This window comes from Colossoma macropomum, unplaced genomic scaffold (assembly GCF_904425465.1).
Source record: "Colossoma macropomum unplaced genomic scaffold, Colossoma_macropomum, whole genome shotgun sequence".
In the NCBI taxonomy this organism is placed as follows: Eukaryota; Metazoa; Chordata; class Actinopteri; order Characiformes; family Serrasalmidae; genus Colossoma; species Colossoma macropomum.
Genome location: NW_023494793.1, coordinates 26,221,391 through 26,509,748, shown reverse-complemented (window position 1 = coordinate 26,509,748; position 288,358 = coordinate 26,221,391). Strand labels below are relative to the sequence as shown.

Here is a 288,358-nt window from a genome sequence, read left to right as displayed (position 1 = left end):
TGTGAACATCATTGCCATTAGAAGATTTTCTATTCATGCATAATGTATATAGTAATACTGAAATACTCTTATTGCCCTTATATTGTTACATTGTGGTCCAAAACATTTTTTTTTCCCTTTCTCAGCCTTTGCTTGCATTGGTTTATCAATGTAAACCTTCCTTTTCCGACTGTCAAATTGAATAAAAATCAAAATTACAACATTTGAGCTTCTGAATGTTTGGATTTTATCACACTAACATGACAGACCAGGGCTGTCCAAAATGCAGAAATCGACCCTGACCGCACTCCCTCATCCAATAAGACAAAAAATACATTTTAATACTATACACTGCAGTCAGAGTCAAAGACCACCCTTCATTTATTTAATTTCCAGTCAACAAGGCAACTAAGTAAAAGCTATTCATTTTTCAAGAGATACTTCTGAGTAGATAGAAAATAATTCACTTGTATGACGAAGGAAACCATCAAAGGAAAATAAGTGAGTTTTCAAAACTGGAGTTCTAAAAATGATAAAAAACAGAAAATGAGACTCCTAACAGCCATGCAAGACCTGGTAGACCACCAAAATGTCATAAGATAAACAGTACTTTCATCTTTGATGAGAAGAAAAAGCTCCACTCTCACTTCAGATCTGAGAAAATCCACAGGTGTTTCTGTCCATCCTTCTACTGTGAGAAGACAACTGAACACTGAGTCTGAAAGGATGTGTATCTGTTAAAAGTCCCTTACTGAGAAAAGAACATAGACAAACAAGAAGAACACTTAAATCAAAGAAGCTGCTGGTGTTCTCAGAACAACGGACTGACCACCCCAGAGTCCAGACCTCAGCATCCCCGAATCAGATTGGGATTCATTTGATCGTGAGAATCAGAAAATGCGACCAACTTCTAAGACTGATCTTTGGAGGTGTGGAAAAATATCCCTGCAGGTTTCTTCGAAAAACTGAAAGCAAGAGTCCTGAAAAGAATGGAAGCTGTAATAAAGACAAAGAGTGGACACACTTCTAAAAAACACATTATTTGTTGAGAAAAATGAAATATAGCGTGGTCTCTACCTTTATTTGTAAACTGTTTTGTGTTTTTAGCCCTCAGTCCACCACAAACAGTGCACTTTGGCCATCAAGACTTGGTTACCCCTGCGACAGACCGGGTACATACAGGGCAGTAAGGTGGTCATACCTCCATTTGAACAGCAGATGGCGCAGTGCGACCTTATTCACATTGAACCCAATAAATAGTTCTCACTGTCTGACTGATGCCATGCACTGCACGCGTTAGCTTTTCCTTCTCTAACACATGACTGACCTCATAAAGGGTTTTAAAATTGCCTGAATAGAGGAACCAGGTGTTTTGAAGCGGGGAGACAGCGATAAAACGAATAAAAACTGGATATATTTTACCCAGGCCTAGTACGAGGACTGGAAAGCACGGATTGAAACCTTGCACATCAGGACACAGCTCTAAGCAATAATGTAAACAATTAAAAAAAAATACTCACCGCACTGAAATTTGTTCCACAGTTGTTGTAAAGGACATTAACCAGAGAGTCCAGACTTGCTGAAACCACCTGTGTGTGCTCTATAGCCCAACAGAGGCTGAGGGCTTGGTTCACTCTCACCTGGAGTGACGCAGAGAGAAGAAAAAGAGGGAGAGATTGTAGCAGGAGAGACGGAGCAGCACTTCTGAGGAGCTAACTACAAAACAACTCGCCGAAAGTGCATGAAAGGCAAGTTTTTCCGTCTGAACGTACTTCTGAATATACAACTGCTCGTGTGACTGCGGTTTAGAGGTAAAGTACTTTGTAAATTTACAAAAACAAACCTAAAACAGACGGACTCGTACAAGTATTCAGTTACAAACCGTGTAAAAGCTGTGGAGACATGTTTTGTTCCGGTTGGCAGTCTCAGACAGGCTGCCTGAGGAAAGCTAGGAGCTTAAGTATTACCTTTATGCTAAAAAGAAAGTTTTTCTGTTTTTCTGTCATGGTTTTTCAGCAATACAGCCATTTTCTTGCTGTATTCAATGCTTCTCATATAGCACGACAAGCTCCAAATACAAATGCTAACCGGACATATGTAGGACCCGGTTGCAGCTGGTTATCAGATCTGTACTGAATGGCCCTGACTAATCGATTCATTGATAAATTGCTGTAGGATGTAACGCAATGAGTGGATAGAAAACTGAAAACGTTTCTTCTTGGCCGTCCAGCTTGAAGGAAATACCTTCCCACATATTTTAGGAAGTGATTTTCTAGAACAGCAGCTGCTTTAGTGTGCTTGGTGGACATTAGGATTCTTCTTATGATTGAAACTGAACCATGAATAATGCACATTTCCTCAGAGACAGAGTCCAGTACACGTCTTCAAGGGTTCATTAGTAAAGGCAGTGCCTCTGTTTAGAACCATGTCATGCTTGAATGGTTCTTTGCATGGTGGAATGGTTCTTCAGATGGATGGAGAATGTATGATATATGCTTCTATTTAGAACCTTTTTCAAAATGGCACCGAAAAAGGTTCTTCTGTTGTTACAAGTGTGACATTGTCACAATAGAAGAACCCTTTCTGCTGCTCTGTAGAGCCACTAAATAGTTCTAAATAGAACCATTGCCTTGACTAAAGAATCGTTGAAGAACCAGTAGGTAGAGTAAATTGCTATAGGGGAAGGTGGATGTTTACTTGAAGAGAACCCCTAGATGTAGAAAAACCATTTATCAAAAAAATAAAAAAGTGGTCATAATAATGAAAATTAAATCATTTCAAAATAAAATTAAATAAATTAAAAAATATATATACTACGTTGAGGCATTCTGTGTCAGCAGTTTCATTTTTATTATAGTATAATTTCATTATCCCCCATTTTCTCTAACAGTGCACTGTTATCCAGTCTGTTAGCTCTATGTGATGATCAGCATTCACGGTCCTGATGATTGCTTAATTATGAGTCAATCACACATGAGTATTTTCTAATGGCGACTTGTCCGAAGAGCTTTTTCGTAATGTTTTGGATGCTATTAACAGTTTCTTTGTGACTGGAGTTTATGCTGTCTTCAGTAGAGAGTGGACTTAAAAGGATTTTGAACAATGAAAATATTAATAATAGACTTGGTTTATCCCTAATTTGTTGGAAATAGTTAAGGAAGTAGAAATTGATCAGTATATACATGCACTGACAGGAGTGAGGAGCACTAAAGCAAAGAATACTGTGGATTACTGTAAAGCCGTAAATATCATAAAGCCTTAAGTTTTTTTTGTTACATTTATCTTATATATGGCATTGACAGCTTTATTGTACAAATGATTGACAATTATATTTAGCATTAAAAAGTTCTTACTAGTTGGCTGGGCAGCTCAGCAGATGGCTAACTGGCTAACAGGCTCCTCCAGTAATATTCAGAGAAAAGCTTTAAGTTTAGGTTTCTAAATACAAATGAAAGAATGTGTAGTGTGAATGCTTGCCACAAGTTTTGAATGGCCATATTTACACAGCTTAAAAAAAAAGGAACCAAAATGTGAGTATAGTTTACCTCTGGCTTGGTGCTAACACATTGTTGCAAAGCTGGAAGTTATTATTATGCTAAAGGTGGTTAACAAAGTTAACAAAGGCTGGTTGACAAAGGCTACTTACTTTCATGACTCTATGAACATTTATATAGCTCATTATATAGCTCAAAGTAAGCAGAATTTTAAAAAAGAATGAACACACTCTGAGTCCTTTATGTTTTGGCATGTATATAAAATATATTTCAGTAGTGAGAAGTTGATTGAATCGTACGTGTGGTGTACGTTTGGTGGGCCCCTCAATACAAAAATCAGATAAAGTCAAATCAAATTGCGCTAGTGAACTAGCCCATTTCCATTAATTATGGTTTAATAGTGTAAGGTAAAAGATTTAAGAAGATACTCTTAATCACTTTTAAAGTTGCACATTATAACAAATACAGCAAAGACATTATTTCTTTCTACTATATCTATCTAATTAAAGCACATTCACTTCTAAGACTACCCTGATCTCAAGGGGTCAGTTTTTCCCGGGTACAGTGTTCACTAATGAAGTCTGGACATTTTATTCACACGGCTCTCAGCAATGATGTTCATTGCTCTCCTTTAAAGAGGAGGATCACATTTTTTTGCATGTTTACTTTCACTTTAGTCTGTGGGTGTGTGTAATAATATCACTGGAGCTTTGTACCCTGTGATTCAGGCTTCTAATCATTACATTTGTCCAAAATGCAATGTGTCTTCATTTCCACAGAGAAACTCTGCATAAATCTATACAGTAATGTGCAAAAGTCAGAGACTACACTTCATTTCTTTAACTTCCAAGTTATTCATTTTCCAGTGTCAGGAGAAAAAAGCAGGAAATAACACACACACACACACACACACACACACACACACACATACACATATTTAGTTATTAGACTTGCATTCAGGGATATTTTTGCACACCTACAAAGTTCAGTCTTAGAAGTTGGATGCTTTGTCTGCTTCTCACAATCCAGGTAATCCCAATAACAAATTTAGACATGTCCATGAGAGTCCATAAAACATCTCGAATGTCCAGTTTTTCAGTGTTCTAGTGCAAATAGTACGGTTTATTGACAGCTACACATTCTTTCAGACTCATAGTATTGAGTTGTCTTCTCACAGTAGAAGGATGGACAGAAACACCTGTGGATTTTCTCAGATCTGAAGCAAAAGTGGAGCTTGATTTTCTCCAGTTATAGAAATTCTTGATTTTTCATTTATTTCTCTTTGATTTTTCCCGTCTTTGTGCTCTTATATCTCCTCAGAAATATATCCTGAGAAATGAATAACTTGTATTTTATGGCCAGTTTGACTGGAAACCAAATAAATAAAAGGTGATCTGACCTTTGCGCAGTATTGTAACTAGATAGAAACTTTTTTAAGCCATGAAAGAATTGCAGAAAGACAGCTGTGCAAATCACATACATCTATTAGGCAAAATTGTAAAATGTGCAGAATTTATAAGAGGCAACAAAAGAGAAGTTTGGAGAAAGAATGTTTGCGAAATCTGTGAACCCTTTCTTTAACCTTTTAACTTACTCATGAATTTTGAAAATGAATTTGCCATGTCACGGAGGGTTCAGCAAAACGCAAGCCTCAGTTTTGCTGTCAAAGCAGGGACCAGCAGCCATATAGAATTGTTATTATGAAACTAGAGCTGCTGAATTTCATTTGACTTCTATATTGTAATGCTAACCGCTCCAGATGACACCCCACCCATCTCTGTTTCAACACACAGATTGCAACAATGGTCCACTGACAGCCGCAAACAGATGTTCCCTGTGTGACAGAAAGCCCCTCAGTACTTCCTTTCCAGAGCAAAACTTCAACAGGCCCACCATGTCTCACAGGCAATCCCAGGGATCCATGGGGGACCAGTCTCCCCTCCTATTGGAGAACATGTTTTCTTCTCAACTTCGTGTGGACCAGCAATCTAGACGATCTTCTTCAAACACAGACCTTTCCCAGCCCGAGGAGGCCAAACGGACCCCCGTTGTGCTCAGCACTCAGAGCGAAGCGGCTTGGAAGAGGGGCACCCAGCAACTCATCCCCAAGAACCTGGCAGTGAGCAGCCGCCCCAAGAACCGTCACCACACCACAGTAGTCACCATGCCGGTCGTTCTGGAGGCCCAGAAGAACACCCAGCGCTTTTCCCACAACCCAGACATCTCCTGGGAGGACTACGACAGTGATGGAGGTGATGGCTTCTCCATGCGCAGGAACCGGAGGAACAAATCGTACAGAGCTGCGGTCACCAGCCTCGTCAGTGACGTCTCCTGCAAACAGGACCTACTGCAGCCAGTCGCTGAGGAAAGGGCACCCAGCCCAAAGCCAGCTTCCAGCCCAGGACGCAAGGTGAGCTCCGACAGTGACATATTTCCTCTTGAGCCTAAATGTAGTCAGTGAGCCAAGACGTGTTTGGTGTCCAAAGTTTGCTCATTTGACTGTATGCTGGAGACTAATGTAGATAACAAGTAATGGAAATTTATGACCATCAATTATGACTGTAGACCTAAACCAATACACATTTTCTTTAAGTAGTTATCTCCAATAGAAGTAATCTCAGACTTACGTGTTGTCTGACATTGCCTTACATATTGTTATCTTTACAAGTGGACAAAAGAAGGGCAGAATTCAGACTTCAAGGTGGCAGTTACTACTTTAAGTTATGTGATTTGCATTTGTCTATTTCTACACATAATAGGATTCATACTTTGTCAGAAACCACATAAGCAAGTTTATCTGAGATGAACTGAGTTTGATCAGAGTGTTATAATTTAGAAATGCAGTTTTTACAAGGCTAATTGGTGTACCTAAGCCTCCATTACTTACTATGTTTTTTTATTACACTAGCCCTGACAGCTCCAGAACAAAACTATAGAGGCCAAACATGCCTTGACTGATCGATCACATTTAGGCTCAAGGGAAAATGGTATTAATTAAATTTTTTCTCCAAACTATCTCTTTAAAGATCTCTGGTAATGCTATTGAACTTGCAGTGTATCTGTGCGAAGGTAATGAGCTGTTCTGGACAGCTGATCCTTTGGATTTAAATGCCAAAGGATTGCCTTTAATGGTCGTAGTTAGGAGTGTCCAGAAAGAGGGATAATGCAGAATTAGTTCACGAACATTGCATGTGCTTTATAAAGTGATGTACACCTGCATAAAGAAAGATGATGCTTCTGTTGGGTCATTAAAGTAGTTGAATACTGAGGAGACTCAGAGGTCTGTGTACGTTGTAATGTGAAAGGGGACTGAAATATGCTCATGAATCGCCTCTTGTTAGACCCATTGTCAGTGAGGAGTGTTGAGATGTAGGATGATAAGATTATAGCATCTGATATTTCTAAAGTATGCACAGCTAATGATTTATTTTTGGGTACACATTAAACGACACTTGTTATACTATTATACAGTTATTATATAGTTATTACTTTTAAAAAAAACTGATTTAACTCTAGGAAGTCTAGAGTTATTTACTTAATTAATTGCATAGTTATGTAGTGAATGATGTTTACATGTACATTCTGTACCAAGTTGTTTAATTCTGCACTTCTGAATTTTGCGGTTTGTTGAAATGTCAAAGGGCACAATATGATGATATTGTTATGATGTATTGCATCACAATATGCTTTTTTGAGCATATTGCGAACATCATCAGGTCTTAAAGAACATTAAACAACTGCATGTTTCATAACAAAGACAGCATATTCAGTCCTGTTTAAGTGTGATTCCTATTGTGTATCGGGAAAATGTCTTGAAGTACCTTGATTATTGTTGTTGTCAAGACCGCTAGGTCCGAGTCCGAGTCAAGACTGAGACCAGATTAAGATGAAAAAAAAAATGTTTGTAGTTAATTGTGCATTTCTTGTTCTTGCTTATACATAATATATACTAATACATTATATCATGTTATATTTTGTAAAATGTAACTCTAAATATAAAGCCTAAAACTGTTACATAATAATGAAAATAGCTAAAAATACAGCAGTAGATAGCCAAAGATTAACTACAATTAATGATGTTCTATCAACAAATTTGTGAACAATGTAATATAAACAGTAAGCTACAGCTCTCAGTAACATTATTATTGTTTGGATGCTAGTAACATTTTTTGATAAGGAGTTCCACCTTAAATGGTGCCTGACTGCCTCAGTGGCCTGAGGCACGAGAATGTAACTGCTGCACCATTTAAGGTGAAAACTTTGAACAAGAAGCTGGCAAATAAGAAGCTGACTTCTGCTTTGTGTGATCAAAATTTCTTACCTACAGTTTTACGTAGAGCTCTATCTCTAAATATGCGCTATGGTAGGACATTTCGACAAGGCAGCACAATTCATCACAATACCTGAAATAAATGATTACTTATCGTGTCATACAAGCACAACAGGTGACAGAATAAATAAAGTTGTCTTTGTTATTACTCGTTTTAGAGTTTAAAACTTTCAGTTTTGTTTGTTTTCCAGCTCCAGCTGCTTCTGTCTGTATCCAAGCAAAGTGTCTGCATGCAGCGTGAAGAGCGGCGCAGAGCAGAGAGTTTAGTACACAGAAAAAGCGTTCTTTTTTGTGGTTTTATTGAAATTCAGTAATAATGTAGCATCTAGTTACCTCAGAGACATCAAACTTGGCTGGCTAAAAGTTTAAAACAAGTACACAAAACAGTAATTTTTCATTGGATTTGTCATCAGATTTCATCAGATTGTCTGTGATAACTGACAATTATTATACTATTATTATTAGATTGGCCCCTGCGATGGACTGGCGACCTGTCCAGGGTGTATCCTGCCTTCCGCCCAATGACAGCTGGGATAGGCTCCAGCACCCCATCGCAACCCAGAAGGATAAGCGGTTTAGATGATGGATGGATGGATGGATATTCGATTGGCTGTGATATTGGGTGGATTGATATAGTTGCATATGGTTGCATTTGTAGGAAATCTAATCCTAGCTTAATTGACTGACTGAGTGTATGCTTTGTTGTACCTCTGTATAGGAACTGGTATCATCCAGTGTTTGATACCACTTTACTAATATATTTAAACTACCAATGCCAGTAGACTGACAGTGGGTGTGGCTCTAATCAAAAATGAGCATGAGTTGGTGGAAGTGAGTGTGTTTACTGTCCTCAATGGATTGTCGAGTAATCAAAAACTGCTGAGGTTAATAACCTGCGTACAAAATGTGTATAGCCAATCAGCAGTGTAGACTTTAGAACAAGCACACTAATTGGCTTATTAAGCTGATGAGACCGACTCCTTAGTTATTGATGTTTGATATAGAATTTATTTTTTGCTACTTAGTATTGAGGTACTGGTAATTCAGGTTGGTACTACAAGAAATACTGAATTTCAATACTAATCCCTGTCTGTATAAACTGGTTAAGAATGCTAAAAATTGCAATTGCATTATGACTTATGGTCTGACATAATTTGATATTAGTATGTGACTTGCAAAGAGGGGAAACTTGTTATTCACAGAAGAGCCTATGAAAACATGTGAGATTGATCAGCGTGCCCACAGCGCGTTGTGGAAAGTTTCTGCGGCGTAGCGTTCCGTCACTTCATTAGAGATGAGCACGATTAGAAGAAGGAATGCTTGACTTTGATGCACCAGCTGAACTCTTGAATGAAATGCTGTATTTAATACACAGTACATTGTTATTGTGCATTCAAAGTTTAAATGTATTTTGATGACTGCTGTAACAAACACATCGTAATTTCCAGTGAATTCTAACACCATGTTAGCCCCTCACATTCCACAGGGGTAAGATCAGATTTCACCCCATATATATCTCTCTCTCTCTCTCTCTCTCTCTCTCTCTCTCTCTCTCGCACTCTCTCTCTCTCTCTCGCACTCTCTCTCCTTCAGAGAACCTTGGGGAGGAAGAGGAACCAGAAACACGGAGGATCCTTTAAAGATGGTATGGGGTCTAACCATATGCAAGAAATGATTTACACCCAAATCCCACATTTTAAACATGCTGTTGTTCACCAGTTGTTGAGTAAGCATGTTTCAGAGCTTACTTCTAACTTGAAATGACCAGCAAGCATACATCCAAATCAATAACATCATGTGCATCATGAACAACAACAAATGAATAAACTAGCAGTTTCATCCTTCCCACGCCTTCATCGCAACAATCATTTGATCTGAAGAGCTCATCAGCTGTTCATAACTGGGGATGAGAAGGTGGGAAAATGGTCGGTTGCAATGTTTTGGAGCTATTACCAGCACTAGCTTCGAGCTTACCATCGTTGCAACTCTGCCAACATTAAATGATGACAGTAAAAAGTGCATATACAGAGAAAAAACACATTAATATGACTATCATTTGGGTCGCATGGATGTGTATCTGATTTAGGACAGTGTACGAAAGTACAACCTGATTTGAAAAGAACCAATTTTTTGTGTTCACACAGCTCAGATCCATGTTGCAACAAGGCAAAAAGATTGGATTTGTGCCACTTCAACCTGATAATGTGAACGTAGTCTAATCACTCCACCCCCACCTTATTGGAATCAACTTAAAAAGGATTTTTCAGCGTTCTGTTTCGGTGTTGCATCTAGGGATGCCTGATGATATCAGGTCCATATCAGTGTCGACAGATATTTGCTCAAAAAAATGGCTTCATCACACAGATATTTAGATTTGAATGATATTTCAGTCCAGTATTTGGTGATGTGTCTATTGTAATCTGGGAAAGCAGAAAGTTTAGGTGATGCTGGGTTACTGTGTTGAAATATCAGCACATTTTATAAACATTTATATATTGACATTGGAAGATATATACATACAAAAAATAAGATAAAACGATCAGATAATAAGATAATAAGATAATCTTCAGTACCTGCGTGCTGCATGTGAACAGTGTATTCAGGAAAATACGCTTACGCGGAGACTCACTAGCTGCATGGTCCACACTTGCATTTGCAGAAATATCTACAGCTTTAACTGTAATGCACACAATATAAACAGAACAGGTTTTTCTTTACTGAAGTTTTACAGAAGTAAATACATTAACAGAGAAATAAACAAATGCAGTTAGTGGATTGACTGAATCTTGGTCAGCTAAGAGCACTGCAACTGATTAGCTGACTAAGAGTGGACAAGCCGATTGTGCAGTTATGAGTAGTGATGAAAGCACACGCCATTATCACAGTGATGTTTTCACAGATCCGAGGTTCTACCAGGAGATTAAAGAGCGAGGCCTGCAGTCCAACGCTCTAGGCACAGATGATGATGACTTCACCCAAATGCCAGAGGAGGACCAAGGAATCGTGGTGAAGAACTACAAAGCGGCATACATGACCTGGAGCCAGCTCCCTCGGGTGAGAGAGTCGAGAGGCCGACAGTGAAGTGTTTAGTTAGAAGCGGAACATTTAAGCAGTTGCTGAAAATGAGCAGGAGTGCTAGAGGATGGAGCAGTTTTAATTGAATAGGTTAGACTCTAAATCTTCTATCATCAACCCATGGGTCCACGTGCAGATTAAAGTAAGGTTAAAAGTGCAGCGCTAAGTTACAGTGACCACAATGTCTGCATCTAACTATCAGTAACATTATTTGTCTTATACAATTATGTATAATTTTGCCCTCAGGTGCAGGAGAGGGGCATTCTGGAGACAATCACTCCTGAAGAGCGTAAGAGGCAAGAGGTGAGTCTTACTTTTGAGTATGTATTAACATAAAACACCGGTTGGACACTGGAAGGTCATTCAGCGCCGAAACCAATATGATACCGATGATATTATCATGATACCGATGATATAACAACAATATGATATTGTTGTTCATCCTTATTTATTGTCTGCATTCTGCACCTGTGTTGAACCGTGACATGATTAAATTGTGGTGTGAGTGATTTACACCTCTACTTAGCTTTACCAGTTCCAGTAATGCTGATCTTCTTTTCAGTTTCATGTTAATGGGACTGTGAGACTGGCAGAGAGTTCAGACTGCACCCTGTCTGCCTTTGTGACTATGAAGTGTCTGGTTCTTGTGTCTGAGTGCTGTGTAAATATCAAGGTCTACCTTGTACACACAACACGGCCACACCCTGTTATCCTATTCTTGGCTTTTCCCTTTTCTCTAATCAGGATTACGTATGGGGTCAGAGGTCAGTGTTGCCTTAAATTTCGTAGGCAGGTGGTTCACGTAGTTGTAGGGCTGGATGTTAATATACCTTAATTCTTTTATTATTCTCTTACTTCACTTTGGCTGACAGCCTAACTACCCATTATCTGCTGTAAGTGCCAGGGTGTAAAACCATTAACTCGCGCTCCACATTATGTAATGTTGGTAACAAAATTAAACATGGCTGTTTTTTAAAGGGCCCATGTCATGTGAAAGTAAAAGAGTTTAATTTAGTATGTAAACATTGTTTAAGTTTCAAAACGTGCCAGTCCGTACAGTCTATACCAGGGGTCGGCAACATGTTGCTCCGTAGCCATGCGGCTCTTTTACTGCCCTGTTGTGGCTCCACAGCAGAATTAGATTTTTAGGAAAAAATTAAATAATCCTGCTTGGCAGTAAAATAAAGCTCTGCTGATCGTTCTAACACAGTTTTAACAATAAACTGTTTTAAATGCTGGAGTTACTATATAACTGCTAATTCACCCTTTAACCCTGAAGATTGGTGCACAGACTGCTGGCCACTGTATCAACAACAACAGTCTTGCCTCTCTAGTAGCTAACAATAAGGCAATGAGAGAGATTTAAGACGAACATTGATCATTTAGAGATAATAGGACCATCACTAAAAAGTTATGAACCTGAATTCAGCTTCTTGTTCAACAGATTCTCATTCGAATTCTCCCGTTCCACCTTAAATTGTGCAGCCGTTACATTCTGCCGCCTGAGGCACCATTTAAGGTGGAACAGAAAAATTCGAACAATAAGCTGGCAAATGAGAAACTGACTTTAGCCTCATAAAAAATCAAACGTTGAGAGGCATTTTACAAAAGACTGTTCTACTTTTGCAGAAAAGTTTCCTGCTCGAGATGTGAGAAAAGCAACTGTAGCTGAGCTAAAGCTAAAAGCAGAGCAAAGTCTGCATCTCTATGTGCATATACTGAGATATATTTACAGTCAAGATGGTAAAATGGACATGAAATGTTGTGACTCCCAAGGTGGTTAGATTTTTGTTGAAAGGATAAAATGGCTCTTCTTAACATCTGGTATATACAGTCTGTATATAGAAACTTAGCTGCAAAAACAGCCCATTTTAAATTCATTGTTTTTGTGATGTCATGAAGACCAACACATTTACATATTCATATATATTTATACTTGTATTAGTTTAGCCATATGTTTAGCGGAATATCCTGTCTTCTGTTTGGGTCTTCAGGCTTCTTAATGGCTCAGTTATGATTCCTCTAATAGTATAAATCTACCTTACAGCCTCTTTTTTACCTTCTGCTTTTTCCAAGCATAACTCTTTGTTCATTGAATTAGTTCTTCTCGTGATACGTCCAAAATAAGAGAACACATTTTGAAGTCATTTTCATCTTGAAAACCAGCACATTCACATATATCTACCTGCAGCTTACAGCAGTTTGGCTCCCCCCATTCACAATGAAGTTATAAGGAGCGTTTCAACCTGGACTACTTTTTGAATGAGGTTCAATACAGGACAGCCAATCAGAGCAGAAGTCATTTACATGTACAGTTGTTTGAACACCCCTGGTCAAATTATATGTTTTGTTGATTTTTTAGTATTTCAGTGTAAAGTTTCTGTTTGTTTTTTTTTTTGCTGGGTTTAATATATTGGGGGGAAAAAATAAAAGCCCAAAATCAAAATATGAAATTTTGCACAGGCCACATTTTATGTACAGTATGTTAAATTCAGCACATGAACAGCGTGTGCAGACGTGTGTTCTCTGTAGAGAATGTGTACGTTTCCTCTTTAAAAATCAACAGTGTCATATGACTATTGACGTCCAGACTTTTGCATATGACTGTATCAGCCTTATTGGCGCAGTAACAAAAACAGCCTGTTCTATTCTGAGAGATAAAGATAAAGATAAGGAAAAGGGCTTTTTAAAGCTATTGTGTTGGTACTGATATCATCGTTATACTGAGATTATCATCAGCACTCGCATCTCAAATCTCAGAGTAATTTTAAATAAAAACCTCATTACTCATGTGTGTCACCTGAGTTGTTGTCTGTGCCTACCTGTTTTATATTGTTATTACTCAGATTCTTTCCTCATGGTGGTAAATCTGTTGCATCATCAGAGATTATGATGTTAAGCAGTTTCGATGTAGCCTGACTGCCTGCTTCCTGTGTTTTATCATGTGTTTGATTGTGTAGGGCATTATATTGCTGGTGATGTTTTAGAAGTTACTAAGTCGGGCAGAACTCTAGGCTGAAATGTAATGCCTGAATTCAAATGAATCAGCCTGCTTAATTGACTGTGGACAAAATAATAGAAGAATCCAGAAGAAAGAAAGACTTTTTAAAGGAAAGCTCAGTATTACTGTACAATGAGTTGCAAGTTAATTAGTAGCAAAATTGGCCTCTTTTGACCTTGCATGAATTTGCTTGGGTATGAATTATATAAGGTGCTGAATGTGTTGAGCAGAATTGTTGTTGTTGTTGTTGTTGTTGTTGTTATTATTATTATTATTATTATTATTATTATTATACTTGTCCTCTGTTTGGGACTATAGCCTGCTTAAGGACTTGGTTATAATTCCTCTGATTGTTTCCATCCTTGTTGCTGGTCTTCCTCTAAACCTCTTTTACTTTACCTTTATCATTAGCATTACAGATAAAAAAAAACTTAAAGACATGTAGGTTCACTGGTCATTTTGTATAGTAAATAAAATGGGCATATTTTCATGCTGTGGACATGTGTGACCCCTGGTTCCTATCATCACCACTGTAAAGAAGTCAGTGGAGTAGGTCAGTTAAACATTTCACAATCAAATCACTGTGAATGACTTTGTTTACATCCCAACCACTTTCAAGATACATAAACATATTGTAGATGATGTTCTGCTCACAAATTGGTGGGTATATCTACTGAACTGGCAACTCATTGTATGCAGTGTAAAATTATGCTCATAGCTGTATAGATGTTTTACTCTGATATCTTCTTTCTGTGTGTTTATGCAGGCCATCTTTGAGATTATGACATCTGAGTACTCCTATCAGCACAGCTTGAGCATCCTGGTGCGGCATTTTAAAGCCAGCGAGGCCTTGAGGAAGACCTTGACCACGACTGAGCACCATCACCTGTTCTCCAACATCTCCGTCATCCAGCAAGTCAGCAAACGGTACATCACTGAAACACAACACACTGCCAGTTTCTAAATTTCACAAACATGTTAAAGTAGGCCTAGGTACTGCGGTCTGTTTTATTAGAGGGGGAATATTATAGTGCTTATAACCTCTACATTCCAAGAATGGATGCAGACCAAAGAAAATGTTTTATGTGCCTTACATTTCCTTTTCATAGCCATTCTCTTCCATACTGCTCAATTGACCAGCATTCTGTATTGATGTTCTTAATGATCTCATGTCAAAACCTCACACTACTCTTCAGTAGAGTAGCATCTTCGGAAACCTGCAGTGACTAGCCTGTAGTATTTCAGCCCACACTGTATGAGTAATTATCAAATAATACAACGGTAATTATTAATCACAAGTGATTCCAAATGTGTGAACTTGATTTGAGGTATAGTAACAAAGTTTAATTACTCAAGTATTTTCCACCTCTGTACATAGAAAAGAGCATTTAGATCTCTTAGCAAACACCACATTTGCCAAACCAGCTTCAGGCAGACAGCCACCCTTCGGCACAAGCAGTATCTCTCAATAGTAGAATAACTAATTGTTTACTTCTCCCATCAGTCAGTGCATGCTGTTAAAACAGGACCTCTTTAGTGCTCTCTAATGCCTGTGATACACTGTAAAGCAGCATAAAAGAGCAAAGATGCTAGCAGTCATCATCAGCCAGTGAGGAAAAGCAAACTGTGTCTATTGTAAGAAAACTTCACACCTCTGAACAGTAGCTTTATAGGAGAAGGAAACAACATTCTTAACTTTAATGTATGTGAATGTGTATTATTCATCATTAAAATGTTCGTACAGTGTAGAAAGCAGCTGATAAAAATGGAGTTACAAGGTTTTCTTCCTATCACAACAACCAAACATTAATACGTCAAAATCCTACAGTTGGAACTGCCTTCTTCAGAAGTTTTCCAAGTGTGTCATGCCTGTGTTCTAACATGTTTTATTCCGACACTCGCGGTGTTCTCCGCAGCAGAGGATATGTCGAGACCTGCCAGCCAAACTGGTTTATCAGCCCAGCTATGGTAGGAGTCATGTTTCTCTAAAGCAGGGTCACTCTCCACTTTGAAATGGACTTTACTCAGAATGACTGAATCTGACCTAGACTTGGGTCAGATACCTGGAAGTTGTGTTATACTGCCAAAAGATACGGCACAGTTCCAAGCTGAGCCAAGTTATGCATAACTGGTTTGTCAAGTATGCCATTTGCAGCTGGGCAGGGTGTTTGAGATTAGGCTGTGTGTAGGGACACGGGAGGGACTCTCGGCTGTTTTTCACAGCGTGGGAGTTGCCAAAGAGGCAGGGTAAACTTAAAGAAAGCCTTAATAGGGTGGCCACTGTGCATACAGCACTTTGTTAAATGCAGTGCCTACAGAATCGTTACAAAAGCAGCATTCTTTAAACTTTTAACACCTTAGAAGGTCTAGAGGTATTGAAGTTTTGCTGTTCAGTACATATTATTACTGCGTAATTACACAATTACATAGGTAGTTAAATAATAAAATACGAACAGTAAATGTGCATTAGATTTATATTATGTATTTCCAGCTTCAAGTCAGCACTTCCAACTTGACAAACATATATAAATGATTATTTCTTTCCAAACAGCAAAACTTCAGTAACTTCATATGCAAATCATAGCAAAGTATCTCACATAGTATTTTCAGTCACTTTCAGTTTCTACTTTTCAATACCATTAAACGTAAAGTCTGCATCCCTAAAAAGGTGAAAAGAGACATTTATGACAAGGTTTAAATGCAATTAGGGATATAGAAATGTTAAATGATGTGCCTCAGCATGTGTTTTAAAGCTTTTCCACTCAGAACTCATCTCTCTTTCTGGCTTTCTCTTCAGGTTTTTTGAGGATCTTGAGAGGCGTCACCAATTAAACCCTGTCATTCAGGACATCAGCGACATTGTACAGGATCACGCTACCAACCACTTTGAGCCATATATTGTCTATTGCTCTAATGAAACCTTCCAGCAGAGGACGCTGCAGAAACTACTGTAAGCACTCAGAGACAATCAGGCTTGAATATGTAATAATAAATCACCAGTTTTGTGAAATATAGCTGAATATAGCTGAATACTGACAGCCAGTCCATATGAAATGATACTACAGATGGCATATATCAAAAAACATGTATAAAGCACAGCCTAAAGAAACTAAATGATTAGTTGTCATATAATGGTGGGGGCAGCCATGTGGACACAGGTAATGGCAGTGAAGGAATGGTAAAATGGCAGATTGAAGGGTCAGCTTTTGGCCCAGGTGCTGTTTGTGTGGCTGCAGTACTATACAAACGTACATCCTATTTGCAAACTGAAAACTCTAGTATTGCTACATATTGCAAATATATTGCAAAACACCTGGTAATATGTTATAGGGGATTTCACTGATTTTTCAAAATTTTGCATAATTTATTAATTGAGATTTAAGTCATTCAGAGGGTTTTTATGTGAAATGTTGCATCGTAGAAAAAAGTACCAGCCTAGATTTTTTTTTACAGTGGTGGTGATAGAAACCAGGAGTTGTGATGTTTCCAGTGCAAATATAGCCATTTTATTAACTTTCCAAAACATCCAGTGAACCTACGAGACTTTTTATTTGTTCACAAAGGTAAAACTCCAATAGATCTAAAAAAAAAAAAGTTTTCTTTGGGTACATACATTTCCAAAAACCTTTCTCAAAATTTTTGTAGAACAACATCTCAGGCATGAGGCAGTGTGTTCATAACTATTTCATGTCACACCTTTTTTAAGTATTTTAAGTTTTTCAGGTTTTAGGGAACACCAAGTGGTTATTAAATGATAAAAAATATAATAATTTATTGATAAGTTATCTGCCTGAGATTTAATCTCTACTGTTTTTTTTTTTTATAAATACAAGGCATTGTAGATGTTTTACTATAACTTTATTCTCAGTGTTTTGCAGCTTTTCCAGTCATTATGGAATCATGTACAGCTCTGTTCATTATGCTAGATGCATCGGCGTCCTTTTAAACTCACAGCATTCCTTCAACAAATTAGTTGAAACTTCAAAGTTGTATCATAATATAATCATTCTGTATATTTGTCTTCATTTGGTTTTATATTAATGAAAACAAACTTCTGAATGGCAGTGTAGCTTTGAGAGGCATTCAACTCTTTAGACATCTGGCTCCTATCACCACCACCGTGAACAATTCTGACTTTCAGTTTTCACTAGAACGAAGCACTTCACAACAGACTACCCTGAATGAACACACCTTAACAGTTTAATTAACTTAATGTTTAAGAAACAGTGAAACTCCCCTTTATAATCCACCAGTGAATTAATAATGTGGTATGGTTAAAGATTGGCCAGCATTATTTTGAACAAAACTATTTGCTTTTGGTGGATTTCATACCTAAATTCATCAAAACACAGATATGTAATTGGTCGACATACTCACTGCGCACAGCACACAGTAAAGTACAATTTGACTGGTCATTTGTGTATTGCAGCCTTTTGCGCTATTAGTATTGCAAAGCTGATATCACAATAACAATAAAGGATATATTTTGCAGCTTTAATGCCCTGTGATGTGTGTGTGTGTGTGTTGCAGAGTGAGCAACACAGCCTTTAAGGAGGTGCTGAAGCAGATTGAGTGCAGTCCTGAATGTGGCGGATTACCCATGATCTCTTTCCTCATTCTGCCCATGCAGAGGGTCACCCGCCTGCCTCTGCTGATGGATGTAAGGAACCTCCTGCCCCCAATGCTTTTAGTTGGATTTCCCTGTGCATAAAATAAAAAAGTAGTATTCTGTTATTCAGTTATGCATCTTAAGCTGCCCCCTCTCTGTACATTCATGCAGACCATCTGTCAGAAGACCACCAAACAGACGCCTGAATACTATGCAGCTCGCTGGGCGCTGAAGGCCATCAGCAAGGTACACTGCATTCAGATCCCCTATAGCACAAACTCAGGCCTATTCTGACAGTTTCTACAGGCTCTGTAGTCAGTCATGGTAGAAACTTTCATGTTAAACAATAAATTGCATATTAAGAGGAATATAAGTCATACCTCAGTCTGGTTTTATTGTTACTCTGATTTAAACAAAAAAATAAATACAGAAAAATAATTGCTGACCTGAATTGCACCCTGAATGAGACAGTAAAGGCAACCTAGTGCATGTTTTATATAGTGATAGAAAACATGGTAGCACCTTCCACATGTTGAGGCGTTTTACTGCCCAGCGTGAATATGCACACAGCCCAACTACTTTGATGGCAAATTTGAATAATTAAATGTATTATATTTCATATTAATAACTCAGTAACCACTATGAATTATTCAGTAACTCATGTCACTATGAATTGCACAGTATTTACAGTATTTACTATGAAGCTCATCTGTAAGTAATGTAGTGTGAGAGTTAGAAACGAAAGTCTTCCATTCAAACTGTAAGGAACTTTCCTTAGTTTAATAGGTTAAACTCTGCCACTAAAGGCATTTAAACAACAGCTGAGTGGTATGATGATGATGTCATGTTAACATAAGTGCTTTCTGCTTGTGTTGACTGCTTCATCTGTTGTTAGTGATACTGCACGCCTGTAAAAGCTCAAGGCTGTTTTACAAGGTCTTATTTGTTTTGTTTATTTGTTGGTCAGCTGGTGAAAAGCTGTAATGATGGAGCCCGAAGGATGGAGCGCACTGAGCAGATGTACACCATCCAGAAACAGATGGAGTTTGGGAAGATCAAGGTCTCTACTGCAGCACTGCAATCATCTCTGAGCCATACACAATGCCCTGCCCTTTAATGCCAATTACAGTCACCAAAACAGATTGTACATTACTAATCCTATACTGACATGCTTTGTAAATGTATGTACATAAACATAAAACCATCCAAGAGTGAAGAAATGAGCAACATCTTAATTGGAATTGCAGTGGAATATTTTTTAACATTAATCGTTGGCAAAAAAAAAAAATAACTTACACATATTTTAACTCTAGCCCAGCTGTAACTGGTCAGTTCAGATAGACCATTCAGTTTGGCTTTCTGACGTTTGCTACTTCAGATCTGTACAGGAGCAATGAGGCTAAGGTAGATAACAAATAGCTTATACCCAACCAGTTAGCACTGTGGAAACTGCACGCCAACTCTTCATGTTCTATGTTAACTATGTCAGTTTATAAAGTAATTGCAAATAGACTTGCTTATGTGGTTTCCGACAGCTCATTGGACACTGCTGACTATAAAAATGGACAGACGTATGTCATCAACTAAAACATGTAATAGCAGCTATCATGAAGCGTTTTTCCATTTGTATAGATAACACTGTCATTCAGTGCCACAAACCACATAAGCAACAATATATGAGATTAACTCATAGCTCAGTACAGTTTGAGGTAAGCTATGACTTTCTGCCTGCTAAACTGCTGGCTAGAAGCTCCATTACTTGTTAGCTACATTAGCTTTGTAGCTCCAGCGTAAAAGGCTACTGAGTGGTGCAACCTTCTAATCGCTGGCCCTGTTTGATGGCCTCGCTCTCTCTGTGAGGGCATCCCCCCCCCAGGCTGACACAACAGACATGGCAGTTAGTGTTCTCATCCAAGCATGCAGTGATGTTGTTCAGACATGGGTGGAGTAGCGTAAACCCACACTCAGAGTATTAATAATTGGGTAAAATAATGACTAAAGTGAAAGTAAAAGTGCCTTCCTAAAAACAACTTGAGTAGAAATACCAAAAACTACTTAAGTTCTGAGTAACTTAAGCAACTTAAGTTCTTAATAAATCCAGCATCTATCAGCATAGGAGCTGAAGTTTGTTAGGCTTGATTCTTCTCTTTTTGGGATTCTTTTTGTCTCAAATAAAATGGTAATGTTCCGAAATTAGAGGCATGACCAATTTCAAAGCAGTACAGATGTTATGAGTCACCAACAAAACATATTTCAGTCAAACACAAAAAAGAAATTAATAACTAAATATGAACAGCTAGAATGTAACAGAGTAAAAAGCTGATTTCTTTACTTACTAATATACTTGAGTAGAAGTCATAGCAATATATTGAAAATACTCAAGAGAACAAATCCATCAGTATCTTTGTGGTGTGGTGAAGCTTCATGTATCTCAGAGGAAGCATGTGCCAGCCTTTACCTTGGTGGTCAGCTCAGTAGCATTGTGTGATCAGGGGTGACCTAACTAAGGGCTGGACATTGACTGAATTGGGAGAAGATAGACTTGCTTATGTAGGCTTGCAGATTGGGTGGGAAAAAACTATGTTGATTATAGGCTTTAAGCTCTGGAACAGAGCACTTTTAAGTCTGTTATACTCCCTCAGAGACTTACCTCCTCTTCCACTCTGTTTTTGTGTGTAGCCGTTCCCATTGGTCTCATCCTCTCGCTGGCTGCGGAAGAGAGGTGAGCTGGCCATGTGCCTGGAGGAGCTGGGCATCTTCTGGAAGGCTTTCAGCCACAAGAGCTATTACCTGTTTGTCTTCAACGACGTGCTTATCGTCACTAGGAAAAAAAGGCAGGTCCACCATCCTTTTTAATGGTTTATATGTAAAACTGATAAAACTGTACATTGTAGTATGCAGTAAAACAGAATGCAGACGTGATGACATCAAGAACTCAAAGTACTCAGCAAGTACTTAAAGTCTTTCAGAGTGGTTTGATGTGAAACAATCTTCAAAAGTCTAATGAAGATTTATAAACCGGGGTATTCTGTTCCGGTCCTGGAGGGCCCAGCGCAGTTTGGGTGATTTCTTATCTCATACACAACCGTTTCAACTCATCTTTTAACTACCAAGCTTAGTAGTAGTGTGTTAGAGCAGGAGAATTACCGAACTGTGCTGGACACTGGACTGGCCCTCCAGGACCACAATTAGGACCTCCCGAAACCTTCCCACTAATAAATGAAAAACAATTTTGAGCCTTTTCCAAATGTTTTGTTTTAGTTTAGATCTTGGGCAGGAGGTCAGTGGGCAGGAGGTCTTTTAGAGTGTACAGGCAGAGTGCCTCAGGACCAGCTCTCAGTAGGGGGGGGTTTAGATGGCTGCTGTAGCGTAACATGCCTGACATTCCTGCATGACTCCTAACATTAGATTCCTTTACCTCTGCAATTGAGTCACATCCCTGACTCGAGCCACTGCTCACATCTCAGCAAAGATAGGAAGCTCAAGAAGTGTGGCTGGACTGCAGTTTAGTCTCATATCTGTCATATCTGAGTGGGATGCCATTCTCATAACTGGAGCTTTGCCTGTAAGTCACTGTTTTTGTAATGCTTTCCAGGCCGCTTCTTAAAGCAATAGTGCACAAAAGATTCTTTTTTTTCTAGATCCCATGTGTCACACACAAGTCAGGCCCATGGCACAGTCCTGTTCGGCCCATGAAATTATTTTAATTTTCAATTGTTATTAGCCTGTTTCACCCTGAGATGAACTACAGTCCCCAGCATGCACTGCAATATAGTGTGTGTTCCGACACCCTCCCCTTACAACAAAAAGAAAAGATGCCTGGTGTCTAGTTCAAGCAGATAGACAGTTTTAAAAAATAACAATTTAGTTTTATTTAGAATTATTTTTGAATAAGTATTCAGTGCCTATTTTGCTGTTGCACTTTCGGCATATTTTGAATAAACAATGGCCTGTTTGTGTCATGACAAAATATTAAGTAAAAATGTAGTAAAAACTCTGAGATTTTTTAATACGGCTCTTTTAGTGGTTGAGTTTGACAACCCTGTTCTAGATAATGCATATTCATATTAGCTGGTAAAGTGAAAAAAGCTGCAGCACGAGGGTTGAATTTTATGTCACATCCTTCTGTGAGCTTACTGGTGGGTTGCAAAGCAGCTAGAAGTCGCTAGAAGGCCAGACCCCCCTTTAAGTGAGTTAAGACTCAGGAACAGGGAGGAAATGGGGTGGTGTTGGGGACTGCGAGAACTTCGCCACAGGAGACGAAAAGTGATATGAATTTATAGAGCGTTAGATTGGAAGGAGGAGAGGTTTCAGGCATGTTTCTCCTCCCAAACTTCAATTATTTTATTACTCCATTTTACAAGTTCAGACCATACTATGCCGGACCCCCAAAAAGAACTCAAGGATGGACTCAGAAACTGTTTGGGTCTAGAACTGAGTAAGGTGTATGGACAGTATGTTAGAGGGACCTTGACATAATCAGAAAGATTACTGGACTAGAAATGTCTGTCATGTAAGAGCTGATTCTGATGTGGTGACACACTGTAGCTGCTTAGGAAAATAACCTAGTATGAGTGTATGCCAGAGTAATATGGGGGAGCTGGTTGGTCAGATGGTCTAGCATTTAGGTATCTTGGTTAGGGGTAGTGTGCTACACTTCACATGGTTTAGTGGAGGAGTTTAGCCTAGGCAGAAAAGAGGTCTGTTTAAGTTGGCCCATGTATGGCACTCGGAGTGTGTAAGTGTTGTTACTGAGGTTGAAGGATGGAAAGATTGAGCAGGTGAATGTGATTCAGTGGTCTTGGTGATGACACGGTTGCGAGCTGCTTAACAGACATCTGGATCTGAACCCCTGACGAGAAAGCAGAAGGCAACAGTGGCAAGGAAAAACTCCCAGTGATGCGAGGAAGAATCCTTGAGAGGAACCCATCCTTACCAGGTTGACACCAGATTGTGAAAATTGTGATAAACGTGGCGGGTAAAGGGTTAGACAAGACTAAAGCAGAACACAACCTCCTGGATGGAATGAATATGGAGCAGGAATGACCGTTAGAAGGTGGGGGAAAACTGGGTATGGGAGTTGATGGGCGTAATGATAGGCAGAAGCAGCTGGATGATGTTTTGGTCACTGCAGGAGGTAGTCTGCAATGGATCATCCTGTTAGCAACAGAATGGTTGTTCAGTTATGACAGTGGATGAGAATCACTTCGAATTCAAGCCCCCAAAAGGCCAGTGATGGTGAAAGGACATGGTTCCCAGGTACTGAGGGTTGGACGGGATGAGAGAGCAAAGTCAATGACATGAGGGAAGCCAAAATCAGCAGTCACAGAAGAGCGGAGGAATTGACCAGGAGAGCAGCAGGTCTCCAGGGGCACAGGCAGCATCTTCAAAAATGCACCAATGTTAGTTCGGTCCGAGGGAAAGTGGGAGGGGGGGGGAAGGTATGGTGACCCAGGGGATAAGGATTGGGACTGGAGAAAAAAGGGGAAAGGCAGACTAGCTTTGCAGGGCTATGCAGGGAATAGCTGAGAAGCGATGGTATCCAGAAGTATGGGGAAGTGTCAGACGTGAGGAGAATGAGATTTGGAGCCAGAGGTGTTGGAATATGTAGTTGCTGCGACAGATGAAACGAGACTGCTGAGGTAAAATACGAAGGGTGTGGCCAAACGCGTTGAAGCCTAGTGCATAGGGGCATTGTGAGAATTTTGTCTCAGACATGTTCCTCTTCCCAAACTTGTTACTCCATGACTCCAATAAATGCACTCACTGTTTCATATGGCCGATTTCTTCCGCCTAAAAAGTAGTTCTAGCAGCTGTTGTTGTTGTTGTTGTTGTTAGTGAAATGATAAAATATGGTGAAAAAAATGTGCTGTTATCGGTAGATTGATTTTCAACCAATTAGATTGTGTGGTCAGAACTGCTGAGTTATTTCTTCAATCACCTTGTACAGTTTCCTCAGCATTTACTGTGCTTATACCAAATAAATGCAACACAGTGGATTCTTTTTTATAGATACAAAACATTATATCATGAACTAAAAGGTAATATTACAGTACTTTGTTTTTCTGAGGATTTATGAGTTGGCAGGGGCAAAAAGAACCAGTAGTGCCACATTTAAAAACATAAAAACTATTTTTATTCAGCATACTGTGTTCTGAATCCACTTAACCAGGACTAATGTCTCTTTGTAATGAAACACGCAGTTTGTGTTCTTAAAGTACTTACACTATTCAGAACATTCAGAAAAGCATTTTGTGGCTTATCACAATAAAAATAAAAATCAGTACAGTGCCCATCCCTATAACCTAGTTTTGTCCCAGTGTGTTTGTGTATTTGTAATTTGAATCTGTGTTTAATTATACAGTGAGGAGAGCTACGTGGTATGTGATTACGCCACTCTGGAGAATGTGGAGGTAGAGGAAGAGCAGGTCGACTCTAAGCTCTACCTGCGGCTGGCCATGAAGCCCAACAGTGAGGGGCGCTGTGAACAGATGGCATTAGTGGCTGAAAACAAGTAAGTGGCCATAATAGTGTTGTGTCTAGCTCCATCTGCTGGCACAGATGTGAACAATTATCACCCATCAAACAGCATTTGGCAGCTTGCAAGACGTCAGTGACTCTGGAGAACAATTAACAATTATTAAAGTACTTGTATTTTTGTATTTTTGTATATTTGTATTTTTTAAGAAGAGATGTAAATGTGAATGACTGTGTTTGCAGGCTGGACAGAGCTCGCTGGGTCAGGGCTCTGCGCAGGCACAAGGAAGCGGAGAGTATCTTTAACAAAGATGGTAAGTCTGAGATTAGATACAGAAAATATAGAGGTACATCAGTAAGACAATAGTAAATAATGGTAATTATTATAACGCTTGATTCAAAATTCCATTAAGGCTTCATTGATCAGTTTTATAGTTTTCTTTTTTCTTAATTGTTTCAAAAGGAAAAAACTGTATCTCAGATTCTCTCTAGAATTTTCCTTTTATTCCTGCATTAAAATTAAGCCAACTTTAGCAGCTCAGTTATATTATTGACAGCAAATGTTTTTCATGCTTATTTGTGCTCATCTATTTCAGATCTGCCTCAATACGAGGCCACCAAAGCCTATATGCCCAAAGAGCCAGACGAGCTGAGTCTCCAGCAGGCTGAAGTGGTCATCGTCCTGCAGGAAGTGGATGGTGAGAAGGCATTGTCATACCTAAAGACATTATCTGACCACTCAAGTGGGTTGGGTCTTGCAAAGATGACAAGAGCAATAATGTGATGCTGAAGGAACATTTAACCACTAACATCACTGCTACGGTTGATGGTGAATTGAAACTGGTGGGAAGCAGCTGGCATGATGTAATGTGCATAGCTTTAATTCATTATCGGCAACTGAAACCCTTTTTATTTAGGTGACGTGTTCCTCCACCTAACAACAGCGTCCTGTCTGGTAAACACATCTGCATCATGGTTTCTTGTTACTAATCATATAGTTACATTGTGAGTATTATAGTCTTGAGACCAGGGGAAGTGCAGAATGGAATAAGTCCATTTTTAAGTGCAAGCCAGTAACCTGCACCTATAAACTTCATGATGCAGCACAACAGAGCAGAGTCATCAGATGTTACATATCGTTACATAAGTTACTATTTTAAAGGTTTTTAAAATAGTAACTTCACAAGAGACAGCAGAAAGTTGTCAAGTTAATGTGAAAGGATTTTATTCAAAGTACTTTTGGTGAATTCATTACGTTTTCCACACAATGTAAAGGACAGCTGCTGTGTTCAAATAATGAATAGAAAATTGGAAATCAAAAATATGAAAATGCATATACTTTTTTTTTTGGACAGCGACAGTATGGTTCAGTGAACTGACCAAGTTTACCTGTGTGATTATTTAAAAAGGTCCTATTAAGGTAAAATGGAATTGTAAAAATTCAACAAGGCTTATTTTGATTTGTATGAGCCCATAAATTTCAATGAAATGTTAAAATAGTGCCTTAGTTTTATGTGGACGCATACAGGGACATATTGCAAAACAGGAAAAACACTTAGTGATGGTGGGTGCAAATTATAATCAAAGCAATAGCTCATTCAGAAATACTAATTTTAGTAATTATAATGAAATGCTGCCTGAAATATTCCATTTCTGGCTTTATTTGGTCATGTGATCTTTTAATTTGAGTTTACCCTGCAGTGTTCTGTAGGTATTACCAACAGCCTAAGGACTGAGTAGCAGTAGTCCACTCACTCCACCATTTGTTCAAAAGGCTAAAAACCTGAAGCTTTTCCCTGCTTATAATATACATCTAAATATGTCCACAACACTCTGTGTACTGCATCAGCAACCATACTGGCAGACATCTGACTTCCAGTACTGTGAGAAGCTTTGTCTGCAGCTTTAACTGAACTCCACTGTTTTCCAGGTTGGTGTTACGGGGAACGGATGAGGGATGGTGAAAGAGGCTGGTTTCCAGCCAGCTGTGCCACACAGATCACCAACCGTACTGCTCTGGAGTCCAACATTCAGCGCATGGAGCGACTTCGCAAAGAGACCAATGTTTGATAAGACTTTGAAACTACATGTTACTTTCCCACCAAAGGACTGCATGTGTCAGCTACTTCAGAAAGGGTGGAGATTTTATAGTGGGTTTGTGACTTTATAGCATGAATGAATTACCCAGTTCTCTGCACAACTAAATGAATTCCAAATAGAGACCAAACACCAAAGAGAAACTCATGGAGAAACTTCGTCTTTGTCTTTTATTTTGAGCTTGCCTTTTGTTAAAATTCATGTTTGGATACATAAAAAGTTATTTAAAAATGTCAAACTGACCAGATATCAAATTACTTCTTTTAAAAACCATTTGGTGTAAAAACTTAAGACCGATTTAGAAAAACATCTGCTGTTTCCCCAAAACTTTTAGCTGTCACATAAAAAGAATGGAAAAAAAAAAACAGGTCTGCATAGATTCTGCAGGCAATCGGTGGTAATCTGGTCAAACGCATGTTGCAAGCTTAGACGATCGTCAGGTCAAATCTGGTTCTTATTGCTCAGATCTTGGATGTTTCTTCTTCTTCTTGTTGACAAAAACTAGAATACAAAGCAAAACAAAGCGTTAACATTCAGCTTCAACTAAAGTCAACAATGCCAAGTCTGCAAAGCTACTGTAGGGCACTGTCTTTGCAACTAGTGCTCAATTTGAAACTACCAGGCAGAGAAAATGTTGCCCAGTGATGGCAATGCCAACAGCACAATAGAGTGTGCTTGGGCCAGGCATTTAGTTTGCTTTATCAGATCCGCGGCATTAGCTCATGCCGTCACTGAACAGGCTGATCCAGCCTTGTGTCAATGGAAAGTGCAAACTGAAGCACTGCTCCAGGGCAATCAGAGTTTAACTGAGCTGGGCAATATACCAAGATGCCATCCCTTGTGGCATTTGCCCTTCCCTTTCCAGTGAAAGCAGTTAAACCAGAGCATTATACATGGACATGATGTTAAACATCTGACAATTACATTCAGGCAGTTGGGATGGTTTTAACAAGCAGTGATGGCATATACATTCTCAAATGCCTTAAATATTTGAATTAAAAGTCTAGAGCATGCCTTTATGAAGCCAGAGTACTGGGTCTGGCTGCTGCTACAATTTTCTTGTTAGTCTCCACATTACCTGATTGTTATTGTGCATTATATAAAACACAATTCATGTTCATGTTGCTGTCAATATATTGAATGTATAATCAATGCAGAACAGCTGCCAGAATATTATTAGAATGATTTTAGAAAATGAGATCCAGAATAAGCTGTGGACTGTCATTTGAGTAGTACAAACACCTCAGACTTCTGAAAAAACATTTCAATGCAAGTCTTTTTGTCTCACTAACAATTATGGGTTAGTCAAGGGGGTGGCCTTGTTTCTCTTGGCACTTCCTAAATGGGACTGCATTTTCTGAGGAAAGTCATTTTAATACATAAAGCCAACGGGACCCCTCACATTCTTAGATCTGCAACACATTCAACAAGGCCCCAGCAGTAAGCACCACCTTACCAACAGTCGCATGATCTAAAAATATCTGCGCCAAGGGCTGAAATCAGTGTAGTCATAGCATAGCAATTTGTCAACGGTTAGGGTGTTCACCAATTCATTTTAAGAATCCTGCGATTTGGTTCTACTAGAACCTTCTTCTATGCATTTTGGGTTGCCCACCGTTCCACTATACATTTTCCAGTTTGAGTTCAGAAAGCGACTGATAACTGGTGGGATCACCGAACCTGGTCTATAAAAGCAGAAGAAAACTGTGAAACCAACCCGGCAGGATGGTGCAAGATGGTGAAGCCGGCAGCGGATGTTTTACTCGGCCCCGCCTTGTTCGGCTTCGGGAGCGGCTGATTTGTCAGCGGATGCTTCGGCTGCCTTGCTGTCCTTGCCGTCCTGAGGCTTGGTGGTCTGGGCCCGTCTGCGGCGGTAGTTGAAGTTGCGGCGATAGCGGCGCTGGCGGGGCTCCTGATTTTGGCCGCCCTCACCCTGGTTCTCCTTGTCCTCTTCCCCTTCCCGCGCCGGCCGGGGACGGGGTGGACCCCTGCCGCAGACACACGAACCACCATGTCACTTACCCATCACATGAATTTAAGAAGACAGCTACTTCATGTTCTATGGTACCACTAGATATGGGGACGTTTTAAAAAAAGTCATTTAAAAATCATGAAAACTGTATACACTTAATTGACTTGGTGTGGCAGTTAGTCACTTCCAATTCCTAGACATCATCTAGGTCAGGGCTACCATACTTCCTATGTGTTACTGATGGCATCTTTTCAAGCTGTTGATCACACATAGCTGAACAATACTAAAGGACCCATTTTGTACAGAGGACCTAACAGGCAGCCACATTCGGCATCAGCAGAATGAAAGGAAGTAAGCCATCCATCCAGTTGTGCTTATGGGTTCTCAGGCATGTATGGCAGTGACAGCCCACATACCATTAATGATCAGCGTCAGTGATCAGTTTTATCAGAGGCCAAACCATGACTGCCAAGTTTAGGTCAGCCAAATGTCATCATCTCAGGGCTGCAGCCTCATTGCAGCAAACACAACATGCAAACCTTGGTCTGAACCTTGGTCGGAAGCCTCTGTAGTAGTTCTGCCTCACTGGTTTGTTGCCCTGGTCTGGTCCACCCTGGTTCTCATCACCTTCCCCACTCTAAAAAAAAAACACATGACGAAAAGAAAATTACACATACAAATCACAGCAGATCTTCCTTTTCCCACTGCTGGCAGTTACCAACAATAACAGTGCAATCAATTAAATATATTTTCCACAATATTCGTTTTGTAAGTCCAGAAGTAATGGCATTTGCCAAGGAACTTATGACTACAGGTACAATTAGTCACAAATAATATCCTTCAGACTTAACGGTTCTAGTGCTGGTACTGGAGAACTCCTTTTTCATTTTTAAGCATAATCTCTGCTCCAAGAGACACTTTAATTCAAAGTGCTTGTTAATTAGTTAAAAAAAGTATGTTAGAGTAAGGGAAACACCAAAATGCTCTAGGGCCACGATTGGGAATCAATGTTCTAAAACGGCATCTAAAACAAACTTTTAATAGCTTTTATCCATCCTCATCTCAGTTGCTCTGCTGCCAGCATACCTCGGTCATTTCTCCCCTGGGGGGTGCGTTGGTATAGGGGGGCCTGCGCCCATAGCGCCTTCTGACGTAGTATGGGGGATAGCGTCGCCTGCCGGGGAAGGAGGGCTTTCGCTGCTGCTGGTCGCCCTCAGGTGCACTCTCTCCGCCCTCCCTCTTCTCACGCACCTCTCCCTCCCCGTCGCTCTGGTAGTTCTCCTGGTAGTCACGAGGGGGCCCTCTCCTGCGTGGGTACCGCCTGTACCGGTTTCTGTCGGCCGCATATTTGCTCCCTTGAACGGGGACACCACCAGGCCCGGTAACGTTGGCTGCCTCAGCACCCTGGAGAAAAGTTTTAATATTGATGTAATATTGCTGTGATAGTCATTGGCTATGTTCATATTACAGAGAAGATCCAAATCCATTATTTTGCATGTTAGACATTCAATGTGCTCAACATAGCTGCTTTCATTTAAATAGGAATTAACATCTACAATTTATCACTCTCCAAAATTAATGTCAACCAGTGTTGGCTGTGGTTAATTTGACAAAATGTGAAAATGTGCATCCAGGTTCTTTTGGGTCACGTGTTCAATCATAGATGAGCCACAAACAAATATGAAAAAGCAAAACAGCAATACCAGATGCTAATAAATTGAAATGAGCAATAAGGCTTGCAATGCAAACCTAACCACGGTGAAGGTTAATGTTAAGTTGCCCAATTATACTGAGCCATATTGGTAAAGTTGGGAGATCAAGTAATTATGTTTGCTCTCCATAAAATGTGTTTTGAATGGTTTAGCAGCACACACTTTGAGCAGATATCATAGCCTAATTAATGTATAGGTGCTCCCAAAACTGTGTAACAGACACCGCAGCTTCTATAACTGGGACAACTGAGAAATACAATTTAGTTTATTGAATACATAAATGCTCTACTAAATTAACTCCCTTAAGTTTGAGATGGAACTTTAACATAGTCAAAAGCAAGAAACGAACCCCACCTTTTCCCCTTCAACCACATCAAACTCCACAGTCTCTCCATCCCCAACACTGCGAAGGTATTTCCTTGGGTTATTCTTCTTTATGGCAGTCTGGGGACAAGCAAAAACCAAGTATGAGGCATTATACCAAACCATCTACTTTGTTCTTTATAGTGATATATGCAAAGCCAGAAAAGATGTGGCAACTATTTACCTGGTGTACAAAGACATCTTCTTTTGTATCATTCCTTTAAATAAATAAATAAATAAATAAACAAACAAAAAATTAATAGAGGAAGACAGACACTGATTATATTAGCAATAGAGACACAAGACACAGTTAATTGAGATAAACATGAACCAACTGGCTTTAGACAGTGATTAAGACTCAAGTAAACAGTAGTGTGCTCCTGCCAGAGTAGTCAGCATTCTGGCTATAAGCATTTCAAAGCTCTAATAGGATTGAGGATGTTCCCTGACACACACATAATAGCTGGTGTCTGAGGGTTGCAAGCCGTTTACCTGTTGATGAAACCATAGCCATTCCTTACGTTGAACCATTTCACTGTCCCCAGGACCTTTGTTGCTAAAAAGGGAGTAAAAATTGAAAAATTAGCAAACACCTTTGGAATGTTTATATAAACGGTGAACAGGAGAGAGTCTGTGCCTCATGTGAAAACGCAAACGGCACAGCTATGAAGAAAAGGAACCCAGAACCATTGCCAAAATCTAAGAAGACATTTAGAGGGAATCTATTTATAACCTCCAACTGTCGTGCTGTTTATAGACTCTGATGTAAAACCACTGCTCTGCATGGCCAGCTGCTCATATCAAGAGACTTTCTTCAGAAAATAACTTGCTTGGCCATTTCTGAAGAACAGATCCTACATGGGTCTGCTATGAGCGTGTAGTCAAAATTAAACTGTGAGCGCAGTCTTGAAACCAATACTCTACATTTTATTTGAGGTCCACTTGTGTGGTTATATGGTCCCAAAAAGAGTCCATTTTCAACACCTCTTTAAATCTTAAGATTAAAAGACACTTATTTATTGTGCTTTAAAGAAACAATCTATTCAGTCTCTGTTCTGAATTGTGCCTCATTCACAAGGCAATTCAGAGAGAAACACTACTTATAACTTCAACGTAAATGAAGGAAGATTAATGTTATTTTAATACAGTGAGGAAAATGTGTTATGATATAGATCCTTTAAACCAGTCGCTCTAGGTCCAGGTTAATACTCCTCATAAACTGCTCTAGCTACCATCACCGAGCTGGGTCGCATTGACTCATTAGATCAAGGAAACGAGACAGAGTGAAATAAGGAAGACATTCTTCAAGTTACACGTGGTGTAACACGTTCCTGTTCCGAGGCGGATCTGACTTTACCTCACAAAACACACGAACTGAGTAAAGTCTCTTGTATCGAGTAAGAATTTAAGTAAGGTGACAAAACAACTCCAACATCTCAGGTGTTAAAAAAAATCGAAGTTTGCGAGCTAAGATACTAAATAGCGTTAGCTGGCTTGCTAACTAGCTAGCAACACTGCTGCTGCGCTTTAGGATGCTACGTTCAGCATAGTAGCCAGTTAGCCACTAGCCTCAACCATGTGGTTGGACAAGCGCCAGTTAGAAAAAAAAACACATTTTCTTTCTGTGTTAGACCCACAGCTAGACGAGTTACAAACGACTGTCGTGTTTTCACGTTCATCGTTTTATCGCGGAGCGACGCGCCTCAATTTAGCTCGCCGGGCTGAGCCCGAACCGTGTGCGCTCGACGCTTAGACAAAAGAAATCCCCATCATCTGAGCAGCGCGGCGGACATTTTGGGAACGGTAAACTGGGAAAGCTAAGTTAACGTAGCTTCACCTTATCGAGCTGGAGTCCTGGCTGACTAAAATTCGGTAAACGGTCGCAGTTTTAAAAGACATGAGTGATTTGGACGGTCGTCTCACGTTAGCTATGTTTTTGTTTCGCTGGGAATGAGTTAACTTGGCTAGCTCGGCCAGGTTCAGACGAAGGCCAGCAGGCAAACAAAGAGTACAGTTAGCTTATGAGGCTGAAATCGGCTTCCTATTAGCCAAACTCTAGTTTGAGTTTTCCTGTTCCACCTTAAATGGTGCCTGAGCCACCAGAATGTAACTGCTTCACTATTTAAGGTGGAATGGGAAAATTCGAACAAGGAGCCAAATTCAGTTTCGTGAATAGCGTAGTACGTTTGGCCAATCATTTCGCCAACGGCTACTAATACGGCATTAATGATCAAACAATTAATATTTTAATAGCACATTATTCCTTTTTATCCGACAGTGAGTAGCTCGGGGTCCCTGGCTGCTCGTTAGGTAGCTAATTAGCTAGCCTGGTGATCTCCGTAACGCGGAGGTAGAAGGGGGTCACGATCAAGGCCAAACGCACCTAGCTGGCTAATAGCGACGAAAACGCTGGACAGCAATTTACACCAACTCCTCATCGCTGGACTCAAGTCGAATGCGACATTTTAGCCATTCTACAAATAAGCCACATAACTAGTCGTATAAACTAGTGTAATTCTGGAGACAGAAGTCGGTCCAAACCAAGCCACCGTTCTCGGAAGCTGGCTAGTGTAGCTAACCTAGCTTGCCGAGTAGCCGGCCGGTGTGGTCACACTCACAGGCCTCGTGTTAGCAGAGTTAGCTAGTAAGCTATCCGCTCGACCAAGCGGCGATTTTTGAACCAGCGCGGCGCGCGGACAGAATGTAGAACGTTATTCGGTTAAAAACCCCGAACCGCCAACAAAATGAACCGTCACATTTTTACGTTTGACCAGCTGAAGTTAACTGCCGTTAATGAGGCCAGCATTACTTCTAAAAGTTCACCATTTGACGAGTGTTGTGGTCATCAGCAGAGACACATTGCGACAGAGACGTTGCTGGCTAGCTGGTAAAATGAGAAAAAATGTTTTACATAGCCACGTTAGCCGTTTCGACTGAGCGACTATACTAGACAGAAAATCGGTAACGATTTGTTAACGTGTTTCTTCAATTAACGTTAACAAGAATAGTCATTATGACTGCTGAGAAACCAACACCAGTCTCAGCAATACACGAGCTTTCCAGCCCTGATCTACAAGCACAGCAGCTAACGAGCGATTGTAGGCAAGTTACGACTAACGCTAGCTGCCTTACCGATGACCTTCTTATCCCCCGCGGTAGCTGCAGCTGCCGGGTTGGACGGGCTCTCCGCGTCGGCGGCAGGCTGCGGCGGCTGCTGTGTTTCGGCCTCGCTGCTCATGGTGGTTCCTTGTTGGTAAAGCCGGCGGTGGCTCTCTAGTGTATTTTCCCGGTGCTAGATGGTAACTTGGGCCGGCGGTGGTGGGGGCTACTGCCTTCGGGCTCTCAGCTTTCCTTTCTCCGCTCCCGTTGCCGATCGAACTGGACGGAATCAGAAACGACACTGGAGGATATCTTTGAGCGGCCCTCCCACTCTCTCTTCTGATTGGTTGGCATACTCTTTTTTTGGAGGACGTAGATCTGTTCTCTCAAGCTTATTGGGTCCTTTCGTTGTCAGTTATGTCGTATCTTTACGCATCGCACCTGTGATTGGTTCGTTCCGAAAGCGGCGAAAGCATCGGTATGATGGAGACAGCTGAACCAGTCCCCCACATACAGTTCTAATGTAGCACCTGGCTATTTAAGAGACATATGTATTTGCAATAAAACAGCTAATTTGCTATGAAATTGGATTAAATCGAAATAAATTGAAGAAAAAACTACATGAAGAAACATTTTAGATGTAAACAAGTACATATACACCGATATGGGAATCGGAAGCTGATGCCTGATATCCGATATTTTTCATGTACATGTCTGCTATTGCAGATGCCGATACATAAACATTAAAAAAATACAGAATGCGTGACTACATCTACTTGAATTAGCATTTTAGACAAACTAAAAAAAAAGTTATAAATGCTAAAAATGAATAAAATGCAGATATTTTAGCACAGTAGCCCACCATCACCTAAACATCCTGTTTTTCCAGAGTACAAAAATATGTTGTATTTGTACATTAAACAGTCAAATATTGGTCTACTCTATTATTTGTTTGTTTTTTAGTAATTATTTGCTGATACAACTATGATTCTGATATCAATATGCAATTCTAAAACAAAGTCATTCAGAGTGGTTTGGTATAAAATGCCCTTAAACTTAGAGTCAGAACTGTTCACAGTGGTGGTGATGGGAACCAGACGTCTGAAGAGTTCAATGCCTCTAAAAGCTGCCTCACAGAAGGTTATTACATGAATTAATGTGTTACCTGAAGCCTGAGACTCTGTTTAACAAGTTTTGTGATGAGGTTCTGGCCTAAAACATTTTAAATACATCCATGGTGGAAAGGTATATGAAGGGCTTTATACGGCAAAAAAGCACCCAAAGAAAACATTTTTCACCACCATGATAAAAAAGAAGACTTGTTAAGTTTCTCTACAGTGAACCGTTTCAAATCAAACCACTCTGACTGTTTACATCTCAACAACTAAATTATGCAGAAACTCGGAGAAATTTGTGTGAGTTATTAAAGGCTACGTGAGATGGCCCTGTTAACAGCACATTAAACCATAAAAGCAGTAGACCAGAGGCTGTATATATATATATAAAAACCTTTAGTAATGTTCTGTTTAGGGGAAACCCCCTCTGATAAATTCTTAACTAGCTGCTGTGGACACTGTCAAATGCACCTGACACATTAGCTTAGTATGAAATGATATGAAACCTTAATTTTATGCACTGAATTTACAGCCAAACCATTGACCTTCTCTCCTTTCGCACAAGCCAATTTGAAACCATAGTGCAGCTACTCCATTTCCAAGGCAACCGGGCACTGAAATGTGGCATTGTATGAACCATCAGCCCAGATATTATGTCTATTTTTAACCCTGTAACTGATACACCAAACAAACTCACAATTTCAAATTCACATAGAAGCAAAGCCTGTTTTAAAGCCACATCCTCTCCAGACTGGCTCTGCCCACTGCATTTTAAAAGGAAGCACTCTGCGGCCAGCAATGAGACAGACCCTTGGCCGACTGTGAGACAGTCCCACACCGCCCCCTCCCCTTTTGTCATGTAAATGGTGCGCTGGCACTGTTGCGGAGAAGCTGGACGATGTGTGAAGAGCTTGTTGTTAATGGCCAGGCCCTGTTGTCGCACACACAAAGACGGGCTTTAACATTGACCCCAGAAACCTCCCACCGAGCCCAAAACTCTTCCTGCACTTCAGCTGAAAGGGCTCTTTTGTTTGGAGGGGACAGGGTCCAAGGCATGAAGGGTGAGGAGAAGGCGGGGGGTGGGCCTTAGAGTAGGTTAGTATGTGGGATAGGGTAAGAAGTAGAGACAATAGAAATTTCAACAGTGAGGAACTGGCATTAAATAACACTCCTAGCAAAAATAAAAGGGTCAGTTTGGTTTCGGCTCGAGTGGGTGCTTTTTGAAGTTTGGATGCACTCAGAACTGTGACAACAGGACCATTTTGATTGGTGCATTTTCATTTTTCAATATCAGGTCAAAGGAGATATGCTGCAGTAAGATGTCACTGGCATTAATAATCATGGAAGTCTTTATGAGAAAAGGAACGCAACCATTCCTTCCAAAAACTTTGGCTGGTGTTTATTCAAGGATACTTGGCAGAGAAAGTAGTCAAACAACATTGTGAATGGATAATTGTGAAGTGATCCAAAGGATAGGAGAATCAAAGTATTCTTATGCCTCTAGAGAAACAGGAGGTGCTTGTCTCCACTGTATTTATTATATGTCTACTTTATGAATTTAGAGAAGGATATAGATACCATAGTTACACATTGTTAGTCAGTTAGAAACTGAACTAGATTTTAGCTGTTTAAAGTCAGATAGAGGACAACTGTTGGTATATTAGAAAGTAAATCAGATGATCTCATTTCTTTATTCCAAAAGAAATATATCAAAAGTCTGCACACATGCAGATACACAGTAATTACAATAAGGTAAAAAAATAAAAAAAATTTACATCTCTCCACACTGGGCAATGACTATGGGTAGTTTTGGTTTGTTGTTGGGTCCGGTAGGCACATTCTGCAACAGAAGTAAAGAGAAAAAATTACTAATGATTTACATTTTTTTTTATTTACATTAAAAAAAAGCCAAAGTATCTGTTGATTTGACTTCATTTCAAGACCAAAGGCTTCATTTGCATTGAAAACCGTGACCAGAGCTCACCAACAGATAACTAAAATAAGCAATGCTTTAAAATGATTCTCTGACAGTGAAGGCATACAGTGCAGTCCATGAGTAACTGGACAGTGACTACTTGTTTTGGCTCTGTAGAACATGACTGCATTTGAAACCATAACAACACAGGAGACCACAGTGATGAATAAACAAATACTTTCAGTCATGAAGAGAAACCGACAGGGAGGTTAAAACACTATCCAGGATGTATGGCATACCATACAGAGAATAATAGGCTAGCATAATCTCAGAGGGTTGACCACAAGATGCAAACCATAGGCAGGCCTCAAAAGCTGAAAAGTCAGTTTTCTGTTTGTTAAAAGGTGCTTTAAAAAAGAAAACAAAATTTAAAAAAAAGTTCTTCAGATTGCGAATTGGAAACTTCCTCATCATGAGCCTGTGGAATTGAGATGCATCCATCTGCAGACCCAGAGAGCCAGACATAGTTCAAGACTATGGGAACGAACCTAAATAAGTGCACAGTTTGTATTCATTTGCTGAGTTTAACATTCTGGAAAACAAAATATAAACATATAACCTTTGCACTGGTCAGATTTAGGTTTTTACAGTATGTTAAATTCAGCAAATAAACAGTAATTGCTTATTAAAATGTACAGAAGTGTCTTCTCTGTAGGGGCACCCAAACTTCTGCATATGGCTGTATCTACTTAATTCTACCTTAATTTTTGAATCTATTCCTTTATATTTATGGGTTGTTATGTTGTCATGATTTACAAGCCAAGTTAATAATAGTTAATGTTTAAGTTAGCTACCTTGGCCTAGCTAGTTAGGCAATAACTTTAGCAGATGGCCTGTTGTTGGAACTGGCCCATTCATCTTTACTGATCTTCAACATGAGTTCTGAAGTGTACAGAAGCATTTAAACTGCTCAAATCTAACCAAATTTCTAAAAACGGAATGGACTGTACTTTCAGCAGTAATATGACCCAAAACGTACCGTTAAAGCAACTATGGAGGTTTTCTAGGCCAAGGAGTGGGAGGTTTGTGACTGACCAAATCAATCACCCTACTAGAACTCTATTTGGCATGTATCTCAATTACTGAAGAATAAAATCAAAAGCCCCAAAAGCAAACTGAAAATAGCTACATTAAAGGCCTGGCCATCAACTGCAAAGGATTCACAAACAAACAAAAACAAAAACTATATATATATATATATAAAAATAAAAAAAAACATAGGGTTAATTTGTCCCATTACATTTTTGTCCTTTAATGTGAGGGACTATAAACAATCGTTATTTCATTTCAAATCCAGTGTGAAGGACTACAGAGCCAAAACAACAAAAGCTGAATGACTGTCCAGTGATTTACAGACTGCACTGAATGTAGGTCACTGAATGACATCATAGGATGTAGATGGCATATGTTTATAACCAAGCTCACCAAGTCAGCTGACAAACCAAACACAACACAACCTGAGCTCTTGATAAGAATACATTCAAGGTTGCTTTCTTTTTCAGGAGACCTCAAAGACACTTAAAGCTAGAATGGTCCAATTAGTGGAGTTTCTACAAGCCCACAGGACTTCGGCTTTGTAGGGAAGAATAGCAGTCTGAATGGCTGGACTACAGTGAACAAAAATGGGATTATTCAGATGTTCTGGTTGTCAAAGTGGACTCACTCACAGTGAAATCAGAAGCTTACCTCAATTTTTCTCATGACTAGCAAACCGTCCACCACTTTACCTAAAACGAAGATTAAAAAAAAATAAATAAATAATACAAACTTAGATTTAAATCACACAAATAATGTGGGAACCTAGAGACTAATATTACTAATAATAATAGTACTTATGTAACACTTTGCCTTCTAGTTAGAAAATTTCAACATGTTTTACACAGGAATTTAAGTAAAACATTCAGGAGATACAATATCACGGCCTAAAAGTCACGATCACTTGTTTTGTCACACCTGGAGTACTGCCCAGTGGTATGGTCAAGTGCTGCTAAGAAATATTTGCCAGATTAGCTCTTCATTGTTCTTTCCGTGTTAATGTGGGTGAAATGCATAAACGATTATCATGGCTAACTGTGGAGGCTAAACTGAAGTTTAGTCTTCTGCTAATCATGCATAAAGTTATTAGGAATAATACACCTAAAGTTACACATGAATACGCGAAGTTTTTTTTGCGAAAAATGAGTATTGTCAGGTTTTTGTCATGAGTGTGACACAAGTGAGTTCTGGTCAGCTGGTGGTGCCAAGTCCACAATCAAATTGTATGAAGAGAACTGTTCTTTATAGGACGTGTTTATCTTGGAATATGCTCCCTATTGACATCAAAGTAGATTTTCCTTTAAAAAGCTATTAAAACAATATTTGATGAACCTCATACAGATGTTATTGTGCTACTGTTGATGTTTGGTTTAATTGTAGGTTATTACTGGTTACTGATTATCTTGTTGAGTATCAGATTTATTCTTGAGTTTTGTTTGTTTTTGTCTTGTTTATGATACAGAATGTTTGTAAAGATGTTTATTTTATTTTTCATTGTAATTGCTTTTGTGTGGAACCCAGGAAGACTAGCAACCACTTTGTGGAAGCTAATGGGGATCCAAATAAAGAAAACAGAAGAATAAAGAATAAATGAAATAACAGCGCAATCACAAACAAGCCCCAAATACTCTAGGCATATGCTCGCCTGCACATGTACGTTTTTTTAAATCTGGAATTTAAAAACATTAATCAAGCTTGCACTCTTAAAGTTTCTTTGGAATGTCATGTTAACGCTCCAAAGATTAGGAGCTACATATGAAGATCTTCTACCAGCTGAGCTGTAGGTGATCCTAGCAGTCTGCAGTAAGCCTGCCTCAGCTTAGCGAAGTGGTCTGCACCATAATGCTTCAACAAATCAAGAAGACAAACCAGAATCAAACCTTGAGTGGCTTTAAAAGTCATATGCATGACCTTGTAGTCAATGCAGATCTCATGCAGTGTAAACGGACTTGACCGGAGTTAGACGTTCAGACTTATTTTTCCTGGTAAGCTGCTATTTTGATCTAACTGAAGCCTATTTAGAAACAGCAGGGCAACCAGCAGTCAAATCTAATATAAAAGCATGGACTAATTTCTTAGCATCGTATAGGGTTAGAAGTTTTAGATATTTAGATATAAAATGCAGATGTCTTAGCGATATTACTGACACGCCTTTTAAAATGATAAGCTAACATCCTGTGTTACATCAAGGTATTCTTAGTTGCACTGAAAAAACAGTTAGCTAAACGATAAAATCTGCAGCCTTACTTCAAGCAGACCTGGGACCCAACAGTAACCCCTAAAAATGATCTGAGTTTAACAGGAGGAAGTTCCTGAGCAGGCTTTTTATGTCTTTAACACAATCTTCTGTTATGTGTGACTGTGTCACTGAATCTGATGTGGCCTTGCAGATATTAAACTGTTTAGATGACATGTGTATGTGTAAAACACGCTCTTCTTTCCCACCATGCAGTGGAGTTCCACAGGCCACCACCTATGGCTCACTTTATTTCACTCACCAAATACTACGTGTTTCCCATCTAACCAGTCACACTTTGTGCAAGTGATGAAAAACTGGCAGCCATTTGTTCCTGGACCACTATTTGCCTGTGAAGAGACAAAGTTCACATAATGGTAAAAGTCCTGTTTTTGCACTGACCAGAGGTAAGCCAGTAATATATTTCCAAATTGTGGGGAAAAAAATTTAAATCACTAAATATCAGTTAAATGTCCCTCAAATACTCCAGCACAAGCATCATTACAATGCAACAGAAAATTTTTGTTGTATGTATGAAAGTACAGTGAATGTTATGGAAGCACATTCCTACCAGGAAGAGAACAAAATATTTTTTCTCCTTTCGTTCTGGGCACCAGTATGTTAAAATTTCAATTTGGTATCTCAAAATATTGACTTGCTATGTTGGAATAGTGACTGACTTACTCAACATTTTGACTCAGTATCTCAAAATTTTGACTTACTAAAATAACAAAATAATGACATTAAATTTCGATACAGTAAGCAATTAATTTGGAGTAATATAAAAATAATATTATTATTATTTGGAGACAATAAGTCAAAATGTTGAGAAATATATCATTATTTTGACAAAATGAGTCATACTGAGATACTAAATCAAAATTCAAAGAAATGTCATTTCAATATAGTATGCCATTATTTTGAGATTCTATGTCAAAACATTTAGAACAAAATCATTATTTTTAAATACTAAGTCATGATTTCAAGCAGTGAGTCATTTAGATATTAAGTCCACATTTCAGACAATTAGTCATAATTTAAGATCAATTTTTTTTCAATAAAGAAGATAATACCGTTATTTTGAGGTAATAAGTCAAACGTTTGACATACTGTTGCCAGAAACAGAGAAGGAAAAAAAGGAATGTAGTAGCGCCACAACATACATAATTTCTACAAAGTTTCAGTATTTGCCTTAACTCTCACCACCCACCCAGATCTTGTCATATGCAAATCAGCTCACTTTTTGTCACATTTTTGCCAAATCACCCAGCTCTAGTAAAACCCTGCATAACAGTTAATGGTGCAGTCAGTGACTAAAAGGAATTATACACGCCCATTAAAGCCCAGCACAATCAAACCAACGTCCTTTCATTCACACATGTATGCAGTCTATGTGTCACTAACAATTAGAACACTTCACATTTGGATAGTGAGAGAACTGTTTACCATAGACAGCAGGCCAGGAGCAGAATGCTTCAGTTTGAAGTTTTCATCTGCGAATGGACCCCTGTAGATACTGCAAATCCCTGTACCGTCTCCCTGTAGGAAATCATGGATTCAGCAAAGCAAGCTAACACACTCACACATATAAAACTACAGTTTGTTATTTATTCAGTTATGTATTTTAATTTGTTCTACTGTTTCTACTGTTTCTTTAAACAAATAACTGCTTTATGCTCAGAAAAACAGCTTTGAATATTTTCCCAGACTGCCAAAGACTTTTGCACAGTACTGTTACCGACGTATTTTCTTTAAACTATTTGAACAAGCCAGGTGTCCTTTTATTACGTTAAAATGTAATAAGAAATGGGCCAATTCCAGTTTTACTGCTATTCGTATATTAAATGTTGCCAATCTGGTTACTCTATGCAAATGTTAAATTTGTTAAAATTTCATGATGAACAATGATTAACATACCAGTAAAAACCAAAAATCACCTGGAGAAAAAAATCTTGTTACATTAACTTCTATTGCAAGTTAAGAATATATTTTTACTTCTGTTAAGTTTCTATTTGAAATCTGTACACATAGACACACAGTACTGTACAAGTCTTAGGCGCCTTAGCACACTATTTAAAACCAGTTATATTGGCGGCAAGAATTTCCTTTTTTTCCAAAAACCAAAAAAGCGTTATCTCATCAGCTTTAGCTTAGTTTAGTTTAAAGAATAAAGTTTAGTTCCAGATTTCTTAGGTTTTGTTATGACAGCGACCACTTACTGGTTACTAAAGCTGTACGTGATGATTCTGGCCACTAGAGGGGCTCAGTGATTTTCACAAGAATCTGAACAGTCACTGTAAAATCCATCCCACAGAGATACTCAGTTATGAGAAATGTCAACGTTATCTATATCCTTAAGATTGAAGACTCCAGATCTCTTACCATGCATTAACTTTCATGTAATCTAGGGACAGTTACTATTACTTACCTTACATAATGCATCTTACCTTACGTATGCTGTACTGCACTTTGTCTTTTAACTTTTTGTAAACTGTTAGTAAATTGGCTCAGTGTTTACTTGTGTGAGAGTGAGGATGTGCGCTATTTGTACTGGTATTTTGTAGTAATGCCAGACTGTACACTGTATGAAAGAAGGGCACCTACTGGGTAAAATGTAAAGGTACCCTCAATAAGTACAGCATTGTCTAATTAGGCACTTAATGAGCTCTTGAAGATACACTACATTTATCTTCGTAGTGAAAAGTGGCATATTTGTAGCTTTTTAACTTTAAGTAAACAAGAATAAGAAGCCTGGAGTGAAGACAGATGCATAGAATTAATACAGTTTAAAATCATAACTGCAAAAAAAGTTATAAAAATATAACTTTTTTCTGTGAGCAAATTAGAAACTGTATTTTGTTCTCTTTTACTAGTCGTCTTCAGTTCCAGTCCTGGAGGGCTGGTGTCCATCACAGCTCAAAATCACTTGGTTAAACTGTTATTTGCCTAATTAAGTGAACGTGTTTGAGCAGGGAAATCACTAAACCACCAGACACCAGCGCTCCAGGAATTACAGAGCCTTATACTGTATCCACTGCATAACTAATCTTCATAGATTTACTGATCACATGACCCAGAGGTGGGTGGTAACTACTTACAATTACTTTAGTACTTGTACTTTAAAGGTGAATGAAATGGTACATTGTAGAGAAACATACTGACTACCTTACTGATTTCTTCATGATGTTCAAGGTCATGATGTCCTTAGTCATTTCACTTACTACCTAAAATGACTAGTGAACCTACACGTCTTCTAAGTTTTTATATGTAAAGTTGATGATTATAAAATAGTAGTAAATCCGAAAAAATAAGTTTTCTTTGGGGACTATTTTGCCTTAGCCCTGCAAGTATCCCTCCACCATTAACATATTTTAAGCCAAAGCTTTATCACAAAAGTATCAGAAATATGGCAATGTGGTATTAATCATAACCATTTAATATACTTACTTTATATGAAGGAGCTTTCAGAGGTATGAAACACTTCAGACGTCTGGTTCCTATCAACACCACTGTGAACAATTCTGACTCTCTAAAGTTTGACTAGAAATGGAGCACTTCACATCAACCACTCTGAATCACTGTTTACATCTTAACCATTTAATTATGTATAAATAAATAAATAAATAAAATAATTCCGAAATCCCCTTTAGGTAGTTTTTGTTCACCTAAAATTTAAAGTGTTGGCCCATAACTCAGCTTTAATGGAAATTCAACTCAAACCAGTGCAGCAAAGGGAAAAACATGCAGCACACTGGCTAGCTCAGGCTCTACTGTTTTTTCTGCTAGCCAGCTGGGCTACTGAAGCTTGTTACCTTAGAACACTGTGCCTAACTACAACCAAAAGCAGGAACGTTACTTGAAATTAAACAAGAATATGTATTTGTTCTTCTGTGTCTATAAAAAATAAATATTTATTTAGTTTTGTGGTCTTTACAGAAAAACTTCTTGAGGTAATGCTGACTGTTTCTCAGCCCTTCAGTGCACAAAAAATGCGCTTGAAGTTCTGATGTAAGTAGTTGTTAGTATTTCACTTCTTTTTATTTTGCAGAATAGTAAACGGCACTTTTGTAATTTTGTATTTTGCTATTTGTTTAAAGAGAGGTTAGATTTCTGTTTACACATCCCAAAAAATGTCTGCACCTGCATTCAATCCAACCAGAGACACATTATTTTAACAGCTTTTGATCGCTTCTCATATTGTCATTGTGTTATTGGACAGCTTTATCGAACATCGCATTTTATGTCAATATCGTGCAGCCCTACTGACTATACTGAATTATTCTTTAAAGGACCCATATCATAGAAAAAAAATCTTACCTTTTTTTTTTAAATAAAAGATGTAGAATTTATAGTTTCAAAATGTACCATTCACTCCACAGTCTGTACAGTCCATACATATAAACCAAGCTGCAAAAACAGCCTGTTTTGAATTTACTGCCTATTCTCTGTCTCAGATGCTCCACCCACATAGAAACGATGTGTGTGATATTCTCTGCAGACAAAGCTGGGCACAATTATCAAGATTTTGTGTTTAGCATTCTGGTTGGCTATCCGTCTATATGCACTTCCGTGCATTGCTTATCATTCAGACAGGAAACAGTTTTGTTTTTCTTGCTAAATTCTAGTCAGCAATAACAGACAATTGTCTGTGTGTGTAGGGCAAGGCTGAAAACCAAAGTAGAATGACCCTGAATTTCAATCACTCAGATGGCACTGCATTAAAAACTGACATGCTTCTGTAATGAATATAATCATATGGGCTCAGGAATACTTGGGAAAACCCTGGTCAGTAAGCACAGTTCGTTGCTACATCTGCAAATGCCAATTTAAGACTCTACGCTTTTATGCAAAGCGGAAGCCATTTATTAACAACATCCAGAAACACCTCCGACTTCTCTGGGCTAAAGCTCATCTGAGATGGACTGGTGCACAGTGGGAAAGCATGCTGTGGTCTGACGAGTCAGCCTTTCAAATTGTTCTCCAGGGTGAGGAAAAGAGGAAAAAGACCATCCTGACTGTCACCAGCACAAAATTCAAAAGCCATCATCTGTCACGTTACAAGGGTGTAATAGTGGGTAACTTCTACATCTGAGAAGGTATTATAAATGCTGAGGGGTACATATGCATTTTGGAACAACTTATGCTGCCATCTAGATGACGTCTTTTTCAGGGACGTTGCTGCTTGTTTCAGCAAGACACTGCCAGAACACCTTCTGCAAGTGTTAAAACAGTGTGGCTATATGGTAAGAAAGAGCGTGTGCTAGACTGGCCAGCCTGCAGTCCAGATCTGTCCCTCACTGAAAGTGTGTGTTCGATTAAAAACATGACAATGACGATGGAGACCCTGGACTGCTGCGCAGCTTAAGTGTTATATCAAACAAGAATGGGGAACAATTCTACTTTCACAACTACAACAACTTGTGTCCTTAGCTTAGTTCCCAAAGGATTACTGAGCGCCGTTAAAAGGAAAGGTGATGTAACTCTGTGGTATACATGCTTCTGTCGGAACTTTTTAGAACATGTGTGCAGGCACCAAAAGAATAAGCATGCATACACACAAAACAATACAATTATTTAGTTGAAACATTAAAGATACTGTGTTTATAGTGATTTCAATTTAATAAATGTCAACTGTAGATCATTGCTTTCTGTTTTTTATACACACACACACACACACACACACACACATACATATATATATGTATATATACATACATATACATACACACACACACATGGGCACAACTGAAAGGTCAATATTTAGGAACTGTAAATGTGGTCAGTGGCTTCAGTTCCATGTCATGTTTCATATAGACTACCGCACCTACAGTTCAAATACACCAGAGCCTAAGCAAATTCCCAGCTTAAACACACCCTGTGTACTCTTCGGACACAAACTCAAACACTCATGTGATCCACATGCACCGAATACAAAACATGACCTGCTTTCTTCAGATAAACAGCTCAAACTTACATTAACAAAGTCACCTCCTTGAATCATGAAGTCCTTTATCACCCTAAAAGAGAAAAAAATGATTTGGAGGGTGAGAATTACATGTAAAAACACATAAATCAAGATTGTAAAAACAAACAAAACAAACAAAAACAAAAAAAACACAGTACATGTACAGGTGGTGGTGTGATTTGAAGTGCATTTATGTATATGGTATACTTGTGAGGGAAAAAACTGAAGCTTCAATCTTTTAGTATAATTATACAACAAAACAGTGTAACAGTGTAACATTACATTGGAGCAACATTACAATAGCACATCATACAGCTTGCTGGATATCAAAACACAAAACCAGGTCAGCTTAATACTGTGACAGTCATTTATGAACCCTTTCTTTATGTTTGGTTGTGCTGTTAGTCTTTAGATTAAACACAGTACCAGAATTAATACTGCAAATATTAGGTGAAACAACTGCACAAAATAACAAAAAAAAAAATTCTGACAATTAGGTCACTGTTCACATAGAAACTCTGCATGGACACTCGTGATTAAATAAAGGAGTGCCTCTTTAAATAACCAAGTTAAAGATGTTAATAACCAAGTTAAAGATTCCCTTTTACCAAACCTGTTTCATGTCGGTGCTTTCCAGCAGGCCACACTGTGTTCTGCTACTGTATTGCTGAAATTTATCTTGTACTTCAATCAACACAATAGCCAGCTTGTTTGAGGCAGTACTGCATCAGTGAAGGGGTCTATGCACTGTTTGCTGCCTTTGACTGTTTTATTTTGCTGCATTAAGAGTGGCAACCAGAAAGTATAACCAGAAAAAGGCCTAATTGTGTGCACTCTCTCCTTTTAAGGCCTTGTCCTGCCAGATGAGAATTTATAGAGAATATAAATAAGACCGTCCTTTCATTTATTCAATTTTGTAAATTTCATGATGAATGGACCAAAGAAACGGCCCAAAATGACTTGGGGGGAAAAAGTCTGGCTCCACTGACTTACATTAAAAGTAAAGTAGGTTTTTTTCCTTCTCCTGTAAAGTTTCCATTTTGGAGATACAAGGTTTTCTTCCGACCACAGCGATAAATATGAAAAAAGGTGTAAAGCACTCCTAACAATGTATATCATTAAATTTTTTTTTAACAAAACTCTTCATGTAGTTCACAAGAAACTACCCAAACACTAAGCATAATGTCAAATCAATATCAATACCAGTATTTCATTTGTCCACTCTACTGCCACTCTGGTAAAAACAGGAAATGCAACCAACTTCTAAGACTGAACTTTGGAGGTGTGGAAAAATATCCCAGCAGATTTCTTTGAAAAACTGAAAACAAGTCAATAAAGGCAAAGAGTAGGCACAATAAATACAAAAAAAAATGTTTGATTGAGGCTTCTGTTTAACCTGACGTGAATCCTTGCAGAATAAAACCTTGGGTGACTTCAGCTAAAAAACGAGATGAAAAGGCTTCATGCTTCTGCTTTTTCAGCAAAGAGTGAATCAAATATAACCATCATGAACAATGACCATTTTCACGATGATGACATTTTAGCTGACGATTTACTGTCACATAAATAATTGCAATTAACAATTTAATTGTCTTTTTTGGTGCATTGTGCACAACTATTAAAACACAAGCCTAAAGTGGCCAAACGAACTGATTTGCCATATTGTTTCCTGCTGTTTATTCAAACGTCTACAGTTGCATAGAATCCTGTGCAGAGTGAATCAAAAAAACAACATTCATTCATTAGAATTAGCTATATGGCTGACAAATAAAGAGTCATTACTCATGCTGCCCTCTAAACATGTTAGGGTACCAAGTTTGAAGATCTTTTGTGCGTTGATGAGTCCCAAGGTTACTCAATGAATGCATTTACTGTGGTTTTTCTGCTAAGCTTAAATAATTGCGATCATCATAAATAAATGCAATCATCTCAAATAAATGTGTTTAGGCATTTGTGTAATAATTGTGACAGGCCTTCGACAAAGATGCTTTTGTTTATGCTGACTTGGCAATGTTGTGGATGCGACGAGAACCTGAAGTCAGTCTTGTTTCACCAAACACATACCTAAACGATCCACAAAGTAGACTATTCTGTAATGTCTGTGTATGTGTACACACACACACACACACACACACACACACACACACACACACAATTCTGTGAACAAGAAGTGAATGAAATGATAACACACGATATTTATTCAAATGTATTCATTTTTTTGCAAAGTTATTTGCCTTGATATCTATTTTAAAATGATGAATTCTGAATATTATTTTATTAGAAATGTAATTTAAATGCTATACAATCATTATAGAATTTATAGCTCTGTTCAGCGTTCATTTTGTCATTTTTATCTACAGCTTCTAAGTGTCCTATTAACTATTTGAAAGCTGTGAAGTAACACTAAACATGCATACTAATGTACTACAAGTTATTATATAGACTTAAGAACAGCGACTCCAAAATTAAAACACTGTTATATACACTCACTGAGCACTTTATTAGGTACGCCTATCTTGTATCTAAACTCACTGTCCATTTTATCAGCTCCACTTACCATATAGGTGCACTTTGTAGTTCTATAATTACAGACTGTAGTCCATCTGTTTCTCTGCATACTTTGTTGGCCCACCTTAACCCTGCTCATCTATGGTCAGGACCCCCACAGGACCACCACAGAGCAGGGTTTTATTGGGTGGTGGATCATTCTCAGCACTGCAGTAACACTGACATGGTGGTGGTGTGTTGGTGTGTGTTGTGCTGGTGCGAGTGGATCAGACACAGCAGTGCTGCTTGAGTTTTTAAAACGCTGTGTCCACTCACTGTCCACTCTATTAGAGTCATCTATATTATTGGTACAGCTTGCAGATGTAAAGACAGAGACAGTAGTTCATCTGTTGCTGCCCAGTTTGTGTTGGTCATCCTTTAGTCCTTCATCAGTGGTCACAGGACGCTGTTGGCTGGATATTTTTGGTTGGTGGACTACTCTCAGTTCAGCAGTGACACTGAGGTGTTTAAAAACCTCTGTCTGATCCACTCGTACCAGCACAACACATGCTAACACACCACCACCACGACAGTGTCACTGCAGTGCTAAGAATGATCCGCCGCCCAAATAATACCTGCTCTGCGGTGGTCCTTTGGGGGTCCTGACCATTGAGAAACAGGGTGAAAGGGGGCTAACAAAGCATGCAGTGTAATTGTAGAACGCCAAAGTGCACCTATATGATAAGTGGAGCTGATAAAATGGACAATGAGTGTAGATACAAGGTAGGTGTACCTAACTTCCGTATTTCAATCTTACCTGTGAAATGTGCAACCCTTGTATCCAATCGGAACACCGTCTTTCCTGTGGAAACAATTTGGATGGGGAAGGAAACCAACAGAGAAGGACAAGCGAGGTGAAACTCAAGAGCATCAGGGTTCACCATTTTTACTGCTATAACATGAAATTATTTTCTTTTGTTTTAAGAATTCCAATAACCAGATATGGACTATTAACTGGATATGTACACATTGCTGCAGTGAGACATTCATATTTGACCTTTGCTGTGTACACTGCTTGATCTTTGCATGTCATATTTACATAGATATAATTTGAAAAGTAAACAGTGGTAGTGTTCGTGTTCATTTCATATTTATTTAAATATGAATGTGATATTTAAATTGTGAGTTCTTTTGGTTCTTTAAAGAATTACAAGTGTCTTATAATATCTGAGGTGAGATGATTTCAACATGTGTAAACGTGATCCAACCAAAACCTGTCATTTTGTATACAGTTCCTAAAGTCCTAAAGTCAGGTGTGAAATAAATAAGTAAAACACAACAGAGGTGTCAAGTTGGCCCCGTGAGACGGAGTTTAGAATCCTCAGACCAGGTTACCTGAACTCCCCAGTGCAGAACTGCCTGTAAGACAATACAAGGGTGTGTCACTGAAAGGAGCACAAAACAGACACAGCAAACATGCTTTACATATTACCAGCCTCGAGCGTCTGCAGTGATGCCAGTGGATTTGCACTTCACGAAAGTTCTAATGTTATTTCAAAAACAACATGCAAATCTGGGTACAGACACTGAGCAACAATACAGCTCAAACACAGATCAACAATCTTTACACTACAGACGGTCATTAGTCATATGAATCTTCCAGCTAATATTCAAACCAAACCATCATCAGCTTCACTATACAGCTGTGAAGTTTGGACGCTCCTAGTAAAATGGCATGTTTTGCTGATTTTCTAAGTAAAATTGAGTTAACACATCCTCAGAGAACACACTTCTGCATATTTTAATGCACAATTACTGTTTATATGCTGACATAACATATTATAATATAAAATATAAAATATGGTAAAAATTCTGGCACCTTTACATGAGTTTATATTTTATATTTTGTGTTTTATTTTTCTCAATATGTAAAACTCTGAAATGTGAAAAAGGACTTCAGAATGCAGTGATTAGATGGACCAGACTGGGTCAACTAGGGTTGGAGCTGAAATCTGCAGGCACTAACCACTGCTGTAGAGGATGTGTTAACTTATTTTCAACATGTAATCTGACCAGGGACGTTCAAACTTTCTCTTACGACTATATAAGTGTGCAAGTGAAGCAACATTAACAGACTGAAGACCCCGTCTTACCTAAAGTTCTCTGCAGTCTTAGGAACAACATCAGCAAACAGCTCAATCTTCATTCTTCCAACCTCCTGAGCAGACAAACAACATTCATAATTTAAGCCATAAATGAGAAATTTGACTTACACTTAGTTGAGCAATAATAAACATACATACAATACACATATATACAATAAACAGTATACATATACTTTCAAAGATTCCTGCATATATAGTCACTGTTGGAACAAAACATTAGGTATCAATTTAGGGCAATGTTTATAGGGCTCCATTACATTTGTATAAGCCTTTTACAACAACTTGACTACACCTAAACAAACATTAATGATGACTTATTTCAACAAGTATCAGTTGTCCTAAGATTTTTGGTGGTGAGATTGTCCAAGGCAGCCTTTATGACAACTGATACATGTTGGAATAAGCCTTTAGAAATGTTAAGGTAGGTATATGTCAGCTGTCATAAAAGGCTTGTGTGTCATATAGCCTTACAAATGATACTCCTCAGTTTTGTCATAATTTGAAAACACCAGCATTTTACTGGGTCAAAATGTAATGATAAATGGACCAACAGAAATTATCCAAAATAACTTCCAAATGACAAAATCTTGTTACACTAACTTAAATTTAAAGTTACAAATGTTTATTCCTTCTACTGTGAAGTTATATGTTCTGAAGACTCACTTTCTCTGTGATTCTGTAGTTTTTGCCACAGTTTTGACATGTATACAAACAAACAAACACTGAGGCAAAAACTGCTGATTCACAGAAAAAGTGACTTTAATGCATATGAGATTTAGTTTTTGTATTTTTCTGGTCTAAATGGCACTTCTGTGCCTCTTTGTCCTCCATATGAGCACTGTTTTTTTTCATAGCAACCCTAAAGGCTCATCTACCTTTCACAGGTGCCAGTATGGTACATAAGGAAGCACATATTATCTTGTCCTGAACTGGTTATGATATCATCTGATGAGCCAAAGGGCCTGAGACACTGTTTGTATTTCTCAGCGGGATAACAAGGAAACAGTAAGTTTGGAGGGAACAGAAACTTCCAGCAGTCTCAAATAATTCTTTTTATAGTTTTTTGCCATATTATTTTATTTTTATTCATTTTTTCCCCTTTTCCTTTTATTAGGCACCACAAGGCTGGAAAAGTAAGTGGTACTAATAAAAAACAGCTGGAGGAGCAATTTGCAACTAACTCACATGACTGAGTATAAAAAGAGCATTTTAGAGAGGCAGAGTCTCTCAGAAGCAGAGGTTCACCAATCTGCAAAAAAACTGCATCTTAAAAATTGTGAAACAATTCCAGAAAAATGATCCTCAACGTACAATTGCAAAGACTTTGGATATTCCACCATCTACAGTACATAACATCATCAAAAGATTCAGAGAATCTGGAGAAATCCCTGTACGCAAGAGACAAAGCTGACAGTCAATATTGGATGCTCGTGATCTTCAGGCCCTCAGGCAGAACTGCACTGAAAACAGGCATGATTCTGTACTGAAAATCACTGCATGGGCTCAGGAACACTTCCAGAAATCACTGTCTGCAAACACAGTTCACTGTGCAATCCACAAATACATAGTTAAAGCTGTATCATGCAAAGAAGAAACCATATATAAACAGGATCCAGAAACGCTGCCAACTTCTCTGGGCCAAAGCTCATTTAAGACAGACTGAGGCAAAGTGGAAAAGTGTCCTGTGGTCCAATGATTTAAAATCTGAAATTCTTTTTAGAAATAATAAACACCTCCCAGCTTGTTATTAATACACAGTTCAAAAGCCAGCATCTATGATGGTATGGGGGAGCATTAGTGCACATAGCATAGGTGTCTTGCACGTCTGTGAAGGCACCATTAATGCTAAACAAAATAAACATATGCTGCCACCCAGACAACGTTGTTTTCAGGGAAGGCCTTGCATATTTCAGCAAGACAATGCTAAACTACACTAGCATCCACCACAACAGCATGGCTTCGCAGAAGAAGAGTCCGGGTGCTGAACTGGCCTGCCTGCAGTCCAAACCTTTCACCAATAGAAAACATTTGGCGCATCATGAAACAAAAAATCCAGCAAAGAAGACCCAGAACTGTTGAGCAGCTAAAATCCTACATCAAACAAGAATGGGTCAGCATTCCTCTCCCAAAACTCCAGCACTTCCCCGATGTTTACTGACTGTTGTTAAAAGAAGAGGGGAGGCTACAAAATGGTAGACACGGCCCTGTCCCAACTTTAAGATGCGTTGCTGCCATCAAGTTTTAAATGAGTAAAGGTTTTTCATACCATGTCTCACTTTCAACATCTGGTATGTGTTCTATGTTCTATTGTGAATAAAATATGGGTCTATGAGTTTTTATTTACATTTATTTACATTTTACACAGCATCCAAACTTTTTGGAATTGGGGTTGTATTATTATGTTTCTTGTCATTCATTTTAAGCATCATAAGGACAGTCTTTTATTGGAAGCCTTCTTCAAATAAATATGACAAAGGCATTGTGCATGTTTTGAGCTCAGAAATTGTTTAAAAAATGTTGAAGTCTAGATTTTTTGACCCTGTCAAGACTTCTTTCTCTCTAATCAAGTACGTTCAACACAAGAACGCACTTTCAGTGAGAACTGAAACCTTTGTCAATTGTGCTGCCACTGTAGGTAACTGTATGTTGACTTCAGCCTACACATCTGCCCACAGGGTCGAGCTGAGGAGAAAAAAGGCGTACAAGTCCCGAGTTGTCACCGGCCTGCGTGGGCCAAGGAGGGGGTGACCCGGCCCAGCCCCTCTAAAAGGCCTTGATTGTCTGGAAGCATCAATGGAGTCACCCATCTCACTTGTAAGAGCATGCTACAGCTTGACTGTACACACTGTAAAGAGACAACACCGAGCAAGTTTTGGATTTTAAAAAGAGATGATGATCTGCTGAAGAACTGACTGGGCCATCTTTAACAAGATTAAACTACACATGGACTTGAGCAGGTAAGCCATATGATGTGTCACCTTTCTCTACTGAAGGGGAATTTTTAAATACGTCTCCATAATTCAAATGTTGAGATGTAAGCAAAGTCTTCCACAGTGGTTTGATGTGAAATGTTTTTTGTAGAGAAACTTATTGACTTGGATTTTCTTTACAGTGGTGGTGAAAGGAGCCAGAAGTCATGTCTGCAACACAAACAGACATTTTACTACTTTCCAAAACTACTTCAAAACACATCTTCTGAGTTTTTATTTGTAATACTGATGGTGGTAAAATAAGGCTAAATCTGGAAAAAAAATTCTTTAGGGACTATTTTGCCTCACAACACTTCACATGTGCCTCTCCAAAGTAAACATATTCTACAAAATATATTCTTATACCAAGAGCTTATATCAAAACGATCATAAAACAATATTTCAGGCTTCAGGCAGTGTATTCATAGCCAATTTGTGTATGTGCTGTCTGGGAGGGAGCTTTTGGAGCCATTAAATTTGTCCAAAGTCTGGTTCCTATCACCACCACTGTGAACAATTCTGACCTGATAAGTTTTTCTACAACAGGGCATTTCACATGAAACCACTACGATTCTACAGCTTTATAGTTTAATTATGCTGAAATTTTGGAAATTGATGGAATTTCTTTTTAACACCGATACTAGGTAACAGAATGAACATGCACGCTGGTTAACTAAAATAGAACATGAGACAGATAACAAAAGTCGATAAGTCTGTCAGCTCCTCAAGTCTGGTTGATCTACAGCTCCTGATAGAGTCGCCTCTAATATAAACAAACGAATGATCCATGACAACCAAAATGAAAAACAATAAGATTCAACGGCAGCTTAACAGGAATTTAAATTTATACGTCTGTGCTCCCTTTTTCATGGATGCGATGTCTTATATCATGTACACATGTCATGTTCAGCACACGTAACACAGAACTGAAAGGTAAAAACTGGTAGGACAAGGAAAATTCTCTTTCATTTATGCAAAACACTGGCGTTCAGAAATAATATACAGCAACCTGAGCTGTCACTCACAGACAAGTTTAACTGGCAATGTTGCTCATTTAGAGAAATTCTATAGTAAAAAATCAAGCAATCTTCACAAGAGAACACACAGCTTTTTCTTGAATAAACACAAATGTGCAATTCCCCACAGCAATAGAGTCAAATGAATATTGTATTACCAAAAAGAAAAAGAACAAACAGAGACACACAAAAGCTGTTCTGATAACATAGAATATACAGGGTGTCCCAAAAAAACTGACATCATTTGAGATGTGAATATCTGAGGAACTACCTAGGCAAACGAAATTAAGTAGGCTTCATGTTGAACAAGATTTATTTATCAAAATTCGAACAAGAAATTCAGAGGGATGTAGATTTTATAACTGATTTCACAAAGCTTCACAAATGTTCAATATGTGCATTCGCATACTGAATCATTCGCAAGCGTTTCCTTACGACACGCCAAAGCGTCGTACGAGGAATCTGGGTTTCAAGAGATGCTCTTCTTACATACTTTCTGGGGCTTCGCACAAGTGTTTCTCGATCCTGATTGAAGATATCTTCCGATACTGGTGGTCCTCCAGATCCCTCTGCCCTGCACAGACAGCCTTCCTCTTTGAATTTTTTGTGCCATGTCCAAATCTGCTTTCCAGTTGGTGCATTTTTATTGAATTTTCTCGAAAATGCACGCTGCACACTCTTGTTTGACTGTGTTCGAGCATATTCTAACACACAAAATGGCTTTTCATTTCTAGTGAACGCCATTCTTTAACCTGAAAAAAAACATTAAAAATTAAACATTTTATTAAAATTTGAGATCATTTGAGGGAGAATTGGCTATTAGACTATGAAAAGACGTCAATGTTTTTGGGACACCCTGTATCATGGGATACTCACTAATATCATGGATTTTTTTTAACCTTTTGTCATATAACCATAAATATGTGCTAATCATGCAGTTTAAATGTACAAAGATTTACTTTTATTGTCATTTTTTTTATCTAATAGAATTTCTTGGGGAGTTCCCCAGAGTTCAATTTTAGGGCCTTCTTCTTCTTTTTCTCTTTCCTTGTGGTGAAGGCATCAGGAAGCCTGACATCAATTTTCATAGCTATGTGGATGACATCCAAATCCACATTTCCATTCCTTCTGAAAATCAAGACTCTGTTGACAGGCTTGCCAGCTGTGTCAGATATTTCTTAGTGAATGTCACAAAATGTTCTATAACTAAATAAAGAAATATAAAATGATACTAAAATTCATAGAAAGAAACTAGGCTCTTTAGTGAGCTTTAATTAAATTTCTAACTCTTGTTTTTTTTGCATTCATCATTTTAATTTGAGCTGTCATTTCATATGATTTAATACTCATTAATTTATTTATATTTTACACTTATGTTGCTGTTGCCAAACCATATCTATAATAGAAGAAAAACAATTGAAATTGACCCTTTTGTGTTAAACTTTATCACCTGCCTTGATAACTTTCGTGCAGCTTATATACTGACATTTAAAGCATGTCAGAAACTTCTTTTTGACTTCTTTATATTTTTTTCTTCTTTAAAACAGGTGAGACTTCAGTGTGGCATAAAGAAAAAACAAGCAGCTTTGCTATGAGCCATCATAGAGATATTTACTTACACTGAGGTTTTGAAGATAACTACATATATAGACAAATGCAGACCAGTTTTCCTTAAAGCAAGTCAAGCATAAAAGCTGAACTTAAGGTAAATTAACTGGTAAACTGTATACACTCTGGCCATAGTAATGGCACCACTACAGCAACAGCCCAGGTATCTACGGAATCATCTTAAATCGTGTTAGATCTGTTAAGAGCAGCGAAAGGCAGAAGTTGTTGTCATTGGTAAAGACTGCTGTACCTCTTGGGGCCATGAAAATTATACAATTAAAAATAATATAAAATTATACCTTCTAAATCGCAATGACAAGTTGTCGATTTGCACATCGATCTGTACTGTTAATTCACCTACTGCGCTCTCTTACAACAAAAAACAGAGCCTCATGAACACACATTTACAGTCAAATGCAAAAGTGTGAACACCCCCAGTCAAACTGGTTTTCTATGAGCGTTAACATCAGAGCCATTCAGAGTTGTCTGAGGTGAAACGTTTCACTGTAGAGAAACTTCCTGATTCGGATTTCTTTACAGTGGTGGTGATAGGAGCCAGAGTTCACAAGGTCTGCAGCACAAATATAGCCATTTTATTTACTATCCAAAACCACCAGTGAACCTACACACGTCTGCTGAGTTTTACATGCCAAAAATCATAAATCTGGACAAAAAGGTATTCTTTGGGGGATTCTTTGCCTCAAAACTTCCTGCATGTACTCGTCCACCATGAATGTACCATACATCGTAATTAATGTCTCAGGCATCAAGCAGCATCTAATAACTTTCTGTGAGGAAGCTTTAAGAGGCAATAAAGATTTCAGACGTCTGCTTCCTATCACCAACACTGTGAACAATTCTGACTTAAAGTTTCTCTAAAACGGAGCATTTCTCATCATACCACTCTAAATGACTTTGTTTACATCTTAATGACTTAATAATGCAGCAAATAAAAAAAAAAATGTAAAAAAGCATAAAAGTGTGCTGAAGTGTGGTCTCTGTAGAGGACATCATAACTTATTTTAACGTGGAAAATCAACAAAACATGTAATTTGACCAGGTAGTCCAAACCTCTGCATACTCTATATGCATTTTGGGGTATTTTTTGTTTATATCCTTAATGAAGTCTTTTTAAAGCTTGTGAATTTCCTAGTTTATTGGCTTATTACCTTTATGCAGCGTACATTTAAAAAGTGTGTAAGTTTTAAGGCAAAGTGGTTCCCAAAGAAAATCAGATTTTCAGATTTATGACTATTATACCTTCATTGACACAACATATGTAAAAACTCATTTTGGATTGTAAATAAAGTGTCTATATATGTGCTGTAAAAATTCTGAAGTATTTTGGAATCTTGAAAGGTTTCACACAGCTTGTAAACCTTCCATTAGGCCCATTTGTGTTGTTTGACCTTTTTTACTCAATTCATTGTAAAAAAAACAATTGGTAGATTATTCAATTATTAATATAACTGATAGCAACAGCCCTGGTACTTATTCACCTAGAACAAGTAGTGGCACCAGGTACCAGATTTGCTTAGTGGAAGACCAAAAAAAAGTGAATAGAGTCCAGTCGAGGAGGTACCATGCAGAGGAAGAGCAGCTAAACAGGTAAATGACTAAAGCAGCATAGCTGGTTTTTCAGCTCAGGGTTGACTTCCTGGTGAGGCTCATTGTAGCCATGCCTGTCATTCTTCTTGCCCCACCTTTTGTTGTTATTATTGTCATGTTGAAGGTATGTATCTCATGCTGTCTATCACTGCTAGGACACTGGTCATCTGTCAACAAGCCTTATGTTCTCATGACCTTTAAGTTACATGCCTGAGTGCCTAATCAGGAGATTAGGTCTGAGGTTAAGTAACCAATTCTGGTTCTAGAGGGCTGGTGTCCAACATACTGTGATTTTCCTGCTCAAACACACCCGATTCCACTAGAAGCAGAGTGGGGCACCCCTGGCCTATTTTTAAATTTTCACACAATGCAAAGGACAGCTGCTGAGCTCAATTAATGTTGGAAAATAATATTTAATAAATGGAGATAATTGTTTTTGGGAGAGAGACAGCATGCTAATGTTAATGCAACAATATCCTACTAAATACAGTTATTAATTTATGAACTGAGGTTAAAATAGTTTGATCAAGAGCCTAATTTAAGCAATGTTCACCTTACCGCAAATGCAATCAATCAGCCAAGATATGTTTGGTGTCTGAAGCTTCCTTAGTTTTGTACTGGAGTCATAAAGCTAATGTAGCTAACAAATAATGGAAATTTAAAGCCTGCAATGAGCAGTGTGTGAACCGTATGCCTAAAAAGTCACACACTTAACAAACTGTGCCAAGCTGTTAAGTAATCTCAAATAGTCCTGCTTATCTGGTTTTTGACATTAAACTGTTATCTATAAAAAATGGACAAATTTTTTTTTTCCTTTTTATAGATAACGCATGTGTTTGACCTGTGTTAGGGTCTGACTGACACATTAGTTGGCTGAAAATACTGGCTTATATTCATGACCGTTTGTACTGACCGACTGTATTACTGTTTTTACAGGCATTGACACAAATATCGCAGATAATGCACAGATGATTTAACAGACAAACAAAAACCTGTGAAATGTATCCAAACCCAGTCTTTAGCTTTGCTTAGCTTTGATTTAAAAATATATTATATAGTTTTAATATTGAAAATAAATAAGACCTTAAATATATATTGCACAGGCCATATTTTGTTTTATTATTTTTTTTCCAATATGTTAAACTCTGCAAATGATTCTGCAAAACATTCTGCACCAGTAATTGTGCATTAAAATGTGCAGCAGTCTGTTCTCTAATCATATCTTTTAAGTAATGAGTAAATTATGTTGTGTGTTTTAGATATTTTATCTATGTTTTTATTAGACTATATACTGACACGTGGACCAAAAGAAATTCCTCATCCATTTTGTACATCGTCAGAAGCCACATAAGCAGTCTAGAATCTATTTTAGATCCTTCAATAAGTTTAGATTTCTTACTGTGGTTTGAGTCAAGTGTGACATGATTTCAGCATGCAGTTTGCACAATGGTAACAGGGTTTCTAGAAGCTTTTAGTGCTTGTTAGCCACATTAGCTTTGCAGAGTCAGAAGAAAATTAAAGAAGCAAACTTCAGACAGCAAACAACCCTGTCTTGGCTGCTCGACTATTGCTAATTCTGTAGAAATCTAGAAATATTACATTATAAAACTATATTTCTAATGAGCCTCTGTTTGGTGATGACTACAACTCTATAATACTGAACTAATCTTGAAGTATAAGTGATTTATTAAACATAGATATAAGTGATTTATTAAACACACACACACACACACACACACACACACACACACACACGAATATAATGCAATTATTAGTGATTTTCACATAAGGTTCTCCAAATACATACTAATATAGTTTATAATGAATCGGGATTAATGAACAATGAATAAAATGTAAAATCAACATAGGCCTTAAAAACCCCCAATACGTGTTCTTAAAATAAAGTTTAATATCTTGCTCTAACAGACAGGTATTCATAGTTTTTGGATAGTAAATAAAAAGGCTATTATTATTATATTACACTTCTTTCAACAAACGAAGGTCAAACATATCCGTCATCTTTTATATGGCTTGTCAAACACCTAATGTCAACTTTACCAAACCCTAACCCTGTGAACAGTTAAGTAAGCTGATCAACACTGAAATCAAATATAATAAAGCACTGTTATAAACGTGCCTGTTTTGGTTCTGCCTCTTTTCATACCTAAACATCTACGGTTATAGTGTTGTTTTGCTATGCATTCAATCTCGGTAATATTTCAGGATGTAATAATACACGCTGTATTGAGCTGAATTGCACTGCAGCAAATTGTATTGCACTGTATCACACTGTATCAGGATTAGTATGTCAGCTTGTGGCTAGTGTGTTGGTTAGGGGCTAAGATTAGCTTGTGATGAGAGCATTAGATTGTGACAATGCAAAGTACAGCTTTTGTTTCAAATATTGTATTCATATAACTTTGTATGCTCTAATAAACTGAAGATGGAAAGCAATGGAAACACTGAAGTGACACTATACAAGTTGTGTAACTGCATGGTATGTGCAACATTTTGTAACTCCTTTTCCGTGCAGATTAGTCTGATAATCGCACACTCAGTCAAAACTTTGATGAAGGACTTCAAAGGATGTAAGTGAATGATCTGCTATTGTCATCCGATCTTCACAAGCTTAATGCTGATTTCACATTTAAGACCAAAACACTGTGCCTTTTAATTTATATTAGCATGTTTTTTTCCTCCTGAAATAGGAACACTACCTTTTCCAATTTGAATAAATTTGACATTTTCAACTTATTTTTCTACTAATGTATGTAATAATGTATTTTAAAAATTAGTAGCATTGTCATTTGCATTCAATTTGCATTCTGTACCAACAGCTCTGCACTTCCAACTCTGTTCCTCATTTGTTTTGACAAAAACCTGGCAAAAATGTAAAGTGAGTCTTTTTTTGTTAAAACCAAGCAAATCATATTAAAATATTTCCTCTGTTACTTTTGAACACAAATGCATGAATTGAAAGCTTAGAAACTTCAATTTCAAATGAAGTTCTCTGCACTACGAGCAAAAATAATAAAATAAACTAAAAAACATAAGAAGAGCGGTTTCAAGGCACATACTCTAGTGGATATCGGTTTAATGAAAGAAGGGGGATTAGTGAACTGACATGAATGTAAACCTCAACGTTCAGCGAGATCTCACCTGTTTTTAGTGCTCAGAGCAGAGAGGAGGGCACAATAATAAGGGGTGTGGTGAGAGGCAGCTTTGTTTCAGATTACAGGTGGGTGGGTAGAGCAGTTACCGGAAGAGCTAGTTTATAAAGGGTTGAACTAGCTGCTCCGGCACTCACAACTCCTCTCACTGTCGGCTCGAACTGATGAGACGCCCTTAATACACGGCCAATATTGATGGGGTACCAAGCTCAATATCTGGACCACAACAACAGGAAAAAAAACCGAAACAGCAGAGGTAGTATCAACTATGTTTAACGTATATATGTTTGTTTTCTGGATCAGGCTTGTTTATGTCATAAGCTTGCTATTTATGTAAGAAGAATATCTGCATTTGAAACCATGCGACTAAACAAATGGCATTTTTTACTGTGTTACATTTTAAGTTTTGATCAAAAAGGATATGTAAAAAGGCTATTATTTTCATGTGCTTTACTTTTATTAAATAGCCTTCATTTACCAGGCCATTGTCTTCACTTAAAGATACATGAGGCATCAGCTTGCACAGGCTCAGTTCGTAACTATGGGTGGGTTGGTATTTTTTTAAGCAAAGTGGAAATCCACTGTCTAGTCACGGTACCAGACACTGGAAAAAACCTTACTGCTTGATTTCAATGGCTCCCCTCATTTGTCTGTGAGTAGAAATTCCTAGCAAACCATTTGCATTTATCAAATGCACACAAATTTTAATTATTTGAATCCTTTCTCTGTTTTTAACTGTGTCATGTGGGATTATGAATCCTTAGATCATTCAACTGGAGTGATTCTTTTCATTCAGGAGATCTGAAATCATTAATAGTCTGTCCACTGACGGCCATCTTTCCAGTCTGAAGTCTTGTAATTAAAAGTGTAAGACGTAATTCACACTAAGTACCCACTAGGGCTGAAAGATAAATCACTTTTATATTGAAACAGCAATCTGAAAAAGAACAATTTTCAAAATGCAAGAGCTGCCATTTAAGTTATATATCAACACAGTTTAAGTAGGATAATTTAACCTAACCACATGAAGTTCGTCTACTGCTTGCAGATGAATTAGACCAGTCAAAAGCAGACAGACCCGCATGTGCCGAACATTTGACAACACACAGTACAGAGCAGAATGTCCAGTGTTTAAGCCTCAAGCTAGAAATAATGGGCATTCTGGTGTTCTTGGCCAAAATAACAGGGCTGGACCTCAATTTATAAAGATAAATAATATCATCAATTTAAACTGCACACATTACCGGTCAGAAAAAGCACAATTAGACCATAGCACCAGCTATCTAAAGTACACATAACCAGTTCCTTATGTAAGAGCTGAGTAGCAGCTTTAATGTTATCTATAATTTGCTCTCCACGTTTTACATATTTGTTTTAGACTTCTCCTGTTTTTTAAGGTCTCACAACTCATATCCATACATCCTATATGATTTGGAGACTGCTTACTTGTCTGGCAGCAAGGGACAAGTAAGGAATACCTTGTATATCTGGTTATGCCAAAATATGAAAAAAAAACCCCACAAAAATGGAGAGAAGGTTTTGTTCCGACAGTGAAACTGTTAGATTATCAGCTTTCTTAGATTTTCGAGTACACTAACGTTTGCTGCTTTCTAGCCTTGACATCAGTCATTCAGATTGGTCTTGATATGAAATGCTCCATTCCAGAGGAAATGTTCACAGTGGTGGTGATAGGAACCAGACGTCTGAAGCATTTAATGCCTCTGAAAGCTCCTTCACAAAATGCTAATACATGAAATGGTTTTGAATATGCTGCCTGATGCCTGAGACACTGTTTAAAATAGTTCTGAGATAAGATTTTGACCCTTACTTTTGGCAGGGTGCTGTAAAGCAAAACAGTCCCCTAAGAACACTATGTACCAATATTGTACCATTATCAACATTACATATAAACTCAAAAAGCATGTGTACGTGCACTTGTCATTTTGGATAGCACATAGAAGTTCTATCAACCTATTAGGTATCTGACCATTTTTCTGTTTGTGTTTTTATATGCTAGAGTGGATTAGCACAGTGAACGAAACCTGCAACACCATGTTGATTCACCACGCTCCAGGGAGCATGATGGCAGTCCTGCAGGAGATGGAGGACAATGGCAACTGTCCCCATGATGAGGCTCTGCAGTATCTGTTCTTCCTTCTCTCCAAAATGGCTTTGAACACGCTAGTGTTGTCCTTCTGGTTGCGGAGCATTACCCAGACCTTTCTCGGCATCCTCAGCATCTCCATGTATCTGGTTGACCTGTCGATGATCTGCACCATTTCCTGGATCTGCTGGTTCAGGGAGAACCTTGAAGCCCACAAGTTCCTGTGCTTCAGTCTGTCGCACAGCTCCACCGTGTACTCTATGCTGCCTTTGCCAGTTCTTCTGGCAGGAGCACTGGACTACGCTGCCCATCGACGCCTGGTGGTCAACTGGGACTCTCCAGGTAGGACAGCTGGCCGCTGCGTAGTAGTGCTATTAATGTGGGCCTTGGCTTGCTGCTATTCCTACATGAACACCGACGCGGAACTGCTGACAATTCAGTACAAGGAAGAAATGCAGGCTCTTGTGTGCCCAGTGCAAGATTCTACAGTGGTCAGCTACTTCAATTTGAACTTGTTCATTGTGGCAGGTGCCATACTTTTGCTGTACTGCAGAGGGGTACCTCGCTGGGCTCGCCTGGCCAACAAACTGAGCAGGAAAAAATCTTGGCTACTTGCTCCTAGGAGTGATCTAGCCTTTTCCAACACGCCACAGAAGCTCAAAGAGGGGACTGCTGAGGACCCACGTATGGATCATGATCAGCAGGATCTTCCTCCTCTTTTCGTGAGCCTGACTCTATGTTTCATTTTGAACTGGACACCCTACTTGTTGATGAGTGTAGCCTGTGACCTCCTGGGATTCGCAGTGCCGGCTTACGCTACAGTTAACCTCCTATGGACGGCCTGTGCCAACAGTTTAATGGCCGGTGTGGCCTTCTGGTACAGCAGTGATGATCTTGGACCTTTCTGCAAATTGCCAGATGACATCTGCGCATGGAGCTTTTACTGGCACTTGAGTAAAGAAAACTATCAGTGGCCTACCAGTAAGATACGCAACAATAGACTAAGCACATTGTCAGAAAGACTGCTGCACCACCTGTAGAGATTTAGTGAAAAGAACTAGTGGAAGTACTATCTAAAGTTTTTATATCACCACCAAGACAGGTCCTTTGCACTCGGCAGAGGCCAAAGCGAACTGAGCTAAAGTTGTACGCACTTATCGTGCGATCATTCTGCACACTCAAGGACACTGGTCAAAGTTCAGCTCTTCTGTACAGCACAGTGTAAATATGATTTTGAAACAAACAATAAATGTGGGAATGCATGGTGATTATTATTTGATCTGATTGTCACATCATTTTCCATTTTTGGACAACTGAACAAAAAATGCTAAGCAAACAAAGGGATCCATGAGATAACAGGCACCACCAGGCTTCTGTAGTACAGCTCATTAGGCAGAAGGTCAGTTTAAATTAAAAAAATCTGAGATAATGTGTTCAAACAAAACATTGCTGGGTTGGCCAGAGCACCAATTTCTGCCTTTTGCAGCGTCATGTGGAGTAGGCGTCTCAAAGTACATGTAAATTCTTTACAGGTTATTCTTAATTCTGGCTCGCAAAAATCTTTTGTTTTTCTGCATCCAAATATTTACATTAGATTTGCTTCACCCACCAGACACTCTATATCAAAACATTTGAACCTAATGATTATGTTAAATGCAAAAAATGAAGTATGCAAGAGGAATCATTCAAACAAAACGCTGGCATGGCTGTGATTTAGATATAACTAACTTAGCTGTTATCCTAATTTAGGCTAAAATTAGGTTTCATTTTAGGACTGTATTGACTGAGGAGTGACAGTTATGCTTTAAGATTTTAACAATAACTCTTATTAAAAACAAAGACTTCCGTTCTCCATGGTACAGGCTTTTAAAGGCTGTAGGTTTGTTAAATGCTACTTTAAAAGTGGATGCAGCAGCACACTTTATTCAGCTGTCCCACACAAGCTAAAAGCCAGCATTAAACAGATGCAGCACATGAGGGAAAAACAGATATCAACATCTGTCCTAACAGAAATGTAGAAAAGCACCAACTGAATGAAACTAATGTAACTTGGCTTGCAGATGGTTTTGATGGACTATTCTGATGTTAGTGTGTCTCAGTAGCTGAATTTACCCTACAGATTAACCAAATGATATACTGTTTAGACTCTGTCTGTCCGTCAACCAATTCAGCAAACAATCATTTCAGTGGCTCTAAACTGGACAAAAGAACTGGCTCTGAACAGGCACCAAAAGAGATGACATTGAGATTCAAATCTATAAAATGATTTTAATAGTTCACTTGGTCATTTAACAGATGAAGTGAAGAACCCTTCATTCAGCATTTCCAGCCAAATTCAAAGCTAATTATTATTTAGGTGCATGATTGTATGCATGATGTGTACGTATGATGTGCTTCCCCAATTCACAATTACATGAATTAACAGATTATGCTGTGCAATATGACGAGGTCAGGGTGGACGTCATTCTGAAGGGGCAATATCTGCCACACTGACTGAAACCTGTCACTAATTCATTTTTACTGGGAATAATTACATCACAATATGCTTTTCTAAGTATTTCGTGGATATGGTCAGAACACTGAAAAGCTGCATGCTGTTCAATGTTCTGACCATATCTAGCACAATTAGGACTGTCCAGATAAAGTGCCGTGCAGTACCTGAAACCATAAATAAATCATCGTACTCACATTGTTGATAGTGCTTTTTAAACGTGGCACTACTGGTTCTTTTTTGCCTTATCAAACCTTAGAAAAACTGAATAATGTGTATAGTAAAACGTCGAGTGTACCGTTTTTTTTTCCCCATAACGTCCAACCGCAATTTACTCCTGTAATGTAGCAGTCCATTTTGTACATAAGGGTCAAGATTAGCGGGCAGAGAATTTGTTTTAGTATGATAAAGATACTGATTCACACTTACATACTGATTTATTACATTTTTAATAATTATTTTAGGGCCACTTTGGGCCTGCTCTTCTGTTTTAAGTGGCAAAAATGTTGGTGGTTGTTGACCTGGTTATTTCTGTCACTGACTGGGCGAGGGCTGTAGTACGTGTGCCTGTGTTTTGAAACATCATGCATGCATGCTTTTCACCACAACGACTACAGACAATTCTCAGCATTCCCCTTAATAACCAGAAACGTCCTCAGGAAAAGGTTCCAGCCTGAATTTCCTGTCCAACAAGTCTAGATGGGCCATTAACATCCCAGTTTTTCTGCCCTGTAGATCCTCTTTGCACATCTCTATGGTGAACGTCACTGAGGAACTCTCTAGGCACAGGAGATTCGAAACAGAAATAAGAAACTTACGCAGAATTCAATATACAAGTTACCCCATTTGAGAGCAGCGAATACTAGCCTTGATCAACAATAAGAAACCAAGAGCCTTCAGAATGCTACATATCATATAACTGGACCTACACTTAAATTACAGACTTACATTACAGGCAGTGTACCTAGAAGAGTTTTTATTACTTCCAGCAACAGAAGTGGTAAACAGTCCAAGACCCATTACAAAGTCTTAAAAGAATAGTTCAATTAGAAAGAAAAAAATTAATTTAAACAACTTTCCCCTTGACCCAAACCAAGACTCAGCCAAGACATGTTTGATATCTGAAGTTTACTGTGTTATTTTTGCATTAGAGCTATGTGGCTAATATCATTTAAGCCTACAGCGCTGGGCAAAAGTCAGAGACCACCCTTTTGTTTATTTAGGAAAATGACCATTATGTACAATTTATTCATTTATCAGCATCAGGATGTAAAATTAATTTAATGTCACTATTTTCAATACTGTGTCCATCCTTTGCCTTCACTACAGCTGCCATTCTTTTCAGGGCTCTTGCTTTCAGTTTTTCAAAGAAACCTGCAGGGATAATTTTCACACCTCCAAAGTTCAGTCTTAGAAGTTGGTTGCATTTTCCGCTTCTTATAATCGAAGTAATCCCCATTATAAATTCAGACTCATCAGTCCATAAAACCTTTTTCCACATCTCAGATGTCCAGTTTCAGGGCTCTAATGCAAATGCTCTTATTCTTCTATTTCCCATATTTTCTCAGTGAGGGCTTCTTGACAGCTGCACATCCTTTTAAACCCATAGCATTGTCTTGCCACAGTGGAAGGATGGACAAAAACACCTGTGGGCTTTAAGATCTGAAGCAAAAGTGGAGCCTGATTTTCTCCTCTCTCTGACTAAATGAATGAACAGATGGATGTTTTGTTAGCTCAGCTATGTTTGCTTCAGATTAGAGAATGGATGTAAAGTACATTGGCAATTCATTAGGCATTGACTGGACATACTTTATAAATGTATATTTTGTGCCCACAATAGCAAGACTGACCTACTTACAAAGAAAACATGGACTTTGGTCTCCTGGAGCTTTATCTGATGCTTATCTGGTGGTTTTGTGGGCTTTCAGGTCTTGCATGGTTGTTAAGAGGCTCATTTTCTCTACATTTTTCAATAATGTTTTATAAACTCAACTTTTGGAAACTCACTTTTTTCTTTTAAAAATTCCCTTACTTACGCAAGATTCTATCTGATCTCCTCAGAAATAGCTCAGGAAGCTGAGCTGAGTTTAGGTAGTTGTTTGAGTGAACGTTAGTGTTTCTTTGAAGGGGAACATAATGTCATTGAGATCTTTGGGAGCAGCTTTTGTTAGGACGACATAAACTCCCTGCATTTAAGATTGGAAGGATGGAAGAGTTAAAGAGGCAGTAGAGAGCACAAAAGTCAACAGGAAATCAACACTGATTTCATATATGAATTATATACTCAGTTTTGGAGGGTTTCGTGATCGACTAAGTTTGAGGACGCGGGAAATTGTGTAAATTTGATTTTTTACTAAACCACTCCTTTAACTAGGCCTGTCATGATTGCATGTGCTTACCAGGGCAAGTCACATCCCATCATTAACCTTTTGTTCACAGCCTACAGATCGAGGCACGCTGACCTTTGTCAGCATGTCTGGTTCTAAGGTGAGCAGAGGCGGAGGGAGGAGACGGTCTGTGGGTGAGCCTGACAAACAGGGAACTCCAGCCACTGCTGATAACATAATTAACTAAAGTCTACTTTCTCCACATAAACTGAACTGCATGTCTGCTGAGTATTAACTTGATCTGATCAAACGTGTAACATCTATAATGTGTCTGAATAGTGAAAACGTTTGAAACATTAGCATCTCAAATTGAACAAATATACGCATCTTCACATCCCTTAAATATGAGGTGTTTAAAAGCACAACACAGACACACAGATATCCCTCGAGGCGTGGGAAGTGGAGAGAGTGCATCGAGATTTACCAGCACAGTCACCATCAAAACATTTCACAAAGGAAAACAAACTCATTTCATATCAGTCACCAAGTAAATAGGCTGTGCTCAATGACTAAAGCAAAATCTTCCAGTTTAAATAAAGGCCTAGTCACCCTACGCAGCTGCGTTTTAATTTCTGTCAAATTAATGAATGACTTAATAAATTAATGAATAAATAAATGCTATTACATACATTTCTGCCTACAAGTATTTTCCAAAGACTTGTTTTAATGTCAAAAAACAAGTGTTTCATACTTTCCATTTCCTCTGTTAGTTTTCATTCATGTCAAAGAGCTGGAACCACTTCTCAATTAACAGATAAATATCAGTAACGGTATTCTGTTCCCTTCCATTGTTCCCCTCTCGACATTCTTCTAACCCTTTAGTTGTAGCTGCGCTGAAGAACTGGGTGCAATTTCGTAGACGATTCCACTTTAGAACAGCCTCGACCCTCAGTCCCATAGGTAGAAACCACCTGTTCACACCCTCCATCCTGGATCATAACTTTAGCACCTGGAATGGACTGGGAACACGTACTTTTAGGGACCTATATAACGGTGATACCTTCCCTAGCTTTGCTTCACTGTGTTCAAGATTTAAACTTCCATGCACTAACATGTTTCGATATTTTCAGGTTCGTCACTGTGCCCAGACCCTCTTTGTTCCATTCCCTGGGCGACCTCCTGATTTGGCTTGGGAAAAGTTTTTTACTCTGCCCGTTAATTCAAGAGGGATAATCTCGCTTATCTATAACAGCATCTTGTCTCTTATTGATCAGCCCTTGACAAACAGGTCTGGGTGGGAATTGGAGCTCAGTGGGGAGTTGGACAAGGACTGGTGGTCCAAAACATTTAAAAGGATAAATTATTCATCTTCCTGCCCTCGTCTGAATTTGATATAGTTCAAACTGGTCGATAGAGCAGTTGTTCCACATGTTCTGGGCCTGCACAAAGCTTAAGAGGTTCTGGTCTGCTGTTTTTACTTCACTAACGGATGCCTTCGAATGCAACATAATCCCCTGCCTATTGCTTACATTATTTGGGGTCCCAGCAGAATCTCTCTTTTCCAAGCCCCAAGTAGCTGATGCAGTTGTCTTTGCCCTCCTCTTAGCTAAGAGAGGGATCCTTCTAGCGTGGAAATCCACCACCCAACCCTCACACGCTCTATGGCTAACTGATGTCATGTTTTTCTTGGACTCGGAAAAGATTAAATTTAGCCTGAGAGGTACTGCAAACATATTTGACTGGATCTGGCAACCTTCCATCTCCTATTTTAAACGCCTACCTAACTTAAATACAGATTAGAGGACGTCCTTACCCTTTTTTCATCTTTGTCCATCTTTGTTTATCTTTTATTTATTTATTTTACTACTTCATTTTATTCTATTTTATTAATTTATCTTTTAAGTGGGGGGAGGCAGGCAGAGACTGTGGGTGGGGGGTATTCAGGGTTGGGTGGGAAGGGTGAGTAAGGTGGAAAGAGTGAGTAGGGTGGGTTAGAGGGTTGGGGGGGGATTTAGGGATTCAGAAGGTGGAGGGGGGCTAGACGGTTTATAAAATATTGTGGAATTGACACTTATAACTAACTGTTTTTTTTCAAGCTGTGGAATAAACAGGAAAAAAAACAAACAGTTTGATTTGCTTTTCTTTTTTTTTTTGGCTGTGAAAAAGGGCCTTGGGTTTTGTCGCCACCCTCTGGTGCAAACTGAAACTATCCTATACTAAATGTTACTGTAAAATCCCCACGGTTTAAAATAATAAAAACATAGATATGTTTCTTTTGGTCTCTATTTACTGACTGATAATGTACACGACCACCTCTTGACTGACAGCTTAAAATGTTACAGTCCAGGTTGGTTTCAAGCACATAAAAAATTTGTTGTATGAACTTAATTCAACTATGCCATAAAGTCATGTGAAAAAATGAGGACACCCTATGAAAGCCTGTTGGTTTTTTTAACATACACTATATTGCCAAAAGTATTCACTCGTTTGCCCTCACATGCATATGATCTTGAGTGACATCCCGTTCTTAATCCATAGGGTTTAATATGATGTCGACCCTTTGCAGCTATAACAGCTTCAACTCTTCTGGGAAGGCTTTCCACAAGGTGTAGGAGTGTGTTTACAGAAATTTTTGACCATTTTTCCAGAACTGCATTTGTGAAGTCAGACACTGATGTTGGACGAGAAGGCCTGGCTCGCAGTCTCTGCTCTAATTCGTCCCAAAGGTGTTCTATCGGGTTGAGGTCAGGACTCTGTGCAGGCCAGTCAAGTTCTTCCACACCAAACTCACTCATCCATGTCTTTATGGACCTTGCTTTGTGCACTGGTGCGCAGTCATGTTGAAACAGGAAGGGGCATCCCCAAACTGTTCCCACAAAGTTGGGAGCATGAAATTGTCCAAAATCTCTTGGTCTGCTGAAGCATTAAGAGTTCCTTTTACTGGAACTAAGGGGCCGAGCCCAACTCCTGAAAAACAACCCCACACCATAATCCCCCCTCCACCAAACTTTACACTTGGCACAATGCAGTCAGACAAGTACCGTTCTCCTGGCAACCGCCAAACCCAGACTCGTCCATCGGATTGCCAGACGGAGAAGCGTGATTCGTCGCTCCAGAGAACACATCTCCACTGCTCTAGAGTCCAGTGGCGGCGCTTTACACCACTCCACTCGACGCGTTGCATTGCACTTGGTGATGTAAGGCTTGGATGCAGCTGCTCAGCCATGGAAACCCATTCCGTGAAGCTCTCTACGCTGTTCTTGAGCTAATCTGAAGGCTACATGAAGTTTGGAAGTCTGTAGTGATTGGCTCTGCAGACTATGCGCCTCAGCATCCGCTGACCCTGCTCTGTCATTTTACGTGGCCTACCACTTTGTGGCTGAGCTGCTGTCGTTCCCAATAGCTTCCACTTTGCTATAATACCACTGACAGTTGACTGTGGAATATTTAGTAGCGAGGAAATTTCACGACTGGACTTGTTGCACAGGTGGCATCCTATCACGGTACCACGCTGGAATTCACTGAGCTCCTGAGAGCGACCCATTCTTTCACAAATGTTTGTAGAAGCAGTCTGCATGCCTAGGTGCTGGGTTTTAAACACCTGTGGCCATGGAAGTGATTGGAACACCTAAATTCTATGATTTGGATGGGTGAGTGAATACCTTTTTACTTGCTAATGTTGATGTGAAAGTGCATGCCTCTACAATCAGTAGACAAGTTTAACTTTCATGGGAGGTGTGCAGGGAGGTAACCTTTGCTCTCTAAGAGAAACATGAAGGCCAGACTGAAGTTTGTCAGAGAGAATGTAGACAAAGACCAAGACTTCTGGAATAATGTTCTTTGGACAGATGAGTCTAAAATTGAAATTATCTGGACACCATAACAGAAGGCAAGTTTGGCGTAAACCAAATACAGCATTCCAGGAAAAGAACCTCATACCACCTGTGAAAGGTGGAAGTGTCATGGTTTGGGGATGCTTTGTTGCAGCAGGACCTGGCCAGCTCATCATCATAGAATCCACCATGAATTCTACCGTGCATCAGAGGGTGCATGAGGAACATGTGAGACCATCTAAAAAAAAAAAAATTAAAGCTAAAGCGCAACTGGGCCCTGCAACATGACAATGACCCAAAACATACCAGTAAATCCACCATAGCCTGGCTGAAAACTAACAAATGGAGAGTCCTGGAACGGCCGAGTCAAAGCCCAGATCTTAATCCCATTGAGATGCTGTGGGGTGACTTGAAACGGGCTGTACATGCAAGAAACCCCTCAAACATCTCACAGCTGAACGAATTAGGCCTTTATTAGTGGGGCAAACTTTCCTCAGACCGATGTCAGAGACGGGTAGATGGCTACAAGAAGCGTCTCACTGAAGTTATTGGGCCAAAGGGGGTAACCCTAGCTATTAGGGGGTAACCCTAGCTATCAGGGGGTAGGGTGTCCTAACTTTTTCCTCAGTTAGAATACGCATTTTTGTTAATATTTTTTCGTTTAATGAGTAAAACAAGGTTAATTTTTGTTGTTTACATGCAATTAAATCATTTTCTTTTCCAGAGATAAATAAAAAGATTAGACATCGATATGTGAAGATTTCATAATAAAAAATTGAATATTTAATGGGGTGTCCTAATTTTTTTCACATAACTGTACACTTCCATTCAATCAAACAGAGTCAGTATTCGAGGACATTGTTACCTCAATATAAAATTCAGTTGTTGATGAAACAAAACTGAAACATATCAGTGTAATTTGTTTCAGTTTCCCTGTAATGGATTTTTTGGACCAAGATAAACAGTTTTCATTCACTGAAATGTACTTTCATTAGGTTTTGTCCATTTTATTTAAAGTGGTTACTTAACAACAGTTAACAGTTACACAAACATAATTAATGCACTTAAAATAAACATATTCCATAGTTCAACAACACTACTGTTTCATTTTTTTTAATGTAAGGAGGCTCATCACACTAACATAACTTTACTGGTCCTAAGAAAAAAGATACAGAACACAAACTAAGTATGTGTTTGTTTATTCAAATATATGGACATATGAACTAATCTCAGAAATGAAGGAAGAAACTACACCAAGGTAAAGCCGCATAAGAACACTTAATTTTGTTTTACAGCCAGCTTAGCAGATAGCTAACAGGCTAACAGACTTAACAGATTCAGGCCTTCATTTACTAAAGGATTCAATGAAATATTGTAAAACAAAAGGTAAAAATATTATATGCACGTCTTAAAAGTTTCAAATGTTAGTCTACAGCTGCCAGAAGAAGTGTGGAAAAGTGAACAAGCACCATCGTTAGCCTGACGCTAACATAACAATGAACTCCATGTAGGCTCTTTCAAAAAGCAGCATCATGCTAGCAGGGTCAAACAAAAGCTATTCACAAAGAGACGTTTTCAGAACCAAACTAAGCATTTCAAACAGTACTTTACTCTATAACGTAGAGTGATGTGGGACGGAGAGTCACACAGTGCATGAAAATACAATATAAGCTTCACTGTAATTTGCTGTTGTGTTTTAACACCAAATAAAGTGTCTGTTCAAAAATGCTGAGTTCAGTATAAAAATATTTCAAATCTTCAGAGATCATTGATGAACTGATACAGAAGTGCCCAGATAATCACAGATTTGCTACAAGGTTAGGATTTTCAGTAAAAAGGCAGAACACTTTGGTTTTTAGTCCAGTTCTCAAAGAATTTTGTCAGCTTATATCTAAACATATGAATAACCACTACTACCAATCCTATCGACAGGTCCAGCAAATGTCATCCTATCTTATCAGAAGTGGGTGATGTACACACCAACACTCAAACAGGCTTTCTTCTTAATTTAGAAATTCGAGAGATTGTGATTTAGAGGGTTTCTTTTGTAAGATGGCACCAATGGCAGGCACTGGAAGAAAATCCCTCATGATCATAACACTTATTTATTTGGGAAAGGTTTGTGCTGCCAGGGTATATTTATATTCTGTTGTTGCTCAGGGCCAGCGCTATAAGAAGTGTAATATAGTTGTTATTGTGTTATCGATATATTATTATAATACACTTATATTACAGTTCATTAAGGCCTCAGTGCCAAAATGAGCACAGCCAGAATGTTTGTGTGTGTGTGCGTCCACTCACTCTAACCCTTAGCCCTTTCCCTCTGTTTTGCGCATTCACGCCTAGAAGTAGGGTGTCCAGATAGAAGGGTAGAGTGGTGAATAGCTAAATTCAGATCACCAAAGAATTAGGGGTGGGCTATAATAAATAATTGGCCCCCTCTTTGAAGGCATAGGATGCCCTAAATTGAACTAAAACCCAGCAGTGAGGAGCTGAACTTTACCATCCTCTGCTATCACTGCAGACCGGCAGCGTCGTCTACAGAGCAGCGCTGGTAGCCTGTTAATGAAGTAATGTTCTTTTTTTAGTTTAGGGTCCCATTTCGCACAAGAAGATTTTAGCCACTAGCCCTTGCAAATCAGTTCCAAGAGACAAGGTGACACTCCAAAACAAGGGGTAGGGGTAAAAATAAGAAACGGGATTAGGGCCTAACTGAACCTGTTTTGATTTCGCTGTTTTTGGGATGTCGCAAAAAACTGTTCATTTACATACATACACTAATTCAGCCTACTGTAGCTTAGCTCCACCCATTCACACTGAAGTTACAGGGAGTGTTTCATCCCAGACTACTTTTTGCATGGGACACAATACAGGACAGCCAGTTAGAACAGAGGTAATTTACATATTATCAGCCTTAAAGGCACAATAACAAATAATAGTCATGTTAAAATATATTATCACTGTTTTTGGTGTGGATGTGTGTATATGTATATATATATATATATATATATATATATATATATATATATATATATATATTTCGTGTCCACGAAATAAATGTCTCTCATTTTATTACATATCTTTAATCTCCAACACGTGCTTAAGTATTCCAAATGACTCTATTAGATTCAGTTAAGATTAAAACTGGTGAACCTGCTTGAACTTCGACTGATTTACTGAAAACAACCCGTTCAAAGAACCAACTGTTCACGAGCGACTGATTCACCCCAGGGACGCCAAAGCTACACAGACGGACAGCTGACATAACGTAACTCCCTTGAACGGTAATGACACGAAATTAAATATCGGCAACAGACAACATTACACACTTACACACTTCTGTCTGGGTTGCCAAAAGCTGCTACGCACTTTGTGTAAGCTAAGTTGGACAGCAAAACAATCGACCGGAGGACTTTATAGGGCGCTTGAGAGCCTGAGAGTACAGCTAAGCTAAGCTAGCAACGGAAACATACTACCTAGTTAGCCAACACTGACACCAGCAGTTTGGAGGAAAAGCACACTTAACAGAAATATGTGGGCTCTGTAAACACTCACTATTTATCATTTTAAACCCACCACCATCAGTATCATGACCACGTTTTTCAGCCTCACATCATTCACCACCAACTTCTCCACCAGCGTTAGCGACCTGCTCGCAGACTCTGTCTGTAAAAGTGAGAATACTAGTTGCTTACCTGTCCTCCAATGGTCACATCAAAGAACACGATTGGATTATTGGGATTTGAAGGTTGGACGTTCATTGTAGAAAGTTATGGTCGGATAAAAGCAACAAAATATAAAAGTAATTCTGAAAGCCCAGAAATACAACAAGCAGAAGGAGCCACTGATTCAAAAAGGTCCTCTACGGCAAGCGTGAGAGGACATTACTACCGGTACTCACGAGGGACATTCTACTATAAGACGGAAACCCTTCAAGAATTACTGTAGTAATCACCAAAACTTACGCCTTACAGTTTCAGCTTATCCGAAATACAGTGTAGTATAATCCACTACTACACTGTGATATTAGTTGTTTTGTAAAGTTTGAAGCTCTGTGTTAAGAAACTGCATTTCCAAATTTTGGAAACAAAGAATTATGGGAAGTGTATGCCTTAAAGACTGCAATATAGAAAAAAAAAAAATCACTTTTTTTTTAAATAAAAAAGTTTGATGTGGTATAGAAACACTATTAAATGTTCAAAACGTTCCACACATTCCCAATTCACAGACTATATAAGGATACCAAGATGCAAAAGCAGACTGATTTATGTCATAAAAACAGTGTACAGTCACTACAGCCTACAGTAGTTTATTTACCCAGAAGTTATAAGGTGCTTCATCCTCGACTGCTTTTTGCATGAAGCAATACAGAACAGCCAATTAGAAGAGAGGTCATTTACATATCAGCTCTAAAGCCACAATAACAAAACAGTGTGTTGAATTTTCAAGGATAAAGAAAGGTTGGAAAACAGTCATGTACATAAAACCATATAAATCACATAAGTGGACCTCAGAGGGAAAGATACCAAAAAATACAAAACAATGTAAAATACAAAACAATGTTGGATATGAGCCAAATTTAACATTGAAAGTCTATATTTTTAAATCATGATGAATTAGCATATACCACAACATATAATTAGAATAAGTCTGTATTTTTAATCTGTTTGAAACACACAGAAACTAGCACCACAGAGTTTCAACTGTTTGGGCTGGTTTCATGGCCATGGATTAGGCTTTAGTCTTGTACTTAATTGCAAGGCCAAAGGTGTTTCACCATGAAAAACCCTACTTCGTCTATACTTGGGCTTAATCTTGGGCTGGGAAATTAGCCCTTAATGTGATGTTTGATCTCCTGCGACTCAAATGTTTCTCCTTTGATGCTTTATTCATTCATCCACATTTCTGGCTTTTTTGTCTTTCAGAACGCTACTAATCACTCATCCAGACTACGGACACATTTTTACTCCTCGTCTAAGACTTCACAGCAGGTATGAGAAAATGTAAAGGAAAGTGACAACAGCATTTAAAATTTCAATTTAATGAAGGGCCTTCCAAAATTTATATACAGCATTGTGTAGCATTTTGTAAGTGTGCTATATATATTTCGATAAAATGACCCACATAGAAAAACAACAAAGGAAAACACATATAGACAGGGGAAGAAACAAGTGTCCAGCAGGGATCCTTATCTCTTGGGCCAATCATGGCGAAATCCTCTGAAAATATAGATTTAAAAAATCATGCATTAAAAACAGGAATTACAGATAACCATGCAGTTGAATGTGAGAGACAGTATTTTTTGGACATAAAAGGAACTTGACAAGAAATAAGTGGTGTAGATTATTACCTCTCAGATCTTGCTGGTAAGTAGGACATGCTCTTACCCCCAACATTTTGCTTGTGTCCTTTTGGGTTTTTCTGAGAAATAAAAAAATTAAATAATTGTACATCAGTGCTTTTTCCTACAGCATCAATAAGAACATATTAAGTAGGGGTGGACGATATGGCAAAAATATAACATCACCATACGCATGTTGATATTGAATTTCGATCATTTTCAGTGGAACAGAAAAAAGAGCTAACAGTGCCACATCAAAATCTAAGAACACTGGCCCTTATTCATCAAAGCTGCATAAAAATGAGTGCAGATTTAATGATCCTGAGCGACATACAAACTACTCCACATCTGATTCACAAAACATGCTGTGTTTTGGTTGAAAAACAAACAAGAGCCTATGCACCAGCACCTTATTTACTTAGCATTTGACGCACCCCACTTTCCCCTCTTATACATATAATTTACATAAAGCACACATTAATTACTGCAGGTATGTCAAAAGTGAACCAATGAAACTCAAGTACTCAGCAGGCTCATGTATAAGGGTTGTCTTAATAAGAGTTTGGGGTCAAGAAAAACATGCGCTGCCCATCCTACTGGCCCAAATAGCTTTACAGTGTTCAAATATCAACAACTGAAGAGAATAAAATGTGAAATAAAACAAAACATCATAGCTTTTTCTCCAGATGAAGTGCTGTTGTTGTATGGTGAGAAAATTATCATAAAACATTGGCTGCTTGAATGATAACATCACAGTATATGAGCTTCTACTGTACTAGATAAGTGCTGTGTTTTGTTTTAGGGAGGTTTATTTACTATTTACTGCATGAGTAGTATAAAGCAAAAGTCTTAAAATGGAATGTATAATCACAGCATTTGTTTATATCTGTGTGCACGTACAAAAAAGTACATATGCTTTGATAAAAGGACAGCTGTGAGCAAATGTATTAGTATTATCATGATTTTCTTTTTTTTTCCAACTGTTATTGCTGACATTGTTATTCATGCTCTCTTTGTAATGAAACCTGCAGGTGGTACTGATGATGTTCATGATATACTCAGAAAAGCATATAGTGGCTTAATTAATCACAAAACACAAATATGTCTGTGGGCCTGTAGCCTCAAGCTTAAAATGTATAGCATTAATTGTTACCTTGCGTTTGAAATCATGAGTTTGTCTGTTTGGGTCAAACTGAGAGGAGTCCTTGGATTTACCCCCTGAAGAATAAAGTAAACATCAGAAAAACAGACCTTTCTTGCACACACATACAAAACACATGTAAAATATCACATTGAATTAATGTTCTATAAATTTATTCAACCTTGCAAAAGTACCTAAAACGTATCTCTGGGTAGACGATGGATTCATCAATTCTTTAAAAATACACAACAAAAAAATGTAATCATACCAGCAAAAACTTTTAATTTTGACTTGCTATAGTCAAAGGGTGTAAAGGCAGCAGACTGTTCCTGTTGAGCATCTTCAGGCTCTTGTTGCTTCTGCTTCTGCTTCTTCTTTGAAGGTGCAGGAGTCTGAACTGCAGGGGGTGTCTCTTTCTCAGTTTTCATGACTTTCTCATCCGGTTTTTGAGTTTCTTCCCCAGCTTCACTGGCAGCCCTCTCTCTCTTCTGCCCTCCTTGCTTTGATTCCTGGTGATGGAAGGTGTGAATACGATGAAATCGGTAGAGTGATGTGAAGTACAGAAGATCGATCCAAGCTCCACTGTGAGAAAGACATGTATACATACACCTCTGATTTAAACCGCTTACCATAAGTTGCTGCCTAACAGTACTGACATTCTGCAGGGACTCCTGATAGCTCTGTTTGGCCTTTTTAAGCTCCTCTGAAAGAAAGGGAGACAAACCATACATTACGTCTCCAGAGAAAATACACACTTATTTTTCCAGAATTGGCAATAAACTGTATGCAATCTGTAGCAAAGGTCTGCAGAGGACAGTTTTTTTAAGTCCCACTCCCGCGAGATTTCATCCCGCTCTCGCCAGCTCACGCAGAAATTAGAATCATTAGTCCCACTCCCGCCGCAAATGATACGTTTTGGCCCACTCCTACCTATGCAGTTCCATCAAGGTGAACTGACAGCCAATATATGATTTATTAGTCTATTCACAAATACATTATTCTCTGCTGACATAACACAGCAGTCATGGTCATCAGGCTCACTGTGAAGTAACTTCAGCAGACGCGAAGCACGAATTAAACCACACAATGGTTATTTTTAGTGTTTTGCTGGGCTCGGTAGCTGTGGCCATCAGACTGAAGGCTCCGCCATCTCTGTAAGCTACAAGAATTTGCATGTTGTTCACGTGATTGGCTGCTTTGCAACTCTTTAAAATGACCTCATTCATTTTCATTTTTTTATTGTTATGATGTTATATTGTTTATGATTTAGTGACCGTTTTACTTTATTTAAGTTGTTCTTTAATTTGCAGTATTTCTTTTCATGTGTGCTTTGTCCTGTTCCTGCCTGCAGCAGGGCTGGTTTCCAGCTCCCACACACACAACACTGAAGATTAGTCCCACGCCACAAGATATTGTTGTGGGTCCCGCTGATCCAGCAGGAATCCCACAGGAGTTGAGACCTCTAATCTGTAGGTACCTTTAGCTTTCTTTGCTTGTTTTTTAGCTTCTTGTTTAGCTTGAGCCTCTTTCTGCTGCTTCTCAATGCTCTGTAGCTTCCAACGATTACTAATCTGTTGAAAGAGCAGGAGAGAAAAGTCATGAAATTGAACAGAAATTAAATGAATTTTAAGTCTTCTGAATTACCCAGAGGCACTCATCTTGGCTATCAGTAAAAGCTTGTAACAGCAACTCAGTAGCACGCAGCCAATTACTAACAATAAACAAGAATGTTACAGTACACTTAAATTGAAAACCTCTAATTAATCAAATCATTTGGATGTCTAGAGGGGTCCAGAGTCATTCCCACAGTTCCTTATGGGTTAGTTTACCAGTAAACAGTAAATCAATTACAGAAACATTACTCAGTTCAAACTTTACAGTACATTTTGTTGTAGTTATTTTAAACATTTGTGTTTAAATTTTTTGGGAATAACAGCAGTATTTTTCAGTCCGGTCATGATGTTCTGAATTAATTTTACAGAATCCCACTGCCTTTTGCCAATTAACAATCTATGATGACAAAAAAAGAACAGCCTAACTTGTACACAGAGCAGCATTAAGCTTGAATGGTGGTAGGAAGCTGATATTTACCTCATAAATCTTTGATGAAGGGTCATATTTTGCATTTTTGGAGATGTGAATATCCTTTGAGGGTAAATACTGAAAACAGGAAATTATGTACTAGTAAAAACGTTCATGAATAACTAAAATCAATAAGAAACAACTAGTTGCCAATTATGGAAGATTGCAATTATACGCGTCATACCATTCGGAAAGGGTTCTCAAAAGACTCCAAGATGCTGCATGCCTTCTGTTGGGCCACAGTGAGGTGACCAGAGTTGTCCACCTTCTCTTCCTCCTTCAACATAAACAGCAAAATGACTCTGGGGATATTATGGTTATCACTTAACACATAACTACTAACTACTACTACTGCAACTTCATAGCAAATCTTGTCAGGGGCACTGAACAGTTTGGATAGTTTGTATCAAACTAACTAGCTGGATGTGCTGGTGAAGGTTTGCTTAACTCCCGTGAAAGTGTCTCTGTGGTAAGAATCACAAACTCCCATATCAATTCTGGATGGAGGGCTCTTTTCATTTTAGCATATGGCACATTCAAGAATATCTTACCGCAAATAGGCTGATTTTTGCAGAAGCTACAAGGCCACCAGTGACATCTTCCTCTGGGAAAAGGTCTCCGTCTTTAGTTGGAGTTTCTATTTGAACATCAGAGAAAGGAAATAAAATACAAATAGAAGCTCAGTAGTGTAAAAATGATCATCTTTTTAGGCTCCATTAATCTATAGCATGCTTCTCTATATCCCTACAACTGATGTTACAAAATATACACCTTAGAGCATTTCACGAACATTGAAGAACTCAAGTTCCAAATGTGAAAGAAATAAAATGATTGAGATTGACTTTTGAAAACTGCTTAGCCAAGCCTTAAGCTGTTAATGTTGTATTATACACTGATACAGTAACTGCTTATCTCATGAAAAGAAATGGCACAGGGTACAAAGCTTTTGTGAGCCTGTACTTTAATATGCTACATCTGCTCCCAGGGGGATAAAGAGTGAAGTGGGTGTGTAATATAAGGAAGTAACAAAAATAAAATGATGCAAATTTCAGTGACTTCAACTAAACTCAACTAAAACAGTGTTAATTTGATGAAATATGAGCCATGGTTTATCATCCATCACCAAAACCGTTGAACTATGAGGGTGGAAATAATAAATATTATTTGATAAAAAGAAAGATGAGAAAGCTGATAAACACATTTAGAATGAAAACTAATGCATATTAGCAAATTAAGTAATCATTTAGCCTCCAAAAAAGTTTCATTAACTGCAGACAAGAGCAGCTCTGTTGTGAAAAAATGACCACTGAAGACACTGGGATGGGTTTGTTTATGGCAACAGATGAGCTACAGTCTCTGTCTAACCAATAAGTAGAACATACAAAGTTCGGGTTCCTGAAAAAGTGGCCAGTGAGTGCATTTAGTTCTTTAAGCAATTCTTATAACTAGATCAATTAAACATCTGACCTACCGTGGGAAGAAAGTTCCATAAGGTCACTCTCGGACACATGAGAGGTATCATGGGGCCCAAACAATGTAGATTCAGACTGCAGAAGAGTTAATAGTGATACATTATGAAGTATATAAATCTAGCAAATACCCTTATTTTACCATGGTCCTCTTGGTAACACACACACTCAATTATTGGCACATTTCATAAAAATGAAATAAAATCAATACATTAAACAAATTTTTGCACTGTGTTTTGGAAAATAAAAGTTTTCTTTAGTAATATATTTGTTTTATTTTGAAAACCATTACTGATATTTGATGAAGCCTCCCCGGAGGCTAACAGCACTGAGCCGCTTTCTGTAATGCTTAACAACTTCCTGAAGTTCCTTGATGTTTTTGGTTCTTTGCTTGGGGACTAACCTGTTGAATACACACCCCAAGTTTTCAATGGTTCCTGGTTTTGTGTTCCTGCAACCATTTCTGTGTAGCTTTTGATGTTTGTTTGGGGTTATTTTCTTGCTGAAAGGTCCATCCATGACTGAGTTTCAGAGGCAGACAGATTTTTGGGCTAAATTAATTTAGTGGAATTCATTGTGATACAGATTTTTTTTTTTAACAAGAGCCTCTGGAGCACTAGCAGTAATACAGCCCCAAAGCATCAGTGACACACCATCATATTTGACAGTGGGTGCCAGGTGCTTTTTAATATATGCAGTTCCTTTTTTCGCAAAGATGATGATGTGCATGACCAAAAAGTTTCATTTTTGTCACATCTGAGTCCACTTGTAGTTTAAATGACATTTTGCAAAGTTCAGGCACTGCATTTTGTGGTTCTGGTCATTTAGGTGGCATCAGAGTGGATTTTGAAACTGATTCAACTAAACTGTGTAGCGGTGAAGCCGTGACCTTTGGGTTCCTCTTTGCCTCTCTTAACATCCTCTTCACTGTACGAGGGAACAATGTGCTCAAGCTTCCTCTCCCGAAAAACTTTCAACTGTTTCTTGCTTTTTTAAATGTTATTATCCCCCTCAATTGTGATTATAATGGTATTTTCAACTGACTACTAATGTTTTATAACCATTTCCTAATCTGTGCAGGTCCACAACCTTCTGTCTCATCTGAGTTTACAGCTCTTAGGTTTTACTCATGTTGATTAATGACAATAAGAGTTTACATGTGTTTAACCTCATATTTATACCCCAGGGAAACAGGAAATGGTCATAGACAACTCCCCCACTACTTCCACCCCCAAAGATGCAAAGTTGTTTAGTTATATTTAAAATATGCCTTAAGGGAGCTAATATGTTTTTGAAATTAGGAATTATTTGTTAGATAAATTATGAGTAAATTCTCCAAACATTTGAAAAACATGTGCACCATTATGTATTGTTCATTTTATAGGATTGGTTTTGCCCAGTTTCTTAATTATAGAGTTGACTGTACATGATATAACAACTGCATTAACTTCAACATACCTTTCTTTTTGGGGTCAAAGACTTCTTCTTTTCAGCTGCTACCTCGGCCTGAGAAGAAATAAAAATCAACTTTATTATTAGCATTATTTGAGACATTTCCGTTATGAATGGACATGTATAAAACATCGCCTGTTGCAACTCCATAACATAAGAATCTACCACTTAAAAAGGAAGAAGAAAAACATTTAATTTTGATGTTATGGTCCAACTACAACTCAATATGAAACGTACTGGACATAGAATACAGTCAAAAATCATAAGTGAACTACAAAGCCAGATCATACCTCACTGTTTGGCTTACCTTGAGCAGTGGGATTTCCCTCGCTTGCTTGATGAGCTGATGGAGCTCATTGATCTGCTGCCGCACTAGTGGGGGTGTGGGGTTACAGCATGCAATGATACCTTGCGGTTCCCTAAAAAAGAAAAAAAGGTAAAGAAAAAGAAAACAAAAAAAGAAACTGTAACCAGTGGTGCTAATGTTAATAATGAATCCCAGTATTTTTAAAACCATGAAGAAAAAAAATAAAAAACTTTAGAAGTTTTTATGTACATTGTAGCTGTGCAACTCTCACAGTATTGTAATGTAGTGTTCACTAATGCTGCAAATAGTCAACGAAGTTTGTACTGAAAACAGACTGTGTGGAAACCTACTTTGGCAACTCCTCAGCGATCTTTCATCATCATGTGGTTGGGTAAAATGTACCTAGAAAAGGATAAAGAAAAAATTTCACAGATTTAAGAAAAAAAAAATTATATATCAGTTATTTTTGTTGCTTTGTTTGTAAAAAGGTTTGTATTACCCAGTGCTCTCATCCTCCTCTCTGGCCAATTTATCTCTCCAGCTGTAAAGGAGGCGGAACGCAACCAGCTGCTGGCTGTTGAAGGTTTTCTTCTGTTTTCTGTAAAGCTCCATATATGATTCCTCAGTGAAGATGGGCTTCACATATTTCTGAAGTGAAGCAAAGTGGTGTCACATCTGATTAAAAATAAGCAACATGCTGGGTCTGTGTAAAATAAATTTTGTCCAAAATCTCCTTCAGTTTTTTTTCTGACATGTAGTAAGTTGGAACAGACAGAGTAGTGCCACGTTTAAAAAATACTATCAACAACTATGAATACAAATGATCTGTATTCAATGTTTCACATCCTCCACTGCACTAAATCCAACTGAACAGGGCTAATTATGCTGTCTTTGTTATTAAACATGCAGTTGGGAAGTGTGGGAGGTACTGATCATATCCACAATATGCACAAAGCACAGTATGCTCAGAAGCCATTATTTCATGATAGCAACTTAGTAACTCAAAACAGTGACTTGTTTCTCAAAATATTAAGTCAAAATTTTGACATGTTGCTGCCAGAAACTGAGAAAGACAAGAAGGATATCTTAGGCAATTATTTTTTCTCCTGTACCCTGGCAGCATTTGGCTTCCATAATCACATCAAACACTTATTTGAAAAATGCAAGAAAATTTTCTACATTTTCATGATATGGACCCTTTGGGTCTTCTTAAGTGTAAGCTTGCCCACAAAAGCTTTATTTTCATTTCTGGTTTGTTCTCACAGTAGAAACATGCCCTTGTCCCTGTCCATTTGTGCAGTTATCATTATTTCTATTGTTTATAAAATGAGTGACCTCACATTTGTCCATTATCATATTTTTTCCAACCACACATTGAAAGGTGTAACTGTACCTTGAGACAGAGATCTTTGCTTTTGGACCAGACAACTTGTATCAAGTTAGACTGTCCGTTAGCTGCGTCAAACAGGTCTGCTCTTAGTCGATCGTACACATACAGCAGGTAATGAGTATCAGCTTGGGCATATTTCAGCATCTCTTCTGGCAAGGGTCTGAGAGGGATCACATGAAGAGTTAGTATAATGTAATCATATTTTGGAAAACTCTACATACTTCACCCTACAATGCAAAAAAGGAAAAATGTTAGGTTGTTTATGGATTACCGTATTCTCCAATCAGCAAGCTGGTAGCGTTTATTTGAGTCCACATTGCAGTAAAGTTTTAGGAGATGGTCCAGAGAGTTTCTACCAAGGTTCAAAGAGCGAGCAGCATGGTGGGTGTCAAACATGTTGACCACATAGACACCAAAGTCTTTCTGAAGCCATTCAACATCAGAGTCAGCACCATGGAAAACCTACACGAAATAAAAACAAGCATTCTGAACAAGAACATATGCACCGCATATGAAAAAGGGCTGTTATTTTCTAAAACCACATGATTGCGTAAAACAACTGTGATTATATTGTTATGTGAACCGGAATGTGAACCTGATTTCTTATGGGAATACTGAAACACTATCCGTAATATCTGAAGATCTTTGTATATGTAAATACAAATATCATTCTAGACACAGTGCTGTGTGAAAGTCAGAGAGCAACTAAGAAAATAAAAATCACCTTCACAATGGTGGGATCAGTGAAGCTCTCATTCAGAATATACATCTCACTGCGAAGCTCCAGGGTGTCAATGATGAAATCCTCTTCCCTGGTGGAGATCTGCATCAAGCAGGTGATTCCCAGGAAGCTTCTGTAGGAATGGTGCTGTGAAATGAAAAAGACATTGGTTGGTGAAAGTTAATGTGATAATATAGAGGTTATATTACTCCCATCCACACAACATGTAAAAGTGCTATGTAACTACACAGCCAGCACTCATTCGTACCTCAAGGTCCACCGCAAATTCTGTGGTCTTGACCAGCTTTTCATTCAAGGCAACCAGATCCTCTAACGTCTCGATAAACGTGCAACTTGTTTCTGCCAAAGGTTTATACAGCTACAAGACAAACAGGGTAATATGACAATTCACTCATACATGAAATCATTAATCAATTATGAAAGCAGACTAAAACAAAGTACACATCATTTTCTGAAGGAGGACCATAAGGTTACCTGGGGTTCAGGTCTACTTCTCAGGGTCTCCAGCATGACCAGGTGGTCTAACTCATACTGGTAAGGATGAGAGAACCTGAAAGATACCAGGACATGAGTCAATGCATGTTCTTTGTCCCCTCGTTATCAAAGACAGAATGTTCTCTAGATTGCTTTTGGTCAAACAATAGAAAAGAGTTGTAAAGTAAGCCTTACATATCATCCATATGCTCTTGTGTTCTTAGTTGGTGGATAAAGTCAGCCAGCGCTGGAGGGACGTCCAAATCCTCTGGTCTCTCCTTCTGCAGCTTCTTGTTTGTGAAATCTACACAAAACACATTAAGTTATATATCTGTTGCTTTTCCAATTACAAATGAATCTCTCACTGTTTTTGGTTTCATCACATTAATTCATGAATTATACAGTACTGCACAAAAGAAAACCTTTATTTAGTTTCCAGTCAAAAAAGCCCTTAAAAGTTATGCATTTTCCAACTTCAGGAAATCTTTGCAACTAAATAATATGATTTTTCAGCACTTAGTTTGTCCACCTTTTTCTTGAATTGCAGCTTCCATTATTTTCAAGAGACTTGCGTTTAGCTTTGCAGGGATATTTTTCCACACCTCGAAAGTTCAGTCTTGGAAGTTGGTTGAAATTTCTTCTCACAAAACTAACAAAATCAGTGATGCTGAAATCTGGGCTCTGGGGTGGCCAGTCCATTGTCCAGAGAAGAGCAATTTGATTTGCAGATGCTGTACTGTTTTTTTGTTTTTTTTTACCTAGTCACAGCTTCTTCACAGCTACACATCCTTTCAGACTCATAGTGTTGAGTTGTCTTCTCACAGTGGAAGGATGGACAGAAACACCTGTGGATTCTTTTTTAGATCTGAAGAAAGTGGAGTTTGATTTTCTCTCCTGTCTTTAAAAGATGAAAGATTTAAGTACTGTTTATCTGACAGTGACAGTTTCACTGGGCTACCAGGTCTGGCATAATCTTTTATTTGGAGACTCGAGTTTTGGAAAGCCCTGTTTTATCACTTATTTTCATTTGACTTTCCCCTTCACTATTCAAGTAGATTATCTTATACCTAATCTCTTTAGAATTATGTCCAGAAAAATGAATAACTTGTACTTAATAGCTGTTTTGACTGGAAGGGTGGTCTCTGACTTTTTCAAAGTATTGTATTTTTATATACACCATAACAAAACTCTAAAAACATGCAGTTCTTTGAACTTATGAGAAGAAGTAGACATTTTTACATTTTTAGCAGCCCCTATCCTATAAATACACTTCCACAGAGAAACTACCTCAGCACAATTACTCTGAGATGCTTTATGTTTATTAGCCACCCAGCGGACATCAAAAGGCTTTCTCAGTCAACTCACATGAAGGCAGTGGTTTTATAGCATTGGGCTTGACAAAGATTTTGGCGACAAAGGGTATGTTGCTGTTGTCCACTTTTTCCTTAAACTTAAGCTGAGGCCGCTGAATGTTCTTGGCGTGAAGGAGACGGAAGGTTTCGGCGCTGCGATCACTGCCCTGTAAAGAAGGAACAAAAGAACAGTGTCAAAACACATTGGCACAACACAAACCTTACTGAGAGAGCTCTACAAACCTGCTAACATGACTAAAAAGGAAAAAAGCAAGCTGGGAGCAACCATCATGACTCACCTTTGCTAATAAAGAATAAACAATAATGACCAATAAATAACAGTGAGATAATAATTCAATGCTGCGTTTTTGGCAGAGGCATTATTCAACCCTTAACAAAGTAAAGGCAGAAAATTACAACATAAACTATTAAACAAACATGACATACAAACCACACAAAAAACACTGACCTTGCGATTCCAGCTAGACACAACAATTTTGGGAGGTTGATAGCCAGCAGGCATAACAGGCTGAGACCGAGTCACCCCAGATGCCTCGTCCAGCATAATGCCCTGATCAAAAATTTAACAGAAATTGATTAGAAGACATTCGCAACGCTGTTTTTGGCTGTGTGCTTGATAACTTAGCTAGAGGCCAAAGAAATGTGAGGACAGAGTACAGTGCAGTGCAGTTGTATGCCAGCCAAGAAGAATGTAAGTGTGCTCTTCCTGGTTAAAACAATATACAAAAACTTGATAAAATTATATAAAACTTTAAATGAATAAAATGTAAACATTACATAAGTAACGTAGTATCACCTAAACATTCTGCTCTTTCAGAGTACAATAAATATGTTGATACTGATATAATCCTTATCATATTGTGAATCCCTATTTCTCAGTTGGCACAAACCACGAACCACTCCCACCACAACAAACTGATAAAGTGAAAAATAGGGATGGCTGATATATTATTGGCCAATAAATGGGTAAATGTTATTGTAATTGTTATGCTGCTGTCTGCCCGATAGGTGAATTATAGCCAATATTCATACTTTTTATTAGCTTAATTAGCGTAGTGTAAAAGTTTTTCTTGCAGTTTCAGCAGAGGACAAAAAATTTTCAACAAATGCATGAGGTACAGCCAAGACAGTCAATAACACTGTAATTACTTATTTACAAACGTATTACTGCCATGATCTATATGGTCTAAAGAATGTGAGTCAGCATTAACACCTGTCATACGATTACCACATTAAGACCTGAACAGATTACAGTATGAATTAGTTTTTTAAAAACAAAACATAAAATCAGTGATTATTAATATCCATACTGTTGATGGTGCAGAAGTCCCACATCAGCCTATCCCCAGTTTGCATTTAATTACAGAAATACTTCAGCCGTTTATTTCATACCACTTTCTCCAGGATGACATCGTTGGACTCAATGACCAGGTCAAAGCGCTCCTCCAGTCCGGTCAGTTTACTCCTGTCCCTCATGAGTGATCTGCAGCCATGGTGCTGCATCAGCTGACTCATACTGAACACAAAGAACAACACATAATGCATTTCTGTACAGTTAACCTGCTAAGTATCATCACAGAGCACCAAATCCAGGCAAGTCAGGCAGTGAAGATCAAACTAAAGATGTAAATAAAGCCAATCACAGTGGAAAGTCTGACCTGTTCAGCAGGGAACCAGACATCTGAACAGTTTAATATCTCTAAAAGCCACCTCACTGGAAGTTATTACAGGAAACAGTTATGCTTGATGCCTAAGACATTGTTTTATGCTAAAACTTTGGCCTAAAACTAATGCTAAGTGGTGGAGTACATGTAAGGCACTGTTAAGGTAAACAGTATCCAAAAGAAAACTCTTTACCACTACTTTACCAATATTACATACAAAAATGAAAGTTCACTGGTGGTTTTCGTAGTAAACACAAATAGTAAATACAGTAAATAAATAATTATATTTGTGGCCAAAGCATTTACAATGGGGTGACCAGCTTAGACTAAGTATTTTTAGTGGGGTGGCATATTATACAGAAAAAATGAAATGAAACAGCATTTAATAACGTTCTTCTGTGCTAATATTAGGCCTACATTACTATTTTTTTTAATTACCTGGTTAACCACATTTTTAAAACTAGCTGAAACTAATTTTGCTCCTGCTTTTGACCAGGTTGTGTGAACAATATTGTTCATTTTGTTCCTTCTGTCATTTTTACTGCTGAATACTGTGTCGCTGGTTAAAATTGTGATCCACAGCACAACACATAACAAAACAAAAATACTCCAGTATATTGAAGTAGAAATTTACTCAGGTGCCTTTCACTATGTTTCCCTAATGTAATCAGGCTACTATAACTTATGGGTAACTGCCCTAATGGCACATTTGATGGCAGACACAATAGACAGAAGAACGCTTCTCTGGTGACTGCTTTACTGATGATAGCGGTCTCACTTTGCATAACTGGGGTGGCCAGAAGGGTGGCCTTATATCATGCTAGGGTGGCCACCCCTGCCCACCCCACAAACCTAACTGACCAGATCATATGGCTAGAAAGTCCAAATCACTTTGAGTACATCTCAATGACAAAATTATGAGGAAAATGTAGGAAAATATCTAAATTTACCCTTTAACAGAACCTGCCTGGCACTGACAGTAACACTGAATAAGCAGACCTTGTGTGTAGTGCACTGTGTGCACAGAATCAGGGCAGGTGAGCGGGTCTGAAACCCACACTCCTCTCACCAGTGTAAAAGTCTCTCTCCTTGTACAGCACAGAAATCCTGGAAGCCAGGGAAACTCCGGTAGAAGTCGTACTCGTCTCCTGTCTGAGGGAGAAACCCGGAGGCTTTCGTAGCAGCAACGACGGAGCCCAGTCCATGCTGTGTGGAGTAAATGAGGAGCGTTAGCTGAGGGGAGCTTCTGTCTGAACACATCCGCAGCTCCACGTTGCTGCGTGTTTATTTTAGACAACACAGCAACGTGCAGGACACACACAGGAAAAGAAAACCCCGTCAGGGCCAACTGACCTTAACAAACGCGTCCACGTCTTTAAAACCTGGGCAAAACTCTTCTGTGTCACTCTCCATGTCTTTATTTGAGGAATTATTACTCGCTTTAGCGCTGCCATCCGCACTCGAGGAGGCAGCCATGATCAGCAAATATCGCGAGAACAGCGGCCTCGCTGGAGGTTTTAATCTTCTTCTCTCGGTTTTAACGCCGTTGCTGGAGACGCTCTGTCACCATCTGCCGGACTAAAGTGTTCAAATCAGTTCGGTTCGTTTTTATTCCTCTGGTTACAGACAGTGTGCGAAATACCGTCCAGAATTCGGGGTGTCCCATGTTAGCTGGCTGCTAACTCACTCGCCACAGCGGCGCTAATGCCAGCTTCAGCTAAGTGTTTGATTTAACAGCTGTTCTGGAAGTGCTGGTTTCGGGTCTGGTAATGCAGTCTTCCACACGTTAATTGAAATCTTAGTTACACATCTCCATTTTGTCTTCGCTTTGAGAAATGAGTAACAATTCACTCTTTCCACCAAACTCTTGGGAATTTGGGCGAGTTTTCAGGTTTACAAATATGGCATGTTGTTAAGTTTATCAGAGGTATCCCCTCTCCCCAGAGAAGTTGTAGCGAAGAGAAGTACCGCTCTGTAACGTCCTCCGGGTTTCTCAAACGCTAGAGGGCGCTCCCGAGCGAGTCCAAAATGAATGGGTTAGGATGGAGCATTTGAGCAAAATCAAAGTCTAGAGATGCTTAAACATTTTTAATATAAAGGAATACATTTATTTCATAAACACAAAACAGCATAAAACATTTTAACACTGCTGATATATTTTTAAGTCCTTTTGAACTCGAGTTATGCAAGTTTAACACGGTGCCTCACGTACGTTCATTACGTCAGTGAGTTCGAACAGCCAATGAGCTGCTCCGCTCGCCAACCAATCAGCACTCACTAGCAGTAATGTTAGCATCCTGCAGCCCAAAACCCGTTTGCTGTAGAAAAAGGAAACATACAGGTAAGTTTTATTTGCTTTAGTGAAATACATCCTTCTAATTTCTACAATTTTATTTTTATTTAAAATTTAAAATTTTTATTTTAACATGTTTTCAGCCATTTAGCTCATTTCACCCTAATTCACTGAGGACTCACTTGCGGGCGCCCTCTGGCGTTTTGCAGTCATGTTTTTGATATGACGAGGGAAATAGGAAGAGGCCAGTCACAGCTGCTGAGCTATGATGGACCAACCGGGAGAGCCGGTCATCTATAGCGCCCCCCTGTGGCAGAGCAGTGCTGCATCTCATGTTAGTTAAGAATACCAAAGACAGAAGCTCGCTGATTGTGGGAGAAGCAGATAAACAATGACATTTACCTGCATTTGCATTTGAACATCTATTTTAACCTAACAAAAAGCATAAAAGTTTATTTTTAGAGACCCCCAGAAATTTGATTTTTGACATATTCAGGGGGTCCAAGAGCTTAATTAGGGGACCCCTCCCAGGACCCTGTGTATTTCACATCTTGGTTGGAGGGACACTCCGACCAAAATGAAAAATGTAACCATTGTTATATCTGTTGTAGACATAACTTACCTACAATAGTGGCACTACAGTATTCCTGAGAGTGAGATTTTCTGGTTTCAAGACGGGAAAACCCTCTCCTGATTACGCATCTTGAAGGTCGGCGGAACTTTTTTCCACTAATGCTTTATTTATACACAGGAAATTCCAAATGTACATAGTGACAATGTTTTTAGGGGTTAAAACAAGAGAGACACATTCTATATTTTTCACACCCGATGTAAATGTCAACACTCAAAAATAAAAAAAAAAAAATCAATAAATAAGGAGTAAAGGTTATTGTAAGTTGGTCTATTTTTATTGAAAGTAAGAGATCTATAGAAGAAACCCAAACGCTGTTCACTCATTTTGTTCATTAGGCAGTTTTTTTATTGTTGTTAATTGAACAGGACTATCATTATTTTAATTTTCTGTTCACCATGCTAGTCTTCCAATGTTCCATTTGTAATATATTTCTTAAGTGTTTTACATGATAATTGACTACAAAAATGTAAAAAATGAATGAATTATTAATCATTTTTCTGGTGCTTGTTACAGCACACATTTCTACAAACAGCTAGGTACAGAGCTCTAATGAGTGAGGAAATAAGGCCTCTGGTTGATGCCATATAGAGGAGTTAACCTGTTCATTTCTATATTTGAAAGATTACTTGTAAGATTTTAATCTGCATAAATTAAATTGATCAAAAACTATGGCTAAAAAGTATTTATATTATGTAATTTATTTGGTCACAGTGGACTAGTGATTTCTGTATGTAAGGAAATTACTTAATAAAAACACACAGTGTGGAGAATCTGCCTGCGACACGTACAAAATTTCTTCACATAAGACCAAGGGTTGTCCACAAGTGGGCAGTGAAGCACCCTCTGGTGGTCCCCTTGGCCTATACTGAGGGGAGGAGGTCCGTAGTGGGCTGTTGATGGTGCTTAAAACTAAATGGAAAAATGTTTCAAATGGTAAACAATGTTAATACAAGCATCGTAATGACAGCGCACAAACCAACTTGATCAGTTTTTTGCCCCTTGTCTCTAGAAACAAAATGCACTCGACTTTCACTCGTCCACTTGCGAGCGACTGGGGTAAATTGCATTGCAGAAACATTCAGTTTTATTTGCCACCATTTATTTTTAGTATAAAACAAGCTTACGTTAGCCTTATCTGTTGATATGTTATATGTGATGAAAATTTCTATATGTTTTAGCAAAAAAGTTTTGTTTTCATGTGGGCCTTCATGCATTATAGTGATATATAGGTGGGCCTTGAGGTGGAAAAGCCTAAGAAGCCCTGCAATAAACCAATCAGAACAAGTCTTCTTTATCCTACCACATTGTTCGACATGAGTAGGATAAGATACAAATGGTACACGTACAAGTGACATTATAAGAGGCTCAGCAGAGGAAATATGTGTGACACAAGACAGTGATCAGTGTCAAAAATCTTGTCAGACTGCTGACTGTGTCATATACAGGATTTTACATATGAGAACTTGGTAGGTAAGATTCATACTGAAATGAGTGTGAAGTGGGATTACCAGAAGGAAATTAGAAGTTTATTCGAGGCCTTGGAAGTCATAATAACAAATTGTGGCAAGATACAAGGTCATCCCTTTGCTATTCATTTCAGTGTCTGAACCCCTCTTATTTCATTTTATTCCTCCATTTACTCACACAATGTTCCATTGTACAACTCTGGACTGCTTCATCCTTGAGTGCTTGGAGCTAGAACTCACTTCTTTTTTATTTTTTTGTTGGAATTTTTATCCTGTTTTTTATTTATTTTGTTTTAGCAGGCAAGGTACATCAAGATCCACTTCTCAAAGACAAAAACAGGATGGTGGTTGTGGTCGTGGGTCAGCTCGTGGTCAAGTTTCCTGCAGTCTCTCCAGTCCTAAGGTCTGTTTCTTATGGTGCACAACATTTGAATATGATTCTAAGTCAGGACCATCGGTTTTCATTTGGCTCAGTTTTTACTGAAGATTACGAAAATGTCTGAGATTAAAGAGGCATTCCGGTCTAAATCTAGCACTCTTATTTGTTGGGTTCAGTGGTATTCTGTAGCTCTGCCTTGCACCCCTCAGCCTCATCACTTTAACAGAATTCACAATTTTGTGTCCTTTGAGTGTGTTCGCTCATCAACGCTCTCTCACTACAATACCCAGCATGCTTTGTGCAAATACATCATATTTGACAACCCTCCCACAGTGATAAAGAAATCCTGACTGCTAGCACAGCAACTGATGTAGAAGCTCATAAATATTTGGCTTCCTAGCAGAAGCGTTAGCTTTCTGCTTTATTTCTGCACTAGCAAGCAAAATCAAACAGCCCATCCTGAAGTATCCACCCCAAAGCACTTGTAGTTTTTTTTTAATTTCCTCCCACATTTCACATACATCATACAAAGGGTTTTTTTCTAGTTTGTAAACCAGAAAATATCATTCCAGAGACAGCAGTCTATGAGTAAGAGTGCTTGAAACACAGACACAAGAAGACTTTTCTAAAATTTATTGGCAAAGATGAACACCACTTTCAATCAAGTATTTTGCGCCACTTTGTGCATAATTCTATGTTTCATTATTACATTAATAAAAGTCAGACATACTTTAAAATGTCTTCATGCAACAGTTCTCTTTTCTTAAGCCTATTTAGCAGACTCATCTCAGACATGGCATCAGTAGAACATAGACAATCAGCAAAGAACACATAGCAAAGCAGAGCTCGAGAAGCTCTACCAAAATGGACACCTGAGGAGAGAAAGAAGAAAACATCATCAGAAATAATGCATACAAAGTGCAGTAATAAAACATTCAGTTATAATTATTCAGTATTACTATTTGAGAGGGACACTTCCCATCAGATCCCAAACACTTGCAAATTGTTGTTAAAAGAAGAGGTGATGAAACAGAGTGGTAAACATGCCTCTGTCCCAACCTTTTTTGGAACGTGTTGCTGGCATCAAATTCAAAATGGGCATATATTTTTCAAAAAACAATTAAATTTCCCAGTTTCAACATATCGCTGTTGTCAGAACAAAACCTCGTATCTCCATTTTTGACATTTTTCAGTTTTTGACATAATTTGAAAATACCCATTACCCTTTACATTGTATGTAAATTTTATGATGAATGGACCAAAAGAAACGGCCCAAAATGACTTGGAAAAAAAAGTCTGGTTCCATTAACTTACATTAAAAGTAAAGCAGGTTTTTTTCCTTCTCCTGTAAAGTCACCGTTTTGGAGATATGACATTTTCTTCCAACAACAGCGATATGCTGTCTTTATACTATTTTCAATGAAATATAGGGTTTAAATGATTTGCACATCATTGCATTCTGTTTCTATTTACATTTTGCACAGCGTCCTAACTTTTTTGGAAACCGGGCTGTATACATACATATAACTTATTCTCTGTAAATTACTATTTTCAACTAAAATGTATTTTTGATAAAGGAGGAATATGTACCATCCAATATAGCATTGGCACAGGTTCTCGTGTGATGTGGCTTGCTTGATCAGCAGCTCCACTTGGGTTGGGACATCCAGGGTCTCATCATGCGAGAAGTCCCGTCCTAAAAGGAGAAAGCAAAAAATATGGTGTTTGTGTACTATAATACTGGTGGTACTCTGGGTTTAAATATATGGTGTAGCTGGAGACCTGTGTGTCATCCTGACTTCCTTCTAGCTATTGTAGAAGGCACAGTGAACCAGAGGCCAAGAGAGGCAAGTCCCAATTCAAGTCCAAAGTCAGTACAGGCAACTCTCAAATCATGCTCCAAGTCAGTACATGCAAGTCTCAAATCACGTCCCAAGTTAGTACAGGCAAGTTTCAAGCTGAATCCTGAGTCAGTACAGGCAAGTCTCAAATTATGTCAGTACAGGCAACTTTCAAGCTGAAACCTGATTCAGTACAGGCAACTCTCAAATCATGTCCCAAGTTAGTACAGGCAATTTTCAAGCTGAATCAAATTATGTCCTGAGTCAGTGCAGGCAAGTCTCAAATCACATCGTGAGTCAGTACAGGCAAGTCTGAAGTTGAGTTCGGAGTCAGTACAGACAAGTCTCAAGCTGAATCCAGAATCAGTACAGACAAGTCTCAAGCCGAATCCCGAGTCAGTACAGGCAAGTCCTAGATCACGTCGTCAGTCAGTACAGGCAGGTCTCAAATCACGTCGTGAGTCATTACGGGCAAGTCTGAAATCACATCCCAAGTACAAGCAGGTCTGTAGCTGAGTCCCGAGTCAGTACAGACAAGTCTCATGCTAAATTCTGAGTCAGTACGGGCAAGTTTCAAGTGAATACAAACAAGTTTTGAGTCAAATTCTTTACTTTGCTTGTTTCCAGCTTATGGAGGCAAATTTAAATTGTCAGTTGTCCTCCAAAGTAAAATAAGCAAAGCATAACCATAGCTATTGGTGAAGGTGCTGTTCTATATAAAAATATACCAAATATACTTTTGATAAAGTTCTGCCATGCCCACGCCTCCATTTACATGGAGTCAGGTCAAGTCTTAAGTCATCACATTCGTGGCTCAAGTCTTCACCTCTCCTGTAAACATCCCAGCATTCTATTCTTTAAACATCTCTACACATTTCCAGCTGTTCTGCAAAGACATTTGGATATTCAGCCCAGATTTGTGTGGAATCTGCCTCGTCTCATGCTCTTTACATGTGAAGAATAATCACTTGCAAATGCTAGATCTAAAGCCATGATGACAGATCATGATATGATCAAAGCACTTGTTACAGCAAAGAAAATAAATACATTTCTTCAAGATGGAGAGAGATGAGCTCCATTTAGACAAACCTCTGCAACCTCTGTCTCCCAGAGAATAATAACTGACTGGAATTGGATATCATGTTCTTTAACATGATATGGAAATACTACTACATGAAAACCTTCGACTGTAATGTATATAACACACTGTGATGTGTTTGTAGGCTAAAGGACGACTCACCAGTCAGTTTGTCTCGCACCCTGTTGATAATCTGGATAGCTTTCTTGTTCAAGGCTTCAGGCTGCACAAGGCCGTCACCGACTAGTTGAGAAATATGAAAATTAAGGTAAAAGAAAAGATTAATTCACAAAGTGCTATTCAAAGAAAACTCTTGTAATGTGCAGGAGGGCATCAGAGACTTACTGAACGAGTGAATAGATTCAGGCACAGTGGTTCCTGGCTTTTTGTGGGTGGTTTCTCCCAGGTCAATGCCCTCCATAGTTTCTGACAATGACAAGATCATAAAACAACGTTACAGTGAGCAGGTCATTCACTCTTTTGACTGTTTTACTCCCTTTTTAAAATTTGTCTCTTGCCAGGTTTTCTGTCTGATTAGCTAGTCTGGCTGACAGTAAAAACTGATTCTGATTAAAGAAAAACTTGATTTTGGCAAAAATGGACTCACCAACAGACTGTCCTGCAGTGTAGGAGTCAGTTCTGGTTCTGGAGCGCTTGGTTCCCTTAGTGTTGGCTAAAAGAAATGTGAACATTGTCAACTAATTTAAAAACAATTTAAGATTTGTTCAAAGAAAAAAAACGCAATTCTCTCTTAACTAACATTGTAAAACTACAAGCCTAAATCATCACACTCTTGCCTCAAAGCGCATTCTGTTGTTACTTCAAATAAGACTAGCTTATGTGTTTTTTGACACTATCCTTTATCTATCTTTGTCCATTTTCATGGATAACATTACAGATTACTAAAGAAGCAAATGTCAGACACCGACTAAAAGACTATCTCTGCAATAAGAAGAAATTTGTGTAAATTCCATTTTTGGTGAAATCATTTCTTAAAATGCAGCAGGGAGTAATTCACTCACTGTCCATAAGCCTCCAGTTGAGTAAGGGGTCGTAGACGAAGGCCTCCAACACGGCCATAACGCTGTCTCTGTGCTCTCGCAGCACCTCCATCACCGTGTGGCACGTAATCCGATAATTTCCATCCAAACCTGTCACCTGAGCACAGTAGGAAGGAAGGAGAGAAGAAAAATAGGAAGGAATGAAGAAGGAAGGAAAATCAATCAATCTGTCAGGTCACTCAGCACATACAGAGTTCATACACAGTTAACCAGTGCTATTCCTATATATCTTACCTCCATGGCATTCGTCAGCATCCGAGTCAACCTGAAGGGGATTTTCTCTGGGAATTTTTCCCTGGTCATGGCAACCTGAAACACAAAGAGAAATGTAATTTGTGGGTACAGTTACAGCCCTCTCACAACATTTTTGTTTAAACGGACCATGTTTACCTCAAAGCAATCTCCAAAGTCAATGTGGAGGATCTTTCCGCTTAGCCTGTCCAGCATCAGATTAGAAGGATGTCTGTTGGCAACAAGGGATAAAATATGGAATATATCAGAAGTCATTTAAAATGTGATTCTAACTATTTCAGCAAACACAAATAGGATGGTTATCATTGTTGTAAGGATGAGTATCTGCACCTGTCTCCAAGTCCCAGGATATAGCCAACCATGGACATCACAGCGAGAGAGCGCGTGTAGTTGGTTCTTCTGTCAAACCACACCTGCACAGAAAGAATGCTTTACAGTTTAGAGATCCTTATAGGTACAAAGAAATTATGGGTGCTCTGTCAAAAAAAACAACAACAACAACAAACAAACAAAAAAACATACTTAATAAAAAGTGGAAGTATGGAACCAAAAATGTACTTGAGTGAAAGTAAAAAAAAAAAAGTTTAACATGTAACATTTAAACATATTTGAGTATATAAAGAGGTAAAAAGTACAAATGTTTAAACCGATAAACTGTAAATTTTATTTATTTTGTTTTGTGGGGACTAATGGGTGGTATTAGTCCCAGCACAAAGACATACTAGCATAGTTGTGGGTAATTTCACTTTACTCTGATTTGACAACGAATTCAAATGCACAGGAACTCAACTGACTGGCAAGAGTATAAAAGATAATCTGGCTTTTGTAACAAAATACTCTGAAGGTCAAAATTAACATTTAAGTATGTAAGTAGTAAAAAGTATTGTGTGTTTGGGCTAATAACCATGTTCACGGTACAGCAAAGTTCATATTCACTTTTATTCCACCCACCCCTATAATGAAGTACAATTACCCAAGTACTTCCACTCCTAAATATCCTTCGCATGAGTTGTTAATGAGAAAAATGAGAGATGACTAAATTTCCTTTGGACTAAAATGATTGTGGGCTGAAGCTTAAAGGGCCCCTATCATGGTTTTAAAACCAAACCGTTTGATAAACACTTAAAGTTTCAAAAATGACCATTTACTCCATACAGCCCACATATGGAAACTAAACTGCAAAACTGCCTTGTGAAGTGAAGAAAAAAGTTCTTCTGAAGTAAAAGAAATGGGTAGTACATCTGAGCACAGTGGAATCAAGCATGCAATGTGTGGGTGTTAATGGTAAGAGAGAAGTAAACACCTCTGAGCTGGGACTCTTGAGCCACAGTAACTTGGCCAGGTCATCTCCTGCTGTGTTGTTCACCGCATGCTCAAAGACCTCCACTTTCTCCATAAGAGTCAGGTGGTCATAGTCTGGAGCCATCTGAAACAAAATACGTACAGTTCTGGCAAAGACCAACCTCAACAAACGTTCCGTTTAACTCCACTGAACACGAGAGTATCCTAAACATGCTGAGATTTGAATTACCCTGAGCATTATGCGGTGCTCAATGTTAAGCAGGATCTTCTTCTTCTCACGGTAGTCTCGGATCAGAGCGTGCAGGGTGTCGCAGTGAGGAACCCAGCCAATCAGACCAGAGTTAGTGGACAAGGGGATCACAGCATACCTCTGAATACTAGGGGAGCCAAAACAAAGATATATATGCAGAGTTTACTTCACAGGATGTGGCCTGATCACCAAACCAATCACTGGAAATTGCTAAATAAAAAATACACAGTGTTTTTTTAGCAGTTATGCTTGTGTTTCTCAGTGTTAACCTTCTATAATTGAGTCATTAAGACAGTTAACAAGCAACTGATACCCAGGGGCCATAAATCTTAAAACGGAATTCCACCCACATTTCAAAATTTCGGCATAATTAAATCAGTGAGATGTAAACAATGACATTGAGTCATTAAATGTGAAATGGCGCATGGATTTTTTTTTTTTACTGTGGCAGTGAAAAGAACCAGGTGTTGTAACATCTTCAATTCAAATATAGCCATTTTATTTGCCATCAGTGAACCTTCACGTGTCGTCTAGGTTTTTTTTATGTAATGTTGATAATGGTAATGTAGTGCTAAATTTTAGAAAATTACATTTCAAAAACAAATATTTAAACAAACATTACAAAAGCTTCTCACAAGAGTACTGTAAACAATGTCTGAGGCAACAGGCAGCATACTCATAATCATGCTCATGTAAGAAAGAGTTAACTTTTAAAGGCATTAAATGCTTTGGACGTCTGGCTCCTATCACCACCACTGTGAACAATTCTATATGTTTCTAGAATGGTGCATTTCACATTAAGCCACTGAATGTTTCTGGATGTTTACATCTGTATGATTACATTGTGCAGAAATATTAAAAATTACGTGAAATTCCTCTGTAAAGGACATAAAGTAACTCTGTATTAATCTCTCATTAAAACTGTGTTTCATTGATACCAACCAAACACATACAAATTTGCATAAAAGAGTATAAAGTACATCTTAGACTTGCCTCAGATTCTTGCGGAGAGAAGCTGGGTCATTAGCCAGCAACGTGTTGACAAGACCAAAGAGCTGCATGACCCTCTCATCTTGACGTAGATCTTCATGACCCTTAAGCAGGAACATGAACTCGTGCCCGTTGCTGCCTGTAGGGGGCAGCAGAGAAATAATTGAAATACAAAATATAGCTGCTAGTAGCAATTCAGGGGTCCAAGCACGATATGCCCAACTTAGGATTTTATCTGTGGTATGTGCACAGTATGACGAACCTTTATCTGTTGTTTTTATGGTCTACTTAAAGGTCACTTTATATTGTGCTGTATTTGAGTGAGGTAAATTCTGCAGTAAAATGACCATCTATGGTTTGTGTATAGGACGTCTTGTTTGTTCAGATTAATTACTGGTAATAATTATTTTATAATGTTATCAATTTGACTCAGGAGTCAGTAAGAATGGGTGCAGTGTATGAACTTGAATAATTAATTGAACTGTATCTGTTGTTTTAATGGTCTACTTATAGGTAATGGTCACTTTATGTTGAGTTGCATTTGACTGACAGATGTGCAAAGAATTAAACTGATCTGGTAACTTTGGCTGCCAATTACTTTGAAATGCTGCTGTGAAGTGAATTTAGTTTGTGCATAGTCTGACAGACTCTGAACCAAAATCTGTTGGTTTTTGGTCTATTTATTTGTAACTGGTTTGAACACCCTCAAAAAACATAAAATAAAGCATAAAAAATGCCCTAACCTTTGCACAGCCCACATTTTAGGTTTTATTTTCTCCCAATATGTTGAATTCAGTAAATAAACAGCAACTGTGCATTAAAATGTGGAGAAGTATGTTCTGGTGTGTGTTATTTTCACTTAGTATAGTATCAGGCATGCAGCACAGCCATTCCTGGCACACTAAAGCTAGATGGCTTTCCCATATAGCTCTGGATCGCATTACATATTAAAATTAATTTGAGCAGTGAATGGAGTTCACTAGAGGATATATAAAAGTCAATACCCTCAAAGAATGCTACCTCACAGGGTACAGTAAGATAGCAATACCACCTAAATTAAACCCACTTACTGCAAGTTGAACAAACTCATAAAAGAAACAAAAAATGGTCTCAGCTGCTCAAAGTGTCACGAGGGAGGAGGAATGACGGTTTTAAAGGACTTCTGCTGGTTTCAAGCCGATTTTCACATTAAGAGAACTGTTAAAGTTACTGCTCTCTGTGGACGGAGAAGGACAATGGGGCTGTTCAGAGCGGCCATTAAACGCTAAAGCAGCAGAGCATGCATCATGGAAAAGAGGGAGACGGAGAGAAAGAGATAGATGGACGGAGCTGTTGGTGCTTGATGGGAATCGCAGGCTGATAAATGCATGGGCAGGCGAGATGAAAATCTAGCACAGACAGCTGGATCAGCAGGAGGGCCTGAGAGAATGATTCTGTGCAGGCATGGGCTTCACGACAATTACAGTGGGCCATTGTAGCTGTAGCTGTGCACTGTGGGTAACTGAAGGATTGAACAATCTATCGTTTGTTAACTGTCGAATACTACAGTACGTCCAGTATACAGTACTGATACTGCAGATGATTGCAATATGCAAATAAGCCACCTAACCAATCACAATAATTTTTACCATGTGCTGTGAGCAACCGAACCAATCACAGTTCCAGATAACTGTTTATGTGGGAGTTTGGATTAATGAAGGCATTCTTGTAATCTGACAAATGTAGGGGTTGTGGTTGGAGGGGGGTGTTGTGGGTCCCCAAGGACTGGATGTAAAACATGCACATATTATCATTAAATTGCCATGGATCAAGATGGAGAACATCAGAGAAGTTCTAATTCTCACTGCAGAATGTTTCAGTTTTCATTATAAATGTGATAAAGCAACACCTCTACCCTGTAATGTTAGTTGCTGACCACTGTAAAGATGTGCCTTTTGTATCAAATCATCATACAGATTTTAGGCTGTAGCAGTGTGAGCACATTTAAACTGAGTGAAGAAAAATTTGTAGTGATGACAGAAACAGCTGGAGTTCAAATAAACAAACAGTACTCACTGCAGCCCTCCAAACGTGTTATGGCACTGAGTCAAAACTTAGAACCTTTGTTGTTTTCATAACACCTGTAATGTAAATGTGTTTTCTACTTTCTTTTATTTACATGCATTTAGGCCTGTCACAACTGTTACATAATTGCCTGATCGCATTGACTGATTGCACTGACTGGACTGCAATTATTGAAGCTGTCAGTCAGTCAGTTTGAAGCAAATGCATGTAAATAAAAGAAAGCAGAAATCTACAGTGGCCAACAAGTGCACAGTAAAATGAAAAATACATTGCAAACTCATAAACATGAGTTTAGAAAACACTTTCATCAGCATGACTACACCTAAATACATTTCACAAACATGCTGCAAATACAGAAAACAGATGCAACTTCAGAAACGCAAAGCCATTCACAACACAAAGGCACTGAGCCTCAACACAACAGAAATGTTTCTGGAAGACTCTTAAAGGGGATGGAAAATCATGAAGTTTTTCCTTTTTCTTGTCATATAAACATGAACTTGTGCCAACTGTGCGTTTTTTATTATACTAGGATTTAATGTAGAAATATCCAGCAGGTTTTATGAACTTATATTTACCAGTGAATGTTTATGCTGCATAGAATTTAAAAGTTTGAATGGCTCAATCCCCTCTGAGTTTCCTTCCGGAAACATTTCCGATGTGTTGTAACTGGCATTGTAGCGTGTCTAAAGTTGCACTGTCTTCTATATTTGCAGTGCGTTTGTGAAATGCAGCGCTGGTGTGGTGATTCTGATGAAAGTGTTTTTTTAAGTTTGCATAGCACCAACTCTTAACTCATGCTGCAAAACATTTAGAGGGCAGCAGTGAGTAGTGTTTGTTAATTTGAGCTCAAGCTGTGTCTGTCTGTTGGTAGCTAATCAGCCAATGTGGCCACTTCAAGCGTGCACTTTCATAGTCGCATACAATGAAAAAAAAAAGCCAATTAAACTGTTAATTGCAGTTATTTACATAGCAATTAATCATCACCTAAAAAAAATCAGGATTGTGAAAACGGGGTTTCCTCACATTTTTGCAAAAGCACTTGATGTAATATATAAACACTGTTACAGTTTCAAAACGTATCGTTTATAAACATCATAAGTGGACCTCAAGGAAAAATATCAGTGACAAGAAAATGTAATGTAATGTAACCAAAATCATTCTCAAATAATGTGCAATAGCCTATTATTTCCTGCAGTTATATTTCTGCACATTTTATAAGGTGTTATAGTGACTTTGAATTATTTTTAAAATAGTGGCAATGTATGAGTATTTACGCTTACATTTACGGCATTTGACAGATGCTCTTATCCAGAGCAACTTACATTTTGATCGTTTTACACAGACGAAGGTAGTGTTAGGAGTCTTGCCCAAGGACTTTTATTGGTATAGTATAGGGTGCTTGCCTAGGCAGGGGATTAAACCCCAGTCTACAGCATAGAAGGCAGAGGTATTACCCACTACACTATACCAACCACTTTTATTTAGTAATGTAAGGGCTACTTGTGTATCTAATTTTTGCATCTGCAGTGGACAGTTCCTTTGGGCCACCTCAGGCCTTGTGGTCCCCCAAGGCCCTGGCCAGTCAGTAATCCATCCCTGGCTACAGGCATAGCCCAGATAAGTAGAGAGAATAATGAAAAGATGAAAGCTGTAGGATTCAGTTTTTCATTGGGGCTGGGTGGATGTGGATAAACATTCATCTAGATATCATGACACCTTCTATCTATCTATCTATATATATATATATATATATATATAGCAATACTCTTTCATTCGTTCTAAATAAGTTTATAAGGAAAGTAAAGATAAAAATAATTAAGGCCTGTTTTTTGCACTTTTGGGTGAAGTATCCCTTGGTCTTACCCATGATGGTGAGCTTGCGTGGCCTCTGTTTGGAGGTGATGACCTGCAGGGAGGGGGCGATGGACTGGATGCGTATGATTGGCTGGTTGGGATCGTAAGTGCCAGGCACAGCCAGCTCCAGGTCACGACACATAAGCAGCTTGGGAGAGACATATTGCAGCTCCAGAGAGGTCAGCTGAGGACACACAAAGATACAAACTCAGCCAAGTCAACACGGGTTATTTCTCTCTATCTGTCCGTCTGTCTGTCTCGCTCTCTTTCCTTTTGACCCGTCAGTCTCCCTGTCAGTGTCAGGAAGCTGCTTTTCTTGGCTAGATCAGGTAACACAACACAGCAGGTAAGGTGCTGAAAATCACAACACCTGAAATAACATCACAGCACAATAACTAGATCCGTTTCTAAGATATGCCTGTTTCTCCTCACTCGAGACTGGAATGGGGAAAAATTTCGCCCTGCCACACAGTTTCACTGGGAGAATAAAAATAGCCTTTGGCAGGCGCAGCACATTAAACAAAGAAGGTAAACTAAAAAGTAATGAAATCTCTCCAAAAATATAAAATGAAAGATAATACAGTCGATCAAAATCCAACAAAAAAAGTCTGTCTAGTTCTGAATGAACAGGAAATGGAATATAATGTCTGGATTGGCTGAAATGTATGTCTTCAGACACAGTATTATTTTTTATTACTTACGTTTCCAAGCATTTTTACGAAACATTAATTAACATTTCGGCAAGTCTGATGATGTATGCTACGGAGACATAAATATCTTGTAATATTTTATCAATGTCAAAAAAAAATTCAACATTAGAGAAAACTATTTGTCGATACCTGAAATGTTACACTTGAAACATTTTTTTGGGGGGAAAAAACAATATTCCCTTATATGCCTTTTACAACACAAATAAAGACAAACAAACACAAATAGCATGGTGAAAAGGTAGAGCTGAACTGAAGAGCAGACAAGCATTTTTAAAAGAAATGCTTCCACTTTTCAGCTCTTACAGAAACAGACGTGCAAAAAGTCTACAGTCTTTCTAAGAACAAAGTGTTCAAATAGCTCTGTATGGCTGGGAAAGACACCCCCTATTGTTACCCAGTGGTATAAGGAAATATTTAGGATACTTCCTCTTGAACAACTAGCAGCAGTATTCAGGGGCAATGACCTCTTATTTGTAAAAATCTGGAGAACATAGAGCATCTGCCTCCTGAACTCATGTTATATAAAATGCACATACTTTTTAACTGGAAATCCCTCGTAAGTCCAGAGGGTATGCAGTATAGCTGAGAAGCTTATGAAGTGTTATATACACCGATCAGGCATAACATTATGACCCCCTCCTTGTTTCTGTGCTCATTGTACATTTTATCAGCTCCACTTACTATACAGGTGAACTTTCTCAGCACTGCAGCACTACTAACACACCACCCCCACCACATCAGTGTTACTGCAGTGCTGAGAATAATCCACCACCCAAATAGTACCTGCTCTGTGAGGGTCCATGGGGGTCCTGACCACTGAAGAACAGGGTAAAAGGGGGCTAACAAAGTATGCAGAGAAACAGATGGACTACAGTCTGTAATTGTAGAACTACAAAGTGCACCTATATAGTAAGTGGATCTGATAAAATGGACAATGAGCGTAGAAACAAGGAGGTGGTAATAATGTTATGCCTGATCAGTGTAAGTTGTTAGCACTGTCCAATTTTAGTAAATTGTGAAGAATGTGGAGTCTTTTTTCTCTTTCTTTTATTAATTTCTTTTTTTCTTTCGGAGGATGGCATGTTTGGGGGTTAAGAGAGAGGAATATGTATTTACCTGTGTTTTCATGGTAACATAATCACTACTCATGAATACATCATATGATTTCTAAAAACCAGTAACCATTTTTGTGAAAAAAAATGATGCAACAATTGCAACAGTAAAAAAATCCCACAGCTAAAAGCTTCCAATTTTTAATTATTTTGTGCAGAAAGTCAATGAAACTTAACTAACAACCATTTTATTATTTTTTAATGCTAAATTATACTACTGAGTACATTACTGTTACAAAACAACTAAGACACAGGGCTAAGAAAAGGCACTGAGGATACAGTGTTGGCGTACCTGTGGCAGCTGTTTGGCGATTCTGCGGAAAACGTGGTAATAAAGGTCCCAGGCCTGTGTCAGGTCCTTCACATTACCAGAGCGCATGTACTTCCTACACCAGTCCTGTGCCTCCATCAGATCACGACCGTACGCCTGTTAAAAACACAATCTTAGTTACAGTACAGTAATGCTGCTTCACTTCTTGTTGTTTCTAATAATCTAGAACCACAAATAACCATAGTAAATACACAAGCCATCACTATTTATTTTACTGCATGTACTGCAGAATATGCTCATCAACTGATATTACAAAAGCAAAGTTGCAAAAGCTGTAGACTGTTTTGACCAATGTTCTATATATCTGTTATATCATGTTATTATTCGGATTACCATGGATAACAATCCAATGAGTTTTCCCTGTACTTAGGAAAAGAACTAAAAATCCTGTCTAACGTGTTTTTTTCTAAATCCTGTCTTAATATCTTTTTTTTCCATGTTATGTAGTATTCCATAGCACAGCGGTGTATCCCTCAGTCTCATCAGTTTGACAGAATTCATGATTTTATATCATTATCAAGTTTTCATTAATATTTCATTTCATCAATATTCTCTCACTAGTATACCCACGTTGCATTCTGCAGAAATACATCATACAATCAGTGGGAATCTGTGTTTCTGTGTCCTTTCTGCATTCACCAGCTATCGAAACAAAAATCCCAAACATTTCAAACAGCCTATCCCAAAAAATCCATCCCAAAGCATTTGCAGTTTTTCCAAAGTTCCTCCCACCTCAAAGATACACCATCAGAAGGGGAGTTTTCCCGAGTCTTCAAGCTCTAAAGATTACTGCAGTATCACTATAGGATGTCAATAAGCATGTTTAAACACTACTGATTAGAATACAACGCACACATTAATACTTATTTTTTATACGGGGGTCACGAGGCATGCTGTAAATTGTATACAGTTAGATTTCATGTGATAAAACGTGTGATAATGGTAACGGTTTCTATAGTTCTCTTTAACACAGTCCATGATATTCCTTAAAGTGATAACCATGAACGTAAAAAATCTCCACTGTGCCAGTTTGTTTAGGAAAAAAATGGTTTGGTCAGCCTATTTTGGACAGTTGATTGGCCAAGCTGTTTGAAATGTCGAGGTTTCTTGAATACAATAATGATGGACAAAGACTGGTAGATCTATCAGAACAGTGGCAGCGTGCTGACATTAATTAATGCAAGGATACCCCTGCTAATACCTCAGATATGCTAACTAATTTGTGAAGACATCACTCAAATGTGTCAATTACCAGTGTGAGGAAAATGCGGGAAGCTAAAGTTAGCCATCTTCTTATTCACATTTTCTGTTCCACCTTATAGGGAGCAGCAGTTACATATTACTGTTGTTCCATTTAAAGTGGAATGGAAAATGTTAATAAGAAGCTGGCAAACAGGAGGCCAACGTCAGCTTCAAGGAGAGCTATAGTATAAAGATATATAGATATAGATTATGTAGATAATGCCCTTTTATTTACAGTCTTTTTTATTTATCACTTCTATGAAAATGACTTGTGCCACTTAACCCATCAATAAGCACTGCTGCCTTTTAAAGAGAACAGTAGAACTTACAAACCTGCATTCAGTGAGAGGGATCCATACCTGATTGAAGGAGGTCTCTTTCAGGGTCTGAGGTCCTCTCTCCATCATTGCATGAAGGGGCTCCAGCACAGCGAACATTCCTTTAACATTCCTTTCACCAAAATACAGACGTGAGGCCTCCTCCAAGCCCTCGTGCCACATCTCATGCCACAAGATGGCTACCCTGATCAGCTCCTCGCTCACCTGCAGAGCCAGAAACCCAAAGAAGGTGCAGATATTATACAACAAATCTCCACAATGGAACGCTATTTAGCCTGAGGGAGTGTGTCGAAACTATCGATAACTATAACTAATGATAACTGGTTATGGGAGAAGGAAAAACATTCTTAACTTGTAATGGAAGTCACTGTAACAAGTAATTTCAAGTAATTTTTTAAATTATGCAAAAAAGTAAAGACAAAAACAAAAAACAAAAATGGAGATACAAGGTTTTTTCACAACAGTGATGACATGTTTTTAGCCCTAGCTGGTTTCTGCTGTTACTACTCCATTTCAGCCAATAGGGAGCTATGTCTTCATAATGTGACTTAGAGTGGACTACAGTCTTGCTAACTGGCTCCAGCACTGGTTGTCTTTAGGGTTCGAATTAAAGAATTTATTCTTGTCCTCGCATTAGAATAAATAAATAAATAAATAAATAAATAAATAAAACTAAACCTGGGGAGTCCCAAGTTACTTCCTTGAATAAAACTGCAATTTTTTGACAAAATGAATGCCCTCAGCACAAGGTGTCCATCTTTTCAGTCTAAGTTTTCATTGTGTTCAACATTAGACCAAACAATCTAGTGCACCAAGCCCCGTCACTATGGTTTAATTCATTATATTGATACAGAAATAAAGTACCTAATTATACTTGAAAAGAAAGCTACAGTGACATATCTCACATAAATGTATTGTGAAAATAGCATCAGTACCCAATCAGACTTTTCAACATTCAACAACCTCTCAAGAATACAAACAATTCAAATCCCAGTTGTCTTGGGCTTGCTTTAGGCTAAATGAGGTTACAATTCCATTTCATTCATTTATGTTGCCATTTCTCCAAATAAAGTCCAGGTCTCCACTAAACATTTCAAACTTCTGGAACAGCAACAAACTCTTAATGGGTATTGGGGCCTGTACAAGGCTGTTACAAGAAACCATGAGAACCAATGAATGAATGTAAGTTAAATATGGTTTACATAAAGATAAAAGCTGCCAGTGGATGATCATACCATGATGGCTTGCTGGACCAGTGTGTTGCAGTGCTCACACATGTTCTTCAGGATCTTATTGGCAGCGTTGTGGCGAGCTGTGGTGGTGGACTTGGACGCCACAGTAAGCGGATAGATCAAAGCCTGTCAAAGCAGCCCAAAAATCCATGATTTATTCCATAGATCCATATTAGAAAAGTACTTTACAGTGCAAAGTCACCAGCTATCCAGCTATCCAACTGAATTTGCTGCTGCAGATAAAATATACAGCAAAATAGTTCTACTTTGTGGGAATTTGAAACAGACTGGTGTTCTGTGTGTGATACTTATTTTCCCAATGCTTTTTTCAAAGCATTTGAATTCAGTTTCAGTTCAATAGAGGTACATTTCTCATTCTTTCTGTATTCTGATATCCCTTAATCGTTTTTTTAAATATATCTGTGAGTGCTGAAACTGAATTTTAATATGAAATAAACACTGGAGAACTTTTCTCTAGACCAGTAGATACTTCCATGAATCTATTCTGGGAATAAACAGGACTAATTTTCAGTTACCTGTGGGTGGAAGCGGCCAATGTCTGTGAGTAACTGATGGATAAGGCGTCCCACCAATGCGCGAGGCGTATCAATTCGAGCTATTAGCTGTGGAATCACCTGATAGAAAGGGACAGTAACGTCAGCAATGACAGTGTTGGTGAGAGAGAGAAAGAGTAACTAAAGGGAGGGGAGTATTACCTGTAACCAGGTGTCTATCTGGATGGTTTTGATTCCCTCTACAAGAGCTTCATTCACTTCAGGCCAGTGCCCATAATCAAACCACAAGGTCAAAACTCTGAAAGCAGGGAGGAGGATGGTGAGGTGAACAAGGAGAGAAAAAAAAGGAGAAATTCAATGTCAAACATTCACCTTCATCAGCAACATACAGTAGACTAAAGCAATAAGCTACAAGGAGCACCACATTACAGGATTATTCCATGCCAAATCACCAATGGCTTGTCTGGTCACTTCATGGATTTCATAAAAAATTCAAGCAAAAACTCCAGTTTAACCAGTGCAGCCAGGCAACATTTCAAAGCTGTGCACCGATTATTTTTTTTTAGTTTTAGTGAATTTTGAAAACTGGTCTTGTTAGGCATCTTAAATATTGTGTTTACCTGCTTACAAAATGACTGAACTAAGCTGAAAAATGAAGAGGGTTTAAATACAACACTAAGAATAATATTTAACTGTAAATTTCAAATGTATAAAACTAAAAAATCATAACTAAAAAAGCAGAGCTTTGAAATTTTGCATGGCTGTATGAGTTGAACCGAAGTTTTTGCTTGGATTTGTTTTTTCGAAATCGACGACATGACTGGACAAGCTTTAGGCAAGTTGGTGTGAAAAGACCCCAAAGTGATTTTTATTTTAGTTTAATAATTGTATGCACAAAGTAGGTGCATCCAAAAAACTGGGAATCATTCTTTTGAAATAGTGTCATGACAGAAATTAAGTCATCAGGTTTTAGCTTGGATTTTTTTTTTTTAAACCAAAATTGATGACGTGACCCTAAAGTGATAATACCAGGGTTGGAATGGTTTCTTGAAAAATCAAATGTACACAAATTGAAATAATTAGTGCTATAACGCTAATATAATATACGATTTTGGGTGACACCCAAATTAGTTCACTAGCTAGATTAGCCTTATAGCTCCAGTGCAATACTAAAGAAATAAATGTCAAGCCACTAAACAGGTGTATTCGATTTTTGGTAAACCATTCCTTTAAGAGATGTTAGGCACAACACCAAGTGAAGTAAAACCTCTTCAAGTAGTAGTAAAATCATTGCAGTGGCATTTCTTTTAGAAATCAGTGATGAACTTCAAACGTTCAGTAAAGAAAATAATTTGTGGTTGTGGCTGCGGAGCATAACAATCAAAGATAATTCCATGAACTGCACAGGTTTTCAGTAACACTGTATGTTAATACAGTATTTAAATGACCTGTTTAATCAATGAATTTACTTATATAAATATCTGAAATTTACACCCATTTTAAACTACACATAGAAAATCTTTTGTATGAATACAACATATAATTAATGATCACTAAAGAATGCAATAATGAATTACACTGCCCGCAGAGTTTCAGGAGACGCTGGCACAAGGGGGCACCCTCTGCTCAAAATATGCAATAGAAAGGGCCACAGAGAATCACTGCAGTCCAGCGTGACAGTTTTCTGGTTATGTCTCCGTATGTGCACTCACCTCAGTGTGTCCTGCAAGTTGTTTCCTCGTGACAGCGAAATGGATCGGAAGAAGCCCTGGACCGCAGGAACCGTGTAGAGCAGCAGAGTTTTGGACAAATCCTGTACAACAGACCCACACAAGTGCAATCAACTTCTTAAAGTAAATTTGACTATGAAGTGAAACTATTCTAAGTGAAAATAAGTCAACATGTCCTCTACAGAGAAAGCACTTAAATATGGCACGGCACTATTCCTGTTTTATTGCTAATTTTACCATATTGTTAAAAAAATTTAAACGTTAATTCTAAAATGTGCCATGGCTTTGGCACTGGCCGCATTTTATGTTTTATTTTATTCCAACCTGTTAAATTTAGTAAATAAACGCCACTTATGCATTAAAATGTGCAGAAGTGTGCTCTCTGTAGACAATGTGTTGTTTTCACTTAGAAAATCAATAAACATGTCATTTGACCAGGAGCGCCCAAACATTTGCATACAACGGTACTTATGCTTCCACGATGAGACTTAGCACTATGTCTTATAAGTACACACAGCTGCCAGTTTATTAGGTACACCCACAATAACTGACTGTAGCTCATCTGTTGCTGCACAATTTGTCCACAACCAACTTACCCCATCCATTAATAGAAAAAGACCTCCATAGGACCACCCAGACTAGATTATATTTGGGTGGTGGCCCAGTCTCAACAATGAGATGTTGAAACTAGTCCTCCATTCAATGGCGTGGCAATCTGTAAGACGCTGGTGCAGCAGCATTGCTGGGGTTTCTATTCTCCACACTGTCACTGCAGAGGTTGAGAATAGTCCTGCCATGTGGTCAGACACTGACCACTAATGAAGGTCTACAGCAGGCATGTCAAACTGGGGGCCTTCCAGGCCAAAGTGTTGCAGAGATTAGTGTTTACCCTTATCTAACGCTCTGAATTGTGTGTACAAAGTGTTTAGTAATTGTAAACCTATATGGTACGTGTACTTGATGAAATAGCTAATAATTGTATGTACAAAGTAGGTGCATCTAATAAACTGGTAACTCATTAATATGGACTGGTAGATCATGAACATAAATATGAACCTTTGCCTTCTTAACCTGAACTGGATGAACATTGTGTTATTTATTTATTTATTTTTTTTGGTTCTTAAGCAAAGAAACACTGCATGTAGCTATTAAGCTACACAGTGTTCTTTTGAAATAGTATCATGGCAGAAATGAAGGCAAAAGCATCAGCAGCTGTTCAGCTTTAACCCCTTAAAATTCCAGGCTTATTACATACTAAGACTTATTATTCAGTAACTACAGGGACCTCAAAGAAACTGGCTGAGCTATTCTTAGGTTACAGAAGTGTATAATAAAACTTGGGGCCGCCAGTGGGCCCTTGCTATTGAAAGGGGTTAAGAGATTTTTATATACAATCTATTCAATTGACGTAGCATGATGAGGCTCTGGCAAGATTTGCACAAAAATCTTGTGTTACTACTTAATTCTATACTCCTCTGTCTACAAAGTATGCAAATCAGTACACAGGCCTGCAGTGAAAGGAACTGTGCTTCCAAAAAACATAAACACTAACAATAAATGGACAGTTAGAATGAGCTCATTACCACAACGACAAGCTCCCAGTCACATTAGCATTTTTAGGTGACGTACTTCGAAACCACTTCAACTCTAAGGGCCAGTATGAGAGCCTGCACTTCAGTTATTAACTCTGCATAACATATTAGTATTATAGTAGTTACTGTATAATTCATAGTTATAGATTTTCCTTTCGAAAACCAACACCGAAACCTTGAGAATTTGCAAATACCAATACCAATCCAATGTTTCTGTTTTTAATTTAAAAAACTACAAAGCAACTAAAAAGCAAAAATATCACATAGTGCAAATGTGTGCAAGTGAGACTATTTAAAATAACTGTTCTTATGTAAAAGGCCTACATTCTTAACTTTTCCCCCCTTCAAACATTTGTGTGTTTTTATGGGCAATTTTCCAACCTCTCTTCATCCCTTATATTTAAACAAGGTGTTCTATCATTTTGATCTTGAGACTGATGCATGTAAATGAGCTCTGTTCTGATTGGCTGTCCTGTATTGTACCTGTATTGTACCATAAAGCACTGAAATACTCCTTAAAAAAGTGAATGAGCAGGACTAAACTACTGTAGACTAACAGACTACTGTAGACTAGTATGTAAATATGTGCTGTTTTTATTTATTTATTTTTTATATGACAAAAAACAATACTTTGATGGACTATATATTTGGAAACTAATACAGACAGACAGTCTACATTAGCGTCCATATATGGACTATGGAGTGCAGTATATATTTTGAAAACCTAACAATGAGTACACACTACATTATATTCTTATTACCAAAAGCTATAGTTCTTCATTATATAGGCCATTTAATGTTAGTCTCTGCGTGGTTACTGTTATTACATGACCTGCTTTACCCTGCTTTATTTTACAATCTGCTTATAGGAAATTATGCCTAGATTTTCACATTTTTTCCCTTCAATATCCATTCCAGCATTTTCTGCTGGTAGCATCCTAATACCAATACTAGGTATTGGATCTGTGCCATCTGTAGTAGTTACAGTAGTTGCATCTTACTGGAAATGACACAGATCTTAAAACGTTAAAGGGGAATTCCAACAACTTTTCAACGTTTCTACACAAACCAATCATCAAAATTTAAACAAAACCATTCAGAGAGGTTTGAAGTGGTTCACTGTAGAGAAACATAGTAACTCTGATTTCTTTATAGTGGTGGTGATAGGAACCAGGGGTCACAATGTCTACAACACAATTATAGTAGTTTTATTTACTATTCAAAGCTACGAGTGAATCTACACCTATACGTCTCTTGAGTTTTATATGTAAGGCTGACGATGGTAAAATAATTGTAATCCTGAAAAAATAAGTTTTCATTGGGGGCTAATTTGCCTCACAACACCCTGCATGTACCTCTCCACCATGAATGGATTCATTAAAATGTAAAACAATGTCTCAGGCATCAGGCAGCATATTCTTTATTGTTTATGTAGTAACATAGTGTGAGGAAGTTTTCAGAGGTGGAAGTTTGTTTCCTATCACCACTACTGTGAATAATTCTGACTCCGTACGTTTCTTGTGAATTGAGCATTTCACATCAAACCACTCTGACTGACTTTGTCTACATCCTGACCATTCAACTAATCAGAAATTTTGAAAAAAGGATGGAATTCTATAAGATCTATATTTGAATAATAAGCCTAGGTATCGAGGGATTCACTCAAAAAGCATATCTCCCATATGTAACTGTGTCACTCCGTGAGTCTCACCTCGTTGACCTTCTTCTGGCCAGGTGAGGGCACCGGGCTGTGGTCAGCGCTGTCCGCTTCGCTGTCACTGTTGCTGGCTTCACTGTTGGCGCTGGCCCCGCTAGCACCGCTGGCATGCCGGAGCTTCTTCTTCTCGTCACGGCCCTGGTTCTGATGCTTGTAGTGGAGCACTGCCTCAAAGTTCATGACTGCCCAGGCGTGCCAGGCCTGTATGGGTCACATTTGGTTATGTTACTAGATAATTCGCTACCAAAAAAGGGTATCTTAAGAAATACTCTTTTTAAATTTAACCCTTAGAAATCACAGTTATTGTAAGAGCAAAAACTTGTTATAATTTTATATTAATTTTTCAGCTTTTTCAGATTTACAAGGAGAAGCACTAATTACTCTCAGATTACCAACACTTTGTGCTGGTGGGGATGGCCAGTTTAGAAGGTTATGTACCAGGAACTTCCATGCACCATGTAAAGCTTGGTAGGTAGGCACCAGCAATTTAAAACCGACTCTAAATTTCATTGGCAGCCAGTGGATTGCATATGCAATGAGTATGGGTGTAACGACCCTCCAAATCTGCAGTTCAGGTCAGACCTTAATTTTTTAGCCCCTTTTTAGTTCTTCCAGAACTGCGACACAACACCGTGGATGTTTGTATTGCAGTTTCGGTCTTGGTTTCAGAATCGTTACAACCTCAGCACCGAGGCAAGGCACAAATAAAGCGACATTGCACTTATCTAGTACATGAGCCACTGTTTTTATTAGTAAATCGGCTTTACACTTGTTGCCGCCAACATATTATTCACAATAAATCATCCTGACAGACAAAATATAGCTGTAGCGGGCTGCACAGTTCATGGATGTAGTAACAATAGCAACAAAAAAACAAAACTGTGTACGCTTTTATAGCATTCCAGCTGTCAGGTGTCATGAACAGAAGAGCTAAGCAGTGAAAAAGAAAACTTGTGTGAATAAACAGGAAAAACTTCCATTTCCCCATACCAAAGTTTACCCTTATCAGTCTGTCACATGTAAACAGCGAGGTGAAGGATGAATTCTGTAATGTGATCATTTTTGAGTGTTGAGAATTGTTCACGATTAATAACTAACATTGACAGATGATTGACTTACGTAGTCTAACTATTCATGTCTAGATCTTGTATACTTCAGCTAGACAATGACTGCAGTTAACTGCAGAACATTAGCAGGGCTTACAATTTCAAGCTAACACTGATGAACCTCATTAAACATAAATACACAGCTATTACTCACTTTTGTGATGACAACAATGTCTGATGGTGTAGTTAATAATACAAAAGACAAAATGTTGTTGACCATTCCACAGGCCAAATAACGTTTCTTGCATGATTTTAGTGATTTGTATGCTTTTAGCTCCTGCAATGTGTAGGCTGAGGCAGTATTTACAAGGCAGTTACAGATGTCTGGATATGCTATCATGGGCAATAATGCATAATTGGGACTCGAAGTTAATTATTTGTTCTTCTACAGATCAACATCTCCGACTGACTTTTTCTCAATATCTTGATTTGGAAGCCATTGTTGGAACTGACAACTCATAGACTTTATGCTGAGACAATGTCAACAGTATGGCCGCAAGACGCTTTCTCCAGGTTTTGCAGATACTATCTATAGGTTCAGGACACTCTACACAATTCTTTGAGTACAATCTTGTGTAGTGGGTAGACAAACCATCTTTTATTTTTGGCCATTTTTTCTTGGTTATCATTTGACATTAAAAAAGAGGCATAAATTCAGAGTTTAAAAAGAACAAGTTTAGGGACTGCCAACACTGTTATCCACAATAATTGAAAAAGTGAGGAAAAACGAGCCCCCCCAGCTCTTTCTCTTGCACAGACAGAACAATGTGTTTGGGAACACCAGTTGGCCAGCTGAAAAAAGAGGCAGATACATGCTGCCAAGCAGGGCCTAAACAAGACTGAACGTTCAGTTCAGTTTAATGTGGAGAACGCCCTCCAGTTTAAGGATGTAAGCAGTAGTGATATGGTATGTGGTTTCACAATAGGCAGAAACCAGGGAAACACTGATCACCTTTGTGAGAGGCTCAAGGAATACCAACACGTTCATAACACGTTCCCCTTAAACCAAATACAGTCGATCAGCAATGACATGTTTGCTGTCAGAGGTCTACAGACTAATGTAGCTACCAAGTAACGTAAGCTAATATACTGTTAAATGTAAAAATATATCCAGTTTTCACACTAAGCGTGCACTGCAATGCAATGAATTATTAATGACACAATTTTTAATACACCATTAACATATTTTCCTAGTTTGGCCCTCCAACCATCCATAGTGCTAGCAGCTCGCATGCTGTATGAGCGACTTTGTTGTCCTCTTGTACAAATACAGCTTTTGGATGGCAAGATCCATTTATGACTCTCCTGATAAATCATTTATATCATTCATAGCCACTGCCATGCCATGAATTTGTTTATCACCGAAGTACGCTTAGTCTGAAGTATCATTTAAGCTGAGTTTACACTACATGACTTTTACACCCTGATTTCAGTCTGGGTTCTCAGTCTGGCTGAGTCTGTGCTGGTTGGCGCTAGTGTGCAGATTTTTGCTTTAGTCGGAGTTGACAGTTCGACGAGAGAACTGAGTAGTGTGTGAAGGGCGCAGACTCAGATTTTTTGCCTCCTGATCGCGTTTCGGACCAGTCTGAGTATGTCAAACATGTTTGATTTTTAAGACCTGATTTAAAGCGTAATCTAGTAGTGTGAACTAGTCAATGACTCAATCTGAATGGACTCCTGCAACAGCCAATGAAAACCGAGAGCGAGACAGAAGAAAATACAGCAAGTAAACAAAGAAAAATGGTGAAAAGTCTCTAGTGGGGAGCGAAGCTTTTTAGTGAGCTGAGTTTGAGGCACAAGCACAGTTGAGTTTCTTTTTTACATTCAAAAATCTAAAAACATACCACATTGATCACATTTTTAAATCCATGACCTTCACTTAAACATGTATACCTGCTGCTTCTTTACTGTGACAGTGCAAACAGCAGATAAAACAGCACCACGTTCGTTTATTTGTGTCTCCTAGTGACGGGGGAACACGTGAGTTCGTGCGAGTTCAGCGAGTTCCTTTCAGTTCAGCAACAACTTAAAAGTTGAGTAGTGTGTGAGCCAAAGTCGTTTAATGTGTGATCACCAATATTTCAGTTGCCCAAAATTATCTGCAGAAAGCAGTCTGATAGTGTGAGATGCCCAGTCTTTTTATAATCTGTAAAGACCTTAAACGTCATGTAGTGTACCCAAGGCTTACGACCTTGGATAATGACCATATGACCATAGGCCTATGAATAAATCAAAGAGCAGCCATAATGAAGTGGAAAGCTCCAGTTCCCCCGCAGTATGAGAGTGAGGGGGCTACAATTGTGGAGGAGCTAAATGCATACAGCCACTGTTAAGCCACGAACTCACTGCCACTCACAACCAGGTCACAACACTTTTCACACTACAGGATACTGACTCTCTGATAAGTTCAGATGTTTAGCGTCTCAGAGGCAACGGTGAGTCTCTTGGATGGCATCTTTGCATGACTCACACATAGTGATTGAGTGACTGAGTGATCGAGATTTGTGAGCCCCGAGGAAATGCAGATTTGTCTCTGATCTGGGGATCAGGTGTGAACGTGGCATTACACTCTCCAGATGTCAGTGATGAAAACTGGAAACTGCATTCATCCAGTTCTTATATTCACACTGCCTGCGTTCATGTGATTTTATGTCCAGGTTCATGCAGAATTATTGAATGTAATAAATACATTCTGATGAAGCTTGTTTTGCCCACTCATGTAGCTTAAACAAAGTGCACTGCCTTTTAAATAGAACAAATCTTTGAAGACAAATGCGGTCAATCGTGACTAACAGCACAAACTAATCCAATTAATTGCTTTCATCATTTGACAGCACTGAAAAATATACTAAAGTACAGACAAAATAAAAGGCTAGAACAGTCATGTCACACTGTGAGAGAAACCACATAAGCAAGTATGCTTGAGATTGCTTAACTCAAGGTTTCAGGAGAGTGTCTGAATGAAATTAAAGAAACAAAATTCAGATTTCTTCATTAAACTTTTCCTTCAAGCGTGCAGGCTCACCTTGTACCAGTTGCGGTCGTGCTCGGTGGAGTGACTGTAGTATTGAAGCACTTTAGGAATGGTGCTTTCGTTGATGCCCTGAAGACTCAGCTGCCATTCACCCAACTTCAAGAAACACCTGCACAGAGAGAAGTAAAGAGTGATGAGGGAACAGAGAGAATGGGAGAGCAATGAGACAATATGAGTTTCCAAGTTTCCAAGTTTTGCTCCATTTGTGAAAAACCACAAAATAAGGAATATTTACATTAAGACCTCCGCTCCAGCTACTTAAAGCAAGCCAGCGGTTAACCACAGTCCTGCAAGAGCCACAAAAGAATCTATGTCTTCCATTCTATATTGGTCTTTCTTGCTTGAATGGTCACATTGCACTCACAGGTCTCTAATGTCGACCACAAGCTTGTCATCCATCCCACATATGCTGGGCATAGGGGTGGGTGATGTAAGGTTATTATTGTGATTAAAAATATAATGCAATATGTTTTTCTGAATTTAACATATGTATGGTCAAAAACGACAAGGATTTAGAGCAATTATAGAAAGCCTGTAAACAAAAACTAGTGTACAGTAAGTGCACATTCTATACAAGGAGCACTGTGTAATATCATGATGCATTAATATAGAATTCAGCCTATGTGTGTGCTCTTCAGTGTGCATATTTCAAGTATTATATAATAGTGTTCAATGGGGCTCAGCCAATCAGCTTTCAGAACTAGAACTATCCCTTGTATAACTGATATTCACATGGGCCATGTCCTCGATGATATTCACATGGGCCATGTCCTCAATTAGTTGTTGCTAATCAACAACTAACGACGGTTATCAGGCAAATTATACATCCCTAATGTCAACCCATTGTGTCATTATCTTATTTTTTTCATAATTATTAGATTTAGAATATTGTTATATATTGTGCATTGCAGCATTATACTGTCAATATAATATTATCTTTTTAAAATCTACCAGTGAGAATTTTCACCACGCATCTTTTTTTACTAGGCAACTTTAGCAAACACCCTCATATTTGTGAATTAATTTACTCAGCGTTGTCCAAATACTTTATATATCTTGACGAAGGCTTAGAAAAAGACCACCAAAACTGTCAATCAATTTTGACTTCACTTACAGTCAATAACTGTGTGGGAATGATGCAAAGTCAGGAAAAAAAAATTGGACAGACGGAAAGAAAATGTTTTAAAATAAGTTTTAAAAAGCTTTCGTTTGTCATACTTGGATGTCATTCCAGGAGTGATGGAATAGAAACGCCTGAAAGCTTCTTAGATGCTCTTTTTAATCACATGTACAATGAAGTACTGTCACCATGCCAAACCCATTCATATTCGCCTTGCCCTTTGCCATTAAATCTTGTGGCTGCTGGCAGAGACCGCAGTCAGGCTAGTTGTGTTTATATTAGCGCAGGCTGGAAGTATGAGGAATGACCCGCCTGCTGTCCCGTTAGACTGAGTAGCTCTCGTTGTGAAAGCCAGAGCCAGCCGCGCGACCACATCTACCAAAACTGTGATGTACTGCGCCAGACCATGATGAACACATAATGGTGTAAAAGGTTATGTAATTCATGAGAGTCACTTACGAGACTGATTCTCATACACAGCTACTGCAATTCAAAGAAATCGTTCAGCAAAAAACTCACAATTTCCACTACTTCCCCCTTACCCCAAATATAATCAATCAAGACAAGTTTCATGTTGGAACTATGATGCTAATGTAGCTAACAAGTAATGGAAACTAATGAACTGTTCAGGATTACTAATGGTTTTAGCTCTGCAATGTACTTTCATCCATTTTTATACAGTACTGAGCCAAAATCAGATCAGCCTTCATTTACATAACTTCCAGTCAAAACAGCCCTTGAGTTATTCTTTTTTTAGTGTAAGGAAAAAAAGCATTTAGTGTGTTGGGTGAACTGGAATATTGGAAGGATGGACAGAAACACCTGTGGACTTTTTCATACCTGAAACAAGACTGGAGCTTGATTTTCTCCTTAGAGATACTGTACTGTTTATCTGATGGTGACAGTTTTGGTGGTCTACCAGGACTAGCACGATTGTTAGAGGAGTATTTTCTCTGTCTTTTAATCATTTTTGAACTCCACTTTTAAAGGTGGATTATTTTATATCTAATCTCCTCAAATGTAACTCCTGAAAATAAATCATTTGTATTTATGGCCATTTTTGACTGGATATTAAATAAATGAAATGCCCTACAGCACTGTAGTCTAAAGTAGGCCTGGTCGATAGGGCAAGGTAATCGAAGGCAATAATTACTGTGTTAAGAAAGAGAACTGACAGAACTAGAGAGGACTAATCAAATTTAAAACAATGGATTATTAAGGCATTAATAAGCCGCTTAGACTATGGCACAGTAAAATTCCCACTGTCTGTGCTGGGTCTTTTCCCAAGCATGGCACACCATACCACCAAATTTCTATGCATTTCCAATAATAGTGATTTTTCAGCAAGAAATGCTTGTGCTAATTATTTTTAGAAGTTGTCAAGGCCTATATGCGATCATATATCTATGTTAGCCTTGTACCTCCAATGCAAAAGTATAGAAGCAAACTACACACAACCAACACATCTGGGCTGATCAACTATATTTGGAGTAACAGGAAGAAAAATATACCCTGTACAAATTCCCTACACTATTCTTTTAGCTCGCAACTAGCTCGTCCGGCTAAGGCACTGGGTATGATATTTGGTGCAATGTTGGGCTACATGCCCTCCAAGTCCTTAGGTACCCAAGAGAGCAACTAAACATGACTGCATTTGGTGGAACGGTTGCAAAGGTGCCTCCCTCTCTTGTACTTGATAGAAGTGCATGCATCAGGTAAAGAAGGTTAGGTCAAGTAGACCAGTGCCTCTCAACAGTGGCTCCTGGAGTAGCCAGAGACTTTTCCCTGCTCTGAATGCACCCACTTCAACTCAGCAACTGCTTGTTAATCAGCTGATTTGTTGGATCAATTGTGTTAGAGCAGATACAACACCAGAATATGCAGGGTAAGGGTACTCATAGTCTCCTAGTCTATCGTGCACTAACTTTTTCCAAAAGTGTTTGGAAAGTTTTTGTCTATATCGATACAGTCTCTGTTGTTATGCTTGCCTCCAGTTCTGTCTGCTCCTAAATGCCTATGCAATACAGATACAAGAAGACGGCAGAAAATTCCTGAGCGGACCATAGTGTGGAAACCAGGTGTGCACCATTCCCGGACACCCTTCATTGATGACCTACTTTTGGGTGAAAGTATAGCAGAACTTCTGAGGAGGAGAAGGTGCAGAACCTTATCGGTCAGATGTTTTCCCTCAGTCAAATTCCACAAATGCTGCAAAAGGCTCCAAGCTACAGTTATGACATGAACGAGCAACTCCTGGCCACATCCTTGCAGCTCCTGCCATGATCTCATCCATATAGTACGAGGAAAGTGGTGTTGCGTTGTTCTGACAAATGTGCCGTCACCTGAGAAAGTGAGGGTGCAACACTTCATCAAGAAGCAGGCAGCTCACAGGTCCATGAGTAAGAAAACAGCACAATCTTTATTCACCTTCTCGGACAAAACAGCCTGACTCAATCAAGAGCTCTGCACTGAGACAGAGTTTTGAGTATGTAGTACTTATGTGTAAAATCAATTGTATGCAGGTTTCACCTTACCTCAAATTTAATCAGTGAAAACATGCTTGATGTTCAAAATTTGTTTCTTCAGTTTTGCACAGAGCTATAAGGATAATGTACGGCACTGTGCAAATCACAGACCACCTTTCTTTTATTTGATTTCCTGTCAATCCATTCATTTTCAGGGTATATTTCTGAAGCTAAAGTTAAAAAAAATAATAATTAAAAGACACAGAGACAATGAAACTCCTGACAAGGTTGTGCAGCTATCAAAAAGCCATTACTGAGGAAAAAATATGCAAATCGAACAAAGAAACTGCTGGTGTTCAGAGATCAACGGACTGGCCAGAGTCCAGACCTCAAACCCTGGAATATAGCCCTGTCAATTTCTTTGAAAAACTGAAATCAAGTCTCCTGAAAAGACTGGAAAAGACTGGAAACTAACAATTCCAACTTTGGACACTAAACTTGCCGGGTTGATCTACATTTGCCAAAAGGCAAAACGGTGTAAATATGACTTGGCCATGGAAACTGCTACGAGACTCACTCCGTGTCTCCATCAACATATGCCTTCTTCAATCTTTATGATCTCATGGAGCATTCAAGCAACTTCCTTTCGGCTTTGATGTTAATGTCTCTTTCAGTTCTGAACAGTGTTTTGGGGAGGGAACGACTGTCCACGCCAAACATCTTGTCCTCACAAGTGGAAAACAGTCAAGTGCATCAGAACGCACTCTGGAGCAGAGATAAGGGATTGATGCCTTAAGGCCCGCAAGCATGGGGGAGCATGAAAGGAGGCAGGTCATGCTGGAGCAAGCAGGAGCAGCCTTCATTTAAAGAGTGCCAATGTCTTCAAAGAGGGCACAGGGTGGGTGAGAGGGCAGTGACTTGGCATGCCCAGGACAAGCCACGTTGTGCTAAAGGCACACGTCACAGCATCGGAACATAGCCGGGCCTGACAAGGTGAGCCAAAAATGACATAGCAGCATAAAGAAAAAAAAAAGTAAACATACAACTGAGACTACTCTTCTACAGTATTGTTTTCCATTGTTTATAATACCGTCCAAACGATGCTCTATAGAGAACACACCTGCAAATTTCAATGCCCAGCTACTGTTCATTTGCTGAATGCGGCCTGGGCAAAAGTTATGGCACATTTAAGATGTTAGCGTTTCCCAAGATGCCACATTCATATTAAATTCACATTAAACACAGCAAAAAACTAAAAATCATGCAGAATAATTGCCTATTCATGTTAACTTATTTTATCCTATTACCTTTATTTTTATTTTATTATCTTATTTTCACTTAGAAAATCAACAAAACAATCTGAAAGGGTTTTTTTTTATGTACAAATGCATTCTGCTAACACAGACACACTTACAAAAGACAACTGAAGCTACGTACATGTTTACCTAAAATGCTGTGCTTGATGTTTTCATGGGTTGTGTCTGTCATTTTAGGCTTGTCGGTTAACAATTCATTACCGACTAATAGAGGCTGGTTAATGGTCAAATAATCAGCCAAAATTCACATCCCTATTCACAATATTCTGTTTACTCCTCAGTCCATGACGTCCATACACATAAACTAAGCTGCAAAAACAACCCATTTTAAATACATTATTTCTGTGATGTCACGAAAACTAGCGAGTTTATACATCCGCCCATTCACAGCCTATAGCTTATAAGGTTAACAGTGTGAATGGGCAGACAGTTATAAGGAGTGTTTCAGTGTTTGCTTATTGTAAGAGGAACAATACGGGGCATCCAATCAAAACAGAGGTCATTAACATATCTAAGTCTTAAAAGCACAGCAACAAAAACAGTCTGTTTAACTGTATGGGATAAAGAGAGGTTAAAACACGGTTGTGTAAAAAATTATTTTTTGTTTTGGTTTGTTTGGACATTGAGAAAAAATGTAGGATATGAGCCCTTTAATGTGCTATAGGTTCTATGGTCTTTATTTTGTGTCATATAGCATGTGTAAGGCGCTACAGAAATAAAAATGGTGATAAATTTGATAAATGATGATGTATACAGTTGTGGGCTGTGCTGACCTGGCCATGAGCTTGTGCAGCTCCTGCTTGTGCTGCTGGTCCTCAGCTGCGATGGCGTGCTGCGCCTGCTGCTGCATGCCCTGCACAAAGTGCTGCATGTGCTGGAATGCATCGATCTGCACGCGAGAGACAGAGAGAAAGACATTAAGACAGAGAGAGAAACGTAAACATGCAAATTAAAGGCCAAAAGGTTACATTCTGTAACAGGTAACAAGTGGAAATGGCTTCATAGATGCCATAACTCAAATCTCATGCAGAATGTCTATCTAATGTAATGTAATCTTAATTTCCAGTAACAGACTGTATACTATTTTAACAAGATAATGTAAAAGGGATGTGTTGTAGATTCCTGGAGTGACCTGCAGCAAGCACCGCAATTAGCTCATGAAAAAAAGAGAATCAGAAACCACTTTTTTTGCTCAGTTCCTGGCTTCCATAATGAATATACCCATGGCTATTCATGCATGCTAAAGTGCTGTTGGAACATTTACTAAAGACTTCAAAGTCTCTCCAAGATCCAAATGTCTGGTTTCCCGTGAAAAAGGCCTAATGGCTCAGGGAACTGTGTGCTATGAATCCAACCGCAATACAATACACACCCCGCACATTCCACACACTGAATTCCCATCTCGTGAATGGCACACAGTAGGAATACAAAGCAGTTTACAGCTCCAGAGGTGCTGTATATGCCAGTGGCTTTGAGAAGTTGATGGCGATTATCTCTCAGGTAGTTTTTATAAGTTTGGCTTTAGGATCAGCCCATGATCCCCACCACCACAAGCACTCTTAAAACAACATGTGTACGCCCACCACACAGCCCAACACTTACGTAATCTCGAACAGACGCAACACTTTGCTAACGAGCCCTGCGACACAGGAGGCAATAGCTTTTCCAAGTGCAGAGGAAGAGAGGGAAGGACAAGGGAAGGAGGGTGAGGGAGCCAGTCAAAAGTTTGGACACAGTTAACTGAATACATGTTCTCCATAATCTTTAAGATATTTTGACTGAAAGGCTTAAACTTAGAAACATACTTAAAATTTGTTTCTAGCATAAAAAGTAAAGTACATGTCGAAGAATACATTTATATATGATGAAGTTGCTTGAGAAAAGTTTCAATGCAAAATACTTCTATGAATCTAAAATTTAAGGTCTTTTTTGGTCACAGTAAAATTCCACATGTGCAATTTTTTAGCTTAGATTGCTTCACTGTTATTCTGAAATGTAAAAAATAGCATCAGCTTTACATAATAACATTACATAATAAACAATGAGATCAATTTGATATTCAAAATATATTGTATCCTATATGCTTCAATAAAATCATCAAAAAAAATATTTTAAGAAACCAAAATGAATGAGGTACAGTCAGCTCCATAATTATTGGTATCCCTTGGTAAAGATGTGAAAAAAACAACAGCAACAAAAAATAACTATCAAAGGTGCAATAGTTATGCAGCTGACTGCAATGTTGTTACCACAGGCTACTATGTGTTTTGATGCTAGGTGCAAACTAAAGTAGTTTTAAAGTTATATTTCCATGAAACATGTTTTTAGCTTTTCTAATCCTAACAGAATAATTTAAGCTGCACTACTTAAGATTTGGGGATTTGGAGACCTCTCTGATAGAAATGTGTAATTGCACGCAATATGCACAAGAACATGGGCTGTAACATAGGCTAGTCTTCAGATCCCTTCCCTGACTGGATGAATCTGATGAGTGTGTTGAAAGAGTATTCTAAAAGAACTCAGTCAAAACATGGTGCATGGTGAAGGACATGTCTTCCGAGGATGTAAGTGAATGATCCTTTATTGTCAGCACTTCATCAGCATAACGTAGATTTTGCATGTAACACTTAAAAATCGAGGCGGATCTTCTTTTTTTTGGCTGTGTGTTTCACATTAATACGTAAAGATGCATGACATGCTCTGAAAAATGCCCGACACCTGTGAAAAATCGTACATACTGCAGCTTTAAATATTTGACGATACAAGTAGTCCAAATAAAAATGTGCAAAAACCCTTCATGGGGAGGGGTGCCCAAACTTTTGACTGGTCCTGTAAGCCCCTCCGTCTGGTGTTACATAATAATCAGTGGAACACAAAAGGCCTGTGTGCTGAGGGATTACAAAAGATGAGCAGAGAAAAAAAAAAAGATGAATAGCGAGGAAAGAGGCAATGAAAAGAAAAATAAAAAGAGGAGAAAGGAAAGGGGTGGGGTCCAAATGGCACCTCTCCATCTTCTTCCTCAGATGCAATCCCTCCATCTGTCTTACGTAACGCTTGTTTTGATATCACCCTGAGCAACAACTCTCTCACAGCTGGCTGGAGAGGAAGAGATTCTTCACATTCATTAAAGGCTCATTCAGTTCATCAGTTTCTCTCTGTTGCTCTGCGCTCAACCAAACTTTCAAAAGCTTCCTTACCGCTGCTTTAAACACATCACATTCATTATGTAAGGAAAGGAAAGTATGCGCAAAAATGCCACTCAAAACTCCACGGACCAAAACCGAGTTACTTCATCGTTTCAAAGGTGCCAAACGGTGACCTCTCTGCCGAAAGACAGATGGCCATTGAGTAAGCAGTGGGTAAGCCCTTGTATTCTCAAGTAACACAGCAAACACGTTCGGATGTTCGCTTCTTAGCTGCAGTTCATTTAGAGAGGAAAATGAACCCTTAGAGACCTCTTTTTTCGAAAAGTACACACCAAGGCAACACAAATCCCCCAAACAAAAACAAAGCAAAACAAAAGCACAGTCAGTTTGTGGCATGTCTTGCATTCTCAGCTTGTTTGCAGAAAGCACTTCTTATGTAGTCTCAGTCAGGCTCCGCTGAGACATACCTTGCGGGCGCTCTTCCACATGTACTTCATGTAGGCATAAGTCACGTGTGGGTGGGCTGTGGGCAGAGGATGGTCCAGTTGTTTGGATGGGTCCACACCGAGCAGCAGAACCAGAGTCTTATGAGCCAGAGCCTAAACATGGAAGAAAGAGGTAATCAGTCATATACACTACCATACAAACATTCAAAGTCATCTTTCAGAAGTCAGCAATCAATGTTTTTAATAATAAAGAACGAGTTTTGCTGCAGATACATGTTTAAAATGAATATGATGCTAGTATTGTGCAACTTCAAAAACGCTGCAAGCAGCCATTTAAATAAATACATTAATGAATGAATAAATAAATAAATGAAACGGCAATGAGAATGCAGTTATAATAAAATGAATAGTGTGGTAGCATGTTGGTGTGTGTTGCGCTGGTACGAGTGGATCAGATACACTAGTGCTGCTGGATTTTTAAAAACTGTGTTCTCTCACTGTCCACTCTATTAGACACCCCCACCTTGTTGGTCAACCTTGTAGATGTAAAGTCAGAGACAGCAGCTCATCTGTTCATGCAATTTGTATAAGTCGTCCTCTAGTCCTTCATCAGTGGTCACAGGACGCTGCCCACAGGAAGCTGTTGGTTGGATATTTTTGCTTGGTGGACTATTCTCAGTCCAGCAGTGACACTGAGGTGTTCAAAAACCTGTATCAGCACAACACACACTAACATGCCACCACCATGTTAGTGTCACTGCAGTACTGAGAAGAACCACCACCACAATAATTCCTGCTCTGTGGTGGTCCTGTGGGGGTTCTTACCTCTGAAGAACAGGACGAAAGGGGGAAAACAATGTATGCAGAGAAACATTTGGACTACAGTCTGTAATTGTAGAACTACAAAGTGTACCTATATGCTAAGTGGAGCTGATAAAATGGACAGTGAGTGTAGATACAAGGTAGGTGTACCTAATAAAGTGCTCAGTGAGTGTATTAAGTAAGGTTAGAATCTAGACCAATTGTCAATTGTATGGTAACTATATTACATCAGGAAAAATGCGAGCTATATGGTAAAACCCTGAAACAAATTCAGATAATTATGATATCGTTTATGCCGATAATTCTGCAGACAATAAACTTTTGTCTAAATTTACAAATTTACATAAATTTACATTCTGGACAGCTTGAGTTTGACCACACACAGAATTCTTCACTGCTACTATGGCTTTACCACAGCTAAAATCTGAAATCTATCCTTTTGTTTACTATTGAACATTCCTGTTAATGAGGGAGTCACTGTGACACTGCAGTGATACTGATATCAGTCTCTATACGTGCTCTGAGTGATCTTCAGCAGACTGAAACAATGACCCCAGTCTTTCAGAAACCATCAACTCCATTAACACATGGGGCTCCTGGTCTGTAGAGATCACTGCGCCTGAAACCAAGTCATCTACAAATAAACAATCCAACAAGCGGCTACCGCTCAGCAGGTAACATGACCACTGACCCCACCATAGGACAAACGTCCTTAGAAACACTGCCTCTCTTTCATCCCCTCATCCATCGCAATCTTTCAGTGGCTTTTCTCCTCTGATGAATGTTGCTCTGTGATCAGCCCCGCAGGCCTGAGCTGTGAGGTCATGTCTTGGCCTGGTCATGTGCTTCTGAAGGGTCGCAACTTAAAACGATGGCCTAAGTTTGAACTCACTGTAGATTTTGTCTAATCAGTAAGAATAATATTTATGCTCACCGGAGACGGAGTACGGACATAAACACAGACACATGTCTGAAGTAGCTAGGTCTTTGTAAATGACCCATTTACTGCAGTTCCTGGTAATAGAAAAGTATTTCAGTAGGGTTTGTATGTTAAAGCCATGATCAGGAGCCACTGGAGCTGGCAGGGAAGACTGAAGGAACGTAACAAAAATGGTTTGCAACAAAAAAGCTACATGTTGAACGAACGCTACGTCGTCGGTGTTGCAAGAAAACCTCTTATCTCAAAAAAGTCTTAGCATCTGTTAAAGTTGTAAACTGTTATAACAATTCTTAATAAGTACACAGTGTCACTGATGCAAAGCACCACTCTTATGAAGCTACTTGAGTGCTGATAGCACCCCCTTGTGGAGAATTTTCAGCCTGCTAAATGTGACTATGTGGGTGAAAGTGAGTTACAAGCCAGGTCCATGAGGTTCTTCTCAGTTAAAAATTATTACCTTTGCACTTGCATGTAACAAATCAATTAACTTAAAGGTCCTGTACTTTGGCAACTGGGCATTCTCAAAAAAAGACACTCAAATGTGACATAAAACATATCTGAAGTCGCGCACCATTCCATTGATGATGTCATGCCCATATTGGGAACTATCAGTCAACAGAATTTTCAAAAATCGTCACTATTGCACCCTGTGGTAAATAAAAACAAAATGAGAATGTCACTGTATTCTTTGAATTACAAAGTTGTTAAGCAGCTGAAATATGAACACCACTGCATCCATGTTACCACTCACTGAAATGAGGCTGCATGAAAGTAAGTCTACAATCAAACTTTAACACTATAAAAACACCAGGTACTATAATGTACTCTACTACCGCCAAAGCAACTTAAATAACTTGCTGATTTGTGTGGGTTATTTTGGTAAGGTTCCCAGTCTTGGTGACAGCTCAGCGTGCAGCAGTGTTAGCTTGCATGCAGCAAAATGATATTTTAAATCTTTAAAGATCTCACAGTTTAAAAGATCCAGTGAAATTCAGACGATGTACACAGGACAAAACATATTAGGTTTGGAACCTTTCTGTTTAGCACAGGGTGCAATAATAGCAGTTTTCAAAAATCCCATTCATTTTTGTCATCAAGACACCCAGCTAAGACACAGAGTTTGCAAATTCAGCAGTCTATGGTGTCATCAAGATATAATCGACCATGAACAGAAAGGATGCTGAGTAATATGCTAAACTGGGCTTATTTTTTGTTAATGGCACTTTTGTAGAACTGTAGCAGAACAAAGGTCAGGGGAACTTTGTAGAAATTGGACAGATACTTTGTCCTGTACAAAATCCTTACAAAACACATCATAGAACTTTCTCTAAAATTTCTCTAAACTAATCCATGGATCATCATAATGGATCTACAAAAGAGCACCATCATATGACTCTTCATAAAAATAGACATGGCTGTTTTCTCACCAGTCGTCCGCTCTTTCCACACAGGCTGGCGTACTTCAGCCACGTCCTCATGTCCTCGTGGGGGTTAATGACCAAGGAACGCACCATCAGGATCCGCTGCCAGTCCTCCACTATTCGCTGACAGCCCTACAAACAACACACAATTTTTCTTTCTTCACATGCTGCTTGTATTGGCTGTATTACAATATACTAACCATAATACAGGTATTCCACTGATTAGGTGTGATGGTAGAATAACGATGGAATGCAAAGTTGTCAGGAAATAGTTGAGGCAGTGTTGATCCAACTTGTTGGATCAGGTTCACATCCCAGCTGGGCCTTTGTGCTGTTCCCTGCTGGTCTTTTGAGCATGCGTTTGGCCATATTTCTTACTGGCTCTCCCTAGTTTCTGGCAATACCATGTATCCTGCACTCATATGCATGACTGCGTTTTCCACAATGCTGATTGGCTGAACATCTTCAGTGGTGCAGACACCGACATCATCACATTAAGAGAAAGTCTTGAACTTATGGAATCACGTGCTCTAGTGGTTCTGACGCAAAGGGCCTTACATTGGTTAAAAGAATACATCAACTTTTTCAACATCTCTGCATAATTAAATCGTTAAGACATAAACCACGTCATTCAGAGTGTTTTGATATAAAATGGTCCATTCAAGAGAAACTTACTGAGTCAGAATTGTTCACAGTAGTGTTAATAGGAACCAGAGTTTAAAGCCTCTAAACGCTTTCTCACAGACAGCTATAGCATGAACTGGTTATGAATACACTGTCTGGTGCCTGAGATTTTGTTTTACAATAGGTCTGAAATAAGCTTTTGGTCTAAAATGTATTTATAAAATCTATTCATGGCAGAGAGTAGTATTGGGTGGCATGCTAGGTATTTTTTAGGTACGAGGTTTGTCGTAACTGTTAAAGCAGTACACCATAACTAAGCTTTGTACAAACAGTGCAAACCATGCTAACATTAAGCCCTTTAGCTGGATGGCTAAGCCAGGGGTGTTTCAGTCACGTTTCAAATGAAAACACAGCAGACCCTCAATCACCTCCCGGAAATAGTCCACTTTGTAGTCTTAGCCTTACACGGACAGCAAACCAATGAGGCCCAAGTGCGGCGCCATCTGACTCGGTCAGCTGCATCACACAACGGTCTCCCAGCCTTGTCCGTGCAACAGTAGATCAGCTTTTAGAAATGGCTGTAAAATCTGAGAAGTGTCTGACGCACACATGAAACAAATTCGACAAAGCTAAAGCTGGCTTCTTATTCTAACTACCTGTTCCACCTCCAGCCCCTGTACAGGTGCCAGAATGTAATTGTTACTCCATTAAGGTGATATGGAAAATTAAAAAAAAATAAAGGATTAAAAAAATAAGCAAAAAAAAACCTGCTGTTAGAATCAGCCACATATCTAATAAATAAACAAACCTTGCACTCACACCCCCCTTTAAACGTTAGAGTGCCAAGTTAGTCCCATGATGTCTAAGTGAACGCATTTACTGCTTTCTTTTATTTACATTTCATGGCCTCAACCCAACTCACATTCTGCTTGTTGTGGCATAATATTACTGTGAAATCTAATGGACTGTAGAAAATGACTGCAGTCAGCATAAATCACTGCAATAGTCTCGAATAACTGCACTTAGGCGATTATGTAATAACTGTCACAAGCCTAGATTTACCACTATTTTACTATTATCAACATTATATATAAAATCTCTAGATTTAGAGGACTAGCTTTGACAGTCATTCTAGGTAGTACATACAATGAACATAATTCTAAAAAAACTTGCATTACAGACACCACAACCCCTGTGTTCTATCATCATTACTGTAAAGAAATCAGAGTTGATAAGTATCTTTGCAATGTGCCGTTGCACATCAAACAACTGAATGACTTTGTTTGCAGCGAATTATGCATTAATTTGGAATAATCAGTGGAAGTCCCCAGTACAGGCAGAATTTATCAAAAAATGTCAATCTACACAAATGGTTAAATATATCTCAGAATTCTTTCATTAGATTGCGTTTTTAATGTTGGCGATAGCCTGGTGCTGAAGACAGAACTCACGTACCACAGAGCATAGGTCAAAGGAACATCATGCCTCTGCCAGAGCAAAGCCATACAGATGCTCAGGTTTATTCGCCAGTAAATCACTCACACAAATCTTCCGCCAACACTCAGTCAATTCCACTCTGAGCAAAATCTTCCGCCAATACAGCTCGCTTTACGAATGAAAGCATTTTGATGATTCAAAGTTCCAGGGCTGCAGAGTTATCAGGCCTCTGATGTACAGGCCAAGAAAAAATGACAGGTAGAAAAATGTGAGTAATAATTCAGACTGTTTATATGGCTTTACGAGAAACTGCAGTTCCAGAAACATTTCATTAAGAACAAAACTAAACAATTTCAGATTCGTCACCACCCACACCCTCAGGTAGCGTCAGCTGGAATGATCTGTGTTTGTCAGAATTTAGTTTGTGTACACTGATTCTAGATTTACAGTCGCACGCAAAAGTCTGGCCAGTCAAACTACATGTTTTGCTGATTTTCTACGTGAAAATAAGTTAACACATCCTCTACAGAGAACACACTTCTGCGTATTATAATGGACCATTGATGTTTTTTTTTTAATAAAACATATGCCCTGTGCAAAAGTTATGGCACATTTTATATTTTATGTTTATTTTTTTTCCAATATGTTAATACTCAGCAAATAAATTAAAATTGTGCATTAATATTAGCAGAAAATGCCACTTTTAAGTATGTTTTCTGTACAGGATGTATTATCAACTGATTTTCACTTTTAAAAAAATCCACAAAACATGTTATTTCACCAGGAATATTCATATATTTGTACACAACTATATCTGGAAAAAAGAAAACAGCTGCAACGACACACTTAGCCACAAAAAATATTTTACAAAAGTGCTTAATTAAATATATCATTTCTTACCGTTTATTCTTACTCATGTAGTTTCTATAAGTGAAAACACTACAGGGAAATACAGGGATTTTTTAAATAAAAGATATGCATCTTTGCCAGTTTATTATTGATATTTCTTACTAACATTTTTTGATAGTACTCTAAAATATTACATTTAGATATCAATAAAAGCAAGATGTTATATAATCAAATTTGAACAAATTTGAAACGATTTTACAGAACACATAATTCAAATCTCCCTATTATCATTATTAAATCAAGAAAACACTCTGGACTTTTACTATAAAATGTTTTGCAGGTTATTTTTTAGTACATAATCTAGCATAAATCCAGACATGAGCAATATATTGAGAAATCTTTCGGTAATACCCTTTAGAGTAGGGGTAAGCATGAACATGTATAATTGATTTCTCTTGAAGAACAATCCAGACAGACATTACTGTCAGCCTTGGCGATCAGACAGCTGAGCTCATCTTTTGGCTCAGACTAAACATGATGCAACTGGTCTTTTTAGAGTATATCACCATAAATCTTTACAGCTCCAGCACTGACAGCTTTGCTTACATGTCAAACGCATGTTGAGTGAGAGCCCAATAAAAAAGTGACACAATGGAAAGATCCTGCAGGCATACAGCTACTGTAACACCCGGAATGTAGTACTATCTACAATCAGGTAGACCAACCCAGAAAAGAGGAAACAGATGTTAAAAAAAGTTAAATTATGCCCTCTCAAATTTTCCATGAATTTAGGTGGTTATCACATTTGAAGAGCCATACAATTATTATGTTCTATTTAAATTGCCTGGATGTCACAGGGACAGGAACAGAGCAAAAACACAGCAGGGCGGTCCTGAAGCATATGGTGTATACAGTACAATACAGTGCAGAACTAAGAGACCACCATTTAATTTATTCAATTTCCAGTCAAAACAGCTATTAAGTACAAGTTTTCCATTTTTTATAGAAAAGCCTCCAACGCTAAGTATAATATCAAATGCATCAGTACTTAATTTGTCCACTCTTTACTTTTGTGCACCCTGCAGACTAGGAAATAGTTAAAAGAGAAGAAATTTTGTATTAATACAACAAAACTGGTCATCTGAGATGTGGAGTAAGGTTTTATGGACTTATAAGTCTAAATGTGTATTTGGGATTATTTGGATCATGAGAAGCAGAAAATCTGACCAACTTTGGAGGTGTTTTCACAAAAAGCATGAAAAGAAGCATCTCTTAAGTTTCCTTGGAAACTGAAAGCAAGAGCCCTGAAAAGAATGGAAGCTGAAAAGAACGGAAGAGTGGACACACTAAATACTGATTTTTTTTATTTAATTTTATATTTTTTGGAGGCTTCTGTTTATTGATTTTCACCGTTATGTTTCACTTAAGTAACTTCATTTTTACTAACATAAAGCAGCTATTTACTAACACTGAGTATATTTTATTCCTTCATGTTCATCAAACTGTCTTCCTTGGTATAAAATATATGCTTTGTCTACATAATGATTAGTTTTCTTAATTATTATTAAAAGCACATACTTTTGCATGTTTTAACCCTGTCTCATTAGCAATCCAATTAGAAATTTTGGGTTTATCCCATTTAACTCCTTAAAATGTACCTCAGTGAAGTTAGCGGATGTTCATGTCTACTATGGAAACAGTAAAATGTATCAGAATGTGGAACTGGAGCTTCATATATAATGTTTTCTATCACTATCACAGCCTTTATTGCTGAATGTGATACAAGCGTGAGCAGATCAATAAAAAGGACTAAAGATATTTGTATTAAATATTTATGAAAATATTTAGTCCCCGAGCATTTGATGTGCAGCATATGTTTGCATTCAGAGGTAAAGGTTTATTAATTACCTGAAGCCTTTCCCACCATGTCTCCCTGATAATGTCCCTCCTCTCTGGAACCAATTTATACTGGATCACCTCCTCCAACTCCGACAGCATCTGACAGGATACCATAGCCTGAGATGGAGAAAGAGAAAAAAAATCATCATTTCAACGGTTTATGATTTATTTGGGTATGTTTAATTAATTGCCCCCATTGTGGCTTTAAACAAGTACTCGTGAGGCATAAAGTTAAATTTATGGCTACACATTGGGGCCTAAAAAAACACTATAACAGGGCTCATTTTTTAAAATCATGTTTTAATACCTTTTTAAGATGTATACAATACAAAAATGTCATATCCACAGCACCACAAAACAAACTCAAATGTTGTGTGTTAAAGTCTATTTTACTCAAACCAATCTGTTTAAAGCATGGATAAATGTTTGTTTGATAAATGTCTGTTCTGAATTTGTGTACAAATGGGCCTGCTTTTTAGGAATAATCATAGATATTAATTACAGATGCCTGTTTCGCCCCTAGCCCCGAGCCTCCAATCTGAGTCCTTTAATATGGAGTGTCAGCTGATACTGAGATTAACCCACTTTGCTGCACAACTTAGGGGAGGATGTGCTAGGCTGCCAGTTAATGCCACAGAAAAATACTCTTTTTTAGTATATGCATAATGCTAATGGATGTTTGGCCTACTTTTCCAAAATGACCATTCTGATAGTGTGTCTTTTCCACTTTTCAATAATGCCACTCACAGTTGATCATGGACTATCTAGAAGAGATTTTGCGAACTGACTTGTTGCAACGATGGCATCCTATTACAGTGCCACGCTCAAATTCAGTGAGCTTGATTTTAGACACCTGTGGCAAAGGGACTGAATGAAACCTGGGTGCAATGATTAAGAGGTGTGTCCCAACACCTTTCGACCATATTGTGTTGTTAATTAACATTATTTGTTAACATAAAAAACACCACTTAATGCACCAGTACAATTCTGTGCCTCTAATTAATTCTGTATTTATTGTCTATTTACTGTCTTTGTACTTTATTTATATACATTGTCCTGTCCTTGTCTTAATGTTTATGGACCAGAGAAACAGCGTGAATGGGTTTCATTATACTGTACCCACAGTATGTACCATGACAGTATGAATGTTAGGAACTCCATTATCTCTCAGTCAAATGTGATATTTAACACTAACAGTTCCTAACAGTTGACTTGAATTGAACTGAACAGAACAGTTTTGCTTTCAACTGATCGGGACTCTAGACAAAAACATGGCAGGAGTCTATTTAGTATATGGTTTTGGCAGCACGTCACATTAGAATTAGGAGACGGATGTATACCAGTTCATCCAGATTCATGGTATACTGGTTGAAATTCTTCCTCAGATTGAGTTCCTTGCTATACCAGTATGCCACAAACAAGCACAGACAATGGGGTATACAAACAACACAAACCATGCAGGAGTCATGGATGTCTATGTCTTAGTCATGTTTCAAAATGAAACTTACAATGCAACGCAAAGCAGCAACGCTAGCCATAATTAGCCATACCTGGACATCAGAGTGACTGTCTCACATGTTTCCCCTCTTAAGAAGTTGCCTAACTTGGTCAGCTGCATCTGACAACGCTCTGGACAACGCCTTGAAACAAACCGTGGTTTAGCTGGTACTGAAGCATGAATAGCTGTAATAGTTTATATCAGTAGTGTCTGGCGGTCGGAGGCACAAGTGTATGGGATGCACATATGAGACAAATGACTTGACAAATCTGAAAAAGCTAAATTTTGCTTCTAATTCAAATTTCTCTTTCCACCTTAAATGGTGCAGCACCTGTGCTTTAAGCACCATTTTTGCTGTTACAAAGCAATACAGCTTACATGTATTGAAAATTAAAATTTGTAATATCTGCGGTTATTACAAATCAAGCAACATAGACTATATATCATTCGGTTTCGATATAGACTACATAACGGTCAGTTTTGTTTAATAAAAAATTTTCAGGTTTACTTTGGCTGTGAAAGTGAAGGGACATAAGCCCCGCTTACCCTACAAAAGCTTTGGTTACTTAAGAATCTAAAATTGCTTTATTTGATAATATAAATGCATATCAAAACTGTTTAATTATATTGTGATATAAATTCGGCCATACCAAACATAACTAATCAGAATAGAACCAAACAGCCCATACTCACATTTTATGCCCATTTTTACACAAAAAGCAGCTAAAAATCGCAGATATTACAAATTTTCATTTTCCACCCTAAATAAGTTCCAGACTGTAGACATTTAGACCACTGTATTACCTTCTGAAAACATTCCTCACTGCTGGAAGTTGTGAAATAATGTCTGTTTTTGGCGCCTCTACACCAGCAGAAAAAACAGAACGCAAAAACCAAACAAAGGATTGGAACTGGATTGGCCTCGTTTTAGCCGATACTTGATTTGTTAAAACTTGTCTGGACATCCCCAAATGTAATAACTCTAAAAGAATAAAAAGAACACAACTTGTCCCTGCAAGTATGCCTGTAAGAATGTGACACCATGTGTTTGTAGACCGCAATACATCAATACAAATCAATCAGCACAAATTACTGGTATCATACGGAGCCACAGGCACCAAAGCCCACCACAACACACCAACTTCAACTTCCATTTCCTCAAATGACCTTAACTGTACCCAATATGTTCATTTATCAGTGTCTTGGTGTTCCAGAAAGCAAACACAACCAGGCCTGAGAACTTCAAATCAGATTACAGACAGTTTGCCTTCTCATCAGAGCGATGGTGTACATACAAATCAAACATATTCAATTCATCAGGCCCCACCATCTGTATAGGATAAACTCCTGTGATGTCCTTCCACCAGTGGAAATTTACCACCATTGTTACGTAAACCACAGGGGACTGTGTTAGGAAAAGAAACAGTAGATTTCCGTTGCCGACATGCAAGAAAATACAGCCAGTATAAACAAACCAGCCAAGATTAGGCTTGTTCTTGAGAATGTTAACACTGGATAATGCCATTTTTAAAATGTCACTGGTAATCATCACTAATTGCTCACACTAATGGTGCACAGAATGGACAAAATACTGTTTGTGTGACTATCCTGTTGTACTGCAATTGCAATGCAAGTCTTGCAATACATTAAAACACATTAGCGAACTATTAAAGACCGATTTAAGACTGGTAAATGATTTATGTTTGTTGGATCTCTTGAATACTTTGATTCATCAGAATAACCACATACATGCTCACAGTAAAATAAAGAAATGTGATTGGCTGGAATGCTCATTTGCCTTTTGCAAATATTGTGCAGCCCTACAAAATACCCTACTGTTTTCACATCTAGTTTGGTTCCTAAAGTCTGTTTGAGTTTGAGTTTGGGTTTTTGTGACACCCACACTGCAATTTCACACTGCAGCACCTAAACAAATTACACACCTGGATGTTCTTTGATTGGTCAGAAATTTGGAGCCACTAATCAACCTAGGTTTAATGTCCACTTGCCTATCATAGCATAAAATTGAGATCTACTGTCCTCGATACAATGTATTATCATACCCATTACACTGCTTCATGTCCACATGTATCACAATAATACTAATAAAAATAAATCATTGTTGGTTGTTTTTTTTTCCAATTTTCTCCCCCAAATTAGTTATATCTAGTTCCACCCACTAGTTAGGACTCCCCCAATCACACAATACCACCAGCACTAGGAGAGTGAAGGCCAGCACAGGCTTCCTCCAAGACCTGTAAAGCCAGCCACCATATCTTTTCCAAATGCCACTAAAACAATGTCATTGGACGGCTGACTGCATTTAGAGGAAAGCGCCAACTGCCAATTCTGTTATGTGAGTTAACAGGCGTCTCCGCCGATTAGCATCTGTTTCAGCTCAACTAATGCCATGTCTGGTGCAATCCATAAAAAATACTTTCACGGTCCAAGTGACAAAATGAAATACTTCGCTATTGTTCATCTGCTGTTATTAGCTTAGTGATAGGGGGAGACGGGGGGCGTGAGGCCAAAGGGCTGTAGCATCACCGGGGATCTCACGATCTCCTGAGGATAGGGCCAACACTTAGATGGATGCGCCACTTCTTTCTGATTGACAGGTTTAATTTACGCATCAGATTTCAACTCAACTGATGCCATGTCTGGCATTATCTATAAAAAAATACTTTACGGTCCATGTACTGTTATTAGCAACAGCGCATGCTGTGCAACCAATAAAAGCCTCTATTAGGAGTCAAATGTTAAAACAGGCAACTCATGCAGACAGTACAGTCCTGACTGGTGTTCAATGTTCTTGGACTGAGGCTGAGATTTTTGGTGGACCACAGTTCAGTTGGAGCATTCATACCATTCCACACCACACCATTCAACCTGGACAAAAACTTTAATTCATTTACTAAGAGAAGAGAGAAGTCTTACCCCATAGGCTCTGCTGTAGCTTTCTCCAGCCATGGCAGTCAGTTCAGCATCCAGCAAGTCTCTAGCCTTGTCGATGCACTGAAAACACATATAGAAAAACACATTAACTTGAGAAAAAAATTAATTCTGGGCGCATTGTTCGATTATCAATCGAGGTATCACTTGACATCAGCGGCTTCCAATATAGTCTTGCCCAAATTAAATCCCTCAACCAATACTGATCTTTAGCTAAAGTTCCCAGTCCTTTAACCATTACTTTCCATACAAACACAATCATGGACTATCCCCATTATATTAATCCTTACATTACCTCACATGCATCTACACCTTATTTCAAGATTTAAGATTGTATTTCGTTCGCTGTTGTGCTTCTGTTGTGTTTCTTCATGTTTTCATTTGTTTCCAAATGAACTGATGAAACACAAATGCAGCTTTAATATTAATGAGTAAACACTGATCCTCAAGCCACTGCTGGCACATCTTCTGTCTTATCATTCCATTTCATTCCATTCCCCAGTGGAATAACAGGTCCTGAAATGTGCTATTTCGTCTGTAAAGACACATAGGCAGACAATCTAGTCAAGCTGGTTCCTAACACTCACATTTTCCCAGCGGGGGTCAATGGAAAGCTGCACAAATTATGACAGCTGTTCGGTTCTTCCATTATCCAATTTTCCCTTAATCAGCAGCTAATGCTTCCACTCTCACTGTGGCGAGTGTGTTTGAAGTCAGCAGTGAGGAGAACCACTGCTGTCAAATGAACTAAATGAGCGCACATACACTCTAAAAGCCTGCCAAACCTAGCACCTCTGCCAGTCTCAGTGGGGTCAACCCTACCTGGCTATTAACACCTCACCCTGACGTAGCACATGCATAGGACAAACAGCCATGCTGGGAAATCCAGACAAGCCAGCCAATCAAAATCAAACTTAAAACTGGAATTCATTGGAACTTATGTAACCCAACACATTACTTGAAAAATCACCATGGTCAAGCAGAACAGCTTTGGAAAAGCCCCACGTTTTACAGTCGTCTGGGTGACACCTGCATGCATTCCCCATGCTGAGGTAATTAACCCACAGGAGAACTTGATGGGAGTCGGGGGGGGAGAAAAACGCAAAAAAGAAAGAATTTCTGCAAGATCATGGCGACAGCTGCCGTTACAGTGGGCCCACCAGCAATTATGGCTCAGTCTGATTAGGTGCCAGAAGACAGGAGACAAACACACATGGTGTCTGTAGGAGGAAGCAAACTGTATGAGCTCAGCTAAAGCCCAAGAGTGATCGGGTGGTGCTGCAGATGGGCTTCAGAACGTCCTGAACAACCCTGTATTCAGGTTACATGGACTGAGCCTGCATAAGCAAGTCAATCTGACAGAAGTGGTTACCTACACCAACTCTGAATGAGCTGACAAGTGACAAGAGCATGGGGCAATGAATGAAGTCCCTCTTTCACAGCCAGTTCTTCAAGGCTGTTCCAAAGCAGAACTCAATGTATAGTACTGTGCAAAAAGAAACTACACTTCATTCATTTAATTCCCAGTCAAAACAGCTACTCAATACTTGAATAAAGTATTGGAAATTCAAAGGAAAGCAAGTGAAAAAAAGTGGTTTCCCAAACTGGAGTGCAAAAAATACTACAAGACACAGAGGAAAACTGGACTCCCAGCAACCATACAGGACCTGGTAGACCACCAAAACTGTCAACTGAGAAAAGAAAGCTTGCAAATCAAAGAAGCTGCTGTTGTTCTCTAAACAACCGACTGACCACCACAGAGCCCAGATCTCAACATCATTAAATGTGCGTGGGATTATGTGGATCGTGAGATATTGTAAGAAATGCAACCAGCCTCTAAGACTGAACTTTGGGAACTTTGGAAGTGGGTTAATATATAAGATTCCTCACACTAAAAATGAATAACTTGTGCTTTATGGGTGTTTTGACTGAAAAATGAAATAAATCCAGATCTTTTGCACAGTTCTGTGTTTCTTTGGTCTGAGTTCCTTTAATCTTTGTAATGTTAAGCTATTTAAATTCCAATGTAGATATTTTATACACTTTCAAATGGCGAATAGTTAAACTGATATGAAACAAACTCATATACTGGTTGGCAGATAATATGAATGTACTGCAGACTTACTGGTATAAACAACACACATGCTGATAAAGCACGGATGTTTAGTGTCTTGATTCATATTGTAACATACAGATCATGGTTAAGCATCCAAACATAACTTTTAGCATGATAACACGCAATACGAAAAGCCTTTCTGCGAAAACAAAAAATGAAAATGAGAGCCTATTATTAAAAACCAACAATATTGCAAACAACTCTAAGACATTCACCCTAAAGTTATTTCTCTTTTTGAGCTTGTCCTGTTTATTTGAAAATAAGAAAAGTGACCATAGCTATGTTTACATGCAGCCTCATAATCTATTAATAATCCAACTAATAGTTAAATTGGAATAGAATAGTCCATGTATACACCTCAAATGGAACAGACTAGTCTGATTGAGGCCATTCAAAATACAATTTCTATCTGACTGAACGAGGTCGGTAATCCTGTAAATAATCCGTTAAACAGAAGAATAATAACCATGTAAATGCCTGTATCCGATTACATTCCCAATCGGAGAGTTTAAGTACGTTCTGATCATGTGCGTCGCGTCATAGCGAAAGTTGATAACGTTCAACATGGCGGGAGCAGAAACTGATGACTGGAGATTTTCCACCAGATTGCTGAGCAGAGTGAGCATATAAACACCTCAGTCTTAATCTATAATCGGAATGTATTCAATCAGCTTGGCAAAAATTTTTGCATGTAAACACAGTCAATTTAACAATTCACTGTTGACACTATTTAACTAAAACTATATGACCATGTTTAAATTTCAACCATACTAAAGTACTGGCTGATACTGATTATCAGAATATCTAGCTTTCTATACTTTCTATAAAGTATAACGTCATCAACAAGGTACATCCCATTCCCAATTCTCAACTAGAAACGAGCATTTTAACCATTTTTGCTTTTCAAATATCCACAATTTCAAACAAATTATACTTGAATATCAAAAAAGAAAATATACAATATTGTCACAATTGCACCCAGAACTAGCAGAAGAAACAATCGGAATCTGGTTTGTTTTAGCCATATGTGATTTACATAATACCAGCTTACTTACAGAATAGTAACTCTGAGTAGCAGAAATGTACAATGTACAAATTTGGTGACTTTTCTTCTGAGATGTTTCTTATATAGCAAACTCCTTTACTAACTTCACAAAGATGCAGCCATTTCATTTAATTGGAAATGTAATACCAGCTATCGGTGTTACAAGACCTTGAGATAACAAATACTATGAATCTCGAATAACCCTAAACATTCCTATTCTCAACCAACTTGTTTTGCTTCTTTTCTGTTCTACACACGTTCTGAAAGCCTTTGTTTCTCCATCACAAATCCTGACACATTGCAGCAAGCACACGTTATGATATTACGCAGATTCATGGGTCCGCATCAGATTCCTAGGGATGGAGGATTACCCGCCTTGTCAGGCAGACACATCTAGACAAATATTCCTGCGTGATCCCATCTGGATCCTATTTTGGCTTTTTACAGGAAAAATGTCCATCCGTGAACGGCTGTCTTCCTTTTCAGCTTAAGGATGGAGAGAGTCAGGGTCTGTGTTTGATTAAGCATGAGACAGAGGAGAGGAGGAGCAGGAAGAGGAGGGAGCAGACTGACGCAAGGGTCACAGGACGACCTTTACTTGATGCCTCCGCTTAAAGCGATGGTGCAGTTGCGGATGTCAAACACCTGTGGGGGAGAGGAGGTCTGATGTTCTCTCCAAGGGCCTTGAGCTCACTGCACACTCACAAGCACATCCAGTCGGAACGCACAACAGAAAACTCCTCTGACACCATGTCAAGAAGTCAGCATGTCGACTAACTCAGCAGAAGCCAATTAAGGCCCAGATGAATGAGGCGAAATTATGTAACATTCACTAATGTCAGTAACACAATGGAACGATTTTAACTGAGCGGTTTTTGGGTACCTTACGAAGAAGTCATAATGGAACAAGCACTAATATGCACCACTAGAGCTGCAACTAATAATTTTTGCTACAGTAAGGGGAAAAAGAAGAGTTCAGACACTTTTGTTTTAGTTATTTAAGATCCTTCTAGTGCATATACCCACATTCAATTTTATCACATAAAGGGCCAGTTCAATAAAACTTGGTGGTAACAGCTTTATGCCATGCAAAATGTGTCGCACAGTAAATAAGAGCTATTCATAAAGTCACTGTGGCAGTGATTAGCATGCTGGTGTCTTTTTAACGCTGCAGTATATATTTACCTGTGTTTTGTGCAATAGCCAATCAAAATGGACATGTAAATGAGGTCATAAATATTAAAGACACACACCAAGTGACGCTCGAGTTTGCTGCCATAAAGAACATGATAAAAGAAACGAAAACAAAGACCAACAAAACCAAAATTCTCAGCAACAGAGCTATGCATTTTATGGGAAGTGCTGACAAGTAACAGTAAATTGTTGGATAAAGATGCTTTTCATTTTTAATCAAGTACCAAAGTTTCTTTATCAGATAGAAATATATAAAAATACTGCAATATTGAATCTTGAAATTACATTTTTAATTGTAGGGATGATAATTTAGCATGAAACATTTCACTTCTCACTGGTAAGAATTTAAGGCTTTTTTCCAGTTCATTATAATTGCAGTAACATTTGTTACTAACATGTATGAAAGTTTTACATGTGGTCATTTGCTTAAACTGACATGCTTTTATTTTATTTTACTTATTTTAGTTTAGTTTTTTTTCATCACAGGAATTCAATTTACACATGTGAAAATTAAAAATCCACTAGTACATTTTAAACTTAGACTAGTTAAAAAGTCAATTTAACATGTATAAACTGAATTCCTTTGTAAAATCTATTGTAAATTGAAAAATAGGATGTGTTATGCCCAGTACCATTTGCACAAAAGCATATCATGATGCTGCCACCTCCAAACTCACTATGGGTGTAGTGTTCTTGGAAACACACACACAACTTTTTTTTCCCCAAACATGACAAGCTGAATTATTGCCAAAGACCTCTACTGCTGTTTTGTTTGATCAGAGTACATTGTTCCAAACTAGTTCTGATCTGACTAAATGCTTGTGTGCCAATTTCTTCTTCTCTTCTTCAGAAGAGTTTTGCAAGTGACTGCTGGCCTCTGTCTTAAGTTCTTTATCATTAGTCTGACAGAATCCTGCATGGCGCACCTGTCCACGGACGACTAGTTTCCACTTGCATATTATCAAACTGGTTGTAAGAACAGGGATTTTTAAAGTCTTAAACAAAAAGAGCTCTGTATTATTTTCCATTCGAGTGTTGTTCGATAATGTTGCCCCTGAGAACTTCAGGAAACTGCGTCACCTTCCCCCATTACTCATTGCGCAAAATCTTCCTACGTCTTTTATAATGACACCAGGTGCAATTTTCCCAGCACTTTTATACTTCTAAATCTGCAGCATTAATATGTAGAACTTGATTCATTTTTAATTTTATCTTTACATATATGTATATACCTGTCCAGGGTGTATCCTGCCTTCCGCCCAATGACAGCTGGGATAGGCTCCAGCACCCCACCGCGACCCAGAAGGATAAGCGGTTTAGATGATGGATATATGTATATTTTAATATAGTGTCTAAATACTTTTTTCTATTATTAATTATATTTAACACATATTTTTCCTTGTGAACACATACTATTTTGTTTATATTTATAATATGTCAACAGACATTATTTGTGTAAATTTGAAGTGGATATATGCACTGGAAGTATTTCAAATAACAAAGTGTAACAGTGAATACTTGTTTCCCTTCACTGTATATTGGATTAACCTAATACTATAATGGATCCACTAATCTAACTATTATGCCTTCTTTGGATTCTCTCCCTTTGCTTCCATTATCATTCAAAGTGCTGTCTTTGCTGTGAAACAGCATTCATTTCTCCCCCAGGGCTTCCTGTAAGAATGTCAGAATGATCTTGTGTATATAATGAACATCACAGATCATTAGAGAGCACTTTGTTTTTTAAGCGACACATCAAGAATAAAAATCTATGCCAAGTTTTTCTCATAATGGACTGAATTTGTTGACTGGCATGGCAGCCCTATGTATCAATAGGTTCAAAATAGTCCTAAACACCACAGTGTTCTCCTCAGTAATGCTTGGTAACATAACAAAAACTTTCATACTCAAGGTAAGAATAATCACTCACTTGTTGGGCCAATGAAAAGAGGTCCTGGTGCAAAGCAAGTACCGCCCTGTAGAAGGCGCCATCATGGGTGTCCCTGGGAATCATACAGGTGTACTCCTCCATACTGTCCCAGTGCCCTTTAAACACAGCACATATAATTAATTAATAAGGATGAACTTACAAGAGACTTATTGTTTACTTATCAGCACTCTGATATCAGCAACAAATACACTGATATGTGAACTTCTACACATGTATTTATATATAAAAACAGTATCAAAATCAAAATATACAGTAGTTGTTATAACAAACCTTTGAATATTTTAAATTATTATAGCAAAAAAACAAAAAACAAAAAAAGAAACACAATGTCTACGTATCTCATTCCATAACCATAGGCTTTAATAGGGATTTTGGCCTCCTTGGCTTTTTATAACAGCCTCCACTTTTTAAGAAGAGTTGGGTACTGATGTTGGGAACTGATGTTTGCTGACTGGCGAACTAAGGGACCTAGCCAAATTCTTGAAAAACAGCTACAACGTATCATTCCTCCTCCACCAAACTTCACAGGCATGCAAAGTCTAACGCCGACACACACTGATCTTAGGCTTGCGTGCAGCTACTCCATGAAGACCCTAATGAACAGTTCTTGTGCTGACATTGCTTTCCGGAAGCAGTCTAGAAATTAGTAATGAGTATTGCAAACGAGGGCTAACAATTTTTACACACTCTTTGAGCTGAGTCGTTGCTGTTCCTAGACACTTCTACCTTATGGTAACTTAGCTTTTACAGTTGTCTAGGTCAGCTCTAGCAGGGACCTCAGAAACTGACTTATCGGAAATGTGGTATCCTATCACAGTGCCATGTCAGTGCGCTCATCAGCACAACCATTCTACTGCCAATGTTTCTCTCTGGAGATGGTATGGCTGATGGCATGTTTGATCTTATGAATCTGCTGTAGCCACATATACTACTTGGAAATTGGTATTTTGGCCATGTAGTGTTGGTAAATGAAACAAAACTTTGGTCCATGCGTCATGTAATATTATACCAAATAAAGGGCAGCTGGTATTTTCAAAAGGAGTTACGAGGTTTTGATATGACAGGAACAATATGCTTCTATGTCCTACTTTTGATTCTGAAGACACTGACTAGCGCAACAGTTCAGCATCTCAAATTCTGCATTAATCCTGATGTTGGAAAAGCAGCCTTTCCCAGAATTCATACTGGCCTACTTATAAAGGAGCAACTAGTGCAGTGTTTGAATTTCAGGAAATAAAATAAGCGCACAGGGAGTGGATTTGCTAAGGCTTATTCCACATAATCCGTATGAGTTCCTTTGCAATGCCATAATATTAGCCCAGCAGTGAGTAAGAGACTGCTGTGTTTTGACTCAGTTTGCCGTAATAGTATGCATTTAAATGAGCACTTCCTATTTAGTGGTCTGCCCTTTGACAGTATAGGATGAGAGACCTGACTAGTCAAACCACAAGCGCTTATGAAGCTGACTGAAGGAAGGAATGTTTTCTTTTGCAAAATGATTGACTCAAAGCTTATGCAGTAGCAGGCAGTTTATGTTACCTTTTGTCCACAAAAAGTCACACACAGGTCTTTAAGCTACATATTATGTGCTATTTGTTATACATTATATTTCAGTTATGGATAAATATAAACTCAGTGATATGTGCAGAAACAGCATTAATGTACTGTTTTTGAAATAACAAAAATAAATAGGTGGGTTTTCTCACCCAGGCCCCAGGCTGCAGCGGCTGCCATGCGGGCCATCTTGGCTTGCGTCTCCTCACTGACCAGAGTCCACTCCTCACAACACTGCTGGTGTAGCTGACCCCTAAGGGAGAGCGAGACAGGGAGAGAGAGAAAGAAAAAGAATAATACATCATTTGTACTCATTCTTGTGTCGGTGCAAGGTGGACGAAAATGTCCTTGATCTTTCCAACTTGATCTTGATATTATTTATTTGATAAATGTTCATTCCAAAATTCAAACATCCTCTGAAGGCAGATGGTAATATTATTATTTCCATGTTTTCATTTATTAACAAAAATGGATGTATGTTGCTTGTTTCTATTCAGCTGACTGGTGGTGATTCTGAACACGTTTTTGAGGAAAAGGAACAGAGAAAGGAGAGAGCTCATGATCGCAGGAAAGCAGATTTTCAGGAAGAGGGTTGGGGACCATGTCAGAGCATGTGGGCATAAAAGGGTTTAATGAGTAAAAAAAGAACCAGGGTTTGATGGTTTCTGGTCGTATTTGTACAGTTGTTGGTGAAAGCTCCTACAGCCACAATTCACAAAAACAATCAGATGGAGGAGAACACAGGGACATCCGCTTCTCAACACATGTTTATGTCTGTGTCTATGGATGAAACTTCACCATAAAGTCACTGGCCTGGTCGAGCCTGGCTCTGATAAACTGCAAAAAGCCATGACATCATATCACCAGGAAGCATAAACCTGTAAAAGAAATGGCCCCTTTGAGGCCTGGTTGCACTGAGCCTGAGTGGGGCTTTTCCAGCGCCTGAGCCGATACTGACGCAGATTTATAAAGCCTAAAAGCAGACTGCATGTGTCATGGTAGAAGGGGATGGGGAGCAAAAAGGGGTCGTGGTAAAGAGGGCCCCAAGATTAGCAGTGTGAGACAGCCCTCAGACAGCTTTCGGGGGCGAAGGCAAATTAAACGCTTTCCCAGCTGCCTGAAAGACGTATAAAGTGGGCTAGAAAAACACAGGGAGCTCATGCTATAGCCCTGTCCAGCACACTTATAAATATACACATGCAGACACCATAAAGCCAGGCTACCGACAGACAATCACTTACGTAAACAGAACCTCACTGAAAATCTGTGAAGAAAATCCTAATGCGTGACGATTTGGTCAGGCGGATGTCAGGTCAGTTCTTAGTACATGCAGGGCACTGTGAGGCAATATAGTGCGCATAGAAAGTGTTTTACCATCCTTATTATTACATAAAACTCAGAAGTCACATCATTGGTTCACTGGTGGTTTTGGATAGTAAATAAAATGGCAATATTTGTGTTGTAGACATCACAACCCTTGGGTCCTATCACCATCACTGCTATTAAAAAAAAATTCAATACATTTTTTTTTTTTTTACTTTGCACCATTTCATAACAATCCAATCTAAATGACTTTTTTTACATCACAGCAATTGAATTTCACAAAAATTTTGAAAAAAAGGTGAAATTCCCCATTAAATGTAAACATTACATATTTACCTCAAGCACATTTGCTTATGTGGTTTCTGACATTGTATGACATACTGTGATCTATTAATTATTAGTATTTCAGTATTCAGTAGTTATCTCAATTACCTCAGTTGTAACCTGATATCAGTATTAGCAGGTTTCTGCTGCTACTGCTTGTAATATACTTTTGTCCATGTTCATAGATAACAGTATACCAGTCAGAAACTACAAAAGCAAGACTATGTGAGATTACACCAATTGTTCAAAAGTTCTGCAGCATTAAATGGTTAAAATGTTCATAAGCCATTTTTATAATGGGCTTTTTTATGTAAATGGCTTATTTTGGGGCTCAGTTTTATTGTTAATAAGTTATTAATTAATTATTTAAAATGCATGTGTACTTATGTCATTGTTTTAATGTGTAACTTTTTTTATTTCCTGAACTATGAATTGATAATATATGTAACAGTAGTACCTGGCTGTGTTTTGTATGTTTTCAGTCATGTGATAATCCTAACAATCCTGTTTGCAGGCAGTTAACTCTGCGATGTCACTATCTGATCCCTGCAAAATCTTGTTTGGCCTTATGAAGACCACAGTGGTTGAAACGCTGCTATAATAAATGAGGGAGGACATTCGTCTTCTTAAGATGTAAGCAAAGTCATTCAGAGTGGTTTGATGTTAAATATTCCATTCTAAAGAAACATAGAGTCAAAATGGTTTACAGTGGTGCTGATAGGAACTAGACGTTAGAGGTGTGTAAATGACAGAGATTTTGAATAAATATTCCCTCAATCAGTAATCAAATAGATTAGATATTGTAATCAATAACCAAATAAGTAATATTGGCTAACAGAGAATATTAATTCTCTCACAAAAGGTAGGCCTTAGTCTGTCTGCATAAGAGATTCTAGACACTGGAAAGCCCTTGGGTTCCCAGAGAGGCATGTGTGTACTTACTGACCCAGTGAAGAGAGGTACAAGTTGACCTTGAAAGGTAAAGCAGACTGGAAAAAAACAGATGAAACCAGTTTTTTAGGAGTGAGCTCAACATGCGACAGCCAAACTGATGGACGAAGAGATGCACCTATTAGAGAATGAGCCAATATCAAAATTTGAGAAGTAAGGCGGGGGGATATCAAATTACCATAGATAAATGGTATATAAACTGTTGTTTGGAACACTGTTTGTGCAGTTGGGTCTCTCGAGACGCTGTGCCACCTGATGCTGAAATAAAGAAGGCTTCTTCCCACTTCCACAAACGCAGCGTCTGAAGACTCTTTCCTTTTTGACATCTTTTAAGAACTTAGACTTAAAACAGTTATTAGTGTAACTGTTTAGCCAGTATTAAAAGATTTCTTTTTTATTCATAATATTATGCTGGAGGCCTGGGGTTGAAGGGGACAGCCCTTGGTCCTGACATAATCCTTCTAAAAGTTACATCACAGAAAGTTATTACATGAAAAGGTTATGAATACACTGTCTGATGTCTGAGACATTGTTTTATGATAGTAGAATTCCCCATTAACAATTCGATGTGGTCGATGAGGAAGTGCGTGATGGTTTAGGCATGCAGTTCCTTTATTGATAGCTACACGACAGCTCCAGTGTGAAATTCAGACAAGATTTCTTGGCTAAATCAACAACATCTGAACTAAAAGGAAACTGTAAAGTTGATTTTTTGCCAATTCATCACTTTAACACTCATAACACTCATGGAAATGAAATTGAATAATAAGTCTGGGGTCTCGGGTTATAAAATGTGTCTAAAGTGTAGCCTGAACCCCTTACTGGCACTGTTTATATGACCCACACAGAAATAGTGTTTCATTTACAGGCACGTTATTGTGCATATTACTCAGTCATAAAGCATAAAACTTGAAAATACATATTAGCACACCAGATACCTTCACATTAAATTTGTAATGGTGTTTAGTTAGAGGAAAAAAAGGCCCCACAAGGTACACCTCTATGTCACACAGTATGGCAGGCGACTTTCCAGTCTGATTATTAAACGAATGAAAGCACATTTGTTCACAACCAGCCAAGCTTCTTTCAGGACCTTAGGGGCTAAAATTCCCATAAATTCAAAAACATGTCTGAGTCATGTAAATATGATATGCTGTGACATAGTTTTCAAAAGTATCTTTCACACTCAGGCTAGGATCAGGTCCTGGAGCTATGATTCATCAGCCAGTCTTCTTTTTCAAGATTTATTCCCTAACTTTTAATAGTTGATGAAAATAATAAATTTTACACAATTTCAAATAAAATGAGAAAAAAGAGATGGGGAAAACTGGAGGGATGACTGGGATCTGGGCAGGAATTTATAGGTAAGTAATAACATAATCATGCAATGGACTCATTTTCTCATACATTATGATTGAAATAATCTTAATTTGACACAAGAGTGAAGATTTACCACTTTTAAACACGTTATGTGACTTTTAATCAATGCATTTGGTATCATTGTTTGAGCTGTCATTATGGGTTATGCACTACATGTCCAAAAGTTTGTAGACACCTGCTCATTCAATGTTTCTTCTGAAATCAAGTGTATTAATAGGAAATCTATCCCCCCTTTGCTGCAGTAACAGCCTATACTTTTCCGAGAAGGCTTTACACTAAATTTTGGAACACTGCTGTGAGGATTTTATTGCATTCAGTCACAAGAGCATTACTGAGCTCAGGAAAATTAGTTGGAAAATTAGTTCTGGACCACAAACGCCACTCCAACTCATCTCAAAGGTATTGGATGGAGCTCCATCATTCCAGGGAAGGTAGTTCCATTGCTCCACAGCCCAATGCTGGGGACTTTATACCCCTCTAGCTGACACTTGGCATTGGGCATGGTGACAGTAAGTTCACATGCAGCTTCTCCAGGCATCCCATTCTATTGGCAATGCTTCTTTCTGTAGATTGCACAAGCTGTGTGTACACAACTGAATGCCTGTGTCAGCAACGGGGGCATCTTAAAGTAGCTGAACTGAGTAATCAGAAGAGTTGTCTGGATACTTTTGTACATATAGTGTATTTGCAATTCTGCAACCTATCAATGATTGTTAAGGTTCATCGGATAAGCACAGTTCGTAAAAAAACGACAATTCAAAACTGACAACTGCACAATAACAAACCATAAATAGATTCCTAAATAAATTACTGGAAAAAGATATTAAAATGACTGAATTATATACAGTCATATGCAAATGTTTGGGATGCCCCTGCTCACATCACATGCTTCATCGAAAATAAGTTAACACATTCTCTACAGAGAACCCACTTCTGCATATTTTGATGCAGAAGAGTTATGGCATGTTTTGTGTTTTATGTTGAATTTTTATCTTTTATGATGAATTCAGAAAAAAAGAAATTGTGCACCAAATTTTGCATAAAAATGCAAGGTGTAAGCAGAAGTGTGTTCTCTGTAGAGCATGCGTTAACTTCTTTTCCAAAATCAACAAAATGTACTTTGACTGGGGGTGTTCAAACTTTTGCATACAACCCTAAATGTGGGTCTCTGTTTGTAACTCTGAGAGCAAAGGGAGAATTTAAAATATGCATTATTTTAATGTAAACTGCCAACTAAGCACCGAGAAAGTATTCAAGTTTAATCAAGAAATCGCATTACTTTTTTCTCCAAACCGAAAAACCTCAACCAAAACCGTTAACAATCCAGCCTGAAGCATTTCCTGTTGACATCGGTCAGACAAGCCTGAGGCAGGTTCCTCAGAATGATTCCACAGCCATTGCGCAAAAGAAGTCACGACCCTGTGTGCGTTCGAGTCTCTGACTCCACTGTACATGCCGTCCCGTCACGCTTTCCAGCAACTGCACGCTGCTCCTTTTACAGGAAACGGTCACCATTTTCCTTTCTTCTTGCCCAGTCATTCTGTCAGATTCCATCAGGGCATGCTCTTAGAGACTAAGTGAGCAGGGACAAAATGCAAGCGTCCAGAAGTCGGGATCACACCCCTTTTTCTGCTACAGTACACTCACGTTTCCATTTAATTAAACTCTCCTCTGATCAAGGCAATTAAATGCTGAACAAGGTCTGAACACACAAAGATGAAAGGGCATGTTTGATGAATCGGATGCTTCTGAAAGAGTGCAAGTCATCAGGTTTGTTATATAGACAACATTAAAGGGGGAAGAGTTTAAGCAAAATTATAACATTTCCCAGGATTATCTAAGCATGTAAAAGGTGTGATTTGTATGTGTTGTACTTTTCATCTAAACAGTTTTCTAACCAAGAACATTTTATTGCGAGGAAAAACAGCAACTGAATAAACTGACTGTATTTCTGATTCAAATTAGGAATCTAATCTAAATTAAACATAATGCAAGTTAGGAAAAAGCTAGGGAATTCTAACAGAGCATGTTTGTTCTCAGTGCAAACCCTGAATTGTGTTGTGGGCATAAAGATGAGGCATATCCATGTAAAATCTTAGCGTCGTACTTCTGACAATGTCTGACTAAGTAAGCAGTGTATAAAAGCATAACATTACATTAACCAAAGTTCACCCAAAACTGTCAAAAAAAAAGAAAGAGTGTTTAATTACAACAGCTAAAAGGAAATGACTGCATTTCCCTACAGGAAACAAGATCATCTGAAGCACAATTGGAGTTTGATTAGTTTTAATAGAGGAGATTGAGTAACGTAATGATTCGCACACAAAAAAACTATCTGTATAAGTTCTCCAGCTACAAAGAACAGCAACATTCAATAACAATAACAACACGGAGCATGGCTCTATCTTTTTTGCAGGTTTTGTTATTTAATTAGCATTAAGGCAGGTTGGAACAGTGCTATTGTTAATGAGATCTTTAAGTTCAGCCAATTACAGAAGTCCATTCTTTCTCTTAATTTATTGTCCCTCTGTAAAAATTATGTAGACTGGGGATTCATACCGGATTACATTAACATGGTCACGTAAGTTATAATACCTCCACAGCGCCTCTACTAAATCAATCAAAATACCCACACCTGTTAGTTTACAAGCCAGTTTCATGTAAGAAGTTGAATGTACACCTACCATTCACCCAGCGCCTCTAAACATCGCATGCGGCCCAGGATGAGCTCTGGGTCTTCTTTGTTCATATCAATCTTCTTATCATAGGCCACCAGAGCATCTTCCCACTCATGCAGCTTCTCATACCAGGTGGCCTGGATCTCCTAAAATATGTTAAAAACAAGTGTGGTGAGATTACTACAAATATGTATATACAGTCGTATGCCAATGTTTTGGTGCCCTTTAACCTCATGCACGACCTGTTTATAGTGAAAGAAAACAGATGGACATAGACAGTGGAAAAAAAAGCACATAAATCCATGAATGCTAGCAAAACAATGAGGCTGAGGGATACAATGCTGTGCTACAGAATATAATATAATAAAAAACACAAATAATTAATATAACTAATAATAAATCCTAGTTAGTTTTAGGACAGATTGGCCCTTTAACTAGGTGAGTTCTGACTAAAGGGTTCATTTTCAAAAATGCAAGACTTCATGTTTTGTATGCTTGGCTTTGCTTTTGAAAAATGTCACCAAATAAATTCAATTTAATGTAGGAATTTATTCATATAAAACTAGCTGATTTAAAATTAAATATGATTCCTAATATTGTATTTATACTCAGTTAATATCTCAGTTAAGTTCAGCCATTCATAACTACAAAAGCATTTGGTGCACAGTTGTGAAACTTTGCAGGGTTGTGTGAATTAAATCAGGGTTATTTCTTGATTTTTTTCGTGGAAATACATGACGTGACCTGCCAGTCATTTTATCTAAGGGAAAAAGCAAATTCATTTTCAAAACAGATTTTGAAGTTCCAACAATAACACACCAGATTTGGTTAGAGGTTACAAAAAGTACAACTAACTGAGCTCATGGAATACTGAAGAAGGAGGTCCAAATTCTTAGCCAGTGGATGAGGTGTAGGAAAAAGCTTTTTCTAGTGATTTAGAACACTAAAGCCTAGCATGTTTATGGAAGGCCAATGCACACCCTTCTGAAAGACTGAACAGAGCAATCTCATCGTGGGTCATCCACAGAATCAACAGGGCAGATGCCTCAATCCATAAATCAGCCTGAAGTCTGATGCTCTCCTGTTATTTTCTCAAAGAAAAAGTAAAATAAAGCAGACAAACTCTTGCTGGGAGGTCTTCAGTATGAGAGCCTTGGACCTGCCACCTAGGTTTTACAACGGTGACAACAGGGCATTCCTAGGCAAAATAAACACACACATATGCACTTATGGAGCTTGTGGTCAGTCCACCTTCGGATGGCTAAGCTGTTGTTTGTATGAGGTCGTGGACGATACTGGTGGTCATAGTAAACTAGCACTGGTCACTTAAATAAGGCAAATGTTCTTCAATGACACTTTGAATTCACAAGAAATATATTACATACAAACTAAATAATAAACTGGATTCCTTAATCACGTGTGCTGAGAACTTTTCTCCCAACTTATCCGCCCATCCTTCCCACTTTCTTTCCATTTCCTTTAACAAAACTCAACAGACCCCTCTACCTCATGCTACACGATTTTACCACTTTCTGCCAAACCATATAAACTTTCAGTCCCTGTGCTTTCCAAGGAACTGATATGGAGTAGTATCTGCCATCCTATTTTAATCTCCTTAATGACAAGGTAAAGAAAACCCCAAAGGGAAAAACTCAATGGCTCCAGCTAAAGACTGCAAAACCGTTTGGAATCTTAAGTGAATAATTTATTTCTTATGTAATTTTAGTATTTTTTAAACTCACTCTATCATCCAGGTTTGAATTCAAATTTACATTATAATCTTAAAAATAAAGGTTGTGAAAAGGCTTCTCTGCGTGATGCCAAAGAATACCCACTTCTAGTGCTCTAAATCAGTGCTTCTCAAACCGATCCTAGAGGACCCCCAGACAATCCATATACTGTGTTGGGGGTTGGGATTAAGCAAAAATCTGGACTGCCTGGAGGCCCTTATGACCAGTTTAAGAAACACTGGCCTAAATAACCTTTCTAAGTATGGTTCTTTGGAGAAGCATTTTTGTAAATGAGGTGTGTGAAGAACCGTTTGGAAAGTTAAACACACTCCAAATGATGTAAATATTCTAGGAAGAACCCAGAAAATGGTCTAAAACTTTTAAATTACACAGATCAGACATAACATTATGACCACCTCCTTGTTTCTACGCTCACTGTTCATTTTATCAGCTCCACTTACTATATAGGTGCACTTTGTACTTCTACAATTACAGACTGTAGTCCATCTGTTTCTCTGCATACTTTGTTAGCCCCCTTTTACCCTGTTCTTCAGTGGTCAGGACCCTCATGGACCCTCACAGAGCAGGTACTATTTGGGTGGTGGATCATTCTCAGCACTGCAGTAACACTGATGTGGTGGTGGTGTGTTAGTATGTGTTGTGCTGGTGCGAGTGGATCAGACACAGCAGCACTGCTGGAGTTTTAAAACACTCACTGTCCACTCTATTAGACACTCCTACCTTGTCAGTCCACCTTGTAGATGTAAAGTCAGAGACGATAGTTCATCTGCTGCTGCACAGTTTCTGTTGGTCATCTAGTCCTTCATCAGTGGTCACAGGACACTGCCCACAGGACGCTGTTGGCTGGATATTTTTGGTTGGTGGACTATTCTCAGTCCAGCAGTGACACTGAGGTGTTTTAAAAACTCAAGCAGCACTGCTGTGTCTGATCCACTCGCACCAGCACAACACACACCAACACACCACCACCACGTCAGTGTTACTGCAGTGCTGAGAATGATCCACCACCCAAATAGTACCTGCTCTGTGAGGGTCCATGGGGGTCCTGACCACTGAAGAACAGGGTAAAAGGGGGCTAACAAAGTATGCAGAGAAACAGATGGACTACAGTCTGTAATTGTACAACTACAAAGTGCACCTATATAGTAAGTGGAGCTGATAAAATGAACAATGAGCGTAGAAACAAGGAGGTGGTCATAATGTTACACCTGATCGGTGTATATGAAAGTTCTTTAAACCTTTGAAATGTTCTTCATATTCATAAATCTCATTTCCAGACATGATTCTTTAAGGAACTAAATGTGGTTCTTCTATGGAATAGCTTTCATTTTCATTAAGACTGTAGATATATATACACTATATACAATCGTATGCAAGAGTTTGGGTGTCCTGGCTAAATTTTGTTGATTTTCTAATGGAAAATAAGTTAACACATTCTCCACATTTTAAGGGAACACACTTCTGCACTTTTGTAATGCATCATTACTGTTTATTAGCAGAATTTTACATACAGGGAAAAAACACTAAATGTCACCCCTGTAAAAGTTAAAGCATATTTTATATTTAATTTTTTTCCAGTATGTTAAATTTAGCAAATAAAAAGAAATCACGCCCTGAAACTTGTTAAGTTTGTTCCCTGTACAGGATGTGTTAACTGATTTTCAATTTGAAAACAACATAGAACATGTAATTTACATGTAACCTGTAATTCAACTGGGGGGAATTTAAATCTCTGCATATGACTACACATATGTATTCAATTAAACATTCAAGTTAAATTAAACAATAAAATGCATTTTAACATTGCTATTTTCACAGCCTGGAGCCATGAATGCTCTCTAAAAAGCAGCACTTAAGACTAAACATTGTCTCAGTTTCTCAATGACTGCCAGCTGGTCAACATCTCTATTCCATTCAAGTACTCAGCACACCTGAGCAGGGCAATGAAGTGCTGCTGACCACACTCTGGTGTATTGGAAGACGGAAAATAACAAAAACATGTACTGGATCTCACTATCCAAACATTAAATTACCTAACGGGAAAGAGAATTATCTGTAAATTTAGAAACAAAGCGTGTAAAAATAATCGGATCTCTCGTTGGACTCTGTGAAGTCCAAACACTAAACAGATCGCAAACATATCAAAAAGAGTATTTGTAAATGATCCTTGTTTTATACAGCATCTTTCAGTGTGTTTACAATTGTCCACTTTCCACATTAAGGCTTTTGGTCCTCGAAGAACATGACTCTGTCTTGATATCAGCTGTTTGGACTAGCTGTCACCTCATAAATGTCGTATGGAACACAACAACAACGCCAATGGGATGAAAATCAGAGGAATCGTACAATTACATCTTGAAACAATTAGGTATCACAGGGAGAAGCAATCAGGTCTTAACAAAGAGAGCCTGTTAGGTTACGCAACTGATGTGGAAAAGTGACTGTAGTCTTCCAAAGCAAGTCCTCATTTATGGGCATTATTACATATCTGGACCTCATCCCTATGGACAGCATGAGACAATTCAACAGCAACAACATACAGGGGTCCAAAGGCTTAGGTGTTCCACGTCCAATGTCAAAAGAGAAGCAACAAAGGGGCAACGTTGCTGCAATTAAATGTCTGCTTCCAGTCTATCTATTACATAAAGTCACATTTTCTCCAGGAACACCACTAATTATCTGCTGAAACCCAATTACAACCTTTGGAATAACACAGGAGGTTCATGTTGCTCCTGTTCTAAGAGGGAAATTTAAAAATACACAGCAAAACACTGATTTCAAACAAGCTGTTGAAGCCCATCTAGTCTAATCAAAATAACAAACACTGCTTTGTAAAACACTTATATTTACAGACAACTCAAGAGGACTTTTTTTTTTCCACATCGCAGCTTAGTGAACCTTAATGTCAATAACTAACTCTACTTAACAAAAGAACACAAAAATAATAATTAATAAAATATTTACTGTATACTTATTTCTGTGTTCAAATGCATTGAAACTGTCTTCTCAGTCCTCTTAATAACAATTTATGTAGGGGAAAAGGGAGAAAATGCCTCCCTTAAGAACAATGGGTACAGTTTTATCTCTTAAACCACAGAATTGTTCGCACCTAGGTGCCTTGTGTGCATAGATTCTGTTTAAGAAAGAAATTTCTTATTAAGAACAGTTGGTGAATGAGGCAAAGTGTCCATTTACTGTAAAGCCAAGTCATATCTGTGCATGGGCTTATCATATACAGGATGTCAATGAATTAACTTTAACACGGTTAGGAGAAATAAACTGAGACAACTGACAGTTTTGTTTCTATAGCACAAAAAAGAAAATCTTTAAAAGGGGAATTTTACCCCAATATTGAAAGAAGAAGCATCAATTTGTCATCTAGGTTTGACAGAATGTATAACTTATATGTCAAATAACTTCGTCTTTGCATTTTTGCAAAATTGTGTCATTATTCAAAGTACGACAGTGAAAAAAAAATGTTAAAAGAAAGCTGATCAATCTATGTCTTAAGAATTCCATTTCAATAAAGTATAACAAAAAAACAAATGACAGTAAAATAGAAACACTTAAAGGTCATATTTCGACATTAAGTAGTTATGATATTAATTATATGATGATTACACGTATTTAACGGTACTATTATTATTATTATTATTTTTATTGTTGTTGTTGTAACAACATTTAATTGGTAAGTGCAAATGATTACTGATCATGACAAAACAAATCACATACAAATCTAACACCAGCTAAAAATCTTGCCTCATTCTAGCTAACAACTGCAATAGCTATCATGTAATGCTATTGCTATCTAGCTGGTGAAGCTTGTGTGGTGTGAGTGAAGCAGAGCATCTTGCTTGCAGAAGTGGCACGGACTCTAGAGAACAGGTGTCCGTTCTTTTTGCATCAAATTTTGCAGCAAAACATATTGAAATAAGCCAAACAAGTGGTGAGAATTTCCAACATATATAAAACTACACATAATAGATTCTGCTCTGCAAGCAGTGTATGTGTGAATGGTCACTGCATGTATGCTATAGCAGTCTTGCTGTCACATTGATCACGTAATGCAGAGGTAGTATGTGTAAAATCAGTTTACCAACAGGGGAAGGGGTTCTTAACTAGCACTACAAACTGAATAGACAAAAAAGAGGTTCCTTTTCAAGCCTTCTACAAAAATTCTTAGAAGTCTGTATACTGAATGTATTAAACATAGTGAAAACATGTACTCAAAAGAGTTCTCACCAATTCGCCAAAGTGCTTCATGGCATACTCCAGCACCCCTGATGCGGCCTCTGGCTGCTGCAGCTTGTTGTTGATGCTGCAAAAAAGATAAAGACAAGCATTTTAGCACAGCAAAACTTAAGTCTGGCAACCTACTCGAAAGCCTCCGAGGAGCTGCTGTACTTGATGGATGGTAGCTGAGGTCACCCATACACAACAATCTAAACTGCCGACATGGAAGGAATGAGTTCCAGAGAGCACTTCCACTGCGTGAGTAATGGTGCTAGATGCTAACGGTGGGGAACAGGCACTGCTCAGTGAAGAACCATTTCAGGGGCCTTCAGCGTTGTATAGTCTGAAAGTTCTGAATGATGTACAGGACTGTGGTTATGCGTAAATTACAACTTTAATTGGGTCTGAAATTTGTTCCAAACCCGATTACAGACAGACAAACATCTGCATGAACTCAAACCGACCCACTGCATTAAGTTTTGAATCCAAACCAAAAAATCCTGTCCAAACTCAACCGAAGTTAGGTTGAGTCCGAACTCAACCGAAATTAGGTTTCGAATAAAACCTAATGACAGTGCTTGTAATTTACTGTGGAGTGATAGTGACTGCTAATAGTTGAAATTCCACTTTAACAATGTACTCATCAATCAATGTCTTACAATAACATCCCAAAAGCTTCTAGGCCAGCTAAATCTTTAGCATCACCTAAACTGTTTGTGGACCTAGCTGCCAACAACAAGAGTGACTGCAAAATGGCACATTAAAAAAATATTAATACATTTCCCCTGAAAGTAGTAAATTAAAACAAAAAAATGTTAAACTGTTGAATATTTTATGTATTATAAAATACTACAAATGGCACAGAGGCGTCTCTAAACCTCAACAATCCTTGACTTTGAATATCTATGAATATGCACGATCATGTAAACTGTCAGCTCCTTGCTGCCCTATTTCTAGACGTCGTCCCTTATTCTCACTACCCTGCCATCTCCACGTTTTACAAGATTTGGCAGAGCAGAAACAAAGTACTGTAACATTAATAATCAGAAAGATTCCTGGCACCACTAACTCAATTTCACTCACTCAGATTTGAGTCTTTAAGTCAGTGCAGGATCAGCAAGCTGAAACCGCTAAGCTTATATTGGCCTCTAGTGCTAATGAGGATAAAACCGCTCCACACACAAAAACACAGGTTTACCTGTTCAGATATGAGTATTTATCCTCTAAACCTGCCTCAGTGCAGCCAGTGAGCCGGAATTGGTGGTGGTTTAGGCTTCTTGCTTAGCTAACATTGTGATACCAGTTAAAAGTGGTTAACAGCTCACACATAACACCACAAGTTTACCTGCTCGGATTTGAGTCTTTATTCCGTACACATGCGTCAGTAAGGCTTCAATGACCTAGAAGCAGCCTGCGTGGTTATGTGTACAGCTGTTTAGGCCTTCTCACTATGCTAGCGCTAGCTTCTCACATTCAACACCAGTGGTGTTGCCGTGGGATGTGAGGGCTGAAGCAACGAGGGTGGAACAACAAGTTCTCTCTCAGCTCAGGTGCCCTGAACGAGAGGCAGCTGACACGGGTCAGGGACGCTGGCCTCATGCCACTTCTCGAACCTGCCACAACCTCTCGTTAGCATACTTAGTATGTTGGACTATGACAGGTTTAAGTTCATTAGTGACATACACATCTAACCTACTACATAGTGCCCCATGAATTGCTTTGTCAGGATGCACAGAGAAAGCTGGAGTTTTCAATGGAAAACTGTGAACTCTGCACTAAAGTGACACATTTGACACAAAAATCAGTCTATATCAGTCTATATACCCCATTATAATCGTCGCTGTTTATATTCCTCCGAGCTCCAACAACAACAATAGGAGTGAGGCACTGAATGAGCTGTATCGACACATCAGTGAGCAGCAGACAGCCCACCCTGATGCTTTTCTCATCTTGGCTGGAGATTTCAATCATGCAGACCCAAAGAGTGTGTTTTCAAAAATATATCAACACATAAACTTTCCAACACGGGGAAAAAACACACTGGACCATGTTTACACCACCCAGAAAGAAGCTTACAAAGCCATTCCCCTCCCCCACCTTGGCGCCTCTGACCACATCACTGTTATGCTAATGCCAGCATACAGGCCACTGGTTAAAGTCACTAAACCAGTTCAGAAGCAGGTACGAGCGTGGCCGGAGGGGTCTTCAGAGACACTTCAAGACTGTTTTAACACCACAGACTGGAATGTTTTTAAACAAGCGGCGACCTACAACAACACCACAGATCTTCAGGAGTATACTGACACAGTCACTGGCTACATCTCAAAGTGCATTGAGGATGTAACTGTTCTCAAGACCATCACGGTTTGGGCCAATCAGAAGCCATGGCTGACAGGGGAGGTCTGCAGGCTACCGAAAGCTAGGAATGCTGCCTTCTCAGCAGGAGACAAGGTGGGCCTGAGGGCAGCTAGGACCAACCTGTCCCGCGGCATCAGGAAGGCAAAGAGGCAGTACTCCAGGAGAATAGCCCATCGCTTCAGCGACAGCAGAGATACACGGAGCCTGTGGCGGAGGATACAGACCATCACAGACTACAAGCCCCCACCGCAGACCTGTGTCAGCTCCACCTCTCTGCTGAATGAGCTTAACAACTTCTTCGCCCGGTTTGAGACAGACAACAACATGCCTGCACAGAAGGTCTCACCCCCTCCTGGAGACCAGGTGCTGATGCCGTGCCCAGTCAGTGTGAGGAGATCATTCAGCAGGATCAACGTTCGGAAAGCTCCTGGTCCTGACAACATACCCGGTCGTGTGCTGAGGGACTGTGCTGGGGAGCTCACAGATGTCTTTACAGATATCTTTAACATCTCGCTGAGTCAGGCTGTTGTCCTGACATGCCTGAAAGCCACCACCATCATCCCTGTCCCGAAGAAAGCGTCACCCTCCTGTTTCAGTGACTACCGTCCAGTTGCACTCACTCCCATCCTCATGAAGTGCTTCGAACGGCTGGTCATGCAACACATCAAGTCTGTCCTTCCCCCCTCCCTGGACCCCTTCCAGTTTGCATATTGGCCTAATCGTTCTGTTGATGATGCCATCTCCACTGCCCTCCATTCGGCCCTCACACATTTGGACAAAAAAGACTCTTATGTCAGAATGCTATTCATAGATCTCAGCTCCGCATTTAACACCATCATCCCCCAGCAGCTCATTCTCAAACTGGACAGGCTGGGGCTGAACACTTCACTGTGCAACTGGCTGTTAGACTTCCTGACTGGGAGACCACAGGCAGTACGGGCCGGCAACAACACATCCCGCACCATCACACTGAACACGGGGGCCCCCCAAGGATGTGTACTGAGCCCCCTCCTATTCACTCTGATGTCCCACGACTGCACACCATCACACAGCTCCAACCTCTTCATCAAGTTCGCGGACGACACGACTGTGGTGGGTCTCATCAGCAACAACGATGAGACAAACTACAGGAGCGAGGTGAGCCGCCTGGACTTGTGGTGTAGACACAACAATCTCCATCTGAACATTGAGAAGACGAAGGAGATCGTTGTGGACTTCAGGAGAACGTGCACCCAGCATGCTCCTCTGACAATCAACGGTGCTGCTGTGGAGAGGGTGAACAGCACTAAGTTCTTGGGTGTGCACATCACAGAGGACCTCTCCTGGGCCAACAACACAGCATCACTGGCCAGAAGGGCTCATCAGCGACTCTACTTCCTCCGCAAACTGAGAAGAGCCAGAGCCCCAGCCCCCATCTTGTGCACCTTCTACAGAGGTACCATCGAGAGTATCCTGACCAGCTGCATCACCTTGTGGTATGGCGCCTGCACCGTGTCCTGCCGCAAGACACTCCAGCGCATCGTGACAGCAGCTGAGAAGATTGTTGGCACCTCCCTCCCCTCCCTCCAAGAGATATACAGCTCACGTCTCACCCGAAAAGCCCTCAGCATGGCAGGTGATCCCACTCACCCACTACACACCTTCTTCAGCCTGCTGCCATCAGGGAGGAGACTGCGGAGTCTCCGGGCCAGGACCAGCAGACTGGGGGACAGCTTCATCCACCAGGCTGTCAGGACGCTGAACTCTCTCCCTACTCTCCCCTTCTGCCCCCCCCACACACAGAGTTTTGGACCCATACACGGGTTCCTGATCCCCACTCCCCCAATACTGAACTCTGACCTTCTCAGGGACTGTTACGCACTCATCACTTTAACTGCTCCATAAGCTCATTCCAATAGCACTACTGTTTATATTTGCACTATTTATACCCACAGATCTTAATCTGTTGTGCCTCATGTCACTTCGTGTTAATTTTCAAGATCAATATTTATATATATACATATATATTTATTATTCAAATTTTATTTTATATATATATATATATATATAAATATATAAAATATATATATATATATATATATATATATATATATATATATATATGTATTTTTTTTTTTTGTGCTTATTTTTACGATTAGTGTTTAGTGTTTATTTAGTGTCTATTTAAATTCACTTTTTCTGTTTACTTTCTATTTAATGTTATTGCTACACCATGGGGTCTGAGAGTAACGCAATTTCAATACTCTGTATGTCCTGTACATATTGTAGTATTGACAATAAAGCTGACTTGACTTGACTTGACTAACAAGCCATCTAAGAGGAATTAACCAGTTAAAAAAAAACATGTTTTCGAGCGCAGGGAGTCTTTAAAAGTAGGGATGAAGAATAAAATAAAACAAGACTTGTTGGCAAGGTTTTTGTTGTTATTAATGAGAGGGAATAAGGAAATAAGAGAGAATGCATGGTGGGGGAGCTGGAAACGTGTCTGCAGTGCCCATGATTATTTTATCCACGGTAAAAAAATAAATAAATAAATAAAAAAAAATAATAAAAATCACTCTCAAGTGAAACAGCTGTTTAATAAAATAAATGTAATGGCATTATGCCAGTTTTAGTGAACTCTAATACAATATACAACCTGTCACAGTTGCTTAAAAACAAAAACGTCCTCTGATGTTGCCCTAAAGTTAGGACAGTATTTAGGAAATTGTCTAGTTAGAATATAGTCATGAACTTAGTAACTGTTAAAAATCCTAAATTGTACCCTGACTGACCAAACAGATTTTTAGAGTTGGCATATTTCTGGAAAACGGCCTTCGATATATACAGCCTGAGTCTACCCACAGGGTCCCAATTTTACAGTAATAGGCTGGGGTTAATAAGACACACGCATGCCCAAGAGGAAATGTTATACATTCAATATTTCTTAAAGAGCTTCTAGTTAAACTGAGATGTTTCTGGCCATCTATTTTTGTGAGAAGCTTATTCGCACATCCTGCCAAGCCATGTTTCCATTTATCACAGTGTCAACTTGCGCTGTAAAACCATTGGAGTCATTGTAATTAATGTGCCCGATCACTACTGGAAGGAATAATTTTGTCTTCAGATTTCCTGAAGGAGATCTGAAGATTTGAGTCTATTAGATTAGTATCAAAAATTGGACCAGTGAAGCGCAGAGCAGAGGAGCTGGTGCCTGTCAGGTTTATGAGATAAATGAACCATCGTCTATTTTTCTGTCATGTCTGTGATCCCTCTAATACCTATCTGAAAACTCTCCATCTGGAACTAATCATGTGTAATATAAGTCTGTACTTTTTCCTCGACTGCAAACCCCACGCTTGCCAATATGTCTGAAACACTGCAGCGTTTCAAGCAAACCTGTGGGGGTACAGATACAAGAGATGAGAAATTTGATGAAGGGTTACAGGGTGGGATCCATGCAGAGCACTTAGCTACTGCGGCACTAGACACATATTACAAATATGACCTTGAGGAGGACCACATATGGTGCAAAGACAGGGAAAGACCATTAAAAGGTTTTAAAAAAATGGAGCGGTGGTTTCACGTCGCTCTACTTACTTTTTCATTTTAAACAAGCAATGGATTAAAAAAACACCTTTTCTGTTTTGCTTAGGTAAAATGTTAACCCAAACACCTGAAAAAAGCAAGTATAACATCTCAGCTAATGCTAACACCTCCCACTATGAAGGCTTAGTTGAGGGATGGACTGTCTGGCCAATCTTATTATATATTCTCCTGACAATCTTTAGAGTGGTATCAAATGGAAGCGATGGGAGTCATCATTCTCAGTCAAATCCCTGTCACCAGACATTGCGAAACTAAAGGCTTATGGGACAGAGGCTAGCAAATATTATTACAGAGAGAACCACTATGACTCTATAGCTCTATTGGAGACTGCTACACCTATCTGAGTTTCCCAGACCTCTGCTGGAAATGTGTAACTGCACACAACATTCTGTAATGTCAGTTGTGCTTCAGAACCCTTTCGAGCAGATGAATCTGGTAACGGCGAGCGCTTTGGACTAGTATTCAAAGAATACTCCGGTCAAACCTTGATGAAAGCGTCTTCCGAGGATGTAAGTGTATTAATTGCTATTGTCAATATATCTTCATCAGTATAATGTTGATTTTGCATTTGAGACCAAAACATTGAAATGAACCTTCTTTCTGAGCCTGTGTGTGTGACATTAATACATAAATACATATGATGTGGTCTGAAAAACCCCTGAGAAATCCAACCTGACACTTCTGACTTTTAAATTATTTCAAGCTTTACATTAGCCGCGTATCAAAGCTGCAGCCAAGGTAGGCTGCGTTTCTACGTCATAGCAGGCCGTTCCAAAGTGAAGCACCCTTTGTGTACAGCCTAGAAATGCAGGCTACGTTCGGAGTGATTTCAAGGACACATCAGATGTATTCTTCCAGGCCTTTGGCTACCCGCAGTTCTCTGCGCATGAACGACGCAAAGGAAAAAAAAAACAGCACCACAAAACTGGCGGAAAACAAAGCTGTTGGAGCAGAGCTTGTATTAAATTTTAGTTGTTCACGTCCTTGAATTCGTCTTCATGACCTTATGAAGTGTACATTGACTGATTAATTAAAACCTTCGTCCATATGTTGTATATCGTCCATAGATCGTATTTCATTTAGAAGTACTTGTACATATGTAATTTATGAAATGAAAGAAATGAAAAAGCAACAAACTCAATGCAACAGGCTCCATTTTCTCTCACCAGTTCCCTTACAAGTTTTGTGCCGCTCTGGTGACGTCACCATACAGCCTTGTTAGGACTGTTCTATTCGCTTGACCAATATGCTACTAAGGAGTAGTCTTCAAAGCACAGTCCTACCGGGGACCCACACTACCTCAGCTGCAGCCTGGCTTTGGAACGCAGCTATGATGGCCCTCAGTAGCGCACGCACATCATATTTTAGTGTGTTTATTTTTCTCCAGACTCAATAATGCAACTTCTTTCAATATTAACAAAAAATCTTTAAAAGTAAAAATGCCAAAAAGCCTTTGGTTATCATCCTTCTCTTTGGAGCAACACCTCAGATGAACCTCTTTTGATGGACATCTTTCAATAAAGAATCAATTTTTAGGAAATGAGTCTTTGAAGTGCACAACGCCAGACATCATGCAGGGCCTATTAAAGATTCAGAAATTTGCATTTGCTGTCATGGTAAGTAAAGCAGACAATTTGTGATTGAGTGTGTCAAAGAGATTCTTTGGAATGAAGCCATAGAAGAACCACTTCTGATTCCCTAAAGAACGTTCCAGATCTTGTAACTGCTTTTGTAAATGCTGTAATTGAGACGTGCGATCATGAAAAACCTTTATAAATAACTTCCAAGGTTCTTGAACTAATAAAACCTTTTTACTACATTCAAACCAAGAATCATTCAGGAGCCTTTATGTTTAAAAGTGTGAGATGAAGCAGATTTATCAGGGCCTTTTTCTTTGCTTGGGAATGTAGAACAGAACATCAGTGTACTACATGCTGATAAATTCCTGATTATAGGCCTGTCACAAATATTACATAATTGCCTGGCTGCAATAATCTGAGCTAATCACAGTTATCTAATGTTAGAGTGTCTTTATCTGTTGGGTTGAGGCAAAAACCTGCAAATGAAACACAGCTGAAAATGCATTTATTGAAAATGGGTCATAGGAAACAACAAAACTTCAGACTTGGTGCTAGAACCCCTTTAGAGGGCAGCAGTGAGAGCTGTTTGTTTATTTGAGCTTGAGCACTATTTTTCACCCATTGGGAGCAACTAAACATGTAAAGTAAGGATGCAAGATAGCTAAGTCGACAAGTTTCATGATTGTGACAACATTGTTACATATAGTCTAACAAAATGAGCACTTCACCTGCGGATCAACCGATTCCAGTCAAGCAATGTGGATCTAAATGTCCTGAACAAAGTGTCACTGTGCTGCCTCAGCAGATATTCCATAACCAGTGACGCAACCGTCTGCATTGCAAAGTATTCACCCTTTACTTTTTCTCACAGCCTACCACCAACTGACGTGCCAATGAGGTACACAGTGCTTGTGCAATGACCTGTGCTGAAAGCTGCATGGGATATTACGCCTCTTCTTCTTGGAACACTGCAAACGGTGTCCCTTTCCTGCTTTTGAAAAGGCCTTTGGGGGCAGCAACCATGATGTGCGTCCAATGAACCTCTGCTGTAGTCATACAGATAGGCATGCAATCCCAGAGCGGCAAGTCAGAACACTTTCGTAGACGAAAACAACCGGACACAAGAACAAGTAATCCATGAACTAACATTCAGCTAATTTGTACTTGGACTAGGCAGTATGACGATATTCCATTGTTATAATGATAAGTAACCTCACTTTCTGAGCATATCATAGACATCATCAGTACTCAAAAACTGACGAACTGCATGTTTCAAACAAAGAGATACAATTAGTTCTGTTTAATTGGATTTAGAGAAATGCAGTATGTGAAACATTCAATAAAATGAATTAAAAATCATTTCATACCCTTTTTTGATAGCATTTTTGACCGTATTTTTTTGTCTTACTGGTTCTTTTTTGTCTGTTCCAACTTATCAAACCTCAGGAAAACTAAACATTGTGATACATATTATTTATCACAAAAATGTCTTGAAGTATTATGATATTTTTGCCATATTGTCCACCTCTAATCTGTACCCTAAGAAAAACTTGTAGTGCCTGTATGATTTTTAGTGTTTGGTGCTTAGGTTATCTGCCGCTATGTTGCTCTGCATTTTAGAGTACTTCAACACACAGTTTAATAGCTGAGTTGAAGGCAACCTCATGTTTTTATTTCTTTTTCGTCTTAATATTAATACACTTCTTGCAATACTTCACCACCAACTGTTTTATAGTTTAAACCATCACACTTCCCAAAAAACAATAATTTTATGTCCACTCAAGTTGCTTTTATGCATTTCAGAAAGACTTCCGGTCTATTTTTCCTTCCATTTTTTCCCATAGACGTACACAGGGTGCTTTATTAAACAACTCCAGATAAAATATTATGATATTTTCCCAAGATATCATGGCATCAGAGCATCATGTGAGAATTCATTTAGTATTAATAAAGTTAGTAAGTTAGCATTAAGAAATCTGATGACATGCTGCTACTCTGTGCTAAAAGAATATCTTATAAATTTAACAGTCATCTAACAGTTTTGTTCCACGTTCTTCTCTTAAAATTACACCAAAGGGAATTTTACACAGTTCTGCAAACATTAACCAGACAGACAGCACATTTCCTGAAAGGAAGTCTACAACTTATTTCATTTTTATGGACTTTAAACTGTTCTTTCAAAATAATCTGAAGCACCCAGTAAATTACATATATAGTAATGAACCCTCAGGAGTAAAATGTAAACACAAAAGGAATAAAAAAGGTAAAAACAGACTGCTTAGTAAGAGGGATACTGCTCTTTTATGGGTATTATATCATGCATCTATAAAATATATCTGCAAAACACTGCTAAAACTGAAAAATCAGTATCACAGAATGTAAATATAAATGGTACACCAGTATAATTAATATATCACCAATTCCTTTTTTCAAGCTAAAACTGCCAAGCCTCTATCCCTCCTTTATCCCTTCTTTAGAGCAAGCTACTCCTTCAATTCATATTTCAATGCCTTCTTGAGGCATTGAAAGTTGTGTCTTGTTTTAGGTATGCACCCATTTGTTTCCCTTTTTGGTGTTTTCTTTTTTCCATCCCTCACTGTCCCACAGAAACTCAATGATTTCGACACTCCCTAAATTTCCAAACAAGAATTACTAACTGCCAATCTAACAACCCCACAGCATTTCATACTTCTTTCACTTCTCTGTTCTCAACACAAAAACTACTCATTTCACCACTCTAAGAAACTTTCAAGCTATAACTAAATTTTAGAGAAAGATTCTAAGGATGCACTGATAACACTGATGCCGACATCCAGTGTTGTTCATGTACATATCCGCCAATGCCAGTGTAGAAAATGCAAACAGATCCATTACAGTGAAATCCAAAACGTATTTGGAATGGGGTTAGCAATGCAGTAAAATAAGTAAAATCTAGATATTTTAGTACTACTCAGCATCACATAGAATTCTGCTTTTCCAGAGTACAAAAGTCATTCATCATCCAATATAGGTTTAAAATGCCAGTCAAAGCTAAGCCTCCGTCTGCCGATACCAATATGTTACCGATATCACTGTGCATCCCTAAAAGATTCAGGTTTTTAATGGAAGAATGTCAGTATCAAAATTAAAATGAAAAATGTAATATGTAAACTAGCAATGTATTTGTATGTTTGCACTTAAATTTCCCACTCATAAATGCAACGTTGAGCTCAAAATGAAAATTCTAAATCAATACTTCAATTTTAATCTGCTACTTGGTGCACTAGTATTGACATTTCACTTACACAAAGATTTAAATGCTTTATAAGTAGCTTTATCTAAATTAAGTGCATTTCCAAAACTGCATATTTATGTGATTATGCTATAACTGCATCAAAATGATAAATAAAATGTCATTTCTTATATGCATTTTCACTCTCTAGTAATACATTTGAAATTGCATCATTACAATTTAAAGGTAAAAACAGAAACAGTACCTCTCCTATTGGCAATTACATATTCTCGCCTACTGCATTTGTGGCAAAATGCCTTTGAAAATGCATTCGACCCAAATGCATTTTCATTTTCACAGACTTCCCAACCTGCCAGTCATCCCATCAGGGTGGGGCAAACAGCACGCTCAGTGGAAACGGCTTTAAACGTGATGAAACGCATAAACAGCGCAAAGCTTGAATTCAGGTGTCAGAATGTAACTGCGACTCCATTTAAGGAGGAACGAAAAATGCAAACAAATAGCAGCCCAACAACAGGCCTCCAGGACTAATGTTACACAGCAATACTGACATAGATTTGTCTAGGTATTTTTCAGTTTTGCTTTTACTGTTTTGCACAACAAAAACATTTCAGATTTATTTGGTTGTTAAAAATAGTATCTATAACTAATTTTATTCCTCCATCTCTCCATTCTGTCATAGAAACCATTTGTCATTTCCTTGAATTATCAAGCTACAAAAGCCAGGTCTGGTAAAAAGATTTATCTTTTGACCTAAAGCCTATATGTAACGTCTTAAAAGCTTTTTGTCCATGTAATGTACAAAACATCCCACATTCACCAGCAACAGAAAGAACAGGTGTCCTATGGAACTTGTATAAAAAAGGGAGAATGAAGAAAGATGTGTTATATAATCTGAGGGGGCAAAAAAAAAAACAGCAAACAGATTTTCATGACTCCATTCTTTAAGAAAGATTTCAGAAGTAACAGCTGAAAAAAGCAGTAAGATAACAGAACTCACAAATAACAGCCTTGAAAACAACCTCTAAAGCAGGCATGATATAAAAAAAAAGTCTAATGATCTTAACAGTCACTCTTATTTCTGAAGTAATGTCTGTACTGTTCTGATCACGATAACATTGCCACACATCAGATAAAACTCAGAGAAATGGCTACTGGTTTTGAAGTATGGTCTTTGGTCTGGCACATCTGGACCAAACTGGTTAAAGGCTTTAATCTTTCGAAGATAAGCATAAACATATGTCCTGTGATGGACAGATATAAAAATTCCAAAAATCTACAAAGAGCTATAGTGAGGGAAGGAAGGAAAAAATGAGGCTAGGGTTTAGGAGAAAGAGAGAGAGAAATGAAGACTGAGAGCAAGTCATGTGTGAATGAAATTTTAGATGATATCTGTATAGAGGCGTGGGACAAGGGCTAATCACTCATGTAACAAGGAATTCAAATCCAGAAATTTGTTAAGCAAGCTTTTTTTCCATTATTCAGCTCCTGTCATGAATGCTTTCCTGCAAATTCACTGAGCCTAAACCAAGATCAAAAGTGCAAGTCTGCATGGGGACTCAACAGTCTACTTTTTGAGAGCCATACCTGCCCTTAGTCTGAAACCAAAAACACAGATCTGTTCACAGACTAATGAGATTTCATTCCAGCACGTGTAACTATTTTTAACTGTAACTTTTCCTTCAGTTAGCCAACTTGACAAAGGGCCATTTTCTAACGGCTAAGCAAACACAACTGGCTATGCACAGACAATCTGATATGGAAAACTGCTGAGGTGTTCCACTGGAGATCTGTTGCATAACAGTTAAGTGCAGGAAGCCGACAGTGTTCCAACATTTGCGTATGGTTTTTTACTCGAGGTGGACCAAATCGCATGGGGATTCTATCCTGCTGTGAAATATTTGTTCACTACATCATCTTGTCAAGCAATCATTACATACATTCACTTTAGGGCTGCATCATACTTCTTTCATTAATCATAATGTGATATTAGCCTTTGCAATACTCATACCGCAGATGGAAGCACATGCAGAGGAGCACTCTAACCAATCACGATCGCTCTTTATTTGACAAACTTGCATCAAAAGAGTACAGATTTAATCACCTTCAGTGACTTACATACTGCTTTGCGTCTGATTCATGAAACTTTAATTCGATGTGAAAACAAGTGGAGATTTCAGTGCAAATGATGAATCAGCTTCAGTGCATGAAATCAAGCGCCAGCCTACCCGCACCTCATTTACAAGTCACTTATATGAAGCTCGCCCTAATTCATGCAGATATTTCGTAGGGGTGCCAAACACACAGCAGCACTCAGTAGCTTGTGAGCCAGTGACTGTGCTCTTAGGTGAAGTTTGTAGCGTCGGATGCCTCTGACTTTTGAATTATTATTTCAGGCTTTACCAAGAGACCCACAGTGGCACACAAGCACCATATTTTAACATACTTTTTTCCTGACTCAGTAATGCTACAATTTTACCAAAAAATCTTGCATAGTGCAGCTTTATGCAATAGAATACCAGACAGCCACAGTGTAACTTGTGATAACACACTCTCTCTTGTATTCTATTGCTTAAATAATCACCTTTCTAGCATTCTGTCTACATTGCACAACCCAAATTCAGTCACTGCAATAATCAGTTCTAAAATGCCTGGAACAGTGTGACCAAATAAATTGTAATAAGAGCCTTACTGATGCCTAAGGAGACAGAGGGGACGCTACCAGCCCTCTGTCTGCAGCCATCTGGCCCACAGGGTTGGACAAAGGTCTAAGCACAAACAGCTGACAGGCTGAGCACAACCTGTTTCACAATGTTCTGTCTACCTCATTGATAGTCAGACAGCACCCTCCACTACAGCCCTGTGACCAGACTGGAATGCTCTTCAATGCATGGTCTTCATGGGAAAGCAGCATTCCTTCAGCCCAAACAAGTGGCGTTAAATAATAAAAGGCTACAGAGACCTCTTCAGCAGGAAATTCATAGCAGTACACAGATTTTAGTGTCCTATAACTGCATTTAAAAATGAAACTTGATCATCACAGCCTTCCAGTCTTCACTGAAGCTCAGTGAACAGCATAAAAGTGGTCTTACACTCTTGAACTCTTGTAGTGTCGTTGACATGTATGATCACTGTAAGCATTCCATTCGGAGAATAATCATCAGTGGAAAAGTTCACGACTTCAAACAAAAAGCCCATTTTGAATGTACATAATGTTCTAGGGATGCAACGAAGTCTTGCATTCATTAAAATGGATTACTTTAATTGTTTTCATACACGAGTACGGCACATGCTTGAGTGACACCTTCAAATGACGAAACGCCAAATATCCAGTCTGCTATGAATCTGGAAGCGGGTCTCTAATACTTTGCGACATGAAAATGGTTGTTTTTTGAACAAAGCAGAAATGGCAACATATGGGCCAGCACTAAAAGGAGAATCATACTCATAGCTCAGATCATCTCAATATTCCACATGATACTCATATTCTTCTGTGTATTTTTTTAAACAAACTGTCCGGTAAGATCCTTAAAGGTTTAAAGAGTAACTGAACTCCACAAAGACCAGACAGATGGTGCTCCATCAAGGCATCCTGTATTTGAACTGCTTCTGATGTTGGGTTTCTAAGAAGTATTGGGCCTAAAAGCATAGGCACCTCTGATCCATCTTGACTCTACATGCGAGCGAAATGGCAAAATATATAACATGATGCTTCAGGTCATTTTCACAATACACGACAAGCATACAATGTTTAGTTTTTCTGAGGTTTGATAAGTAGAAACAGAGAAAAAAAGAACTGTTATCCATAACAACATAAAATATTTGTGTAAACTGCTGAAAGGGGACAAAATATACTTGGTTGGCTGTTAATATATTTTTGGGAGGGGGAGAAGGCCCAACTATGGCGTATGTGTGAGAAACGCTGTAGTAGTGTCACACTTAAAAAAGTACTGGCAAATAAATATGGACAAAATTTTTTACAATTTTACATATTGCACTGTGAAATCTAACTGAAAATTAAATTAAACAAATTAAACAGAACTTATTATGCTCTCTTTGCAACATGTCACTTATCAATGTTTGATATCAGAGATACGCTCAGAGAAACGATAACGACAAATATCAACCATCCCTTCTTGATCTTGATTTTTATGCTGGACGAACTGCAGTACTCTGGTATTAAGAAGCACAAGGGCCTTTTTTTAAGTTACCGTAAGAACACAGAAACCTAACCATAATTCACCAAACCTTTCACATTAAAAAAAATGTTTTTGGGAAACTATGACCTAATGGATTTTTTTCCTAATTATTTTTGTGCAAATGTCATAGCGAGACATGTTGTTTCTGTCAAGAGTGTCTTACATAATAAAGCAGAGGGTGCTCGGCAGAGCGCTCAATGCTATAACCACTTTTATAGAAAGAACACCTCCCCGCAGCATCCTGTTCCTAAGAGGGGTGAAAGGAGCCCGCAGCTGTCTAACCTGACAACACAGCCTGCAGCTCAAAGTTGCAAAGCATAATTTAATAGGCGTACTTTAGCTCTGTAAATGGGAAACGCACTTGGACCGTAGCTTTGAAACCACAGCATGAGGGTACTGCGGTAATGACCCAGGGAAAAGGAGGGAGAGGATGCTGGATGTTGATTCTAGAAAAACGCTCATAATAAAAGACATTGGCTCAGATCAGGACATGAAGAATGTGTCTCTCACACATGGCTGAGATACGAGGAGAACAGTAGGAGAGTCTGAAGAGAGCGTTTATTAAAGGCGTGTTCAAAGTCTTCAGAACATACCTGGGAAAACAGCTTCGACAATGGAAAAATGGGGAAAAATGCTTGGTTGGTTCAGGCTTGGCTAGTGAAACGTAGGCAATAAAAGTGTTTTGCTGTCCAAGAGCAAGCGATGGGATGGTTCTCCTGGGCCTAACACTATTATACTCTAGCGTCCTGCCAAAGTGGTAATGATTCATTACAGATTTCGTACTTTTATGTAATTACATAAAACCCAAGCTCCTCTGTCTGAACCTGCTTCAGACAGGGAACGAAGGACGTCTTTATGCTTCTCTTCCTCCAATCAAGTCAAAATAGCTCTGTTCGCCGGTACAGGCCTGAACACAGCCAGTCCTATGGATCTTTTGATTCGGTTGACCATGTTGAATTAGACAGATGAACAAAGTCTCAGTATCACTGAAAATTTAGCTTGAACATAAACCCCAAAACAAACCCAAACCCTACCAACAACACCAAGTCTAAACCTAATATGAACCTGAATTTTAACATGACCTGAATCTGGCAAAATTCCCTTTTGAATTCACTTCAAATCCGACCATCAGACGAATCAATGCCTTCAACCAACATCCCAATAGATTAGAACTTTCTATTACTTATTGTTTTCAAGCTAGCCTCGTAGACCTTTAGGACATAACAAATGTTTATGGTATTGACTAGAAATAGCTATCTGATAAAGCATGTTGGCCTGAATTAAGCCAGAAGTATGCTTCAAGTAAAAACAAAATTTGAAATCAAAAAGCTTTGAGCTATGAGTTCAAATGGGGTGGTGGCTACTGAAGAGAATTCCTAATCATGGCGTTGGACCTTCTTTTTACTGTGACTGGTCCCATTCACCACATTGCTTGTTGTGAGACCTTCTCCTGACTGTGACTGGTCCTAATCACCATGTTGTTTGTTTAGAGACCTCCCTCTGATTGTGATTAGTCCTAATCACCACATTGTTCGTTACAACACCTCCCCATGACTACGACTGCATAATCACCATGTCATTTGTTCATTCGTGGCTGGTCCTCCTCACCACATCGTTTGAGACCTCCACCTGACTGCGTTTGGTCCTAATCACTGCGCTGATTGTTCTGAGACCTCTCCCTGACTATTAGTACACATGTCAAATGGTCTGCATCACTGAATAGAACAGGCTTTTATGTTTGGCACTAGTTGGTTTTGGTTTTAGTTCATTCATCATTTGAAGCATACTGATGGCTTTAGAGAGTACACATGCACACATTTCCATTGAAGTACTGTCAGCACAAAAGACACAAACAGTGTTATTGAACAGCATTTTTTTAGTCGTAAACATGAGCCCTTTAGAATGAGAGAAAAACAAACTGGTTTGCAACACAATGAGAACAACAAGAGCCCACTGTGGTTGGAAAAGGACCACAGTGAACCCTGATCAGTCTCCAAACAAAAGGGCATTTAGACAAAAAGAAAGTGGAAGGATCAAGACGACCACAAAACACCTTGGTTCAACTAAGGAATTGCAATAGCACTATACATTCCACGATAGTATTTATTAGACTGTAGTCTAGGAGACTGATGATCATTCACTCTGAGGGTTTTCTTTCGAGAGGATAATCCATTCTTATGTCACCTGAGACTAAGGGAAACAAACAGAAAGTACAGTATTGTTTCTTTTATTGCATGCTTTGGCCACTGAACACTACACCACGACTGAGCAAATGTTAATGGCATATAGCATAATCCAATCATTCAGAAACAGGAAAAAAGGTTGCAATCCGTCACTTCATCCTCTGATTTGAGTATGCTCAAAGTTCAAAGAGTTTATAACTGTGAATGTAATAAAGCATATTTAAACCACAGGCTTCAGCACATGAAGGAGTACTGGCATGTTTCCCTCAAAGCAAAACAAGCTTGATTAGTCCGAGACAGAGCACCATTAGCTGTGGAGGTTAATCTGCATGAAACAATAAGAACGTTCACCAAGAGGAAAAGGGATCAGCCTTATGAAAACAGCAGTCCTCTCAATAGTGGACTTCCAAGCCAACCTTTCTGCTGTTCGAAGCACCAAATTGGAGATCAGTTTTCAAATTCACCGCATCATTTTTAAGTGACATGATGTGCAGCGATAGTGCATGATTCAATATAATTTTTTGTTTACTTAGACTGCTGGTAAGAAATTAGTTTTCTGGTTGAGTTGGGGCATGGGCTGTTTGAAAATGACTGACCTATCATATGACCCCAAACTCAAATTGATGTGAAGACCAGCTAAGAAAACAGCTGCTATAGAAACTAAAGAGCTGAAATACATATAACGACTCTGAGACTGGGACCACACAATTTAATGTAACCACAATTTCTCTGTAAATGTGTATATAACATATAGTTTACAGAAAAAGTTTCGAGTCGAGATACAGTACTGTGCAAAAGTCAGAGACCACCTTTCATTGATTTAATTTCCACTTAAAATGGCAAGTTACAAGTTACTCACTTTACTGGAGATTTTTCTGAGGAGATCACATATAAGATAATCCACTTCCATAAGGAAGGGGAAAGTAAAAGAACAATAAGTGAAAAAACTAAAGTTTCCAAAGCTGGAGTTCAAAAAATGATTAAACGATAGAGAGAAAATGGCATTCCTAACAAGCTTGCAAGACCTGGTACACTACCAAAACTATCACCGTCAGATTAACAGTACTTCAAGTGTTCATCTTTGAAGAGAGAGGAGAAGATCAAGCTCTATTCTTACTTCAGATCTGAAAAAAAACCCACGTGTTTCTGTCCATCCTTCCACTGTGAGAAGACAACAACACTATGTGTCTGAAAGGATGTGTTTTATGAATAACTTGTGCTTAATGGCTGTGTTGACTAGAAATTAAAGAAATAAAGGTTTATCTCTGGCTTTTGCACATAGCTGTATTCATGCAAGTATGAAAAAAGCCTGTACGCTTTTCTGAAATTGTGTAGTATCTCCAGCTCCTTCCTCAACGCAGGGGTGTTCAGGTCTCCGTGGCATCCTCATTCCCAGATGGTGGTGGAAAGTGAGGAAGAGATGAAAAGAGAAGCTCTTGTTCAACCCTAAAGGGCCATCACTGTTTCTTTCTTCCACACAACTCCTACTCAAAGGTCAACTCTGGCTTTGGAGTAAACACTGTTTTATTGCTGAGCAGATGTCTGCCTGTGACGTCAGTGTCATAGCATTGTGGTAAACCAACAGGCTTTTATTAGTTCTTAAGGTCTTCAAGTAAGTCAATGAAAAGTGATATACAACACAAGTCACTTTAGAAATGTTGAGTGTTGAGTATGATTTTAAGGATATTTTATGAGAACTGGAAATTTTTCAAACGACAATAACGGTGCTTAGGCTCCAAGCAGACTTTAAAACAGCAGTTTCTGTCAAGGCTGGTATGATGTAAAATTTTGATGCCAGGACCTTGAATTGAGTAAAATAATACTGAAACAAAGCTATTTTTTTTAATGCAGGAGCTCATTATAATCTTTAATAGTCTTGTACAACATTGATATTCCTGGGCAAAACAACACTTTTCTAAACAAAGACACAAAGTGTCACTCATACAAAGCACCAGCATGTAGGATCCCAAAAGTCCTAGAAACATGCACACCTCTAGTGTCCACAATGCACAATAGATTTATCCATTTCAGGTAAGACAAGGTTATTTTCACTCTATTTCATGCATGCGCAGTCATTGCAATCAGGAAAATCCAGTCTCTTGCCTCTCATTAGAATATTAATAATTCAGTGGTTGTCAATGTATTGAAGTTATAGAGCCCAAAAAAATTCTGGGAGTCACTGTTACTGGATTTCAGCGGCTTAGAAAACAAACAGCATGCTAATTTCAGCAACGCCATGCTAATGAAGCCTTGAAAATGTAAAGTTGGATTGTAAACAGACACTTTTATTTTATGTGGACCACAAATACGTATTTAAAACAATATACACACCTAACCCAGGCTCTCTGATAGTGTGAGTGCCTTTGCCACATGTTCAGGACTGTCCCTCCACATTTAACATTAACAAATACATTAAAAGGTGCTTATAGGGTATATGCACTTAGTGGGGGGGGGTGTTGGGAGGGGTCAGTTCTTAGATGCATCGTGATGCGGACGTGGACGATTCTGACTCGATTCACAAATGTCAAAAATCGATTTTCTAAATTTTAATTGATAACATAATGTTGATGAAACGCAAAAGGCGTAACATGGGAGTGCGGAAGTGCAGCGCCCTGACAATCTGGACACCAATGGATGAGAGACAAATCTGACCGGCACCCTCTGCATTAAAAGCAAGCGCAGAGGTCGGCAACCCAAATGTTAAGAAGAGTCATTATGCCCTTTCAACAAAAAATCAAACCACCAGTATGTCTCAGTATGTGCTAATGTTCTAGTATAGGCTAAAAATATAATGAAAACGCAGACTTACTTTGCTCTGCTCTAAGCTTTAGCTCAGCTATAGCTGCTTTTCTCGCATCTCCGGCAGGAAACTTCCTCAAAAGTAGAACAGTTTCTTGTAAAATGTCTCATTTGACTTTTTTACGAGGCTGAAGTCAGCTTCTTGTTCTAATTTTCTTGTTCCACCTTAATGTAAATTCTGCACCATTTAAGGTGGAACTGGAAAATTTGAACGAGAAGCTCACTTCAGCTTCATAACTTAAATCTTTCTCTTTGCCTTTTCATTAGCTACTAGCTAGGCAGACTGTCTGCGTTGCGATGTGACCTGCAGTCTGCACGCCAACCTTCAGGTTCATTATATGTTGGTGAATTAGCAGCGTTTAAGACCATCTATTGTTAGAACTGTATTAGAACAATCAGCAGAGCTTTATGTTACTGCAAAGGAGGATAATTTTATTTTTTTATTTCTAAAAATCTAATTCTGCTATGGAGCCGCACCAGGGCAGTAAAGGAGCTGCAGGTTGCCGACACCTGAGCTAGCGTTTGGAAGCACTTTGGCTTCTATGAAGTTGTAGGGAAAAGGGACCTAGAGAGGAGCCACACTATATGCAAGTTGTGTCACACTAAAATATTCTGGAAACGGGCCGTTTTCCGCCTGGTTGCCATTGCTGCCAACCAGAGGACCATCGAGCAAGCGACGTCAGAGCTTCCACCCAACTCTAAAAGGCCGAAGCAAATTGTAAACTCTATCGCAACTTTTATTGCCAACGATTTGCATCTGTACTCAGTCACTGAGAACCAGGGTTTTCGCTTTATGTTGCACTTTGGAGCAAAGATACAGCGTCCCGTCTCGAAGATATTTTACTGACACAGTGACCCCCCCACTCTACAACAACACCAAAACCAACGAAATCACTGAAGAAAACGGGTAGCTGTAATCTGCTACGTGGACACCCATTGCCACAGAATCTTATGTCACAGTAACTGCACATTTTATCGCAGAGTGGCAGCAGCATCTCATGTGCTCCAAACAAGAGCAGTGAATGAGAGCCTTCCAGTTGACTTGCCATATCACTTCCATTTGATTTATTAATAAAAAATATTGGAAGTAAACCCATTATAGATCATTACAAATACTTTGCTTTAAAAGTTCCAAGTCATCACACAGTGAGATAAAAAGAAATCCTGTATAGAAAAAAAAAGAGGCATCAAGACGCATCGATAATCGTTTTATAATTGCATCGCAGCCCTCTGAATCGTAATCGAATCAAAACGTGAGGTGCCTAGAGATTCCCACCCCTAGTACTTAGTGGGGACTTTCCTTTCATGCCTCAAATTAATGACGGTCACAAATAATTATAATTAGTGACAAAGTACTGAATATGAGCCCCAATTTAATTTTGATTGGGGGCTTTGTGAACTGAAGTTCTAAATTCCTAGTTAAAATGTGATTTCGAAAGTGTGTTATATTGTGTAACTGTGTTATTGTTTGATAAAACTCATTCATGTTTGGGACAAAGTCAAACTGGTTAAGCCAAATTAACAAAGTAGTATTTTTGCATTTGCTGAGTTTTAAAAGGTAACCAAGATCATAATTATAATGCAAACAACCGGTACATTACATTACAGTTACAGCAAAAATGTATAAGTTTGCAAATAAAAAAATGACATGCATGTTATTCTATGTAAATGTTTCAGAATTGTGAAAAACTTACATCCATTAAACACTAGAGAAAAATAATATAAATAAAAATTATTATTTTATATAAATAAAAATTATTATTAATATTATTATCATTACTGTTGTTATTATTACTACTACTATTATTACTGCATACAGTGAAAAGGCTAAACGAACACAAATCATTTAAAAAATCATTTTTGTGTGGTTTTATGGAATGTAAACCGCTTTAAAAAAAAAAGGGTAATTTTGTAATCTATCGCACCACTGGATACACTGTGAACAAAATAACAAATGATTCATAAATGAAAACAACCTGAAGGTTTGTTGGAAGCACACAAAGAACAATGCAGAAATGCTGGAAGAGATAGGGGTAAGAACAGTTTCGTACACACTGACTAAATTTGTCCTAAACTGACAACCATCTGCGGTTACCAATGTCCTTAATCAAATTAGAGCATCAACCCAAACATAACCACTTTGTACTATCTGTATTACAGCTTGTACCATGGAGCTTTTTCAAAAACAACGGAAAATATTCTGTGTCATCCAGACAAATGTTCCTAAAAGAAAAATAAAGTGGCGTAGCAGATCAAGGACCATAGTTAATTTTTGCCCTCGTGTCTTTCAACCGCATTGTACTACATTTCAATTTTGACATTTCTTTAAGAGGCAAAAGCCATTTCTTCCTTCATTCCTGGACTTCAAAAAGGACAAAGAGGACAAACAGACGTGAAACCATTGGCTCCTACTTTGATATTCAACACATCAAGTCAGGGGATATTGTACTCAAATCTCTCCATTCCTTTGAGAGCACTGTCACGCACTGTCCTTTTGAACCAAATCACAGCCATCTGCCTCAATCAAACAAATAAATAAAAAAACAACCAGGAATAGAAGTGGTCAGAAACGCTCCATGTCTTTTTCTGTTCGTTCTGGGCACATTTACTACACGATTAACAACCTGGACCTGGCAAGTATCCATCCCACATAATCAGCATCAAACAGAAAACACTCACTTGTACTTTGAATAATGCATGCAAACACAAATAACATTCAGATTCTCCATCAACACAATCAAGTAAACGCCTGTTTGGGGGTAATTTTCACATGAAATGAAAACTAATGAGGTGATTCATTATAGAGGAAAAAAAAAAGATTTAAAAGATCATGAAATCTGTACAACATCTGACATTAAAGCATTAAGTACGATATTATCCCTAACAGACTTTGGGGGAATAGTCCGCCAGGGTAAATGCCCCCCTCCCTTCCCTTCTGGTAAAAAGCTACAGCTTCAGCTTTTGAGCTAGAACCAGAAAACCTTTGTTTTTCCATAGAAATGAAAAGTAACGGCATAGCAACACCTTAGCAACCACACAGTGGACCACAGCAATGGCTTTGCAACACCTTAGAAACCACTTAGGATATCATAGCAACAGTCTATCAACCCCCTGGCAATCACCTAACAACCAACAAGCAACACCCAATAAGCTGAAATGCCATAGCAACACCATAGCAACTACCTGGAACTACTATATAAACCCAATTAAGTTACCAAAAACAATAAACACTGTTCTGCAACTGTCTTAACTTCTGAAGCATTATTATGTAGCTTTGTCAAGCCAACTCTAAGTTCATTCACAACCTTTCCTTTTCTAGTTTCATCTGAAATTTCATCTGGATCACTGCATGCCTGGGATTTACTAACCAAGTCAGGTGATCTCATTTTTATAATGATATACATATTTATAGTGATGTATGTACTTGAGTGGTACGAGAAAAGCTATTTAAAATATATGGTGGGGGGGTGGCTGGGTGCTGAGAGTAATACATTTGGTTTAGAGAGGATTTTTTTTCTTTTAAAGTGAAAATGTAGAGTTGGTGCTTTGGGGTAAGGAGTCCTTCCAGACGTGGTGCTGGAAGGCACCCTTTAGCATGTTTCCCCGAAATAGCATTTAGTTAGATTTTTGTCAGAAAGCTGTAAAGTTGCAAACTGACTAGCATTAGCATTACATGTACATTTGTATACAACATTGGCAGCTGCACTAATCATTTTCACTGACTAATTTCATTTTAAATGCTACTGTTATGAATATTATCAAAATACAATCACAATAAGAATTTCATTACTAGAGACAAGCAGCACTAAGTGTTGCTGTATTACTGTCAATTGTTTTTTGTCATATCTTATTTCAATGAAGTGGGATCATTAAGATATACATTGATAAAAGGCCTCTGTTTTAATTTTAAAATAGAATATTTTTGTGCACTACTTTGATTCGTAAGAAAATTTTGAAAAAAAATCTAGAAATCTAGAAGACTAGACTGTAATGACTTAGTCATATGCAACATGGCTTGTTGAAAATAAATTCACTTTCTCTAGAGAAAAGACACCTCAGCACAATTACTGTAATTTTTAAACCTGCTGAATTTCACATGTTGGAGAAAGAAAAACATACAAAAACGTGACCTGGGTAAAAGTTATAGGTTATATTTAAAGTTTTTCCCCAATTTATTAAACTCAGCAAATGAACAGAAATTGTGCCGTAAAATTATCTTAAAATTCCATATTGAAGTATGTTCCCTGTAGAAGATATGAATTTATTTTCACAGTGTTTAATCTTTTGCAGGGGACCGTATATAAATATAAATATTAATACATATATAATTATCTATTCTGTAGAACCTGACAAATTGATTTGCTAAGGAGTCTTCTTACCCCAGGCAGGGGTGCATCTTATTCCAACAGTGTAGGAAGATTTTCACAATCCTTCCAACACAGAAAGCTGCTTCACGTTAGTAAGACCTGGCAACATCATTCCAATAAAGAAAGAAGAAAATTCAAAAGCACATTCACTGATTTAGCCTGAAAAAGCATCTTTGTTCTGAAAGATCAACTCACATGTAGCTACAGATCTAGTCAGGGAGTCATAACTTTGCCTGCAGTGTTTACAGTGAAAACAGAAGACTTCTCCTGAATGACTAACATTCCCTTGGGTTGAAAGAAAACCCAGCTTGTCTTAAAGACTGACGGAGACCACACAGCCAAACAGAAAGCTTCTGTCCAAACTGGTACTATTAAAAGTAAAGTTAGTTTTGGCACAATGGCTATTAGGAGCTGCTCAACAATCTGCATTCAGTAATGGTGAATGATTGACACGTGTGGTAGCACCTCAAAAACGTGTTTTATTCTGCAGTTTTCGAAATATAATGCAGTGTAACTGCTATTACTCCACTGTTTACGGCTCCCTTCAAAGAGTTTGCTTTGAACTTATAAAACATTCGGCATTTCCACCGTATGCCATGTAAGGTCTTAGAGCCGAAAAAAATAAAGGAAACAGTCAGCATGTGAAGGAATGAAAATACTTCCAGACGTCCTGCGAATGCACAAAAAAGCATCTTTACTGCACACTTTCATGGCATCAGATAAAAGTATGCTTTCCCTTACTCACAACTGCTTAATATACAGTTTGGGCGCCTCCGGTCAAATGGTATGTTTTGTTAATATTCTAAATGAAAATAAACACAAAATACAGTTTATTTGGTGAATTTAACACACCAGAAAAAAAAACAACATAAAATGTGGTCTATGCAAAGGTTGTGGCATATTTAACATTTTATGTTTGATTTTTTTCTCCAAACAAATAGGAGTTGCGCATTTAAAAAGGCAGAAAAAAAAGAAAAGTATGCCATTTTTAAATGCTTCCTCTGGAGTATTTGTTAACTTATTTTCACTTAGACAACCAACAAAACATGCAGTTTGACCTGGGATGTTAAAATTTGCATACAACTGTACCTCAGGTAAAATGATGCTTAAGTTAATACGTATTCCGTACATTCTGCTGAGGGGGAGAGACATAAGAATGCTTTGGCGCTTTGGCGACCATTCTTCTTCTCCCTAATGAAACCCATGAATGGTCCAAACCGGGAGAGGCGGCTTGGCCCTCTGGTTACAGAATATTTTGATTCCTTGCACTTCACCGAAGACATCTGGCACGAGCTATTTCTGACATGGAACACGTGTCGATATACTCCCATAAAAACGCTTATGCCACTGGGGGAAATACTATTATATAAGGTTTATAAAAAACTAAACTGCTGGACCTGTAACACCTGTGACTGTGTTTTGGAGTTGGCTCTCACATCGTGTAGAGCACTATTTTGGCGAGCTTTCAGAAAAAAGTCAAACTTTCAGGGAGGTGAAAATGCAGGTATTTATACCCATCCAATTATCTGATCACTGAGCTTCTGGGTACAGACGTGATTTCAAAGCAATGACAGATGAGAAAAAATATGCCAAGTGGCTACAAAGGCCATGGTGCTAATAGTGCATCTAGATGTTAGTTATGGCTGTACTACACTTGTGTTTTCACAACTTAATGAGGCGCATAACCTAAATTCTCCTCTGGAGACACATCTAGAACAAAAAGCACAGATTTCAAAGGTTATTCTATGGCAGACTGTGTTAAAACATCCACTTCTGAGGCACCAGTATGTTCCAAGTGTGATCACTGAGGGGTGCTGAAGGGGGCCACAGCATGTCCATATTTCAGGAGCGTTTAACTGCAGCTGCTTAAAATACACCAACCAGCCATTTCATTAAGTACACCTCTTTGTTTCTACATTTACTATCAATTTTATCAGGTCCGCTTTCCATATAGGTGCACTTCGCAGTTCTATGATTATAGACTGTAGTATTAGCCTCCTTTCACCCTGTTCTTTAATGGTCAGGACCCCCACAGGACCCCCAAAGAGTAGGTAATATCTGGGTGGGCGATCTTTCTCAGCACTGCAGCGACACTGATGTGGTGGTGCCTTGTTAGTGTGTGTTGCGCTGGTACGAGTGGATCAGCCACAGCAGTGCTGCCGGAGCAGTATTTACCAGAGGTGTGGACTCGAGTCATATGACTTGGATACGAGTCCGACTCGAGTCAGACAAAGAGTCAGACGCCATGAGCATAATGAAAAAGTACTTGTTACCTGAAGAAACTCAAAACAAACCAAAAACGCACTCATGTATGTCTTTCCAAATGACACGTCTTCAGGATAAAAAAAAAAACCAACATACTGAAGCAATTGAAGCAGAGACGGACTTTCTCACATTTACATAACAGTCATGAACTTGGATGAAGACAACAGTGTGGATACTCCAGTGCATTTCCACCTGACAATGGACTGACAACAAGCAGACATTAGCAAAGAACCCTGGAGCAGCTTGACATCCGCAGACCTCAGCTGGGAACAGAGCTGGACCTGCCTAGTCAACTAGAACTTCTAGTAATCTGAAGTATGATGTAATCCATGGAGAACAGACAGCCATTTTAATGGTATTTGCAAGCAAAAATATCAACATCTTGAGAATTAGACCTACACAGCACTGGTCACTCAGAGTCAAGTTCAAATTGTTTTAGCTCTTCAATACACTACATTCACTGTCTTCTGTACATATTTTACTTAATTTTTACTTAATGAAAGGATGAAAATAACAAACATAAAACTATTGTTCAACTTCTACAATTTATTTTATTTTTATTTTTTTTCCTCTATCCTACAATGTGTATTTACTTGTCACTATGCCAGTCCTAATGTGAGCTACTGCCAAAACAAACTCATTCTAAATGATATCTTACTTGGCCAGTATTTGTGATTCTGGCCAAGTATTTGTGTTTCTAATTTGGACAATTCCTTCAAGTATCAAGATTTGAAGCTGATATAGCATACAGTTAAAAAAATGCACAGGGAAAATGGTCACACTTTATTATTATAGTCCTTTATAGCTGCACAAACTGTTGACAAATTGTAGGCAGATTTTCTGGTGAAATGCAGTTCAGTATTAAATATTTGTCCTCTGTTTTCTTATAAAAAAAGTTTAATTACAAATGACATATCACATATCACATTATTCTACAATAGTTCCTTGCAGTGCACCAAAACTTAATTGAATCATTTTAGGCATTTATGCCTCCATAAATCTAAAAATGCCAGGTCGTACAACTATCACATGCACATTAAACAAACAATTTAAAAGGGTCAATTAGTTTGATAAAATTTGAAATAGTTTGGCATGATGTTATGTTTAAGCCCTTAAAATTACAACATGTTGCAAAATAGGGTAGCTTTAAAAGTATCCAACTTATCGAAAACCTTAAGTTCGTATATTTCTCTAAAGTCACTTTAATTCTGACATGCAGGGTATTGCATTACAAAGAAGGCTCCAAGTGACTTTCATGGTGCAATGTCAAGGTCAGAAGCCCCTTCACAAACATTTATAGAGTTGTCATTTTTCAATCATGATAAAGTTAATTCAGTTTACCAAGTCAGGTGGTGTAACCCCAGGAAAGACATAAAAATTAGAGCCAGACCGATAAATCGGGGTGCCGATATTATCGACCAATACGAGCTGATGGCACTTAAATCAGTATTTCAGTAAATAAAGGCCAATAAAAGAAAAAAAGAAATGTAAAGAAAAAAGGAACAGAGAGACGGAAGACAGAACCTTCTATCATGTTATATCAGCCGATATGAATAATATATTATTAGATATTAGATATTAGGGTAGATTAAATCCACAAATATCAAAATCTGTATTGGCCTTAAAAATCAGTCAAGCTCTAATGAAAACGTGTTCATACTATAATGCAATGCCTACTTATTTAAAAAAAATTATGTATAACCTTGAGTTTTAGGACACGAGTTTATACAGGTGTCCAGGTACAAACACTATATTATACATGTTTTTAGCAGCTAGAAAAATAACTTGAAATTTGATATTTTTTTATTAACACATGTTTATGCCACTGGACATTTTCTGAGTGGTAAAAGTTAAGATCCTGTTCAAAAATGAATTTACTCCATTATGAAAGCTATGAAACAAATATCAACACAGTGAATACATTCTTGCAGACACAAAAATGTACATTGTATGTAGATGTTTATATTTATTTGTACACAAACAATATATATATATATATATATATATATATATATATATATATATATATATATATATATATGTTATTATTCAGAAGTCATTATTCCAATAAATAAATAAATACATAAATAATGTATTGATCCCTATTATCAACAGTGTTAGGATTACCCTTAGGGCTAAGTTTAGGTTATTAGGTTTAGGTTTAGTAAGGGTTAAAGTGAGTTAGGTAAAACTTAAGTCTAAACTGAATAGATATTTACTGTATATTTTATTTGATTTAAGGGTAAAGATAGGGTGAGCATCTACAAAATACAGTGGCATATCAAAATAAAGTGTTACTGAGTCAGTTATTTTTCTATTCCCTTACATATAAATCTGTCCTAAGTTAACCTAAGAAAATTACATGTCCATTCAAAAAACACAACTATAGCAGGAGGATCTTGAACAGGGCTGTGTAGTTTCAGGCAGTCTGGCCTTTCTGGACACTTGCACTAAAACACTTGGGAAATACTTTAGCGAGGGTGTTTCCAGACACTCCAGCATTCATTTGCGTGCACGCACACACACGTCCCTGCTCTGCTTCCCTCTCTCGACACTGTGATTTTCCTCCAAGTGACTTATTATCATTACTGTTATTAGAGCATCTATCACCCCTAAGCAGTTTTCTGGAGCCGGCAAGCAGGCTCACATCTGTTTCCTTTTGTTGTCTGCACTGTACGTGATACAAGAGACTCAGGAGGTACATAAAGCAGTGATGTCAGCGACACGCTCAGCACCCACTTTAGTTAATAATTCAGCTATTGCCGACCACCAGTCTGGCTCGCACCAACGATGAAGTCGTGCCTCTAGGTGCCGTATAATTTAGCGCCAGCTCACGTGCTCCGGCTGTAAAACTGTCTCCTGCATAAGTGTTTTAGAGAAGCATACTCTTAAATGAAAAATCTGAGGTTGGGATCACTGTGGAGGACAACCAGCCCAGTGTAATTTAACACCAACATTACTTTCATGAGTGCAGGAGAAGATGCTTTTTAACTTGCATACACTAAATGTAGTAATTACTAGCTGCTTGGCAGCAATTACAAGCACTAAAGAAGTGGCTTCCCACTAGAGTCCCTCTCCCTCACTAATAAAGTTAAATACAGGATCATTTCCTTTATAAACTTTTAAAAAAAATTCAAAAAGAAACATCAAATTGTGACGTCTGTGGATCTGGAAAAAAGTTTACACAATGTATTTTTTTAAGATGATTATGTGGGTGCACACGAAGTACAACAAATTGTACTCAGGCACATGGCACACCTGATGAAAACTGAGCTGCCGGGTGGAACCGCACAAGCAGGAGGGGGTGGAGAAAAGGGGTGGGGAGGGGGAGAAAGAATGAGAGACAGACAGTGTGTGTCTATGTACATGTGTCTGAGAGTGAGAGAGCGAGCAAGAGAGGGGCGGAGAGGGTTGAAGCCCAGGGGGTGGTGGAGGTAGTGGTGGTGGTGGTGGTGGTGGTGGCGGTGGTGTCAGTGGCTGTGAGCCTAACCAAAAGGGGAGGGCACAAATGTAAAGATATTTAAGATGCGTCTGCACCAGGCCTTCAGTGAGAGGAGAGAGCAAAGGCCCAAGACAAAGAGCTGAGAGAAAAACGGAGCAAGTGAAAGAGCAACCAGCGGAAACCGGTCAGAAGTTCTACTCAAAGAATCTTCAATAGACTATCTGTGTTTTAGGACCTCCGGCAGAAACCACCAAGCTAGAAAGGCATCAACAGAAGAAGCGCCTTTTTCCTGACCTTAGAAAATGAGTAGAGCAATGATCAGAACAGCGGTCGTCTGTACCGCGCTTTTTCTTTTCGTGCTGGGCCACGTGCGGGCCGACAAGCGCCTGGCTCCAAAAGCATCGAAAACGCAGTGCTGCGATGAGGTACGATCCTTAAAGGTGCAAGTGGCCAACCTGACCAGCCTGCTGGAGGACCTCACGAGAAAGCAAGAGGCGGACCTGTTGAACCTGGTGCGGCAGGTGATGGATCTGGAGAAACAGAACCATCAGCAGGAGGCCCGGGTGACAGAGGCAGAGAGCAAATACTCTGAAATCCACAACCGCGTAGAGATCATGCAGCTTCAAGCCGCACAAGCTGCCCCGCAAACCACCTCAGGTAAGGAAAACAAAATGCAGCCATCCTTAGGGATCTGTATCTGTACCAAGTTGGGAAAAATGTTAATAATATTGATTTGGACTCGTCTTACACGTTATAATTCCTCATTTTGAATGGTTACCCTAAAGAAAGTGCATGCTTTTGTGCACAAGTGAATGAATGTGTTTCCATCTTTCTTCTATGCGTGCCTTCTGGCTACCCACACCCTCCAGAGTCATAGGTCACATATGCAGGCTGTTGACATTTGTCCCTGCCTGGTCTCTGTAGTCATATGGAGAAAGATAATCCACCCCATTAAGAAGCTCAAGGTGACCTTACATGACTTTATATAGTTCTACAAGATGAGCAGAGCAGGCGAAAATCAAACCACTACACTGGGGGGAACTGGTCAGGAAATCTTTTCAGGGAATCTTCAGAAGACTGTCCGAGCTTCAAGACCTCCAGTATAGACCCGAGAAAGAAAGTGGCAGTATCAGAAGGCTATATACATATATGAAGTTGGCTGAAGTGGCATATCCACTGCAGTTATGTACTTCTGGACAGCCTTGTGTTTTTTACAGGGGTTAAAATGGTTTCCGGTTCCACAGCTTTCCCTGATCTCCGGACCATGGGAAATGAGCTTTGTCTTGGATTTGCTTCCTTCACTCTTGGTTTTTCATTCAATAATTCTCTCACTGAAATAAATGATGCAGACTTCATTTTTGGAATCCAAAGATAGAGACATATCAGTTGACCAAATCTGTAATTTGCTCATAATAATGTAAGATTAGAAGCTCTTGCACACCATGCACACCACATTCCACTTACATTCCACTTACAAAAACTCAACATATTTCTAGAGTGAAAAAACAATAATTAACTTAAGGGGCTCTCCAAATTTTTTCAGCTGTGATCAGTAGGTAGTGATGATAGTGTGCAAACATGTCTTGTCACTCAAAAGTGTACAAGTCGCAGTCCATAATTTGTGCCCAAAACCTTTGACTCACAAGAATGCCAATAAAAAAAAAGCCACCGAAACCCACCTCGTGAAAACAGTGTGCTGCACTATTAATCTTTCATATTGGAAGCAGGCGAAGCATGTCATGAATGCTATACTTTAGTGGCCAATTAGTCAGTCGTCTGGCTGTGTTTCTTTCCTCGCACTGGCACTGTGAGCACAGTGGAGCTTTGTTAGGAATTTGCAAACTATACAAGCTCTGTCTCAACACCTGAGAGGCTTAGTCTAGCACATTAGAGTGCAAAGTGCTGTACGGTTCAAAGAGGAACCAATCAAAATTCCTCTTTAGCTCATTAGATTCATTTCTAACCTCAGAGTTCATTAAATATTGCACTATTAGGAGCCAGACAGTGCCATGTCCAATTTCCTCACATCCTGGAGACAAACTCCATTTGTTCCAGATATGCTATTCAGAAACTACAAATAAAAATGTCTGTATATTTTACAGCTAATTTTGAGGTCCAACAATTGTATGACTTCTCTCCCCTAGATGCAATCTACGACTGTGCATCCCTGTACAACAGGAACTACAGAATTTCTGGAGTTTACAAGCTACCAAAAGATGATTTCCTGGGAACACCTGAACTGGAAGTAAGTTAAACCCCCAGCTTTACTGGTAGAGCTTAGCTTGAAAAGTGTACAGTTTAATTCACTGTTTGTTGCATTTAGGTGTACTGTGATATGGAGAAGAACGAAGGTGGCTGGACAGTCATCCAGAGACGCAGGGTGGGTCTGACCAGCTTTGACCGAGACTGGAAGCAGTACAAGAACGGCTTCGGTACAATCCGTGGGGACTTCTGGCTTGGCAATGAGCACATCTTCCGTCTGACGCGCCAGCCAACGGTGCTCAGGATAGAGCTGGAGGTAAGTAGTGCTCCAGGCAAAGATGTGGCAAATGCATGGTAACAAGCGTGAACTTACCAGTATTCTTTCACTGTGCAATATATGAATGTTGAACTGTTATTTGTTGGAAATTCCAGGACTGGGATGGCAAGGTACGCTATGCACAGTATGGCTTCTTCACACTGGGCAATGAGCTCAACAGCTACAAGCTCTTCTTAGACAACTACAGTGGCAACGCTGGTGACTCACTGCGCTACCACAACAACACCAACTTCAGCACCAAGAACAAGGACAACGATAAGTGTGTGGATGACTGTGCTGCACTTCGCAAAGGTAAGTTGACCATGAGACGCAAAGAGAAAGACAGTAAAAAGATGGATTCTTGTCCGTACCCAACAACTAGGATACATACTTTCCTTGTTTCTTCCTGCAGGTGGTTACTGGTACAACTGCTGCACTGACTCAAACCTGAACGGTGTGTTCTACCGCTACGGGTCACACACCAAGAGCAGTGATGGCATCACCTGGTACGGCTGGCACGGACCAAACTACTCCCTCAAACGGGTGGAGATGAAGATCCGGCCCCAGAATTTCACCCCTTAAGGACTTGACATACAAACAAAACAACAATTTTGCTTGCCATAACCACTTACAAACCCTTTGCAGCACTCACTAGTTCATACGCCTTTACTTAGGAACACATTTCTATGCATTTGTACTACAGAGAATTTCTGGACGGAATGAGTGATGAGAATGTATGATTGTAAATTGTAGTTGTCTTTATATTTATCTCAAATATTTTATTTTCTTTATGCTTTTGTGCCACTGATCGATGAGGTAAACAAGAGTCGTGTCATTTATTTGTCAAGAACCAACAGGACGTATTTATCAGAATAAGCCATTCCAGATGTCTTTATTGGAGTTGGTCTTTGTTAGAATGGGAAGAACCAACCTTTGACTGGTTTTAGGGAATTTGCAGATGGACAACACTGAATTATGTAAAATGTAAAATGTGTACAGTTCTACATACCACTGAATAGTTAATTAAATTGTCTTTTTAAAAATGTCTTGTTTTGTCACACTGCTACACTAAAAATGAAATACAAACTAGATTCACTGTGTCTCTGTATTGTCTATGTTTCATTGTATTGGTCTGGTAGCATTTGACCCTTAGTTTCAACGTTAAACTGAGCTCCTCCTCCTCCCAGGTCACTCCTACACAAAGCAATTAGTGTTTGTTGCAAACGAGACATAAAACTGATCATCTATGTGAGACTATAGGTCAAGTTTAATTCTCACGACTACACAGCCAGGCTGTAGGTTTATGCTAGGAGTCACAAAACCCATATGTCAAAAGGTCACTAGATAACAAAAGAAAGGTCCAGAGACCACACGCTTTCGTTTCACATACATCTTAAACATCTATCTGTTTTCTGTAAAGTACTGGTTCTGAATTCCTTACAAAATATAAAACCCTCATCAAGAAGTATAGCTGCCTTGATAAAGACTTCACAAAATCAGGAAAAGAGGCACATATACTAATAAAATGCCACATTCCAGGACACATAATGAGTACAAAGCAACTGAACCCTGTAAAAGACTGTGGGGCAACTCATAGCAACAAATGTCAAGTCACAGAAATACCAACTGCCCTCCAGTCATTCTATGTATAAGTTCCCCATGTTCCAAAAACATCTTTGAGCCCTCAGTATAGCTGGTGGAGGTCCTGTGGAATCCTGGGAGGTCCATATGAGGTCACAGTAGCAGGAACTGTGTGGCCTAGCTTGACCTTTTACTGGCATCTGTGCAGTCTTCCTGGCAGATACACTCCATTTCTCCAAGCCATTCATCAGACAGTCTTATAAAAGTTTCTGAGGCTAACCCATTTAATAGGAAGCTATAAAAGAGCCTTGCCTCAGCCTCTACCAAGTCACTAATCGAGGCCTCAGTAAAATGGTTTCTTAATTTCCTTCAGTTTACAATCAGGTTTAAAAGTAACAGACTACTTCAAAGCCAAATTGATGAAATTACAAGTCTGAGAAAATTACAAGATCATTACAGTACCCATGCAGACGTTACTGAGCAGAAAGCATTTCCTTTTAAACTCTGCAAAGCTGCCCTTGTTGGTGAGGATAGTTTCGAAAAGTGTTTTGCTGTGGAGGAAGGAAGATTGTTTTCATGCATTAAAAGTGAGAGCTGAAGTTGGGCGATATGGTAAAAATAAACGTCACAACATTTTTGCAATTCACAATACCAATCACGATATTTAGTTTTTTCCTGGGGTTTAGATAAGTTGGAACAGAAAAAGTGCCCCAGCAGTAACACATTTTAAAAAAAGTGCAATCATTTTTATTCAACATTTAACATACTGCACTACATTAAATCCAGGGCTAATTAAGTTAAACAGGACTAATTAATTAAACAGGACTAATTAAGCTCTGTTTATGCTCATCAAAAATGCCAAATAAAGCCTTTTTTTCTGTTTCAATGCACCGTGTATTTTGGGCTTGTTGTAGTTGAAAAGTTTTCAGCACAGCAGTATGCAACAAATTACGTTAATGTAAGCAGCAAATTAAGCGGAATTAATTTCTGCAACCCATTTTTACACCAATCGAGTAGACAAGTGAAACATCACAGGAGGCAAAAAAAAGAAAAAAACAGCTGCTTTGTGCGCTATTGTTGCAGGTATTGTGTTAATATTATTTACTCTTTGAAAACATTCCATATTTCTTTCTGATTATTAAGTAAAGTATTTTTTTACAGATTTTTTTTGTTTAATTATAAAGTGCCATCTTGTATAGTCCTGAAGACACCAGAGGGTGCTTGGCATCCCATCTGTGGTCCGTTGCCCAATGGTTGAAAAACTCTGGTTTAGAGCACAGCTCGACTTACTGTGAACTATATAACTGAACAAAAGTTCTAGATAATGGAAGTCGTAATTTGAGACAATGTGTAAAATGGCTGCCCACTGTAATAACCCTTTAGGGTTCTGTCCCCTGCATCTACACTACTCAGTAATTCAGTAGCACGCCTAGCAGACTTGCCAGCCACCCTGTTTGTGTACCTTTTTTGTGAACATGTCACTGTTTATTTGAAATCCTACTTCAAGGGGCCCAGGCAACTATTCAGAGGTGTATGTCTTTTAAACAGATGGACTTTAAAGAGATGGACACATACTAAATGCACAAACATACATACACCAGCTCAGTATCACTGCACTGCATTTGAACCATAATCTACACTGAAGTAGTAAATGAATTTGAAATCAAGTGCTTCTCAAGTCAAAAATTGCTGCTTTCACAAAAGTACACTCCATTTCTGGCAGATACACTTCATTTCTCCAAGCCATTTATCAGACAGTCTTCTAAAAGTTTCTGAGGCTAACTCGTTTGAAATCAAGTGCTTCCCAAGTCAAAAACTGCTGCGAAAAGTACATTCAACTTATGACTAAACGCCATAAAATTATCACTTTTTAGGATGGCCCGGCCACTTATTAAATTATAACTCGAGTAAAAAAAGAAGTAAAACATATTCAAAGTCATGCATTGTAGGATGAACTCAATCAACTCGGCACAAATTGACAGCTATACTGGCACGTCCTCATTTCTGTCATAATCACTCAAGTTTATGAACTCTTGGACGCTACATCTTTAAGTGAGCCAAAACAGAAAGCTATGCCTAGACCTATCGTAGCCATTCTTTAGTCCAGCTTCCTTTCTACTTTTCAGGGCCTCTTCTGTACTTAGTAGCCAAGCCAGTGCCTGCTACTGTCATCACAGGCTTCATGTGGCCTCATCCTGAGCAGAGGAACCTCAGAACGCATGGCAACAAGGCTTCAGTAGAACGATCACATCAGCTAATGAACTCATCTAGTCATACATCTTGTGTTTTTTTTCAATATTTTAAAGTTTTTGATACCAAACGTTTTTGATATCATTAAACAGGCTACCTACTCTAACATTAAACAGGACGGACAAGCAAATAAAGTGAAAGCATGCGAGTTGAAGCTTAATCTTTCTCAAATAAAAGACTAGCACAGTTCCATAATAATTGTGATAGTAGTGTATGGTCATCCTTAATTTAGCCACAAAACTGTGAATGTCCCAGCTATTCTGCAACTACCTATTTACAGTAATATCTTGTCTGCTACTTTTCAAATATGTGGCAATCCTGATGCATTTTTTTTATTATAAATGCATGTTACTCTCAAATGCTACACAGCTTTCTCAAATATTATGGAATTACCATTAGCTCACTGATCATCTAAACTCGTTCATAGCCTCATTCATCTTATTTGAAACCCTTAACACTACAGAGAACTCTGATAATGAGTAAGTTATTTGTGTATATGCAACAAAACTGACTTTATACTATTGAAAACAGTCATTCCAAACTTTAAAACCGTGTGGCTGAGGTTTGCCAGTAGTATTAGTTATTTTGCTTAGCGGAAAGAGCAGGCAATTCTGAAAGAGCACCTGCTTACAGACGCTGCTTTGCGAAGCCTCTGACTCGAATGTGGAGAATTTTCTTCAGAAATCCAGACAGTGTGGAGAACAGGAAAATGTGCTTTGCGGAAGCACTGCTGGCACTAGACTTACTTGGTATTATATCAGAAAAGTACTGGATCACATGTGAGGCAGTTAGAAGAATCTGATTCAGCGGTGAGACATTCGCTACCAGTAAATGGGGCTGACAAAAGGCTGACAAACTTTGGGACCCGTATGCTTTTCAAAACAAGAATCTGAATGGTGAATCAGGCACAGGATGCAATTTCTTCGGAAGTGTTTTTGCTCAGTTTGGACCAAATCTGTGAAGATCATAAACAAGTCTTCACATCCAACTTACTCACTGAAATCCTATTCGATCCAAATCCCTAGTAATCATTAACAAAGTCCCTGTTTATGAATAATCCCCAGATTTCAAACTGTTGTAAGATGACTCTTCTCTAAATCCAACAACGAATCTTCTGCTCCATCTACTAAAAGTCTAGAGTGACAGATCACTGAGTATCTTCTGTGACAATCCAAGCAATTTAAATGAAATTTACCAAACAAGGTTTTAGATCACAGAACCAAACCAAAGCATCAAAGCTACCACAATGGCATGACAAAGAGCTCCAAACAGAAAGAGTAGCATAGTATTGAATTTAAGGATTACTCTACAGAAGCCGTTTCCCCAATTACAGCACAATAATGCAAAAATGAGTCCATCAGATGCTGAAGAGTAAAGTCTGTTTATGGGAAATCCTGGAGAGGTGAGAACCAGCTGGGAGTGCTGAAAACATCTCGCTGCTGGCTCTAATCAAGGCCCTCCAAAATTGAAAACAGGCTCTTGGGAAGGCCTGGCCAGAAACACAATGGATGAAACGAGGCCAATTAAAAGCCTGGAAAACAGATACGTTGCTCTCTATACTTGCTGTGTAAAATAAAGAGGTGAGGGACTATGGAAATGATGACAGCAATTTTAGGGGGACTGGAAGACGTGCAGGACTAGTGTCCCACAAAATGGAGAGCCAAAGAAGCCAACATTGCTCAAGCCAGCCTTAAAAAGCAATGAATTTAACATGGTAAGATGATAGATATTTCCATTTACTTTAAAAGCTGTTTGCTGTTTTGTTTCAAATCTAATGTCAGTATACAAAAAAACGAGGAAACATTGAACTATGGTCTCCATTTGTACGATTTGAGAATCTCAACTAGCTGCAGTACTGCATTTTCCAAATACAAACCCAATTGAGCTCTATTGCTGGAACCAAGTTCACAGAATTCCTCTCATTAGGTGGCAATGTAGGTGCAGTATTTCATCACTGTCTGAACAAAACTTCGTATCTCCATTTTTGTCTAGCTTATTTTATTTATCACATATCCGCTGGTCTTTATACTGTATGAAACAGGTCGCCAGTCCATTAAAGGGCAGACACACACACTCGAACCCAGGGCCAATTTAGCATCTCTAATTCACCTGGTTGCATGTCTTTGGACTGTGAGAGGAAACTAGAGCACCCAGAGGAAACTCAATCAGATAGAAGGAGATCCTGCAAACTCCACACAGAAAGGACCCTGGTCCCCCGGCCAGGGAATCGAACCCAGGCTATTCTTTCTGTGAAGCAACAGCACTACTCACTCCACCGCTCCTTAAAACATACAGTACAGTGCAGAAGCCTTAGGCACCTAAACCATTTGTGTGGGCAACAAGTTTGTTTTTGCTTAAAAAAAAAACAATATATTTTATAAGAATAGATGCAAACATAATGAAACTCAAACATAATGAACATAATTGGAATTCAAATAAATAAAGCAAATACAAAAGAGTGATATTACACACTATATGGCCAAAAGTATGTGGACACCATCACACCTAAATGAGCTTGTTGGAAATTCCATTCCAAAACCATGGGCATTAATATGGAATTGGCCCCTCCCTTGCAGATATAATAGCCTGCACTCTTCTGGGAAGGCTTTATACAAGATCTCGGACACATCTGTGAAAATTTGTGCCCATTCAGTCAAAAATACATTTATGAGGTCAGGGACTGATGTTGGTCAAGAAGGGCTGTCTTGCAGTTTATGTTCCACTTCAAAGTTGAAAGCATATAATTGTCTAAAATGTCTTTGTATGCTGTAGCCTGTAGCAATTGTGTGGTGTATCACTTCATAGGTAAGCTGTTCTTGCCCCTAGATTGTTTCAATTCACAATAATAGCACTGACAGTAGACCGGGGCACAGCTAGAAAGGCAGACTCATGTTTGTCTACGGACATTGCAAGGCTATGTGCTTAATTTTAAACACCTGTAAGGAATAGGTGAGGCTGAAACACGTGAACTCAATAATTAGGAAGAGTGTCCACATACTTTTGTCCATAAAGTGTCAATAAGTGTGGCAAAGAAGATACGTAACTTTTCAAAAAAGTACTGATGTGTTATCAGAAAACAATCAGATAATTTAAAATACCCACTGCTATGATTTACCACATCAAAAAATAATGTGGCTAAACATAAAAATTAAAATCAGATTTGTAATTATAGTCTTGTTTACGTAACCTTTAACATCTGAAATACTGCACAAAACTTACATAACACCATACCTGGCAATGTTTGCACCTTGTCATGGCAAATGAAAAGGAATACTTTTTTAAATAGTGCACATGCAGCATTAGTCACAAATCCAGGCATTTCTTCTCAAAAACCATTAAGAACATTCCACCTAAACATTTATAGAAGAGTCACGCGAGAGAATTTTAACTCATTTCCAGTATTTCCAGAATTTATTTCTTAAATTCACAGACCAGAACTGTAATGAAACTTAGCAACAAGCAAGACTTGGAAGGGCACTGAAAAAACAGAACTTTCTTGGGTTCAGCACTTTGATTACTTCACGTTTACTTGCCGTAATCATAAAAGGTAAGTGTAAAAGCACTACAAAACAGAGGTATGCAGGCTTGAGTAGAGATCCAGAGTTTGGTCTGCAGTGCACAGAATTTGCATGCACAGGTTCACAGCACATTCGGAGTAGCAAAGTGATTCAAACCATTCATGCTGCTTTAAAAAACATCTGTAAGATGGAACCTCAAGGACTTGCAAGTAAATCTAACATATGTCACTTTAAACACAATTACTAACAAGTTTTCCTACCTAATAAGGGATTCCAGGATGAGGGGAGATGGGCCTTTCTGGAATTCCAGCTCTTTGTAGTGTAGGGCCTTTGCGTAGGCTCTGCATTTAGCAGCTCTCTCCCCTAGGAGAACGATTCCATTATCATCCCTCAGAGGAAGCGGGCCCTGAAATGACAGCATAGAAAAGTCAACAATAAAAACATGATAAAATACGCCAATACACTATTTATAATTTAATAAATGATTCATGCACCAAGCAATGTAGTACATTAACAGCAGTCAGCAAATAACAGTCAGAGATTGTTCCATAACTTAAGCTAACATAATACAGAATTCAACAGACGTGTGCAGTCATTTGTGGGTCATTCCATGAAGAGAGTCCACTGCATTCAATGCATTAGGGACTGAAATCCGCTAATGTGTATTTTTCAAACTTAACTATATGAACTGAAAAATCACACATTTAAACAGAATGCACATTTTTGAATGCAAAATTATGTTTATTTGCCAATTTTACACATACATAAGCATAAAATGTGGCCTGTGCAAAAGTGCATTTTGCAGAAAAACGTCATACTTAAGTTGGCCACTGTAGAGTTTCCACATTAACAGTACTTACGTCAATGTAACATTAAACATTCATTTTTAGTAAAATTTGATAATTTATCTGTGTCCTTGAGTTGGGCTTTTTTGTGGTTCAGATTTCAGAACAGTTTTAAGATTTGTTGTAGAATAGAATAGAACAGAACAGAACAGATCAGCCTTGAGAGGGATTACATAACTCCACTATTACCATCACAGTTACTTAAGTGTTCATTGCAATATTATGGGGCAATTCCCCAGTTCAAAACATGCAAATCATAATTCTCAGCTGGACTATAATCATGGGTGTGAGCAATAGTTTTTGGGCAGCAACACACCAGAACAAATGTACCATTCATTCTGCAACACAATGAGGTCAGAACATGAAAATAAAGAAGTGGAAAGAAATGATCTCCTTCACAAACAGGGCACAGGCAAGCTTGCAGGCTATTTTATTATAAACTAAGCTGTCCAACAGCAGGGAACATGAAGGACAAATATTCACCCTGACTGAATGTTTTTTTTTCTCTTTCATCTCGCTACTTTTTTATTTTCTCAGGGGAATGAAATTCAGCATAATATCCTGAAACTCCCTTCAAAACACATATCAATGATGTGGCAATTTAAGTAGAAATGATTCATGCTTTCATGCTTCAGACTTGAGATGAGCAGTTGGAAGTACCATCAAAATTCCACATTGTTTTAAGACAACACATGTAAGTCTTGCAGGATGACAGAAAAGGCTCATAGTTTGGGGATAAACTGCTCTGTTACAGCTTCATTGCTTGAACACTATAAATGAATAAAATGTTCTATTACCAAAGTTCTAGGCACTAAGAATGGGAGAACAAACTGCTACAAACTTGCAATATTTTGGAATCAAGGTAGTTAGCACTGGTATTTTATAATTTCATTAACTAATTATCATCTGAATATGTATTAAGCCCATTGTTAGGCCAACTGAATACCAAAATGCACTGTTTTTCCTAAGATGTCACCATTTCTTCCAGGCCATACCAAAATTTCTGTTGTTGTTTTTGTTTAAGGAATGGTTGGACAGTGCTGTGGATAACACATTCACCCTGCACACAAGAGAACATGGTCTGATGCCATGTTCAGGCAAGCTTCAGAAATATTACTATAATATGCAAATAGGGGTCTCGTCCAACGACTCTTATCATTATATTCACTGGGCACTGCACACTGCTCTGGATAAAGCATATGGTAAAGATGTAAGGACAGTTCACAAATAAAAGCATTAGCTAAATATGTAAATGTAAAATATAGTTTTTTTTGTGAACATTGCAATAAAATAGCAATGTACTGCTCATTAATATGCCATTTGGTATACTAGCATTGACAAAGAGGCTTAGAAGCTTTAAACACAATAAATAAAAGCCTACACAATATATCGCAAATTGTAATAGAGCACTTCTTAGCATATCACCTAATTTTAAAATATGGCAATAGAATCATACCATGATTATATTGTATTCTGGTATCTATAAACATTACCACCTGAATCAAATGTTTAACACTTTCCACAAACCATAACATTCAATTATTTCTCCAATCTACCACCATGCAACTAAAAAGCACAGATTTAAATCACGCCTGGCCTCAGCAAAGTGAATAACAATGTCCTAACAATTCGGAAATCTGGCTCCAAATTAAACTTAACCTATAATCACTTGCATTTACCTGGAAACAAGAGCCAAATGTTGGAAACATAACAGGTGTCCATCATAAAGCCTTGTCACCAGGATGGTATGTGGGCTGTTGGAATAGGTTTGTGTACCAACTTGTGTAACAACTGTGCTGTATTGCCTCCATTTACATTGACGGACTACAGCATAAGTATTTCAAGTGTTGTCATATGTCGACATGTTTAGGAGTTACCTGTTATGGCAATATATGGAAAGCCCACTTCACAGCTTGCCTTTTCATCAGCATCAGTACACAACCAAACTGGCAGTTTCCTGTGCTTTAAGGTCGGGAAAATCTGTTGCAATGGAAGTTTATTTCCTTTGAAAGAATAAGTGCTGCCAGGTGATACTGCAGCAAAGTACTGTCAGTCATTATGATTACACTGTATGAAACTGTGTAGCTTCCAGATTTTCCGTGCAGATGCCTTGCTGGTTAAATGTGAGACTATTGCCATGCCAAAAAACTGGTAAAGTTTATCTGATATACCAATTTAAGACATCTTGTTTTTTACATTAGGGGCATTTTCATTGTTAGGTTTATGTGTTTTATACATTTATTTCGACCCATTTTAAATCCTTTGTTGGCTAATTTGCATTAGGGTACATAATATTTGAGCCTTTCAAACCACAAGTCCTTAGTGACACTGATGTAATATTCTCACCAATCAGGAGCATTTGAGCACATTGGCAATATTAGAGTTGATGCACAAGTTTAGGTGACCTTAACAGTACGTTTAACTTTATCAGTTTACTATTTAACTTTATCACTTTATCTAAGTTTGAATGAGTTAAATATACAAAATGGCCTAATCTTTAGAAGTCATCTTAGAATTTGATCAGGAATGTCCTGAATTGTCCTGAATTCACCCATGCCTGTCAATCCAATCCAGAGTCCTTTAATATGGAGTATAAATTGATACTGAGTCTAATTCAATCCATGTGTTAAAACAGATAATGCAGCTGCATAATTTAAGTAAGATGTGCTAGTCTGCCAAATAATAACTACCAAAAATGAATTAATTTTAAATATGTGCATAATGTGACTTTCTGTACCAATATGTTTAGATTTTAGATCTACTTTTTTGAATATGGTCTTTCTATAGTGTGCTTAATTTATACTTTTATCCAGCTCTATCGGCATCCTGTCTCTCTCAGTTGGCTTCCCTGACGATGTGACTTCCAGTTACTGATTTCATACTCCAGTCTCTCTCAGTTTTAACTGTGCTGTTTTAGAACCAGTAGCAGTGGTGTATGGCCGGTAAAGCAAAACGTTTCTGTGATTCCATTTTCAACAAATTACGCATCTTTTACAGGTTTTCTTTTACCCGATTTTCTCCCCAATTTAGTCGTCTCCAATTCCACCCACTAGTTAGGACTCCCCCAATCACACGATGCTATCAACGCTAGGAGGGTGAAGGCTAACACAGGCTTCCTCCGCCAATCGCCAGATCTGTTACGTCAGCTAACAGACGCCTGTGCTGACTAGCATCGCGCTGAGTGATGGGGGGAGAAGGAGGGGCCATCCTACCCACCCAGAGAGAGCGAGGCCAATTGTGCTATCTCAGACTCCCGGCTACGGATGGCTGTAGCATCACCAGGGATCGAACTCGCGATCTCCTGATGATAGGGCCAACGCTTAGACGGTTGCGCCACTCGGGAGCCTCTATTACAGGTTTTCATTTTTCACCTCTAAGCAGTCACAAACTGTAGAAATTAAAGGCCACTGCACAGCCCCCAAAAATTCAAAACCCACTGTTTGATGAACAGTAATGACATTTATCGACTGCCCTGCTGGCCTTCTATAGCAAAGCTCTGATACGTGACACTACATGATGCTACGTGATGCTGGTGTTGTGCGGTGTGTCTGGTGTGTGGTGGCCTCTTTGTTACCTTCTGAAAATGTTCCTTGTGGCTGCTGGTTGTAAATAATATTTGTTTAAGTTTATGAGAGTAAATAGAGCACAAAAATAAAACAAAGGATTAGAACTTGATCAGGTTTATCTAAGCCAAAACCTGATCCATTACAACATGCCTGGATTAGATATTTTTTTAATTTAACTCCGATAATAGTCAAAAATCTGATATTTCCACATATTTCGTGGCCTTACATTTTTCTTATCTATTTTAGACTTCATAAGAATTTTTAATGATGACAATGGTGCCCTGAATATTCTAAAAAGTATGTGAACTTTCTTTGAATATGAACTTCAGGGATTTACATAGCAGACTAAATGAGCATCCATCAGAGGATCTTACTGACCTTGTCACTGTGCTCCATGAACTCAGCCAGGTTGAGCAGAGTCTGTGTGACTTCGGCAATGTCCTGCGAGGTCAGTGCTAGCTCGATGCTGCGAATGAGCTCATCCTGCTGGTCCTCACTGAGCTCAGACCAGCATGACAGGAACGCAGCATTAAACAGGTCTCTGCAGTCAGGAGATGCAGAAGAATTAGCCATATAGTCTGAGAGAAAGAATGCACTCTAAGAGAAAGCACATTCATGCATTTTCAGCTGTGCACAGATGCACAGACGTCCTGTATACACAGTTCACCTCATAGTTTAGATATGTAAATCAAATACAGTACAGAAATCACATATAAATCGGGTTTCACCATTAAATCAGCACGTTAGGATGAAAGACAGTGAGTTTGTGTCAAAGAAAAAAACATGATCTATAAGTAAGCTTCACCTGGCCAGTGGAATGTAGGTCTGGGCAAGGGACCAACAGGAGCGCAGGGCGGGCGAGGAGGATTCTTTTAGCAGAACAACACTGAGACGTCTCAACCATTCTAACCAGTCGTCTTTAGACACCTTCCTGGCAGCACCCCATGCCTATGAGCCATATAAACAGTGTGAATAACCAATATTCAAAGAGCCTGACAGCTCATCTTATCATTTTGCCACAGATACAGATTTTAAGGAACTACAATTTCAGATGACTAATAATATTGGTCAAAATCATTTTTATGGTCAAATTCAGACAGTTTTATTTAAACAGTGCTTTACTGACTGATACAACATGACTTTTAGTTGTTAATAGCCCATAACACACACACACACACACACACACACACACACACACACACACACACGCACACACACACACACACACACAAGAGCATTAAAAATCCTTTCAAAATAAGTGATTCTCCTCATATTAGAGTACTGTGCTCTTCACAATATAAAACAATCCATTTATAACAGCGTTTTATCTGCAACATTTTCTCGAAAACAAACAAATTAATGCAATCTTAATATCAGATGATTTAATAAACATATCGGTAGTGCCCTACTGAATTTCTTACCTAATTCCAGTAGGAATAATACAAAAAAGAAAAGAATAAGTCATCTGAAATGTTTTATTGTTTTATGAATGCTAGTCCAGGTCAAACATGAACTACATGGATTATTTGGATGATATATATATATATATATATATATATACACATACATACATACATATGTTTAAAATCCAAATGTATGTTTTTATTGTATCTGTATTCAACAAGAATAAATCATTCCAATGCAGTCACATCAAATCATTTTCCTCCTTAGAATCTAGAACCCCAACCCAAACCTTACTAGTGTCCCATAATGAATGTTTAAAAAACTACGGAATAGTAAAATACAATGTGTTTTGATGCTGCTTATCAAATCTGGCAAAACGTTTTAGTAGGAATAATCTTGAATAAATGTTATACACATACATGTAAAGTCAGTTTGTAGGGAGAGTCTTAAAATTTTCAAACTACCTTCCTAGAGGATTCCAGATTATAAAATCTTAGATATTTAAAAAGATGGTTGTGGCAGCAAGAGAAAAGCTAAGTGGTGGTTTAAAAACCCAGAAATACAATGATGTTCTAACTTCAGCTAATCAGCTTTAGGCTTGTGCTTTGAAGAATGCACTCAGCGAACAAAAAGATATCTTATGTTCATGGCAATTAACGGCCAGCTAAATTATCAAGATTATGACAGACCTACTACAGAATAGGGCATTGTATATTTATGTTGACAGCACCAAAAGCACCAAAATTACTCCATGTAAGTCTCGTATGTCTGATTCTGATTCTTCTCACTCGTTTCCCCCAAAGTATTACAGCATGTACCAGTCAGTCAGGTGTCTCTTTGCACAGCAGGGTGGAGAACTCACTATTCTCGATTCATCTCTCAGCTGTGCACGGCTTGTAATTCCATTGGCAGGCTGCACATGCTATTAAAAAAGGTACAGAACTGGCAACAGGGACAACAGCTTAAGTGAAAGAAAAACACATCTGAGAAGAGCTTAGGCATGTGGAAGCACCTTAAATGTAAGTAATATATCTAATGTAGCTCATTGTGAGATTAATGTAATTGGATTGAAAAGACCATTTAACGTATCATAGTACGGTTGGCATGAACAGTTTTTTAAAGGCTTGGAATAATTATTGGTATTTCTAAGCAAGTACTCAAATTCTTAATACAACACATTCAAAACAATAATATTTACATTAACCATGATTTTATGTATGTTTGTCTGTTTTAGATGCTTTAAATCAAAATACTTCAGTTTTCAATTTGTATCAGATAGTTTTACACATTTATACATCCCTTTTTACAACAAATTTACCAAAGTGGCTGAGGCAGAAAAATCTAGTTTTCATAAGCCCTATTCAGACAAGATTGGTTTTACATGAGGAGGTGAGCAATGTCATTTCTGCTGGCATTTCTCAGTGATTTTAGTCCCATCTGAGTGCACCATATCAGTCATTTTTACAGACTGTGCACTCAGTGTCAGTACAGATTCCGGCACCTTTTACCTTCCACTCAGATCTTACCTTCTCTCCAATTATACCTTCTCTCAGATTATTATAAACCTGTGTGAATCATCACGTCAGTAAAAATGCAGTCATATTTAGTTTATTAAATATTAAAGCACTTGAAGAAGTGTTTACTTGCGTTTTCTATGGCTAAAATAAGGCCAATATATACTGCCCTACCTCAAATGTACAACGCAGAACATTAAATCATGAAAAATTACAAAAAAATGGTTAATTTTATGCTAAGATCGTTACTGTTGGCTGTAAATTTCCAAGCTAATGACAATCCTACTGAAACAGTGCACTCACTTAAGACTGCCAGACAGAGTAAACAAATTAACTGCCAAATTAAAGTTTTTGACATGTTTTCTACTCTTTTCTAGAGTAAAGGTGGTGCAAATCAAGTAGGCACTCTCATCTCCATCATTTGTACTGAAATTTCTTATTCTGCATGAATTGGTCATAAACATCTAAAACTAAAGGATGGATTTACTGAATGAATGGTAAAGTTCATTTTCCATCACTAACTTAGTAGTCCAAGTTCATTAAACATAAATATTGTTCAGGATTGAGTTATTTCAGTGTTTTATATTAGCCCTTAGCTAAAGTTACCTGGATGTGACATTTTTTATAGCGTAATATCATGTCCATCCTTCAGTAATTGCCATTTGGATTTAGTCTGGCCACTCTGGATTTAAGAAAAAGCGTATTGTTTAAAATGCCCATGACTCAGGAGGATAAGCAGCTTAGAAGGTGTGTGTGTGTATTGTTTAAAATGGTGATAAGCCTCTAATTCTGAAGCATCCACCTCTGAAATTTGTCAAGAACCAACAAAACTGTTGAATTCTGGTGGGATCAAAGGGGTTAATTAAAGATGAAGCGTCTGAATACTGAATAAGCAAATAAATACAAACGTAACAAAAGAACGTTTGAACTCTTCAGGCCAGCCCTATATTTTAGACATTTTACTCATTCTGAGTAATAATTTAAAGGTGGTGTTATGATCTGTCCTGATAATGTAGAACATTAAAAAACACTAAAAAAGTATGTAAGCTTAAGCTGAACACTTTCATAACATTATTTCAATATTATCATATTGAGAAGTGCTAGATATACTACCTGTATTTAAGATGCTTTCACTTGCAAATATTTTCCAGTGTGCAAAACTACTCCATGAATATGTATGGTCATGGCTGAGACGTTATTAAGCCCTCTCATGTGTCAACTACTTCATGAGTGAAGACAAAAGCAGAAGACACGGGCTGCAGCCCAACTGGCTGCTCTCCTCTTCATTTAAGAGAGAGCAGGTTTTGGGTGACAGCGAGGGCCATGGAAAAATCTGCTTGTCCTTCAGGCAACAGCTGCGAATCATCGTGATGTGCTTGCCAATCACAGGAAACAGATAAACAGATTTGACAAAACAACGGCCATAGCCGCTGACTGTGATTCCTGGCTGAATCTGAGACAGCACTTTACCGCTCCTACGCCTCATCTGCCATTTCCAGTAAGCCATAGCACTACAGCTCATAAACATCTCACTTCAGCGGTGATGCTCTGGGAAACCTCAAATGGCATGACTTAGCTACCAGACACTTTGTCTAGATCTGTCACTATTGATTATGCTAGTAAATGAGCAATGAGTAGTGATTACTCTGAAGATCAACTGAGTAATCCACTGAGCTGAACAATGCAAAAGTTTGGAATCACTGTTTTTAAAAGTTGTTGATATATGATAAGATACATGTAAAAAATATCCCAGTCCTCAACTTCCTAAGTTTCAGCTAATTAGTAGAAAGCTGGAAAAATGAACAGATCATCATTGTCAAAAAAAATAAAAATTATCACCATGGTAACATAGTAGCAATAGTAACTTTACAGAGGAGGGCAAAAACATTCTTATTATTTAATGTAAGTTAATGTAAAGAGATTTTATTCCAAGCAATTTTGGAGCAATGATGTTGTTTCATTCATCATGAAACTTTCACGTACTAAAGGGCAGCTGCTGTGCCCAAATGAGGTAGAAAAAAAAAAAAATTTTAATGTTTTAGTGTTTTTGAAAAATATGAAATATTAGATGCATCCAAAATGATGAATACAGCCTTAGATGATTCCGTAATGACTAATAAAGCTGTATATTATTAAGGGTGACGTTCCGATAAAATTGATGTCCAAAAAGGCATGAATTTAATAACTGGTGGTTAAATCTTGATAAGAAAATACAAACAGATAATCACAGCATATTTCTTATTATTGAATAACTTTTTGATGTTAACAAATAACTTAAAATACTGAATAATCTTGAAATACCTTCTGGAGTCTAGCTTATAACATTTCAATCTACACTGTACAAGTTACAAATTAACTTGTAAATTAAACTAAAAGCAAAAAACTTTTGAATGGTAGTGTATATGGAAAAACGTGATATAAATGTATGTCCATCAGACTCTGTTTCATACTCTAGGTGAAAGCAGTAGCAGAATTAATATGCATTATCATCACAAACAGCTAACTAATGAAGGCAAATTCATTCAGAAGGTATTTTTTAATGACTGCTTTTTTTTTAATTGGTTAATCGTGACAGTCGTAGCTCTGTCAATCCTAAGCCAATTAATTTTTTTTTCGAGGCTTGATGCAGTTTATCCACTTAACAATTTTCTGCTTTGTCAGTCAGTTTTCCTCATTCCAAGGAAAACATATATAGTCTTGTGGAGAATTTTAACCGTTGCTAAGGGAAGCCTCGTTGCGAGCATTCCATTCCAGAACGAATTACTGAAGCGGCCTGAGATAAGGTTACAAAGAACAACAGTCTTGAAAAGCCTTTAACAAGACAAGTGACGCCTATAAATTGTGAATGATTTAATAATGTGTTTGTTGGGCTTTTGTTCAGTACACATGCTGACCGTTATTTCAGGTCAGGTGAACGTAAGAGACTGTTTCGGTAAAGAGAACATCAAGAACATTTTGACTCTTCATATGGCCAAGAACTCCAATGACAACTGCTGTTTATGACTCAGAAAGTAAAACTATGTCTTGGCCATGAAAGAGGACTTTCAGTTAACTTACCATATGGCTAAGTTTCCAGGGTTTAGGCCAAAGTCTGCTGAATTATTACAGTTTTTAGTAGCCTTTACTATGGACTGGATTTTCACACACAGAGTGAGCCTAGGTCTAGATTTTTTATGGTGAATCATCAGCATTGTGATTTTGTCCAAGACTTGGTTTAAGACTTAAAGGCTGGAATTCCATAACTACTAAAATGGCCATAGAGGTCATTTTAACCCTTTGAATTTTATGTGCTTATATATACACACTAGGGATGATACCGGTACCTTCTGATACCAGCCGGTACAAAGCAGGGATTGGTATTGAAAACTGGTACTATATTGGTAACAGCTCCTAACTGAAATGTCGTACCATAGCACACATTCATAGGTTGTTCTCTACATAAAACTAAGTAGGATAATTTGATAACTTAAATCACCTTAACAAAATGCTACCAGCATTAAAACTAAGAAGCTCAGTTTCTTATCCATCAGCTTCTCGTTCTAATTTTCCCATTCCACCTTAAATAGTGCAGCAGTTACATGCTGGCAAAATGCCACCAGCATTAAAACTGACCATAGAGGTCATTTTAACCCTTTGAACTTTATGTGCTTATATACATACATATTTATATATATAAATATAACACTACGGATGCACCAATCCCGGTACCTTCCGATACCAGCCGGTACAGAGTAGGGATTGGTACTGAAAACTGGTACTATACTGGTAACAGCTCCTAACTGGTCGGTACTGAAATATCAATAAGCACCTGTACAAACTTTGCTGCTATCAGTATTTATGTACCGTTATTTTTTTCTACATAACAGTAATTTTCAAATGTTTGGAGTTAGATTGGATCAGCAGGACAGGCGCTCTGCTCCATGTGATGAATGCGTTCACATGCCTCTGACTACCTTAACCATTTCAAATGCCGAGCCTCATTCTGTGCTCAGGGCTGAAACGGTACGATGTTCAAAAGTGTGGGCAGAGCCGATTTAGGAAGAGTATGGCCACATCTTATTTCCCCCGTTATATCAAAAACATCAAAGGGTGCCCGCAAGCGAGTCCTCAATGAATGGGGGTGAATGGCACTAAACAGCTAAAAACGAAAATTTCAAATAATTTCTAATCACTTGCCCAGAGCTTTCCTTTAATTTTAGAAGGTTGAACTCAATAAAAAAAGAAAGAAAACTTACCTGTCTGTTTTCTTTTTTTTAAAGCACACAAATTTTCTGCTACTGAGTGCTGACTGGTTGGCGCGTGGAGCAACTCATTGGCTGTTTGCACTCACAATGTCATGAACGTACATGAGGCGTCGTTTTAAACTCCCATAACTCGAGTTCAAAAGCGCTCAAAAATATAATGATATTAAAATGTTTTATGCTGTTCAGTGTTCAGGAAATGACTGTATTCTTTTATATTAAAAATGTTTAAGCATTTATAAACTGTGGTTTTGCTCAAATGCTCTATAAGCTCTCTACAAGTTCTCTGATGTGGGTTCATTTTACTAAATTTTATGATAATGCAGCTAAATGCAATCTATACAAAGCAGTACCTGGGTGTAAAGAGGGTAACAACAGCAATCTCATGAAACTCTACGTCTTCAGTGCAGCCTCCCAGTGTTGTGATGAATTGTGCTACCTTGTCGAAATGTCGTACCGTAGTACATATTCATAGGTTGTTCCCTACTTAAAACTCTAGGTAAGATATATTGATAGCTTAAATCACCTTAACAAAATGCTACCAGCATTAAAACTATGAAGCTCAGTTTCTTATCCATCAGCTTCTCATTCGAATTTTCTCGTTCCACCTTAAATAGTGCAGCAGTTACATGCTGGTGCCTGAGGCATTATAATAACTGCTGCACCATTTAAGGTGGAACGGGAAAATATGAACAAGAAGCTGGCAGACAGGAAGCCAACTTCAAGCTTGTGTTAAAAGTAGAAGCAGGACAGTTTGATAGTCTAAATGTCTTTATTAGGGGGAAGTGGTAATATGAAACTGTCTGTACTGAATTAAAACTCGGTAGACAGCATAAATCGCTAATTGCTAGGTAGCCTAAGTTTGAACTTAGTGTGAGCTGTCCTGACAACCAGAGGTAACTAATTTTGTGTTGCTTACAGCTGTTAATATTTTTTGTTAACACATGCATCTCATACATTCATGCTTACATCTACGAGCGTCTGTTTGAGTTTAGTAAATTTTAGTCATTCACACTGTCAGTAGCAAAGGGTTAACCACAAATTTCCTGTCTTGATCCTAGCATGCCGCTGTCTGATGCAGCTGGTAACTGTTAGCATGTTTTAAATACGTCAGAAAGAAACTGATGGATCATCCACTACCATTGCTTTCCCATGAAATACTGGCATTCCAGATTTTGCATGAGCATTTTTGCTACTGCTTGTCAACCATGGTGTCATCAAGTTCCATGCACATGCACATCAAAAGTGCTTCATGGTAACAGTATGCCAGGTAATGCATTTGAGTGCCAGTATCTGTGGCAATACCCATATGGTATAATGGGATGAAACATAAGAGCAATCATCTTCAGCCAACCAAACCTTTGTAACATATTTCTGGGTCTTTGTGCTTTATTGCTTATGTGCTTTTATTGTCTGACCTGTGTCATTTTACTGTTGTCGTTTTATTTTATTGTCAATTCTACTTGCTGCAATAGAAAGAAAAAAGAGCCCACATTAGACAAAACACAGTCAAATGTACAAGGTCATAATGACCTCAGCCTTTCAAGGTAGAAATGATTGAGAAAAGGTGGGTACGTTACTGAATAACCACTTCCAAAATAACATCCAACTCGCTGGTATAGTGGGAAAAGAGAGCTGACTTATGGAGATTAACATGCAGTCTAATGTATATGGTTAAAATTTGCAGTAATAGAGTAAAAGCCAGGGAACAGTAGGCATGGAAGTCTGTTGACAAAATTTTCACATCTTAAATGATTAAAATGGTCAAAATGGACATCTTGTCCAGTTGTTCCCAATACTGGTCTTGGGGTTCTGCACATTTTAGTGCTGCTCTTCCGCATGACCTCAGGAAAGGCTTGTTAATTAGTTAATTAGTCAGCTGACTTAGTAAGGAAAACACCTGAATATGCAGTGCAGTGGTACTCCAAGACCAGGGACCAGCAACACAAATATTAGGCACAAGCGGTACAATTATAAGTGACACTCAATCGTGCTAACCTTCTGAAGTGCAGTTGTGCTGACGTGCAACTTCTTCATCGGACCCGATTCCACGGGGCCGCTCACAAGCGTGTCACCTTGGTTACCACGTGACTGGCGATGTTGGAAAATCTGAGAGTCTTCTTCCTCATCAGCCAGAGTGTAACCCTGAGAAGCAGAAAACAAAGCTGAAACGCTTGCCTGGACAAGAGGAGACAACGGCCTAAAAGTGTTTTGTGGTATGAGATTCCAAGCCTTAAAAAACATTCAAAGGATTAACATGCGAATCGGCCAAAATGTTTTTTCATGTTTTCATGACACCACAGAAACTCTTTTATGAGGTTGTTGTAACTGAAAGAAAAGGAAACAGGAGCACTGTACTGCATAGTATTTAGATTTGCAATAACAATCATTCATTAGCTATTGAGAGTCTTGATCTCATTCGCCAAGTAATTAATTCAATATTTACTCAAACATCAAATTTAAAACAGTCTATCAAAATTGAATTTCTTTCGAGTGTCTCTCATTTGCCATATTTCGTGGACGCTAGGGCTGAATTAGAAATCATATCTTTAAGGGCTGCGATGACAGAACAAATTAAATTACCTCAAGGGTGCAGTGCCAAAGTAATGTAATTAGATTGGCAGGAATGTAGCATTAGACGCAATAAGGCTTGAACCCAGCTATCCTGTCTGGAGAGGAAGTAACTTAACCTTTTAGCAAAATAGCCACAGCAGCCACATGCACAGTTCAAAAACTACTGTATTCTGAACTACTAGCCTGTAAAAATGCTTAACAAGTGACGACTTCTCACTCTCAGTGGTGTATGCAAATTGCATAGACTGTCTGGTGAAATGTATGAGGCAGTAATGGCCACTATCACAACAAATATGCATCACCATAAGGAGCTTTTTAAGGAGTTAAATATAGATTTATACATTTCCGCAGGTCTGTCTTGAAAAAAATGCATATTTGTGTTTGTAGCCTGACTGCAAACACAAACAAAAAATGCTGCAAAAAACCTTACGCATGTTTTACAGACTACAAATTCTCCATAATGGGGTGTCAATAGCATTTCTGGTATATGGTAGTATAGTATAGCAGACTAATATAGTATAGTACAGCAGCGACCAGTATTTCATTAGAAGGAGAGATGAGTTACATTTCTGTTAACAAGGCAAAATTTACTTGAACCAAACCACAATCTGTGTTGAATATATTTAAAGCTGTGTTGAACAAAGATTTTTTTAAACAGCAAAAAAAAACAAAACATCAAATTCTGACCGTACAATCAAAAATGAACCTGAATATGTGTATCGTAACAGCCCTACTCTGCACCAAAAATGTATCATGTTGTGCTGAAAAACCAGAATACATATCGTTTTTTGAAATCCATGTATCGTTAAACCCCTAGTGTGGTTATAAAGAAAGCTCACCCACATCCCAATCTCCTCACATCCCAAAAAACCAAAAAGAAACACTTCCAGAGAGCTCAGCATCACATTTCGCAGTAAGCGTCCGCAATACGTCAGCAGGAAGTATCATATGTGGCAACAAGACAGCTAAATTGTTTTCGGATGGAGGGCTGCCATGCGTTGGAGTAGGAAGTCTGGGTTCACTAGTAAGGAATGCCTGGTGATTCACACAAGGGGGCAGGTTCCAGGAAATGGAGGCAACATCCTCCACCTGCGGACAACAGGCCATTTGTTTTCTTGCCATAGCCCATGCTTTGAGCTCTTCATGACATCAGAGCTATTTACTGGAGTGTTGTTGGTTCAGTTGTGATTGAGGAATGCTCTGGGGCCAATAACTGAGGTGTGGTAGAGGATTGGAGAGGAGGACACTGACCTTGACGATGCGACAGATGAGTACGTCGTAGCGCTGGTGGTTGATTCGGTGCTTCAACATCACTTTGTTCACCATGGGAATAAATATCTGGTACTGTATAAATAATAAAAAAAAGAGTTCATTTACAAGAGCACTGGCAGGGCTTCTGTTAACTTGTATATGAGGTGATAATGAGGAGCCTTAAAGGAGGAATGTGAGGGTTCATACGGACTTCACTATGTGTCTGTAATTGTGGAAAGGGCTGTTTAGAATGTGTCTGTACGAGTGAGACAGACATACAGACGCTAAACAGCCCTTTCCACTGGTGCTTGCCCAGATGACAGACTACTGCCTCTCTAACTGAGGCCCATGGCTTTCCATGATCAAAAGCAGCAGGCCTCACACCTGCTACTCATGATGGCCACATGCTGGCCTGGTGGTTTTAAAGGCGCTTTAGGAGGGGTGATAAAAAACGAAAAATGACATCATCCTACTCTCATTAGCAGCCTTTCAGTGAACTCAAAGTGGGCCAGTGACATCATCAGTGGGCTACTTCTGAAAGCCTACACAGAGTTATGGCTAATCGGAGGAGCTCTCTCCCCAACTTGACCTCATCATAGACAAAAACAGATTCAAACAGCCTTGCAGTGTTTTTCAGCGGACAGCAGGGTACTGGAAACGCTGGCACTGCAACTCTGTTATTTAGGGCCTTTAAACTTCAAACATGTACTGGAACTATGCGTGTGTGCACCTTTTTGCCAAGCTGGAAGACCAATGAAGACAAGGTGTCCATTGCAGTGCTTCGAAGCTCAGGCGTTCCGTCCAGAGTGCGCACGATGGGGTGGATGATTCTGGAAGCGTAGTCAGTGAAGTCCAGTGACTCAGTCAAGCGTTCTAAGGTCTCCAAGGCAACCCTGCAGAACCAAACAGAATGAAAACATGAACTGTTAAGCCATATAATAGCACTCGCAGCACTGCGACAGTCACCTTTTGAGCTGTGCGTCATGAAATCCATTTAACTCTTTAACAAAGCACTCAAATAATTCACATAGGAACTGCACCAAATGCTTTTTTAACTTTCAGACATTTATGATACTGCCATTTGATTGTGCTACTGGTTACCTATTTATATTTGCAATTGCATGTTCATATTTTGAACTGTTACTTTTTAGCAAAAAAACGTTATGCAGCACATCTAATCAGAGGCACACCATTTTTATATTAACTTATAGCTTCTTTTAACGTCATTGTGATATCCAACAACTGTCCTTAGATCGTGCAGTCCTAGTCAAACTGAATTATGGCTGTTTTTGGTGAATAAAACCACATAAATAAGTGGACTTCAAGCGACAAAAATAGAGGAAATTGTAAAACGCAGATCCTTTAGGTTAAGAATTTTGATCTCTGTCCCTGTATCTCAGTCATACTTTCAAAGAAAGTGCTCATAACACAGTTGATTCCAAATAGTAAACTTTTTTAGCCACTATCAAAACATTTCCTTTCAAATATGGCCTCTCAAGTACATTCTTTGAAAAGAAAAAAAAACATTGAGCTGGAACCAAAAGATGAATTTCCCGTCTGCGTTAAGTGTTTTATGGGGTGATAGGCACAGACTGAACCCGACACACGATGACAGGCCAAACCACTCTGGAGCGTCAAAAGAGACTCAATATTGTGATTCTTCCTGACATGGGACACCAGGGTCACCTGATTCAGATCCGTCCTCACTGGCGCTGCTTAGCCGATTTCAGGAGTCATGCTCATAATTCTCTCACAATGGAATTATCTGTCAAGAGTACCCACTCAAGGCTTTACTGATGGAGGAACGGCCCCTTATTCTAGGTGACTCTGAGCTGAAATGTCAGAGTCATATTAGGTGCTATACAAGACTTTAAAGGGCAGACAAAGACATTCAAATCAATATTACCCCACAAGGCAGCTCTTAATTAACATAGGTTTCAAAGAAAAATGCAGATGAAGTGACACAAAGCATAATACTGAACAAGCTAGAGATGTTGTGGTGGTATTTAGTGATGTAAGAGTGACTAAAACTAGCAATAGTTATACTGACTTGCGGGCTTGCAGAGGGACATCAGGGGCATCAAACAGTTTGACTATAGGAGGCAGCAGCAAGTGGAGGTAGTCATCTAGGTTAGCGCCAAAAAGCTGTATGGCCATGAGCAGCTGTGAAAAAAAAAGAATAAATATATCACCAACACATTACATGACATGCTTTGGGTGGATGCTTTTGATGCAGGTTTAAATCAGTTTGGGTTTATGTTGGTTAATATCCCAAAAGACAAACAGAAAGACAGACTATCCACTTTTACTGAGACTTAACATGCTCACAATGTAGTAAGATGGCAGCTGTTTAATCCAGAAATGTTAACAAGGCTAATAGTAAAATGAGAGCTGGTGGGATCCGGTCAAAGTCAGGAAATAAGGTCAGTGGTATCAGCCCTAACACTTTTTTCGATGAAGCAATCTTTTAATATGGGAGTGTTCAATTTCTACCCTGGAGGTCCAGCATCCAGCACAGCACATTTCACTGCTCAAACACTTGTGATTTAACAGATGTACAGTACTGTGCAGAAGGCAGAGATCACCCTTTTTTAATTTAACTTCTAGTCAAAACAGCCATTAAGTACAAGTTACTCATTTTATGTGTGAGGAAAAGAAGCAGAAAACATATATTTAACATATAATTGCAAAGAAGCCTCAACAACTAAACACAATATCCACGTTTAGTGTGTTCACACTCTGTCTTTAGTACAGCTTCCATTCTTTTCAGTTTTCTGCCAAGATATTTTTCCATATCTCCAAAGTTCAGTCTTAGAAGTTGGTTTCATTTCCTGCTTCCTGATTCAAGCAATGCAAAACACATTAAAGGATGTTGAGGTCTGGACTCTGGAGTGGTGAGTCTATTGTTGTGAGAACACCAGCAGATTCTTTGATATGCAAATTTTCTTCTTTTTTGTCTATTTCATTTTCTCCTTTTCTCAGTAGCAGCTTCTTCACAGCTACGCATCCTTTCAGATCCATAGAATGGAGCTGTTTTCTCACAGTGGAAGGATGGATGGAAATGCCTGTGGATTTTTTTCAGATCTGAAGCAAGAGTGGAGCTTGATTTTCTCTTGTTTGTCAGCTTTAAGTACTGTTTTAAGTAAATAAATGAAGGGCAGTATGCGAACTATCCATCCAAGACCAAAACTGAACTCCCCTGTTTTGATAACATAGACCTGTCCTAGGCCAAGTCTTCCAAAAGCATCATGTTAAGATGTACAAAACGACAGGCCTACTTCAATGACCATCTTTTCACTGCGACACTTTCAGGAAACTCACCCCCTGTAAGAACGTCATTGTTGTTTTAGATGTTCTCCCAATGGGCCCACAGAAAGGTCACAGGCCAGGAGGTCAGCCTACATAACTGACTGAACTGTTTTCTTTTCTTTCCCATGTCAATTGGAAGGTAGCTCAAAAGCCTCTTTCAAGGTGGCCCAGACACTCCCTGCGACGTAGGAGCTCGCAGCCAGACCACTGCTACGACCTATCCAGAAAAGAAGCCTGCAACCATATGCTCTCCATTGTATTAACTGTGGTGGCAAGGGAGGTTCTGTATGCATGTGAGGTTGAATAATTGTAGCTGGTGGGTCTATTGGACCAGGCCCACGGGTTCATATGTCTGCAAGCGGCTGTTATTCTATCTTAGCAGTGGTGGATTGCAGATCTTCTCCAGACGTCTGGTGATTGAGGAGCACTGCGAGCCTCTGATATTCTTCACACTGCTTTGAAGTGTGAGGGTGGATTTTTCACAAGCCACGGTTTGGCCCAAAAATCCGACATTTATGAACACGCTTTGAGTCATAATATCTTCATCTATGTGCCGACAAAGTCTAAAAGAAGTCCAAACGTATTCTTTGGACCAAACAATAAAATGCTTGGAAGTAATCTTCAACTACATGGAAGCACAGGGTTTAAAATATGGCTTTAAATTAACAGCCTGGTTTGAGCACACAGACTGAGCTTGGTTCTGGACACTGCAAGACTATAATCACAATGAGAGTAATTTAATCCAGCATGTGGAATAAAAACAAGGTCTTGAAATATCTTTGCTAGATTGCAAGGCTTTCAAATCTAATGGCATCCATAGCACTCCACGTTTTCCAGCCACCCATGAATGAGGTTCCACAAGTGGGAATAGAGGCCAAAGCCCTAAAAATCACATCCACTGAGCAAAACTGTTCCAGATTTCTATCACCCAACAGTCATCGCTCTGTCCATAATAGCCATAGCTAATACACATAAGGGAGCAATGAAACTAGAGACACAAACATAAGCCTGTTCCATTGTTTGTGCTTTAAGAACTACAAATATTTGCAGAGACTCTGTATCAGCAAGAAGAACAGACCACTATGTTTCTGGTTTCTGGTAATAGGGTTAAAGAATTCCAAAACCCTTTATCTATGTATCTAAATATGGAAATTAGGGTGCAAATTAAATGGGAACAAAAGCAGAACATGCAAGAGAGGATAAGAGCACTGAGCCGCATTTCTGAGGTCATTCAAGGTCCTTAAGTGAACTCCACAAACCAAAGTTTGAGCTTGAGGCACTACAGCAATCCACTGACCACAGAAAGGCAGGCCCCTTTTTTTTCAACCTGGGCCAATGAACTACCTCTAGCCTATGACTGTATAACATCCAGATATGTGTGTGCTATTTTACCCCTTTCTGTTGCATGAAAATAATCATAATCACCCAGAAAAGTAACACATAGGTTGACAAGGTGTGCTTGCATCATTACAAAGGGCAGCAATCAGGCCACTCTGTGCAAGCAGTGATAACCTTTTATAGCATAGTGTGAGCAGATTCAACAGGCTTAATAACAATGTAGCCCATAACAAATAGGTTTACAACAATACTGTACTGGTATTGGCTCTGACCCTGGCACTTAAACGCAGAATCAGCATCAGCAATGGGGACACTGACAGCAATGACCCATACCACAAAAGCAATTTCTAACGTGCACGTGCACTGACACATGCATGTGCATCTGCAGACAGAACTTAACCACATGGCAACAGTGTGGGTTGACAAGCATCTGTAACACCAACATTTAGTGGAAAGGCAATGGTAGTGGGGGACAAGAGAAACACGTGTTAAGGTGTCCTTGAACAAAACAGTTCACCTGTAATATAATAAATCATAATTATTAGCTGTTTACAGAACATTTAGTTACACTTATAAAAGTACAAAGCGGTATTGTCTTTTTGGAATGACACTTCTGTTTTAGAGCAACTGTGACTAAAGCTCTCAGCATATGTCTTGCGGAGACAACATTCGCCTGGCTTCAGAGAACAATACGATGTAATTGCGGAAAAAACGAACAACCGCAGACGTTGCGCAGAGGCTTTCGTTCTCCATGTTGCACACATGGCAGCTGGGTGAACTCCGTGGACAAAGACACTACGCGACAAAGCCTGATACTACGTGACAAAGATGGGCAACTTTGAGAACCTTCGTTTCACAAAAAGTATGCTGAGCGCTTTGGCAGAGACACCAACAATTCACTGTTAAACGCGCATTTGTTAAATAAACACTGAATACCTCCTAAATGTAAGATGTTCAGTGTGTTATTTGGTATTACTAACTAGTAGTAAGCACAAACACACTTATCTTATATTTAGGTTTACAAGAGGACGAGGCTGAAGTTGGCTTCCTATTCGCCAGGTTCTTGTTCAAATTTTCCTGTTCTACCGTAAATAGTGGCAGCATTTCAGACTCGCACATCGCCATAGTTAGAACTGTAACAGAATCGTTTTTCAGCAGTCATGGAACTTATCATAAAATGTCATAGCATCACCTGCATTAGTGGAGCATTCGCGACAGGCAAAACGAAACTGCAAAAAGGACGTGAGCTTGTAAGCTCACAAAGGCTCTTTCTGCTTCATGCAACCCTCGAGAATTTTCGTTTCGCAAGAAGTATGCTGAGCGCTTAAGACAAGGTATTGAATACGGACCTGGCACATCTATCCAGTTCATGATCCATTTAATGAGGTCAGTATCAGTGCCAATACCAATCCCGTTTATCGGATCACTACATCACTAGGAAGAACTCTGTATATAGGGTGATGGTTGTGGTGGTGATGACCGTGTTATGCTTGGCCCCACCTATCCATATGTTCTGTGGTCCATGCAGCATTCTCCCAAAGTTTTTGGGGTATATTTATTTGAACATGAACAGCATGAAGCTTCCAAAAGGCCACATATTTCGCTTCCATTACACAGCAGTGTTTTGCTATTGCTCAAGGTGGAAAGAATGTATCTCCAAATTAAATTGGGAATCTAACTTTGATTCATTCATTATGCAATTCTCAGGGGAAAACATAAGATAGCATCTAGAAAATCATTGGTAAAATGAGCTCCTGAAGGCCTGAGGTTGCTTGGCTTATGTGGTACCTCAGCTGTAAATGATTTGGGAAACAAAACGGTTGCGAGTTGACCACGAGCAAGTTCCAACTGGATCTAAACAGTTGCAACTACTTAAACGCAATCACAAACTACATAATTACATGCACACTTGGTCTTGTGTATATGTGTGTATACGTTTACCTTGATGGTTACGCTGCGTCCAGGGCTGTTGTCGTGCATGAAGACTCGTAGCATGTGTGGGATTAGCTGGGGTAAGTACAGCTTGAACTCTCCTCCCAGGGCAACAACTATCTGTTCGATGAGCAGGATGATGGTGTTCTGCATTGGGTTGTTTGGGGTCCAATACTCCTGCAGGTACAATGTAAATGTGGAAAAAGAATCAGGACTATGGCTGCACAATAAGATTGGATGATAATGTAAATTACTGTCTGCTGAATTATCATGATAAACCATATCAATGTGATCCAATTCAGTTATGAATTACCACATGTGAGCATTACTTAGCCTTACCCTAGAGCTTGCATTTTCCCTGATAGTAATAAAATGGCCATATATATTCTGCACAAATGTGTGTGTCACTTAACATTTGACCATAATTTTCCACTTTCATTTGGCTGGAAACCGAAATGTTGCCAAACTGGCCCACTCTATGCTGGAGAGTAGATTTCATGTACCAGGGTCTCTTCTGTTTCATTTGCATGTGCATCAGCTTTCTCTGTCTGAAAGTCTACACAATATTCCTGCCACATGGTGCTAAAACACAAATGGAAACATCAACGTCTGGGGCTGGTTGAAACACTTGCAGAATGTGGCTTGGTGTTGTCATGTCAAAATAAGTATGGACACTCCTGAAAAAGATGGAATCTAAAAGGCAGCATATGCTGCTCCTAAATGTGTTCAGCGTTAATGGTGCCTTCATAGATGTGCAGGTTATCCACTACTCCCCCCCTTGAAACTATGACAGCACACATACACCCACACACATACACACTATATTGCCAAAAATATTCACTCACCCATCCAAATCATTGAATTCAGGTGTTCCAATCACTTCCATGGCCACAGGTGTATAAAATCAAGCACCTAGGCATGCAGACTGCTTCTACAAACATTTGTGAAAGAATGGGTCGCTCTTAAGAGCTCAGTGAATTCCAGCGTGGTACCGCGATAGGATGCCACCTGTGCAACAAGTCCAGTCGGGAAATTTCCTCGCTACTAAATATTCCACAGTCAACTGTCAGTGGTATTATAACAAAGTGGAAGCGATTAGGAACAACAGCAATTCAGCCACAAAGTGGTAGGCCACGTAAAATGACAGAGCGGGGTCAGCGGATGCTGAGGCACATAGTGCGCAGAAGTCGCCGACTTTCTGCAGAGCCAATCACTACAGACTTCCAAACTTCATGTGGCCTTCAGATTAGCTCAAGAACAGCGTAGAGAGCTTCATGGAATGGGCTTCCATGGCCAAGCAGCTGCATCCAAGCCTTACATCACCAAGCGCAATGCAAAGCATCGAATGCAGTGGTGTAAAGCGCCGCCACTGGACTCTAGAGCAGTGAGACGTGTTCTCTGGAGTGACGAATCACGCTTCTCCGTCTGGCAATCCAATGGACGAGTCTGGGTTCGGCGGTTGTCAGGAGAACGGTACTTGTCTGACTGTATTGTGTCAAGTGTAAAGTTTGGTGGAGGGGGGATTATGGTGTGGGGTTGTTTTTCAGGAGTTGGGCTCGGCCCCTTAGTTCCAGTAAAAGGAACTCTTAATGCTTCAGCAGACCAAGAGATTTTGGACAATTTCATGCTCCCAACTTTGTGGGAACAGTTTGGGAATGACCCCTTTCTGTTCCAACATGACTGCGCACCAGTGCACAAAGCAAGGTCCATAAAGACATGGATGAGCGAGTTTGTTGTGGAAGAACTTGACTGGCCTGCACAGAGTCCTGACCTCAACCCGATACAACACCTTTGGGACGAATTAGAGCGGAGACTGAAAGCCAGGCCTTCTCGTCCAACATCAGTGTCTGACCTCACAAATGCGCTTCTGGAAGAATGGTCAAAAAATCCCATAAATACTCCTAAACCTTGTGGAAAGCCTTCCCAGAAGAGTTGAAGCTGTTATAGCTGCAAAGGGTGGGCCGACATCATATTAAACCCTATGGATTAAGAACGGGATGTCACTCAAGTTCATATGCGTGTGAAGGTAGACGAGCAAATACTTTTGGCAATATAGTGTATGTGTCAACTGTTCTGACCGACTGTGTTTTGACTGTTTGTAAATACTCAGGATGCTTACCGTACACATGAAAAACTTGATGTGATTGGTTTTAGGGCTCATTTGCAAAGTGCAGCCTTCTGCTAAATCAGTATTGCCTGTATTTGTTAACGTTTAACAAACATTGATACAAACACAAAGATATTGTGCTCAACTAATTAAGACTAATCAAGCCTTATTCAGTCATGACTGATTTGACTTTGCCTGTGTTCACTTGTCTTCACAACAAATCCATCATCTTTCCATTTCTTGGGCAGCACTGTATGTGAAACAGGGCAGATGTCACCTGAAAAAGTGTTTTTCCCCCCTATAATGAGGTGTATATGTGACCCACATTCGGGGATCCAAATGGACACCGGGGATTTAGGAGCTGTGAGAAGAGTACGTCCAAATGTCCCATGACCAAAGTCACTACCTCATTCTGAATGACGAAAGAAAGAGCAGGAGCAGACTGGAATAAGTGGGTCAAACTGTACTGTACACAGTGGCCGTATAGGATGAGGTCCAACACATAAAGCAGGTAGCAAAGGGCAGTCACGCCTGCCACGCAGGAAACGAGATTTATCCCCCCTTTATATTCGATACTGCTTTAAAAGCTGAAGAACCAAATCACCATACTGAAAAAGCAATGAGCAGATGAGGGGAGTGGAAACTCAGGCACTTCATAAAACTGTTGATATTTTCTTAGGGTCACTACTGGCCATTAGAAGGGGGGCTTAGGGGTCTCCTCTGCCCACTCTGAGACTGCTCAGGACTGCAGGTCTAGAGCAGCTAGCAAAATTTTATGCACAACCTGCAATGGCCATTCTGGCTCGCTACATCTGGATTTGTTAACAGAAGACGTAAACACAAAAGAAACCATCCACTGTTTTTCATGCTCTAGATGAGACTAACATGCCTTGATTGTTCATCTTCATCATAAATCAACATGGAGCAGGTCGAGGTGCTAAGTGACACATTGGAGTAGACTATAAAACTCAACTGGACAGAAAGAAATGCCATTTTTCATGGCCATCTCTGCAAGGAATGCTTAGTGAAAATGGATACTTCATTTGGGGCCAGAAGGTTCAGTTTGAAAAACTGTGGACTATACGGACCATTAGAGCTGGGCAGGCATATAGTGTAAAAGGAGACGGGTAGTGAATTGCATGAAGGGGGAGGGTCACTTACTCGGATCAGAGTGAAAATGTCGTCCATGTACGGTCGAATGTGGATCTTGACGAAACAGACCACCATTCCCATTTGCTGGAACAGAAACTAAGAAAGGAAAGAAAAGAGACAGAGAACAGGTGTCACCAAAATATACTGATTGCTAGCAAGTCAGTCGGAGTTCATGAAACTCAATCTGACACTGGAGACTCTGTAATTCTATGTTCCAATCAGTCCAGTTCAGTTCCAATCATAATTTCACACATTTTGACCACTTTTTTCTCCCTTTCCTCAAAAGCTAATGATGCACGGTAACAAAACACAGAGAAAACTTTGACTGAGCTTTTTGAAGATTATAACAACCAAAGCACAGAATTAAAAGAAAGGCAGCACCTGCAACAAGTATAAAAAATACAATAACCATCAAATTATTCCTTCAAGATTTCTTCTAAATATACAGTCTCATTAAATGGTTGTAAATATTTTGACCTGTTTTCCCACACTTCCTTTCTTGCTGTTACAACATCAGTTCAGAGTTGATTTTTTTTTATCAGAAACTGCATGAAATACTATCTATAAAAATGGACAAAGTGTGTCACAGCTAAAAACAAGCAGCCATCTTAGAAGAATGGTTTGGATAATAATCAAATTTACATAATTTTCTCATTTATCCCGGTAGTCAATGAGCCAAAATGTTTGGTGTCCAAATTTTGCTTCTTCAGTTAAGAGGCTAAGAGGCTAACGCTGCTGACAAACACTAGAAGTCAATAGTCACCCAAATCCTTTTCTCAAATGTATCCCTACAAACTTCTCTCAACTCGATCAAACTGCATATCTTCAATAAGTTTGCACAGACTTGTCAATGTAATTAGGACATAGTAAGACTTACCATGAACTATAAAAGTGAACAAAACTTACCAGCATAGCTGAAAATGTCAGCTAATTTATATAGGTGTTGTCCCAAATTCCAACTCCCCTTTCTGTGCACATCACACAGGCACCAGCACACTACAAATTATATTTGTGATTGTATTTGTTTCTTTTTATAAATAACTGTTAGTTGTAAAGTTTTAAAATAAAAAATCAAGAAATCGAGAAATCAAGAACACAACCCAGCATTCATCTGCCTGCATGTGTGTGCACATGAGTGGAAGCTGGATTCTGCAGCTGGATTCAGAAATCAGCATAATACCTGTTGTCTAAAGTAGCTGAATGCAGTGTTCAGCTACATGGTGAAGTCAGACTGTAACGTAAACTACACAGACAGATGTTTGTGACCTTAATGAAGACCAGGACGTGCTTTAAATGGGTTCAGAGAAGTTTTGGGGATGTGATTTGGGTGACCATTTACTTTTGACTACTGACTGAGCGTTGGTTCACAACATTTGCCTTGTAGCTCCAGTTTTAAGCTAAAGAAACAAAATTTGGTACCGGATATGTCCTGGTTGGTAGATAACGATAAGCATGTGATGATTTAGGCATGAAGTTTGGATAGCAGCCTAAGCTTCACTGCAAAACTAAAAGAATCTTCGGCTACCAAACATGTCTTGATTGCTGAACTCCATTATATTTTCACCAAACTATTCCTTTAATTCCCGGAAAAGAAGGCTTACCTCTCTTATGCTGGCATCACACACTCTGATGACGTTGAGGAACGTGGGCATGACCTGGGGCAAGAACTGGACACACTTGAGGCCCAGAGACTTGAAGATGAAGGTGACAGCCTGCACCACCATGGTGTGGTGATTAGAGAGTGAGGGGTCACGCAGGATACGCATCAGTGTTACTATGGCAACTGCTGGGTAGAATTCGTCCAGAGGCAGGTTGCCCATGTTCACAAGCATCTCACTGGTGCTGTAGTCAGCTGGAGAGAGAAGCACAAGCAAGTAATTATGTGCTGCTTATTAAGCCTTGAATTGAAAATTTCTGCAAAGACAGTCAAAATTTAGCGAAAGCCAGCACCATTTATATGGATGGAAAAAATGGTTTGGTGCTCCTCTCTTGAGAATGAAGCTAGACAATCAAGGGTATATTTTGGGTCACATATACAAAATTGGACTGCCAGAACTGTACTGCAAATCCATCAAACTATCCACAAATATGGTTTGTTTCCAGTTCCTAGCTACTGTGTGATAGTGCAGAAATTATACAAAATGGTTTAATGTAAAACGGTTAATTAAAGAAAAATTTACAGACTCTGATTTTCTTCACAGTGGTGGTGATAGGAACCAGGGGTCCCAATTTCAACAATACAAATGAAGCCAGTTCATTTACTAAGCAAAACCACCAGTGAACCTAAACATGTCTTCTTAGCTGTTATATGTAATGTTGATTAACTGTAAAATAGTGTTGAATATGAAAAAAAAATGTGGGGGCATAATTTTACTTACACCACCTTATTTTCCTTATTTCCTTATTTTTCCTCCACCATGAACGGATTTAAAAATGTTTTAGGCCAAAACATTCACATGAAAAACTATTGTAAAACAACATCTCAGGCATCAGGCAGTACATTTGTAACCATTGTGTGTTGTGTAATTGTGTAATTTTCTGTGATACAGCTTTTGAAGGCTTTGAACTCTTTAAATGTCTGATTCCTAATACCACCACCGTGAATAATTGCAACTCAGTAAGTTTCTCTTGAATGGAGCATCCACATCAAACAAGTCTGAATGACTTCGTTTACATCTTAACAATCTGAATATGCAGAAATTTTGAAGGGCAGAGAGAGAGTGAGAGATTTCTCTGTCAATGTGAAAGGTAAAGCACGGCTGTCTTAGCATACAGTGACATTTAGATACCTCTCTCTCTCTTCTGCTTTATCTCTTTCCTCCCCCCCTTTCTTCTTTTTACAGCGCTAAGTCAGACAAAACAGCTGGATGGACTTGTAAAAATCACCCCTATGAGCATATATCTGCCAAGCATACTTTATCTCACGACAATATGGTTAATGTTCAGTGTCAGTAAGGCACTACTACTAGAAAGTCTTCTAAAGGGTCCATATATATGTAAAATTCAATTTTTTCTCATTTTTTAAAATAAAAGTCTTTGATATAATATGTAAGCATTGCTAAATTTTCAAAAGACAAAGTTCATTCCCTAGTCCATATATGGAAACCAAGCTGCAAGAACAGGCTGTTTTGAATTCACTGTTTCTGTGATGTCACAAAAAAAGAAGCTTTTCTGGTCAAGAGCTGAGTGGATTCATGTATCCTAAACGTCGTGGTTCGTTTTTAGTAAGTAAGTGATTTCAAATAGTCTTGGTCCTGTGGTCTATGACTTAAGCCCCATTCGGTTAGGATTAAAGTTAGATGGGGTCCTGAAGTAATTTCCTCTTTTACATAGGTTTCTCTTTGATTTCTTTTTCCCAGTTAAGATCAGCCATGTCAGTGTTTTTACTCCCTCCTCCCCTGAGAAAATTACAGGCCGGATTATCTTCCATTTTTCACCAAACTCAGTGGTGCTCTGATCATTTTAGTACAGTCTGGATACACATATCCATGACTTTCTAGGCAGACGTTGCCTCGTGTTGGAAAGAAAACGATTTCTGACCATTGATACATGCCATATTTAGTCTTCTAGCACATGTATATTAAACACTTTGGGAAACAAGAGCCGCTTTGGAAGAGTCTCTCAACCACGTTCTCGGCCTGGGTGGTAGAACTTCGTCTCCATCCTCTCTAATTTTGGGAGAGCATTAGCACGAGGAGAAAGAACACAAAGTCAATATGAGGGTATTGAATCCGCAACCTTCTGCTTGCTGGCTCACTCTTCCTGCCTTTAGTCTACCACCCACCCAAACCACACCCATTGCTAACAAGTGTTTAAAATCAAGCACCTAGCCATGCAGTCTCCATATGCAAATGGCAGTTGAACAGGGCATACTGAAGAGCTCAGTGACTTTATGACAGTGGCACTGTTATAAGACGTGACCTCTGTCACAAGTCAGTTCATAAAATTTCTGCCCTGCTATATCTGCCCCTGTCAACTGTAAGTGCTATTAGTGTAACACGGAAGCATCTAGGAGTAACAACAGCGCAGCCCCAAAGTGGTAAAGTCACAGAATAAGGCTGCTACATGCTAAAGAAATGTAGTGTGTATAAATCGGCTTCCATCTGTTGCATCACCCACCACACAGTTCCAAACTGCCACTAGAAGCAACATCATGAATGATGATGATGATGAATAGATGAATCGGAGTTCGGAAGATACCAGAAAAACACTACCTCCTGGAATGCATAGTGCCAACAGTAAAGATTGGTGGCAGACAAATAATGGTCTGGGGTTGTTCTTGAAGGTTTGGGCACAGCCCCTTAGTTCCAGTGAAGGGTAATGTTACAGCACAGCATGCTACAGCACACAAAACATTTTAGACAATTATATATTTCCAACTTTGTGGCAACAGTTTGAGAAAGGCCTTTCTTATTCTAGCATGACTGTGCCCCTGTGCACAAAGCCAGGTCCATAAAGACATGGTTTGATGAGTTTGGTGTGGAGGAACTCCAGTGGCCTGCACAGAGCCCTGACCTCAACCTCATCAAACACCTTTGAGATCGACTGTGAGCAAGGCTTTCTCCTCTAACATCAGTGCCTGACCTCACAAATGCTCTTTTTTATAGCCAAAGGGGGGCAACTCTACATTCATGCCCATAGCTTTGGAATAGGATGTCCAACAAGCTTGTCTATGTGTGATGGTCAGGTTTTCACGTACCTTTGGCCATACAGTGTAGCTGCTATCACTGTTTTACCTATGCAACACAGCCAACTTTAATACATTTTTAAGACAACACTATGTCATGCAGTGTCAGTTACTGTAAAAGGTGGTCATGAGTGTCCATTGCTAACCACATTAGCCTTGTACCTCCAGCACAAAACCTAAAAAACAAACTTTAGACATATGTCTTGGATAACTGACTGCATTCGTAGAAAACTGTAAACTGTGAAAAGATTTTTGGTCTAAGTTTTTATTTATGAACAGGTAAGGAAGCTACCTGATTAATCTGAAGTAAGCCATTAATTTCTCATTTCCACTGTCTCACAAATCATTTACAATTTTCCCCTTGGAGCATTGGAGCTAATTCAACTGAATGGCTTGCGAGTGACTTCTCACCTAAAAGGAGCCAACATCAGGCAAAGCAATATCCGAAATCCTGAACATCATTATCTTCATCTTAGGCAACTATAAATCCGTGCTGAACGTAAAGGATCTGTGAGTTCTGTGAAAGAGCTTACAACTGCACTTCTGCAACAGAAGCTTCCAAAATCTTCAAAAAACTGGAGACTTGATGCTAAAGAGGAGAAAACGTGTTTTTTTTTTGTTTTTATTTTTAAACCATGTGAGAGGGAGGACTGAGTGGTCTGTGGGTGAGTGCTTCCTTAAGTCATAAAAATGTCAGATCAGCCCCACATGCACAGTAAACAAGCCAGTGTGTGTGTCTTGAGCATTTCGGGGCTGTTTTTCTTAAGCTTCTATGACTTCATCGCATCATCTGTTTCCCATACACAACACAAGGTCCCCTTGAGATCCGCTGGAGTGTTTGATGTTGCTGTAATGGGTGTTGTGTCTGGCGTTGGTAGGGCCAATAAGAATTAAACTGAAGGTTCGCAGGTCCTCAGTTTCACTGTGTTAAAAATATTAGACACCAGTGTGCCAAGAACATGGGAAGAAAAGGGTAGAGGGAGCAGACGTGTGGGGGGCCTGTGAGACGGTTGGGTCTGGTACAGGAATCAACGATGACGAAAGCCAGTGAGATGCAAAATGCAAACCAGAGAAAGTTAGAGAACTTGAATCGATAATCTAAAGCAAAAGATCAAAATTTACAGTTTTTAAGCCACAGGCACTTGGGTGGGAAGTACACCAGTATAAAAATGAATACGGGTATGACATTTAAGCAATAGAACATGAGAGGGAGTGTGTTATTCGTGATAACACACAACCTCGAGTGTTCTATTGCTTTCATACAATAATTAAATAAATAAAGTAAGAAATAAATATATTGGGCCGTGAAAGTAGCATTTAATATGTTTTAATGCTAGCAGTTCCTTCCGCCAAATTATAGTTCCTTAACAAGCAGCTCGTTGCTACGTCAGAGTAATGAACTCCGCTCAATCGCTGCACAGCCAGCAGTTCGTTCTCCAGCTTTGTTCTGCACCTTACACTAAACTGTCATCACCACTGAGCAAGCTTTTCAGTCGGCAGCTGTGACAGAAGAACACAAACAACCTGGAGTTAGCCAGAAATGAACCGAATACCATTCGCCAAACATGTAGTCTCATCTTCAGAGCCTGACCAAATCGGACTGAGACATAAAACTGTCGCAATATCAAGTTTAGCCCAGTTTTGTCAATTATTGCTAGATCAATATTAATGTTGTTTTGTTCCAGCCAATCTGTAAAGCATTTTACAACCCATTTTGTTCGCCGAATGGTATTTGGTTCTTTTCTGGCTAATTCCAGGTTGTTTAGGTGTTCTTCTTTCACAGCTGCCTACTGAAAAGCTTGCTCAGTGGTGATGACAGTTTGGGAATTTAGTGTAGTCTCATCTTCAGAGTCAGACCAAATCAGCCGTAGGTCAAATGTAATCTTAAAAGTATCCATTTTCTGTTTGTGCGCATCTCCTGCAGCTGTCAAAGTCGTTGCTTAGCAACACCGTTTTAGCGGAGTGATACAGTGTTTGTGAAAAAAATGTCATATTATGGTAAAATAACAGCACGGTTAGAACGCTTCTCAACCAATCAGCTTCCGTAGCCAGAACTGTTGTATAATGTCTTGTAATATGGATTTTGTTGTATTGTGGATACATGATGGGCCTAAAAACAGCAACTCACAAACATCCCTATCCCTGAGTAAAACATCAGCGTGAAACTGCTTAAATACATCTTTTAAATTCAACAAAACATCACTGAGTGGTGCTTGCAGATGCACCTTTGCAAACACTGGACATCTAACATGTCTGAGTAAACTGAGTAAATTAGATTTGTTGCTGAATTATGTCTAAGTTCATTTGTGTTTTGTGCACACTGGTGGCTCATCAAAGCTTCTCAGTCACAAGCATCAGCTCACAAAGTAAATAAGAGCAGGCACATGCTGACAGACACATATCACCACCCTGGTTAGGGAAAGTTTATTTACTTGTTTTGATATAAACCTCTTCTCTAAAAAAAGCCTTGATGATTTGCAGTCTCGAAACAGATGACAGTCTGAAGCCTCTCTTAGGTAACAACCATAGCTATTTATCGCAGGGGTAAAAGAATGGTGGTTAAAAACCAACATAACCACTTATCAGGTGCATGTAATGAATGTAATCAATCAGCCATCATCATCATCTCTCAGCGGTAAACCAGGCTTGGCTCACACCAACTCTTATTCCCTATGACCCTTCATTGAAATGAAAAAGCTGCACAGCTAATGTTTAGTCTTTCTCTAGCAGAAGAAAAGTGAAAAGCCTTGAAGTGGTGCTCCAGGCAGACTCAGACAGAGCTGCCCCAGACACTGCCCCTTCACTGTAACCCCATCCCTCTGTGGGGGGAGATATCCCCAGCTTCCTGCCATTGGGCTCTTCATGCAGCCCCACTGCTAAAACCATTAGTCCTCTCCTGACTCCGAAACCAAGCAGAACAAAGGATTTGGAGATCTGAGCTGCCCAGGTCAATCTCTTCGGGTGTCTGCTGACACCCAGGCTGGGGAATCTCCAAGTCATGATCCTCAGCTGACGAACTGAACACATAATTTAATTTACTCCACCAAAGTAGGACATTACTGCAATTTTTTCCACCAATCTACAATCATACGACACAATGGTTTTTTAAAAAGGTCTAGACAAAACAGCTGCACACAACCTAGAATCAGGATCAGGCCGATTCCAGCAGAAAATCAGAATATGCCGGATCAGATATTGGAGGAATCCAAAAATAAACCTGATTCAAATCTACAAGTGGATGATATGACAAAAATATCACTATATTTAAAGACATTTCATGATAGACATCACAATATTTTGACACACAGGTGCCATACTTAAAACCAGCTATCAAAAACGACATTTTCGATATACAAAGAAAAGCGCCCTATTTATCATGATTACAAAATTTATCATGACAACAATAGAATATCATCATATTGCCCACCTCTATCCAATTCTGTAACAAATCTAGCCTGAAATAGCACAACACAAGTAAAGTAGGCCACGTAATAACATCAGCAGCCACATGCAGTCTAAGGGTAACATGAGAACAATGAGCTAATGAGTAGTTAGCTAAATATTACATTAAAATTACACTTTTATTTTTAGGGCTGGCCTGAAGAGCATTTTACAGGCTTTGTATATTCATTCCAAACAAGTACATGATTAGTTGTTCTTCAGAAACAGTAATTAAAAAAGTAATTAAAACAGTAATCATAAACCATTATAAACAGTAATATTTACATTCAATATTAAAATATAATTTAAGCATGTTTGCACTTCAAAATAGATCCAGTACGCAGTAACAAGGTATTAATAGTCCGGTTAAGGCCCAGCTGCATATGCAATGTACACTGATACGATAGAATCCACGACTGCAGCCCTCTCGTTCAAACACAGCACTTATTTATTTAGATGAGTCACATATCTAAATATAAATTAATATTATGGTTTTAAAATTAAAATTATGGTTTTATTTGTCAAAGTTTTAGTTATAGTTTGTTTTAGTAGGTTTTTTTTTCACAGTTTCTATCATGGAGAGCAGCAGTCAGGGCAACTCGAAGGCCGAGTTGAGCAGTTTAGATTACAGTTTTTGTGGCTTACATAAAAGGCTTCCAAGTAGTAAATACAAATTTCAACGTAACAGACAAATCCGCAGGTATTCCAATTATTAGAACCAGTCTTACTTATTTTCATCTACTTTTGCAGGTATTTGCACTCTTGTCTACTTTTTTATAAATATAAGTCATGTTGTTGGTTTGTAATCTGTCCTGCAGGGTACTGAATGTTTGTTGGAGCAGTCTAAGCAGTTTGAGCATGGTACTGTCAGTATCCGTATCAGTGGCGTCATGCCATCTCTAATCAGCATTAAGCCCAATCTATTCCTTTGTTAAGGATATTTTCCCCACAGCATTTGCACATTTATGGACATTTACAATCACACATTGCAGCAGTGAGGCACGTTCTAAAGTTGTCAAGCAACATAAACGTCTGTAGTGTGGAACTATTTTGAAGTAAGAAATGAAAACAGCCTGAGAATCACATTTCATATCTGCAATACCAGTGTTACTGCCCTCTGTCAAAACACACTTAAAGTAGCCACATGTAAACTGAGTGCACCGGTAAGAGCGAGTTAAATGCCAAGAGGAAGCTGAAATACCAAAGAAGAGCATTAAAGCCACCATAAAATAATCATTTAAGAGTTCTTCAAGAGTTGTTTAGTAAGGGCAATGGCTCTATTTAGAACCGTATTTCATGCTTAAATGGTTCTTTGCATGGTTCTTCAGATTGATGGACAATGTGTTGTAAATGGTTCTATGTAGAACGTTTTTGAAAATGGTCCAATATAGCACCAAACAGGGTTCTGCTATTATTGCGATGTCACACATTTAAAAAAAGAAGAACAGAAAAATGGATAATTTGCTTGACTTGTAGGTGTTGAGCACCTGCTCACTGGCTTCTATGGTGTGTTTTGAGTCAACCGGTTTGTAGTTAAAATTAATAAAAAATGATGGAAAATCTTTGATAAACCTGAAGTGTGTACAAACACTGGACCAGACTCAGCATAGGGCATTTTCGGCCCCGGCAACCACTGCCAGCTCTTGGTAAAGGACACCAAAGAGTCTCCAACATACTGCTTTACAGTGACTCATGAGGAGATGTTGAGACATGCTGACTGCCTGGATGTGGTTTCCTGCACCTGGTGAGGAGACAATATCTACTCTGCACATAGACCTAAAGGCATATATTTATGAATGGACCAGGATTATATTATTACACGACTGGGCATGGGGAAGAGAAGGTGATGCTATTTCATGGGCACTACTCTATAATAACTGCAGTGTAAAGAGGCACAATGCACAACGTTTACTTGCGTAATCTTTCGACTGAATATGGGGGTTGGTAGAAAGAGTCGGGACAGATTATTTCTGGAAGATGACAGGTGCAAACAAGCTTAGAGAATTATAGTCTTTGGCAAGGGAGAGGCTGGTGAAAGAAGACACTACTTCTTGAATGACACTATCAATTGGGATATTCTATTAAAAATCACTTTTGTTACAAGCAAATTTAACTAAGGCTGTGCTTACCCGAGTCTTGGCTGGACTTGGACTCTGAGAGACTGACGGCAGAAGCGTCGCGGGATTGGTCAATCATGCCAATGTTAACCTTGTGCTTATAAGGGTCCAGTGCACCAAGGAGGCCCAGCACACGGATAGCCTGGGAAAGAAAACGGCATTTCGAAACAGAGCATAATAATAGTAACCTGTGTTAGTGTCACCAACATCTGTTGGCTACCCCAACTTTCCCTTGAATGAATTCTCAATATCTAGAACTCAGACTGTACACCATATCTAAATGTAGCCTCTGACCAAGCTATTCATATACAACAATAAGGATCCGTATAGGAAATCGAGGACCTGCATTACTATGTAACTTACATATATTTAGCCAGGCAGGCCAAAACTCAGTATTAATGAACTACCATTTCTTATTAGCACAGCAGTAAGCATTGCCTATGCATTCAGTTCATTTTGGTTCAATTGTATTTTGTCTTCAAACATAGGTTCACACCAAACCCTCAAACAAAAGTCTCACATGTCAGACTGACATTAAGAGGTGAAAAGACAAAGGCACCTCTCTCCTGATGCCCTGGTTCTGCTCTGTTTTCAGGAAGTTGAGCAGCACCTCCAGCAGAGAGGGGTACTTCCTGTAGGGCTCCACCACATAGCCGGTGCTAGCCACCTGCTGGCCCAGAGTCCACAGCGCCACCTGGTGGATGACAAAACAACAGGCGTGTTAATTAAAGCTACTCTTGATCTGAAATCAGATTTGTGCTTCCTCTTATGGAATTCAACTTTGCAAACCCCACACAAGAAAGAGGTCAGTTTAACATTGTAACATCTGTATCATGATGCCAAAATCAGTCACATGATATGAATAACAAGATAAAGGATCTGAAGCGTTGTCACACTGTGCATCGTTCCATACTGGAAAAGCAATTCTAGAGCCTTGTTTGTAGAAAACATCCTCTTAGCCATATTTTATATCTTCTGTTTTTGTGTTGTGTTTCTTGCTTTTCTCTTTCCTCTCTTTCCCAAAGACACTCCCACCATGAATCTCCCTAATTCAAAAACTCTGACTGACTGACACAATCTAACCAATGCTAATCTGTGTGCTCGTTTTCCAGCTCTGGGCATGGACGTGCCCACCTCGACTTTCAAGTCTCCAAATCAAATACTGTGTATCGGCTGTGGCTCGATAGCCAAAGCCAATCAAATACAGAATGTGGACTACACATTACATGACATGTCACAGTGGATGGAAATTGATCTTTATACAAAATGATCACAAGAGCATCATGCTGAAGACACTGGAAAAGGTGCACTTTTTATTTTTTTTTTATAAATTTACACTGTAGGTTTGTGTAGGAAGTGACCCACAAAGAGTGGCGTATTCAAAACACCATAAAATAATACATCTAAAATATATCAGTTCACAGTGTGTCACACTATCCACATACTGAAAATGAAACAATGTTACTGTGGCATTTCGAAGTCTTTGGCAGCCCAGCATATCCTACCCAAAGTGGAGATCAATTTTAAATGAACACTTTTCAACCTAATCTTTATCTGTAACAACTATAGTGTACAGATGATGACAGATGATAATTTTAACGTTTCCCTGTACTTAGAAAAAACAGAAAACCTGTTGACTTGAAGGTGTTGAGCACCTGCCCACTGGCCTCCATCATAACAACCTAGCTTGCCCCCGGGACTTTTCATTCACTGCTTGCCATCTCATTATTTGTGGGGGAAAGTTTCCCTTAAACGCGACTGGGAACTCATAATGCACTTTCCTTCTGTAAGACTAAAACATGGTACCAACAGGCAGGGTCTCTAAGCTAGCTGAGCATCTTTGCTCAATAATAGGAAAGGGTAGTAAAACATTAAATCATTGGTTAATATTATTTTCCCCACATGCTGGTGCCCAGTGACATAATCAAAAATCAGAAGACGTTTTAGAGGCAAAAGTCATTACATTTTGATAATGGACAATAATTATCGTTATCGTGCTATATCACTTCACAACATGCTTTCTGAGTATATTGTGGATATCCTCTGTACTTAACATTGCGTTACTGCATGTTTGATTACAAAGAGAGCACAATTAGTCTTGAATTTGTGCAGCACAGGATGTAAAATACAGAACAAAAATCATTATATTCATACGGTATTTTTAAAATGTGTGAGTACTTTGTCTACTCCAACTTATTGTTTAGATCACAAGGTGCTGGCTTACTATTAGTACCTAGAATTAATAAAGTTACGTCAGGGGGGAGAGCTTTCTCATACAAAGCCCCCCGGCTTTGGAATTGTCTTCCTGTTAATGGTCGGGACTCAGACACAGCCTCAGTGTTTAAGTCTAGGTGAAAAACGTACTTGTATAGTCAAGCCTTTGTTAATTAGTTTTCCCTGCCAGTTCTATACCTGCCAGAGTCTCTTTGTGATCGGTCACCCATTACAGAACTGACTCTCTTTGTGTTTTCCTCTCTTGTGTGTTTTCCTTTCTTTTCTTCGCCGAGTTGAACAGCTGCCCATCCTGTGCGTTCTGATGCTGCTGCCTTTTCTGCCTCGATCGGGTGCCACTGCTCGCCAGCCCTCTGGACTGGCTTACCAACATTGAGCCTCCTGCTGTACAACGCCGTACAAACCTCACCCTTACAACCTGACCCCACTGATACTACTGCTGTTGCTACATGAACTAATCAAAATTATTCACCTGAACCAATCATTTAAACTAATTCAAATTAATCAATCACCCACTGTAGAACTGACTCTGTTTTTCCTTTCTTTCCTTTGCCGAGTTGAACAGCTGCCCATCCTGTGCGTCTGATGCTGCTGCCTCTTCTGCCTTGATCGGGTGCCACTGCTTGTCGTGCAAACCTCACCCCCACAACCTGACCCCACTGATGCTGCTGCTGCTGCTGCATGAACTAAACTATTCAAATTAATTGTTTGCTCCTCCTTTTACCCTGTTTTTTGTACTATAATACTTTATACTAACTTTACACTAACAATGTTTTACTATCCGGTGTCGACCAGAGGAGGATGGGTTCCCCTTCTGAGTCTTGGTTCCTCTCAAGGTTTCTTCCTGTTTCCCTAGGGAGTTTTTCCTTGCCACTGTCGCCACTGGCTTGCTCATGGGGGCTTGGACCCGGATTTCTTTTCTTTTTAATGCTCATTTCCTTGTAAAGCTGCTTTTGTGACAACACCGGTTGTAAAAGCGATATATAAATAAACTTTACTTACTTACTTACTTATCGAACGTCAGAAAAAATATAATAACATATCGTCTTTCACGAAAAATAGTATCGCCATATTACATTTTTGCCCAGCTCTAAAAATTCGCACTTAATTTGACCTGTGTCATGAACTATCAAGGCCAAAAAAAAAAAAGAGTACATTTTGAGTTCTCCACGTTGTGCAGTCCTCCAGGACCAAACTGGACACCCCTACTCTAGGCAAAATTGATGCATATTTTAAAACAAACATGCTAGATCAGGCTCCAGATGGCACTTTGTAAACAGCGTCTAAAAACAACTAGAAGATAAAACAGAACTTGCTTAAGGGGTGTACTATGTCCCATAATTAGACAGTCAGCACCATAACGTCCTAACTCAGTGCAGAACCAACAATCGCACAACTAAAAAAACCTCCAACAAAAAAAGGGAGAAAGTAGGGCAGCTGAGAAGCGAGGTTTTCAGTTACTTTGGCTTCCTTGTCCTTTCAAAAAACCAAAAGCCGCCTAAATCAATTCTGACCTTAAGACATCCCTGATGGATCTAACAGGATAAGACAACACAAGACCAACTGTGAAAACTTTAGGGAATGTGTCTGTTAAGGTGGGGAATGTTGACCATACCTTCTAATAGCTGTGCGAAACACTAAGGTTTCACAGCACATGACCTAAAGTTGGCCGAGAGCAACAGTGAAATACGGCTCAGCCTCAGCTGGCCAACCTTCTCAACAGGAACTTTACCATTGAGAGGTGGGAAAAGCAGTATGCCATGCATAACAAGTGTGTGCCATGCCATGACAAACAGCATGCAGCACAGCTTAATTTAGTGTGGGGAAAAGTTTCAGAGGTGAGAAATAAGTAGACCTATGGGTAAAAATAGTTTCACAGAGGAAACTGAAAACTTTTAAATGAAAAATTAATGAATGCGTCTTTTGACTGCGACACTTTCAGGATATGAAAAATAAACAATTGTGGACTCTACTGCAATAAAACCACTTCACAAGACATGTGAAAGCTATACTTTGCATAGCTTATGAAGAATTAGCAAAATTATATTTTTGGTGCATTTGTTTAAATTCAACTCACCTGTCTTTTTGCCAGTGAGGATGAATCCTGCAGCATGTCCATGATGATGGGGAAAAGCTCATCCATCCACTTTCTCATTTCCAGCCCACTCACCTGCCACCACATGCACAAATACAGCTAATGAAACATATTGCAGATTTTAATAAAATAAAAAAGCATCCAAAAGAAAAGAAAGCAACTGATTGGCATAATTCTTAAACATTATAATTCTGGTACCAGAATAAAAACCCTTGGTGCAGGAGAGCAAAGAAAACAAACAGCATTTGTTTTTAATCTCTATTCCTTTGTAAAGTTTGAGATTTTGACACATTGTAACCAACCTATTCGATCTTAGTTTTTTCTTCCATCTAAATTTTCAGCCATTTTTCTCTTTAGGCCAAAAACATGTGATTTGACATATTTCTTAAACAAAAGACAACATTTTACCCAAATATCTCTCAAAATCTATTCTCTAGACACATTACTCTCCCTGTGTTTGTGGGTTTGCACACAGTACTAACCATTTCCTTTACTTCATTTGCTTACACTTTCCAGCAACTCTATTGTTTCAATTTCCGAAAGCTTACACTTCACTTGTGTGCATCAACTCTCTACCTGACCTCTCACCTCTACTGGACAGCTGGACAAATGTGCATTTCCTGTATCTATTCTCGCATCACCTGCGCTTCCTCTCCGCTGTGCAGCTACCCTGAACTTACTCCTGACCCCCTCGCTACCCTGCCATATCCAGGTTACCTAAGTAGAATGGCAGACAGAGTTATTTACAGAGTACAATAGGTCACAGGGTCAATGAGGAGAGATGTGCTCCTACCTGGGCCAGTTCTCCAATGGTTGCTAGGACGCTAATGACTACTCCAGGGTTTGGGTCTGGATCTTTCAGCTTCAGAATGAGAGCCTGGAGAAAGAGCAAAGGCAAAGGCTTTGGGTTAGGAAAAGGAAACTGCAAGTCATTTAACAGTAGGGAAGTGGAGGGTGGAACAGTATAATCTGACATTTATAAGGTAATTTATGCTCTGACATAGGCTACTTAAGCAGAACATATAGCACTTTTTACACTAAGTACATTGTAAATGAACAAGCAAAACTGTAAGCGACTATAGACTTTCTAAGCAGAAAGAAGACGTTAATTCTCAAGAATGCTTTAGACAAGCCTGACAGAACACAAAAACTAAAACCTGACTCATATATTAACCTACATATTAGCTTATATACAACCCACCACTTGCTCATTTCATCACATGAATACAAAACAGGTAATGTGAACACAAAACACCCTCATGGTTGAATGGAACACCATTTTTTTTTAATATCTGTATAATGAAATGGGTGAAATTTAAACAAAGTAATCAAGAGCGGTCTAATTTGAAATCCTCCATTCGAGAGAAAGTTATCATGTCAGAATTATTCACAGTGCTGGTGATAGAAAACAGACATCTGAAGAGTTTAATGACTCTTAAAGCTACACCACAGAATGCTAATACAAGCAATAGTTACAAATATGCTGCCTGACCTATGAGGCATTGTTTTACGAAAGTTTCTGGTTCCTACCCCCACCACTGTAAAAGAAAGTAGGTAAGCTTTCTTAAAATGCATCATTTTACATGTATAATTATCCAAATTCAACTTTTTAGCTCAAGACAACTGACAGTTATATCAGTCATATAAGTCAATATTGCAATGTTTAATTACAATTATTAAGACTATTAGTCTATTTAATTTTTAACTACATTAAATAGAATTGACCAAAATTACTGATTAACAGACATTCTAGCTCCTTGAAACCTGTAGTGGTCTCAAAAGCTTCATGTCAGCTGTGCCCTGCATGAAACCGAAAGCCAAAAGAATGTCTGTACCTTTAGAATGGGCTCCATGTAAGGTCTAATGAGCCTGGGGGCATTGGACACCAAGTGGCCCAGCATGCGGGCGCTCTGCTCCTTGTTCCGGCCTACGCCACTGTGCTCTAGTTCAGTCAGGATCTAGAGGAGGGCAAGGAAGAAACATATAATCCATTTTAAATACATTATTCCTGTTTTAGAGATCACTGAATCTTCTATTCTATATGTATTGACAATGTTGCCGTATTTACTTACATGTTCATAGTTATTACACTTCCAGACGTAATCATTTTTTATTCAGAAGGTTAGACGCACTTAGCCTTGATCTGTCCAGGATAACACCTTACAGCTGTGATTCTTAATCTTGGTCTCCTGTCCTGCACATTTTAGTGTTTTCCCCTTTTCTGTCATACCCACTTTAACCCAGGAAGAGTTTGTTAATAAGATGATTAGTTGAATCAGATGTGCAAAGCAGGGAAAAACACTAAAATATGTAGGGCAGAGGTACTCCAGGACCAAAGCTGCCTTACAGGAATATCCATTAGGTATATCTATTAGGCCAGCCTGGGGCAGCAATGGCAAAAAGCAGCAGAACAGATGCTTTCACAGACTTTGTGCTGGAACAAAATCAGTAACACAATTACGACATCTGCTGTCCACTCATAAAATTACACCCTCTTCAACCCCCCTCTCACACTTTCTCATCTTACCTGTATGAGCATCTTACGCAGGAAGGGCATCACGAAGGCTGGGTTCATGCTGCTGAGACGGCCAATAGTGCAGATGGCCAGTTCTCGGATCTCAAACACCTCATCGTTTAATGCCACAAACAGTGCCTGCAGGTTCTCAGCCTGGGCCAGGTGGGCATCAAAGCGCTCGTCCAAAGAGGCCAGCACACAGTAACGGATATCAGGATCTGGAAATATAACACATATACATAAAGTACACTTCAAAGTGAAGTACAAGATAAGAAAAGAATAACGTGCAAGTTTAAAAAAAGCAACTCTCCAGGCTCCAGCAAGGCCCCAACTGAAGTATAATTCTGACACAACATGACACAACTACTGTAATACTACTATTTATTACTTAAAATAGAAATGCCTTCCTCACCTGGATCAGTGATGCCTACTACCAGCAGTTTGCTGAGGACGTCAGCCACCACCTGCACTGCAGTCTGGCTGACCACATGGCCATGCCCACTGATCAAGTGGATGGAGGGCGTGAGCAAGCGCGAGCAGGTGCGTGCCGCTTCCATGCGGATCTCCTTATGCTCGCTGTTCAGGAAATGGTCGGCACAGTGACGCACAAACTGTGTTAAGGAATGGCCTAGGGAAAAATGTTAAGGGATCAACAGTCAATTCAGGCTGAAAACAGCACCCTTCAAAATATTATCTTAGTCAAGCGACAGGTTAATTGTCCAAGAAAGTCTTAAATACATGATAAACATCACTTTTGTGTTTAGCACATGACCAAAGTACCCCTATTTAATACAAATCCATATTTCAGTCCAATATTGAAAACATTTTTTAAAAATCATTTAAAAATTTAAATGTGACTGAGCACATATAGTTGCAAAACACAGACATAAAGGATAATTTGACCCATTTTTCAACATTTGTGCACAATTTAACGGTTAAGATGTAAACAAAGTCATTCAGTGGTTTGATGCAAAATCAAAATTGGTCATATTGGTGTGATAGAAATTAGACAACTGAAAACTTAACAAATCTTCCAGATTTACCACTATTTTACTAAATATATAAAAGCTCAGAATACACATGAAGGTTCACTAGACATTTTGGACAGAAAATAAAATGGCTATATTCGCTCTGTAGACATAGCGACCCCTGGTTCCACTCACCTTCACTGCACAGAAATCAGAGTTAAGTTTCTCCAGAATGGAGCATTTCACATCAAACCACAGAGAATGACTTTGTTTACACCTCAACTATTGAGTCGTGCAGAGATTTTGATTTCAACAGTGTAATACTGACACTACTGCTGCTTCATTAAAACTTCACTGCTAAAACAAAACTATGATTCTGAACCAGAACGCCCCCTCTACGAAATACAGACACACTTATGTCTCCCACAGAAATCCCACAAAGAAAAAAGGCAAACAAAAGCCTGAGGTACCCTCAAACTCAAAGCTGCCCAGGGTGCGTAGGGCCAGTGTGATGCTGCCCACATCACTGGCCTCAGGGATGTTAGTGAGGCTGGGTGAAGCCAGCTGGTGGGCTAAGCCTTTGGGCATGCCTGGATGCCGCAGTGGTTTGTGCATTAGCACCAGCGACAGCATCTTCAGCAGCCCGTCCTGGATGTCCTTCTTCAGCTGAGGGATCTGCCGACTCAGGTCGTATAGCACAGCTGTCAATGCAGGGCTGGTGTAGAGACCAAGAGAGAACGGTCAGAATCAGCATGAGAGGTACTATGTCACATACAATTGGGATGTATTTATATAAAGAAACAGAGCTTAGCCTGCACGCTTTAGCCTACATCATGACATGATGAACATATGAAAGTATTATTATGACTTTTAATTCAATCTGGTTTAAATATATTATCCTAAATTAAAAGTAAGCTCAGACAAAATGAATAGACACCGTGGCATAGAAGGAAAAGCAAATAACTGAGGTGCTTTGATTATTACCTAAGCCCAACAGCTAACATTGGCTCCAGGAGCTCCTTGATATCTTGTTGAATGCTGGGTCCCATGGCTCTAGACAGCATGCTGATACAGGTGAAGACTGTGGCATCTACCTGCATGGTCTTCTGTCTCCTGAGTTACAAAGACAGAGAGATTCAAACAGTAAAATTACTATTGAAAGTACAGATGTGCATCAAGTACTGCCAAACAGCACAAAGGAAAACTTTATATCTATGATCACAACCTTCTGCAAACTACTACCTGGTATTTTCACTCTGCTTATAGTTATAATTAATAAAAAAAGTAATGTGCATAAGTAAAAGTCTTCATGGAAGCTGGGTTTTTTATTGGGAGTTGTAATTCTTTACTTGTGTGCAAAATCCTTGGGTGGCAGTGCTGCTTTTATGATCTCCAGGATCTTGGTGAGGTATGGCTGAATTTCAGTCCTTACAGCCACCACCAACAGCCCCAGAGCCTGGAACGCAGCGGTGCGCTCTTTCTCCTTCTTCAGGCAGCCCAGCAGGTGGCCCATCGTGTCTGACAAATACTGATCTGAAAACAAACAGTGCTTTGTAATCCAAATTCAGCATTCTAAAGGCTGTTCACTCACTGTAGACTGTAAACAAAGACTTGGCCTAAATATATGCAATACATTGTAATCAGAAGGATTTTACACTGTGGGACACAAAAGCAAAAGCACCAACAGAAACAATAAAAGACAGTAAACGATCTTACTACGGCAATTAGAACTGAACAATTTAACATTAAAAGAAGTTTAAATAAGAGAGATTACCAGTGAAGGTGTGTGGCTGGAAGGCAGCGAGGCGTGGGAGTAGGTTGAGAATGGTCATTTGGATGAGAGGGTTTTTAGTAGTCCTGTATTTCAGCACCCAGCGGCAAACCTGATGAAAGAAAAACATGTTTGGAACGTAGCTTGTCTTTACATAGTACTTGTAATTCAAATGAACACGAAAGAATCCTGAATCCTAATATTTAATAGACATTGTATGACACCTGATATTCAGTAGATATTGACACCAACCTATTTCTGGGTAGGATTGGATATCTCAGCCTATACCAACCACAACAATAACTGATTTTTAGAATAATTATTTTGCAATTAACCATGACAAAAATCGTTTTACTGATATAATAAATGCTACCATAAATAAATGTATCAGCATTAATAACAGTGACAGAATAAATATTGACAAACATTTTGGTTGCCTCAGTTCTAAAAATCTTAGTTGTACCCAAAGCATCATAAATGCATCAATAATCAACGACTTGTCAATATCAAACCCAGTAACTGACCACAGTTGGACCTATTTACCAAGTATTAATATACTCTACTATATCACTAGGAAAAGAACTGGTTCTTTACCTGTTTCAGACCAACTATTTAAACCAAGCTGAAATTCTTGTGGTGAGATTATATTATTCCATTTTTTCATATTTCCAAAAGCTGTTTAATAGCCATTGTCATTTCTTTCCTTTGGCTACACCCTTGTGTGACACTGTGTCCCTCTTTGAGCATAAGCGAATATAGCTAGCAAGAAACAGAAGCTTAAATCTCACCAATCTACATTTAAACTAAGTTGAAAGTGTATAGTTTTTGTTTTTTGCCTGTCTCCTCAAGACAACTGGATAGAAGGTGCGAGTAAGGATGATCTCACCTGGTCGAAGCGTTCCTCCATCAGTTCGCGGCAGTAGCGGCTCTCCACCAGCGTGCTCTTAGAAGGCGCAGGCACGGCACCGAAGCTGAGGAAACCCTGCGGGCTGCTGTAGCCCAGAAGCCCCAGCAGAGCATTGGATTGTGGTGGCTGCACTGACTGGAAGCTGGTGAAAGGTGTGATGTGCCGCGGTTTGGTGCCAAAGCCCATAAGCTCCTTGCAGTACTTGTCATGGACCAGCTGCTGCTGCGTGATCTCATCCATCTCCTCCCGCATACGCTGAAGAAGAGAGAATCATTAAGAGAGAAAGGGAGAGTAGATGACATATAGAGGATAGGAAATATGCCAGGACAATAAATGCAAGACAGAAGGAAAATGACCAAAAAAGAAAGAAAGAAAATAGAAAACTCTAAATAAAATTACTCAGTAAACAGCATATAATGATTTATCATTATATAGAAAAAACAAGTTTATTTGCTGTCTGAATTCCTAGTGATGTCAACAACTCTGAAGAGTGCAGATTCAACTCAATGATAATAAACATGAATTGTCTGTAGAGGCGTTCAATCAACCCAAAACAACCAAATACCCACAACCATACATGCTAGCCTGCGTCATGCTTTGTTTACCGTATGTATTCTCGACACAGAGGCTCTTTACTCTTTCCTTGCATATGCATGTGTACCTGGCCAATAAAGTTATTCCGATTCTAATGTGATTGACTTGCTGCTGAAACAAAAATGGCATCCATTTACTTGTATAAGTGGGGAGGATTAGAAAGCGGCATACCTCTCCCTCCATGCTGCTGATGCGGACCAGCTCGTTCAGAATCAGCAGAGCTCCGTGGACCCTGTCGTCCTTGTTCATGCCTTTCTCTTTGGCCAGAGTCTCATCAAAACCCTTCTCTGCCTCTTCAAATGTTTGCTGCAGATAGAAATTCAAAATGATATTAAAGTAATCAAATGATCAAGTAAAAAAAAAGTGTACATAGTAAATTTAGCATGATTAGTTCACCAGCCTACGATCTTACTCTAATTCAGAAATACAAAAAGCAAACAGACACTTGAGTATCAAAAGTAAACCTCATTTACAAAGTCCTTTGCCACAGTTTTAAGAATAATCTAGCATGCTGTCCATTATTGTTTACAATAATTTTGATCTCAGAAAAGAACAGAAAACCTGTTTACTCAAAGCACACTTATAATAGAAAGCAATAGGCAGGTGCTGAATTCCGCCAGTATTTATGTGAAACACATTTCTGTAAAACTCTTCCATGAATTCCTCAGACAAGGGAGTTAGTAAATTAAGCTATAAATCTGTTTATTTTTCCATTGGAAAGAACAGACCTCCGATAGTTGTGCGTCATTCTATAGTCGGTGCAATACCAATAGTGTGAACTTCAGGCCTGAGCAGTTTTTCTTTATGGCAAAAAAATTGATGCTTTGCTTCAATCATACTCTGTGATTAACAAAAATGTTCCAGAAAAGACATGTTTTGTTATGTTCCCTCTGAATGTCACAGATTCTCTGAACTTGATAGCTGAAATACGAATAATGCCATGTACACGCTACAAGCAAGCTAATACTCTTGCACACTGAAATGATGTCACATGAAGGTAAGTCTGATACTAAACTTCAATATTATAATGTTTAAAACAGTAGCTATTCAAAGCTATTGCAGTCCACTTCTGCCAAATTAACTTAATTACCACACTAGACAAAGCTTGCTGGTTTATGTGGGGCAATGATGTAGTCCTGAGAAGAAAAGTGGGTCTACAATGAATTTGCTCCAGCCTAGCACACAAGGTCAACACATAACCTTCCATCTGCTTTTTGGATGGAAACACCATAAAAATGGCAAAATAAATTGTTATACTTGAGAATGTAATTGTTTATAACCCTTATTTAATCCTGACAATGGTGTTTGTTTATATCTGCTTCCAAATATTTTGGTTTTGTTTTGAAGCCGTAGTCTGTCCGTAGAAACAGCCCCGTAGAAAAATCAGTATATGGCATATATGTGGTTATATATCCAACTACATGACTGGCCTGGGGTATTTTGTTAAGGTTGCCATACTTAGGACATCAAGTCGAAGCAGTGTTAGCTTGCATGACTCTTTAATGACTATGTAATTCAGAGGATCCAGTGACATTTGGGATAACAATCTACGCACAGATTTTGTTTTGTCAAATTTTTGTAAACACCAGGAGTTTTTCCCATAGAGAAAACGTTGCTTAGTTCCCAATATGAGCATGACGTCTACAACATAATAACAACATGACTTTAGAGGTCTATTAAAAACACAGAAGTATTCCTTTATGCGTCTGTACGTGGCATAATTAGAGCTTCAAATAAATCTACTATGCCGCCCTAATAATGCATTCCTAAAAAAGTTAAACTGTTTTAACAAAATGTTTCACCATTTTTCATCCTCCACGCATAGCTTTCCCCAACACAACTACAGCTAAACATTCCTTCTTTCCAATTAAGCGTGAGGTGTTAAGAGCTCACCTTGTACCACTGAGGCTTCTGCATCTCTTTGGTCTCTCTCTGGGTGGTGAGGATCAAGCAGGCTCGGAGGGCAGAAACAGCTCCCTCACGGATGGCCTGCTTTGAGTCCCACACCGCGTAGAAGATGTTATCAAAGAACGGCTGTACCTGCTGGAAGAAGAAGGTGGGCGCACTGACGGCCAGTTCTCGCAATACCAGCACCTGCAGACCGGAAGGCAAGAGTGACAAGACTTGATTGAAATACACTTCACCAACACAAATGTCTTATTCATAAGCTGAGCTATAATTCTTCATTATCACTTTGAAAATAGCATTGGTTCATTAAATTTTTGTCCAAAGTTTGGGACAAAAGAAGGCAAGGTGTCCCTAAACTTTTGACAGGCAGAATATATGAATGAGAATCAGAGCAAGATCTACATCCTACCGCTGCATGGCGACGGCCCTCGTTCCTGTCCGCTCCGAGCCACTCCAGTGCCCTCTTAACCTCAAACTCTACGTACTCAGCGGTGAATGTGTCCCCTGCCATGGACAGGTGCCCCATGGCCTTGGAGGCCATTTCCATGACCACAGGGTCACTGGAGGGCAGCAGGTTGCGCAGGTAGTTGGCAAAGCGGCTGATCCTGGTGGCATTGCCTCCTTCCACGCCAATCAAGCTCACTGAAGAGAAATGAGCATTAACAATAATTATGACAGGATAAAAACTGATTTGAAATGTACGTTTCATCATCAGGCATCGGTGCATCGTCATCACGTACTCGACTGAGTTCACTTCAATCAGAATTACTTGAGGATCTGCTGCTTCTTGATAAAATAAAACTGTGTTAATCTTGTGTAGAACTAACAAAGCGCTGTTAAAATTTTTTGTCAGACAGTATGAGAGAAATACAGAGATACATTTATTGTTTATCCTTTATGACATCACAACCCTTTTTTGGCCTCAAGGTAACGAGGTTTCACTTTTTAGGACAAAATCTCAACAGAAATTCAATGAATAAATATGCTAAACCTAAAACAATGGATTATTTTTAAGCCTCTATAAATCCACACACATCAAACTTATGAAAGGGTTCTGACTTTAATCACAGACAAAATATAAATGTAATGTCCAGGAGTCAATTTAAATGTATTTTGCTTTTAATCGAGTTGTGACACCAAATACAGCCCCAGCCAAATTACATGTTTTGTTGATTTCCAACAGAAAATAAGTTAACACGTCCTCGGCTTAAAAATGACATTTTTGTGCTAATTGTAGTGCACTATTTCTATTTATTTGCTGAGTTCAAAACATTGGGAAAAAATAAAACACAAATTGTGCCAGAACTTTTGCACAGGCTACATTTTATATGTGTTTTATAATCACATTTTTTCTAAAATGCTAAATTCACTCCATTCACCCTTCTTCTTTAATTTCCTTTCTTGCATTTGATTTGTGCTTTTATTTATGTTGTACCATCTTTTAATTCTTTAAGTTATGGCACTTCATATTTTACTTTGTATTTTCATTGTTTTTCACTCTTCAACTTGTTTCTTTCTTTTTGCTATTATTTATGTACAGCACATTGAGCTGCCTTTGTGCTTGATATGTGCTATTAAATAAACTTGCTTTGTCTTGTTTAAAATACGCAAAAGTCTGTTCTCTGTAGATGATCTGTTAACTCTTTTTCCTTTACAAAATCAACCCAACATGTAATTGGACCAGGCCCATAAACTTTCCATACAGCTGTATATAGATATTCCTAATAATTTCAGCCTACATGATGTCAGTCAGCTCAGAGCAATGAATTCATTCTGCTTGAACAATTTAAAGGATTCAGTATAAGCATCATCAACTTACCTATGGCAAGAATACCGCCTTTTTTCTCATTCACATCTGAGCTGGAGACCAACTCAAAAATGTGGTGGTTCAGCTCATCATAGAAAGTGGTGGCTTCATCTTGGCTCAGCTGTGAAGAAAGCAATACAGATGAGGGGTGCTCAAGTTAACTAGTTCCAAAGTGAATCAAATCTAATTGGAGCCAAATGAGACTTTAATCATTTGGTCCCCACTAAATACTACACCTTTCAGGGGCGCTTTAGTTTAGGTAGTGTTTTTTTTTTTGAGTCAAAAAAATATTTCTCAGTACTACACAGAACCATTCTTGCTAAGAACGAAGTGAAGTGTAGTGTAGTCAATTTTTGAGAGATTTTTGAGAATTTTTGTTAATTAATAACTTATCAAATACTAGATGGTGTTAGTGCGTACCTCTCTCAGTTCTGTGGTGACGTAATGCTGGAGGTCTTTAGCAGCTTTGGCCCTTGTGTCCTCATTCCGACTCTTGAGGCCACTCACAAACTGCTGCAGCACCGTAGCTGTGCCGGACATGCTGGCAGCAGTGTGCCGCTATCTGCGGTCTCTGCAACAAAAATAAAGAACAGCTGGACCATAGAACCATGTACCAATCTGCGTTTAATACATGCTTGCATTCGTAGTTTCATTAATTCATACTTCCCTCAACCAAATCTCTCTGTTCAGTAAGTACACAATTAAAGAGATGCTACCTTCCACTCAGTGGCTACTTCATAGGAAAAACCTGCAGTGTAGACATGACCTTCTCATGTGGCATTAGAAACTCAACTCATCTGTTGCCATTAACAATTTGTGTTGTAATGTAGCCCTTCATCAATCACTCAAATAATATCTGGTCAACAGCAGCACTGTGGTCAAAACCTGGCCAATGGTGAATGGAGCAGAGGACAGCTGACAATAGAGATGGACGCACAATCATATCAGAATTACATTGTTACCAGCAGATAACTGCGTAAAAAATATTGGAAGCCAACACGGGTTTAGATTTGACAGATATTTTAGACCAATATGTTCATATTGTGCTCTGCAGAGCAGAATGTCCGTAGGTTACGATACTAAAATACCAGCATGTTATTAATTTTGCTGCATCTGTAATCCTACAGAAAGAACTGTTAGATTTCTCTGTATTCCAGGTAGCTGTGGTCCCAGTTTAAACATCTGCAAATATATTAAAGTCTTTAGGGCTGGCTAAAACAACCTGAATACCCCAGTATTCGTTCATTACATTGGCATTCAATTCTCTATTTCAGAAGCCAGGCAGAGGTTTCTGGCACAGGGGTGGACTTCACTCCACGCAGTGGCCCTTTGAACCACGAACCAAGTGCGGCACTCCACAAAGTGTGAGTGATCACAGTTTCGGTGGTCAGTACCGGGTCCAGGAGAACAGTTTTAAAACAGTCTTTTAGTATTGTTCTCTTTGCTTTCAGACAAGCCTGCAGCTCCAAAAATCTCCTCAATCCTCCACTCTTACACTCACTGCCGCTTTCTATGGTTATAAAACAGTCAACTAGCCAAATAAAATGAGCTGATAAAACAAATAAAAGCAACTAACTAAAACAAACTAATAGTATAAACAGTTTTATAAATAAAACAATAATTGTAATATATTATACCCTTACCATCTGCATGACCCATAAAAGCTGGATCTGTATTTCTATACCAACATACAGCAACGCGAGCAGCTAGGCTTCAGCCTGTTATTAATACACTGCAGCCGTTTACTGAATACATTATAAACTGCAGCACCAAAACTGTGGTTATTTATGAAACATATTATTGTGTTGAGGCTAATTTTGAGAACAAGTATTCGTGTGCTCCTTCAGAAATAGCAGCAAGTATTTTAAGCACGTAAACTGCTGTTTAGGCCAGCCTTAATGTTTACGTATCAGCATCGGCAGATATGTACATGAAAAATTTGCAATAAAGTAATTATCACCCATAATTTCTATATGGGTGCATTTCTTGCTGACAAAGTGTACATGACAACAGTCAACAGCGTGTTACTACACACCTATACAATGTTCCTCTAAGGAAAGGTGGACTTCAGAGAGCAGTGCAAGGTAAGCGGTTAAGGAGTGTACGCCTTTTGAATTATGTTTGACTTAAAGTGGATGTTTTAAAATTTCTGCATAATCAAATGGTCGATATGTCACCACAATCATTCAGAGTAGTCTGATGTGAAATGCTTTGTTCTAGTGAAACTGAGTCAGAACTGTTCACAGTGGTGGTGATAGGAACCAGACGTCTGAGGAGTTAAACATCTCTAAAAGCTCCCTCCCAGAAAGCTGTTACATGTAACGGTTATGAATGCACTGTCGGTTGTCTGACACACTGTTTTACAGAGGTTTTGTGCTAAAGGTTTTAGTATAAAACATATTTTAACCAAATCATTTTAATCCATTCGTGGTGGAGAGATACATGAAGGACGTCCTACGGCGAAACAGTCCCCAGCAGTATTTCAGATTGATCATTATTTTACAATAATCAACGTTACATAAAAATAAAAAGGATACGTGTACGTGTAGGTTCACTGGACGCTTTGGATAGCAAATAAAATAGCTATATTTGTGTTGTGCAGACATCGTGACTCCTGGTTCCCATCACCACCATTGTAAAAAAAAAAATCTGTGTCCGTACGTTTCTCTGCAAATTAACCATTTGACATCAAACTATTCTGAATGATGTTTATATCTCTACCACTGAATTATACGGAAAGTTTGAAAAATCGGTGGAATTCCCCTTTATCACTTCTCTAATACTAGGTATACACTGTAGCTGCCTGAAACGGTCACATGGCAAAACAACCACTAAAATGTTTTCATGCGGGTTGAAAGGCACATAAAATCAGCTGTCTAAAGCCATAAGGCAAAGAAAATACAGTGGCGCTTCTCACATTATACAATCTACATATAGCTAACAGCCGCCATGTGTGTCAAATATGATTTTTATAATTAAGTTACAGTGCACTGTGGAAGTTCATCAGGCATCACTCAGTCAGCCTTATATTGCTGTTAGTATAGCAGTTAGCCAGCTAGCCAGCTAGCTTGGAAGCTCCCATGTAAACTGACATGCACCAGTCAGAAGCACAGCATTACATAACATTAAGATATGCAACATAACGCAAAACCAGACAATATCAGGGTAGTGACTGAGCAGTTACCGGTTAAATCCGTTACAGCCAGGAAAGACAGGCAATGCTAACCTAGCTAGCCTAATGAGCGGAACGTGCTACCGGTTAGCAGTCAGTGCCTAAGCAGTCAGCTGGCTTACTTTGGTAAACCGTTTATAAAGTGTTGTGCAGCTGTGTAACTAAATGTGTAACTGTAGCAAACGCAAAAGTATGACTTGCTAACAGAGACAACATCACCTTACTTTTAATATGTCCTCCTCTGAAGATGTTCAGTTCGTAGGACTGCAGAGGAATACAGAGCAGTTTTACTGAGCAACTGAGTTGACCAATGGGATGAGGTCTGGCAGTGAGTGACAATTCAATCAGCCATACAGAAGCTGGATAAAGCCAACCATTCACAGGAAATCGATTATGATTTGTTCCTTGCTGGCAAAAAGGGCTGGCTTGGAGATGGAGTCATCCAATCATTACTCTTTTATGGGCAGCTTTCTCAGAAAAAGTGAAGGTTACTTTCTGAGGGCGATTCACTTTTTGATTAAATAAATTACACGTATCCTTCTGCAGAATATGATTAGTTATTATATTTTAATTGGATACATGGATCTTTATGGTTATCACACCATCATGCACACCACATATTCTGAGTTATATTTCTGGATTCTGGCATTGAAGCACAAGCTAAAAGTTTCTTTCTTTCATGCCACTTGTAGAAAATTCTCAGGTCAAGACAATAGGATTTTTTTTTCCTCACAAAAATGTATACACACAAACAAGGCATTTGTACTTAAATATTGTTTATTTCAATGTTTGCTTCCCAGAGATGTTGATATGAAAGAAGTTCACAAAAGGTGACCCAACTGACGAGAAAAAAAAGAACATTGCATATGTGAGAACCAACACTGCCCAGCACCTGGAGAGCTCCTGTAAGACTGTAATCCTTCTAATGAGTATTGAAAGGCTTGTACATTCCCTATATGCTCCTTTAACACAGTGACAGTCAGCATACGCAAAGATGTTGCTCTTTGCTCAATGGCTGCAGACGTCTGGCTTCCCTCCTCTGGTCTTTCAGATCTTCCCAGGGTCCTCCTTGAGTGTAACCGTCCTGTTGAAAACCAGCTGGGACAGCCAAAGTACAAATATTAGATCAAGCTCCCTTATTTCCTTCTGTGTAAGCTTGTCTTCCATATATACTCAAAATATGTGTATGTGTGCTGCTCAGGCTTACCTTCTCTGCTGTACTATCTGGGTCCACAGAGAAATAACCCACTCTCTCAAACTGGAATTTATCGAAGACTTTGGCCTTGCTCACTGAGCGGTCTACTAAGGCACTTTCAACTAGTTGCAGGGAGTTCTGAAAGAAAAAAAAAAGATCAACAGAAGGCAGAAAAAAATGTGACAATTGATCGAAAGCATCTTTATTCTGCCTTTTTGCTGCTAAGGCCATGTCCAGGTGTTAAATTCAAGGGAGCACCATTTTTCCTTGGCTGTCAACAATGTGGGAACAATATTGTTCAATTTATGTGGTATTATATTGAGTTCTCAGCATTGATATCATGAAAAGGCTGTTAAAACTAATAGTCTGTCTGTCTCTATTCTGATGTCATAATTCGATTAATTTACTTGGCTGTTTGTAGTATTCCTTGTTTATCAGTTTTGGCATCAAAAGCATATCAGACTGTTGAACTGATGGAGCTGATTAGCCATATTTATCTCCAAAAACTATTAACTGTCCAGCTAGGTGCAAATATATGGCTTTGAGTGCATTTAGAAACATTTAGTTGGCAAAACATTAGCAAAGGCAGGAGGATTTACATGGAACAGGCTTACTGTATGACAAAAGTTTTGATTTAAAATCTCAGTTGTGACAATTACACTGGCTGTGTAAACTCAGCTAGACACCTATGTGATGGAATTCTTGGGAATTAATTCGATAAATAACAGCAAACAAACAATCTAGTCCAAAGTTTTAGGTGTAATGAACAAATTAATTTAGCAAGTTGAAACAGCAGGAAGGATTCAACACATGCATGTTTATGAAATTAAACAGAATTGTACAAAGAGGATGCACTATTTAAACATACACTCTTAAAAAGGATGGTTCAAGGATTCTTTAGTAAAGAAAATAGTTCTATATGGAACCTTGAAGACTTAAAGAACCCTTTGCATGAGTAAGGGGTTTTTCAGATTGATGTAAAACGCACATGAATGTGCTGTAGATGGTTCTATATAGCATCCAAAAGGGCTCTTCTATTGTTACAAGCCTGACACCGTAACGATAGAAGAACCCTTTGGGGTGCTATATAGAACCATTTTCAAAAAGGTTCTATAAAGAGCCATCTACAGCACATTCTCCATCAGTCTGAAGAATACTTTCATGATGCAAAGAACCCTTTAATCATGCAAAGGGTTCCTTGCGTGTTCATGGCTCTATATAAAACCATTTCTTTACTACAGAACCTTGGAAGCACCTTAAGAGTGTAGAGTAGCCAAAAGAAAGTGTGATTAGAGGTTTAGACGTAATTTAACAGCATATTTTTTCACACCGAAAAGTTAAATGGATTTAACAAGCAAACTATTTATATTTTTATAAAATTACGGTACCGGGGCTCAGCTCTGTTTGCCGCTCACACAGACTAAATGTGCCAGAGCTCTGCTCTGGTGCGCTGCAGCCCAGTTTAAATCCTGACTACGTTCCTAAAATGACCAACTGCTGAATATTACTTGGAAATCAGCAGTACTCCTGAAGAGAGATATGTTGAGTACTGAAAACACTTACAGGGTTGAGGTCACTCAGGAAGCCACCAGGCACTTCGGCTGGGTCCTCAGGGTTTTTATGGAGGAAACTAAAAGTAGAAACACAGTTTCAAACACATGCACGATACAGAAACTAACAACATTTACCAAAAATATTTTTTTAACTCACTCTCACACACATAGAGCTGCATAATATAGCTTTTGCTAACGATTATAATATTAACCTTCACAATATTGATTTCGCAAAAGTAAATGGATCTATTTGAACCCTAATACTGGTGCTTTACATCAATGACACTGTTTCCTTATTTAAACTATTTTTTATAATTACTCAAAAAATCTAAATCCTTACTAATTTTTTAACCACTTTTATGACCTTTTCTTGATTTGTCACACATGTACCTTCATTTCCACTATAGCTGCAAAAAAAAAACTGCTCTGCAGCAGAACAACTGAGTCACTCCCAAACAGTCACGCTCACACACTTACAGCCGTTCATAGAGGCGCACTTCGCACTGCAGCGGCTGGCTGACCCAATGGATGAAGGCTTTTGGTTTTTCAGCAGAGTCCGAGCTGCTGCAGGTCACCTCCAGCTCCACCACTTTACCACTGCCATCCTGTCAGCACAACAGCAGTTCAATAGAGTGTTTCAAAAGAATGAAATGTCTAATCAGGGCTGAATTCTAAGGGACCAAAGAGATGGAATGTGCATGATAAATCTGTTTATGGAATATGTAATATTGGAAGAGCTGCTACATGTTAAGGACAGTTCATTATTAGGCTTTGCTTCAAGACCATAAAATACTAACACGGAAATGGAAACATGGAAATGAAGGGGGTCAAGTTTTAGTTCCACTAACATCCATCATACACATACAGCTCCAGAACCATTCTTACTCTCTTCCTTTGATGAGGAACACATTAGTACATATAGCACATTTCTGTTAAGGCATGACTCACCTTGATGACACGCTGCACAGATATGATGTAGCCTGCATGCCTCAGGCCTACTGGCTGATCAGGAGTGAGACGTTTATAGCCCTTCTCCATTGCCTACAGGGAGTTAAACCAGATAAAACCTTCAACACACACAGCAGTTTCACAAGCAAAATAGAAGATTGTAAAGATACTGTAAAAGACAGCTACAGTTGTATGCAACAGTTTGAACCTCCTAGTCAAATTACATGTTTTGGTAATTTTCTATGTGAAGTACACATCTTTTAAAAGGATTTTTTTAAAGGCATTTTTTGTTTGTAAACAATATGTTCAATACAGCAAATAAGCAGTAATTGTGCATTAAAATAAGCAGAAGTTCTTTGTAGAGGATGTTAACTTATTTTCACAAAACATCATTTTACCAGGGGCACCCAAACTTTTGCATACGACTGCATGTAAAAAGGGGGCTACAGAAAATCTCAAGTTTCTCACACACAAAACGTACCTCTCTAAAGTCACTCTGTTCAATGAAGATAATTTTGGAGAAGGGAACAACATGGCTACCTTTGGTTTCATCAGCAGGGAAGTCTGGAATACGAACCTCCGCCTGGGGAAAATAAAAAAAAGATTTTTTTTTCTATTGCAAAACCTTGTGGCAAGTTGTGCTATGTAAAGCTGCATGATAGAGCTGCAATGACAATGTGAGATGAAATAAATTATGGTTCAAAGTGTACAATCTCAAGGTCAAATCCTCACTTGTGTCCTCAGTTTCTGCTTTTTTGCTTTCATTACATGGCTTAGCAGCACTCATTTCTACAGACTAGCTGTTAATGATGGCTTGGCTTTTTTCTTTGTTGCTTTTTTCTAATCACATCACGCCGTAAATAAATCTGGTGTTTTTGAACCAAAGCCATTCTCAACTTTTTGAAGACAATAAAAATACCCTAACACTAAGTGAGCATTTTAAGATGTTAATGAAACATGTAGTGTGTAGCTAACTTGTGAAGGTACCTGGGCATTAGCAGGCAGATTGGTGATGGTAACTTTAAGAGGTTCCAGAACAGCCATGACTCTTGGAGCAGTGTCATTAAGCACCTCCCTCACACATGCATCCAACAGGTGGGGCTCCATCGTTGTCTGGGCAACAGTTACACCCACCTAAATGGGAAAAAAGATTTTGCTGTGAAAAAGCATACGAAAATCTTGGTGGTCAAAAAAAACAACAACAAAAAAACAAAAACATTTCAATCGATTCTCTCTCTTCTACCCGTGCACAGAAGTTGTTGATGGCCTGAGGAGGGAAGCCGCGTCTCCTGAGAGCCGTGAGAGTGAAGAGGCGAGGGTCGTCCCAGTCTCTGCAAATGCAAATCGGTCAAAGAGATCAGAACATATTACTAACAAAGTTTGTAGAAGCATCAGCAAGTAATAAGTCACTCTTCTGTTAAGGGTGTAAATAAGCATCTTTAGGTGATGAAGCCTTGATTTTGGAATGCTAGAATCCATTATAATCTATAATAATATTTGATAAAGTATGTGCTATTTTTTTACTAAAATTTTCAGGCTATTATTAAACATACTGTGTTGTTTTTATCATACATTCTCACTACTATAACTAGCTCCTACTGTTAAATTTGCACATTTGCTGTATATAGATTCTGAATCACATTGAAATGATAAACTCTTACCTGACAGCGCCTGTATCTACTAGTTTGATAATTTTCCTCTTGGAAACGACTGTGTAGGTGAGGTTGAGCCTGCCATACTCCCACTGCACAGGGCAGTACACATCCAGAGCATTACACAACCAGAAATAAGACGATCGTCTAAAAGACAGACAAAGCATGCTGAACACAGCACTCTTCACTTCAAAATGTGACAGTAACATTATCTTTAACCACATTCATGACACCAACAGGAGACTAAGCAAAATGACATTGACCGATACACGAAAAAAAAATTCCCAAAAACCGACATGTCTAATGTTCTGAAATACTGAATGGGTAGCTCTAAAAATAACTGAATTTAGACAATTCTTTTAGCCCGAATAGACGTGTTTAAAATTTGCTTTTTTAGTTTTACACTGGAACTATAACGCTAACGCAGCTAACAAGAACTAGAGGCTTATACCCCTCCAAATAGCATCTAGAAGAAACGCAAGCTGAAATCATCATACAATAGCCTTAAAATGCTTTGAGCAGACTTTGTTTATGTGGCTTCTAAACTGAATCACTTATCTATTAAAATGGACAGAACAACAGACAAAACGGGGCACCCAAATGGCGCAACCATCTAAGCCAAGTGTGTCCAATCTTATCTGCAAATAGCCAGAGGGGCTGCAGGTTTTCACTCCAAATAAGCTTCTTTAATCAGATGGCATCAGTCTTCAAACAACTGATCTGCTTGGTTGGAATGAAAACATGCAGCCACACCAGCCTTTTGTGGATAAGACTGGACACCGTTGGTCTAAATATGTGTTTCATCATTAGAAGATTGATTGTGAGCTTGTTCCCGTGGTTGTGTAATGGCGCTTCGTTAGCGGCAGTTTGAAAAGATGCGATTGGTGGTTTCACGTATCTCAGAGGAACCATGTGTTACCTGGGAGACCAGCTTCGTAGCATTGCATGTGAGATAGAGGCTAGTGGCTAAAACTGTTCAGAAATTTGGGTAAAAATCCCAACAAAAAAAATGATCAGGCTTTAAAATGGCTCCTACTATTATGTGGTGTATGTGAATAACTAACAGTACATCATGCAGTGACAGAAACAAGCAAGTCTAGTTAACTTAACAACTCGACATGGATCACTTCTTCATTACGTTAACCACCGCAAAACTTTAGAGCATCAAATAAGCTGATTTATTACATTTTGAAGCAAAGAAAACCTTAGCTTTAGCACACATTAACAGGATCTCTAAGAGCTCCTAGTGTACTACTCATGTTTGAATTCACTCTCAATCTTTTTAAAAGCCTTGCTAGCTACAAAGCAGGAATGTGGATCTGCAGTGCAGTACCTGGCCTGGAACTCTTTGGTGCAGAGGGAGTGCGTGATGTGTTCAATGGAGTCACACAGGCAGTGGGTGTAGTCATATGTGGGGTATATACACCTGCACAGACAGATTGAAAGAAAGCAATAGTAAGTCCTCCTCTCCACGAAGAATAAGTATGCATACATATGCGTGCGTTCCTACCAGGTATCTCCGGTTCTGTGGTGAGGTGTGTATTTGATGCGGTAGGCCACAGGGTCCAACTTGCCATCCTCCATGACCAGCTTCATCCTGAGCGTGGCTTCCCCCTCAGCAAACACGCCCTTCTTCATCCTCTCAAACAGCACCAGAGACTCCTCCACCGGCCGGTCTCTCCAGGGTGAGGGTGGAACATTATGGCCCTTCAGCTCCTCTCCACGCTGGTGGCACACGTACGCGTGACCCCTGAAGCACACACAGATCAGAAATTAGATTTGATAAAATGTTGATGTGCATTTTAATTTTTTAAATTTAAAATTCAAAATTTTTAGTTTTAATATGTAATGTTGATGAGCGTAAAGTACTGGTATAATTAACCATATAATAAGTAACATTTGCTTTTCAATACACCACAGAAACCAGAACTTAACTGAGGCTTGTTGCGAGGTATAAACAATAAATGAATAACAAATTTAGGCCTTGGGAAGTGCAGTGTTATGTTTAACTACCAACATTTATGTGACTGTGCATGGGAAAGTGTGCGCACCTGCGGATGAGATCCACAGCAAGTTCATAAAGGCTCTGGAAGTTGTCGGAGGCGTGGGTGATCGCATAGGGCTTATAGCCTGAGTAACAAAGAAACAGAGAAGAGCAAAACATAATAAATAACTAAATCAAGTATAAACAGTGGTCATAGCGACAGTGAGCCTGTTCAGCCATGAAATATTTCACTGAAAAAGTCCTCTGATGCAGGATTCTTGGTGGTCTCTGCCTTTAAACGCTCCACTTTTGGGGGCAGAGTAGTGTTATTGCCCCTAAACTATGGAACTCTCTTCCTTTACTTCTCTGCAATTGCTCCTCCTGTCCTCCTTCAAAGTTAACCATAAAAATTTCCTGTTTTCTCAATACTTTAATTCTTCTTTTCTCTCCCTTATTTTTCTTTGTTCTACTGTGATTATGTAAAGTCCTCATTGTAAAGCAAAGGGTTTGTGAAAGGGGCTAGAAAAAGTGAAGCATTTTACATCCACACTTTGCTGCAACACCTGCACTTTAATAGGCCTGGGTATCGTTTGAAAATGTTTGATACTGATACGATACTTTCAATTCGATATCGATACTAAAGCGGTACTTTTTTCCATACTTTATTCTAATTGTGACAAAAATACAAAAAAGTAATAATAATAATTATTATTAATATGATTTTAATTATTAATAGGATTTTCTTTTTCTACTGCATACCAGGACGTGTGTTTGACAGCATACCTCTGGATGGGTGCCGATACTTAGGATTTATTGCTTTTGTTATTTCTCTGAATAAATAAAAACACAGAGAAAAACGTATTATTATTGTAACCACTGTTATAGGTATGCTATAGAGGGACAAAACAAATGATCTATCGCATGTATTCTACCTAAACCAGGGAGATTCAACATTCGAAAAGGGCTGCAATGCTATAACAATAAGACTGGCTACTGCTCTGTGGCATTCTTTCCTCCTCTCAGCTGACATCCTTATCTTTTCTGCTAAAGTGAAAGGGGTTGTTTTTTTGTGGTCAACTGCATTAGCGCAAGTAGAGCTGGTAGAACTGGCCCTGGCACCGTCAACACCCTCACCAACATGAAAACAACATGCAAGTAGTTAAAGGGGCTCATTTATGAAACCTCTGAATGACCTCTGATGAAAATTCTGCAGTTTTCTTGACTGAGATTAATTCCAATCAAATGTTTCATCAGATTTGACATATTATCCATTTTGGAAACCACTATCTTAAGACACTTGTTGCGCCTGAAACTGTTCTCAGTAACTTTTTCAAAGTACAGCCAGACTTTTGACCTCTTTGACATATTTAGCTGCTGTGCGCTCTCTGCGTTTCTTTGCGTCAGGGAGCCAGTCGCGCTTTTTTGCATTGGTATTAAGGTTAACTCCAATAATCCCCCCTGATTTGCGTTTTATGCAAAGTATCGAAAATAGGCACCAGTCTTTTTTGAGACCCTTTCGGTACTTGGTAGTACCGAGATGCTTTGGTCGGTGCCTTTTTGGCATCGAATTTCGGTACCCAGCCCTACATATTAACCTTTGAAAAATTACCACAAATGTAGAGACATGGACAAAAAAACAAAACCCCAACAGTACCCAAAATAGCTACATTTTCTTCGCAGCTCTAAAAGAAGCAAGATTTAGACAACAAACATGTCTTGGCTAGCCTATAATGGGAATTAAAAAGAAAAAAAGTGTAAATTAAGGTTTTTCAACATAAGTTTCCTTTAGGTTTGCTGTACAACAACTCTGAAACCCGCTTTACCTCTACTGACCCCACTAATGTGTTCTTGCAACACTGAGGGAAGTTTGCAAACACTCACCAAGCCATTCCACCATATCCTTGATGGCAGTGAAGTACTTCTCCTCCTCTTTTTCTGGGTTTGTGTCATCATACCGGAGGAAGCAGATTCCATTATTTGCCTTCGAAGAAAGACAGAGATCTTAAGTAAAGTTACACTTACCAGGTTAAACTTATTGTCTTTTTATACATTTTCTGAGTGTTTGCATAAGTGATCAAAGTGGTCGTAGTACCTTGGCATAACCAAAGTTGAAGTTAATTGCCTTGGCATGGCCTATGTGGAGGATGCCATTCGGTTCAGGGGGAAACCGCGTCCGGACCTGCAAAATGTCGGTGACGTCGGAAGAAGTAAAAGAGATAAAGACAAGATCCCAATCTCTCATTTTCAACATTTTTTAAGTGACATCATGGACACTCACATACCTGTCCACCGGTGATTTCCAGGTGTTGTTTTAGCAAGTTCATGGTGTTGGGTGTCACAATATAACCTTCAGTTTTGTAATTCTCACCTGAAAAGACAAATACATTACATTTTACTCCATCAAACAGTACTGTTACATTAGATAATGTTCTTGCACAATTATGGATAGTCAAACAAACAAAAAAAAAACTTTTCAAAAGTGGAGTTCAAAAAACTTTTAAAAGATAAAGTGAAAATGAGACTCCTAACAACAGTTAGGCTGTTAGGCTGTATAAAAGGCAAAGGATGGCCACATGAATGTGGAAAAATATTAAATTATATTTAGTTGTTATTTTCTGTTAAAAAAATGAAGAGTGTTGTACCAAAACACTGTTTAATCCTTTGTAACTTTTTTGGATATAACATGTTTTGAAAAAGAACATTTGCCTACAATGAAAAACACAGTTATTTCTCTTATACAGACTATATTACAATATAGCTATAAATGTGTAACTTAATATAAGTACTTAATGGCCATTCTGACAGGTAACTAAATATATGAAGGGTGAATTATTTATGTTTGCACAATACTTTACAAGCATATAGGCAGAAACAGATCTTTCAGTATTTTATTGATGACCAGGGGGAAATGCAAGTCCTAAAGCTGAAACAATACTTATATAAAACATATATACCCACGTGATGCACAAACACAAAGTGCAAATATATCAGTGCAAAGAAATGACAGCGAAGAAGACGATAACAGAACAAAAGCAATCACATTTTAATCAAACTAACACTTGAAGTAGAGCGCAATTTAAAAAACAAGGACTGAATGATAGATAAATAAATAAATAACTTTTTGCCAATAATTGGTCGTTTATTGCGGCTCACCTGGCTTATGGAACTTAAGAGCTTCTCCTCTCAACTGCTCCATTAGAGACTTTCCCTCCATCTTAACTTCTCCTATACAGAGCGGAAACACAGAAAGAAAGTAAGCTTCAAACCTTTAATTGCTCTTTATTAAACCATGCTTTGTCTGAAAAGAATAAAGGCCAGTATACTACAAACATGACCCATGGATCATGTCAACCATTTTAATGTTTATGTCCATGTAACTTCATTTAGAAAAGAACATGAAAGACAAAGAAATGTCCTCTTTTCTGTGCAGTTTCACAAAATATAAGTCATTCTGTAGCTCACCGTTCACAGCATTGACCTGCTCCTCTTTCTTCTCTTTCTCTGGGGCTTTGGGTTTAGCTGCCTATGGGACAGGATCATATATGCTAATTAAGGAGCATTAAAGGTAGGTAAATGATGCAAATTTGAAATTCTTTCTGAAATACGACATACATCGTTTATCCCTTTATAACAAAAATGACTTTGATATGTACCTTGGGTTTTTTCTCCAGATCTGCTTCTGTTTTTGGACCCAAGAGATGTAACACCTGAGAAAGCGAAGTATGATTAACACAATGATCATGACAATTTAGCATTGAGACCAGCAATGACTGCATTAACAAAAGTGTGCATGCACACCTGCATGTCCACTTCATTCTTAACAATCTTCCCATCAGCCCATTTTAGGGCAGCTCTGGCTTCACCTAGAGAATACATCAATAAACAGCACAAGTTAGTAAATAACAACAAAACAGTGGGCGTCGTATATCCTTGTTCAATGAAACTGTGCTGGGTAAACCATTCATATATAACCCACATTTGTTCCCCTTTAAGGGCCTATATCCTATATTTTCATGTATTTTATTTATTTATTTTGCTTGAGGTCAACTAAATAACATTTGTGTGGGTTTAAGACACAAAAAAAAACGGTCAATTAACTGTTACATGACCATTTTCCAACCTCTGTTTATCCCTTAAAATTGGACAGCCTGGTTTTGCTACTGTGCTTTGAGACAAATATAAGACAAAAGATAAATGAGCTCTGTTCTGAGCTGCTGTACTGAACTGTACCTCATTCAAAGAGCACTCAGAGTTAAAACATTGCTTATAACTTCAGTGTGAATGGGTGGAGCTAAACTGCTGTAGGCTAAATTAGTGGATATATGTAAATGTATCGGTTCTTGTGACATCAAAGAAACAATAAATTCAAAACAGGCTGTTTTTGCAGCTTAGTTTCCACATATTGACTGTGTAGACTGGGTACTGAACGGTCCGTCTTGAAACTTTACCAGTTTTTACACCTTACTACAAACTCCTTTATTTCAAAAAAGTGGGAAATGTGGTTTTCGATTACATCTTCCGTTATATTATATTATATTATATATGTCTTTCTCACCCATGAGAATCCCCATGTTGAAGCGGTATCTCTCTGCCAGCAGCTGCTCTTTGTGTTTTCTGATGATTAACTCAACCTGTGGAGGCATTGATAAGCATTTAGAAAAACAGATTCCGGCTCTAAAACCTGACTGGCTGAATTACATTTAAAGCCACTGTAGCATTTTTAGTCACAGTTTTCAGCTGTCCAGATTACCAAAAATCAATGTGGATACAATCTGGATGTCCCAAAAAAAATCAAAGTTTGTCTACGATGCATTATTTCATATCAAAACTCATATATATGTAAAGGTTCCCTTGAAAAGACATACTGTCAGTTGTATTCTGGGTAAAATCACTGCATAGTAAAACATCAGCATTTCAGATTTGAAGCTACTCTAAATTACAGTAAAATCCTGAGCTACTGTTCACTGCAATAGCAATTCTGCAATTCTATTCCAACTGTTCTGCTTACCGCATCCTCAATCTGCTCCGGTGTGACAACCACACCCACACCACAAGCAGTTTCAAAGGCATGCTGGTCCAGAGGATCCTGTGGGTGGCTCTTCACGAAGTCCAATGCCGCTGTGCACAAGAGAGGCCCAATCATACATATGAGGAAAGACATACAGATGTGACGGCTGCATAAAGTGCACCTGTGTGGAGGTCGAGGACAGCAAACACCAGGTACCTGACAACTGCAGATCTGTGGTGATCTTGCGTTTGACTATGTGATCTGTCAAAAAGGCCAAACGGCGGGTGTCTCGCAGCCGAGACGCCATACTATACAGCAGGGTCCCCATAGCTTTGTCGATGTCATTAGACCCCAACAGCTGCTGAGCCTACATGACATACCAAAAAAAAAAAAGCAAGTTACATCTGTATTGCTTGTATGCACACACCCATTACACTCATCCACCCCTACATACCTGAGTCGCCAACATATTTGAGTCAATGAATCAGTGATGTTTACTATAAGTACACAATGTATTTCGAAAGTGAAAGAGGTTAAGTAATGTTAAGAAAAACTGACTAACACTAATTTGTCTTAAAAAAATACAGTAACTTTGACACCCGTGCGCATAATTAAATAAATCCAAACTTAAAAGAAATAAGCAAAAATTAAATAGTGCTAATAACTGAACGCATCAGCTCCACAGTGCAGTGACAGCTGGTGCTAACTAGCTAGCCATGTTAGCCGGCTATGCATAGCGTTTAAAACGTAACTAAGCACAACCAGGTTTGTTTTTCCAATTTACCTGCACAATAGCGTCTTTGAGAGCTGAACTAAGGCCTTCATTCTTTAACGTCTCCTTAGCTTTCTGCTCACTAAGCCCAACTGAGGTGAAAAGAGCCACCAAATCCGCCATGTCCCTTCAGCCACACACAGCCACACACTGCCACACGCCGCAAGAGGAGCGGTACGGAGCTTCCGGCAAGGAGCGGGATTAGCCAATCAGAGCCGACCTTGTTCAAGGTTCTTCCAATCATAACGCAATTTGTAGCGACGTTGATCTTCGACTAGCAACTTGCAAAGTCTTGCATCAGTTTTGAGTAAGATATAATGAATTTTACGGAATGCAGGCAACGCAGCTGCAAATTATGAAAGCGAAAGTTATGAAAACACCCTGTAAAGAATGTTTTATGTGAACGGAACAGACATAAGAGCCCTTCGGTAACCATATACAGTCAGAAACTGTTCAGGGTTCCTTTAATTTCGTGGTTTCCGATCGCTCTGTCTCGTTCATTCGCTTCTTTTGGAAAAGACTGTTTACACTCTGACCTGTGAGTAGAATTTAGATCATATGTTGATCACATGTTCCTCATCATATACATAAACATCACATCATGTACTTCCTCATGTAGTGATCATCGTGTATCGTACAGCTGTCCATCAAATATGCTAACATTACATCTATAATTTTTCAGTTGTACCTGACTCGCTAATTACATAGTAAAAAGCCTCTGAGGGGCCGTCTTTGAAAAAATGCGTTCCCTCGCAATAATTTTGCATTCTCTCGCAAACGTTTTGCGCTCCGTCGCAATAATTTTGCATTCCCCTGCAGAAAACTGAAAATATAACTAATATTTCACCTGTCTATACTTTAAAAAGGTGGTTCTTCAATGATTCTTAAGTAAAGGCAACGGTTCTTTTTACGACAATGAGTTCTGTATAGAACCATTTGCATGCTTAAATGGTTCTTTGCATGGCGAAATGGTTCCTCAGATTGATGGAGGATGTGTCTATGGTTCTATACGGATCCTTTTTGAAAATGGCTCTATAGAGCACCAAAAAGGGTTTTTTCATTTTTCATGTTTGACATCAGAACAATAGCAGAACCATTTTCAAAAAGGTTCTATATAGAACCACATACACCACATTCTCCATCAATCTGAGGAACCATTCCACCATGCAAAGAAAAATTTAAGCATGACTGGTTCTGTATAGAACTCATGGTGATAAAAAGAGCCAATACTTTTACTAAAGAAAGAAGAAGAGCCATCTTTTTAAGTGAATAGGCCAATGTTGATTCAGATACATTTATAAGATATATGAATTGCATTACATAGATTCCATATTATCATTACAGAGAAATGCAACATTTATTTTAGTAGAGTTACAAATGCAGTAAAATGAATAAAATAAAATGTGGTCAATTTAGCGTAGCAGCCGAGCATCACCTGAATGTTCTGCTCTACAACATGTCAATCTCTGGAGACTCTTATATTCACAGCTTCCAAACTGTAATTAATTCACTCACACCTGCACATTTGTATGTTAAAATCATTAGCAGAAACAGCAATTTAGCCTGTTTTGATTTTATTTACTGTAATACTTTCCACTGGTAATCATATTAATTACTTCATGCAGAATCAAGATGAGATTGAGGAGTAAATGAATCATTATATCTTCATGGTACAAAGAACACAGATTACTACAGCGTTACACTTTTCTCAGGTCTGGTGAGTGAGGCTCTGATACCTTGGCTTCTCTGTAATGCTGTGCTGGGGAACAACAACAAAGTTTCAAATAAATCTGTATGCCACCACCCACAGTCTGAGCACATCAATTAGGTACTCCTTCTACACTGTAGAGTGGGGTTCAATTCCCCACCTGGGTAAGCACCCTACACTATACCAATAAGGGTCCTTGGGCAATCCTCTTAACACTACCTTCGCCTACCTGTGTAAAAATGATCAAATTGTAAGCCGCTCTCGATAAGAGCGTCTGCCAAATGCCATAAATGTAAAAGCAATAAAACAAAAAAGGGAAAAACCATCCTGAAGGTGACAAATGTTAAAATTCAAGTTAATTGTCCAAGGTTGATGGGCAAAACTGTATTAGACTAGATTTCCCCTAACCTAGCCTCATAAGCCTGTATACCTGTAAAACTATGGGGGGAAAAAACATTTTATAGAAAACAAACCTTATAGTTGACACCTATGGTACAATACTTACATCATCAAATTGTGAATTATCGGCCAAATCTATGCATCATGCATCCCTAAATCTTTGTTCGTTTTCAGAATTAGCGCTGCTAAATTTAGTGCATGTTCATGAAGCTCAAAAATGTATTATTGATTATTACTGTCTGTGTCAGTTCTTAACAGTGATATGGTCTGATTTATTGACCGCCCTGACTGATAAAGATCTGCGTTGATTTGTTTCTTCATCAGGGATCATTTGACTCCCATCATCATCTCCCCTCATGGTCTAAGTGTGGTCCAGCACCAGAATGTCCCAGCATGCTTTGCTCTCTGCGGGGGCCAAGGCATGGCGTTCCATCCCCTGCTTACGCTCCGAGCTTCGGCTGGATTTAACACTGGGATGTGGACAAACTTTCAGGTAAAAATGACAGCTTTGCTTAAATGCTGGTGACAGAAGAGTTAGAAATTACTTAGTTTGTAATCAAATACCTTCACTCACAAATCAGCAGCTTCTCCACTGTGGTTTGTCAGTGTTTTAGTTTGGCACTGCCGACGTAATCCTGCCATTTAATGTGCCTTTGGTAGAACTTCAGTAAACTGAAGAGAAGGAGGTAGAATGGACTGCTAATCCTAAAGTGGATAGTTTAGCAAAACAACTCATTTTGGAGCTACAAGGCCACTGTAGCCAACAAGTAATAGAAGCTTATGCACACAGATTAGCATAAAGTAAACTGCTTGTCTAAATCATCACACATATAAAGTCTTGAGTTGTAGAGTGACCTCAAATAGCCTTGCTTATGTCATTTCTTAACATTGTATGACATGGCAGTATCTAAAACAATGGACAAAAAAGTTTCAAGATGATTACTGCGTCTCTTTCTAGCTCTGTGACATACATTTGTCCATTTCTGTAGATAACAATGTCATAAAGTGTCAGAGACCATATAAGCAAATCGGTTTAAAATTATTTACCATAACTTGATGGAGTTTGAGACAATTGTGACATGACTAAAGCTTTTCAATTTGTATAAGTTTCCATTACTTGTTAGCTACATTAGCCTTATAGTTCTAGTGCAAAACTAATGAAGCAAACCTTGGACACCAAACTTGTCTTGATTTTTGGCTAAACTATCACTTTAATTCCTCCAGATGGCGTGAAACAGGGGAAGACCACTGGACAGGAGTGATGGGGGGACGAGTGTGGACACTTACTCAGACAGAGGACACTTTATGGTACCATGTCTACAGGTGCCAAGGAAATCCAGAGCTAGACAATGGACAGAAAAGGAAAGCAGGGTTGGGGCCACAGTGCTCTGGAAAGAAGTTAAAAGGAGTGAAGGACGTGAAGGGGGAAGACGATGAGCTGGATCTTGACACTGTGAGCTCTGAGCAGGAGAAGAAAGAGGAGACGCTTCTGAGAGACTATTTCCAGTTGAGCGTTAAACTAGTAGACCTGTACAAAGAGTGGAGCGGTACAGATCAACACTTCAACCACACGGGCAACATCTTCACAGGTAAACTATCCAGTATGACTCGATCAGCTCTACTTACAGATCCACTAAGTCATACTGCCTCTACTTACAGATTAAATCAGAGCAAGGCTGTTAGCTTAAGCTACTTTTAATACATATCCTTGTTAGCACCAGAGGCTCACATTAGCTTAGCAAGAAGGCTAGACCACCAGCACATCTGTCTCACTGAGGCAAGTTTAGAGGATAAAGACTGAAATCTGAGCGAGTGAAGTAAAGTGACAGAAAGACAGAAACTTTTACAGTGGGAGCTTATTTTTGTTTCTGCTCTGCCTCGTCATTCAAAATTAGAGACAACATGCAGGTTGAAAAAACAGGGCAGCAAGGGGGCGTTTACAATTTGCATAATCATGCATATTTGTAGTTGTTTGCATTCTTAATGAGTCTTGAGGCTTAGGGATGCTCCTATGCCATTTTTAGTAGTTTCTTGGCCAAAACCATAATATATAAAAAATATTTAACAATTTATTATATAACAGATATTTTCAGTAATTATGTCTATTGTGTGTATGTGGGCCTCAGGTGTGCGGATGTTGCGTCAGGACCCTGTAGAGTGTCTCTTCTCCTTCATCTGCAGCTCTAATAATCACATCTCACGGATTCAGGGCATGGTAGAGCGACTCTGTAGCACACTGGGGACGCCGCTCTGCACACTGGATGACACACACTATCACAATTTCCCCTCCATACAGGCTCTGGCAGGTATGCAAGCACGCACATTTGTTTACACACAGTACTGCAAGCTTTTCTTCTTCCATGTTCTCATTGGTTCACACATTAACAGCAGTTTCCAAATCGCTAATAGATATTTAGCTCCAAAGAACCTCACTGAAATGTTTACAGCGATGGTTTGGCTGTTGACAAGCCAAGATGTGTTTGGTGTCCGAAGTTTTGCTCAGAAATGTTGCTAACAATGCATGCTTACAGCCAGCTGTTTAGCATGGTGCAAACTGCGTGCATAAATAATAAATAAATTGGTAAGTAATCTAAAATAGACTTGCTTATGTGGTTTCTGACATGATAACAATGGACTAAATTACATTAGCCATCTTGTAACCTGAATTCTGTCTATTTTTAGCAACATCACACTCGTAGCTCCAGTGTGAAACCAAGTCCACTTAGTCCTTTGTCCATTTTTCTCCTTTCTATGTTTGAGGCAGACAGTAAGGTGGAGGCTTGTCTGCGGGATTTAGGCTTTGGCTACCGTGCTCGTTTCATGCAGCAGAGTGCGAACCTCATTATGAGCTCCCATGGTCCTGACTGGCTCCATAACCTCCGCAGCGTCCCCTACCTGCAGGCCAGGGAAGCTCTCCGGACACTCCCTGGTGTTGGCCTCAAGGTAGCTGTTCATTTTTCTGTTAATGCTACCACATCCCATTACAGAGTAGGTGTATCGCAGCTCGCGACAATTCTCACACCCAAGCATTGTAGCCAGAATTTTCTCTAAAGGTGATCTTTAAGATCTCTAAAAATGGTCTGAGAATCACAAGATTCTAGTTCTGCTCTTGCAAAATAATTTGATTTCAAGTCTTACATGTTGTTTTTGAATTGTTGACACCATTGGCTTTTCCAGACTTTTTCCAGTTCAGTTTTTCCATAAATCAGTGCATACACTGTCAGCTGTGCACTTTTCTGTTTACATGACAGGACAAACACAACCTCAGGATTTAATAGGAACTTGTGAAAAAATCCTAAAACTAGTGATTACCTCCATAAATTGTAAAGGAATCACTCATTTTGGGATTTTTTCACCGCTTCCTATTAAGGATGGAATAGAAGCCCAATAAATCCTAGTAAGATGAAATCAATTTTTCAAAAATTCTGGCTAATTCAGTTTTTAATATGTGAGCAGATTCATTGTTCTGAAGTTTGATCTGAAGTGCTTCATTCTAGAGAAACATTCAAAATTGTTCAATGAGGTTGTGATAGGAACGAGACATCCACATTTCATACCTCTGAGGTACATGCAAGGCATTGTAAGGCAAAATAGTTCAGAAAGAAAATTCTTGGAATTGACCACCAACTGTTATCAACATTACATATAAAACTCCTCACTGGTCATTTTGGTTGGCAAATGAAACGGTTACATGAGATGCAGACATCACAATCCCTGGTTCCTGTCACCCTTACTGTCAATCAGATCTTCATTTCTCCAACTTTCTCCAACTATTTTACATGAAACCATGTTTGTTTATATCTCAGCGATTGAATTTTGCAGAAATGTTAAAAAGTCGGTGGAATTCCCCTTTAAATGCATGATGCTGTCTGTTGCTTGGATTTTAATAGTCCTTTAGTGTATACAGGACCAGCAGGTAAAGGTACGTTATCACAAAAAGGTACAGTACAGGTACATTTTTGTTTATTAAGGTACAAACAATGTAAATGTAACTTCAAAGGTACCGCAAAGTCTTTAAGGTCCGATTGTGTACCTTTTCATAACCGAACATTTTGCAATAGATAAATAATATAGAAAATAGAGTGTGCAGAGTTACACACACATTATACAAGCTGCTAAACCTTCTGGGTCACAGCTGGGATAGGCTGGACCGGTTATTGGGTGGAAAGCAGGAAACAACCTGGACAGGTCGCGAGTCCATCGCAGGGCAGACAAACAGACACATACATTCACACACGCTCACACCAAGGGGCAATTTAGTGTGTCCAGTTGGCCTGGCTGCATGTCATTGGACTGTGGGAGGAAACCAGAGCACCCAGCCGACTGTGGTTGCCCAGCTGGGAAATCGATCCCAGGCCCTTCTTGCTGTGAATGGCTGTAGCATCACTGTCATCACTGTAGCATCATCATGAGGAAAGGGCAGTCGAGCATTAAGCACTGTAATAGATATTCTGTTACTCGTCTTTTATTTTGTGCAGGTGGCTGACTGTGTGTGTTTGATGTCGCTGGATAAGTCTGAAGCTGTCCCTGTGGACACACACGTGTGGCAGATTGCTAAGCGGGACTATAGCTGTGCTGCAGGAAACGGACAGAAGACTCTGACTGATAAGGTCTACAATGAGATTGGTGAGTTAAATAACCAACACGCTAACCTCACTATCCTCCACTTGTCCATTTCTTTATATCTTGAAGGTTGATAAACTGCTGTTGAAGCTATGTGAACTATAGTAAATTACATTTGTAGTCATTTTTTGGGCAGGGGGGGCATTTTGGAGCACATAGCTGTCTAACTGGAAGATTCATTTGGTTATTCTGAGCACAAGTGTGTGCATATTGAGTGCAGCCCAAGGGACCGTTGGCCGATATTGTTGGCCGTAGTTGGCAACCTGCAATTTCAGCTGTATCTTTGGACACAGTGTTGCCAAGATTCAAAATCACAATCTCCCAATGATAGAGAGTCAATATTAGACATTCCCCACTCTCACCTAAATCCAATGGGGAACCTAATGGAATTTACTTCCTGTTAAAACATATCATACCAATACAGAACTGATACAGAATACAAAACACCATAATGGTTGAAATAACAAAAGCATGCAAACTACATCCAAACCTGGCCTGTAGTGTGAAAATAATATTACAGCATAAAATATCTTTTCATGAAAAGAACTAATATGAAAATACGAAAATATGAAAAATGAGAGGCATTTAACAGAAACCAAAACCACAATTATCTCCACCCCTAGTGCTACAATATGTAAGTTAACAGTGTGACTTTCTGCTTTTTATTTGAGTTTAAGAAGCGTGCAACTTCAGAACTGGTCCTCATAGTACTATTAAACTAAACCTTAGTTACAAAGTTAACTAATTACAAAATTAAAATATAAAATTTAAATGTAAAATGAAAAAAAAAAAATTATCAGCCAATATCATTGATTATTTGATTTGTTTTTAGCCCTGTGAAATGCTAATATAAAGCCCTAATGGAACCGGATTAGTTTAACCTGAGGAAGTAATGCAATTTACATGATCACCAATGAGACCCGTGATCTGTGATTTTAATACAAATCTACAATGTTTGCGGTTTTTACAGTCTTACACAGTAATAACTGTGGAATGAATAGTCTTCTGAAATTGGCTAAATCCGAACCTCCCTCAGTAATAATCGTTCTGTTCTATTCACCTCTACGCTAATGTAATTATAGATACAACCGTGCACTGTGTTGTTATTGTTAGTGAGTGTGATGCTTGTCTGGCTGACCTGAACGTCTGGACTTTAATCTGGGTGATCTGTTCTCATATGGGGAAAATTTACAGTTACATTATCCTGGTGGAGTTATTCGGTCAAAATCCTTTGCAAATTATATTACACAGTTTCTACAGGTAAAACTAATCCAGCTCGAATGCAGCTTTAGTAAGTTTAGGTTTTAGATTTTAATGCTTTACACCCTGTTTATAATATTTGATTTTGTCACTCTTTACAGGGGAGTTCTTCAGAAAGTTGTGGGGTCCCTATGCTGGCTGGGCCCACTCTGTGAGTAAAAGGCTCTTAAACCTCTTTTTATTCATTCTTCATTCATTTCCTGCTTTCTCATTTCTTATCTCTCACTCTCCATCTCTCTCTTTCTTTCTTTATTGCTCTGTCTTGCGCTCTCTAATCTCTCTTTTTCTCTCTTTCTCTCATCTCTGTCTTACGTTCTCTAATCTCTTCCTGTCCCTCTTTCTTATTCTCTCACTTTAATCTCTCTCCCTGTCTCTTTAATCTCTTTCCCTCTTATTCTCTCTCTCTCATCTCTCTTCCTCTCCCTCTCTCTCATTCTCTCTCTCTAATCTCTCTTTTTCATTTTCTGTAATTCTCTTTCTCATCTGTCTCCTATCTCTCTTTTCTCTTCTCATATCTCTCATCCCTTTCTCTCGTCTGTCTCTCATCTATCTGTCATCTGTCAGCTCACTCTCTCCTCTTTCTCTCATCTCTCGCTCCTTTCACTCTTTCCTCTCTATCTCTCATCTCACTCTTTCTCTCTCATTTCTCTCTCTCATTTCACTTTCTCTCATCTCACTCCCTCTTATCTGTCTCTCTCATCTATCACTCTTTTTGTTCTCTTTCCTCTCTCTCTCTCATCTCACTCTCCTCTTTCTCTCATCTCTCTGTCTCATATCTATCATCTCTTTCTCTCTCGCTGTCTTACCACTCTCTCTCATCTCTCCCTCATCTCTCTTTATTTCTCATTTCTCTCTCTCTTTCAGGTGCTATTCTGTGCTGATCTAAAGAAGTTCCAGAATTTGAAAGAAGTGGCCATAAAAGAAGAAAAAGGGGAAAAAATTGATAAAAACAGAAAGACAAGCAGTAAGAAGAAAAAGATGATTAAAAAGGAAGAAGAGGGAGGAGAGTGATGTCAGTAGTCAGCTGTACTCTTTTGCTGCTTACTCCTTCGCTGTCTGTGTTGGATGGACATCGTAGCAGTTTTCTGTTGAGCAGAAGAAACACTCAGGAATGAATTCAAGCTTTTTTGTATTTCTGTCCATATTTGTGATAAAGTGTTTTATTCTTTTTAGTAGAGGTTTTAGCTGATCCTGAAGATGTCTCAGAATCCAGCCTCTGTCACTGATCTGTCCACTGTGTCCTTTGTTTTTAAAGGGTTTTCTTCTGAAAGTGAACATTGCCTTAACATCCTTTATGTCGGTGAATATTTCTGTAACCATTAATGATAAAATTGTATATAAAACTGTTGCGTTGGTTCCCTCAGAGAAGCAATTCCAAAGCTTTAATTTTTCCAACAAAGAAAGCAGTTCAAAGTGCACTAAAGAAAATGATATAAAATGACCAAAATATTCACCAAACAGCACAAGTTAATTTAATATTCCTTTAATATAAAAAGTAATAAGTAAAACAATTTAAAGACATCAGCGCAATGAGGAAAAATGTGAAGGACATAAAGTAACTTCCAGAATGTGCACTAGGTGGCGATAAAGATCAAACAAATGGCCTCTGCCTGGTCCATGTAACACCAACCATATTTTTTTGATTGATCACTGTTCAAACATTGCCTTCTTTTATGTACTTTTGCAGCATAGCAGCAGACTTTTACAGGAAACAAACTGCTGATTAATATGTGACTTTCACTGTCAAAATAACTCCATGATTCTCTGAACTAAATTCAGTATACTGGGAACTGATACTGACTCTCCTTCAGCAGAGCAGATTCAGGTGAGAGTGGGGAAAAACAATAAATGTATCAAGGAATTATAGTAAATTAGGCATTGATTCATTTTTGCGAGCAAATTAATGTACATCAGACAGGTGCCTTTTTAATTGCTTTGTGCCTGAGCACTTACAGATTATTCTTAACAGAATTACATTTAGCAGTATATATAGTGGAAAAGTGATGTTTCTTTCTTTCTTTTTTTTTTAGAATATGTAATATGTAATGTTTTGTTCACTCCCCTGTCCATACATGGAAACTAAGCTGCAAAAGCATGCTTGGAATTTACTGTTTTTGTGAGGTCACAAAACCAGTGCATTTAAATTCATCTCATTAATCTCAGCAGTGTGTTTTTGCTTGTGCTTTCAAAGAGTGGAAGGTGTTTGTGAGCAAGTTAGAAGAGGACAGGTTTTGTTACAGATTTCTCCAAAGTGCCCCTAGTCATCACATGGGTTTGTTAAAGGGCCTAAGGGATAGAAAAACCTGTTTTTTTTTTAAGTAAAGGAGTTTAAAGTAATACATAAACAATGTTTAAGATTCAAAATGTACCATTCACTACCCAGTTTTGAATTAATTGTTTCTGTGATGTCACAAGAACCAGCTCATTTACATACATACATCTTTTTTGCCTACAGCAGTTTAGTTCTACCCATTCACACCTGGGCTGTGGTCAGCCCTTACAAAACTCAGTAAAATCTTCATTTTAGGTGGAAACAGAGGTGCGTGAACACTGTCGTGTTACGCAAGCATTAGCATTGTCAGCATTCTTTTTCGAAGAATTTTCAGAGCCTGATGAAATGGGTTAAAATACATGTTTAATACTTCAAAATATGTCTTCAACGCCTTCAATTGTATATATATATGTATATATGATATAGGCCCTTTAAATTCCTTCACCAGCACACCTGATATAACTTAATGTAAAATAGATTTGCCAAAGCAGGTGTTAGATGATAACTACAGTTAATACAGGGTTTCCCAGAGGACAGGTTTGGAAATGGTTAGGAAGGAACAAACTGATACATTATATCACTACTTGTGTTCAAGTTATTTGGATTTATTATAAAATTTTATAAGCAAATACTTTTGCCTAGATTAATGGCATTTTTAAATATAAATGCCTGGGGTGCCTACATTTTTGCACAACACTACATATATCAAGGATAAAGAGAGGTTGGAGGTAAAGTAGAAATGAATTACACCCAAATCCACACTCATTAGTGAACCTCAGGAGAAAAGAAAATAGCATACAGGCCATGAAACAGTCAGACATAACTAGCAAGCTATATGGAAGTAAGCTGTGTGGTATGGTGGGTGGGTGTGTATGGTTGGGGACTGGCTCCTTTACATTCATTCGAAGGCTTGTCTACTGTGTCAGCAATTCTCAATATAGTGGCACAAGCAGTTGTTTGCTGGGGTGTCTGTATCTGTTTGAAATCAGCAAATCCGCTGTGTGTGTGTGTATTACTGGGAAACTTCAGCACTTGAGATGCTGGGATTCTGCCTGTTTTATGCTCATTGTTGCATTATCATATTGAATGTTATGCAGTGAATGTTGGCCAAAATACTTTGAAAAAATAGTGATGGCTGAATACTGAACATACTGTCCTAAACATATTCAGTAATGTATTCTATTACAATACACAAAAACGTAACATTCAGAACTCATTTAGAAAACATTTAGAATACATATTGATAATGGAAGATGGGAAGGATTCAGCTGTCTTCGCTGTTACTGGTTGGCAGTTTTCTTTGTGTAATTCTTCTGTTCTTATGTTTCATATAAATTCCACTTATCATTTGTATGAAGTTACAAAATTCTCAAAACTTTTTTGCACTCCTCGCCTGCTTCAGTCCACCACTGCTTCCAGCAGGAGTCCGGTACAAGACTGATGCTAAGCTTCTCCCTGGTGAACATGTCCACTACTGAAGAGACTGTTCCCTCGAAAGAGCTCAGTAAGCTCAGATTTATCAGTCTACTCAGGCTTTAGCAGAGCTCAGTAACAGTGAGATTAATATCTGATCATCACATATATTTATCAGTCTACTCAGGCTTTAGCAGAGCTCAGTGACACTGAGATTAATAACTGCTCATTACATTGATTTATCAGGCTGCTCAGGCTTTACCAGAGCTCAGTAACACTGAGAACAGTAATTGATCATCACATTGATTTATCAGTCTACTCAGGCTTTAGCAGAGCTCAGTAACAGTGAGATCAATAACTGATCATCACATTGATTTATCAGTCTACTCAGGCTCTAGCTGAGCTCAGTAACACATTAATAACTGGCTCATCACAATGATTTATCAGTTGACTCAGGCTTGAGCAGGAATGTCAAAGTTCCTTTTTAGAGTATGTCTAACTGACTGCGCACTGTGCGCTGACTTTAAAATTGTTAAAAAATGTGTTTGGGATTGTGTGAAGCCATAAATACAACCAACTTCTAAGACCGAACTTTGGAGGTGTGGAAAAACATCCCTACAGATTTCTTTGAAGAACTGAAAGCAAGACTCCTGAGAAGAACGTAAGCTGCAAAGACAAAGTGAGAACACACTAAGTACTAAAAAAGTTGATACTATCTTCTTGTTGAGGCCTCTATGTTATTTTCTCTTAAATATATGTTTTCTGCATTTCGTGATGCTGAAAAATGAATAACTTGTACTTAATGATCATTTTGACTGGAAATTAACTCAATGAAGGCTGGTCTCTAATTTTTGCACAGCACTGTACATGAATGAATGAATAAATGATTGAAATTTGCATCTCTGATGGAAATTGCTTGCAGTCATTTTATATAAAGCTTCATATATGTATGTGTATGTATGTGACTGGTCACATTTGGTTAGTGTGCGTATGGGTTATATAACTCAATGTGCGTGTGTGTGCAGTCACTTGTATAAAACAGTGAGTCAGCTTTAGTCCAGTTAAATCTGGCTGAGAAGGAGGACTGACTTTAGGGCAGAGAGGGAAAGAGAGAGAGAGCGAGAAAGAATGGGAATAAACGTAAGAAGGAAGAGCACAGAAAGTGAGAGAACATGGCTTGGAGACTGTATCAACATGGGTCTGTCCACCGCACAGACATGCATTGCGCACTTTTACGCAAGCACATATGCTGCCTTGACCCTCGAATAACAGCAAAGGAGAGTTTAGTCAGTGGCTTATGTAAGGCTGACCCCATACCACGCTACAGCGGAAAAAACACCACCCTCATACTGAGGGCATGCCAATATCCAGATACCTCACGTAGCAGAAATGCTTTATCCAAGGAGTACCTATTAATCAAAGATGTTTTCGCAGATGCTTTAGATTGTAAAACCAAAGAACAGAACCTTCCAGTTTAGAACCTTCCCAACTGGCTTGTCTGAAGTGGGTGTAAATATTGATATTACAGTGCACGGTTTGATATTAAAGCAGCATTTTTCAACCTAATCTCTATTAGGGATGTGCAACTGATGGGTTTTTCAATGGTTCTTTAGTAAAAGGAATTTGTGTGTGTTCTATATAGAACTCATGGTTACAACCATGAGTTCTATATAGAACTACTTCATGCTGCACGGTGAAATTGTTCTTCAGACTTATAGAGAATGTGTTGTATATGTGTTGAAAATGGTTCTATGTAGCACTAAAAATGGTTCTATGGATACAAGCTTGACATCGTCACGATAGCAGAACCCTTTATGGTGCTATGTAGAACCATTTTCAAAAAGGTTCTATATAGAACCATAGACAGCACATTCTTCATCAGTCTGATGAACCATTTCTCCTCGTAAAGAACCATTTAGGCAAGAAATGGTTCTATTTACCCTTCCTGGATCAGGGCCTTGTCATGGCGGAAGGGCTTGTGTGGTCTAGGGATCTTCAGAGCTAAGTCGTTGGGAGCAATCTGCTCCTGGTAGGGTCACCTCAATGCGAATTAAAATCGCAGAGAAGAAAACTCTGACTGTTGTGTGTGCTTATGCACCAAACAACAGGTCGGAGTATTCAGCCTTCTTGGCGCAAGTGGGCGGGGTTCTGGAAAGGGTCCCGCCTACAGACTCCATAGTCATACTGGGACACTTCAATGCTCATGTTGGCAATGACTGGGAGACCTGGAGAGGTGTGATTGGGAAGAACGGCCTGCCCCATCTAAACCCGAATGGTGAGTTGTTATTGGACTTGTGTGCTAGGCATGGATGGTCCATAACGAACACCAAGTTCCAACCCAAGGATGTTCATAAGTGTACGTGGTACCAGAGCTCCTTGGCTGAAAGGTCAATGATCGACTTTGTTGTCGTTTCATCTACTCGGGACCGTATGTTCTGGACACTCGGGTGAAGAGGGGTGCTGAGCTGTCGACTGATCACCACCTGGTGGTGAGTTGGATCAGATGGCAGGGAAGACTAATGGTCAGACCCGGTAGGCCCAAGCGAATAGCGAGGGTGTGCTGGGAATGACTGCCGGAGGCCCCTGTTCGGAATGATTTAAACTCCCACCTCCGGGAGAGCTCTCTCATGTCCGGCAGGAGGTAGGAGACATGGAGTCTGAATGGACCCTGTTCAAAACCTCCATTGTGGAAGCTGCCAGGCATGGCTGTGGCCAAAAGCTTGTGGGTGCCTGTCAGGGCGGTAACCCAAGAACCACCTGGTGGACACCGGTGGTGAGGGAGGCCGTCAAGCTGAAGAAAGAGGCCTTTAGGGACTGGATGGCCCGGAGGACTCCCGACTCAGCAGATAGGTACCGACCGGCAAAAAAGGTGGCAGAAGCAAAATCCAGGGCATGGGACGAGTTTGGTGGGGCCATGGAAAAAGACTTTCGGTCAGCCTTGAGGAGGTTCTGGACAACTGTCCGGCGACTCAGGAGCGGTCGGGGTGGCTGCGCACAAGCTGTATTCGGCAGGGGTGGAGAAACTCTGAGTTCAAATGAGGATATTGTCGGTTGGCGGAAAGAGCACTTTGAGGAACTCCTTAATCCGGGAGACATGCCTCCCTCACGGGAGTCAGGGCCAGAGGCCTCTGGCGTGTCAAGCTCCATTTCACTGGTGGAGATCACTGAGGTAGTTAGCAAGCTCTTCAGTGGCAAGGCACCGGGGGTGGATGAGATTCGTCCGGAGATGCTTAAGGCTCCGGATATTGTGGGGCTGTCATGGCTGACACGCCTCTGCAATATTGCATGGACCTCAGGAACAGTACCCTTGGACTGGCAGACCGGGGTCGTGGTCCCTATTTTTTAGAAAGGGGACCAGAGGGTGTGTGCCAACTATCGGGGTATCACACTGCTCAGCCTTCCTGGGAAAGTCTATGCCAAGGTGCTGGAAAGGAGACTTTGACCGATGGAACAATGCGGATTCCGTCCTGGCCGTGGAACAATGAACCAGCTTTTCACCCTCTCACGGATTGTTGAGAGGGCATGGGAGTTTGCCAACCCAGTCTACATGTGTTTTGTGGATTTGGAGAAGGCTTACGACCGTGTTCCCCAAGATATCTTGTGGGAGGTCCTCTGGGAGTATGGGATGCCGGGGTTACTACTCCGGGCCATTCAATCTCTGTACACCCGGAGTGAGAGCTGTGTTCGTATACTCGGCATTAAGTCAGACTCTTTCAGTGTTAGTGTTGGACTCCGCCAGGGTTGTGCCCTGTCTCCACTCCTGTTTGTGATATTCATGGACAGGGTGTCAGGGCGTAGCCGGGGTCAGGAGGGCATTATGTGTGGAGGCCGGAGGGTGGCATCCCTGCTATTTGCAGATGATGTTGTTCTTTTGGCTGGACCACATGGATGCCTCCAGCGTGCACTGGAGCGGTTTGCAGCTGAGTGTGAAGCGGTTGGTATGCGGATCAGCACCTCCGAGTCCATGGTCTTAGCCCGGAAAAGGATGGCATGCCCACTCCGGGTAGGGGGAAAGGACTTGCCCCAGGTGGAGGTGTTTAAGTATCTTGGGGTCTTGTTCATGAGTGATGGGAAGAGGGATCGTGAGATCGACCGCAGGCTGGGACAAGCGGCAGCAGTAATGCGGTTGCTGTACCAGAATGTAGTGGTGAAGAGAGAGCTGAGCCATAAGGCGAAGCTCTCTGTTTACGGATTGGTCTACATCCCGACCCTCACCTATGGTCATGAGCTGTGGGTAATGACCGAAAGAACGAGATCGCGAATACAAGCGGCGGAAATGATCTTTCTTCGCAGGGTGGTGGGCTACACTCTATTTGATAGGGTGAGGAGCTCGGCCATCCGGGAGGAGCTCGGAGTAAAGCCGCTACTCCTCCGCATTGAGAGGAGCCAGCTGAGGTGGTTCGGGCATCTGATCCGGATGCCCCCTGGACTCCTCCCGGTGGGGGTGTACCAGGCACGGCCTACCGGAATAAGACCCCAGGGTCGTCCTAGGACTTGCTGGAGGGTTATATCTCCAAGTTGGCCTGGGAGTGGCTTGGGGTCCCCGGGAATGAGCTGGAGGAAGTTGCGGGGGACAGGGTCATCTGGGATTCTCTGCTCTCCCAACTGCTACCGCGACCCTATCTGGACTAATCTGTTAACGATGATGATGATGATGATGATGGTTCTATTTAGAACTCATGGATAACGAAATGAAAAAACTAGTTTTGGCCAAACTTTGGCCAATAACATGTAGGGCTGTAGGTCTACCTGTTTAGGTGACAGCACTGGTGTTGTGCACAAATATAGCAGCATGCAGAGAATCATGTTTTAACAGGGACACTAGTTGGTTTTTGAGTCATGGAGGCTGCCTCTTCAGACAAGCTAATGAGCTAACAGAGCTAACCAGCGTCACTTCTGGATGCTAATGAGGACTTGCTGTCATATACACAAGGTAAATTCTCCTTAGTGGGCGATGTGCTAACATTTTGTCAGAGAAATATGTTTTCACTGTTTCTGGACCGAGCTAACAGTAGCCAGAGTAGCTAGCCTAGTTAGCCTGTTTAGTGATACAGCTGCGCTATCTCTCGTGACGCCCTTAACATCATGTCCCTAACAACACACTCACATTCAGGCACCTGCTTCAGAGTAGCAAAGTGTAACATATCATGTTTACTTGCTAATAATAATTAGGATATTTTCCCTTGTATTTCATAAAAGAGTTAAAAATCTGCTGGCTCAAAAAACACTTGCAGTGGCAGCCAGTGGGCAGTGGTTACTAGGTAGAAAAACCTATAAAGCTCTTCTGACGCTTTGAACTGCTTGTTATTGTGTTAATAATCTACATGCTAATATTTTGTTCTTTTTCCTTCTACCTATGACATTCTTCATTTGGTGGAGTCATAAACACTGACATTATCTGAGGCGAATGAGGCCTGCAGTTGCTTAGATGTTCATCTGGGTTCTTTTGTGATTTCCTGGAAGAGCTTTCACTGTGCTCTCGGAGGAATTCTGGTAGGCTGGGAAGATTCGCCACTATTTCAGGTTTTCTCCGTTTGGAGATAATGGCTCTCAGTGTGGTTCATTGGAATCTCAGAGCCTTAGAAATGGCTTTGTAACCCTTTTCAGACTCATATCTTACAATAACCACCTGATTGTGGCATAGTGCTCTGCTTGTTGAGACCTTTTACCCTACATTCTGTTGCTGGACAGGTTCTCTTTAATAGATTTTGAAGGGATGGCAGTAATTAAAGCTGGGCATGTCTCTTTGAACTGATCCTAATTATCAATTAAGTTTAGTGATTTGCTTCACTGAGTAACTAAGGGAGCAATTACTTTTTTCACACAGGGCCAGCTCGCGTTGGGGATCTTTTTTTTTCTTCGACAAATGAAATGAGCATTCAAAAGCTGTATTTTGTCTCTCTGTCTTACATTAATGTTTGAAGATCTGACACAATTAAGTATGACAAATATGCAAAAATTGATGAAATCTGTAAGGGGCAAATATAATACTTATTATGTAAATGATCTCTGTTGTGATTGGCTGTCCTCTATTGTGTCTGAAAAGCAGTTCAGGCTGAAACATTCCTTATAACTTTTATGTATGTGGGCGGAGCTTAACTGCTGTAGGCTGAATGGGTGGAGATACGTAAATGCATAGATTATCTTGATATCACAAAAACAATGAATTTAAAATGGACTGTTTTTGCAGCTTCACTTCCGAATATTTGGACCATTTGAACTGGAGAGTGAATGGTACATTTGAAACTGTGTTTATGGACTACATCAAACTTTTTTTTATAAAAATTAGGTTTTCCCAAAAAAATGTATCTCATTCCCTTTCATCTTTTTTTTTTTTTATTCTACATCATTTAAGCACAGAGGCTGCCTTTTACATTGTGTGAAATTTTCTTGATGATTAGACGAATATAAATGCTCCAAAATAAGAGAATAAGATCTTTTTACATTAACTTGCATTAAACCTAAACAACATTTTAGCCTTCCCTTGTAAATTTGCCATTTTTTAGATATTTGTTTTTTTTGGACAGCAACAATATATATGTTGTTGTGAGAGTGAGGACCCACATACAGGCCCCTTAGTGTTTCAGGGGTTAAGGACAGGGCAAGAATTATTTTCTGAATACCTTTGCAGCTGGTTGTAGATTTGTCTTTTAGATGGTTTCCTATTGTGTTGTAATTCACTATGCCTTCCTTAAGTCCATTTTACACTCCTCCTGTTGTTTTTTTCCATTTTCATAAATAATTTCCAAACGGACTGTTTGGGGATCAATTTTGCTCTTTGGTGGACAGTATGAGTGTGATCTGGAAGAAGTCTGATTCTGCTGATTTTCTTAAAACTGAATACCAGCGCAGCTTTTAACGTCTTTAGCACTTCTACTCCTTCCCCAGGCTCCATCTTTCACCTTATCCTCCAACAGCTATGGCTCATTTCCCAACTGAAAGGTCATATAGCCACCATTTTTCATTTTTGCTGCTGCTATTCCTTTGTTCATCTGTATGTTAACCATTTCTTAGCTAAGCTAAGGCCTGTGTGTACTGGGAACAGATTATTTACAGCCATCAGACAAATATTTTTTCAAGATTCACTAACCTTTTTTCACTTTAAGCTTTTCTCCATTTCATTTCATTTCATTTCTGTAATTCGCACCAATATTATTTTAATGTCCCTCTTGGTGCCTTGGTGCACCATGTTGAAGCAAGGGCTAACCAGGCTAATGTACAGCCTCCACATTTGGCATTAGTTTAATTCGCTGTTAATTGCATCTAAACCCTTAAGGTAAACAATGTCAGCAGAGGACTTTTTTTTCTTTTTTTTTATATTTACTATTCTACTTTGTGGCCCAAACTAAACCAGTATTTGGCACAGGCAACCTCACTAATTATATTTATTATGATGAAGATTTAGATGTATTAACTTTGGAAAGCACCCCCACCAAGGGGTTAGGTTGTTACATTGTTCGTTTGAATTGCTCACAAATAGTAAGTGCTGGAAAAGTTCGGAAGGTTTACGCAGGACAGATATGTAGGTTGCTTGTATGAAAAACTTTGCTCAAATATTTAAACAAGTATTTAGCTAAAATCAAAACGCAAAAGGCTGTAACCCATTTTCCCACACACATACATACAAGCCAGAATTTTAGGTATTTCTCCCTCTATAGTGCATAATATCATCAAAAGATTCAGAGAGTCTGGAGAAATCTTTGTGCATAAAGGGCAAGGTCAAAAACAATTAAATGCCTGTGACCTTCTATCCCTCCAACGGCCCTGCATTAAAAACCAGCATACTTCTGTCATCACTTCATAGGCTCGGGAATACTTCCATAAACTGTTGTCAATAAACACTGTCCATCACTGCATCCGCTAATGCAAGTTAAGACTGTACTGTGCACAACTGAAGTCATAACAACCACATCCGGAAACGCCACCAACTTCTCTGGGTTCAATCTCAGCTGAAATGGACTGATGCACAGCAGCAACATAGTCAACTTTTAATTTTTATGGAAATAATGTTGTGTTGTATGGGCCAAAATGTTGTGTTCTACAGGCCAAAGGACCATCCAGATTGTTACCAGTGTTTAAGGACTGTATTGCAGTATCTTCTGTCCTTCACATTTTAGTGTTTTCCCTGCTCCAACACACCCAACTTAGGAAGGCCTTATTTGTATTAAAAGTGGCGAGAGCAGGGAAACACTAAAATGTGCAGGATAATTGTCTTAGGAAACATTCTTTTTTTCCCTGAAATGTGAAGTGATTTTTGGCCAAAGATCAAATTTATACCATTTCCCCCTTACTCCAGATGTAGTCAATCAGCCAACACATGTTTGGTGTTCAAAATTTGCTTCTTCAGGTTTTCCTCTGAGCCAGAAGCTGAAGCCAACTTCAGACACCAAACATGTCCTCATGACTGATTATATTTAGAGTAAAAGGAATTTTTTGTGAATTAGATTTTTTGCCTGAAGTTTGATTGTTGACCTCATGTACCCTCCTTAGCTCTTCCTATGACTCTTGCTCAAGAAGTTGAAGTAAGCCATGCCAAATGTTTGATTCTGGTCTGTGTGAACCAATTTCTAGTCAATCTAGAAAAAAACATTTTGGATCATTTTCCTGTTGGGAGACTCAACAATCAAGTTTTTGTTTAAGCTAAGGCAACTCAAACTCTAACTATAGCTGTTTTTGTGCCAATCCACCTGTAGTGCTTGGGGCCAAAAAGCTTTTGGTCTCATCTAACCACAGAATCCGGTTCCAATTAACGTTCCAGCGATATTTAGCAAACCCCAGGTGCTTTCTTTTGAAATTTGATGAGTGTAGACGCTTACAACTACAAGCCAAATACAATTTTGTGGCCCCCCAAATGCAAACAACATCTACACTTTGGCAAGTGGGATCTATATCCCAGGCTGAGGACCACACTCAGAAGTTCTAAATGACTTTTAACA

General features: G+C 38.9%; 10 protein-coding genes across 19 annotated transcripts in view; 5 read left to right on the top strand and 5 right to left on the bottom strand.

The window, feature by feature from the left end:
* The window catches only part of espn (espin), a 64,962-nt gene extending 64,768 nt beyond the window's left edge, over positions 1 to 194 (top strand). For all 4 annotated transcript variants that reach the window (XM_036578995.1, XM_036578996.1, XM_036578991.1 and 1 more), the window contains one exon: positions 1 to 194. This exon is cut by the window's left edge and continues 1,841 nt beyond it. The gene's annotated coding sequence lies outside the window, so the exon portion shown is untranslated.
* Positions 195 to 1,259: 1,065 nt separating this feature from the next.
* arhgef16 (Rho guanine nucleotide exchange factor (GEF) 16) lies at positions 1,260 to 27,194 on the top strand. Of its 2 annotated transcripts, none has more exons than XM_036578986.1 (15): positions 1,260 to 1,727; positions 5,267 to 5,883; positions 9,397 to 9,448; positions 10,703 to 10,857; positions 11,125 to 11,181; positions 14,646 to 14,806; positions 16,677 to 16,829; positions 18,410 to 18,539; positions 18,660 to 18,734; positions 19,456 to 19,548; positions 21,168 to 21,322; positions 24,853 to 25,002; positions 25,209 to 25,279; positions 25,562 to 25,663; positions 26,896 to 27,194. In XM_036578986.1, exons 1-15 carry the CDS (start codon positions 1,721 to 1,723, stop codon positions 27,033 to 27,035), a joined length of 2,118 nt encoding a protein of 705 aa, XP_036434879.1. In that variant the 5' UTR covers positions 1,260 to 1,720; the 3' UTR covers positions 27,036 to 27,194. The 2 variants fall into 2 exon arrangements, with proteins under 2 accessions (XP_036434879.1, XP_036434880.1); XM_036578987.1 differs by having other exon boundaries at positions 1,260 to 1,790.
* A 15-nt stretch (positions 27,195 to 27,209) lies between these two features.
* Positions 27,210 to 34,499, bottom strand: ybx1 (Y box binding protein 1). Of its 2 annotated transcripts, none has more exons than XM_036578988.1 (8): positions 34,242 to 34,499; positions 31,602 to 31,665; positions 31,294 to 31,327; positions 31,101 to 31,190; positions 30,121 to 30,438; positions 29,574 to 29,671; positions 28,780 to 29,050; positions 27,210 to 27,563 (listed from the first exon to the last, which is right to left on the bottom strand). In XM_036578988.1, the coding sequence occupies exons 1-7, from the start codon at positions 34,345 to 34,347 to the stop codon at positions 28,822 to 28,824; spliced, it is 939 nt and encodes a 312-aa protein (XP_036434881.1). In that variant the 5' UTR covers positions 34,348 to 34,499; the 3' UTR covers positions 27,210 to 27,563; positions 28,780 to 28,821. The 2 variants fall into 2 exon arrangements, with proteins under 2 accessions (XP_036434881.1, XP_036434882.1); XM_036578989.1 differs by having other exon boundaries at positions 29,586 to 29,671.
* A 2,474-nt stretch (positions 34,500 to 36,973) lies between these two features.
* Positions 36,974 to 76,213, bottom strand: ppih (peptidylprolyl isomerase H (cyclophilin H)). 2 transcript variants are annotated; one of them, XM_036578984.1, is made up of 9 exons: positions 76,008 to 76,213; positions 51,175 to 51,239; positions 50,417 to 50,440; positions 49,839 to 49,883; positions 46,544 to 46,586; positions 42,016 to 42,108; positions 40,832 to 40,919; positions 38,985 to 39,025; positions 36,974 to 37,163 (listed from the first exon to the last, which is right to left on the bottom strand). In XM_036578984.1, the coding sequence occupies exons 1-9, from the start codon at positions 76,071 to 76,073 to the stop codon at positions 37,095 to 37,097; spliced, it is 534 nt and encodes a 177-aa protein (XP_036434877.1). In that variant the 5' UTR covers positions 76,074 to 76,213; the 3' UTR covers positions 36,974 to 37,094. The 2 variants fall into 2 exon arrangements, with proteins under 2 accessions (XP_036434877.1, XP_036434878.1); XM_036578985.1 differs by lacking the exon at positions 76,008 to 76,213 and adding an exon at positions 75,925 to 75,968.
* Positions 61,680 to 64,947, top strand: si:dkeyp-100a1.6 (probable G-protein coupled receptor 160). The gene is made up of 2 exons (XM_036578983.1): positions 61,680 to 61,813; positions 63,575 to 64,947. The coding sequence occupies exons 1-2, from the start codon at positions 61,753 to 61,755 to the stop codon at positions 64,699 to 64,701; spliced, it is 1,188 nt and encodes a 395-aa protein (XP_036434876.1). The 5' UTR covers positions 61,680 to 61,752; the 3' UTR covers positions 64,702 to 64,947.
* A 1,124-nt stretch (positions 76,214 to 77,337) lies between the features above and the next one.
* Positions 77,338 to 91,259, bottom strand: exosc10 (exosome component 10). The gene is given in 26 exon segments (XM_036578982.1): positions 77,338 to 77,531; positions 77,663 to 77,733; positions 78,807 to 78,871; positions 79,063 to 79,303; positions 79,424 to 79,497; positions 80,272 to 80,365; positions 80,886 to 80,954; positions 81,061 to 81,153; positions 81,428 to 81,513; positions 82,348 to 82,423; positions 83,804 to 83,851; positions 84,105 to 84,216; positions 84,455 to 84,477; positions 84,479 to 84,506; positions 84,604 to 84,752; positions 85,498 to 85,654; positions 85,766 to 85,956; positions 86,219 to 86,362; positions 86,484 to 86,594; positions 86,711 to 86,786; positions 86,906 to 87,014; positions 88,076 to 88,229; positions 88,532 to 88,633; positions 89,476 to 89,599; positions 90,817 to 90,953; positions 91,101 to 91,259. Coding segments are annotated over 26 exon segments (2,688 nt in total). The 5' UTR covers positions 91,224 to 91,259; the 3' UTR covers positions 77,338 to 77,500.
* A 3,870-nt stretch (positions 91,260 to 95,129) lies between these two features.
* mtor (mechanistic target of rapamycin kinase) lies at positions 95,130 to 254,948 on the bottom strand. 2 transcript variants are annotated; one of them, XM_036578979.1, is made up of 58 exons: positions 254,860 to 254,948; positions 251,884 to 252,034; positions 251,476 to 251,584; positions 250,066 to 250,298; positions 249,642 to 249,842; positions 247,920 to 248,054; positions 247,134 to 247,409; positions 246,251 to 246,359; positions 245,826 to 246,009; positions 245,461 to 245,589; positions 244,947 to 245,191; positions 243,921 to 244,136; positions 243,521 to 243,726; positions 242,829 to 242,951; positions 241,787 to 241,870; positions 240,976 to 241,068; positions 237,226 to 237,360; positions 236,679 to 236,808; positions 228,023 to 228,273; positions 226,431 to 226,517; positions 223,172 to 223,339; positions 218,634 to 218,746; positions 217,314 to 217,476; positions 216,584 to 216,676; positions 214,757 to 214,903; positions 206,405 to 206,547; positions 205,978 to 206,140; positions 201,449 to 201,594; positions 161,318 to 161,393; positions 155,331 to 155,470; positions 148,821 to 148,921; positions 147,094 to 147,209; positions 140,794 to 140,871; positions 136,368 to 136,475; positions 131,556 to 131,681; positions 128,388 to 128,519; positions 125,548 to 125,663; positions 119,865 to 119,982; positions 115,728 to 115,934; positions 112,407 to 112,507; positions 110,896 to 110,992; positions 110,716 to 110,814; positions 110,183 to 110,305; positions 108,969 to 109,151; positions 107,329 to 107,463; positions 105,224 to 105,398; positions 101,297 to 101,432; positions 100,283 to 100,430; positions 100,055 to 100,177; positions 99,082 to 99,164; positions 98,890 to 98,962; positions 98,734 to 98,808; positions 98,461 to 98,596; positions 98,046 to 98,111; positions 97,784 to 97,864; positions 97,601 to 97,681; positions 96,110 to 96,215; positions 95,130 to 95,391 (listed from the first exon to the last, which is right to left on the bottom strand). In XM_036578979.1, exons 2-58 carry the CDS (start codon positions 252,001 to 252,003, stop codon positions 95,376 to 95,378), a joined length of 7,557 nt encoding a protein of 2,518 aa, XP_036434872.1. In that variant the 5' UTR covers positions 252,004 to 252,034; positions 254,860 to 254,948; the 3' UTR covers positions 95,130 to 95,375. The 2 variants fall into 2 exon arrangements, with proteins under 2 accessions (XP_036434872.1, XP_036434873.1); XM_036578980.1 differs by having other exon boundaries at positions 254,855 to 254,912.
* angptl7 (angiopoietin-like 7) lies at positions 191,348 to 194,939 on the top strand. Its single transcript, XM_036578981.1, has 5 exons — positions 191,348 to 191,978; positions 193,466 to 193,566; positions 193,645 to 193,839; positions 193,956 to 194,151; positions 194,252 to 194,939. Exons 1-5 carry the CDS (start codon positions 191,624 to 191,626, stop codon positions 194,419 to 194,421), a joined length of 1,017 nt encoding a protein of 338 aa, XP_036434874.1. The 5' UTR covers positions 191,348 to 191,623; the 3' UTR covers positions 194,422 to 194,939.
* A 446-nt stretch (positions 254,949 to 255,394) lies between the features above and the next one.
* On the bottom strand, positions 255,395 to 267,924 carry qars1 (glutaminyl-tRNA synthetase 1). The gene is made up of 23 exons (XM_036578975.1): positions 267,760 to 267,924; positions 267,192 to 267,342; positions 266,976 to 267,085; positions 266,523 to 266,598; positions 265,766 to 265,830; positions 265,621 to 265,674; positions 265,430 to 265,490; positions 265,121 to 265,192; positions 264,250 to 264,335; positions 264,060 to 264,146; positions 263,849 to 263,948; positions 262,035 to 262,113; positions 261,494 to 261,733; positions 261,317 to 261,409; positions 259,993 to 260,130; positions 259,575 to 259,662; positions 259,319 to 259,465; positions 258,813 to 258,914; positions 258,332 to 258,424; positions 257,861 to 257,988; positions 257,394 to 257,460; positions 255,843 to 255,968; positions 255,395 to 255,733 (listed from the first exon to the last, which is right to left on the bottom strand). Exons 1-23 carry the CDS (start codon positions 267,868 to 267,870, stop codon positions 255,683 to 255,685), a joined length of 2,325 nt encoding a protein of 774 aa, XP_036434868.1. The 5' UTR covers positions 267,871 to 267,924; the 3' UTR covers positions 255,395 to 255,682.
* An 84-nt stretch (positions 267,925 to 268,008) lies between these two features.
* On the top strand, positions 268,009 to 277,737 carry ogg1 (8-oxoguanine DNA glycosylase). 3 transcript variants are annotated; one of them, XM_036578977.1, is made up of 8 exons: positions 268,009 to 268,054; positions 270,179 to 270,347; positions 271,079 to 271,443; positions 271,981 to 272,160; positions 272,619 to 272,797; positions 274,333 to 274,480; positions 275,839 to 275,888; positions 276,602 to 277,737. In XM_036578977.1, exons 2-8 carry the CDS (start codon positions 270,238 to 270,240, stop codon positions 276,746 to 276,748), a joined length of 1,179 nt encoding a protein of 392 aa, XP_036434870.1. In that variant the 5' UTR covers positions 268,009 to 268,054; positions 270,179 to 270,237; the 3' UTR covers positions 276,749 to 277,737. The 3 variants fall into 3 exon arrangements, with proteins under 3 accessions (XP_036434870.1, XP_036434869.1, XP_036434871.1); XM_036578976.1 differs by having other exon boundaries at positions 268,022 to 268,285; positions 276,602 to 277,736; XM_036578978.1 differs by lacking the exon at positions 268,009 to 268,054 and adding an exon at positions 269,552 to 269,619.
* The last annotated feature ends 10,621 nt before the right edge of the window (positions 277,738 to 288,358 follow it).

Excerpts from the sequence above, each read along its gene's own strand:
- arhgef16 (XM_036578986.1), top strand. Across the intron at positions 5,884-9,396 it reads CTTCCAGCCCAGGACGCAAG|AGAACCTTGGGGAGGAAGAG; the intron begins GTGAGCTCCGAC and ends TCTCTCCTTCAG. Across the intron at positions 21,323-24,852 it reads ATCGTCACTAGGAAAAAAAG|TGAGGAGAGCTACGTGGTAT; the intron begins GCAGGTCCACCA and ends TTAATTATACAG.
- ybx1 (XM_036578988.1), bottom strand. The coding sequence starts at position 34,347 with ATGAGCAGCGAGGCCGAAACACAGCAGCCGCCGCAGCCTGCCGCCGAC. Across the intron at positions 31,666-34,241 it reads GGGGGATAAGAAGGTCATCG|CAACAAAGGTCCTGGGGACA; the intron begins GTAAGGCAGCTA and ends CTCCCTTTTTAG. Across the intron at positions 30,439-31,100 it reads ATGTGGTTGAAGGGGAAAAG|GGTGCTGAGGCAGCCAACGT; the intron begins GTGGGGTTCGTT and ends ACTTTTCTCCAG.
- si:dkeyp-100a1.6 (XM_036578983.1), top strand. The coding sequence starts at position 61,753 with ATGGGGTACCAAGCTCAATATCTGGACCACAACAACAGGAAAAAAAAC. Across the intron at positions 61,814-63,574 it reads AAAAAACCGAAACAGCAGAG|AGTGGATTAGCACAGTGAAC; the intron begins GTAGTATCAACT and ends TTTATATGCTAG.
- ppih (XM_036578984.1), bottom strand. The coding sequence starts at position 76,073 with ATGAACGTCCAACCTTCAAATCCCAATAATCCAATCGTGTTCTTTGAT. Across the intron at positions 42,109-46,543 it reads AAGGAGGTGACTTTGTTAAT|GGAGACGGTACAGGGATTTG; the intron begins GTAAGTTTGAGC and ends GATTTCCTACAG. Across the intron at positions 37,164-38,984 it reads TAGTCATGAGAAAAATTGAG|AATGTGCCTACCGGACCCAA; the intron begins GTAAGCTTCTGA and ends CTTCTGTTGCAG.
- angptl7 (XM_036578981.1), top strand. The coding sequence starts at position 191,624 with ATGAGTAGAGCAATGATCAGAACAGCGGTCGTCTGTACCGCGCTTTTT. Across the intron at positions 191,979-193,465 it reads TGCCCCGCAAACCACCTCAG|ATGCAATCTACGACTGTGCA; the intron begins GTAAGGAAAACA and ends TCTCTCCCCTAG. Across the intron at positions 193,840-193,955 it reads TGCTCAGGATAGAGCTGGAG|GACTGGGATGGCAAGGTACG; the intron begins GTAAGTAGTGCT and ends TGGAAATTCCAG.
- mtor (XM_036578979.1), bottom strand. The coding sequence starts at position 252,003 with ATGTCCGGCACAGCTACGGTGCTGCAGCAGTTTGTGAGTGGCCTCAAG. Across the intron at positions 161,394-201,448 it reads ATCCTGGAATCCCTTATTAG|CATCAACAACAAGCTGCAGC; the intron begins GTAGGAAAACTT and ends TCTTTTTTGCAG. Across the intron at positions 110,306-110,715 it reads TTGGCCGCTTCCACCCACAG|GCTTTGATCTATCCGCTTAC; the intron begins GTAACTGAAAAT and ends CTGCTTTGACAG.
- qars1 (XM_036578975.1), bottom strand. The coding sequence starts at position 267,870 with ATGGCGGATTTGGTGGCTCTTTTCACCTCAGTTGGGCTTAGTGAGCAG. Across the intron at positions 259,663-259,992 it reads GTAGATACAGGCGCTGTCAG|AGACTGGGACGACCCTCGCC; the intron begins GTAAGAGTTTAT and ends TTGCATTTGCAG. Across the intron at positions 255,969-257,393 it reads TCCTGAGTGACCTCAACCCT|AACTCCCTGCAACTAGTTGA; the intron begins GTAAGTGTTTTC and ends TTTTTCTTTCAG.
- ogg1 (XM_036578977.1), top strand. The coding sequence starts at position 270,238 with ATGTCCCAGCATGCTTTGCTCTCTGCGGGGGCCAAGGCATGGCGTTCC. Across the intron at positions 272,161-272,618 it reads CTCCATACAGGCTCTGGCAG|ACAGTAAGGTGGAGGCTTGT; the intron begins GTATGCAAGCAC and ends TGTTTGAGGCAG. Across the intron at positions 274,481-275,838 it reads TAAGGTCTACAATGAGATTG|GGGAGTTCTTCAGAAAGTTG; the intron begins GTGAGTTAAATA and ends CACTCTTTACAG.